Below are 228,657 nucleotides of genomic sequence, written 5' to 3'. Positions count from 1 at the left end.
TTGATCACAGTGAACAAACAGGACGCAGGACAGGAGAAAGACACTGAGGAGTAGACTACATGGAAGGTAAGTATGACTTGTCATTTTGAAGAGGAGAAAACACAGTACCTGGCACCAAAATGCAGCAGGGCAGACACACCGGACCCAGGATCAAGGAGCGTGCACATCCACAAATGAGTTATATCCAGCAGAGTTGAAGACAAAAAGAAGGGGCACCGCTTCTTAAAATTCCTTTATTCCGGTGGGGGAAATAGCAGGTACACAGCAGTGGGGGTGGAAAGAGCCTGACAGCTGTTTCGCTGGTTTAAACCAGCTTCTTCAGAGGCAGAGTGTACACTTTTTGTCTTCAACTCTGCTAAGTATGACTTGTGTATGCTTATTTTGACTTTTAATTTTCAGTTCAGGTTTTCTTTAAATTAACTCAGTGAGGTAAAATGTGGAATGTGTGAGGTAATTGCAGGCGCTAGTTCACTAGGGGTCCAACAGGGTACTGGTGTAGGGGACCCAGCAGGAAACCTTAAAATGAACCGAGCATCATTTTTAACACCCAGGGCAGCTCTATAGCAAATTAAAATGCATTCTAAAATGTGGTTTATTATTAACCCATTCAGGTTCCGTCGGTTTCACGTGAGAAATGTTCACCTCCTATTCATTAGCCTATAACTTTATCACTACTTATCACAATGAACTGATCTATATCTTGTTTTTTCCGCCACCAATTAGGCTTTCTTTGGGGGGTACATTTTGCTAAGAGCCACTTTACTGTAAATGCATTTTAACAGGAAGAATAAGAAAAAAATGGAAAAATTCATTATTTCTCAGTTTTCAGCCATTATAGTTTTAAAATAATACATGCCTCCATAATTAAAACTCACGTATTGTATTTGCCCATATGTCCCGGTTATTACACCGTTAAAATTATGTCCCTATCACAATGTATGGCGACAATATTTTATTTGGAAATAAAGGTGCATTTTTTCCGTTTTGCATCTATCACTATTTACAAGTTTAAAATAAAAAAAATATATAAATATTTCATCTTTACATTGATATTTAAAAAGTTTAGACCCTTAGGTAAATATTTACATGTTTTTTTTTTTTTATTGTAATGTTTTTTGTTTTTTTTATAGTAAACATTTTATTTGAGTAGTTTTGGGAGGGTGGGAGGTAAACAATAGGTTTGTAATGTAAATGTGTGTTGATTTTCATTTTTTTTTATTTTCAGTTGTAGTATTACTTTTTGGCCACAAGATGGCGGCCATGAGTTTGTTTACATGACGTCACTCTAAGCGTAACACACGCTTAGAGTGACGCATCGGGGAGGGAACAGCCAGAAAAGGCGCAGCTTCCGAGAGAAGCTGTCGCTTTTTCAGCGGGGGAGAGGAATCAGTGATCGGGCCCCGTAGCCCGATTTACTGATTGCCTGGCTACCGAATCCGCGGCCGGGAGCGATCGGCCGCGGGAGCGCGCGGTAGTGCGCATGGTTCCTGGACGTAGTTTCTACGTCCAGGAACCAAAATAGGTTAAAAAAAAAAAACTTTAATTTTACCTCATTTTTTACAACTAAGGGTTAAAATAGCCACTTTGTCCATCACTAAAGGACCTGAGGTCCCTGAGCAGGAGATGGTGGAACACAGATAAGAAATCACCTCATTAGACTTAATTGACCACAAACAAACCCCCATTGTACTTCAAACAGAAAACATCAGTTACAGTTGAAGAATTTCACACCTAGCCTGGACAATGCTAGTTGTAAAACAGCAGGGGCTGAGCTTCTGAACAATGGCAGCCCTTGCAGCTATTTGAAGCCAAGAGCTGCTTGGATCCCTTTAACCACCCTGGCGTTCTATTAAGATCGCCAGGGCGGCTGCGGGAGGGTTTTTTTTCAATAAAAAAAAAACTATTTCATGCAGCCAACTGAAAGTTGGCTGCATGAAAGCCCACTAGAGGGCGCTCCGGATGCGTTCTTCTGATCGCCTCCGGCGGCCAGAAGTAACACGGAAGGCCGCAATGAGCAGCCTTCCGTGTTTCGCTTACCTCGTCGCCATGGCGACGATCGGAGTGACGTCATGGACGTCAGCCGACGTCCTGACGTCAGCCGCCTCCGATCCAGCCCTTAGCGCTGCCCGGAACTTTTTGTTCCGGCTACGCTGGGCTCAGGCGGCTGGGGGGACCCTCTTTCGCCGCTGCACACGGCGGATCGCCGCGCTGCGGCGGCGATCAGGTAGCACATGCGGCTGGCAAAGTGCCGGCTGCGTGTGCTGCTTTTTATTTGAAGAAAATCGGCCCAGCAGGGCCTTTGAGATTCAAAAGGAAGGGTGTATACAGCCTGCTTGTGTATGGATGTATTTTCTATGTGTGGACATACTGTACATCAACCTACTTCCTGTTTTGGTGGCCATTTTGTTTGTTTATAAACAAACTTTTTAAAACTGTTTTTAACCACTTTTAATGCGGCGAGGAGCGGCGAAATTGTGACAGAGGGTAATAGGAGATGTCCCCTAACGCATTGGTATGTTTACTTTTGTGCGATTTTAACAATACAGATTCTCTTTAACATCTTTGGGGGACGCCATCCGCGCCCCCCGGTCCATTCCGCCGCGTCTCTTTTATACAGCCATGGCTCCTGTGGGGTTCCGACCCGATTCCTCGGGTTGCCTTCACTTGCCCCAATCAACATGGCCACCGGGTCCTGCCATGCCTGCGCTGTTATCATAGTCGCAAGCGCGGCTGCGCAGCTCTGAGTCCGCCTCCATCTCTGACCTAGTTCCCGGCAGTCTTGCGTGCTTTACGTCTACGAGACCACCGGGAACGAGGTCAGAGATGGAGGCGGACTCAGAGCTGCACAGCCGCGCCTGCGACTATGAGAACAGCGCAGGCGTGCCAGGACCCAGCGGCCATGTTGATTGGGGCAGGTGAAGGTGACCCGAGGTATCGGGTCGGGGCCCCACAGGAGCCATGGCTGTATAAAAGGACACGGTGTGCATTAACATCTTTGGGCACGCGGATGGCGTCCCCAAAGATGTTAATGCACAATAGGTATTTAACTTTTTTTACTGATTTTCGCCTCGGTCCTTTAACTAATGCAGCCCGTTTGGCTGAAGCCTCTTTCCCTCCTGTTTTCCCTTCCCACACCTCTGTTCCTCTATGATTGGCCAAAATTTATCAGGCTGAAACAATGCACTTTCTATAGTGAAGGGCAGGCAAATCAGGCAGAGGAGACTAAGGGCGGATATTACATCACGACTGGCTTCGAAATAGCCACAGTAAATATGGAAACTGTCTAGAATAGGATTTTCTACTTTTCCTTTATAAAATTCACAGCAATCATAACGTGGACAGTGCAATGTATATGTTATGTAAGTAGAGCAAGTATTTATCTACTTATATATTTGGTTTTTTTCCCTCAGATAGTAGGGCTGACAGCTTCTCTTTAAAGGGGTTCTGTGGGGGGTTTTGAAAAGAAAAACAGACACTTACCGGGGGCTTCTACCGCCCCCTGCAGCCGTCATGTGCCCGCACCGTCCTCTACGATCCACCGTTCCCTGCCGCAGACACTAGTCAATTATTCGTCAAACTAGACGTATACAATTGCAGCTGCGCAGGTCCTTGCTCCAGAAGCGTACTGCGCGCAGGCGCAGTACAATACTGCGTCTGCACAGTTAGCTCCCGGAGCCGGGAGTGAGGACGCACACAGTCACAGTTGTATTTGTCTAGGTGTATGAATAATTGTCCAGCGACGGCAGCGTGGAACGGCTGATCGTAGAGGACGGTGCGGAAACATGACAGCTGCAGGGGCCGGTAGAAGCCCCAGGTAAGTGTCCGTTTCTGTTTTCAAAACCCCCCACAGAACCCTTTTAATGGGAACAGTTCTCCAACAACTATTAGCCATACTATGCCAGGGGAAAAAACACATATTTAAGCAGATACTTACTTGCTCTACTTGCTTTACAGATGTATTGCCCTGTACACGTATTTATTACTGTGTATTTTGTATTGTGAAATGGACAGAATTCTGACCATGGCAGGGGCCATCTTGGGTCCCACAGGCTTCGGCATCCGCCCTCACCCTGTATCTCCCCCCTCCCCCTCCTGCCCCCCCCCCCCCCCCACATCTCCTCTCCTCCCGCACTATTCCTCAGCGAAGCGGGGAGGAATAAAAGCAGTTCTCACACGCCCCCTAGTGGCCGGACCGCACAATGGATTCCAATCAGTTTCAGCATACAGACCATGCAATCTGTGGTCGCAATCGGTGCGCAGAAACTGCTGGAATTTTGGCAGCAGACAGACTAGAAGGGAGCTTGTGAGTTACAGTAATAGTAATACAAATTACACACTATTTCAGGGTATAACTGCCACCATTCCTACAGAAGGGTAGGAGACCTAACTACACTAATACCTGCAAATAACGGTTAAAACACACCCTGTTCTAACTAATAACAATTCTCAGTAGCGATCTTCAGAAGCTAGAATTCGGTTTGTGCGGCTGAATAGCAGGGGTAGCTGAACAAATAAACAACTTTTAGAAGTCTTTTATTATGAATGCAATATAAATAATTAATATATACAGAAAATCATTAAAATCAACAATTATAGAGACAATAATAGCGCAGTATGAAAATAAAAATAAGGGAAGGAATAAACAGATACTTAAGCTCAGGTGAAAGTGTCCTTTTGGAAAAGAAATGCTAAGTCCTTGGTTTCAGAATCAGGCAACTCAGCGTCAAAGTCCAAACAAGCCGGATGCCAGCATGTCCTCAAGCTGGCAAGGGTGTAATCGGGATGATGTTTCAAAGTGGAGGACTCCTCCTCTCTGCCTCAAGCTTGGTTTTATGGAAGCTAGTTTTGGGGTGGGACCAAGCCTGCCCCCCGGTTGACAAGCCAATCACAGTTCAAGTCCTTGGAGAGAGATTTAGGCTTAAAGAAAACCTGAACTGAAATTAAAAGTCAAAATAAGCATACACAAGTCATACTTACCTTCCATGTAGTCTACTCCTCAGTGTTTTTCTCCTCTCCCGCGTCCTGTTTGTTCACTGTGATCAAGGGAATTTTCCGTCCTCCATTTTGAAAATGGCCATTACCCATAACAGCTTTCTGGTCAGCACACAGTTAAACTGTAACATCGCCCATTTGAGCCATAGGGAAACATGGACATTACCTGGTACATCAGTTTTCCTCTCAGCTATAACTGACAGCAACTGCTATTTTACTGACAGCAACTGATATATTTCAGATCTGACAAAATATTGTCAGAACTGGAAGGGATTAATGTCAGAAGAAAATGGTGAGCTTCTGTGAGGAACTGATGGCAAGGTAACTATGTAATGTTCATTTTAAGTTACCTCATGTGTTTATTTTAAATATTTTTACTCAGTACAGGTTCTCTTAAACCACTTCCCAGCTGAGGGGTTTTACCCCTTGACCACCAGAGCAATTTTCACCTTTCAGCGCTCCTTCCATTCATTCGTCTATAACTTTATCATTACTTATCGCAATGAAATGAACTATATCTTGTTTTTTTCGACACCAATTAGGCTTTCTTTAGGTGGGACATTATGCCAAGAATTATTTTATTCTAAATGTGTTTTAATGGGAAAATAGGAAAAAGTGTGGGAACATTTTTTATTATTTTTCAGTTTTCGGCCTTTATAGTTTTTAAATAATCCATGCTACTGTAATTAAAACCCATTAAATGTGTTTGCCTATTTGTCCCGGTTATAAAACCGTTTAATTTATGTCCCTATCACAATGTTTGGCGCCAATATTTTAATTGCATTTTTTTTCAGGTGCATTTTTTTTCAGTTTTGCGTCCATCCCTAATTACAAGCCCATAGTTTATAAAGTAACAGTGTTATACCCTCTTGACATAAATATTACAAAGTTCAGTCCCTAAGGTTTATTTATGTATTTTTTTTTAATTGTAAAGTTTTTTGTTTTGTTTTTTTTAATTACAAAAAAAAAAAAAATAGGGAGTGTGGGAGGTAAGGAGTTAATTTTTTTGTGTAACACTAATTTATTTCTATGTAAAAAATGTTTAGGGTGTAATTTACTATTTGGCCACAAGATGGCAACAGTAACGTTTTGTTTAATACAACCTGCAAGCGTCCTTCCGGACCCTTGCAGGAAGTACTAGGAGGCTGAGAGTTTTTTTTTTTTTTTCACAATGATCGCGCTGCTCAGCGGAGCAGCAGCGGATCATTGTGGGGCTTAGATCAACGAACGGGAATGGATTTTCCCGTTCATTGATCTCCGGGCGAGCGGCGTGTTTACCGGCGGGAGTGCGCGCTAGAGCGAGCGGATGCGCGGGCAGTGGCGGGAGCGCGGAAAGTACGGATTTCTCCGTCCCTGGGGGTTAAAGGATGAAAAAAGGGACGGAGAAATTCGTACGGGCAGGGGTAAAGTGGTTAAACTTGTAAAACGCTGTAATTCAAAAACAGGAAATGCCATATTTGTGTGGATGACAGATTCATATTCTTTAGAATATGACAATTCCTATGACATCAGACGTGGCTACCATATTATGTTTAGTTCCTGAGAGGTTTAATACTTTGTCGTGGCTTATCCCTGGCCCCCCAAGACTGGTATCAAAATGTCCGTCAAGACACCCCAAATCAAATGATATAACTTTCATACCTCTCATATAAACGGTATTCCTCAAACAGGCTAAAATTCATATACTACATTTGTTTCCTCTGTCTCCAACGGAGTCGAGAAATCTGACTTCCTGCTAGGTTTATCCTGTCTCTTCAAAAGGCAGCAACACTTTGCCATTTGGGCTTACTGCTGGAAAGCTTTCACACCTAGGTGTCACTGGCCCAGGAAGGAACTCGTTTGATCAAGTTAACTACACAAAAAGGTCTTATCAGAGAGCCAACTTGTCTCATGAAAAGAAAGTGCTGCTAATGAAGAAAACAGAGACCCCCAGGCTTGGCTGCCTGCTAAGCCCTAAACATCAGATTCTGATCTGGCAGTGCAGCAAACCGATTGAGATCTCTTCTCTCACGGCTCTTCCATGACAGCAGTGCGCACAGACTCATCTCCATATGGTTCCACGCGCTGCAGTTCCTGTCTATACACTCTGCACTACCGCCGGCCGTACTGCAGAGTGTATAGACAGGAATTCTAGTGCGTGGAACCATATGGAGGTGAGTCTGTGCGCACTGCTTTCATTCCTCCCCACTTTGCTGATTAATAGTGCAGGGAGGAGAGGAGATGCGAGGGGGGATGTGGGGCAAGGGGGGATGCGGCACAGAGGGGCACACAACAGGAGGGAGGCTGAGATCAGTGACGGAGGACAGCTTCTGGCCCCCCTCTCTGCGCCCTAGCAGCTGCAAGAAGCTAAACAACAGGCGGCCAATCAGAGAAGAACAGAGTAGAGATGGCCCGAACCTCTGATTTTCGGTTCGCGAAACCTCCGCAAATGTTCGCGAATATGCGAACTTCCGCGAACCGCAACAGACTTCAATGGGGAGGCGAACTTCGAAAACTAGAAACATTTATGCTGGCCACAAAAGTGATGGAAAAGATGTTTCAAGGGGTCTAACATCTGAGTTTTTGCATGGATGAGTGGGATACACGCCAGAAGTCCCAGGGAAAAATCTGGATTTGACGCAAAGCAGCGTTTTAAAGGCAGAAATCACATTGCATTCTAAATTGGAGGCCTAAAGTGCTTTAAAACATCTTGCATGTGTATACATCAATCAGGGAGTGTAATTAGAGTACTGCTTCACACTGACAGACCATAATAGCTGTGTAACGCACCGCAAACAGCTGTTTGTGTTGTGACGGCCATGCTGGACTGGTGCGCACCATGGCCAGAGTGCAGGCCATGGCGGTTTTCAAGCCCATATGGTCGCCAGGCTGAGGTAGCTGAATGACAGAACAACAGTGACTGAGTGTCCGGCTGATCGAATTTGGTCTGTCCACAATGAAGCAACGACCTTATTATCTTCTTAGGTGAGGTATGCCCCCCCAACCCCAACACACTCATGTAGCCGTCGGTCATTGCTTCATTGTGATACGCAAGCCCCTTCACCGCGGCAAGGTAACGATCATAAAGGGGAATTTACACATGTACATGCCTTTTGTTTTGTTGTTGCAGCTGCAGTGCAGCCAGAAAAATTAGGCAGGCATGTACACGCACCAGAAAAATTATTATAGCGGCCGCTGCTAGCAGCAGCCTTAAAAATTCAGGAAGCGGCCTGCAGGCAGAGATGCTGTGTGGGGAGTGACTTAGTCATGGGGCAGGCAGTCACACGGCATGCAGGCAGAGATGCTGTGTGCGGGGACTGACTTAGTCTTCAGGTGGGCAGTAGCCCTCCGGGATCCATGCCTCATTCATTTTGATAAAGGTGAGGTACTGAACACTTTTTTGACTTAGGCGACTTCTCTTCTCAGTGACAATGCCTCCAGCTGTGCTGAAGGTCCTTTCTGATAGGACGCTTGAGGCAGGGCAAGACAGAAGTTGGATGGCAAATTGTGACAGCTCTGGCCACAGAACCCAGTAGTCCAAGGGTTCATCGCTGCTCACAGTGTCTACATCCACACTTAAAGGGAACCTTAAGTGTAAAAAATAAATTGAGTTTTACTCACCTGGGGCTTACCTCAGCCCCCTGCAGCTGATCGGTGCCCACGACGAGTCGCTCTGATGCTCCGGGTCCCGCTGGCGGACACTTCCGGTTTCGCCGTCAGGACCCGACAGGCTGGGAAGACGGCCGTTTCTACGCGTTCCCAGCCAAAATAGCAACCGTATGCGGCCATAGGGCCGCATAGGGGAGCTATTTTGGCTGGGAACGCGTAGTATCAGCTGCGTTCCCCAGCCCAATGAGATTTCTGCCGTTGTCACACACCATGTTGCCGATCTCCAGTTGGTGCAGGGTCAGCCACTGATCCACCTGTTTGTTCAGAGCAGCCAGGAGAGCTGCTCCAGTGTGACTCTCTACTGTGAGGCAAGACATGTTTAAGATGGCGTGACACCGTCGTACCTGGCATGCAGCATAGGCCCTGGGGAGCTGGGGCTGTGTAGCTGGAGAGGAGATCTCAGCACCAGTAGAGTTGCGCTGCCACTCAGCCAAGGAGGAGGAGGAGGACGACAGCAAAGAGGATGTAGCAGGAGGAGTAGGAGGAGAAGGAGAGGAGGTGGTAGCAGGCCTGCCTGCAAGCCGTGGAGGTGTCACAACTTGGTCCGCTGCACAGCCACGTACTCCCTGCTTGTCATCGGTCACCAGGTTGACCCAATGGGCTGTGTGAGTAATGTACCTGCCCAGACCGTGCTTAGCAGACCACGCATCCGTGGTCAGATGGACCCTTGACCCAACGCTGTGTGCCAGAGATGACACAACTTGCCTTTCTATTTCCCGGTACAGTTTGGGTATCGCCTTTTTTGAGAAATAATTGCGGCCTGGCATCTTCCACTGGGGTGTCCCAATGGCCACAAATTTTCAGGAGTCCACCAGCTGGTATGGTAACAGCTAGCGGGATAACAGTTTCACCAAGCCAGCTGTCAGACGCCGGGCAAGGGGATGACTGGCAGACATTGGCTTCTTCCGCTAAAAGATTTCCCTCACGGACACCTGGCTACTGCTGTGGGCAGAGGAGCAGGAGCCACTCAAGGTGAGAGGTGGAATGGAGGAGGTTGGCTGTAATTGTGAAGGTGCAAGGGAGAAAGCGGCTGAAGAAGATGATGCACCTGAAGGAGGAGGAGGAGAAGGAGGGTGGCTTTGCTTTTGTGTGCTGCTTTTGCTCAGGTGGTCTTCCCATTGCAGTTTGTGCCTTTTCTGCATGTGCCTTTGTAAGGCAGTTGTCCCTACGTGGGTTTTGACCTTTCCACGGCTCAATTTTTGGTAGCAGAGAGTACAGATGGCATTGCTCTGATCTTTGGCATACACACTAAAAATATTCCACATCGCTGAGCCACCCTGGGGTATGGTGGAGTCAGCAGCTGACGTTGAAGGGAATGTTGGCTGGCTGTCCATAGGTGACGATACATGGCGCCAGACACTGCCACCAGCTGTTTCTGACAACGAGCTCCCCCTGCTTCTTTCAGCAACTCGTCTCTTCCTACTCCTCTCTGACTCCCCCTCTGAACTGTCCCCTTGTCTCTGGGTCTGCCTCTGCCTGTTGTTTTGTCCATATCAGGGGGGATGAAGTGAAAGGTATGCACTGACTTGACTGATACAATGTGCAGTCACACAGGTGTAGTGAAAGATAGCAGTGACTGGTATTACACAATACAATGTGTAGCTGTCACACAGGTGCAGGTAGCAGGTATGCACGGACTGGTATACTAAACAGCGTGCGGTCACACAGGTGTAGTGAAAGGTAGCAGTGACTGGTATTACAATACAATGTGCAGCTGTCACACAGGTGCAGTTAACAGGTATGCGCAGACTGGTATACTAAACAACGTGCGGTCACACAGGTGCAGTGAAAGGTAGCATTGACTAGTATTACAATACAATGTGAAGCTGTCACACAGGTGCAGTTAACAGGTATGTGCGGACTGGTATACTAAACAACGTGCGGTCACACAGGTGCAGTGAAAGGTAGCAGTGACTGGTATTACAATACAATGTGAAGCTGTCACACAGGTGCAGTTAACAGGAATGCACGGACTGGTATACTAAACAGCGTTCGGTCACACAGGTGCAGTGAACAGGTATGCAGGGATTGGTATTACAAATGTGCAGCTGTCACACACAGGTACCGTGAACAGGTGCAGTGACTGGTGGTATATTACACTGCTTGCGCTCACGTAAGTGCACTGAACAGGTTACAAATATGCACTGCAGTGATTGGTATGTGTGTGTGGTATGCACTGGCAGCTGCCTACACACACACACACACACACGTACCGTGAACAGGTGCAATGCCTGGTGGTATTAACAATGCGTGCGCTCACATAGGTATAGGTAGGTAGGTGCACTGAACAGTGAACAGGTGCAGTGATTGGGATTACAAATGTGCAGCTGCCTGTCACACACATACAGGTAGTCACTGAATGTGCTGGCCCTGGCAGTGGCACAGTAGGAATTACCAAGGCTGTCTATGCAACACAAGTGTCTGTGGGACACACACACACACAAAAAAAATAGATCACAAGAACAAGATTAGCTCTCAAAAGAGCGGTTGAGGGGTGCTTTTTCAGCAATAAGAATAAGCAAGGAGCAAGCTAACAGGCCTACAAGAGCCTAACTAAGCTTTCCCTATAGCTCTCTCTGCAGCAGCAGCAGTTCTCCCTTCTCTATTTACTGCAGGCACACGAGTGAGTCCAATGCCTGACGCTTCCTGCCTTTTATAAGGGGGATGGGGCTCCAGGAGGGAGTGTAGCCTGATTGGCTACAATGTGCCTGCTGACTGTGATGTAGAGGGTCAAAGTTGACCCTAATGATGCACTATGGGGCGAATCGAACTTCCAGAAAAGTTTGTGGCTCTCCGCGATCGCGAACGCTGGAATCCTGGGCCATCTCTAGAACAGAGGTGAGGGACAGAGGCTTTAGCTTAACTAGCATGCATTACAACTTCTCTTTTGCGGCCAGCGTACGAGAAAAGAGCCTGGGGACTAATAATCTATTGGAAAAAAAAGTGAAATTGATTTTAAACTTCTGAATTGTCTTGCTAGCATCTTTTTTACTTAACAGTTTTTAATAGAGCACTGATTATGAATTTTATGCCTGATAGTTACTCTTTAACTTAGCATGAGTTGAATAGGTTTCTTTTAGCCACTCATCTGGCTAAAAGAAGTGTGTGTAAGTTCTGTGCACGGTGTGTTGAATGAAGCCGCTCATGCACACCTTTTAGTTGTGCATGAGTGCCAGAGTTCCCCAACCCTGTCCTCAGGGCCCACCAACAGTGCATGTTTTGCAGAAAACCACAAACATGCACAGGTGAAGTAATTAGTGTCTCAGCAGAGTTGATTAACTACCTCACTGTTCTACAGGGCATGGAAAAACCTTGCTCACACATGCCCAGTACAGATGCGAAACCTATTTGAATTGTGCTGAGTTCAGTATATAATGAGAATCATTACGCTGGATGGTTGCACTATCTACAGGCTTCCCACTACTAAGATAAGTATGTAACTTGGTGTATTTAAAGGGGCACTATGGTGGAAATTTGTAAAATTTAAAATATGTGCAAACATAAACAAATAAGAAGTACTTTTTTTCCAGAGTAAATGAACCATAAATTACTTTTCTCCTTTGTTGCTGTCACTTACAGTAGGTAGTAGAAATCTGACAGAAGTGACAGATTTTGGACAGGGGATCCATCTTCATAGGGGATTCTCAGCAAGGCTTTTATTCTTTATAAAGGTATTCCCTAAAAAGGATTTAACTGCTTGCCGACCGCGTTCTGCCGATGGGCGTGGCCGCGGCGGCAGCCCCAGGACCACCTAACGCCGATCGGCATAAAGTCCTGGAGCAGCAGTTTGCAGGAAATCGTGCGCAAGCTGCGCGCGCATCTCCTGCTTGGTGGGAGTCTACGAGCGGCGATCGCCGTTCGGAAGACTGTTGCACGGCGACACGTACACGTACAGTGCTACCTCCCGGGCTCCAGCGCAGGTGCAGTATCGGCCCTTCGCCTCGGAGATAGGCGGAAATAGCTGATCGCTGTAGGGCTGCTCTACTGCACAGGCGCAAGTCTTCTGCGGCTGCGCAGTAGAGCGGACCCGACGGAGATCGGCTATTTTCGACTATCTCCGTGCGGAGAGCCGCAACAGCGCCCGTGCTGGAGCCAGGAAAGGTAAATAAATCAGCACTTGTCAGCCTTGTCGGGGGAGGTTTACGGGACACTCCGGGGGAGCCGGCGCTGGACTGCCTGCAGCTACAGGGGAGGGGAAAGCCTCATTGGGACCCTGTTGCTTCCCCCTCCCGAGGCGAGTACCCCCCAGGGGACTTTTTTTTGTTACAGGGTCTCTTTAAAGTAAACCAGGGATCAGTAAATCTAAAGAATGTATACTTACTGGCGGCTCACTCCAGCCTAATAAACACGTGCGAGTCCCTCGACGTCTGCCAATCCGCCGCGATCAGCCCTGGTAATTGCTTCAGTCTGGGTCTTCTGCGTATGTGCGGGAGTTTTGTGCATGCGCAGAAGATCCAGACTGGACCCGACTGAACCAGTTATCTGGGCTAATTGCTGCTGAAAGGCAGAGCGTGGCAGGTCATAAAGGGGCTCACGCGTTTATGGGGCTGAAGGAAGCCCTGGGTAAGTATTGATTTTTTTAGTTTTAATGATCTCTGGTACACTATAAGGCTATAGGGGCGCTCAGTGAGTAATTTGGGCATCGTCAAACGACAGCACAAATTACTACAAAAACACTGTAATTTGGCCGCCAACAATTGCTGGAAGCTCTTCCCCCACTATCCATGGAGGCCTGAAGGGGAATAGTAAATAACGCTGCCATACTTGCGCAGGAGCAGGGTGAGCCATTTATCGGCTTTACCCTGCGCTCAAATCTCCTGGCAGCTGAATCATGGGTATGCTACAACTCTGAGGATGCAGAACTCCTGTTGGTTCTATATAGAAGCACACCTCATAACTTTTGGAGCCGAGAAAAGGTATCCTAAATTGCATGATTACCCGGGTGGAAGGGGGTAGGGGGACTCAGGACCATGCCTCGCAACCTGGGACAGTCTTAGGCAAATTGGGATGGCTGGGAGGCATGTAGAAGAGAGGAAAGAAAGTAAAGAGGAACTGTAGTGAAAATAACATAATGAATAACATTGCTTATTGTTTACAATATTCCTCTATAGATTATTTAGTCAGTGTTTGCCTATTGTAAAATCTTTCCTCTTTCTAATTTACATTCTGAAATGTATCACTTGTGGTTAGGAACATCTTTAGTTCTGACTTCCCTCATTGGCCTTAATTCATAAAAGACTTTGCGGTAAAAAAAAATCTGGGAGGGAAAATACCGCATTCGGTATTTTAGACCTTTGTGTGCTAATTCATAAAGATTTTCACAGCTGCCTTTGAAGTTCGGTAAATTACCGCAGCCCATTGAGAGGTACAGCAGAAGTGTGCCGATATCTCTCTTTTGTTACAAGCTGTAATTATGGTTCCCTGCACAGATGACTCACACAGACTTTGGCTCCCTGCACAGATGACTCACACAGACTTCAGCTCCCTGCACAGACTTTGGGCTCCCTGCACTTTGCATTGTTAAGACCTCACCAGAGGTGTCGGTAACTTGTTAAGACCTCACCAGAGGTGTCTGTAATTATCGTCTGGCTTACCGCTTGTTGAAGGCTTTATGAATAGGTAACTACAGCCAAGTCGGTCATTTTCCTCACTGCTGGCTAATTTTAGCTTTTCATGCGGTAACAGCCTTTATGAATTGACACTTTGCTAAGTGCTTGGGAAAGTCTGCTGTTTTCAGCATTACCGCATGCGGTAATGCTTTATGAATGGAGGCCGTTGTATATCTCCTGTTGCTGCTCGTGAACCCTCCAGCTGATCAGGGCCATGCTTCTCTTCTAGTGCGGCTAACAGTACAGCCAGGCTCAGGGGCGTAACTAGGCCCCACCGGGCCCCCCTGCAGATTTTCAGAGCGGCTCCCCACCCCCCTGGGGCCCACACGGGGCCGTTTTGTGGAGGCTGGAGGGGTAGCAGCATGAGGGGAAAGCCGTGGCCACAGTCGGCGGGGAGAAGTCCCCCCCCCCCTGTCCCTCACCTCAGGGCTCTCCCCTCTGCGCTCCCCTCCAGCTTGTGTGTCCGTGAGCAGCGGCGGGCAGGAAACAGATACATACCTTCCGTGCGCTCCAGCCAGTGTGTTCCTCTCGCTAGCCTCTGACGCGACTTCATGTTATACCGGAAGTCGTGTCAGAGGCTAGCGAGAGGAACGCAGGCTGGTGGAGCGCACGGAAGGTATGTATCTGTTTCCTGCCCGCCGCTGCCCACTGACACACATTTAAGCTGGAGGGGAGCGCAGAGGGGAGAGCCCCAAGGTGAGGGAGAGGGGGGGAACTTCCCCTCTCCTGCCGACTGTGGCCACGGCTTTCCCCTCATGCTGCCATCCCTCGAGCCCCCACAAAGCGGGAGCAGGGGCTGCAGGCCCTATTGTTACGCCAGTGGCCCGGCTCATGATTGAAGAGGAGTGTGGCCACGATCAGATTACCAACAAGCCCTTGTCAATAATATTTGGAGAGTCCGCGCTTGGTGACAGGGGACCAGAAGACAGAGAGGGAAGGCTAATTAGGAACCAGAGGCTTCCCTCCCCTTGGTATATGATTTTGTACCGTAGCTTCGGCTTGGGTACACCATAAGCATCAATAAACCAAAATGACCATTTTATATTTGATCACAAATCTTACACATTTTTTATTAGTTTCCTTTAAAGGTTTTAAAACCTTGGTGTAGGTATTTTCATTGTTTTGTAAACAGAATAAAAATTACTGACACTGTGCCTCTTATTGCCGTCAAATGGGAAACCTGCTGTCTACATGCCTGTTACAATTGTGTCACCAGAGCCGGGACAAGGTCCTCCAGCACCCAAGGCTGAGACACCAAAGTGCGCCCCTCCATCCCTGCCACACCAGCCGTCACACGCTGATTGCTATTAGACTAAGAGGCGCCACAGGGCCCACAACCTCCCCAACACTTTAATATGTAGTTATCTGGCTTGCAGTCACTGCCATGTATCCCCTTTTCTTATTTTTTTCTGCTTCAAACACAATTAGGAATGACAGCTAAATAAATTCTGCGCCCCCTCTTACACTGCGCCCTGAGGCTGGAGCCTCTCCAGCCTATGCCTCGGCTCGGCCCTGTGTGTCACTGAAGCTGCTGGATGCTAAATGTCTAGATGTGTTCAGACAACTGCCATTTTTTAGAATGAGGTTAGCAATGACAACTTTCTTGATGTTTTAGTGAACAGTATATCCCTTATGGATTTTAGTACCAATAAACGTAGCTGTTTTTTGTTGTTGAAGCTCAATATGCAGTTTTACCACAAGGTGCCACTGCTATCATGCACAATAATAGGAGCACTGCATACATTGGTAGTTTGAAGCAGAGCCTTCAGCGTCTAGTGAATGGTGCAGTTAGGTGGGTATTTTTCTTCGCACCAATTCCATGCACATTTTGTAACCATAGACAATGCAGTGGAGTGAGTCAGAGTCTGTGAGTTTGTATGCTCCTGGTGTCTGGATTGCATTTGTATCCACAGTTTAGGCAGTAAGAGGGAAGGGGCATTCTGAGTCAGTCTGAGAAGAGAGCAGCTTACTACATACAGCATGGGCAGTTTCTGGTGTACAGTGCCTGCTCCAGCTTCAAAGCTGAATTTATACACACACCTAAAACAGACAGTGCCAATCCAGTTAGAAACATCTGATCTGTATGCTTAATAACACAATGCCTTTAGAAAGTGCTTGCAGATTAAAGTGAATTTGTACAGGGAGTCGCACACCATGCGAGATTGTGAGGTGCAGGACCGGAGCAAAAGGGTCCGCACACTCCATAGGCTCAAACAAGGCTGTTTATTTAATCATCAAGTGCCAGATACATTCAGCAAACCAGCGTGACGTCTAGGGGCCACAGTGGGTTCCCTTTTATCAAGGCATATACAGAATGGTTACTATTCTGTATATGCCTTGATAAAGAGGACCTGCTGTGGCCCTGAAACGTCACGTTGGTTTGCTGAATGGATATCTGGCACTTGTTGATTTAAATGAACAGCCTTGTTTGAGCTTATGGAATGTGCGGACCTTTTGCAGATTTAAAGGAACTCTATAAACCTATGTGTTCTAAAATGACAATGTACAAATAATGTCTAAGTAGCTGTGTAAACATTTTCCTACTTTTCATGTTAAACATCAGAGGTAAAAGCTTTAATTCATTGTGTGTAGATTTTAGCTACGTTTGGAATGTCTCATTTGCAGAGGTATGAATCTGTAAGTATCTCTGCAACCTGACATGACTGAACAGTGTAATATTGAAGCAGATTACCTGACAGGCTTTTGTTTTCATATATCAGGTTTCACACACACAATTACAGATGTTTATGTTGCACATAAGATACACTTCCTCTGCTCTCTGTGAGAGAATGCTCTGCCTGTCTCTGACTGAGCTCTCTGCACACAGAGTTAAAGCGGATCTGAGATGAAAAACTAACTATAACAAGTAACTTGTCTATATATCTTATCTAAAGTTTAGATAGTTTACACAGCAAATCTAGCTGCAAACAGCTTTAATAGAATTAAGGTCCGTACACACGCCGGACTGGAGGCAACGACGGGTCCGTCGTCACCTCCCGCTGGGTGGGCGTTCCAACGACAGTCCGGCGTGTGTACGCAGTGTCGGCGGACTGATACGGCTGTTTCTGAGCGATCCGCCCGGCGGATCGCTCAGAAACAGCTGTATCAGTCCGCCGACAGTGCGTACACACGCCGGACTGTGGTTGGAACGCCCACCCAGCGGGAGGTGACGACGGACCCGTCGTTGCCTCCAGTCCGGCGTGTGTACGGACCTTAAGAGTATTTCTTACTGTGATACAATGACAGCAGACATGTTGTTTGTAAACATTACACAGAGGCAGGCTTATCTGCATCTTGAGTAAAGAAAACTAATCCCCCTCCTCCTCCCCTCTGCCTCTGAAATCTCTGGCTAGTAATACCTCCCCCTCCTCCTGCCCAGACTGAGCTCCCATGAGCCCTTGCTACTGTCTGAAAGTGCCTTGGTGTAATGATCTGCTCTGCTGTCTGCACAGGCAGGCAGCTTTTTGACCATTTTTCAGGTCTGTATGCTGCAGGTCCCTGGAAAGGAGACCTGTCTTCGCTCTGCAAGTTTCAGACTTGCTGTTCTGGTGAGGGATTTGCATTCACTTATCTGGCTATTGATAGCTCTGCCTCTCTTGAAGGCTTGCAGTATAAATACCATTTCCTCCCAGAATTCCCGGCTGGTCATAAAGGTTTGGTTCTGCTGGACTTACCTTGAGTTACAGCCCTCTGCTAATTGTTTGCTAAATATTGTCTTAGAGTAGTTATCCTTGGGAGTGCACTAGCATTCCTTCTAGCTCAGTCAGGTTGTTTATTATCTGTATTGCCTAGCAGTGGTGCTCAGCAGAGCTCGAATATTCGAGTAGCTCGAATATTCGAGCTCTTTTTCAGCTATTCGAGCTCGGTATTCGAGCTCCGAATAGCTGGAGCTATTCGAATGGGCTATCCGAGTACACTCGAATAGCCCATTCACTATTCGAGCTATTCGAGCAACCCGGCGCTATTCGAGCTCGGTACCGAGCTCGAATAGCGTCATAGCCCAGATTGATGTCCTTAGAGCCAATCAGAGGGCTCCCAGGCCCTCTGACGGCAGCCAATCACAGAGGGGGACCCTGGCCAGCCCCTACCCTATAAATAGCGGCCGCCATGTTCCGTTTCTCCGTGCTTGCCTGAGACTTGTACAGAGAGAGAGTTGCTCCTTTGTGCTTTGGCTTAGCAAGAGCTCTATTGTGGTCATTTACCTAGCGTTTTTGCTCACATACACCTCCTATACACACCTATATTGTTGTTAGTTATTTAGACATTGTATTTTAGTTAGTAGCTTGTGTGTTACATTAGAGACAGGCAGCTGCTGCAAGCTTACAGGTTTAGGCCTCAGGGGGGCCTTGCCTCTGTGGGCAGCTGTCCTCTGTTTATTTCTCTCATCTATACCAGTATTTCTGCTGTCCTTTACTAATAGTATTGTAGTTATACTGTACTAGGAGTAGGACACTCACTGACTGTCACTGTTTATAGGCTACTAGCTAGCTCCTGCGTGTGTGCACTCACTCACTGTCTGTGTGTACACACACTCTATTTCCTTCTGATTACTGATAGATTATTGTTAGTTAGTTGTACTTACTTACTACTTACTCTTACTGTACCCGTAGGGACACTCACTGTCACTGTTCATATAGGCTACTAGCTCCTGCGTGTGCGCACTGCACTCACTGTCTGAGTGTACACACACAACACACACTCTATTTCCTTCTGATCGCTGATTGATTATCGTAATTAGTTAGTTGTACTTACTGTTACTACTTACTCTTACTGTACTAGGAGTCTAGGACACTCAGTCACTGTCCATAGGCTACTAGCTCCTGCGTGCGTGCACTCACTGTCTGAGTGTACACACACCCACACTCCATTTCCTTCTGATCGCTGATTGATTATCGTAATTAGTTAGTTGTACTTACTGTTACTACTTACTCTTACTGTACTAGGAGTCTAGGACACTCAGTCACTGTCCATAGGCTACTAGCTCCTGCGTGCGTGCACTCACTGTCTGAGTGTACACACACCACCCACACTCCATTTCCTTCTGATCGCTGATTGATTATTGTAATTAGTTAGTTCTACTTACTGTTACTACTTACTCTTACTGTACTAGGAGTCTAGGACACTCAGTCACTGTGTTCATAGGCTACTAGCTCCTGCGTGCGTGCACTCACTGTCTGAGTGTACACACACCACCCACACTCCATTTCCTTCTGATCGCTGATTGATTATTGTAATTAGTTAGTTCTACTTACTGTTACTACTTACTCTTACTGTACTAGGAGTCTAGGACACTCAGTCACTGTGTTCATAGGCTACTAGCTCCTGCGTGCGTGCACTCACTGTCTGAGTGTACACACACCCACACTCCATTTCCTTCTGATCGCTGATTGATTATTGTAATTAGTTAGTTCTACTTACTGTTACTACTTACTCTTACTGTACTAGGAGTCTAGGACACTCAGTCACTGTGTTCATAGGCTACTAGCTCCTGCGTGCGTGCACTCACTGTCTGAGTGTACACACACCCACACTCCATTTCCTTCTGATCGCTGATTGATTATTGTAATTAGTTAGTTCTACTTACTGTTACTACTTACTCTTACTGTACTAGGAGTCTAGGACACTCAGTCACTGTGTTCATAGGCTACTAGCTCCTGCGTGCGTGCACTCACTGTCTGAGTGTACACACACCCACACTCCATTTCCTTCTGATCGCTGATTGATTATTGTAATTAGTTAGTTCTACTTACTGTTACTACTTACTCTTACTGTACTAGGAGTCTAGGACACTCAGTCACTGTGTTCATAGGCTACTAGCTCCTGCGTGCGTGCACTCACTGTCTGAGTGTACACACACCACCCACACTCCATTTCCTTCTGATCGCTGATTGATTATTGTAATTAGTTAGTTCTACTTACTGTTACTACTTACTCTTACTGTACTAGGAGTCTAGGACACTCAGTCACTGTGTTCATAGGCTACTAGCTCCTGCGTGCGTGCACTCACTGTCTGAGTGTACACACACCACCCACACTCCATTTCCTTCTGATCGCTGATTGATTATTGTAATTAGTTAGTTCTACTTACTGTTACTACTTACTCTTACTGTACTAGGAGTCTAGGACACTCAGTCACTGTGTTCATAGGCTACTAGCTCCTGCGTGCGTGCACTCACTGTCTGAGTGTACACACACCACCCACACTCCATTTCCTTCTGATCGCTGATTGATTATTGTAATTAGTTAGTTCTACTTACTGTTACTACTTACTCTTACTGTACTAGGAGTCTAGGACACTCAGTCACTGTGTTCATAGGCTACTAGCTCCTGCGTGCGTGCACTCACTGTCTGAGTGTACACACACCACCCACACTCCATTTCCTTCTGATCGCTGATTGATTATTGTAATTAGTTAGTTCTACTTACTGTTACTACTTACTCTTACTGTACTAGGAGTCTAGGACACTCAGTCACTGTGTTCATAGGCTACTAGCTCCTGCGTGCGTGCACTCACTGTCTGAGTGTACACACACCCACACTCCATTTCCTTCTGATCGCTGATTGATTATTGTAATTAGTTAGTTCTACTTACTGTTACTACTTACTCTTACTGTACTAGGAGTCTAGGACACTCAGTCACTGTGTTCATAGGCTACTAGCTCCTGCGTGCGTGCACTCACTGTCTGAGTGTACACACACCCACACTCCATTTCCTTCTGATCGCTGATTGATTATTGTAATTAGTTAGTTCTACTTACTGTTACTACTTACTCTTACTGTACTAGGAGTCTAGGACACTCAGTCACTGTGTTCATAGGCTACTAGCTCCTGCGTGCGTGCACTCACTGTCTGAGTGTACACACACCACCCACACTCCATTTCCTTCTGATCGCTGATTGATTATTGTAATTAGTTAGTTCTACTTACTGTTACTACTTACTCTTACTGTACTAGGAGTCTAGGACACTCAGTCACTGTGTTCATAGGCTACTAGCTCCTGCGTGCGTGCACTCACTGTCTGAGTGTACACACACCCACACTCCATTTCCTTCTGATCGCTGATTGATTATTGTAATTAGTTAGTTCTACTTACTGTTACTACTTACTCTTACTGTACTAGGAGTCTAGGACACTCAGTCACTGTGTTCATAGGCTACTAGCTCCTGCGTGCGTGCACTCACTGTCTGAGTGTACACACACTAAATTTACTTGTGATTACTACTGATTATTGTAACTGCTAGTTGTACTTCCTGACTGTTACTACTTACTTACTGTACTAGGGGACACTCACTCAGTCACCTCACCAACCAACCCACTCCATTAAAGTACCCCACTTTTCACCCGCCCTTTTAAAAAACTTTTGTCTATACGCCCAAAACATTGAAGATGTCTGGAAGTGGCAGCCAGCGCGGTTTGGGCAAGGGGAAGGGCAGCAAGGGAATCAGGAGGAGAGGGAGCAGCATTGTGGCAAGCCGCGGCCGCGGGCGCGCCACCATGCACAGTTCCGCAGCAGCAGCAGCAGCGTCAGTGGCTAACATTCCTCCCATAGCCACTGGCCGTGGACGCCTTGGGCGCCGTCCAGCAGGAGCATCTGCAACTCACGCTGCAGAGACACAGCAGCAGCAGCGTGTAGCACCTGCTCCCATTTTCCTCCAGCCGGGTCGGAAACGTCCCATTGAGGAAAAGGATGCAGACACTGTGGTGCAACTCATGACGGAGGATGAGCAGCCCGCCATCAGCTCTGCATCCGAGGCCTCCACCCTCACCACCACCACCACCACCACCACCACCCCTGTTCGCAGCAGCCGCCCAGCAGGGTCTGGGGAGGAGGCCAGTTCACCGTCACTCGCCGACCTGTCATTCAGCAGTCTTTTGACCCCAGGCATCATGAGTAAATTGTCTACTGTTGTTGGCGATCTTGAGGAGGAGATGCTGATGGGCACTTTGGGGGATGAGGGATTGGACAGCAAGACTGTGGCGACAGTCAAGCAGCCCATCCATGCATCAGGAGAGGAGTTTGGGGGGTCCTCATCCCAGCAGGACATGTTTCAGGAGGGGGAGGATGATGATGACCCGGTGACAGACAGAGACTGGGTGCCACCACCTCCAGGGGATGTCGTCCTCAGCAGCTCTGAGGAGGAGGAGGAGGATGCGCTTGTGGGCCTTGCAAGGAGGCGCATCATTGCAAGCATTGGCAGCGTCCCACAGCCTGCTGGTGTCTCAGGCTCAGCAGCAGCAGCAGCAGCATCAGCCAGTACCACCACCAGCCGCACCCAAGCCCCCCCCCCAACCACCACAGGGAGACAGGCAGCAGCGCTTCCATGCCGTAGGGGGAAGTTTCTGTCACCAATCTGGCGGTTTTTCACCATGCCCACTGTGTACAGCAAGTACGCCACTTGCAACCACTGTCAGCGGAAGTTGAGCAGAGGTGCAGACCCCTTAAAGTTCAGCACCAGCTCGCTCATCAACCACCTTGCGGCTAAACATTTCCACCAGCATGAGGAGTTCCAGAGGCTGAAGGCATCTGCTGCTGGCAGTGGCACCACACCCATCACTGCACAGCCTTCAGCAGCAGCAGCAGCAACAGCAGCCACCCGCCCTCCTGCTCCTCCAGCAGCACCAGCAGGAGTGCGGAAACGCACTGCTCCTCCCCCCTCTGCAACTCCTGCCGCCGACACTGAGGCCTGTTCTGGCAGCCAGTCCTCAGTGGCCTCCTCTGCTGTGTCTGCTGATTCCCGTGTCAGCAAAAGGCCACGCCAGAGCCTTTTGAGCGAGTCCTTCCAGGGGGTGGTTAGGGCTCTGCCTCCCAGCAGCCGTCGCGTGCGGCAGCTGAACGGCTTGCTGGCACGGGCCATGTGCTCCCAACTCCTGCCGTACACGCTCGTGCAGGAGGGGAGCGACATTCGTGCGCTGCTTGCTTGCGCAGCCCCAGACTGGCAGCTCCCCAGCAGACACTTCTTTGCCCGCAAGGCCATTCCTGCACTGCACCACTTTGTGATGGCCAATGTGGAGCGAGGGCTGGAGCACGCGGTTGGTGAAAGGGTCCACGTCACCATGGACTCCTGGAGCAGCCGCTTCGGGACAGGCCGCTACCTGTCCTTCACTGTCCACTGGGTCAGCTTGGTGGAAGGGGGTGAGGATGGGAGAGCAGCAGCGGGCACAGCAGCAGCAGCAACACAGTGGGTGGTGCCACCCCGCAGGGTCAGGGGAACTGCAGCAGGTTCCTCCGATCCTCTGCCATCCTCCGGCACACCTGGCCAAACCCCCCGCCTCAGCAGCAGCGTGAAGGCCCGCCACTGCCAAGCGCTGCTGCACTTGGTCAGCCTTGGGAAGACCAAGCTGACGGCAACCCATGTGTTGGCCAAACTCCAGGAGCAGGAGAGGATTTGGCTGACCCCCAGAGGCCTCAGAGTCGGAGAGGTGGTGGCCGACAATGGGGCCAATCTGGTTGCCGCAATAGACAGGGGAAACCTGACCCACATCCCCTGTCTTGCCCACGTGCTGAACCTGGTGGTGCAGAAGTTCCTGCGCACCTACCAGGGGATGGGCGAACTGCTGGAAATGGCAAGGAATGTTGTGCGTCACTTCCGGCGCTCGGCTGCAGCCTGTGCGAGCCTGGAAGACGTGCAAAAGGAGCTGGATCTGCCACGCCATCGGCTGATCCTTGACGTTCCGACTCGCTGGAACTCCACCCTGGCGATGTTGGAGCGTCTGGTTGAACAGAGGCACGCTGTCAAACAGTACCTTGCCCTGGCCACTGTTTCCGCAGCTCAGAGAAGGGACAAGACCAGCAACATCCCGTCCATCGTCCCCGATGATGACTGGAGGCACATGCAGCAGGTGTGCTTAGTGCTGGCTCCCTTCCTGCAGGCCACAAACATGGTGAGCAGGGACCATGCTATGGTCTGCGAGTGGGTGCCCCTGGTTTCTCTGCTGAACAGGGCCCTCGATGCTTTGCTGGAACAGGGAGCGGCAGCCTTGGACCAGCAGGAGCGGCAACCAGCTGCGCAGTCCACCTCTGAGGGGGAGGAGGAGGAGGACTTGGTGGAGGTCCCTGACCTGGCTGCTGATGAGGGGGATCAGCACAGCGCAGCTGAGTTGGTGCGGGGGTGGAGAGAGGATGAGGCGGCAGAGGAGGAGGATGAGGACAGCACTGACGTCGATGTGCCAGCAGACGTGGCCCGCCTCTTCCCAATGGCAGCGCACATGCTGACGTGCCTGCGCAGGGACCCCAGGGTGATCCAGATGAAGCAGAGGGAGGACATCTGGATCAGCATGATGTTGGACCCACGCCTCAAGGGGAAGTTGAGCCAGTTCCTGCCGCCTGCAGGAGGAGACCCAGCGCAACAAATAAGGAGCTTGCAGCAGGCCCTTGTTGAGCGCTTGGAGGAAGCCTTCCCCCAGCCTTCCACCCCCACTGTCCAGCAGCCAGCACAGAGGCAGCAGCAGGTGCCTGCATCCAGCAGCAGCAAGCGCCCCACAGACCTGCTGTCTCTCAGCCACGAGCTCTACAGGACTGTAGAGGCTCCGGCAGCAGTGACTAGAGAGGAGATGCATGCAGCAGCATCCTCCTCCGGTCACAGCCAGCGCCTGACCCGCATGGTGGCTGACTACATGGGGTCGTACAGCGGGCTTGACAGCGATGCCCCTGTTGATCCCATGGAGTATTGGGTCAAGCGCATGGAGATCTGGAGCGAGCTGGCGCAGTACGCCCTGGAAGTGCTGTCCTGCCCCCCTTCCAGCGTGCTGTCCGAGCGCTGCTTCAGTGCAGCTGGTGGCGTGGTCACCGAGAAACGCTCACGTCTGTCTCACAAGTCTGTGGACAGACTGACGTTTCTCAAGATGAACCAGGCGTGGGTGGAAGGCGAGTTCCTGGCCCCTGTTGTCGGCGAGAGGGGGACATGAACTGGCTGCCGGAACCATCGTTAATGTGCCTTACCACCCTTTACCACCTCCTGGCTCCTGCTCACTAAGCCAGCCTGGTTCACTTTGACTATTACGTCGCCTGCAGCCACACATTTTACACCTACAGTGGGCTGCTGTGTACTGCCCTTCTGCTGTCTGTCTGTGTTTCCCACTGCCAGGGTACACAGAATTACCTTCTTCTGCTGCCACTCTGCCACCAGCTATTACGTCAAACAATAGCTATATTGGTTGCAAAACCAAAACCAAACAAACCATTAAAAAAAAAAAAAGGTTTAATTTTTCTGAGGTGCCCGGGTTGAAAACTGTGTTGTTCCAGTTGTGTATTGGACACAATGTGGGCTGCACGACCGCTGTCTGGGACCTCCTGTTGTGTTTATTTACAGCCCTGGTATCACCGCTAGGTACCAGGGCTATTATGTCACGCTGCCTACCTGCTGCCACACTCACACTGCTCCTCCATACCTCCTCCTGCTGCTGCTGCTGCTGTCTGTCTGTGTTTCCCACTGCCAGGGTACACAGATGATTTACCTTCTGCTGCCACTCTGCCACCAGCTATTACGTCAAACAATAGCTGCTCGCCTACTCCTCCATTCCTCCTCCTGCTGCTGCTGTCTGTCTGTGTTTCCCACTGCCAGGGTACACAGATGATTTACCTTCTGCTGCCACTCTGCCACCAGCTATTACGTCAAACAATAGCTGCTCGCCTACTCCTCCATTCCTCCTCCTGCTGCTGCTGTCTGTCTGTGTTTCCCACTGCCAGGGTACACAGATGATTTACCTTCTGCTGCCACTCTGCCACCAGCTATTACGTCAAACAATAGCTGCTCGCCTACTCCTCCATTCCTCCTCCTGCTGCTGCTGTCTGTCTGTGTTTCCCACTGCCAGGGTACACAGATGATTTACCTTCTGCTGCCACTCTGCCACCAGCTATTACGTCAAACAATAGCTGCTCGCCTACTCCTCCATTCCTCCTCCTGCTGCTGCTGTCTGTCTGTGTTTCCCACTGCCAGGGTACACAGAATTACCTTCTTCTGCTGCCACTCTGCCACCAGCTATTACGTCAAACAATAGCTATATTGGTTGTAAAACCAAAAACCAAAAAACCATAAAAAAAAAAAAAGGTTTAATTTTTCTGAGGTGCCCGGGTTGAAAACTGTGTTGTCCCAGTTGTGTATTGGACACAATGTGGGCTGCACGACCGCTGTCTGGGACCTCCTGTTGTGTTTATTTACAGCCCTGGTATCACCGCTAGGTACCAGGGCTATTATGTCACGCTGCCTACCTGCTGCCACACTCACACTGCTCCTCCATACCTCCTCCTGCTGCTGCTGTCTGTCTGTGTTTCCCACTGCCAGGGTACACTACACAGATGATTTACCTTCTGCTGCCACTCTGCCACCAGCTATTACGTCAAACAATAGCTGCTCGCCTACTCCTCCATTCCTCCTGCTGCTGTTGCTGTCTGTCTGTGTTTCCCACTGCCAGGGTACACAGAATTACCTTCTGCTGCCACTCTGCCACCAGCTATTACGTCAAACAATAGCTATATTGGTTGCAAAACCAAAACCAAACAAACCATTAAAAAAAAAAAAAAGGTTTAATTTTTCTGAGGTGCCCGGGTTGAAAACTGTGTTGTCCCAGTTGTGTATTGGACACAATGTGGGCTGCACGACCGCTGTCTGGGACCTCCTGTTGTGTTTATTTACAGCCCTGGTATCACCGCTAGGTACCAGGGCTATTATGTCACGCTGCCTACCTGCTGCCACACTCACACTGCTCCTCCATACCTCCTCCTGCTGCTGCTGCTGCTGTCTGTCTGTGTTTCCCACTGCCAGGGTACACAGATGATTTACCTTCTGCTGCCACTCTGCCACCAGCTATTACGTCAAACAATAGCTGCTCACATTACTCCTCCATTCCTCCTGCTGCTGTTGCTGTCTGTCTGTGTTTCCCACTGCCAGGGTACACAGAATTACCTTCTGCTGCCACTCTGCCACCAGCTATTACGTCAAACAATAGCTATATTGGTTGCAAAACCAAAACCAAACAAACCATTAAAAAAAAAAAAAAAAAGGTTTAATTTTTCTGAGGTGCCCGGGTTGAAAACTGTGTTGTCCCAGTTGTGTATTGGACACAATGTGGGCTGCACGACCGCTGTCTGGGACCTCCTGTTGTGTTTATTTACAGCCCTGGTATCACCGCTAGGTACCAGGGCTATTATGTCACGGCGAGCTGCCTGCCTCATTGACTGCCTGCTGCCACACACTCATCCTCCTCCTCCTGCTGCTGAATTTACCTCCTGCTGTCTTTGTGTTTCCACTGCCAGGGAGCACATACAATGGCGCTTCCAACATGCGTGCGCCCACCAGCTATTTGTTACGCTCAAAAATAGCTGCATTTCTTTAAAAAAAAAATTGAAAAGAGAAATACGTGAAGAAGAAGAAGACGATATTGAAAAAGAAGGAGAAGGAGAAGATGAAGATGAAGAAGAAGATGAAGAAGAAGATGAAGAAGATGATGAAGAAGAAGATGAAAAAGAAGAAGAAGATGAAGAAGATGAAGAAGATGAAGATGAAGAAGAAGAAGATGAAGATGAAGAAGAAGAAGAAGATGAAGAAGAAGAAGAAGAAGAAGATGAAGAAGATGAAGAAGAAGAAGATGAAGAAGAAGAAGAAGATGAAGAAGAAGAAGAGGAAGAAGATGAAGAAGAAGAAGAAGATGAAGATGAAGAAGAAGATGAAGAAGATGAAGAAGAAGAAGAAGAAGAAGAAGAAGAAGAAGATGATGAAGAAGAAGAAGAAGAAGAAGAAGAAGAAGAAGACAATATAGAAGAAGAAGAAGAAGATATAGAAGAAGAAGATCTAGAAGAAGAAGAAGAAAGATAAAGAAGAAGAACAAGTATATACAGTAACACTACTGAACAAAATTAAGGACACAACTTCTCTTTCCACCTTTTTTTTTAAAGGAACATCCCCACATAATCACTTGCTGTTGTTACTTGGAAAAAAAGATGTTTCTTGCATCATTCACCCTCAAAACAAGTGTTGGAAGCTATTTAAGGCCAATTCGAATAGTCAGCTCGAATAGTGAGCTCGAATACCGACTCGAATAGTGAGCTCGAAGTCCGAGGTCGAATCGAATAGTAAAAATTATTCGACTCGAATATTCGACTGACCTCGAATAATTTACTATTCGAATTCGACCAAACTCGAATTTTAAAAAGGGGTATTTGAGCATCACTATTGCCTAGTTCTGTCTTATCTGTTGCGATTGCACTTTCTCCAACGGCGGCCGACAGTGAATCGCTCTGTCTGTTTGGATCGCATTCGCCCTAGCGGTAGAGGCGGTGGATCTTTCTGTATTCTGTCTTGGAGTGTAATCCAGAGCAGCGGTTGCTACTGGTTGCTCCATCTGTCTGTCTGTTGGGATCGCATTCGCCCCAGCGGTAGAGGTGGTGGATCTCTCGGTACTCTGTCTTGGAGTGTAGCCAGAGCAGCGGTTGCTACTGGTTACTCCTTCTGTCTGTCTTGTCTCATCCGTGCGATGGTATTGTCACCAGCGGTGGCTGACAGTGAATCGTTCTGTCCTGTTCCTAGATCGCATTCGCCCTAGCCTTAGAGGCGGTGGATCTCTCTTGTCTGAACCTTGGAGTTTAACCTTAGCTGCGGTTGCTACTGGTTACGCCTTCTGTCTGTTTTGTCTGGAACGAACGCTTGCTGTTGTCTGGGTGAGGCAACCGATTAGCAAGCGTTCACGTTCTTTGTTTGTTTTCTTTTTTCATTTGTTAGTCAGGGTTGGTACGCTTTGTCGCTGTTGCGCTTAACGTACGGTGACCGTGAATTGCACACGCTTTGTCGCTATTGCGCTTAACGTGTGGTGACCGCGTGTAGCTAGTCCTGTCTGTTCTTTCGTGTTTGATTATAGTTTGTTAATTGATTCTGTCTTTATTCATTCTATGATCTGTCTTTACTCAGTCTTGTGTCTCTATTAGCAATCGCTATTCTTGCGATTGCTTTCTCACTTTGGTCTTCGCTGTTGTATGTCTACAGTCGCCGGGGGGTGACTAGATTGGTGGACATACATACATTCTGTCTCTGTGCTCACTCTCTCTCTCGAGAGAGGCTATCTTGCCCTGTATTGCTTCATTTCGTACAATTTCTATCTGGCATCTGTGGCTGTGCAGAGGGTTTATTCCTCTGCACTCCACAGCTCCATCTGCCGGTTGGAATTCCTCTCTACAGGTGCATTTGCACCTAAGCTGGGTTCCCTTATCTAAACGCTTGTGGAGGGTTTCCGTAGTGTCGGCGCACAGGTTGTGCGCTGACCACGGAGATAATTCCATATTCGTTACACTTGGCTCTCTGAAAACCCGTGGGAGAGGCTTATTTAGTTTATAGGGAATTAGAGCATTAAAAAAAAACAAAAAAGTATTTGGCTTGAGGAATGCCCTATAAACAATAGGAAAGGAACCCAATTATGCAATGAGTAAAAGTTCATCTCTGATCCACTTTAATGGTGCACTGTGAAGGGAATCCCCCTCCTCTCATGGCTGAGTCTGCCCTCAGAATTTCAGCAGACTTCCTTCAGAAAAGTGTGAAAGGGATTAGATAACAGTAAACAGATATATAAGGATTCAGATGTATACGCCAACACTTATCAGCACTTCCCAAACATTTCCTATCTCAATTGAAAAAAAACATGTCAATTAATAGTGTCCCTTTAAGTGGACCTGAACTCTTGCACAGGATAGAAGGAAAACACAGATACATGCACCCTGTATCTATTTAGAGGGTTTCGTCTGTCTGATTCCCCCTCATCTGTGTCTAATCACAAGTTGTAATTAGATCCCTCACCTGTCAGCTGATTGCCACAGCAGATAAACTCATTGAAAGCACAGGATGTTGGGGTGCCCCAGGGCTCAATCCTCTCTCCCCTGCTTTTCATGATTTACATGTTACCGCTGGGAAAACTAATCCAAAAACATGGCCTGACATACCACTGCTATGCAGACGACACCCAACTATATATTTCCTTCAAGCCTGGTGTGACAGACCCAACTCTAACTATAAACGCCTGCTTACGTGAACTACAGAAATGGATGAATGACAACTGGCTGAAACTAAATGCAGACAAAACTGAAGTCCTTCTGATTGGAGGGCAGAGCATGATAACAAAACAACTTAACTTGCAGTCTTTACCACTGGGAATAGGAGGCACGGATCTACGCAGCTCTGATCATGTGCGGAGCCTGGGAGTTCTAATTGATGGGGATTTAAACTTCAGAACTCAAATCTCTGCTGTGGTGAAATAATCCTATTTTCACCTGAAGAACATTGCAAAAATCAAGCACCTCATCCCCCCAGAAGATCTGCCAACCTTAGTCCACGCCTTCATCACATCCCGAATGGACTACTGCAATGCTCTCTACACTGGCCTTCCAAAAAAGGTCTTGTACCGCCTACAGCTGATACAGAATACTGCTGCCAGACTGCTAACCAACCAACCCCGTCACTGCCACATAACGCCAGTCCTGCACTCCCTTCACTGGCTACCTATAGAATGGAGCAGCTGCGTAGCAATCCCCGCATTCTCAGATCAACAGGTTCTAATAATCTAGTCATACCCAGAGTCCACTTGGAAACTTTTGGTCCCAGAGCCTTCTGTCATGCTGCCCCTACGTTTTGGAACTCTTTACCTCAACAGATCAGGACAGCTCCATCCCTGGACGTGTTAAAATCCAGACTGAAAACCCACCTGTTCAGTTTGGAATTTGCAGAAATATAACTTTTGTTGTGTGAATACTTCATCCTACTACCAATTACTGAATCTGAGAGAGTCTAAGCGCTTTGAGTCCTATGGGAGAAAAGCGCTATAGAAATGTTATTGTATTGTATTGTATGTTATTATGTCTGCTTCCATGAAAGCAGGAAGTAAACAAAGTGCAGTTTTATTTTAGGATTTGTATCAGCTGTAACAAATGTTTTTCTTTAAAGGTTACTATGCTGTTGCGTATCTTTTAGAGCAGAGAAGCAGTTCTGAGTTCAGGTCCGCTTTAAATGAGCTAATCTCATTTACCAACCAGCATAGATTTCAAATACAACAGAATATCACCTGTGGTAGTAAGGGAATAGTGTATTCATTATGGCGCAGCTGTGGAAAGCCGTATGTGGGAAGAATCACGAGAAACTGTTAAAAACTTGAATACAGGAGCACATTAGAAATATCAAAACAGGGTTCACAGGGCATAGTGTATCCAACCATTAGGAACTGTAAGCCAGGACTGAACTTCATCCCAATCAGTAGCTGACACCCTCTTTCCCATGAGAAATCTTTTCCTAAATAGATCACGTGAAAGCGCCCATGATTTCGCGCAAACCTTCGCTTATCACGCGAAGTTATGACTTTCATGCGCAAACCTTTGTGCGCGGCAGATCGCGTGATAAATGCTGTAATAGCAGTTATCACGCTTTAGTGAATCAAGCCCTCTGTCTCCACTATATCCCCAGTGTTTGCCATACTAGATTGCAGAAACTTCTTACATATCCTGCGACAGTTGTCTTTAGATGAAAAAAATTCTTGTTCTCTTCTCTCTTTCCATTCACTCCTGAGCAGTGTCCTCGTTCTATCAACTATGCAGGAACTAAGTGATCACAACTGAGAAATGGGTAGCTGTCTGGCAGCTGCACAGCTAATAAGAAAAAAATATTCCCAAGTGACAGGTAGGAGAATGGGAAACTAGTACCTTTTACAAGGTTTTTCTAAATTAACTTGTACATCTGAACAAGATAGCGGTATGCTTCTGCTTAGTACATCAGAATAAAGGCTTGGAGGAAGGGGGTGGGTGGTTAAAGTATGGCGGTATTCAGGGCTCGTCCGGGGTATATATAGGGGCTGCTAATCAAGTATCTAATGAGCATAGCAAAATATGTAAAAGAAAAAAATCACATTGCATAATTAATTAGGCTCCATTAGGAGACATTTTATTCAAATATTTTCATTCCCAAGAGTTATGCTAGATACATACTTTACATTTTCTTTGGGATCATTTTATTCACAAATCTGAAGTATGTACAGATGCCTCCAAATAGATGACCGCTCTAGTAATCCTCCAGGGTGGATCACTGTCCCTTGATGGCTTTGGTGTTGGTACTTCAGTTCTCACAGCTTGGTACCACTCAAGTGTTTCTCCTCATTCCGCCAGAGCTGGATATGCTGCTAGATCAGGACCCAAACATACAGGGTATGGTTTCCCCCACTCCTTCCCCAAGACATTTCTCACAACCCATGAAATACGGAGTTCCACTAGTGCAGCTCTGATAAGGAGAGTTTTTCCCCACCTGGCTTCAGAAAGGTATCAAAAGCCATTAGTTTTACAATTTTAGAGATATTATCTAGGTGTGATTTTACATAGTACCTAAGCTGGGCATACATCTGGTACCGGTTGTTTGGCATTCTATGGATGCGCTGCAGTTCTTTAAATGTTCCCATCTCTGTTCGTCCAGGTCTAAAAAAGTTCCCCAGAGAGGCATGTATTTGGAAACTTTCCACTGTAGGTTAAATACCTTTATCACCTCCTTCCACGTAATAATGGTATTTCGTACGAGCAGAGTCTAAGCCTATATGGCAGAGAGGCCCAGGATGTGTGTAATAAGCCTCTCAGGCTCAAGGTTTCTGCTAGGGCACTTTCTAAAGTGTAGTTGGGGGAAAAAGGAGTTTTCCAAAACAAATCATTTTTAATAGGGCGTCTCACCAATCCCAAAGGAATACTTGCCTTACTGTGGTGATTTTAGCCGAGTATAATTGAATTGGATCTCTATATATTTTGAGTCCTAAATTGGTAATGCTTGAGGGGGCTATTTTGACTTCCAAAGATTGTACCTCCCCAACATCCACCTTTTTAGACAGCATTACCATTAACTTCTGAATTTATTTTGAATCCTGACTCTGCCCCTGTATAGTCGGAAATATTCAGAGAGGAAGCCATCAGTAGCGATTCTAGCCTCTGGTTTCTCGTATAGTAAACTAAAAAGGTTCATAAAGGCCCCCTGAAATCCCATTTTTCGAAGCATTGCCTCTAGCCATCCCTATTGGACTGCGTTGAATGACTTTTCTGTGTCTAAGGCAAGGATTGCTCTCTTTTTATGTGTTATAGGGTATGTACCTGATGCAGTACTCCCAGGAGTTTTTTGTATATTTTTTTTGTATGTTTTGCTTCTCCCAAATACACTAACTACTAGTACTCCCAGGAGTCATCCACTGCTGCCCTTCCTGGTTGAGGTGCACCAGATGCGGGATACATTGTGAGAGCCTATTCACCAGCAGCTTTGTTATTATTTTCAGGTCCTGGTTGATTAGCAATATGGGACAGTAGGACTCCGGCTGGAGTCGGTCTTTAACTTTTTGAATATTAGTTTAATGTGGACCACATTGCCAAAGGTGAGGAAACGCTCCCCTTTAGGGATTAAGTTGTATACCACCACTAGCGTAGGGGAGACTTCTGTTTTTAGGATTTTGCAAAACTCAGCAATCATAACATCAGGGCCAGGGGCTTTATGGTTATGTAGACTTGTAATTACAGAGCGTACCTCCTCCGTAGTGATAGGTACATTCAGGATATCTAGTTGACTCTCCTTAATTTTTTTTAAGGGGGATAGCGTCTAACATATAGTGTGGTGGGGGTGGGGTGCCCTTTAGTGGATTTTTTTGTATAGGTGTGTATAATATTCTGCAAATACCTTAACATCTTTCGCTAGTTGTGCCAGCAGTCTACCCAACTTTGTACCATATTTATGTATATAAAGTTCTCCATAGGGTCTCAACAGTAACTCGCACTCTTTTGCCCACTTGTCTGAATCCTTCTTTGCTTTATCCACTATTCCCTTGTTGAGTCAGCGGGGTTATCTTTATAGTTTGTGTACACCTCTCTTACCTTCCTGACTGCCTCAGCATACTCCCGATTACTTTTGACTCTTTTCACTTTTATGTAGGATATTATTCTTCCTCTAATAACTGCTTTTGCTTTGTCCCAGTATAGACTCAGGTTGTCTTGGAACTTATCTTCCTTCGCTGACATTACTTTGTTCCAGTCTCCTCCCACCGTGAGATTACCTCCTATTTTGTCAGCAATTTTGCACTGCAAGTCAGGCAGGAAAGTTTTGACACACCCACTTGCCGGCAGCGTCTTGTGAAACATTACTTATTTCTGCTTGAATAGATTTACCAACTAGTATTACCCCGGCATTTTTCCAACTGCTGGGGAGGATGTGCAGTGCTCCACTCACTTTTTATTTTCATGTATTTGATCTCATTTTTGCCTAAGTGCCTTTCCTGCCACAACAGTTTTCAATTTCTTTAGGTGGCATAGAACTTGACCTCTCTTTATCAGAGATCTAAGCCCCTTTACGTTCCAGGAAATAAACCGCAGAACCATATTTTTGTCACAAGGTTATGGGCTAGTGTCACACTCCTTTTGTCGTTCACCCAACATACAGTGGTGTGAAAAACTATTTGCCCCCTTCCTGATTTCTTATTCTATTGCATGTTTGTCACACTTAAATGTTTCTGCTCATCAAAAACCGTTAACCATTAGTTAAAGATAACATAATTGAACACAAAATGCAGTTTTAAATGATGGTTTTTATTATTTAGTGAGAAAAAAACCTCAAAACCTACATGGCCCTGTGTGAAAAAGAAATTGCCCCCTGAACCTAATAACTGGTTGGGCCACCCTTAGCAGCAATAACTGCAATCAAGCGTTTGCGATAACTTGCAACAAGTCTTTTACAGCGCTCTGGAGGAATTTTGGCCCACTCATCTTTGCAGAATTGTTGTAATTCAGCTTTATTTGAGGGTTTTCTAGCATGAACCGCCTTTTTAAGGTCATGCCACAACATCTCAATAGGATTCAAGTCAGGGCTTTGACTAGGCCACTCCAAAGTCTTCATTTTGTTTTTCTTTAGCCATTCAGAGGTGGATTTGCTGGTGTCTTTTGGGTCATTGTCCTGCTGCAGCACCCAAGATCGCTTCAGCTTGAGTTGACGAACAGATGGCCGGACATTCTCCTTCAGGATTTTTTGGTAGACAGTAGAATTCATGGTTCCATCTATCACAGCAAGCCTTCCAGGTCCTGAAGCAGCAAAACAACCCCAGACCATCACACTACCACCACATTTTACTGTTGGTATGATGTTCTTTTGCTGAAATGCTGTGTTACTTCTACAACAGATTTAACAGGACACGCACCTTCCAAAAAGTTCAACTTTTGTCTCGGCGGTCCACAAGGTATTTTCCCACAAGTCTTGGCAATCATAGAGATTTTTTTTTAGCAAAATTGAGACGAGCCTTAAAGGATACCACAACTGAAATGTGACATAATAAGATAGACATGTGTATGTACAGTGCCTAGCACACAGATAACTATGCTGTGTTCCTTTTTTTTCTTTCTCTGCCTGAAAGAGTTAAATATCAGGTATGTAAGTGGCTGACTCAGTCCTGACTCAGACAGGAAGTGACTACAGTGTGACCCTCACTGATAAGAAATTCCAACTATAAAACACTTTCCTAGCAGAAAATGGCTTCTGAGAGCAAGAAAGAGGTAAAAAAGGGGAATTTCTTATCAGTGAGGGTCACACTGTAGTCACTTCCTGTCTGAGTCAGGACTGAGTCAGCCACTTACATACCTGATATTTGACACTTTCAGGCAGAGAAAGAAAAAAAGGAACACAGCATAGTTATCTGTGTGCTAGGCACTGTACATACACATGTCTATCTCATTATGTCACATTTCAGTTGGGGTATCCTTTAATGTTCTTTTTGCTTAAAAGTGGTTTGCGCCTTGGATATCTGCCATGCAGACCGTTTTTGCCCAGTCTCTTTCTTATGGTGGAGTTGTGAACACTGACCTTAATTGAGGCAAGTGAGGCCTGCAGTTCTTTAGATGTTGTCCTGGGGTCTTTTGTGGCCTCTCAGATGAGTTTTCTCTGCGCTCTTGGGGTAATTTTGGTCGGCCAGCCACTCCTGGGAAGGTTCATCACTGTTCCATGTTTTTGCCATTTGTGGATAATGGCTCTCACTGTGGTTCGCTGGACTCCCAAAGCTTTAGAAATGGCTTTATAACCTTTACCAGACTGATAGATCTCAATTACAGTACTTTTGTTCTCATTTGTTCCTGAATTTCTTTGGATCTTGGCATGATGTATAGCTTTTGATGTGCTTTTGGTCTACTTCTCTGTGTCAGATAGCTCCTATTTAAGTTATTTCTTGATTGAAATAGGTGTGGCAGTGATCAGGCCTGGGGGTGACTACAGAAATTGAACTCAGGTGTGATAAACCACAGTTAAGTTATTTTTTAAGAAGGGGGGGGGGCAATCACTTTTTCACACAGGGCCATGTAGGTTTTGAGTTTTTTTTCCTCACTAAATAATAAAAAACATCATTTAAAACTGCATTTTAAGTTCAATTATGTTATCTTTGACTAATAGTTAACGGTTTTTGATGAGCAGAAACATTTAAGTGTGACAAACATGCAAAAGAATAAGTAATCAGGAAGGGGGCAAATAGTTTTTCACACCACTGTATATAAGACATAACAGGATAATCAACATAGAAAGAGAGCAATCTTCCCCTTTCCTTTCCCCCTTTTCCTCCAAAAGATACAAAACAAATCTTACCGGTCCTGCAGAGCTTAAGCATAGAACTGTCCCAACAAATTCAGGAAATTGTGACATAGTGCAACATAATGGTAACCATAACTCTAGTTGGAACTCCATTTTTACTCATAAGGCATATTCCTCTCTCCCTCCACAGTCTGCGAACAAAGACTACATCCGGATCCAGGCAATTCACTTTGTGGGAATGCGTTTAACCACTTCACCCCAAAGGTGTTTTTACCCTAACGGACAGGAACGATTTTCACCTTTCAGTGCTCATCCCTTTCATTTGCGAATAGCTTAATCACTACTAATCACAATGAAATTATCTAGATCTTGTTTTTTCACCACCAATTGGGCTTTTTGGGGTTGATATTTGTTTTCAAAAATTACTTTATTTTCTATGCATTTTAAAGGGAAAAACAAGGAAAATAATGAAAAAATACACTATTTCTCCAATTTCATTCCCTATAGTTTTAATATAAACACTGCTACTGTGTATAAAACCCACACATTTTATCTGCCTATTTGTCTTAACTATTACAACATTTTAATTATGTCCCTAGTACAAAGTATGGTGGCAATATAGTATTTGGAAATAAAGGTGTATTTTTTCTTTGGTGTTTTTTTTCCCACTTTTTTCACGTGCACAGGAATGCTCGCGTGGGAGCGTGCATGCGCACAGCAGCAGAAGTACTGTCTGACTTATAAAAACATCCTGGAGCCATTAAGAGGCTCTAGCAGGACATTTTTATAAGTCAGCTTGTCATTAAGTGGTTAAAGTGCCAACAGATATAATAGGCCCCAAGGCAAAAAAAAATATTTAGTACCTCTCCTATGGTCTCATCGTGGTTCCTGTGGGGATCGCTGGCAGGGTATATTCAGGAACTTTTTGGCCTCTAAGGGTTCTTTAAAATATAAAAATTTGCCATCCTCTGTGGTGACTCTCATTATGCCCAGGTATAATAGAGCAAACTTCATAATTCTGTTATATGAACAATGTACATTTCCTTGTCATTAAAGATCTTCATTTCTGCTCTTTGGATCAGAAGAATCTCTCTCCAGGCCTTGCAGGCACTAATGATCCTAAATATGTCATTGTAGTCCAGGTACTTTACCATGACTAGTCACGGTGAGTCTTCACTAGATCTAGGGGGCCCCACTCTATCTTTGGGCAACCTCAGCTCTGAAAACACCTCCAGGCCTAGGTGCTGAGGTAATGTCTTTTCACAGAATTTCTATAGATGGCCTGGACTGTATGATTTTGGGAGGCCTACCACTATCTATTATGTCTCTTTCTGTTCTCAATTTCATCTAACCTTTCAAGGCCTCTGTTCTCTTGCAGAACTTTACAGACAGCTTACTTGCAGTGTGCTATAGCTCAGTCTCACAGTCATTTATTTGCTGTTCTTACTCTTTCCAAATGTGCTTGCACTCCTGGGTAATGGCGGACAGGGTGCGTTTAACTGCCGCTTCTACTATGTCTTGCAAGTCTGGCGCAATATGTGAGGCTATCTCCTTTGCTGAGCTTCCCAAGGGTTTTTTTTTTTCTTCAATCTCATCTGGGTTTGTTTCCCAGGTTCAGTTTCCTGCCTCATGCATTGTGGACGTAGATTGCCGCTTGTTGTCTCTAGACGCTATCATACTTTTGCTCTCTCCCCGTGCGCTTTTGTGAGCTTGCCTGGTCACAACTTTGTCCATCTAAGCTGTCTGAAGGATCGCAGTGCTGTGGGCCACCGTCCCTGGTAACGGGAAGCGTTGTGATGTGACTGAAGTTAAACATTTAAGGTCGGCTGAGCGAGGCTCTCCTTACTCCCATTTCATAATGTGGGCATCGGAACCAAAAGCACTAAATTCCTTAAAGGGGCACTATGGCAAAAAATTGTAAAATGTAAAATATGTGAAAACGTAGACAAATAAGAAGTACATTTTTTTTCCAGAGTAAAATGAGCCATAAATTACCTTTCTCCTATGTTGCTGTCACTTACAGTAAGTAATAGGAATCTGACAAAAGTGACAGGTTTGGGACTAGTCCATCTCTTCATGGGGGAATTCTCAGCAAGGCTTTTATTCTTTATAAAGATATTCCCTAAAATGGATTTAAGCAATGATGCTGGCCAGCTTCCCTGCTCGCTACAGTTTTTTGGCAAGTGAACAGAGCAACTGCCATTCACTAAGTGTTTTTGAAAATAAATAAATCCCTGAGAATCCCCCCATGAAGAGATGGACTAGTCCCAAACCTGTCGCTTCTGTCAGATTTCTACTACCTACTGTAAGCGACAACAACATAGGAGAAAAGTAATTTATGGCTCATTTTACTCTGGAAAAAATGTACTTCTTATTTGTATATGTTTGCACATATTTTAAATTTTACAATTTATCGCCATAGTGACCCTTTAACTACTTCAGGATTCTGCGTACGCTTAACTACGCCCCTGAATCCTGAAGTGGTTTCCATGGAAACGGCCGCTCGTATGAGCGGACGTTCCATGTCAGTTCACGGAGGGTGTCTCCGTGAACACCCTGCGAGCCGCCGATTGCGGCTCGCAGGGTAAATGTAAACACGCGGGGAAGATCTTCCCCGGTGTTTACATATATACGGCGCTGCTGCGCAGCAGCGCCGTAGAGGAGATCGGCGATCCCCGGCCTCTGATTGGCCGGGGATCGCCGGCATCTGATAGGCTAAAGCCTATCCTATCCGGCGCAGGACTAGTGTTGTCCGGATCATGAACGATTCGGATCTTTGATCCGAATCTATTTTGTGAGTCGAATCATCCGAATCATCAAAATGAGTGATTCGGATCGAAAAAGGGGCGGGGCCAGGAGCGACACGCCCCCTCTCAGCGGGCAGCGGGGTCCTGGAAGCAGAGCAGGGATGGATCGCTGAGTTGGAGGGGAGCCAGTCTTGCAGCCACAGGTAGATGAGAGAGAGGGGACATGGGTGCCACTGCCAGATATGTGTAGAGCACACATACTGGCTGCAATGTGCTGCCCATTATAGGCTGGCTGTTCCGTAGTGCTGCACAGTGATCACATTGGAAGCTTTTGGCTCAGCTCAGCACAGCTCAGTAACTTTGCAGGCACTGTGATTGAAAGGCAATATGATCCTCCTGCACTCGGCACTAAACAGCTGCACTTATCTTCTGGGAATACTTTGAGGAATGCTTTCTTTCACTGCAACGTTTGCATTCAGAGTACACAGGTGAACATATAGGTGAAATACATGTAAAGCATATGATTGCAGCATGTGGGTATTGTGTGCAAACAAACATTTCTGCTCTCTGCTCGTCCCTCCTCCCTCCTCTGTCCACTCCCTGCCCTCTGTCCATCTTCTCCCCTTCTCTGTGTGTCCACCCCCCTCCCCTTCTCCTGTCCACAGCAGGGAAAGGACCTGTCCTGCTATTCATTTCACCCCCGAATGTGCCGGTAGTAAAATGATCCGAGATTCGGATCAAAGATCCGGATCTCTTCAATGATCCGATTCGAATCATCCGGATCATTGAAAAGATCCGAACTTCCCATCTCTACGCAGGACGGCTTTCCGTCCTGCGCCACACACAGGGGACGGGAGAGGGAGGGAAGGAGGCAGAGGGAGGACTAGTGCTGCGGAGGGGGGCTTTGAGGAGCGCCCCCCCCCCCCCCGCTAGGCACAGCAGCGCGGCGGCGATCAGACCCCCCCAGCAGGACATCCCCCTAGTGGGGAAAAAAGGGGGGAGGTCTGATCGCCCTGCCTGATTTCTGATCTGTGCTGCGGGCTGAAGAGCCCCCGCAGCACAGATCAGCCAAACCACCCGGAATCCGGAAGTGGTTAAATATTATTTCAGGCAACAATAATTGCAAGTGTGTAAGTAGCTTTACAGTCATTCTGTCCCTGTGCTTTCTGTGTATTTGTTTGCAGAATGACTCACAGATTCCAGCTATAGTGCATAGATTTCCTGACACTGATCATGCTCATTGGGTCATCCCCAATCAGGAATGGGGAACAGTACTGCAAGGGATGAAATGCTGTAATGTACCTTTGAAGGATGTGCCAGAAAAAACAAAAGCCAAGCTTCCAAATACAGATACGCTGCTGGGCCTACTTTATACACCATGTAATGGCTTTATATGCCAATTTACATGTCATTAAAAAAAAAAAGCTCTGCTCAACATGACAACCAAACCGGAACAGCATTTTACATTATTGCTGCATTTTCCAACCAGCTGGACAGGAAATTTTTTTAGGGGGAAAAAAATCCTATTTTGACTTTTTTTCATAAAACAGCTATAGTATGTATTTAATACTGTATATCAGCATGGCAACACTTAAATCCATTTTCAATGTGATGCTTGATGTTCTGCTTTTTTTTTTTTTTTAAAGGCTCCTTATAAGGATTCTGAGAGTATTGGTGCATAATCAGAGCTGCAAAGCTTTCATGTTTATTCCAGCATTCATGTAAATTTAGACTCACACTGGTATACATTTCCTGGGAGAGAACATCTGCTGTTGCTGACAGTTTGGAACCCAACCAGTTTTTGATTTGTGCATATGGACTGATACGTGGATTCACTGACCTAACTTGCAAATTCTGCTGAAAACATCTCCACTGTGCTTCAAATACTCTGGAGTGAAGCAGACATTTTGCTGATTGCTGTCTTGTTCTACACTCATTATACAAACTGGGTAACTTGTATTTTTTTCTGCTGTATAGAGACCTCTCCCTGCACTCAGTATACAATAATAAATTGTATAAATGAATCCAAACCAACATTCTACCAGCATTGGTTATATTCACTCCTCTGCTGCCATGTTATTCAACAGAATGTGCAGAAATGGTTGGGAGAGATAAGCATTCATTAGCACTGGGATTAATGGCACTGCTAGCCACTCATCTTTTTTTTTTTAACCGTATTTGGCCCTGGCATGAGTGAAAACACACGGCTTATATACATGCTTGATTAATGTTGTCTAGCGAGGATCGGGCCAATCCCTCAGGTGACATGGGGGGGGGGGGGGTAGCGACAGACCATTGGGGTTGTGACATCACGTGGTGGGCAGGAACATAGACCAGCTCTACTGATCAGTTACCAGGACTCCATGTGAACACCACTAACATTGCCCTTGTGTACTCTGCTTAATGGTTACATAGAATTGATTATATGGGCATAAAGTCCATTTTATAAAATCAAGTGACCTATATAACATGTACAGCTACAGTGTATCCCCCACACATAAGTTTAGCTATCACATATTCAATATACATGTGCAGCCATAATGTGCCCCCATATACCATACACCAATGTAGCAATACTGTCTTCATATTCAAATAAAAGACATAGTCTACCACAAAAAGCAAGTGCAGATTTCCCCAAGCAGAGGTTGGCATAATTGCCTTTTTTCCTCACTAGGTCACCTGCATGGTTTGCCCATCACATCCATTATCCTCCCAGCATGCATTAAGTGACTCAGTCATGTGACTAACTGCAGTGTTTCTAGTTCTGAGACACGTGGCTTTTCTAAGTGCTAAGTGCTTATCCTGAAGGAAATTAGCCTATTATCCCAAATAAAGAATTTAGTAGGGTAATACTCCTGAAGAAGTGAACCTCACTTGGCATATGCAAAAGTAGTACAGAGGCGCCAACAGGGTAAAACAAATATTTCTTTAAAATGGATAAAATGAAGTAGGTAGCTGTGGACTTACCCCTCCAAAACAGACACAAAAATTGCTGTTTTAAGCAAAAATCAGTTTATCTACATACTCCAAACAAGGTGCAACGCGTTTCGCGGGTATATCCCACTTCCTCAGGCAATAAATAGGAGCATATCACCAATGCGGTCCGGTACATAGAGGCGCCAGGCTATGTACCAGACCGCATTGGTGATATGCTCCTATTTATTGCCTGAGGAAGTGGGATATACCCGCGAAACGCGTTGCACCTTGTTTGGAGTATGTAAATAAACTGATTTTTGCTTAAAACAGCAATTTTTGTGTCTGTTTTGGAGGGGTAAGTCCACCGCTACCTACTTCATTTTATCCATTTTAAAGAAATATTGTTTTTACCCTGCTGGCGCCTCTGTACTACTTTTGCAGTTGTTTCCACCCCTGGTGGAGGGGAATTCTTCTTTTTTCCCGATCTACAGAGAGCGACTTCTTAATCCTGAGTGGGGACAGGTCTAATCTCCTCACCTGCCTTCATAGTGGTTACCTGGACGGTAACCCTTGTTTGTGAGTATAACCTACATATACTTACCTTCCATACCCAATTTACAGTACATAATACACTATACTGGGCTCTCGGTGTCTTCCCTTATATTCTCACTTGGCATATGTTCACGAAATGCGTTGAGAAGTAAACTCGATTGATTCACAACCAAATTGTTATATGTAAAGCAATCTCTTGGGTGCTATGCTCTATAAGGGCCAGATATTACATTTTTTAGGGTCTGATCATGATTAAAATAGCACATCCTGCACATGTAGCTTTTTTCAATGTAAATGACCACTGATATTGAGCTAAAAAATGTGCGCAATGTCTGGCATATTAACCTATGTGTTGTCTAAAAATATCCTTTGCATGTGCATGTATACATAATTTTAAAATGTCTGTGTTAAATTTGTTAAATACAAATTGATTTTAATGAATAGATGACCTGACTGACAAACCCATAATTCTTCCATTTATTTATTTATATTACTCTCCCTGTTCAGAAACCCAATAACCCAGGTACAAAGTTTGGAATTTTTCACAGGATGTGGGGAATGTACTGTACTTACTTATTCTTATCAAACTATTATTGACTTTTGGTCACTTTTTCAATATTAATCGGGCTTTCTTTTTGAGTATTTCTGATATAATGTATGGGATTTAAAAATACAATAAAAACCCTTTAAATATTGACCATAAATTATTTCCCAAAGGTAACTCACGCAGTTTTTACGTTTCTTTGCCCAGTGTGATGCTAGCAGGTACATGGCTACACTAGGCTTAAAGGGAACCTGAACTGAGAAGGATATGGATGTTTCCTTTTAGGCTGCTTACACACCAAGACGTTACAGGCGCACGTTAGTGCGCCTGTAACGCTCCCCCAACGCACAGCAATGTAACACAAGTGGGCTGTTCACACAGCCCACGTTGCGTTACATGTAATGCTGCACGTTCTCCGCAAAGTGCAGCATGCTACGGCGTTGGAGCGGCTATAGCCGCGTTAGGCTGTTTGCACATGCGCAGTAGGGGGCGGAGAGGAGGCGGGGAGAGCCAGCTACAGTAGCCGCGCACATGGCTACTTAATATTCACTGCACTGGTGGCAGCTGATTGGCCGGCGGGACCACGTGATGCGGAGTGTCTCGCTCCGCATCACGTGGTCCCGCTGGCCAATCAGCGCCACTCTGGGAGACATTATAGGAATCGAGCCGCCTAACGCGGCTCACCCTACCGTCGGCTCTTGCAGCACCATACGTTGTGTTAGGTGCACGTTATGCGACCTTAACGTGGCACCTAACACAACGTCTTGGTGTGCAAGAAGCCTTAAAGTAACACCAGTTGCCTGACTCTCCTGCTGATCCTGTGACTAATACTTTTAGGCACAGCTCCTAAACAAGCATACAGATCAGGTGCTCTGACTGAAGTCAGACTGGATTAGCTGCATGCTTGTTTCAGGTGTCTGATTCAGCCACTACTGCAGCCAAAGACATCAGCAGGAATGCCAGGCAACTGGTATTTTTTAAAAGGAAACATCCATACCCCTCTCAATTTAGGTTCCCTTTAAGTATACATTTCCTTCCAATACGTTAGGAATCAGACATCTGTGAGAGGTCAAATACATCTTTGTAACTGGCTATTTTATCTGCTGTATCTTGACATAAGAAAATGGTTTGCATTTTTCCTATTTTTTGAGTAGAGCTTTATCTTGTCTTTTTCTCTATTTGTAAGATTACAGGGTTCCAAATAATAGCAATATTCTGAATTAATAATACCCATCACCAACAAGCTAATTGCAACTTTTGACTGTCCTCTGTGATTCACTAAGCTCTTGATGTACTTCAGTGTTTTTCTGAAGTCTCCCCTTGTCTGACGCTGTTACACTTTATTACTATTGATGGCAAGGATAACGGACCAGGAGCCAAGCAGTAGATATGTCAAACTGTGTAACTAAGTGATATTATACACATTAAAGGAACTCTTTTTCCTGGCTTTAATGATTATCTGAGGCAATCATCTGCGAGTGCTTCTATAGCTAGGCTACATATCTCTCGGTGACACAGACTACAGAAAGCAAATAAGTCTAACAAAGATTCTAGAGAGGCTGCACAGCAGTATAAACCAATGATATTAACACACAATGTATTAAGCTCAACCATCACAATGCATTTTAAAATGATGAAATTATTAAATTCTCCACCACATCAAAATGCATTAGGAGCTAGACTAGCTATGTAAAATGACAGAAGAGTCAAAACAGTGCAGTGCATGACAGAGTGGGTAGGGCGAGTAGAAACACTACTGTTCGGCCTGCGCTCAGCCAAGATGGTCGCTAACCGGCACAGCGAGGAAGGGGGGGGGGGCTTGTGGTCCTCCGTACACATGCTAGATTCTTGGCGAGAAGCATCTAGCTTGTATACAAAGCTTTGCTGTTTGACTGGCTCACTTGCATAACTATATAGCTCTGGTTTATTAACACTTGTAGTTCCGGGGAAAAGAAAGGGACTTCAAACAATTTCTTAGCAGGACTAGTACTTTAGGTACCTGTGCTTATCTCACCATGTCACATTGATCTTATCAATTTAGCCAGGATGCCTGGGAAAGCCTCTCAGTAACAGTTGAGGCATCTAATTACATTTATATTTGCTAAAGAATGTTTCTCCTCTGTATGTCAGTGTATATAAGCTGTGTTTTTCAGTTCTGGTCAGGAACCAGTCCGACAACGGCTTTTTATAAGCCGAAAGCTCACTGTTTATCCATCTCTAAGTTAGCCAATAAATGGTATCATCCTGATTCAAAACTGTTTACCATTTCACTTCAGGTAGGCTTTCAGCAGTTCTTGGTACAAGTCATGAAGAACCTTCAGTCTCACAAACTTACAGTAACTCTTTTTCAGTGAGCTTTAAGGAAACCAACAAATTTATTCCCTGTGCTTTTGGGTCACCCCGAGCTGCTTGGTTACTCTGTTGTCCTTGGCTGAATACAGTGAAACATAACAGTAGTTCAAAACCCTTAGCTGATATGTCTCTGTCCAAAATCACTTTCAAATATAGATTGGACTTTTATCATCTTCCAGTGGAGCGGACTCCCTCTGACTGTTCAAAACCCCAATTCAGGCCATTTTTATGAATGCATTTTCTAGTTAATCACTTATAAACATATGCAGACCCCATCTCCTTACTACAATCGTGTAATGCCTCCTTGCTTTGCTGGCACACAGGGATAGGGCCTGATACATTTTACCTCAGTGAATTTCAAACTAAGGCCTCAATTCACTAAGCTAAAAGAGAACCTGTACTGAGTAAAATTATTTAAAATAAACACATGAGGTAACTTCAAATGAACATTACATAGTTACCTTGCCATCAGTTCCTCTCAGAAGCTCACCATTTTCTTCTTACAGTGATCCCTTCCAGTTCTGTCAGTTATAGATCAGTTGCTGTCAGTTATAGCTGAGAGGAGAACTGATGTGTCCATGTTTCCCAATGGCTCAAGTGGGCGATGTTACAGTTTAACTGTGTGCTGACCAGAAAGCTGTTATGGTGTAATGGCCATTTTCAAAATGGAGGACGTCGAATTTTATTGATCACAGTGGACAAATAGGATGAAGGAGAGGAGAAAGAGGTTGAGGAGTAGTCTACATAGGAGATGAGTATGATTTGTGTATGCTTATTTTGACTTTTAATTTTCAGTTCAGGTTTTCTTTAACTCCTGTCTTTAATAACTCTTCTGAGCTGTTTTACAGTTATCACCATGGTGATATAATTGTGATAACTGTAAAACAGCTCTGAAGAGTTATTAAAGACAGGAGTTAAGCTTAGTGAATTGAGGCCTAAGACAGTTATTTATTTTACTATACATCACATTTATGTTAATCTGAGTTCAGTTATTAAACATGAATTCTTGAAAAAAAGAAATGTTATAATTGCCGTAGTACACACTGAAGCTAACCTAATTGAGCAGAAATTGTGTTATATAAAAAGGTGAAGTTCTGGGAAGTAGAGGTTAATGTCGGTGTGTTCTGTTCATTATGATACTGTGTCCCTTGTGATGCCTGTGCTCCTCTTATTCTGTGTCAAGGGTTGAAGGCATGGGGTGCACACATCCATCCTTTCTACGTGTATTGTACAGAATTGCCTTGAAGGCTTTCAGCACAAGCTCTCCACATAAACCAAGGCTGTTGATATAGCAACAGCTGCCGGTCTTTGCTTTTTATTATCATGCTGATTGCATTGCTGGGTCTTAATGTACATATAAAGCCTAATCAAAATCAGCCAGAGTAGAAGCCAGCTGCTTCCTTTACCTCTGGAGTGCTATTAATGATGTAGAGTTCTCAGTAAACAAGTACATGGAAAAGGCCCAGAACTACAAGAAATGCAGCTGCTAAACATCAGACTTTTGGATAATAAGAACTGGAAATGTATGAACAAGGCATTCGTAGTTTGTTGGTGTGTAGTCCTTGTTTCTACTACAGCCATATACCAGTGTTTCACTGCATTATTATGGCATGTACTCCTCTGTTAACCTTTATGTACAGGCAGGCTCTGGCTCCTTAAAGAGAAACTCCGACCAAGAATTGAACTTTATCCCAATCAGTAGCTGATACCCACTTTTACATGAAAAATATAATGATTTTCACAAACAGACCATCAGGGGGCGCTGTATGACTGATTTTGTGCTGAAACCCCTCCCACAAGAGGCTCTGGTACCGTACGGTACTCTGGGCAAACTGCCACAATGTAACAATGACACACACAGGAAATGGCTGTTTATAGCTGTCTGTTAAAGCCAGAACAGCTACATAATCTGCCCACAGTAACAATGTCACCATGTAATACATGTCAGAATGTGAATCTGGGAGAGGAAAGATTTTACAATGAGCAAACTCTGACTAAATCATGTATACATAATTATTGTAAAAATTAAGCACCTTTTTATATTAAATTATTTTCACTGGAGTTCCTCTTTAAATGAATACCCAGGTGAGCCTTATGTGACAAAATGAGGCCATATATAGCTCCTGGCATGTTTGTATACACTTACTGCATTGTCTGCTCCCTTCTGACATGCTCCCGCTGCTCGTACATCATCCTATTAATGCCCATGACCTGAGAGTGTTGGCATCCTCTGACCCAGAGGTAATTTAGATGAGCATGCGCAGTATCACAGTATCAGCACCCATGTGTTAAATTATGGAGCTCATGAGGCTGGTAAGAAGTCTCGTCAGGGCTCAGAGGCACACCAAGTTATCTGTGGTTATGTGGAACCAACAACCTTTTTTTTTTATGGTGTTGTGTGTATGTGATGCGTTCATGTGAGTTTGTGACTAGACCCCTTTAAATTGAGGCTGCTTATTCAATAACAGAGATCCTACACATCTTAGTTAGTGTTTCAGATGTTAATTTGTGTCTACTGACTTTGTGAGCAAATCACCTGTTATATAATAATATGTGGGCTATTTACGGCCTCCTCATGTTGTCGGACTCAAAGCTGGCCGTACACACACACATAAAAGCTGTCCATATACTATTCAGTTATCGCTATTTTGTTTTCGAATAGTATTACGATAGATATGAAAAGCCAAATGGATCAAAAGATAAATCCGCAATGTTGGCTTTTAGCCGTTCATAAAATAATTGATCATAATACTGATTATAATATCGACTATGATTAGATCGTAATATCGATTAAAAGAATAAAAAAAAACAAGAGATAATTGACTTGTGTATGGACAGCTGAAGCTTCATTTAATTTTGAGATCAGCTTTGCTTAATAGTTTTGAACCATCTTTACTATAAGTGCATTCTTTGCAGACTACACTGAGGACCAAGACATTTATAAGCAAACCTGAAGCGAATTGTATTGTCTAGTACAGCTAAGGAATAGAATATTAGTAGCAAGGAAAAGAGTCTCATATTGTTTTCCAGTACAGGAAGAGTTAAAAAAAAAACTTCACCTGTTATCTCTGAGATATTGATTCAATTTGGGTTGAATACAGTCCTGTTTTATGAAGCACTTAAAACAGCCATGAACCAATGAGAGACATCAGCTCTGCTCTGTTTTATACCTTGTAAACTGCAAATATTAATGTTGCAAGGTTATAAAAAAAAAGCTATATAATGGAAAATATCCACGGAATATGTTGGTGCTTTATAAGTCGTCCCTTTCTGCTCCAGCATGGCTGGACTAAAAGAAGAAAAGCCAAGTTAAGTAATGCAGAGAAAATGATGATGCTGAGACACTTCATGTTTAAAAGCTTTTTATTTTGAAAAATAAAATACAAAAAAATCAATAAAATTGTAAATGTACATGTCTTTTCAAACCCCAAACCCAGCCCAACTTCTTTGGAAGTTTTCTTTAAATAATTAAAAGGAAATACACTATGTATTTCTACTCAAGGGCCCCAGAGGTAGAGGCTGGCAATTTTGTGGGGTTAAAACTGTCCACTACAGGCATCCTTACTTAGTATGCCTCAAGTTCCTGACTTTAGGTAAAACTAATGGGTGGATAACAGTGGGGAGGTCATTATGCAGAACACTGCACAGCAGTGCCAGGAATGTTCAGGGTCCTTCCTCCTATCTGAATACTGACCAGGCGCCTCTGTCCACATGAAGAACCACAGTGCTTTCATTAAAACTAAACAGTGTAAAGTAACTCATTTGTCAGTCAAGGACACATATGGTATGGAATGTGTCATGTGACTTTCCGAATACACTGCAGGCTGCATGGTGTCATCCTGCGCTTTCATATAATAACCTCAGATATCAATAAGGGTGCTGCTGTGCTGAAAAAAATAGACATCTTTTTTCAGTTCATTGTTGACACTAGTGTATACCGTCTGTATACACCGTATTTCATGGTTACCAGTACCCTGAGGCTTGTACCCATGATCTGAACGCCAATTCAAAAATATACATACGCCATCATATACGTACTTGTATATATGGTGACCGTAAGCCTTCTTAGCTGGAATAAATTAACATTTTCCAAAACATCATCTATGCAATGCTGGTGAAAAACAACTGTGTCTAAACATAAAGTTACATATAGCCAGTACATACAAGGTGAAATGTAATGCAATCTATTTTCCTAAAGAAAATAATAAAAAAAAAAATTTACATGTCACAGCATTGAAACATTTGGGAGACCACAAAGTAACAAAAAAAGGTAGAGTAGTTTTTAAAGGTACAGTGTTCTCTCATTGCATTTAAAAGAGATACGCTGGTAAATATACAGTACTACACCGCTGCTAGATGGGAGGTGCCTCCTGCCATGAAAACTGTCTTTATGCCTAGACGTGAGCTCATGCCCATGTGAGGAAAGATGCCAAGCAGCACAAACATGGACACTGGTCAGGGTGCAGCCAACAGATACACATCATAGTCTGTTCATAGCATGGAAATAATCATCATGGATCCACTCCACAGACAAAAAAATACGACACCTAGGAGAAGAAAAACTTCACAGCTGAGTAAAACAGGTGCAAAGCAAGAAATGATGACAGAACAGTCATGGCATACACTATTCATCTTTTCTGCAATGGTAAAGAAGTCTGCGCTCTGCTAAACAGATTTACATTTAGATCAAATTATAAAAAAATGTTATGCAATACAATTTTAAATGCAGGAAAATGTGTCAGAAAAGCAGCAAATACTGAACAAGACTATGGCCTCAATTCACTAAACTTATCTCCTGTCTTTAATAACTCTTCTAGAGTTGTTACCATGGTGATAAGGCATGTAGTATTCAGGAAACATTTTACCTCAGGCAAGCCTAAAGTTAACTCTTCTGTCTTTAAATTAACTCTCAAATCCTTAAAATAACTCCAGAGTTAAAGACAGGCTGTTAATTAGCTGCATGTGAAAATAACTACAGAGGAGGTAAATTAACTACAGAGGAGGTAAATTAACTACAGAGGAGGTAAATTAACTACAGGAGAGGTAACTTAAGGAATGAAGAGGTAAGATAACTCTCTCACGTGTGAAGGTAAGTTTTCTCTTGCTTTATTATCTCTAGCATGATCTTAGTGAATTGAGGCCTATGGCCTCAATTCACTAAGATCATGCTGGAGATAATAAGGCAAGAGATAACTTACCTCCACACAGTGAGAGAGTTATCTTACCTCTTCATTCCTTAAGTTACCTCTTCTGTTGTTAATTTACCTCCTCTGTAGTTAATTTACCTCCTCTGTAGTTATTTTCACACGCAGTTAATAAACAGCCTGTCTTTAACTCTGGAGTTATTTTAAGGATTGAAGAGTTATCTTAAAGACAGAAGAGTTAACTTTAGGTTTGCCTGAGGTAAAATGTTTCCAGAATACTACATGCCTTATCACCATGGTGATAACTCTAGAAGAGTTATTAAAGACAGGAGATAAGCTTAGTGAATTGAGGCCAATGTCTTCACACAGGTGGGCTCTATGTACAAACAATAGTGTTGTAGTGAACATCAAATTTTGCGCTCGTGAATGCAAACTTACCGCATATGTTTGCGAACCGGGTGCCAAAGACTTAAATGGCACGGGAACAGCCGCCGACTTTAGCAGTTAATAGCAAAGCCCCCGTACGTGAAACCAAATTTGCACGGTATTAAGGAGAACAGTGGGAACAAGAGGAACATTTTTTTTTCAAAAAGACCTTACAGTTTTTGAGAAAATCTATTTTTAAGTTTTTGTTCTGAGTGTGGGAAATGTTTTAATGGCTGTCGACTTCAGCAATTAATAGCATAATATCAGGGTACTATGGGTGCTCCCGTGGATAAGCGATATAGGTGCGGTGGGCGGGGAGGAGAGCGGGAGCCGCACAGGAGGATGGACGAGCGGGGCTCCAGCTATACTAAGTATAGTTAGAGCCAAAGGCATCTTAAAATTTTGGCTCCAAGGAATCCCATTGGTCTGTAGGGAAGAGTTGCATGTCCATGGATTGGACAAGGGGAGAGGGGGAGGCTTGGCTGCCCCTCTCCTCCTTAGCCCCTCCATACCATGGACCATGCAGGATGGTATAGCTCAGGGTTCGAAGCCCCACGCGGCCGGGGCTTCGCATTCTGGCTATCCCAGCTTGCATGGGGACAAGGAGGTTAAAGAGGCTTGGGAGGTGGGAAGGAACATTTTTTTATACATTTCCCACACTCTGAACATATATAAAAATAAATACATTTATATAAATGTTAATACATTATCTTACATTTTACCGCAGTAGCTTTTTATGTTTCTAGCACGTTTGAGGGGCATTGCTGTTAACTGCTAAGTCAGGGACCGTTAAAACATTTCCCACACTCAGAACAAGAACTTTAAAATCTATTTTCTTAAAAACTTTAAAGTTCATTTTGAAAAACAAGTTTTTTCCGTCTTGTTCCCACTGTCCTTAACATACCGTACACATTTGGTGTTTTTAGCACATACAGGGGCTTTGCTATTAACCGCTAAAGTCGGCGGGCAGTGACTTTAAATGTAAAAAATACGATCGCAAATGTATTACAAAAAAAAATTTGTGTTTAATGAGAACCGCGAACAGCCCATGTATGCCAGGAACTGTCCACCATTGAACTGTTCGGGCCATCTCTAACAAACAGTCGAGTTACAAACCTCTCCTATAAAGTTGTCATGTACAAAATGTACTGTACGGTCTTTAACATATAATAGCAAAAATGTGTTATAATAAAGTATTGTTTAAGCAAAGTTGTTTAAAGCTGATTCAAGCACATTGGAAACAAAATGCAGTCCAAAAAATCAGATGTGCACCCATTTAAATCTTGGAGAAGAGCATTCTGAAAGTGGAATTATTCTGCTACCCTCTGGGGTCCAGTTTTGCACAGCACTAGTGACTGACAGTTGTTAGGCTCAGTTCCCACGTGCACCAGTCCAGTACCTATACTGCAGAGTTCCCACTTGTACCAGTTCAGTATGTTTACTGTAGAGCAGCGACTGGCATGCAAATGGATCTGATCACTCTAGATCTGCTAAACCTAGATCTTTCTCATTACATCACCCCTTGACTACTGCAATGTCCTCTACTCAGGCCTTCCAAGAAGGACCTGCCACACTTGCAGTTTGTACAGAAAACTACTGCCAGCCTGATGATAGACTAGCCGCACCATTGCCACATAACACATACTCTTTGTTCACTCAATTGAACTGGATACCCATAAAGAATCCTTTTCAAGTCCAGACTAGTAACATTGAAATCATTCAAATTTTATCCAGTTTCGGCCCTGGCTACCTGATGGTCTTCTTGCAGCTGTGCCGCATGTCCCATAACCTCAGATCAACAGGACCTTGTCCAACTAAAAACCAATGGAACCAGAGCTTTCTACCCAGATCCTATCCTATGGAACTCCTTAACACATTCAATCAGGTCAGCCCATTCTTGCTGGTGTTAAAAACCAGACAGAAAGGCCAATTGCTTTGTCTAAAATGTACAGAGGTGTAGCTTTCTTTGCGGCATAAATCCATGAATAAGTAAACTGAGGTATGCAATGTGGTTTGAGTTCTATGGGAAGAGTGCTTTGCAATGTTCACTGAACGATCAGGCAAATTCACCCAGTGTAAGTGGGTATAGCCGCTACCTACAAACCTTACAAAATTGCCATCATTGAACACATAAGCAGATTCACCCAGAGTTAGCTGGTTGCAAAAACTACAACATTTTTATGAATATTTAATGAATGTTTATTAAAGTGAATGGTTACTGAGTATAAAAAAAAAAAAGTCAGATACTCACCTAAGGAGAAGGAAGGCTCAGTCCTAATGAGACTTCCCTCTCCTCTCCCAGTGCCCGGTGGAACCTCCGTTCAAATCCTCTGCCGCGGGGGACTTCGGAAGTCTTTGGGAGCAGTCGGGCTCCCGAAGACGGGCCGCTCCATACTGCGCACGTGTCATAGAGGGGCACTCGCGCATGCGCAGTATGGAGCGGCCCGTCTTCGGGAGCGAACTGGTCGAATACTGCAACGGGGGATCGTGAGCGGGACGGGGCACCGGGAGAGGAAAGGGAAGTCTCATTAGGACCGAGCCTTCCCTGTCCTTAGGGGAGTATCTGACCTTTTTTTTTTTTTTTAATCGGTACACATTGGCTTTAAAACCTATGCAATGGAGAAGCATGAAAGTGGGGTCTAAATGCTTCTATTTTTCTCCATCAGGGACAGTGAAATTATTAATTCTTATAAAAAAAAGCTTACAAGATGCAGAGCCAAAACTATTCCAGTCTCAATAGAAAGTGCTCACCACTACAACAGACACTGCTGTCTACGACAGACAGTGCTAAGCGTTACTAAACACAGGAGCATTCAGACGCTGCAGACAAAGTCTCAGATTGGACCAGAGCCCAACTCTATAGTATGCATTTTAGTTGTGGATAGTGTGGAAAGGTATTCTTCTGAAGTTTAAAAACTGCTGCTCAAGTTCCCACATACAGTAGGAGAATAATCCCCATTTTCTGCTCTGAAAGGAAGTTAGTAAATCTCTCTAAAAAAATTTTTTTTCGTAAAGTGGGGTTACATTAGAACTCCCATATTTGTTAAAGAGACTCTGTAACAAAATTTTGAGCCTCATTTCTTTGTCCTGTAAGTTTCTATTACTGTTCTAATGTGGTCTGTCTCTGTAATAAATCTTATATCCTTTCCTCTGTCATGTCTGTCGGGCTGAAATGTGTGGAATGTGCAGCACTGCTTGTCATTGGCAGAAGCTTTACACACCCCCTCCAAGCTCTGCATGAGTCACACAGTAAGCTAGTTCTCAGCCTATGATACTCCGGTTAGAAGCCAGTCTTTTGTTTGTAAACACTGCCTAAAACTGTTGATTACAAGCCAGGATTGCAGCAGGGAGTGGCAGAAACAGCACAGAGGGGCACAGGAGAACATAAGGAACAGAATGGTATGCTTTTTATTGTAAAAATTTTAGAGTACAGATTCTCTTTAAGAATGTATTAATATTAATTGAAACCATGGTGGTCAAGGAGACACGATAAGAGGGGAAGAAAGATAAAATTGCAACTCAGACCTTTTACTACATGGTAAAAGTAAAAATACAAATAAGTAATCCTATAGCTAAATGGAGGCCTGTTCTTGTGTGTGGAAAGACTCTCAGTAACCTTCACACATGGCTGAGATATTTCATAAACATTCTCATGCAAGTGAATAGCATAAAGAGATCTCAGATATATCATACAAGTCATTACCTGTAACACTATCTGCGACTGGCTTGTTTTCCACTGTAAATCATGATATAAAGCATTTTTGCGTGCTTTGTGCCATGATTTTTGTGCAATTGTTTGTTTTTATGGTGTAAGTGCAATTACATTTTTCTACCGATTCAATCTCATTGACTTTGAAGTCCTGTACACCCGTACGAGAAATATCATCCGGCGGGAATCAGAACCCGATCTCTCAGGTGACACTGCAGGGGCGAGGCTAACAAACACATCACCAGTCTGCAGGCTAGCGATGTGTTTTGTTGCTATTTTGTAGTGGTGGGAGGGGCTCCGGCTCTAGGTGATGTCTCTCCCACAAAGTTCTGACGGAGCGGCGGGGGGAGTGACACCACATGAAGCCGGGTAAGCAGAACTATGCTCAGGGCTGTAGCTTGGGAAAAGAGATCTGCCAGGTCGGATCGCTGGCAGCAAGGTTAATAGGAATCAGGGGCTGGCATACACACGCAAGATTCTTGGCAGAGGCAGTCATCATCAGCTACGGTCATTATCACATGAGTTTGGAAGAAATCAATTTGCATCAGTGAAAACTGACCACCACGATTTCCAAGATAAATCATGTGGAAAAACGCGTAAAGTACAGCAGAAAATAAGGCGAGTTAGCACTGAGCTGTGGCCCAGATCTGTACAATAAAACTGACTGTTCTGTTGTTTTATTTATAAATGACTGAGGGTATTTGAGATTCTTACCTCTACAGAGAAAAGGGTTCTGCTATTCAACAGCTTCAGTCTGCAAGAGAAATAATGATCATGTGAGTCCGAGTTGAATAGAACATATTAATAAATAATGCTTGCAAGCACCACAGAAAAAACACAGCAAAACTGGTTCACACAGCAGAATCTCTATCCTAGTAAAATGACCAAGTGAACACAGGTTTATTGCAAATGAGAATATAACATAAGTACAGACATTACATTTTCCTTAATAGCGTACCTGTAACTTTAAAAAGAGAAGACGTTAGATGCACCATAGCGGAGGGAAGCCTGTGGATAGCGCAGAGGCTTCCCCTGTCCCCCCACTCACCGTTCCAGCGCTGGGACCCCCCCAAACACTAGATAACACTAAAAATATTACCTGATTAATATGATCTGATGTAGAGATTTATTTCTTCTTCTGGCAACACCACTAACTCCCATAATCCATTCCAGTCTCACCCATCAAGATCTTCCAAAGTAACTAGTTCGTTGGGCTGTTATTGTTACCCAAATGCAATTGCAGTCCTTGCTGTAGTTTTTCTGCAATTGTAAATATATATGTCTTCAGTAACAATAATGTGCCAGTACAGATGCCACTCTGAGTCATAGCAGAGCCCAAACATGAATTGTGGAAAACCTCTAAGGGCTTGTTCACACTAAGAGCGTTTTCAGCCTTTTTTCAAGCACAGACGATTTTGAAAATCACCCTCAAAACGCTTGTGCAATGATTCCCTATGAGAGAGTTCACATCTGAGCGGTTCGTTTCCGATCTGCTCAGCAAAGCGCTGCCTGTACCATTTTTGAGGCGTTTTGCCTCAATGGAAGGTATAGGGTATTTTACCAGGAGCTTTTCCGGTTCAGAGTTCACTTGTGAAAAAACACAATTGCTCTGCAAAGGCGCTTATAAAAGCACTTTACAAAAACCACAGAGCCCACCTGAGCACCGGGAGGAGAGAAAAAAAAAATCGCCCACAAAATCGTAAATCGCTGGCGTCAGCGATTTTTCAGATGTGAAGAAAGCCTAAAAGAACTAGATATAGCCAAAACTTCAGGGGGTAAACAATATTCAGTAAACGTGCTTTGCCAGTACACTTTTGCTTATATCCAGGACTTCTTTTGGAGGTTTTTATGATTCATGTTTGTGCTCTGTTTGAGTGCTGTTGTATCAGCACATTATTATTTAAGACCTACTTTTTTGATTTGTTTTATGTTGAGGGGCGTGGTGATCACCTTCTGGATTCATATACACTTCCCCCATTTTCTTCATAATATTTCTGCATGGACTTATTTCCTAACTTATCCATGTATTGCTATATATTGCTATGCCACTACTGTTACATCTCTCTTAGGCCTGGTTCACATTGGCACTTAACAAAAACGTTCCCTTTGTGCATCCGTTTTGCATCCGTTTCTGTTCCATTTTAAAGTGGAAGTTGCTAAAAATAGCCCTTTTAGGAGGATACCTATGAAATAGCCACTGGAAAATTTGGGCGAAGGATAAAGCCGATGTACGGCTTACTCTGCTCCTGCACAAGTCCTGGAGGGGCTAATTACTATTCCCCCTCCAGGCTGCCGTGGATGGTGGGGAATGATGTAATTTGGCTTCCAGCTAATGCTGGCGGCCGAATCATAGTGTTTTAAAAGTAATTTGAGCTCCGTATTTTGACGGCGCCCAAATTACTCAATGAGCGCAGCTGTAGCCGTAATTCCTATTACCGCCTACGATACTGCCAGCTGTGCCTAAATCTCCTGTGCTATTTTAACAGCAATCGTTTTAGGAAACCTACATATATGTGCCCTTCAAAATGTGAAAACGTACTCTGAACATTGTGATTGTGGACACTACTGAATGGAGGTGGAGACGAATCTTCCTTGCAGAGATCTTTTAGCACATTAATCTGAATACAGAAAGGACAGCATGGCCCTTCCCACGTCACTCTGCAGCTACCAACACTCGCATTGGTCTGGCTCTCTCACTGGCACTCTTTAGGCTAACAGGTGGGGGTGAAAGGGACAACATGACAGATATTAGCTGTTTCTGCTTATTGAGTTGACAGGAAGTGGCTATAGAGGTCCGTTTTTATAGCCAGTGTAATATATACATCTGTTTTGTTATTGGCTATCATGCATTGCTTCAGCCTCCATTTCAGTTCCATTTGCCTCTGTTGTCTAAGGAGGGGGGATGGTCTGCTTTCGTTAGGATCTATTGTGGTAAGATTTGCAGACCGTTTTTTATGCCAATGTAAACCAGGCCTAAATGAGCATGTTGTAAGACTTCAATATCTGTATTAACCATTCTGTGACCACCTAACACAGGATCACGTTTGCAGAGTGTCTCTCTCGTTCCTCAGTCGTGCCAGGTGGCTTGACTTCGCGAGAGCCAAGATTTGCAGGGGATGAGCGCGTGTTCCCTGCAGTAAACAGAGCAGGCCGCTGCGATCAGCCTGCCAGCCGCAATTGGAGCTGGCATGCTGCTATTTCAATAATAAATAACATGTAAAGCACTGCGATCTAGAGCAGCGCTGTACAAAGGACATGCCTGTCACTTTAAAATGATATCCATCTTTCCATAGTTACATTGTATTACACAGGACGACACTTTCCCCAGTGTCAGCAGCTCCATTCAGCAGAATGGAGCTGCTGACTTTAGGAAAAAGTCGTCCTGTGTAATACAATGTAACTATGGAAAGATGGATATCATTTGAAAGCTCTCTTTCTCCTCTTTCTGGCGACACCTAAATCGTCATCCTACGCCTTTTAGTTTTCTCTATTTTCATGATTGAAATTGCGTCCGTGGCAATTTCAATCGCGAAAATAGCGAAAACTAAAAAGCCATGATGATTTTTTTCTATTCAGTGAGTTTGTCCACAATGCGCCATCCAGTAAGCCATATTTCTTTGTGCTGAAGGAACTCAGTTACCACGTCCAGAAAATCTATTTGTTGCTAAGTGCCATTCAGCTACGCAATGGACAAAGAAGCATTACAAAAGAGCAAAAGAAATAGCAGGTTTATAATAGTGAAAGCACAAGCCAGTGTTAGTGCCTTGTAACACTTTGCAGACATCTTAAATAGAAAATATAGGGGTGGTTGTTCTTGACGATCCCTTTTTATGCTGGGTACACACTGAGATTTTCTGGTCGATTTACTGTCAGATCGATTATTTCCAACATGTTCGATTTGCTTTCCGATCGTTTTCCGAGCATTTTCCAATCGTTTACCTATTAAAGTGCATGGGAATAAATCGGAAAATGCTCGGAAATCGATCAAAAAGCAAATCGGACATGTTGGAAATAATCAATCTGTCAGTAAATTGACCAGAAAATCTCATAGTGTGTACCCAGCATTAGTCAAGCATTTCCAGAGAAACCAGCATGCACACACCCAAAAATCCACCTGTTAGAATACATGTGACCACCACCACATAACATTTCTTCCACAATTACTGCAGCCTAACAAACTGCAATAATCCATGCAGATATAACCTTGCCTCAGGATTTTGCTCCCCGTGTCTTCTTCAGCTAGAACACAAAACCAAACTGCTTCTTAAAACTGTACTTTCAACAGACTCAAAACATAAGCATAACAAATGATTCTACAGCAGCCACTACGGAGTTTCACAGCTCAGTGCAACCAATGTACAGTTATGTGAAATAGTACATTCAATGTAACACGAGGAAGTCAAAGACTATTGTACAAAGGAGAAAAAGGCTTGCACCATCTCGGGACACAAAAATGGACAGTCTATTGAGCCCTAACAATTAAAAACACAGTAGAACAGAAAATCAATTCTTAAAAGACAACTGAAGTCAGAAGAATATGGAGGATGCCATATTTATTTCCTTTTACCAATACCAGTTGCCTAGCAGCCCTGCTGATCTATTTGGCTGCAGTAGTGTCTGACACACACCAGAAACAAACATAGAATCAGCAGGACAGCCAGGCAAAGGAAATACATATGGCAGCCTCCATGTTCCTCTCACTTCAGTTACCCTTTAAAAATAAAACTACTTTGTATGGAAACAAAAATCTAAATAGCAATACATTTTACTGGTGCTGTAATTCATGTTTAAAAGCAATACATGGAGAATACACACCCATAGTACTTTGAAGTGCTTTGATTTTCATGCCAAATGCTTAACATTTGTGGTTTATGTTATGTTTTCGAGTCACAGAGATGCTGAATCATATGTATTGCACTGCTTTTTAGCAGACAAGACACAGAAGATTTATATTGCACTTTTCTCCTGGTGAACTCAAAGCGCCAGAGCTGCAGCCACTAGGGCACGCTCTATAGGCAGTAGCAGTGTTAGGGAGTCTTACCCAAGGTCTCCTTACTGAATAGGTGCTGGCTTACTGAACAGTAAGAGCCGAGAATGGAACCCTGGTCTCCTGTGTCAGAGGCAGAGCCCTTAACCAGTACACTTTTCAGCCACATAGTAGGAGGGCTTTTCTGTCTCTTCTGTTTCTATTGGCTCTGGATCACTACAAGCTGTCTGGGTATTCTGTAGTCACACAGTTTACATTTAAATTAGTGCTATCCTACTTTGCTGGGGCGTGGAGGGTCATATTTTACCAACCTAGATGCTGGAGGGTCAGACACTATAGGATGCCCCCTCCCCTTCGGAAAGAGGGTGCGGTCACACACATTTTCATAAAGTTACAAAGATCCCCTTAGTGTATTCAAGCTTCCCATTGCTCTCTGTAATACAGCACTGCCCCTGTAATTCACACCCCACCCTTAAAGAAATAAATTTAGTGTCAGTCCCCAATGATAGTTCTCCAGTTACAGATCAGTCCCTAATAATACAGCCAAACCCCAGCTACAGATCAACACCCCATGACACAGAAGATCCACCTGCAGTAACAAAAAAGGCTCAGCTTGCCTTTTTCTAACCTCCTGGCCAAGCACCAGTGATCTCACTGGCTTTTGCTAGCTAAACACCGCTCTCTTGTGCAGTTCTACCCTGCACTTCAGTATCTCTCTACCATGACAGTGTGCTGGCCGCAAAATGAACAGAGGTCAACCGGCACACAGTTTTCTAAGGAAATGGTTGCTGATTGGGCCACCAGATTAGCTCAACACAACCACGGAAGAGGTAGGGGGAGCAGAGGAAGCTTTGCTGGTTGCCAAGCAGCATGCTACAATGCATTTTATCTGGAACAAGCGACCAGTGTGGTGGTGTAAATAAAAACAACAACAAATGTACGAGGAGAAGGTTGACTGGTACTCGGACAATTAGAAATATATGAATCGAACTTTACGGTATATCTAAGTAAGTGGGCGGAGAATCTTGACATATCTTTGAGTGACATTAAAAAAAAGAAAATATGTATCTTGGCCCATGCTACTTTAGTAAGTTCTAAAATTAAGGAAGTGAATTTTAAGCTGTTGACTAGATGGTATAGAACGCAGGACAGATTGGTTTCCATATATCCTGGTGTAAGTGATAGATGTTGGAGAGGTTGTGGGGCAAAGGGAACATTAATACATCTGGTGTGGGAATGTCCTGGTATTTCTAGGTTTTGGGAGAATGTCCTAGATTGTATTGATAGATTAAGTGAGGAATGTACTGATTGGGATCCTTCCAAGGTGTTGTTGCATGATACGATGAAATCCATTGGTAGTTATAAGAGATCGATTGTTCCCCAATTGTTGATGGCTGCTAAGGGTTTGATTCCAAGTAAGTGGAAATGTCAAGATCTTCCTACCGTTAAAGAGTGGATAAGTAAAGTTAATTTGGTGAAGGATATTGAGAATCAGATTGCTCTTTAGCAGGATAAGTTGGGGTTTTTTAATGATAAGTGGGAAAAGTGGTTGGAATTTCAAGTTTCAACAGAATATAGGCGTATGGTGGAGATGTAGGGGAAGAGCTTCTTGAGGTGGTATTCTGATATATATTGTAGCTTGTTGGATGGGAATTTTGCTTGCGATTTTTATTTCCGGTTAGCCAGATGAGGATTTAGATGTGTGGGTTTGGAGTGGGAGAAGGGGAGGGATTTTTTTTGTGTTTGTTTTGTATTATAAATATGGAAGGGAGAGTGGAAGGAGTAATGAGAATTGAGGAGGATTATAGATTTGTTTGCATGTGAACACTTCTTCTTTTTCTTCAATAAAATTAAATTATATGAAAAAAGAAATGTATGAATCGGACTGGACAAACTTTGGTGCAAGATGGCTCCCCTTGTGCTTTATGATGTGCTCAGGATGGTCAGATGAAGTCTTCAAATAATGGGGGGGGGGGGGGGGGGTTTGCACACACAACTGAAACGACCGTTTCACACGGGGTCACCTAGTTTCTTCAGAGGTCACTCAGGTGCACACTAGTTGTGCTGTGAGCAGCAGCTATGTATATCTCCCTATGGAGACGTACTTTCGGCCTGACTGCTGCTTAACCCAAACAGAAACTCTATGGTTGCCAGTAATGCCCCTCCTTCAAGCCTAGCATTGAGAAAGGAGTGTGCGCCCGCCCACCAGAAGTGACAATGATCAGTAGGCATTCCACATGAAAGCGAGTATGTCCATGCATAGGGCGTGTTAGCCTATGCATGATGACGCAACTATTGTTGCTAGGCAACGCACGCCGCATCCTCCAGGAAGGGCGGGTTCAGTGTATTGAGGGATTTCTGATGGTGTGTGGCCTGTGTGCCTAGTCAACTCGGGCCAAGCGCACTGCCACATGACACACAGACCACATATGCAGCACCAACACAGGTGTCTCTGTAGCGGTGGTAAATAAAAAAAAACAGCATACAGATAAATGGTGGTGCACAGATGTGGGGGGAAAAAGGAAAGTCTGGGTAAGAGAAAAGGAGGGAAAAGAGGATTCAAAGAGTAAAAATGAGGTGAGAATGGAAAAAGAATGAAATAAAAGGGGGAAAGGAAAAGAAAGAGAGAAGGGGAAACACCTGTGTCCGGTAACCCTCAGGCCAGTGAGAGAGTAGGTGCGTAATGAAAATGTAACACAGACTAGTTGGGAAACGCCCACTGCTTGGTAGAAGGGGGGATGAAGAACAGCACCCGGAGTGCAGCAACAAAGAGCTTGTAGTGTAGGTAATTTAAAACTTAGGGCTGGTACACCTATTGAACCTGGACCTCACTATCAAAGCTCTGTCAACTGTACACTCACGAGTCTGAAATAGATGTTTCAGGAACTTAACCTGTATGGAGTGTCACGCCTAATAAGAGCACTAGGAGGGCTGCCCATTCTACAGCCTGAGGTTTAGCATGCGGTTGGGGCCCCCCAGCAGTGGCAGAGCTCAGGATAATGCAAATTTTGTATGCAGGTTTAAGCAGTCTGAAAATGAACCAGTCAAATCCTCCCAAGGTGAATTCCGTTAAAGTGAACCTCCGGACTAAAAATCTACTCAGCAGAACTGAAAAGGCTTGGTGTTTCTGTAACAGTTTCACAGCATCAGAACTTTGTTTTTCTTACCAAAGCATCATTTTTAGATGCATTTTTAGCTAAGCTCCACCCATCAAAGAAAACTGCCCAGGCTTTTTTTCCCCTGATGCTGTGCAAAGCATGATGGGATTTCCTATGTTGTTATTCATGTTGCCTAGCAACTTGGAGGGGTGATCAGCACACAGGACAGTTGGAACTGTGTCTCATGCTTCCTGTCACCTCCTTTCAACCAAAAATATGGCTGCCCTCATGAAATCATAAACATTTGCCTGTTCTTTTAAAACAGGGTGGGTAAGAGATTAGATTACCTATTTATTTTAATTAACATAACTAATGTAACTTAATGACAGTATGTTTGTTTAGGCTGAAGTTCCTCTTTAAGTCCATTTTCCAGCTGCATACATTTGCATACAAAATTTGCATCAATTATTTGCATCTCATTGAACATCCATACTACTAACAGAAGAGTGACATCCTTGTCATTGCCCTGAAAGTAGAACTGAACTCAGAACTTCCTTTCTGCTATAAAAGATAAGCAACAGCATAATACCTTTTGAAGAAAAACATTTCTGTTGCAGCTGTCACAAATCCTGCAATAAATCTGTAATGTATCTAATTCCTGCTTTCAGGGAATTAGATATATTGTTAATATCTTGTGCTTTCAAATCAGCCTCTCTGCCATGGCAGTCAGCTGACATAGAGCTGAGGAATCAGATTACAACTTGTGACAAATGAGGGGGGAATTAAACAGGCTAAACTCTCTAAATACATACAGGGTGCATTGGTCTCTGTTTTCCTTCTGTCCTGTGCAAGAGTTCAGCTCCACTTTAAAGCAGGATAGTCAGGATCTGTAGACTCACCACAGGGGCCTTGGCAGGGTTTTCAGTGATTGTAGCCCAATACACTCATCCATCAATATTTACTCAAATCTAAACTGTCAACTTAATTTGTATTGTATATGGTGTAGATGCACGTGAGACTTTCTCAGCACACATATGTTGTGGAATACACAGTGAATATCTGCTTCCATGACCTTATTAAAACATCTGTATCCGTGTGTATTCTTCAAAAATAAGAGACTTGTAATAGGAAAATATGTCAAAGCAGTCTGTCAAGCACAATCTTCACTAGTTATACAATTGGCTTACACATGTTCCTTAGAGATTTCTTTTTCTCTACAATTTTCAAAGAATGCTTCTACAGGCTAAGGGGTTTAGCAGAATAACTGCAGGCATCAGGCACTTTAGAAACATATCTCAGCCCAATTAAATCCACATGCCACTGCTGGACAAGAACAGGAAAACAAGAAGAGCTTTCTTTGGGTTATATTGCTGGAATAGGGAGAGATGGTTTCTGCCAGAATTAAGTGTGGTTTATTTGGATGGTTTACTTGAAGCATGAGGTCCAGAATTTGATTTAGCCAGCACTTCACTTTATGAGGTCATGTCATCCTTCCAGGGATACTGTTATATAAATATAAAAAGGCCCAATTAAGGAGCACGTTTTTCTATACCTGTGAAGGCAAAGATTTGTAATGTTTGTGTACGTCTATGTAAAAGTTCTTTGTTTAATGCCAAACAATCACTTGTAAAACACCTGGTTAACCACTTGCCGACCGCACGCTTATACCGTGCGTCGGCAAAGTGGCAGCTGCAGGACCAGCGACGCAGTACTGCGTCGCCAGCTGCAGGCTGATTAATCAGGAAGCAGCCGCTCGCACGAGCGGCTGCTTCCTGTCAAATCACAGCGGGGGGCTCCGTGAATAGCCTGCGGGCCGTCGATGGCGGCTCGCAGGCTAAATGTAAACACAAGCGGAAATAATCCGCTTTGTTTACATTGTACGGCGCTGCTGCGCAGCAGCGCCGTAAGGCAGATCGGCGATCCCCGGCCAATCAGCGGCCGGGGATCGCCGCCATGTGACAGGGGACGTCCTGTCACAGGCTGCACAGGACGGATAGCGTCCTGTGCAGCCCCGATCACCGGGGGGACAGGTAGGAGAGGGAGGGGGGTGAATGTCGCCGCGGAGGGGGGCTTTGAGGTGCCCCCCCCCCCCCCGCCAGCCACACGCAGGCAGGAGAGATCGGACCCCCCCAGCACATCATCCCCCTAGTGGGGAAAAAAGGGGGGTGACCTGATCTCTCTGCCTGCACCCTGATCTGTGCTGGGGGCTGTAGAGCCCACCCAGCACAGATCACAAAATTCAATGCTGGTCCTTAAGGGGGGGTAAAGGGTGGGTCCTCAAGTGGTTAAGAGCCCAGATGCTGGTTTCTTGCTGCATCACAGTCTGCCTTTGCCAGATGCAATCTTCTAAGGGTGCGTATGCACATCTAAATTTTGATTGGCCAATGCTTGATCACTTTTGATGGCCAACAGATGTTGAATACTATGAAAAGATTGTGTACGTAAGCGCTCAGTACATGGAAGTGGTAAAATTGGCCAGTCATTGTCCAATCAAAATTGGATGTGTGTACATACCTTGGATTATGCCAAACAGTGAAAAAGTATGCTACACAGACATACTGTTTTTCAAACACAGCAGCTTCTGATCATGTGATCAAAAGGTCAAAAAAGGTTTTTTTTCTTAACTGCAGAAAGGTCTAATCACAAAAACTGTAAAATAAAATTGTTAAATTAACATTGTAAATCTAGCCACACACAGGTAGATGGTGGCCCGATATGCCAAGCTGATCGATCCATCTCCAAATGAAAACCAGATGAACAATTCCTATTCCACACGGCACACTTAGCCTAAATTTCAGAAAACATCTATTGATCAGTGACTGAACTGCAAGGACTTTACCACTCAATGCAGTGGAATGCTATGCGGCAATCAATCCCTCACTGCTCCTGCCCCCCACACAAATACTTCCCAGCATGTTCAATCAAGTTCCAATATATAAACTGCCCAAAACTAATGGAAAGTAAAGTGATCAGATATGATGGGGCAACAGATGACTGGAAAATTCTATCAAAATGGTCAAATAGAGTTAAAAAAACCCTGATACATATATGGCCAGCCTTACTGGTACCAGTAAAAAGATTTTTAAGAAAGTGTATTATTGATTTATAAAGCGCCAACATATTCCATGGTGCTGTACAAAGTAAGAAACAAATATGGGGTACAAAATAATACAGACAATGATATATACCAGTCTATGAAATACATGCGTAACTGAACCTTTAATAGTGTTACTACATGTAAACTTAAAGGACAACTGTAGCAAGAGGGCTATGGAGGCTGCTATATTTATTTCCTTTTAAACAATACCAGTTGCCTGGCCGCCCCTGCTGGTCTATTTGGCTACAGTAGTGTCTGAATAACAACAGAAACAAGCATTCTGCTAATCTTTTCAGATCGGACAATAATGTCTAAAACACATGATTTGCTGCATGCTTGTTCAGGGTCTATGGTTACAAGTATTAGAGGCAAAGGATCAGCAGGATAGCCAGGCAACTGGTATTGCTTAAAAGAAAAGCTTCCATAGTCCTCTTGCTAGAGTTTTGCTTTAAGAGTGTTTAACCACTTGAGGACCCACCCTTTACCCCCCCTTAAGGACCAGCGCTGTGCTGAGTGATCTGTGCTGGGTGGGCTCTGCAGCCCCCAGCACAGATCATGTAGCAGGCAGAGAGATCAGATCACCCCCCTTTTTTCCCCACTAGGGGGATGATGTGCTGGGGGGGTCCGATCTCTCATGCCTGCATGTGGCTGGCGGGGGGGGCAGCTCAAAGCCCCCCTCCGCGGCGAAATTCCCCCCTCCCTCTCCTACCTGCTCCCCCCCGGAGATCAGGGCTGCACAGGACGCTATCCGTCCTGTGCAGCCAGTGACGGGACGTCCCCTGTCACATGGCGGCGATCCCCGGCCGCTGATTGGCCGGGGATCGCCGATCTGCCTTACGGCGCTGCTGCGCAGCAGCGCCGTACAAATGTAAACAAAGCGGATTATTTCCGCTTGTGTTTACATTTAGCCTGCGAGCCGCCATCGGCGGCCCGCAGGCTATTCACGGAGCCCCCCCGCCGTGAATTGACAGAAAGCAGCCGCTCGCCCGAGCGGCTGCTTCCTGATTAATCAGCCTGCAGCTGGCGACGCAATACTGCGTCACTGGTCCTGCAGCTGCCACTTTGCCGACGCGCGGTATGAGTGCGCGGTCGGCAAGTGGTTAAAATGTCTTAAAATTGGGCATTGATATATAAAGCAGGATACTTGCATTATTAATTTCAAGATACCAGCAAGTCAAGCTAAATTACGGTAAGTATTGCAAGCACACTGCATTTTTGATCAAAGCCTTAATTAAAGTGTACCAGTAGGGAAAAATTAAATGAAAGCCAAAATGTTTGTTAGACAAAAGTATTTGTTGTGTTTTACCTGAGGCACATCTTTCAGGAAATCTGGGAGTTGAAATTCACCTTTAAAAACCTAAAATACAAAAACAAGCAGTAAATGCATGAATACTTACTCAAAGCAACAACAACAACAGAGGTTTATACAAAGTTATACGAGTATAACGTGGCTCTTTGCACCTTTGATGTTTCTTCATAGGTTCCTTAGGATACAGAATACCGCAGGGCCCAAAACACAGGTTTACTATAATAGAAGTTCTATTATATCAGGGTTTCCTATACCAGGCGTTACGCCCATATACTTACAATGGTACTTGGCCAGGATCTGGACATTCAGTTTACTATACCTGAAGTTTTACGAAATCAGAGTTTACTATAACAAGAGAATACTGGTTATGAAAATACCAGTAGCACAACATTTCAGTTTTATCAGCAATGCTGCTTGGTGTCCAGTATGAATCACTTCTCTGAACTTTTGCTCACCATATAAACCAATTTTTTTGCTCCTATAATGCCCCCTTCCTCCCCAAAAAATCTTGGTTTATAATTCGGTCTGCATAGGAGACTCCTTCCTTCTCCTAGAGTCTGCCTCCTTTCTCGCATCCCTGAATAGCGGATTAGTGGCAGCTGAGGTGGTTAAGAACAGTCTCACCTGATCCAGGACTGGACAACAGTGTCTCCCATATGATTTGTCCTCAAGTTGCTCTCTACTTCCCAATTCTCATGTACATGTGACATGTGGGAGATGGAGACATGCAGACAACAAACTGCAACCACTGGAGTAGGCATAGGATTGGAGACCAGTCTTTTATCCCTGGATCAGGTGAGACTGTTATGAAGCACCTCCACTGCCAATACTCTGCTATTAGGTGACATGAGGAGGGAGGCAGGGGCGACACAATAGACCATGCAAGGGATGCAACCGCAAGGGGGCCCAGAAGCCACAGGGGGCCCAGTCCTAAGAGACTGACAACTAAAGTGAAGAGAAAAATCTTTCTGCTCTCTGCACAAGTGTTCTAATGACTGCATCTGCTCAGCCACTGATAAGGAATCATACAAAGTTTTGCAGACAAAGATTTGTAGACATTCCCTATTCTGTACAGCACCCCACCCCCAACTTCTCTACCCATCCCCAAGTGCTTTGTACTGTACTGATGCTGGAGAATGCTGCAGAGCCAGTTATGCTCCATCAGAGATGGACAGAGTGAGCATAACAAGCTGAGGCTGGGTGCAGTTTGGCGGGAACGGGCCCCATCCAAAGTTTCGCAGGAGGGCCCAGTGATTTCTAGTTATGCCCATGGAGAGAGGGGGCCACTAGACCATCAGGAAAAATATATGGGGGAGGGAGGGGACCATTAGACCACCAGGTAAAGCTATATGGTGGAAAGAGGGACCTCTAGACCACTAGGGAAGCTAAATGGGGAAGGAAGAGAGCCACAAGATCACCAGGAAAGAGGGATGGGGATGTTGAAAGTAGCGGCCTGGGTTTCTACCCTAGGTTTATACTCAATTCAGAAACATTTCTGGTCTCTCATGGAAAAAATAAGTACTTTGGTTTATATTCCAATTAGTTTGTATTTGCGTATATACGGTACATCTGAAAGTTGTTATCTGCCGTTCCAGTATTCTTTGTCTACTTGCTTTCAGCTCTGGTAGCCTACATTCCTCTCACCTCATTACACGAAGCTGTTCTCTACTGTGCTGTAGACACATCGTATGTCAACCACGATGTATGGTTAAAATGCTGCCATTCAGATGCATAATGCTGGGATTACACGGGTCGATTCTGGCGCTCGGTTCTGTGCCGATCGTTTTGCCCGCTCGATTCTCTTATCTTCAGCTCGTTTTTCTAATCTTTTTTTCAATTCACTTCAGTGATGAATCGAGCGGCAAACCGATCAAAACGGTGATCGGACATGTCACAGAAATGATCTATCGAGCCATCTTAATGGCTCAAAATCGAGCCGTGTATTCCCAGCATAACACAGCAGCCAAATGGCACTTGTTCCTCCACAGACTCGGAGCAGGAATGCAGACAAGCATGCTATTCATGTCATCCTTTTTAATTAGCCCTCAAACTTGGTTTTAAACAAGCAGTCAGCCCCTTGTTACATCAAATGGCCAGGGTTTATAAAAAAAAAAAAAAAATAATAAAGAAATACCACTGCAGCACATTAAAGCCATTTCTATGTAAAAAAAATTAGAACTTTAAAGTAAATCTGTAAAAAAAAAAAAAAAAAAAAAAAAAGCGCTCCTGGGGACTTCTTGCCTTGGGAAGGGGGAACCCTCTGGATCCTAATGAGGCTCCAGCCCATCCTCAGGGATGCAGTCCAAAGAAACAGAAGATGTTGGGCATCTACTGCATAAAAACCCTTTATTGTTGTGGGTAGACACAGTGGTTACAGCAGTGGGGAGAAAAAAGAGATGTCTGACAGCTGTTTCACAGAGATGAACTCGGCTTCTTCAGAAACCAGGGATCCAGCGCTGTGCAGGAAGGTAAGTACTTACATGCTCACTGTTCGGAGGGACACAGCAAGACCACCGTGAGATGGAGGAGCAACAAAAAGACAGTGAAAGGCTCGGCACTGCTAATGATGGTTTATTTTTGTTGCTGCAATTTACTGCTTTGGCTCAGAGCACGCCAGCAGACTGCACATCGCAATCTGAGTCCTCCTCTCCACGTGTGTTGTTTCCGTGTGCTCGCCCACTACTCTTGTTGTTGTTGTTGTTGTACTGTGAGAGGGAGGAAGACTGGGGAAGCCTCGACAGGATCCAGAAACTTCCCCCTCCCGAGGTAAGTACCCCCAGGGGCACCTTTTTTTTTATTACAAGTTTTCTTTAATAAATGAAATAGCAGAACAAGTAAACATTTGTACACTGTACTTAGTTAAACAGTAGTAATTATCATGAGGTGGGCCTATGATATCTTGTGGGTAGAGAAATGAATAGCTTTTAAAGTTGTTCTGCAAAGTGCATGTTAAAGAAAAAAAAACTAAAAACTATTACCATCCTTATCATCTTCTTCCCCATTTTTGCACTAAAAATGTCTGCCAAGGAGGAAAATGATGCAGTGCAGATTGTGTTTGGTATCTACAGTAGCTCTGTTTATTAAAAACCATAAATGGCTGAAAACTGGGGGGAAAAAAGTGTATTTCTACCTTTTTTTTTCTTACTTTTCACTTTACAATGCGTAGAAAATAAAATAACTGTTGGAAAGAAATAGTACTCAAAAAAGTGTAACGGTAGGTTGAACTTATGAAATCACTTAGGAGTCATAAGTAGTAACCATGTTATTGATGAATTAATACACACAAAGGTAAAACAATTAAAACGTCTCTGGTCTACAGTGTGAAAATAAGCTCAGGATGTAAGCTTACCTCAGTGTGCTTATGATTTGCTGACTACATGGGGCCTTTTGGTCATGTATTCCCCGCACAGTGAAGGTATGGTGATAAGCCATGACATAGCAAATGCATACGATTTCTAATCAACGTACGGAGGTACGGAGAAGAAGAAGAAACAATAAAAAAGGGAAAAAAATGCACAGGTGCGTCACAGTTATAGATTTTAGAATGAGAGAGGAGCAGAAACTTGCAATAAAACATTGTGGCCACCTGGAAGTGATAAATGACAGTGCTACTCCAAGCTCTATAATCTCAGCAGCACCTGCCCTGCTGACAAGGAAAGATAAATCTGATTACCTTGAGAGTGATGAATACATATATTACATGGACAACCTTGTCACTGTGGCCTATTGTAAGCAATAAATCCTGAATAACTTGGCATGAGGCCATTCACCCAAGAACATTAGAAAAGGCAAAGGAAAAAATAGAAGAAGATAAAGAAATAGGGAATCTAAGAGCTACATTGTGAGTCTTTTCAAACCGCTCAGAAAATAAACTTTATAGTTACACTGAATGGCAAGTCCACTTTCATTGAGGTCTACCTGTCATATCTACTATAATGTCATTGACATCAGTGAGCAGAAAATTCTCCTAACATGCAACAATTTCACTGATCCAGGTATCTAGAGGCTTTGATTAGCTAACTGTTTTTATTGCTACTTACATAAAAATATTTATGGAGATTTCACAATCTGTACCAGGCAACAAGGTGCAATCAGATCTGTTCTGGCAGGGATGACAGAGATAAACACCTGGGTTAACTGAAGAAGAATTTTATTAAACAAGGATACGATCCTCTAATGGCTGACACCCAAATCAAGAAAGCCAACAACATCCCTAGGACTTAACTCCTGGAGTATAAGCAGAACCATGAAGAGAACCGTGTCCCACTGGTGGTCACCTACAACCCACACTTGGAAATCTTAAGAAATATTGCAAAAGAACGTCATTCAGTTTTACACAAGTATCAGACTGAGAATGAGATTCCCTGAACCTCCCCTCCTGGAATATCGTCAGCCACCCAATCTTAAAAAGATGATTGTCAGGAGTGCTTTGAATAGGCCAGAAGAGAATGGAACATTTCACTGCCAGGAGAAAAGGTGTGAGACCTGTAAACACATCCATTCCACTGACAGGTTACGAATACCAGGTACACAATAGGAATACAGAGTACAAGGCACCTTTTCCTGCGATTCATCCAATCTGATATACCTGATCATGTGTGCAAAATGCCCCAAAGGATTTTATGTGGGAGAAACGGGCCCTCGATACTTCACTAGTGTGGCTGCTACTACGTTAATTAATTTAGTAGCAGCCGCACTACTGAAGTATCGTGGTCGCTTGTATTAACTCATGTTGCTTGAGCGCGTTTTTTTTTAATCAACCCCACTGTTACTTGTTTTTATGAATGATGACTGTTCCTGTCTATAACAGTCATCATTCAAAGATAAGCGAAGTAGCCACGTGAAGGTAGATCTGGAGTCAGTGGTGACCAGTGATTGTCCCCTGATCCATCTTCATTACCGTGGTAACGGAGGCGCGAACGATCATTTAAACATATGCGGTAAAATTATCACAGCAGGCAATGGGATCAGAGCGACTGGTTGCTCAGGAATCCATCATGACGGTCGTGATCCACGCATTTAATTTTTGTTGAAAATTACACTGCATCACAAAAACAATTGGGGGGGGGGGGGGGGGGGGAATTGCCCACAGCAAAAATTGCAAACATCACATTGTGGGTACAGACCTTCAGGCACACTGTTTGGTTTAGGGACCACTGATCTCTTGCACCAATCATTGCCTTGGGGGGACATGAACACTTTTTTATAACTTCAAAATAGGGTGTTGCGCCCAATTTAGACAGCAGCGATGACTGAGGAGATCCCACTTCCTTATTATATAATACAGCGTACACAAACAGACTGCGCTAATTACTTCCATTTTGACAAGCGCAGTCTGTTTGTTTACACTTTTTTATAACTATTTTTTATTTTAAACAGTTTTTTTCACAGTTTGTTCTTTTATCAATGAACACTGTTACCAGCAGGGATTGGGAGGACACTGATTGGCCAAGGGATCACATGATCCCTTTGACCAATCTGCGGTGCAGTATGGGGGTCAATACAGGAAGTAATGTACTTCCTGTGCACAGTTTACAATGATCACGGTTACTCATAACAGCAGTCATTGCGGCTTAACGGGGCACCACATGGTCCCTTGCACCAAATATGTGTTGCGGCGTACACTTGTGTGAAATCGGCAGGGTGGCTTACTTCTGGGACGTGGCCACTTTTCAGGACGTAGGACTTAAATCCTTGCGGCATAAGTAGTTAAAGACTGAAGTTTAAACATAATCACAGGATAGGTTTATAAATAAAAAAAAAGGCTCTAAGGCCTCACTATACAAATATAAATAAAAACTGTTGCATTTTAACTTTCCATAATAGTGCACTGTGAATAAGCTTTCAGTACTGGTTAGTGTACTGGTTAAGTGAACTCGTTAAAGAGGAACTTCAGTGAAAATATCATAATGAAAAAAGTGCTTTATTTTTACAATAATTATATATAAATGATTTACCGGTAGTCAGTGTTTGCCCATTGTAAAATCTTTCCTCTCCCTGATTTACATTCTGAAATGTATCATATGGCGACATTTTTACTGCTGGCAGGTGATGTCACTGGAAGGAGATGGTGCTTGCTTTTTTGGCAGTTGGAAACAGCTGTTATTTCCCATAATGTAACAAGGCTTGCACAGTGTGATGTCAGTACCTCAATGCTGTGAGGCACCGACATCATACTGTGGGAGGGGTTTTACCACAAAATCAGCCATACAGAACCCCCTGATGATCCGTTTGAGAAAAGGTAATGATTTCACGAAGGAAAGGGGGTATCAGCTACTTATTGGAATGAAGTTCAATTCTTGGTTATGGTTATTCTTGGTTATGGTTTCTCTTTAAGGGCTCTGCCTCTGACAGGAGACCACAGTTTGAGTCTTGGCTATTTCTGTTCAGTAAGCCAGCATCTATTCTGTGAGGAGACCTTGGGCACGACTCCCTAACTCTGCTACTGCCTATAGAACGTGCCATAGTGGCTGAAGCTCTGGCTCTGAGTCAGCCAGGAGAAAAGCACAATATACCGTAACTGTTCTGTGCCTTGTCTTGTCTTAAATCGTGTATAATGTGAACTGAGCCATCGCTCTGAGAGCCTGCATATCTAATATAGGCTCCCTTCCCACAGCTGTGTAGATAATAAGGCAAATCTCAGCCTAGGCCACTCCCCTTCACAGGAGAATATTGCAAAAAGGTTCATTGTCTGACTCCAGAGAACATCCAGGCGTACGATCACATGACTACAGGATCTCAAATATAAAACTATGGCAAGCTTTGGTGATGACTCATCCTTAAGAGCCATAATGTGATGTAGTTTTAAAGAATAAGAAAAGGAATAAAATCCAGCCAATCTAACTTGTGGGAGGTGGTTCAGAGACTAGAATGCCAAATGTCTGCAAATCTGTCATTGCTGTAAATGAAAGTTTGAAGGGGCACTATGGCAAATATTGCTTATTTTAGTTCATAAAATACATAATGTCCTCAAGAGGTCCAAGTTATATAAAAAAAGGAAATGTCTGGTGAAGAGTGAAGTGGGGTGTGACAGCACACATTGCTGCAGCTGGGGGGGATGGGAATACCCAATTACTAGTAAGCAATGGAGTTCAGAAGAGCTCATTAACCATGTGGGGGGAGAGCAATGTTTTGACTGTATTTTCAATGTTAAAGAGACACTGAAGCGAAAAAAAAATTATGATATTATGATTTGTATGTGTAGCACAGCTAAGAAATAAAACATTAAGATCAGATACATCAGTGTAATTGTTTCCAGTACAGGAAGAGTTAAGAAACTCCAGTTGTTATCTCTATGCAAAAAAGCCATTAATCTCTACGACTTTCAAAGTCGTGGAGAAGGCGGTCTTCTGACTTTTATTATCTCAACTGTTTTCTTTTTATCTGCCAGAGGAGAGGTCATTAGTTCACAGACTGCTCTGAAAGAATTATTTTGAATGCTGAGTGTTGTGTAATCTGCACATATTATAGAATGATGCAATGTTAGAAAACACACTATATACCTGAAAATAAAAATATGAGAATATTATTTATTCATAGTACACAACCAATTCATTATATCATTTTTTTTTCGCTTCAGTGTCTCTTTAAAGCGGAATATAACCCTGCATTTCAACTTTGCTCTAAAACATTATTTACAGTATATTATATGCAACCAGCATTTTTTTTTTTACTAGACCAGCATCGGAAGGGTTACACAGGGCTTTAAAGTCCCTAGAGATTTCTGCAACCGAATCCGAACTTGAGTTAGATACTTTTTGTTTACAAATATGTGTTTATTATGACTCATCTCTCTCACTGAGAAGGAGCTTGGAGGACAGCCAAAGAGATGTATCTATTGATAAACAGTTACACACTAACTAAATAGAATGTAACCATCTGAATGTCTGCACGGAACTTAAAACCTCTGTGTTTAACCCTTCCAATGCTGGTCTAGTAAAAAAAAAATGCTTTTTGCATATAATATGCTGTAAATAATGTTTTAGAGCAAAGTTGAAATGCAGGGTTATATTCCGCTTTAAGTAGCAGCAGTTCTGGTTCACGATAACACCCTGGTCTCTACCATTCCCAACTGGACTGCACCAGTACTTTCAGTGATCCTTCTAATCTTGGGAAGATGCTTTTACAGATCACACAAAAAAAGGAATCCGTGATGGTGGTAAATAGCCTTGGTGGACCAGTGCTTTAGGCCATCTATTCAGCCCCGTTTCTATGGGCGTGCGATACGTGCAATCGCCCGGGGTGCATGATTGTGCAGTCAGGTGAGCGAGCGCAGCAGCCGGGGGAGCGGACATAATAGTTACAACTCACCTTCTTCAGCCGTTCCTTTTCAGGGTAGGGAGGGGCCCCCCCGATGTGTCAAATTGCAGCCCCCGAGCCCTGCTGGTTCCTGAGATTGATTACAGCAAACCTATCTCGGGAATCAGCGGGGTTCGGGGGCTGCAATTTGACGCAGAGGTAGATCAGGGGTCCCCTCCCTACCCTGAAAATTTGGGGAGTGTACGTGGTGCGGAAGCGGAGATATTTGTGACTTTAGCGCTGCACAAAAATTCAAAAGGACGCAGGCTCCTACTGTGCATGCGGGGCTGCACAATCTGCGGGGCTGCCCTATCTGTCACTACACCTGGAAAGGAAGGACATTGAAGCTGCGCAGGTTCGGCGGAAGCAGGTGATTTATAACTATTATGTCCACTCCCCCCGCCTGCAACACAACTACGGTAAGCTACCTATCTAACCTATTCTGCGGGAACCTACCTAACTAACCTATACTGCGGAAACCTACTTATCTAAACTAAACTGCGGGAACCTACCTATCTAACCTATACTGGGGGGGGGACCGACCTATCTAACCTATACTGCAGGCACCTACCTATCTAACCTATAGTGGGGAAACCTACCTATCTAACCTATACTGCAGGCACCTACCTATGTAACCTAAACTGTGGGAACCTACCCTATTTAACCTATACTGCACTCCCCTACATATCTAACCTATACTGCAGGCACCTACCTATCTAACCTATACTGGGGGCACCTACCTATCTAACCCATACTGGTGGTAACTATACAGGCTACCCTATACTGGAGGCACCTACATAGGTAACCTATACTGCAGGCACCTACCTATGTAACCTAAACTGTGGGAACCTACCCTATCTAACCTATACTGCACTCCCCTACATATCTAACCTATACTGCAGGCACCTACCTATCTAACCTATACTGGGGGCACTTACCTATCTAACCCATACTGGTGGTAACTATACAGGCTACCCTATACTGGAGGCACCTACATAGCTAACCTATACTGCAGGCACCTAACTATCTAACCTATACTGGTGGCAACTATACAGGCTACCCTATACTGGAGGCACCTACTTTGCTAACCTATACTGCAGGCACCTATGCCTGGCTCCATGGGGGGGGGGGCAATTTTTACACCCTCGCCCTGGGTGAAATTTAGCCTAGAAACTGCCCCGATTCTTCTAAACATAGTATTTCCTTAGCAATGTGAAACTAAAATATGGCATACACTAGACTAGACTGTGTTTTCAGCTGAATCCATATAACATAACAGCTGTAGTCAGACATGCAAAGCACCATTAACTTGCAAAGCAGTTGTTTTTCTTAAACAGGCTTGGCATATTCTTTTCTTTAGAGAAAGCAGCAGGCAACTCATGGCAACTTAACCCAACCATAAGCACCTACATCATGTTAGGATCATCTACCAGTAATATCAATACTGTATACTTTCAGGACACTACCGGTATACAGCATTGCATGACACATTGGCACGTTATAAATTAAGGAGAATATATTAAGTTGTACTGACATCTGCGAGAATGATGGTAGCCTTTTTGTTAAAGGGACTCTGTAACAAAATGTTTAGCCTTATTTCTTCTATCCTATAAGTTCCCATACCTGTTCTTATGTGGTCTGGATTACTGCAGCCTTTTCTAGCTCCACTGTCTCTGTAAAATATCTAATCTTTTCTTTGTCAACCTTTGTCGACCCAGGAAGGAATGTGCTGGGTGAGAAATCCAGACTGAAGTGAAGATAATTCACTATGTAATAAAAACTTGTAGTATACTTTAACATGAGATATATATATATATATATATATATATATATATATATATACACACATACACATACACACACACACACACACACACACACACACAAACATCCCTTCCTGGTTAGCGGCCATGTTTTTTTGTTTGTAAACACTGCCTAAAACTGGTGATTTAAAGCCAGGATTGCAGCAGAAACAACACAGAGGGGCCCAGGAGAATATAATGAATAGAATGGTATGTTTTTTATTGCAAGAATTATAGAGTACAGATTCTCTTTAAGTATGGTTTCAGCCTTATTCACATCATTTAGCGCAGATGGCTGTGCGATCAAACACAATGCATCTGTGCCGCTATGCGCTGCTGATCCTGTTCACTATAGTGAATGGGTCAGCGATGAGATTCCTGAAAAATGTATCCAGTAGTGCGATAGCGCATCGCACTGCTGCGGATCGCATATGATGGGAACAGCAGAAGTGCTGTCTTTGCACTTCTGTCGTTCTGGCATGTCGCACACTATACACTCTGCCGAAATATGAATGGCAGTGCGTATAGTGGGAATGAGGCCGAAGTGATAATGCACAAAGTTGGCAAAATACCAGTGCCTTTTATTCAGTATGAATTCATGCCATACTTTAATGGTGGCAATACATTACTCGATTTTCCTGTACAATCAACCGATTTGTTCATTTTATCAGCTCGAGGGAGAATTGATTGTTTCATTCTGCTTGATCGATGGAAATTGGGCGATATCTAGTAGAATTGACCTATTTACTCGATCCGACAGGCTGGATCATAAATCGGTTGATCATAAAGAAATCAGCTACTATTCACATGATTTCAGTTGACACATAATCAATTTTTGGTTTCAGAGCATGAAGGCACAACATCGTTTAGATCGATAGCAAAGGACAATCGCATAGGATCTTGCTTGTAGTGTATGGGCCACTAGTCAATCGACTTTCTATCAACCACACTTCAGTTGATCACCAATTAATTTGTTTACTTAATCGCTTTATGGAAAATCGTGTAATGCATAGCTACCTTAAGGGTCCAATTCAAATATAATTTAAGAGTAATGTTTTACATTCCCCTGTTGGATCTTCAGGTAATATTAATTTATCTGAATGATCTATTTTAGTAGGTTAGAGCACCCTGGCTAGCTATGCTTCACCATCTGCTCTAACTCTTCTCTTAAGAAATGTTCATAATTTATTCACATGAGAAACAGCATGTCTTTGAATCATGCACAATAAATGAGCTTTCAAACAATGCTGTAAATGTGCAGCACTTAAATGGTGGAATGCAGCATCTTGACTCTTACATTTCCAGAAGCTAACAATAAGAATACAATAGTAAGCAAAAGAAATAGCCAACACTCAAAGAGTGAATGCCTCTCACAACAGCCACTGTCGCTCTGACACTGACAATCTTAACCTATAATTCCACCCTTGTGAAGAAAAAAAATGATTACTACCAGGACAATTATGTGGAAGGATTCTAGAAAATGTTAAAGCAGTCTCTTACTTCCTGTTACTGTACAAATTTTAAGTGAGCTTCTGAGAGGAAATGTTCTTGAGGGGCAGAAGTCACAAAAAGATGAAAGATTAAAAGGATGGAGCTGTCGATAAAATTATAGTTAACCTTTCAGATATGACTCTCCGTGGTCACCACAAATCTCTTGAGTGGCTTCTGTCTTTGACCCATAATCAGAGGGGACACATTCAGTGATTTGCAGCTGTTCATGAGAATGATCTATGGGTGAGGTACTATGCATGAGGAATTATAATTTACATGTGAAGGTAGAAGGAGAGAATCTACCACACATAAGGTTTTGAATTTACAGGAGAGGTAGTCTTATGGCTCTAAAGTCCCTTTGAGGTGAAGCTGGCATGACTAGTATAAAACGGAAGAGAATGTAACTACAAACATGGGGAGGAGAGAAAAGTCCATCTAATAACATCTTTACAAAATAAAAAACAAATCAAAAATGTATTCCTACCCTATCAGTAAATATATCCTAGGCCTCATTTCCATTTAAAGTTGCGTTTTCTGCATGCAAAAATACATTTTTCAGACTCCATGTGCACTGGCATGTGAGAACATACATTTTACACAGCAGTTCCAATGCATTTGATAGGAAAATAAGGTGGGTTTTTTTCTACGTGTGAAAGGAATGCATTTGATGGAAACCAGCCCATAGCCAGTCAGATCTAATACATTCTTGCGTACAGTAAAAAACACTGACAGACATGAATAGGAAAAATGGCCTTCCTTTTTCTTTCAAATTGGTGAAATCTAGGGAGAGAGGATTAGGGATGATCAGATCATCCGATCTGAATCAGGATTATGCAAATTCAGTATGTAAATATATGCAAGTTGAAAATGGACCAATCCAATTCCACCTTTGCAGGATTCCATTGCTCCATATTTAAGATGCATACATTAGCACACCAAATTTGTATGATCCATTATAAACTCAGAATTTTGGTTATGCCCAAAGGCCAAAGAATTTTGGGGCAAAGTTGTAATACCAATTAAACAGGTTCTAAGACAACTGCCTCAATATCCAGCAAGCCCTATTATGAATCACCTCCTTGCATTCACATATACAAGATTTCTCACATGCTCCACCCCTGGATTCCACTTTCACAACACATCTGTCACTCTTTAACCTTTGAAATCTTAAAATGCTCCTTCAAAACTCAGTGGCTGGATAGTGTATTGGTTAAGGGCTCTCTCTGCCCTTGACATTGGAGACGAGGGTTCAAATACTGGCTAGGGTCAGTACCTAGTCAGTAAGGAGTCAAAGTCTAGACTCTCTAACATTGGATGATGGCCTCTTGAGCGCGCTCTTAGTGGCTGCAGCTCTTGAGCCCTTTGAGTCGGACAGATAAAAACCACTATACAGATGTTTGGATTATTATTATTATAAAACTCACTTTTTTCAACCAGCATACACTCTAGCTTAGGCCATTCCCCCTTTGACATCTGGCCAAGTTGTACTCCTTACTAGGTATACTAAAAACACACTGCCTCTAGGTATGCATACTTTATACTACCCCATCTCCTTTAGATTGTAAGCTTGTATGGGTAGGGCTTTCTCACCCTTTTGTGTCTTGGAATTTGCTATTCATTTTGTCTTGCAATTTGTTATACATTTTATTCACCATGTTACATTTGTCACTGTAATTACCAATTCTGTATTTTGTACCAGTGTCTATATCTGTACTCCATTGCCTGCATTATTATGTACCCCATGTTTGTTATTTGATAATAACAATAATAATGGTTCTCTAACCCAGATGCTCCAAGGTGCCTGCATCCACTGTATCAATACATACTATTTTCTGGAAGCTAATTACAGTATAGCTTTTAACTGGGAAAGTGCAGACATTAATTTCTTCGAAAGCAGGTTAGTCCACACTGGAAGAGGACCATGAGAAGTTTCTCAAAATCTGGGAAGACTGTACTGCTTATAAGGACATGCCAAGTAGACATTGACAGCTACTCTAGTTTAAGTCTAACATTCATCTCTCTTTGGTATTATACAGATCCTGCTTAATCTGGTTTGCATTTATTGTATTGCTTTAATTTGCAGTTATGCCATGTGGTTTGGCCACTATTGGATAGACAAATATTGTTTACTGTACCTACAACTGGACACTTTTTTATTTATATGCTCAATACGTATGTATACAGTATTTACTTGTGCCTTTTTGTAAGGCTTTTAGACAGAAAATAAAAAGTATTTTTTCGAAAAGAGAGATGCGTACCAAAGAAGAGGGAAGCCTCTGGATCCTACTAGTTCTAACACAATAAAGCACACATTTTTTACGCAATGCTCACTGGAGTGAACAAAATCAGCAGTGCAGACGTCGTCCGTTGCGTTCCGATCACACAATCTGATGCATTTGAAAGTGTGAATAAAACCTTACACTTAGTGTGTGAAAAAAAAAAATAAAACAAGGTTTAAAGCCCAAAAGTATATTTAAAAAAAATGCTAACCATCCTCATCATGTCTCTGTGCTGTAATACAACATTATTCAATCTATTCCAGCAGCCTGGTCTACCGCAAACACTCTGGCAAGGGAAGCGCATAGCTGGAGAGGAGCCAATACGCTTATCTTTCACTTCCATAATTACACTCAGGCTGACTCGTGCTGCACAAGAAGAGTCAGACAGGCAACACTGACAAGAAAACATTCCTTATGAGCAGGTTTACGTTTAGGCGAGATGAGAACCACTCAGAAATAAGGTAACAAGATTCTATGGACAGTTTTCATTTCAGTAAGTTATGTCCACGATCCAAATACATACATCAATGTCAGTAGCTTCTGGGAGAATATGGACAATGATTTAAGCTAAAATTAGCTCATCGCCTCTTCTATATGACTAATCATTCTTCAGCTTTCACCTGCCAGCCATATGCATTATTAGTGACCATGATGCACTAACTAGCGGTAATACTGCCGTGCAGAGACAACACACAGCAATATTAAAGGTACTTCTGCAGCAGTGTACCACAATTTACACTATCAGCATGACCTGCAGTACTCAAGTACCACGAGTGTTGCTATGGTAATGCACGTTAGTAACGTGTTACTGTAGCAAACTTTTGTTACTCAAGTACCGCGGGTCGTTGGTGAATTTTCAAATCCCTTACTAGTAACATCCACAGGACAAATGGTTACTAAAATTCTGAGAACAGACACAGCACTAAGAAAACAATTGTAGCCCCCACCCCACCGAAAGTTTCTTCATCCTTGCATGTCCTTTAACTCCAGGTGAGGAACATGAAATAAAGTGAAATTCTTAGCAACATGGAGCCAGACATTATGAAAAACTCAGCAAGGGTTGAATCTCTACCGTACTTTATCTGAAAAAGAAGAAAAAGTTATTCTCTTGAAATCCTCTTAAAAAATGTTAATATTTTGGCTGTATTGTGGTTTCCTGTTGTGCTTTTTATGAAGCCTTGGTGTGACTGCCAACTAGGTAATAACTACTTCCTAAATACAGTACAGTCTACTATAGTTTTGGATCAAGGAAGCCACACTAGCTAAGAGGTCATTGAAAACAGCTGCTTCTTCAGCATTTGATGTGTACAGCTGTCATGGCCCGTACTCACGGGCTGCAAATGTTGCCTGTCGCCAGCACACGTGAGCGTGTGGGCGACAGGCCGGCGACAGCTCCTCGCCAGGTCCCTCCGCGTACACACGCGGAAGAGGGACCAGCGGCGAGGCGGAAGCTGTCGCAGACGTTCCTCCTCCCTCCGCCGGAAGCTCCATATACTTTAATGGAGGTTGCTGTCGCTAGTCCGCGTACTCACGCGGACTAGCGACAGTTGCGGCGGAGGTGCGGCGGCGACTGTCGCCATGCGATTGAAACTTTCAATCGCATGGCGACATGAGCGACAGTTCGGGGTGCGCGCGCGTGCAACGGCCCATACTCACGGGCGACCTGTCGCCGCAACACGCGCGTGCCGCGAGTTGAGGCGACAAAAGTCCCTCGTGAGTATGGGCCATAACATTACACAGTTGCAGTGAAGCACAGACACTGAGCTGGACTCCCTGCAGCCTCTGACATCACTCCCATTATGTCTCTCTGAGGTACAGAGCAATCCCTGCATGCCTATGCACGACATAATCAAGTGATCTACACAACTGTTTCTCAACACTATTTGGCAATGCATCCTCTTATGAAAGTCTGCGGTTACTAAGTATTCCTATATAAATCAACTATTAACTTAAATGCTTACTCCATTTTGTTTATATATATTATTTTCTTATACATCATGTGCTATACTTTATTAGATTTGTCAAGCCAACTTGCTATGGTGCGATTCATTTTGTTCCGGTTTTGCTTAATCTGCTGCTATGGGACTTTTAGGCCTAGTGCACACCAAAACCTCTAGCAGATCTGCAAAACGATAGAGGTTTTTGAAACAGATTTTCAGAGCGACTCTTGGCATGTTTAGGGCTCTTTCACATCAGAGCTTGCGTTAGAGAACGCTCAAAGCATAAGTTTTGTTGTATGCGTTTTAATGCGTTTTGATATGCGTTGCACTGCAGTGAGTGTGCGTTTTTAATCAGTTTTCAATGCGTTACAGCACATAGAAAAACGCAGGTAATTTTTTTTTCTTTTAGTTTTCAACTTTCTACATTGTTCCTCTGTTGCATTCTGGGACTGATTGCCTGCGTTAACGGATTAAAAACGCGCATAGTGTGCGTTTTACATTGACTAACATTGTAACGCATAAAGCTAGCGTCGGCCGAAAAACTGCGCCTGGGTGCAGTGTAACGCAACGCACAAAAAGGCTGCGTTATATGTGAAAGCTAAAATGAAAGTCTATGGACTTTCATTTCACCTTGGGTAACGCAAACTTTACCCCTTGCGTTGAAACACAGAAAATCTGCCCTAATGTGAAAGAGAGGTTTTCTAAACATGCCTAGTGTTTTTTGGAGCGTTTTTGTGTAGCAGATTACAAATATTGTTACAGTGAAGCTGTTACTGAACAGCTAATGTAACAAAAACGCCTGGAAAACAGCTCTGATCTAGTGTTTTTCAGAGCAGTTTGAGCTTTTCCTATACTTTACATTAAGGCAGAAACGCATCTGCAAACTGCAAAAGTGCTGCAGGACCCACGTTTGCTAAAAACCTCAAACCGCTGGTGTGCACCATCCCATTGAAATACATTAGCCAAGCGTTTTCACAGGCCGATGCTGTTTGCGGAACACTCCAAAAATCGTTTGGTGTGCACCAGGCCTTAGAAATGTTGGGTGTGAAAACATTAACCCCCAAAAAATGAAATAAGAATGGTGCTCCCTATGCATGAAAGAACATCTGTAAGAGATTCATGCACCTATATATCCTCACCTTAGATTGTAGTGGACATTGTCAATAGACATAGCTTGTAGCAGACATTGTCAATAGACAGTGTACAGTATTATTATGCCGTAGTAGCAGCTTTTTTGGAGACTCAGCAGTGTTCAGCTTAGTTGCATGGTGGCCTCTCCCTCCCAAGCGCCAGTTTTATGCCGAGTTCGGGTAACAGCTCACTGGCACTCATATGGAGCAACTAGCGGAGACCTTGGTCTTAAAGGACAAATGTAATCTAGTAAATAATAATTAAAAAAAAGTAGATACCTAAGAGGGAAGGCTGTGGATCCCTTAAAGACTTCTCATTGATTTCTGCGTCCCCTCGTCTCAAAGTCCCCCCCCCCCCCCCGTTCCCACCTCTTCCGACTAATGTCGAAAAGGCCTTCAGGTCTCCTCGGAAGGCCATGTAAGGTACTTGGGTCTCTGAGTACTTCCGAAGATGAGCAGCTCTGTACTGCCCAGAGCGAGCTCAGACTCATGCATGCGCAGTACAGAGACATTCACCTTCGAAAGTACTTGGAGATCCAAGTACTTGCAATGAGACCCAAAGATGAAACTGGCATAGATATGAAAAGGGGCCATGTGGTGGAATGAGGAGACGCAGAGGGGCATGAGAAGGCTCCACTGGGCCCCTGTCCATGTAAAGCAAAAAAGAGTGAGCATCTAACTTATTTGCTTTTCTAGGTTACAAGTGCCTTTTAAGCCAAAGTGAATCTAGTTGGACCACGATGGATCCACAAAGTAAGCAAGATTTTTTTTTATTATAAGTATAACGCTAAGGGCTCATTTACACTGCATGCGTTTTTTCATATTTTTTCTCCCGCATGCACTTTTTAAAATGCCCCCCCCCCCCCCAAACGCTACTGCAATGAATGTCTATGAGAAGGTTCATATCAGCACATGTCGTGTGTTGGGCAGACAGCAAAGCGGGGTCTGGACCATTTTCGGGGTGATTCCGCCTCAATGGAAGGTATAGAAAAAACACAAAATGCTCACAAAATTGCATGCCCACCACAGCGCTGGGAGGAGGAAAAAAACTCCTTCAAAAACGGCCAACTCGAACGGCCATGCGAGCGGAATGCAATGTGAACAAGGCCTTACACCTTTTTTTTTATTACATCACCACTCTGAAGAAACAAGGCTGTACCCTTGGCTTATCCAGCACTGCAATTCCACATTATGATTGTTTCCTGCCATGTACTTGAGCAAAGTAAGTTAGTAGTGGACATTGGCCTCAATTCACTAAGCTTTATCAAACACTTTATCAAACGTTTGATAATTTACCTCATGGGTAAAATCTAATTTTGAATTCACTAAGGTGTTATATATTTATCAAATGTTTTATCGATAAAATTCGATTTTAAATTATTAAACGTTCGATAAAGTGTTTGATAAAGCTTAGTGAATTGAGGCCATTGTGTGTTGGCACAAATCTGACTACCCAAAATTTGGCCAAAAATATGTTGCAGCTGGGAAATTCAAGTCGAATTCATGTCTGATTAGAAACTTTTGTCTGCACTGTTCTGAAGAAGGGGACCCCTGATGGCCCCTGAAACAATTGTTAACTTGAATGTTTACATATGATTGGAGAATAAACTTTGCTCATATGATTGGAGAATAAACTTTGCTCACTGAGAAGCTGGAGTGCTAATCAATTTCTTCTACTATTGATTAGAAACCAGACCTCATCACAAACTGATAAGTAAAACTCAGGTCACCTGATAAAATTGATCATATACTAATTGATGCCAATAATCTGCTTAATAAAGAATTTCTGAAGAATGAACTGGCCCCGTTCACATCTAAAATTGCAAAAAGCTAGCGCTTTTGTGCAAGTGATCTTACCGCGATTAGCGCAGTAAAAATCACTTGACACTTCCATGGCTCAGAGTGATCGCGAACAGTGCTTTACTAAGCACTGTACCGCGATCGCTCCAAAATCACGGCAAAAATGCTGCAGGTAATGCATTTTGCGATTGCCGATAATGGCAAAATGCCCGCGATCGGTGCCAATCGTGGCAGTGAGAACAATGCCATAGGGTAAAATAGCACTAGCGCTTTAAAAAGGGAATCGCCTGCTAATCGCTAAAGTGTGAATGAGCCCTAAATGTGTTTTCTTTTGTTTTGTTTTTCCTAATCTCAAGCAACATCTCTACGCTAATCCAATTTTATAGCAGTAACTCAAACGGAATATTTACAAGTTTTCTACAGCTTGGGAAAAAAAAATTAAATGTTGATTCATCGCTGAAGCTATGGACACGTAGCAAGTGGCCTGTTATCCAAAACAATTCCTGATCATTTCAAGTGACAGACTAGGAACAAACAATGTACACAGATGCTGCTTGGCTCCCTGCTGAGCAGCATATTCTGATCAGTGAAGATGAGAGGAATAAGGAAGAGCATAAGGCATCCCGCTACAGTGTTCTCCCCAGAATTTTTTTCCAGCCGGGTGGCATGAAATAGTAGCCGGGTGGCATGAAAAAGTAGCCGGGTGGGGAGAGATGAAAATGCAGGGCAACTGTGCTTACAGCATAGGAGGTGGCGAGGAGGTGAGCCGATGACAGCCGGGTGGTCACCAAATCTAGCCGGGTGGAGCGCCCGGCTAAAAGAGCCTGGGGAGAACACTGCCGCTATGTGCAGTTGAGAATACGTCAACAGCAATTGGCTACAGATTTCACACCTCAACATCAATTGACACTGGTACTGAAAACCTGTAAATGAACTGTCAACCAAAACAATCACAATTGTCTTGGGTGAAGAAATCCTCCTGGGCGGATGTAACTTATTTGTGTTACATTGTGCTTCTATTCTGTTTGAATTTATGTAAAGTTCATTCAATGGAAATCAAACATTGTTCAGTGCAGATGCAGGTGCACAGCATTCCTTAACAGGCGTAATTACCTGTCCTCATACATTAAAGATGTGCTTCATTATGTCTGCTTCACATTGTTTTCTAGATCAGCACTGACATTTCTCCCCCACTAATATTAATTATTGTAGCATTTATGAATGCATAACCAATGATGTGCATGTGACTGAAGAAGAACATCATACAACAAGCAAGGTTGAAGGGGGGGGGGGGGGGAGATTAAATCCTTTTATAAAATGATTAAGCGTAGAAGTCCTGCCAGAGGCAATTACCAGCAATGAGGTGCAAATGAGAACGGAAAGAATATAGGGCGCACTTTACATAACACAAGCCAAAGACCGTCATAAAATTACAACATCTTCATGTAACAAATAGAATACCACTGAACACTGTGTACTACACAGATGAAAGCAAATTATAAAATAAACCTGGCTAATGCCTAACTTCATCTAACCTTAATGTAGAGATTCAGAGGCCAGCAGCACTCGAGTGTAATGCAGGTGGGAGCCGGCAAACGGTGGAGGTCCCCTCCTCCACAATTCTAGCAACAAAAAAGCAGTAGGTTTGTAGCACAGCAGCTCTTTAGTCAAGCAAGCTTAAGATAGATACATGTAAGCTTTCGGACAATCCCTGTCCTTTGAATAAAGAGCTGGTGTGCTGCAAACCTACTGCTTTTTTGTTTCATCTAATCTTAAAGGAAGAGAGACTGAAGCCTTTTAAAAACGGGGTTTTACCTTTAATCATACAAAAAAAAAAAATGACTTTTACTCACCTGGGGCTTCGCTCAGCCCCCTGCAGCCGATCGGTGCCCTCGCCATGTCTCCTAGATCCTCCCATCCTCGCCGGCGACCACTTCCGGTTTCGCCGTCAGGACCCGACAGGCTGGGAACGCGAGTGATTCTTCGCGTTCCCAGCCAAAATATCGCCCCCTATGCTGCTATTGCGGTCACCTGCCTGCATAGGGGCGGTATTTTGGCTGGGAACACGAAGAATTACTTGCGTTCCCAGCCTGTCGGGTCCTGACGGCGAAACCGGAAGTGGTCGCCGGCGAGGACGGGAGGATCTCTGAGATACGGCGAGGGCACCAATCGGCTGCAGGGGGCTAAGCGAAGCCCCAGGTGAGTAAAAGTCATTTTTTTTGTCTGACTTAAAGAGACTCTGTAACAAATTTTTCAGCCTTAGTTCTTCTATCCTATAAGTTCCTATGCCTGTTCTAATCTGCTCTGGCTTACTGCAGTCTTTCCTAACTGCACTGTCTCTGTAATAAATCAATGTATCTTTCCTCTGTCCTGTTTGTCGGGCTAAGGCTTGATTGTTTGGAATGTGCAGGGCTGCTTGTAATTGGTAGAAGCGATACACACCCTCTGCAGGCCCCCTGCACACTCTGAATGACTCACACACTATGCTTAGCTGAGCCTATTAGAAGCTGGTTAGTTTGTTTGTAAACACTGCCTAAAACTGTTAATTACAAGCCAGGATTGCAGCAGAGAGTGTCAGAAACAGCACAGAGGGGCCCAGGAGAAAATAAGGAATAAAATGGTATGCTTTTTATTGTAAGAATATTAGAGTACAGATTCTCTTTAAGGTTACCTTTAAGCATGTTGGTCCCTGCTAAAATGCTGCATCAGCACTGCAAAATGAGGGGTTTATACCCCCAAAATCCCCTAGTCTAATTGCGAGGAGCCCTTCCTGATTGAGGCAGAACTTAGGGCTGTAGCTGTGCCTCTTGTCGCATTAATCCCCGCTGATCGCCGCCTCTTCCCACCCCTCTCAGGCTTCCTTCACTGAAAGGGGCGGGGGAGAGGCGGAGATCTGCGGTGGATTGATGCGAATGGAGGTAGAGCTGCAGCTCAAAGATTTGCCTCCCTGGGCAGAAAAATCCACGCCCAAGAAAGTAGTGGATTTTTCCCTGTGATTTGGGGGTATAAACCCCTCGTTCTGCCATGGGATAGCAGCGTTTTAGCAGGGACCAACATGTTTAAGCTAAATAAAAGGTAAAAACATGTTTTTTAATTGGCTTCAGAGTCTCTTTAAAGGATAACTGCACCTTTCAGATAAAAGGTAAGGGTTCTACTGCCCCAAGACATGCAGGCGAACTGTAATGCAGGGCGCACAATTGTTCCTGCGATATTACAAGCGTTTTTTTTTCCGGCACTCTGCAATTGTGTCTTGCGTTTTCCACACACAATTTTTTAATTTTAGCTGTGTCCTTTTCATTTTGTAGCAAAATACAATAACATTACAAATCTGAGCAATATGTGGGGGAAAACTGAAAAGTGTTGGGAAATTACAAAAACGGGACAAATGCAAAAAAACCTCATATTCTGAAGCGGCTCATTGACTTTAACTATTTGTGCAGCAATTAGCCTTCCCCCGTGTGCGTCAAAACTCATGTGATTCTAATAAGTGTGAGCCCTGCCTAAGTGGCCCTACCTACGTGACAATTGCGATAACACACAATAAGGATTGTGGCCCCAGGATCCTCATCTCAAATTTTACATGTAAACATCAGTGCGCACACTGCCGTGCATGCCTGCTGAGTTTGTGGACTCTGTGGATCTTCAAATGAGTGGAAAGGAACTATAAACTCAGCACATGCATTCTCAGAGTAACTAGATGTACACTGATATGTACATGTCTAGGAATCGAGCTCTGGACCCTGGGGGCCATGCAATTTGCCCCATTAACCTCAACTTTCAAATTTCTCGCACCACAAGACATGGTTTAGTGGACAAAAACTGGAAAAAATATTCTAAGCCTGGTGCAACTTCATGGTGCAGAGGCATTTTGTGGAGCATCCCACTAAGCAGTCTACCCCTCCTAAACCAAAAGTGCACCCTGAGGTGCAAACACGGTAGCAGCAGCAGGAGTCAGGTCTACCCCCCCCCCACACACACACACACACACACACACACATCTCTGCACCACCCCCAAGCTAATGGCAATCACCATGGCCCCTGAAAAGTATGATGGCAGAGAAAAGATTGCCTTTACCTCCCCAGCATCCAGTCCTGCATGCCTTGTGTCCTTAAAGGGAAGCTGAAGTGAGAGGTATATGGAGGCTGCCATATTTCATTTCTTTTAGACAATACCAGTTGCTTGGCTTCCCTGCTGATCCTCTGCCTCCAATACTTTTAGCTGTAAAACCTGAACAAGCCTGCAGTTCAGATAATAATCTGACAATATTAGTTGCATGCTTGTTTAAGGTGTGTGGTTCAGACACTAGTATAGCCAAAGAGATCAGCAGGGCTGGCAGGCAACTGGTATTGTTTAACAGGAAATACATATGTCAGCCTTTTATTAAGAGGTCACCCATCTTAATAAAAAGACAACAAAAAAATAAGACAACCCCCCTAATAAGGTAAATAGGTGGAAAGGGTCATTCAGCAGCAACCAAATTTTTCTGTAAAATTGGAATGAATAAACCACATAGGGTGTATTGTATCTTCTTCCTAATATTACATTTAACAGCATCCCCCATCTTGATCTGCCACCTGAGGTCCCCTACTAAGCTGTCAGAAGTCTTTTTCTCTGTTCCGTGGAGACACTTGCCTAGCCAATTGCAGACAGTGCTCCTCTGGATCGTTTGAAGTCTGTCATGGTTGAAGAGATGCTTTCATCAACCTCCATCTTCTTTGTGCTCCGGTCCTCAATTGATGTAACTATTCTGGCCCCATCCATACACTTGTGGAATGAGGTAGAAGGAGATTGGGCAGGGGTAGGTCAGTGGCATTAGGAATTAAAATCCAAGTCCTATTTGGAACTGATTTGAATTTTCCACTGCCACTGACATAGCCCAGTCTCACCACCTTTCCACAATATCCCACTAAGTTTATAAATATAGGCTCGGTGGGGGTAATTGTATCAGTTGGGCACAGAGTTAAAAGACAATAGACGCCGCTAGAAGCATCTCTTCAATCCATGGAGAATGTCACGGACGGTTGCGGGGCCGCAGACGCGTCCTGGACCCGCCGTGAAGAAAAAGCGATTGCACTCGATTCTCTGCATCGATTGCGCTTCAGATCAATACAATCTGGATTGATTGTGTAGGAGCATCTGCAGTCTTTTCTCAGCAGAGAGATAGCATCAGCTTAACTGCAGGATGGCTCTTTTGATATGCTAATGAGCAGGAACAAACCCTTGCCGTCAGGAAGCTAATCCCAACAGGGGGCTATTCAAAACCTGCTTTCCCCCCAGACTGGCCGGAGCCACATAGGCAGAATAAGAAAGCATGGAGTTTAAGATTTTGAGCATGTTTAAGCAATACCGTTCAGGTGAGAAATGTGAAAGTTATATCGTTCTGCTGGTCCGGATCTTGTGAGTATTTTGATATTAAATTGGGGCTACTGGCATAACCAGAACTCGGGGGATTCCACCGTTTTTTAACCGGGGATGCAAACATGCCCAAGTTTGGTATCGTATGAACTGGCCTAGTCTGAGAAATATGAATATGTGATGGTCATGTGTGTGTGGAAAGCGTAAGCCGAGATATGGCAAATGTCATATTTGGTGGGCATAGAGCACCCCTCCAGGGAGCTCACCGCCCCTGTCCAACCCCTGGGCTGTACTTGAGGCTCCACCCAAAGGTGGGCATTGTTCAAAAGTGTTTGCAAGGGACCACTCCTGCAGTCCTCCACATTCCATCTATATGAGAGCTGTCTGGTGCTAGCCAGAGGACACATGGCTAGCGGCCATCTTGATCGGCCATCTTGTCTGAACTGAAACAAAGACACAGGGCTAGCGGCCATCTTGATCGGCCATTTTGTCTGAACTGAAACAAAGGACATTTTCCATTTTGGCTTGGATTTTAAACTTTGCTGAAACTGAACAAAAAGGAAAGTATTTTCTCCCTTTTTTATTTCATACTGGCTATTAATGTTTCCATAATTGTTGATTTTAATAATTGTCTGTATATATTAATTATTTATATTGCCGTGAATAAAAGACTTTATCAAAGTCATTCACTGTTCTGCTACCCTGCTTTTCAGCCATACACAGAAACTGATCCCAGGTCTCTGGAGAGACGCTACTACTATTGTTGTTATCTAGACAGAATAGAGTGTGTTTAACCGTTTTTTATTCGCAGGACTAGTCAGTCAGTCAGTCGGGTCCACTGGCCCATACCAGTGGTGGTGGCAGTTATACCCTGAAATCGTGTGTAAGTTGTAATTACCGTACCTCACAGGCTCCCTTCTGGTCGGGCTGCTGCCCAAATTTCTGTCGGTTTCTGCACAAAGATCGCGACCAAAGCTTGCATGGTCTGTGTGCTGAAACCGATTGGAAGGCAATTTGCGGTCTGACCACTAGGGCTCCTGTGACAGAGAAGTCTTCATATTAGCTGCCAGGGGCTGGAGGAAGCCCCGGATAACTAGAACTTTTTTTTTTTTTTTTTGTGTTGCTAGGATCTTCCCTTTAAAGGGGAACTTCAGCCTAAACAAACATACTGTTATTAACCACTTGCCGACCGCGCACTCATACCGCGCGTCGGCAAAGTGGCAGCTGCAGGACCAGCGACGCAGTATTGCGTCGCCAGCTGCAGGCTGATTAATCAGGAAGCAGCCGCTCGGGCGAGCGGCTGCTTCCTGTCAATTCACGGCGGGGGGCTCCGTGAATAGCCTGCGGGCCGCCGATGGCGGCTCGCAGGCTAAATGTAAACACAAGCGGAAATAATCTGCTTTGTTTACATTTGTACGGCGCTGCTGCGCAGCAGCGCCGTAAGGCAGATCGGCGATCCCCGGCCAATCAGCGGCCGGGGATCGCCGCCATGTGACAGGGGACGTCCCGTCCCTGGCTGCACAGGACGGATAGCGTCCTGTGCAGCCCTGATCTCCGGGGGGGGGGGAGCAGGTAGGAGAGGGAGGGGGGAATTTCGCCGCGGAGGGGGGCTTTGAGCTGCCCCCCCCACCAGCCACATGCAGGCATGAGAGATCGGACCCCCCAGCACATCATCCCCCTAGTGGGGAAAAAAGGGGGGTGATCTGATCTCTCTGCCTGCTACATGATCTGTGCTGGGGGCTGCAGAGCCCACCCAGCACAGATCACTCAGCACAGCGCTGGTCCTTAAGGGGGGGTAAAGGGTGGGTCCTCAAGTGGTTAAGTTACATTAGTTATGTTAATTAGAATAGATAGGTAATATAATCTTTTACCCACCCTGTTTTAAAAAAACAGGCAAATGTTTGTGATTCATGGGGGCTGCCATCTTTTTGGTTGAAAGGATGTGACAAGGAGCAGGAGACACAGTTCTAACTGCCCTGTGTCCTGATAACCCCTCCCAGCTGCACACACTAGGCTTCAAATGTCAAATTCAAAATGTAGAAAAAAAAAAAAAATTGCACCAAAACAGCAGAACGAGAACATCAACATCAGAAATCCCATCATGCTTTGCACAGCATAAGGGGAAAACTGCCTGGGCAGTTTTCTTCTGTGCAGCTAAAAATGAGGCTTGTATAAGAGAAACAAAGTTCTGATGCTGTGAAACTGTTAAAGAAACACCAGGCCTTTTCAGTGCTGCTGAGTCGATTTTTAGTCTGGAGGTTCACTTTAAGGTGGACATACATTTTTTCCCCCAATTTGAGACTTATAAATGTGATGGAGTATAACTTTTGAAAAATCTGACTAATGTATCACAAAAGTTTATTCAATTCTTCCCCAATTATGAAAATAAATAATGAAAACAAAAAAAATTGCTTGGGTCTATGGAATCAAGAAATGTACAATCTATCCTACAACATTCAATTTTCTGAAAAATATATCAGAATTTTCCAATGCACAAAAAATAATGGGAATAAATAAAAGCAGGAAATGCAATTGCATTTCTCCATCGAAAAATAAAATAAACATTCCATTCTTCTATACAACCATTTTTTTTTTAATCGAAAAACCAGGAAAATTAATATTTTATTGTATCCTGCGTGGACACCTTTAATCTCTTGAGGACCACAGTGTTAAACCCCCGTAAAGACCAGGCCATTTTATTAAAATAGGCCACTGCAGCTTTAAGGCCAAGCTGCAGGGCCGCACAACACAGCACACAAGTGATTTCCCCCCCCCCTTTTCTCCCCACCAACAGAGCTCTGTTGGTGGGGTCTGATCGCCCTGCTAGTGTTTTTTGTTCTTTATTTTCTTATTATTTTTTACTATTTATTATTTTTTTGTCTTAAACCCCTCCTTCCCCCCAGCCAGCCAATCCTGGCCATCAGCTGTCATAGGCTTCTGCCTATGAGAGCCGATAGCTCTCTAGTGTCCCAGGGGGACAGCCTTGTCACACGGCTGTCCCCAGTACATCGCTGCTGCAGATCGCAGCACTGTACAAGGTAATTAGATGGCGGTTTCGCCGTCTAACAGTCTCCGGAGCGGCGACTGCCGCTTGGAGACTGAAGGCGGAGCTCGGCTCTGCCTACTAACAGGAGATGCACTGCGAGCCCCAAGGACCTTATGCCGATCAGCATTAGGCGGTCCTGGGGCTGCCACCACCGCCACACCCATCGGCGTGACGCGGTCAGCAAGCAGTTAAAATAGTACTGTAGAGGGGTCAGAGGAAAATGTGCTGAACTTACCTGGGGCTTCTAATGGTCCCCCACAGACGTCCCGCGCCCACGCAGCCACTCACCGATGCTCCAGTCCCAGCCTCCGGTTCACTTCTGGAACCACTGCACCTGTGCGGCCGCGCCCTCGCTCCCACTGACGTCACCAGGAGTGTATTGCGCAGGCCCAGTACAGTCTACGCCTGTGCAGTACACTCCTGGTGACGTCAGCGTGAGCGAGGAAACATCTGCGCAGGCGCAGTGGTTTTCCGACTTTAAAGTCGGAAATTCCAGAAGTGAACCGGAGGGGACCGAAGCATCGGTGAGTGGCTGTGCGTGCACAGGATGTCTGCGGGGGACCATTAGAAGCCCCAGGTAAGCTCAGCTCATTTTCCCCTGACCCCCTTACAGTAGGCCTTTAACCACTTGCCGACCGCACGCTTATACCGTGCGTCGGCAAAGTGGCAGCTGCAGGACCAGCGACGCAGTACTGCGTCGCCAGCTGCAGGCTGATTAATCAGGAAGCAGCCGCTGATTGGCCGGGGATCGCCGCCATGTGACAGGGGACGTCCTGTCACTGGCTGCACAGGACGAATAGCGTCCTGTGCAGCCTCGATCACCGGGGGGGGGACAGGTAGGAGAGGGAGGGGGGAATTTCGCCGCGGAGGGGGGCTTTGAGGTGCCCCCCCCGCCAGCCACACGCAGGCAGAAGAGATCAGACCCCCCCCTGCACTTCATCCCCATAGGGGGGGAAAAAGGGGGGCAATCTGATCTCTCTGCCTGCACCCTGATCTGTGCTGGGGGCTGTAGAGCCCACCCAGCACAGATCACTAAAAACCACGCTGGTCCTTAAGGGGGGGTAAAGGGTGGGTCATCAAGTGGTTAAAGAGAATCTGTACTCTAATATTCTTATAATAAAAAGCATACCATTCTATTCCTTATGTTCCCCTGAGCCCCTCTGTGCTGTTTCTGTCACTCCCTGCTGCAATCCTGGCTTGTAATTAACAGTTTTAGGCAGTGTTTACAAACAAATGACTGGCTTCTAACCAGAGTATCATAGGCTGAGAACAGCTTACTGTGTGATTCATGCAGAGCTTGGAGGGGGTGTGTTAAGCTTCTACCAATGACAAGCAGTGCTGCACATTCCACACATTCCAGCCTCTTGCCGACAGACACGACAGAGGAAAGAAGATAAGATTTATTACAGAGACAGTGCAACTAGAAAAGGTTGCAGTAAGACAGACCACATCAGAACAGGTATAGGAACTTATAGAATAAAAAAAATAAGGCTCAAAATTTTGTTACAGAGTCTCTTTAAGATGATGGTCCCAGGGAAGATCCCTGAACACTTCTATTGCCTAAAATTCCTCCAAGTCGATGAGCAGGACTGATCAACAGGTGCCACAAACGTTTAATTGCAGTTATTACGTACAGTGAGTCACACCAAACACTGAGGGCATGATTATACCACACAGATTTCATTGGATGATTTCCTGCAATACACAATCAAATGTAACAATGTGTCTTATTTTTCAAGTAAACTAGGATCACAAGTAAATTAGGTTCTTTGAATCTACTTTTAAGACTTGTTTGAAAATCAAATGGAGTTTTAAGCCACATTCATATGAAAATATTGAAAACGTGAAAGGGTTCCCAAACATTCAAGCACCCTGCATATATAACAATGTGTACTGTACAGCTGCATAATCTCTGTATCACCCTTGTTGTTTCACAGCAAGGTTGTTCAGAAATCTAGTGGCAGCACAGGTGGTGCCACTGATGCCATAGTTCGTCATCCATCATGTTGGATCACAAAGCAATGCACTGAACTGTATGTAACGTAAAAGCTAAAAGATCATTTTTATTCATGATATAGTGTTTATTGTTGCATAATACATTAAATTGTCTTTTTTGTTTACTGGATTTTGGATGGGAATAATTCCCCTAACTTCTTAGTAAATCTGTCCAATATAAATTACAAGCAGCAACAAAAAAACTGAATAAAATTATAACTTCTTCCCCTACAAGAAGTAAAATAAATATCTCTAAAAAGGCAGAGACCACTGGCAAAAGTTCTCACCCTTCCCTACTGTATCCAAGACTCAAAACTGTTTTGGCCATAGCTCAATAGTAAATATAGGTTGTCGTTTGACTGGGTTTATGAACACAGCTTCTTCTCACCACAGCTTAAGATCTGCCCAGTTGTACTTCCTACAGATGACTGAGCAGATCTAATGGTTTCTAAGTAATGCCCACATCCTGCTGCAGGTCCATTAATTTCATCCAAAAGAGTGGCTCTGAAGAAAAGGTAAAGGCAATGCAGGCTATTACGTAAATGATCATGCATCAGTTGCATGATCTAATTTTGATGGAAGAAGAGCAAAGTACCCGGCACTGCTGACTGTGGTGTTTATTCAACAAACATGCATGACATGACTTGCGGCAGGAGGGTATAAAACATGGTGGGACTTCAGCATGTTTTTGTACCCTCCTGTCACAAGTCATGTCATGCATGCTTGTTGAATAAACACACCACAGTCAGCAGTGCTGGATGTTTTGCTCTTCTTCCTTCATAGTTTATTGAACTCTGAAATGTCTGAGCATGCTGGCAAGCTGTAGAGGGAACTACAAGCTGCATACCAATTGTTTTACCCACACTTCGCTGTCTCCATTCCTGCAATGGTCTGATAGTGTCCACACAAACCTATCCTCCCTTAACCCCTTATTATGATCTAATTTGGACATATTAAAAAGGCGTTCACACTCTCTCTTTTTCCAGTATATAATCTTGCGTGTTTAATTTACTCTAAACATAAATGCTTGTGTGCCTTTAGCAAGCTTTTAAAGAATACTTGAGGTGTAAATGATAGAGCCTGTCATACAGTAACAGCCTCTGTCTAAATGATGGAGGATAGGTGGGGCCACAGGGTTAAATACTTACCTGTCTGGGTGTCATCCCTCCAGGCAGGTGAATGCCCCACCTTCCCTGAGTTGGGCCCAGGGGATTTTTAAACTGCCCAAGGCTCTGGCCACGCCCATCTCGGCAGCTGTGGCCGGATTAGTGGCTGCCAAGCTGGGGACAGGTTGCGGCCAAGCAGAGGAGGTTTCCACAAACCTTTGGAAGTCTTCTGAAACATGGCCACCAGCACTGCTGAGGAGGAGAGAGCATCTCCTATGCCTCAAATACAACAGGACAGGTATGTATTTATCCACACAACACTTCCCATCCATCCTTATTGAGACGGAGATGGTCATTGACAAGCTCTGTAATTTTCAGTCCAAACACTCTTTAAACAGACAGGACTTTTAAATGCAAAAGAGAAACCAACTGAATATGTGTATTATTAAATGCAAGATGTCTGAGTGAATGGTAGAGTCAGCCCACAGCCATGCGTTCTCCTCATGTAAGGATTCCCCTAGCTCTGAGTAGCTGGATCCAAGGTAATAAAGTAAGGTATTCATTTTAAAGCATATAACACATTCTAAATTCAACTTGGTGCCTCATATGCATCAATCTAAAACAAGTGTTGCTATTAAAACAGAACATCTCCTTTTACAATATTTTCTAATATAAAACATTCTGCACAAGGATGTTTCTTGACATGGGATCTTTTTACAATGTGGTAGTTTATCCACAAACAGAATGTAAAATGCTGAGAAACAGCTGTGGTAAATTCTGTTGTAACAGATTACAAAGAAAAAAAATAAACAAATCTTGAGGCAGTACTTCACTATTAGTGTCGAAATAGCATGAATACTTTCCTTTAAACTAAACCCTTAAGTTCTGTTGGAGTGCCAAGCCTCTTCTATGACCTACAATTCAATGCCTTGTTGTCTCTGAATAGGTTTAAGGAAAATTCCATGTTCCAATCCAGAGAGTTTCATTGGATTGGACACTAAATAGGAAAAAACATTTGTACTGAATGCAGAACCCTTTTCAGTTGTTCATCAAAAAGAAGGCTGCAGTCTTGTCTTCAAGTTGCCAAGAAATGTATACAAGGCGTAAGAGATGCTGGGTCTTCAACGGATCTCCCTACCTGACTGACCGCTCCCACAAAGGGAACACTGGAGACAGGTGGGAAAAGGGAGAAGGAAATCTGTCCCCCATCTGAAAGAAATGAGGGCAATAGATGGACTTGATTTTTTTAAAAGTGTTATAAGCTAAATCCTCCTAATTTTGCATCTTAAAAACAGATGAAAAGGTCTTAAGGAAATCAGTCCTTAATCAATCGTTTACTCACAGCACACAGCAACTTAAAGGCATAGCAAAGAATCTATGATGAATCTACATTCACATCTGCAGAGATGGACTTACCCTATAGTGATATCCACTTATATTGCCGGTATGGAGGAATATCCCATAAGGCAACTAAGACAAACTAGCTATGCTCTGAGTGGGCCATTATGATGGAAATAGCTTCCTTTATTATTGCCTAAACTGATGAACTCATTTGTGTTCCTTGTTTAAAGAGTAACTGTCAGGCTGCAGAAGCTAATTTAAACCTCTAGTCTCCTGTGTTAAACAGTTTAGAAGGAAGCCAAAAAGACATTACTGAAGATAAAGATCTATCTTACCTTTGATGTATGCTTATCAGCAATGCTTAGAGCTAAGCAGGACGCAAGCCGCATAACATACTGCAAAGCATTCTGGGGCCCTCCCCTCGGCTGCTAAGGAGAAGACGGGATCAAGTTTCAGCAGCTTCTAAAACTCAGTCCAGCCACAGCACAGATAAATCTCCTGGCAGAGTACACTGCAGGAGTCCGCTATTGTCCCTAGCCACATGGCTCATTAATATGCACTGCACACTGTGTTATTCAGTATGAGCTGTTCTGTGATCAGAAGCAGGCAGGACATGACGACACATTTGGCTTCACAAACATGGAACCTGCCATGAGCTGTCAGGAGCATCATTCTCTGCATATACTATATACAAATTCTGTGAAATCCAAACGTGGACAGTGAAATGCATATGTAATGTAAGTACAGCCAATCTTTAGCTACTGATATATGTGTTTATTTTCTCTGAGACCCTATACCTAACAGCTCCTCTTTAAAGATAGTGTGTATAGCTGACCCTACTTCCACATATTAATCTTCAGAAGGCCAGAAAAGTCGTGAGGATGTGAATACACTATGCTGATATTTTATTGGATGAGGACTCATGTTGCTTGCAGAATGGAATTCTGTATTCCTTACAGAATACTTCCTGTGAGCAGGCTTGCTTTAGGGAAACTATCAAGCTGTAAGCATGCTCCTTCCTCAATCATACTTCAACATGCTCCCCATTTGTACCTTCACAATTTAAGGCAGGGTTCACGTTACAGGGTTCAGTGCTGTGGATGGTGACAGCGCATATGACTTCTGTCCAGTGTCCGTAATTATTGTGCATGCTGCAATCTTACGCTTCATTGCTTTAATGGGTGGAATGGACATTAGAATGAACAAGTTGGCACTTGTCTGAGCGGATCAAAGATCACTCTACGTGTCCGAAAAGGAGTGAACAGGGTGGTCAAACAAATCATAGGACCCTCAGTGACAGGCGTACATTTTGTAAAGAAAGTTAAGTTTGGCGCAAGATAATTCCAATAGTAATACTAATGGTAATCAGGGATGGGCTTTCGAGTAAGGAACTACTCAAATTCAAAATTAAAATGAGGCTTGATTGCCTCAGGTGTGACCACAGGAGATGGGGGGTTACTTACCCAGAAGTCCGTCAGCTTCTATGCGTACTTCCTTACTCGAAAGCCCATCCCTGTAGAGTTAGTCAAGTTTTGTAATTTATTTAAAAAAAAAAAATACTTTTCATGTGAACTCCCTAAGCTCACAGCCAATCTCCTCATATGACAGGACTACTTTTACTACATCAACTGGTTTTGGGAGGAGTGGTTTGTTTCTGTTCCAGTTAAAGTGCTAATATTAGAAAAATACTGCCACAATATTAGGAGCTAGAAAAATGTAAAACGTAAAATATAAAAATTGCAAAGAATACCCTCAAAAACCATGCCACATATATGCTGAGGAAATCCAGTGTTACACAAGTGCCCACAGAGGTGAATACACACACACACAAAAAATTACATAATCTCAAAGTGTAAAAATAAAGCTATTATTTCCCTATCCATCCCATCCCAAAGCACCCCATAAGTTCTATGATTATTATAAAAGATATTTTACCATTTATCACACAGTTGGGCTACCCTATACAGTGCTCCACCTTGCATCATGGAAGGGCACCCTAGCTTTCCAAAGATTATGTGAGGGCAGTGTTCTCCCCAGAAATTCTTTCCAGCCGGGTGGCATAAAAGAGTAGCCGGGTGGGGTGCGACAGGATAATGTAGGGCCGGCATGACTCTGATTACAGCATAAGAGGAGGATGAGGAGGGGGGACGATGACCGTTGGGTGCTCACCAAAATTAGCCGTGTGCAGCACCCGGCTAAAAGAGCCTGGGGAGAACACTGGAGGGCACCATGTCAGAATGCTACTAACCCTCTGCAATGCATTATTGGAGAAAGACATGCCCAGGACAGCTAGCCTTCCAAGATGCATATACTAAAAAAAGGCTCTGGGGAAATTTGAGCACAGGGTGAAGCTGCGAGTATTGGCAATACTGCCAACATTCTACTATTGGGGCTGGATAATTCCAATATCAGAATATCAATAATTTTACAGATATTCTATAATTGCTTTACCTAACCTTCCTCTGAAACTAACCCTACCTCTATCCCCCACCTACAGCTAACATTTGCACCTGGTTACTTGCCCCCACTGCTCCTATTTATGCCGCAATTTCTGCTGCCCCAGCACTTCAGCTAGGTTAGTCATGTGCAGCACCTATATTGTCCACTGGGTGCCACTACAGCTGCAATTAGTACTGTGATCTACTGTATGTGGCCCTTAAGTTTCCCAATGTGTGCCCAAATTTCCAGCTTCCTACGAAGAGGACTTAGTTTTCTACATCAACAGAGGATGTGCAAGCAGGCCACTGGGAGAAAATACAGATATGTGTACAGATGTTTATTAAAGGCTTATACCATTTCTTATAGGTTTGTCTGCTAAAGGATGGGCAGGGGAAACGCAAATGATTCCTGAAATTACACTTTAGGCATTACAAATGGCAACTATTACATAGTAGATAGGACTCTCATTTTTCAGCATTTGGTCCCAGGTTCTATTTCCAGCAAGAGATATTATCTACATAGAGTTTGTCTGTTCTTCCTGTGTTTCCTCCCACACCTTAAATCAAACTTCCCTCTACAATTGGCCCATGGTAGGAGGACTGCGTTTCCCCTATAAGTTCGCTTTTGACTGTGGTTGCAATATTAGACTACAACCATGACAGTCAAGTATGTGTGTACATCCCAGAATGCTTCGAGCACAAGAGAAAAGCACTATCTAAAGATTTATTAGTGACTATATAGCTGGTAAACTCACCCGTCTTGTGTTGTCCACAACCTTCTGATCTGGCTTTCCATAATTAGGAGGATTGGCATATGGATCATAACCCAGCTTCGCCAACATTGGAGCAATGACTGGCATGTCTCTTAACACATCTGGAGGGATCTTCCCAACCCATTTTGACAAGGCCTCCACATTGACTGGTTTGATTACTTGATCGGTGGACCTCTCAACCCTGGGTGGAAAAACACAAATGTTTCCAAAACATTAGCTCATTTTAACATTTTTACTGTACTTATCGTAAGGATTCGTTCAGTTACAAAAAAAAATTGTTCAGCTGATATTCTGCCAACCTGCTAAGGAAAAACATAATGCAATTGTAAGCTCCAAGCTAATGTGTCTGTAATTATTATTATTATTATTGATTTATATAGCACCAGCATCTTCTGTGGCACTGTACAATAGCATACAAGGTTTAACAATACAAAGTATACAATACAACACTTGATACAAGACAAGAGGGTATAACAGCTAACAGCTAATACAGTGAACAAATTAACTACATGATTTTACAAAAGGTGGGGGGTATGTACACCCATTACACAGCATTGTGAGACAAAAGGGGAAGAGTAATCACAAGTTGCTCATCCCAAGGCCAATGCTGTATCTTCCCAAAAGTTTGGAGCAAAAGAAGAGATGGGAATGTGTTGAGGGTGAAAATGGGTAGAATGGGTGTCTCTGCAGCAATATCTAAAAAAATAACATCAGCTACTGCTCCACAGAGCTTTCCCCAACAGTAAGCATCAAGATTTTAGACGCCTACCATCAAAGACCAGCAATGAAATGAAGCTATTCCAACTCTTTGTTTATCAATGCCTGCCAGGAAAGAAATACAATCTACATAAAAGTGGACGTCTTCCCAAAACGTTTTATTACTGGACACAGGGGGGAGTGTTACAGCCCTTGTCTGGTTTCCATACTGTGTCGTGTATCACAACATCATTCATATTTCCCTTCCAACTCAATTTTTAAGGGTGTGTGTGATTGGGAGATGTAGAAAAAAAAACGTTGCCATTTTCTACGTGTTAAACATCCCATTAATAAGATTACCAATAAATTGTGGACATAATAAAATGACAGTAAATTGCGCCCAGGACCATCATACCTTGGGAAACCGTGTTGTGGAATTTCTAGCACTGGAACTGTTCCTGTGCCGGTATAGAATACTGCAATTTCATAAGAATGGAATGCTATGATCCTAGATTGGCGCCTTGTAAATTCTGTATGATTATTAAAACACACCAAAAGTTTTTTTATATTCTGGCAGTAATAATGTTACCAAGGTTTAGTCAGACTTTAACCTAGTTTTAGTAAATAATTGCTCTGACCAGCAGCTTTTAATGGAAACATGGAGAGGGGAAGGTAGAGGCTGAGTAGGATGTGCCATTCTGAGGGAACTTAAAAGAGGAACTCAAGTGAAAATAATGTAATTAAAAAAGTGCTTAATTTTTACAATAATTATGTATAAATGTTTTAGTCAGTGTTTGTCCATTGTAAAATCTTTCCTCTCCCTGATTTACATTCTGACATTTATTACATGGCGACATTTTTACTGCTGGCAGGTGATGTAGCTGCTGCATGCTTTTTTTGGCAGTTGGAAACAGCTGAAAACAGCTATTTCTCACAATGCAGCAAGGTTCACAGACAGGAAACTGCCAAGAGTACGTATTCAGAATTTCTTGTGGGAGGAGTTTCACCACAATATCAGCCATACAGCGCCCCCTGATGGTCTGTTTGTGAAAAGGAATAGATTTCTCATGTAAAAGGGGGTATCAGCTACTGATTGGGATAAAGTTAAATTCTTGGTCGGAGTTTCTCTTTAAGTACAAACGACCAAGAATTAAATGACAGGGGAGACTGAAATGCTGGAATGCACACCAGATCGCTCTAGAAAGCAGGAACCATGGAAAGCAGAAATATATACGGTGCACTGCAGACTGCCTGAAACTGAATTTCATTAATACAGAAGATGAAGTATCACACCCATTATACTAAAGGGTACCCGCATGCCTTTGCCCGGAGGGCCAGAAATTGCCCTGGATCTGTATATTAAATAAAGTTTCAGGATGTAGATTCTACACCTTAATTAGTGCTTCTGTAGGCTTTAGAACGTAGAATCTACGTCCTCCATTAAAACCACCGATCGCCACCGTGCGTAAACGCTGCCGCATCTGCATGGTCCTGTGAATGATAGTAGCTAGCAAATAGCAACAATCATTCAATAAAGTTAGACACAAAAAAAAAAAAAAAAAAAAAATAAAGATTTAAAAGATAAAAATATATAAATTAACATGGTTCAAATAAAATACAAAGTTTTAATCCACAGTTAAGTTTTAACCCCAGCCTAGCATATTAACCCTGCGATACCTATACCTGCTTATAAACCTTTAATGACTGCTGCCTGTAGCGATTGGATGCAATCACTAGGCCAATAGTTTGAGGCCCTAGTGCTCTACAGATGTATTGCTGCCATTGCCCCGCGATGCATCTGTACAGCACTATGGCCTCCAAACTGTCGCCCTAGTGAACGCATCTGATCACTGCAGACGCGCAGGCTGGGGATAACAGTCCGCCACATGTTCAGCTAGTAATAAAATATGGCATATAGGGTATTATTTTAAATGCGAAGGGGCAAACAATTCATGTTTATGTATTTTATAACTGTGGGACATGTCATGTGAAAATAAGGAAGGATGAACAAGGAAAAAAATTGGTATTTTCTGCATTTAGGACAAATTATTCCCCATAAAATTACTATAAAAAAAAAACGTTTTGGGGAAAAATATTGCCCAACGAAAGCCTAGATTGTACTGAGGAAAAAAAAAAAAAAGATATATATCACTAAGATGGTATAAGTAATTAAAAAGTCACTGCTGTTTCAAAGCAACACAGCTAAAGTTTAAAAAATGAGAGGATCTTTAAGGGGTAAAAACCATGGAACGCGAACTGGTTAAAGAGGTAGAATTCAGTAAAAGGAGACAGGATTTGATCCCAAAATAATTTACACTGAGGAGCTATGTCACATATACAGTATGCAAGTTCAATGTACTTCACTAAATAAAAGGCGGAATAATGTACATGACAATCTTTATTTGGACCAACAGTAATTTCTTGCATTCAAGTGGACTATCTCAGCTACAATCTATTTAGCCATTTTCCTACATTTCCCTTTACAATTACAGTTTATGGAAATAGAGGAAGAAAAATATATTAAAGAACAGAAAGATGCCCTGAAGAAATAGCAGAAAAAGTAGCATGGGCAGAGCAGCACTGCTGCAAATTCCTATAGCTTTGTACTATACCAGTCAATACAAAGCTCGCAGCAGCCTGCTTGACATTTTCTATTAGATTTGATGCAATATCTTTTGGTGGACAGCAGTAACCTGGTTAAAGATCACTATCAGATATCAATCAATCAATCAATCAATCACTTATATAGTCTATAGTCCATCGGATAATGTATGGTGGACTTTCATACCATGTTCATGAAGCCTATACAAAATCTTCACTGCTTATGGAACAATCTTCAAAGTCAAATAAAAAGGACCATACATTTTACTTCCTGCTGAACTCAGCATTGCATTTATTGAAATGCAGATGCTTAGTAGTTGGCACTAGAAGCATTTGGAAAACAGCACTCTGTTAGGTTACTGTAGCAGCCAGCACAAGTGGGGTTAATGGCTGTAAGAACAATATACTGCATGATTCACTGACAGGATGCAATTCTCTGGAACTTTCCGATTTTGATTATGTGAGTGGAATCATTCTAATTAACAACAAAACATCTGCTGGTGTCTGGCTTTGCAGCTTTTTTTTTTATTACAATATTTGAAGAAATAATGGGAATTCATCAGACAACGGAAGAAAGCTATATTTATCATGAAATTCCTTCAGGAGCTGTAACAAAAAGCAAAAAAAATGCATTTTACAGCACAGGCCTTCCAGTGCCACTGGAGGAAAGATGCTTTTATCTCAGAAGTATAATGCTTGTAGTGTAAGCATTGTACAAACACAAATCTCAAAGATTTCAAAACCAATACAATTGTCACCAACAAAACAAAACATCTGTAAGGCTCACACAGCCAAAAAATATTCATTAAAACTATTCTGAGAAATGTGTTTATCCTTTTAATTGTGTGTGATGCAAATAGTTTTACATAGTGCTACATTTGCAGCCTTGCATGTGGTTCCTCAGTAGTGATGGTCATGTCTCGGAGAACTTACGGAGAAGCATGTGATCAGTTTGGTCAGGTGATAGATAGTGAGTCTCTGATTTGCTAAAACAGGGTGCGATCAGAACAAATAAAAGCTTTGTAAATCTATCTGCTTATCAAACAAATCACGTTTTTCCATGAGTTCTCCTATGCCTGGTATACTGTACACTATGCAATATCCTGTCAGATAGATGGGTCAGTTTGATTATTTTAGACAGGTCCGATTTGATTCCCAGTTGTTTTTCAAATCGATTTTGTATACAAGTGATCCGAAAATCCCTCAGAAAAACAAATCACAAATCAGATTGGACTCGTCGGAACCTGTCTATCTGATGGAAAATTGCATGGTGTGTACCAGGTACTAGACATGACCATCACTATTCCTCAGCTCTCACAGATAAGAGTAAAAACATCTGCTTGAAAATCTACAAGCACCAAGAGATTTAGGCCTAGTACACACTGCAATGTTTGCAATTTTCACTTCAGATCCTACCTAAAGAATCCATTCAAAGTATATTCACTCAATTTACCATTCTACTGCATAGATTTGGTATGATTGTACAATCTAGATTGTATCATTAGTGGGCACCTTAACCATTTCAGTCGTTTAACCTTTTTTTCAATTTTACCTCCCATTCATTCGCCAATAACATTATCACTAATTATCACAATGAATTGATCTATATCTTGTTTTTTCTGCCACTAATTAGGCTTTCCTTGGGTGGTACATCTTGCTAAGAATTATTTTTTCTAAATGCATTTTAACAGGAATATTTAGAAAAAAATGGAAAAAAAATGAAAATCATTTCTCAGTTTTCGGTCATTATAGCTTTACAATATTACATGCTACCATAAATGAAACCTATGTATTTTATTTGCCCACTTGTCCCGGTTATTATGCCTGGGTGCCGCTCTGCAGCGCTGATCACGCGCGGGACCCAGGAACACTGCGCACGCAGCTGGATTTGCCAGCCTGACATGAGCACGGGCTTACCACTCCTAGCACACAAAGCGGAACATGTGCTTAGGTTAGGAGGTTAAAGAGAGTCTGAAGCTTTAAAAAATGTCTATTTTTACTAACAATTCCTATTGAGTAATATGGCGCTAGCTGAAACGCCGCTATCCCGTGGCTGAATGATGCTTCTTTGCCTCCCAAATCCCCGGGGCAAAATCTGGGGATCGCTTCCTGTTAGAGGCAGAGCTTGCTGCTTTAGCTCTGCCTCTGCTGTGTCAATCTGCGCTGATCGACGCCTCTTCTCGGCCCTCTCAGTCTTCCTTCAGAGAGGAATGGTGGAGAGGCGGAGATCCGTGCGCAGATTGACACAGCAGAGGCAGAGTACAGCGAAAAGCTCTGCCTCCCCAGGCAGCAAAATCCACTACCAAGAAAGTCATGGATTTCTGCCCCGAGGCTTTGGGAGGAAAGAAGCATCATTCAGCCGCGGAATATCGGTGTTTCAGCTAGTGCCATACTACTCTATAGGAATTGTAGATAGATATATTTTTAAGGCTTCAGAGTCTCTTTAAAATTATGTCCCTATCACAATGTAAGGCGCCAATATTATATTTGGAAATAAAGATGCATTTTGTCAGTATTGCGTCCATCACTATTTACAAGCTTATAACATGCATATGAAAAAAGTTCAGACCCTTAGGTATTCATGCTTTTTTTTAATTGTAATTATTTTTTTTTCCCCATTAACAATTTTATTTGGGTAATTTTTGTCGTGGGAGGTAAACTGTTAATTTTAAATTTAATAATGTGTTTATTTAACCACTTCTGTACCAGAGGGTGGTTTTGCTGATCGGTGCTGCGTGGGCTCTCCAGCCCGCAGCACCGATCAGATAGCAGCCAGGGCGATCAGACTTCCCCCCCTTTTTTCCCCACTAAGGGGATGTCCTGCTGGGGGGGGGGGTCTGTTCGCCGCCGGCTGCTTGCGCTTGCGGGGGGAGGCTCTTCAAAGCCCCCCTCCGCAGCGCTTCCTGGCCTCCTTCCCCTTCCCTCCCTCTCCCTTCCCCTGTGAGCGGCGCAGGATGGAATTCCGTCCTGCGCCTGATAGGATAGGCTTCTGCCTATCAGATGCCGGCGATCCCCGGCCAATCAGAGGCCGGGGATCGCCGATCTCCGTCACGGCGCTGCTGCGCAGCAGCGCCATATATATGTAAACACCGGGGAAGATCTTCCCCGTGTGTTTACATTTACCCTGCGAGACACCCTCCGTGAACTGACATGGAACGGCCGCTCGTATCCATGGAATCCACTTCAGGATTCAGGGGCGTACTTATGCGTACGCAGAATCCTGAAGTGGTTAATTAAAAAAAATGTATGTGGATGTAGTTCCTATTTGGCCACAATCAAATTTTTTTTTTTTTTTTTAGTCCTTAGGACAAGAAACTTTTTTTTTTTTTTCTTCAGAAAGATTGCAACTTCTCAAAGAGGCTGTCGGCCTTTCTGCTGTGGACTTAGATCAATGAATGGGGACTATGTTCCCATTCATTGATCTCCAGGCTAACGGGAACACACACAGCCCACACACTGCGCAGCTCCCGTGAAACACATACAGAACTAAAGCGGCAGGTGGAGGGAGCGGAGGCGAAGGATGCACAGAGGGGAGGAAGAACTGTCACTTCCTCCCCGATCATAATTGTTGTCAGAACGGGGGCCACAGGGGGTGCTGGAGGAGGGAGGATGGTGCTGTGAAAAAGTCACAGCACCAGTAACAAAACAAAACAATTTTAAAGTATTTTAAGACCAGGTCAGGGGTACTTTAACACAACTGAGGTCTACCGTTGCCTCCTATGTGTCTGCATGTTAAGCAGCAGTTAGAACTGCTAGGCTGTCCAATACAGATGGAGATTGCAAATGGGGGGAGGAAGTGTTATGTCAGCAGGATTGACAGCTAATAGCAACTACTCTGGTACACAATGTCAAAAACAATTCAAACTCAAATTTCATTAAGCAGCGGTCGCAGAAACTCTACTAATGCTAGTTTTTTTTCTGTCGATTTTCCATCCGATCAATGCTCCGCTCAATTTTCGTTTGATTCCATTTTATTTTCTTATTTTCCATTCACTTCTATTAGAAATCGACCACAAAAACAATCGGAAATAATATCGGACATGACAGATTTTATCTAACGAACCATCTATCTGTCGAAAAAACGTATGGTGTGTACCTAGCATTTGTCCAATCATCCAAGGATTCTTGAAAGCAGATAAAGAGTCGTTAAAATATGGGACATATAATGCTGTCCAACGTACCGCTATATTAATAACAGTGAGGAGATGGTAGATATCTGCGGTGTACCCGATACCGGCAATTTTTCACTTGGCAGCAATCAAGAGCACAGCATAAAGTTATCTACTCCTCCCAAGACCCATTAGGTCCAAACAGGAAGCCCAAAGTCATGCTTATAATATAATCTGCTTCTAGACCTGTCTGCAACCTCCCCTTCTTAGGTAAAGTTATTGAAAAGGCTGTCTATCTGCTACTTGAAACCAGGCTGTCAGTAAACAACATCCTGGACCCTCTACAATCTGGCTTTAAGAAACACCACAGCTGTGAAACAGCCCTCATGCAAGTCTGCAACGATCTGCTCATGGCAAGGGACAGAGGGGAATGTTCCATCCTAATCCTGTTGGATCTCTCAGCGGCTTTTGATACAGTTGACCATGAAATCCTGCTTAACAGACTGCAGGAGTACTGTGGCATCAGTGGATCAGTCCTCCAGTGGTTCAGATCATTCCTGACTGACAGAACACAGAGAGTATCCCAAGGACCTATAATGTCCAAACCTGCACCTCTACAATTCGGAGTGCCACAAGGATCAATCCTATCCCCTCTGCTGTTTGCAATCTACATGTTGCCACTCGGTACACTTGTCCAACGACATGGCCTGACGTAGCACTGCTACGTAGCCTACGCCGATGACACACAGTTATACCTGTCCTTCAAACCTGGTGGAACAGACCCTACTCCAAAAATAAACTCTTGCTTAGCTAAGCTACAGGCATGGATGAATGATAACTGGTTGAAACTGAATGCTGACAAAACTGAGGTCCTCTTTGTCCAAAGCCAGTGCTCGCCATCAAAACAGCTCTATCCTAAAGCAACACCAATCAGGATTGGGTATTCAGATAAACAGCTCCAACCTTGTGCGCAGCCTTGGCGTACTTATCGATGGCGATTTGAGTTTCAGAAACCAAATTTCACCTGTAGTTAAATCTTCCTACTTTCATCTGAAGAACATTGCAAAGATTAAACATCTGATTCCCCCATAGGATCTTCCAACCCTAGTTCACGCCTTCATCACATCACGGGTGGACTACTGCAATGCCCTTTATGCTGGCCTCCCCAAAAAGGACCTGCGTCGCCTGCAATTAGTGCAGAATGCTGCTGCCAGATTGCTAACAAACCAGCCTCGCCACTGTCACATTACACCGATCCTTCGCTCACTGCACTGGCTACCAGTAGAATGGAGAATACTCTTCAAGATTGGACTGCTGACATTCAAATCCCTGCACAATCTGGGCCCTGGATACATAAAGGACTTGCTGAAGCTGCACCACACCTCTCACAACCTCAGATCAGCAAGTTCTATAAACTTGGTCACTCCCAGAGTGCACCTCAAAAAATCTGGAGATAGAGCCTTCTGTCATGCTGCCCCTACTCTTTGGAACTCCCTGCCACACCCAGTAAAGACAGCACCATCCCTGGAGCTATTCAAATCCAGACTGAAAAGCCACCTGTTTAGCCTGGCATTTCCGGACGTATAAAATTCTTCCTCTGTACCACGATGGTCTGAGCCATGCTTATGCGCTTTGAGTCCTATGGGAGAAAAGCGCTCTACAAATGTTATTATTTGTTGTTGTTGTTCCATTATAAGATTTTATTTTGTACGCAACAAAAAGATATACAGGATCTTCTCAAAAAATTAGCATATTGTGATAAAGTTCATTATTTTCTGTAATGTACTGATAAACAGACTTTCATATATTTTAGATTCATTACACACAACTGAAGTAGTTCAAGCCTTTTATTGTTTTAATATTTATGATTTTGGCATACAGCTCATGAAAACCCAAAATTCCTATCTCAAAAAATTAGCATATTTCTTCTGACCAATAAAAGAAAAGTGTTTTTAAAACAAAAAAAAGTCAACCTTCAAATAATTATGTTCAGTTATGCACTCAATACTTGGTCGGAATCCTTTTGCAGAAATGACTGCTTCAATGCGGCGTGGCATGGAGGCAATCAGCCTGTGGCACTGCTCAGGTGTTATGGAGGCCCAGGATGCTTCGATAGTGGCCTTAAGCTCATCCAGAGTGTTGTGTCTTGCGTCTCTCAACTTTCTCTTTACAATATCCCACAGATTCTCTATGGGGTTCAGGTCAGGAGAGTTGGCAGGCCAATTGAGCACAGTAATACCATGGTCAGTAAACAATTTGCTAGTGGTTTTGGCACTGTGAGCAGGTTCCAGGTCGTGCTGAAAAATGAAATCTCCATCTTCATAAAGCTTTTCATCAGATGGAAGCATGAAGTGCTCCAAAATCTCCTGATCTCTCCTGGCTTTAGATATTGGCCCTTTACGTGACGTTGTTTGATACCCCTGCCCAAATATGTAACGGGAATGTCATTACTAATACAGTGTATAGTTTGTTTGTTCTTTGTTTTGTTTGGTTGAGTTTTGGAGGGGGGGGGGTCTTACCAAAAAATATGCAATTTATACACAGTTTCTCTAACCGCAATTGCTCTGGAGACTTTTGCACATTGGACCAAAAGATTCCAGTTCACGTGGCAAGTGACCTCAGGTATATCTGGTGTGTCACTAGGGGGTGCAGACGTCGCTAGCAATAAGAAATTGTTATATTTGACAGAACTTAACAGGATTTAAAAACAAATCAAATAATTTCTTAGAGAGGAGGATAAACAGCCTTAAAACCTTTATAGCGAAGGATACTAAATTTGAAACACCACTTTTATTCAGAGTTGCAATGAGCGTATGTTAGTGCTCTGCTAGACATTTTGTAATTTACTGACATTAAAAAGCAAGCCTCCATTTCAGTCTGCAGCCAGCTACGAATTTACAAAACTGAACCGCAAGTTGTATAATTATACTTCTATATAGCCCATCCCTCTGATGTCCATTTACACTCCCATACAAACCCAAAAAACACTCCACATATACTCTCAGGCTGGATTCACAGTGGTCAGTTGCATAACTCACAAGTTAAAATAAGTGTGAACTGCAATGGAGACTGGACATAGACTTTAATGCAAAGCCTGCATGCAGCAAGTTAGAATTATGTGATCCATTACTGTGAACAAGCCCATAGAATAGTATGGGCAGTAAGTTGACATGCAGAATTTTTCTGCAACACAACTAAGCACTGTGAACCTAGCCTCAAAGCTTCAGTGAATTAGACACCTTCATCCATGGCCATAATTTTTTTAAGAGAGAATTGTAGGATGCTGTGAGGAAGTTTGTGAGGTGCAACGAGGACAGGCACTCCTTCCAGTGTCACTTATGGGAGGGAGTGGTGGCCTAGTTAGGCAATTGGACATAGGAAGCCAGCGTGGAGAAGAGCAGTGTGTTCCTCTAGTCACAGCTTCAGACCCATAGCCCCTTAAACTGTAATATTTTGATTTAATCCTGTTTGGCCACTTTACAATAGAACAAAAAAGTGCCAAATACAGCTATTTCACAGTAGAGATAAAACTACATATTCATCCATTAACCTCCTGAGCGGTCTGGACGAGCTCAGCTCGTCCATCACCGCCGGAGGCTGCCGCTCAGGCCCTGCTGGGCCGATTTTTATCAAATAAAGTGCAGCACACGCAGCCGGCACTTTGCCAGCCGCGTGTGCTGCCTGATCGCCGAAAGAGGGCCCCCCTAGCCGCCTGAGCCCTGCGCAGCCGGAACAAAAAGTTCCAGCCAGCGCTAAGGGCTGGATCGGAGGCGGCTGACGTCAGGACGTCGGCTGACGTCGATGACGTCACTCCGCTCGTCGCTTTGGCGACGATATAAGCAAAACAAGGAAGGCCGCTCATTGCGGCCTTCCTTGTTTATTCTGGGCGCCGGAGGCGATCGGAAGATCGCCTCCGGAGCGCCCTCTAGTGGGCTTTCATGCAGCCAACTTTCAGTTGGCTGCATGAAATAGTTTTTTTTTTATTTAAAAAAAACCCTCCCGCAGCCACCCTGGCGATTTAATCAGAACGCCAGGGTGGTTAAGAGGCCAGCACCCATTTTCTTTATTAAAACTGTAGCAAAGCAGATGAGATTCTACAGTCTGCATGAGAACAGAAAAGGTTGTGAAACAGGGACTAGGAGAAGGTTGGAAAGAAAGGAAAACCATTAAATGAATAGTCTTAATTAAATGTACTGTAGAAATTCTAATCAAGGATCTTCTTTAACGGGATTCTTAAAGAGGTTCACTCTGCTAAAAAAAAAAAAAAAAAAAACTGCACTCACCTGGGGCTTCTTCCAGCTTCTGGCAGTCGATCGGTGCCCTCGGCGTAGCTCCTCTCCCTTCGGGCGTCCAGCGGTGAAGAAGCCGACCTCACCAGGTCGGCTTCCAGGTCGGCTTCTGTGCGCTCCACGACGGGGGGTCACGTGGTGTAGAGAAGTCATCGGGTCTCTACTGCGCAGACGCAGAACTACTGCGCCTGCGCAGTAGAGACCCGATGACGTCACGTACACCACGTGACCCGCACCGTGGAACGCACATGACGCCGACCCGGAAGCTGACCGGGTGAGGTCGGCTTCTTCACCGCTGGACGCCTGGAGGGAGAGGAGCTGCGCCAAGGGCACCGATCGACTGCCAGGAGCTGGAAGAAGCCCCAGGTGAGTGCAGTTTGTTTTTTTTAGCAGCGCGGATCTTCCCTTTAAGTTACATTAGTTATGTTAATTAAAATAGATAGGTAATATAATCTCTTACCCACCCGGTTTTAAAAGAACAGGCAAATGTTTGATTTCATGAGGGCAGCCATCTTTTTGGTTGAAAGGAGGTGACAGGAAGCGTGAGACACAGTTCCAACTGTCCTGTGTGCTGATCACCCCTCCCAGTTGCTAGGCAACATGAACAACAACATAGGAAATCCCATCATGCTTTGCACAGCATCAGGGAAAAACCGCCCCGGGCAGGTCTCTTTGATGGGTGGAGCTTAGCTAAAAATGCAGCTAAAAATAATGCTTTTGTAAGAAAAACAAAGTTCTGATGCTGTGAAACAAAGAAACACCAAGCCTTTTCAGTTCTGCTGAGTAGATTTTTAGTCCGGAGGTTCACTTTAAGATAAGTGGTTGAAATGTGTCCCTAAAAAGATAAAAGGAATTAGCTACAACCTTGTGCATAATGCATGAGGCAGGAATACCAGCAAAGCTAAATAGACACAGTGACAAAACCTCTTTGTTACTCTTTAGAAAAAAAAACAACTAAGAAGCTAGAAAAGGAAATCCATGCAATGAAAAAGAGTGAAAAGAATGTCCATTAAGGAAATCTGTGCTTCTTTTGCGACAATATTCAGACAAACCACACTATGGGTTAGATTTTCCAATAAACACAGACACGGTATCTGTAGGCTACAAAAGGCTGGAGAGGGGAAAAAAAAACAAAGTCTGGTCCATTTAGCTTAACCAATAAAGTTATTGTAAATGTAATTTCCATGTTTCAGAAACACAATGAATTACAGATTATTGTTATAGTTTATATCAATTGGTAGGTAGTCCGTATCAATACTAGACCTATTTTACTTCAGCATTCTAAATTCATTAAAGCCCGACTCTAAATCCAAATTTCAGGCTCTGTATTTTCAAATGTATTCAACTGTTATAAAGCTGTGTGTGCCTGCAGCTGTACAACTACCCATACATATGACAGATCCCTGTACTCACTGGCTTCCTGTTCAGAAAGTAGGGTCTTGCAATTCTGCTTCCTGGGAGCTAAAAGTCTACAGCAGGCTGTGCCAACAGAGTGACTGACACAAGCTCCCGTCCAAATCTTGTGCATAAAACTGGATTAGATGAGTGGTGAAATGTGTAAGTGAAGAAGCGAGTGTGCAAACTAAAGAAACACTGCAACCTCATATATATTATATCATGCAAGTGGTGTTCACACATCAGACACTAAAGTTCTTACCAGACAAGTGTGATCATGGACAATACAAGCTGAAAAAAAACTGTTGGCTAACTGACCCTTATTCAATTTACCTATTCTTTTAAAAAGGACCTCTCCAGCGAAAAAAAGTAAGCAGTTAAAATCCGACAGGACTGACAGGTTTGGACTAGTCCATCTCCTCGTGGGGGATTCTCAGGATTTTCTTTGTTTTCAGTTAAACTGCCAAAATAGTAAAATATCAGTCCGCCTCCCTACTCACTTGCACACTATTTTGTCAGACTTAGCAACTGCCATCCAGGAAATGCTTTTAAGAAGCAAAGAAAACCTTGAGAATCCCCCATGAGGAGACAGACTAGTCCAAAATCTGTTGGTTCTGTCAGATTTTAACTGCTTACTTTTTTTTTTTTGCTGGATTAGTCCTTATAAGTTTTCTCCTAGGTGATAGTTTCACACCTTATCAATAAAATGCCCTTTAAGCCAACATCAAGCAAGATAATACTAGAATAATTTTTCTAATTTAATTGCAAAGTGCTGAAAATTTATTTTAAACAGTAGATGGAAAAAACGTTGGAGAAAAAGTAAATTGAATAAATGCCATTGTGTAGACAGAAAAAAAGTTGACCATCCACAGTTTTGGATACAGAAAGGCTTTTAAAGGGAGTCTGAAGTGTATTTTAAAATAAAAAAACAGATACTCACCTGAGGACAGGGAAGGCTCTGAGTCTTACAGAACCTTCCCGTTCTCCTCACGGTCCCCTCGTTCCTCCGCAGGCTTCTTGTTTTTAAATCTCCCGCCGCGGTAGTCTTCAGAAGTGCTCAGGCTTCCGAAGACCAGTGGACCTGTACTGCACACGCACAAGTATGCAAGAGAGCGCGCTCGCACATGCGCAACGCGGAGCGGCAACATGCCAACCCGGAAGAGAGCAACCCACAACCAATTGGTCGAGGACTGCTAAGGGGGGAGCCTGTGGGGGAACGAGGAGATCGGCAGGAGAACAGAAGGCTCTATAGGACCCAGAGCCTTACCTCTCCTTAGGTGAGTATCTGTTTTCTGTTTTAAAAATGGCTTCAGTGTCACTTTAAACAAATTGGTTTTTCACTGACAGCCTTACTGGAAAGCTTTTACTATTGTCGGCGATACCTTACAAAATCTATGTAGTACAAGGGCCAATAGATTTACAACACTTTGGAAAGTTGGATTTGCTAATCTTATACTATACAAAATTGTTAAGATTGAAAACAAAAATTGGACGGCATGTGGCTAGCCCTAAGGAGGCCATTATCGATAGAATCCCACAGTTGTGCCCACTAACAGATGAACACCGCTAACCAATCTGATCAGATTGATGGGATTGATCCAGAAAACCAATCCATTCCATTAATCTAATCAAATTGGTTTGAAAGTTTTTGGCTGTTAGTGGGCACAACCAATAGTTTTCAATCAATCATACCGAAGATTGGAAATGATCGATCGTAAGTAAGATTGTATCGTTAATGGCCACCTTCACAGCCATAGTAAACACACTAAAGACATTCTTAATTGTTCCCTACTATCTTAAGGGTTCTTTCCCACTAAGACGTTGCGTTAAAGATGCGATGTTAAGGTTGCATAACGTGCCCCTAATGGAACACATGTGAGCTTTAAAGTTGGATGTTGAATAGAGCCGCGTGATGCGTCTCTTGATGCGTCCGTGATGCATACTTTGACGTATACTATGTGGATGTAGGCCACGTGATCGGAACACTCTGCATCACGTGGTCCCGCCAGCCAATAAGCGGCCGCTCCAGGAAGTAAACACTGCAGTGCAGTGCATATTAATTAGCCATGTGGCTGGCCACAATAGTGGACTCTCCCCTCCTCCTCTCCTGCACAAAAAACAAAACAAAAAAAAAACACATTACTGAGCATGTGCAAACAGTCTAACGCGGCCAAAAGCCCAGTATAACGCACAGCATGCTGCACTCTCTTTAAACGTCCAGCGTTACACTGTAACGCAACGTGGGCACTGTGAACAGCCCATTGATTTTTCATTACTGTGAGTTGGGCTGCGTTACAGGCTGCACTAATGTGCGCCTGTAACGTCCCACTGTGAAAGCAGCCTAAAAGAAAAGGAGGTGGGATTTCCCTTTAGTGACCTTGTCCATGGGTCATAAGTAGAGATAGTAATTGAGATGCTAATATTTGTGGCTTGCATGCACATTAACTGCAAATTGCATGCAACTTGGAATTGGGCAAATCAAAATAAAACTGGAAGGAAGTTCATTTTAGGCTGCATAGGTTCTACATTAAATTTGCATGAAAGCCACAAATATTAGCATCTCTTTGAACATCTTTAATAATAATAGACATCACTCTGACTAAACAATTCTAGAAACTAGAAATACAATGAAGAACTAATGAGTACAGGAAATATAAAAGACCTATTCAAAATGTCAGCTGCTTAGCAAGTTACATGAGCGTTGCTTCGAAAAAGGTCAACGCATTTCTGCTAATGAAGCAGTGTTAGGCTAATCTGAAATCAGATGGTTTAAATAGATTAAAGATTAATTTAATAACATTTACAAACAGGCAGAGAGCGGAGTGAACTCCTAATTGTGTGTTATGACTCTATACGAATGACACAGTCTATCAGTATTCTGTGCAGGGCTAACAAGTGTGCAACGTTAAACTGAATTTCCACTTTCGTTTTCAGAATAAAAAACTATTAACTCAGGGTGAACTCTGCACATTGCAAGGATTTTAGCAACCAAGATTTTAGATTTTTTATTTGTTTTAAGTTTGCATTTGCAACCAAATGCTCTTAAAGTACACTTGAAATCAGGGGGGAAATAAAAGTTACCACATATACTCGAGTATAAACGGAGATTTTTTTTGTCTAAAATGCCCCAGACGAAAGTCTAAAACTAGTGTCTAATGGTACCTTCTCCCATAGCGTGTTCCCTGGGATCTAGTGGCCACCCGCCCTACCGTAGTGTGATCCCTGGTGTCTAGTGGCCATCCCCCTTAACCTGTCCCAACCACCCTCTTTCCCTGGGACCCCTTGCAAAGTACAGGCAGCAAAAGTGGTGGAATGGCTTCTTACTTCCGGGGCCAGACACATTGTGCCAGGTCTCCATGTCTTCTGCTACCTTAGATTCGACCTTTGGTGTTTATAAGACTCTACTTCTTGCTTGAGATACAATCACTATAGGGTGAATCCATTGCAAATAAGAGAGGAGAGAAAAAAAAAACTAATGTAGATGAAAAGAAACTACAAACCGAATGTGGTCTGCCACCTTCAATAACTTCTTGTTACAAAATTTAAGCAAGCAAAGGGTCCAAACATAATGTGTTCACTTGGGACAACTGAAGGTAACCCCCTACCCCAAAGGGTATCAGTGGGAGTGGTCACACAATAACACGTGCACTATAGTGGGTGGGAACACCATTAGAGCACAATTACTGCAGAGCCCCATAACAGATCACCAAAATGAGGAAAATACTATAACAAGGGCACAATAAATAGGACAACAAATAAAAAAATAAATGAGGGGGTACACATATGAGGCTATTATAATTAAGGACACATTTACTAGGGGGAGCATCATAACAAAGGTACGTGTGTGTGTGTGTGTGTGTGTGTGTGTGTGTGTGTGTGTGTGTAGCACAGTAATGGAGAGAGAACAGGGGCACAAGTACTGGGGCAGCACCATAACTGGGCACTAGTACAACAGTGTACCGAAGCAGCTTGGGGCGACCAAGAAGCATTAGGAAAGTACAGGGGACTAAAAAAGACCAAAAAGCCCTCCTACTAAAATGTTACGCTCAGTATAATTTGCCTTCTTAAAACAGAAGTTATTTGCAATATTTCAGCTTTAGGCTGCTTACACACTAAGACGTTACAGGCGCACGTTAGTGCGCCTGTAACGCTTCCCCAACGCACAGCAATGTAACACAAGTGGGCTGTTCACACAGCCCACATTGCGTTACATGTAACGCTGCACGTTCTGCCGAAAGTGCAGCATGCTACGGCGTTAGAGCGGCTATAGCCGCGTTGGACTGTTTGCACATGCTCAGTGGGGGGGCAGAGAGGAGGCGGTGAGATGCAGCTACAGTAGCCGCGCACATGGCTACTTAATATTCACTGCACTGGCGGCCGCTGATTGGCCGGCGGGACCATGTGATGCGGAGTGTCTCGCTCCGCATCACGTGGTCCCGACGGCCAATCAGCGCCACTCTGGGAGACCTTATACGGATAGAGCCGCCTAACGCGGCTCACTCTACCGTCCTCTCCCGCACCACCATACGTTGCATTAGGTGCACGTTATGCGACCTTAACGTAGCACCTAACGCAACGTTTTGGTGTGCAAGTAGCCTTAAGTGAGGAACTGGTTTAACCCTATCCCATAGAGCCACATCGATCCTATTAACAGTGATGCCGATTCCCAATCTGCTTTTTTCCAGACATACTGTGAGTTTGTTGTGGGACCACGATATTGTGCAGTCAGCATACAGATCTCTCAGCTCAACTTTCCCCCGCCCCCCTTGGAGATTAAAGGCGAACCTCCTCACTGACAACGTAACTTGTCTGGATGTTGAGGAACAGCTATTAGAGCATTTTCGACTTAATGACATGACCTCTGTCAAGTCGGATACTCTTTGGCTTGCTCATAAGCCCACCATAACAGGGCAACTAAAGAAAATAGCCTTGCAACATAAAAGAGCTAAGACAGAGCAGCAATTGAATCTAGAGCGCAAACTTATTAGGCTTAAACAGGCCCATGCAGCTGATCCCTCCTTATACCTCTATAAGCAAATTACTGATACAGCCACACAGATGTACTCCTATCAGCCAGGACCGAAAAGGCCATTAGATGGACTAAGTCCAAGATGTCCAATACAATAATCCAAATACCTGGCTTTCCAGGAAACTCCGGGCCACCCATAACTTAAAATATAATTCTACAAATCAGAACTAACAAAGGCCAGGTCACTTTCGATCCCTCTATAATATACAATTAATGTCTTACCTATTATCAAACCCTCTAATCTAACTCCACAATTAACCCCGACATGTCATCTATAGATACTTTCCTCCAGCCGACAACCACTCCTTATTTGTGTCAGGGTAAATGGGCTGCACTCAGCCTTCCAGTCATGGAGTTAGAGTTGACTACCGCCATTAAGAAACTCAAAAATGCCAAAGCTCCGGGACCGAACATTTTCACTGCCATGTATTACAAAAAGTTCCGAACAACATTGTCACCTTATCTTATTTGTTTATTGCATTCTATTTTGCATGGGAAGTGCCCAGCGCCTGTGTTTTTGCAATCCACCATAGCAGTCATCCCCAAGCCTAAAGGTGCGTACACACGCACCTTATCAGTCAGCCGACAGTGCGTACACAGGCACCACAGTCTGCTGAAAACCCGCCCAGTGGGAGGTGCCAACGGACCAGTCATTGGCTGCTGTAGTGAGTGTGTACGCACCTTAAGAGAGACTATCTGGATGTGAGGAATTTGCGACCAATCTCGTAGCTAAACATTGATTTTAAAATCTTCACATCCATTTTGGATGCTAGACTGAATAGTGTGCTAGGCCCTCTCATTCATAGGGATCAATTGGGATTTATTCCCCACAGGCAGGCCCCTGATAACATTTTGAAAGTGGTCCATTTGCTCTATATAGCCAACAAGCAGAATACTCCAATTGCTTTAGTGACACTTAACATGGAAAAAGGTTTCAACACTATCAGTTGGCCTTATATGCTGACTGCATTGAGAAAGTCGGGTATTGGGTAGTGTTCGGGCGATGTTCGAGTTTGGCCGAACACCTAATGGTGTTCGGCCAAACCGTTCGGCCACATGGCCGAACTAAGAGCGCATGGCCGAACGTTCCCCGAACGTTCTGCTAGCGCTGTGATTGGCCGAACGGGTCACGTGGTTCGGACCCGAACGCGCTCTGATTGGCCGAACTGTCACGTGGTTCGGGTAAATAAATACCCGAACCACGTCATATCTCCGCCATTTGTCTGTGGGTGTAGCTTTGGGTAGGCAGGCAGGGTAGTTCGCGCTCCAGCCACGCTAGCCAGGGTCCCCTCAGTCATTGTGTGTCGCTGCTGGGAACAGTAGTACACCGCTCGCTCAGCCACACTATATAGCATTGTGTTTACTGCCACTCTGTGTACCTCGCTCAGCCACACTATATAACATTGTGTTTACTGCCACTCTGTGTCTGCTGGGAACAGTAGTACACCACTCGCTCAGCCACACTATATAGCATTGTGTTTACTGCCACTCTGTGTACCTCGCTCAGCCACACTATATAACATTGTGTTTACTGCCACTCTGTGTCTGCTGGGAACAGTAGTACACCGCTCGCTCAGCCACACTATATAGCATTGTGTTTACTGCCACTCTGTGTACCTCGCTCAGCCACACTATATAGCATTGTGTTTACTGCCACTCAGTGTCTGCTGGGAACAGTAGTACACCGCTCGCTCAGCCACACTATATAGCATTGTGTTTACTGCCACTGTGTACACCGCTCACCCAGCACTATATAGCATTATTATATTTACTGCCACTCTGTGTCTGCTGGGAACAGTAGTACACCGCTCGCTCAGCCACACTATATAGCATTGTGTTTACTGCTACTCTGTGTACCTCGCTCAGCCACACTATATAGCATTGTGTTTACTGCCACTCTGTGTCTGCTGGGAACAGTAGTACACCGCTCGCTCAGCCACACTATATAGCATTGTGTTTACTGCCACTCTGTGTACCTTTCTCAGCCACACTATATAACATTGTGTTTACTGCCACTCTGTGTCTGCTGGGAACAGTAGTACACCGCTCACCCGCCACTGTATAGCATTGTGCTCTGTGTCGCTGCTGGGAATAGTGGTACACCGCTCACCCACCACTGTATAGCATTGTGCTCTGTGTCGCTGCTGGGAATAGTGGTACACCGCTCACCCACCACTGTATAGCATTTCTGTACTGCCACTGTACTGCTGCCAGTCAGCGTGTACTTTAAGGATAAGTGAAATGAGGAAGAAATCCGGTGAAAGAGGGAGGGGCAAGGGAAGAGGTGTTTCCCCTGACGGTTCACGTACAGGCCACAGGGGAGCACCCAAGAAAACCCACTCAATACCGCCCATGTTGTCCAGGACAACAACCCTCACAAATCCAAAAGAACAGGACCAGATAATTACTTGGATGACCTCTCAAGCGTCCAGCAGTGGGTTAAGCAGCACCAGCACATCACGCACGAGGTCCGAGTCCTCAGCCAGTTACAAGGAGCCAGTGGGCACAAAGCTGACACAACTGGCAGCGACACCACGCACACAACTGCCAGATAATCAGTCCGATGAATTACCTCAGGACACAATGGGGTATTCGCAGGAGCTATTCCCAGCCCAACAAACTTCCACCTTTGAAAGGTCAATGGAGGAACAGCCAGAAATGTTGTGCCCGGATTCACAACCATTAACTGTGGGAAATGCACCGCGCACTGAAATACAAGGCGAGTCCGAGGACTTTGAAACCCAAATCCCAGAGCAAGTTGGGCAAGAGGGGTTGCAATTGCAGGAGGTCGGCCGACAAGATCTGGAAGACGACGTTGGAGTGAGCTGCGCAGAGGTTGTTCTGGGGAGCTCTACTCCACGGCGGCGGCCCCCCACAATGACATATGACGAGTTTGAGGAGATGGAAGAGGAGGGTATGGACAATGTGGACATAGACCCAGATTTTGTTTGTGAACGAGAACATCGGCGTCGTAGCAGCAGCACAGATGAGTCTGTTGAAGAACCCACTGCTGCACGAGTTCGCCTTGTGCCACAAGGTAGGCGGCGCGCAATTTCAGGCACCACAAGCGTGGAATTTCAAGTGAGAGGCAAAAGAGGCGCAAACAGAAATCGCCAGCAAGGCAGGTGCTCCAAAGTCTGGGCTTTCTTTGAAGACTGCACTGAGGATGGTACTATGGCGATTTGCAAGGTGTTCGCGGCAGGACAGGGTACCAGCAACACTGCCTCCCTTGGGGTCACCAGACTCACCACCAGACCCGCCTCAGCAGCAGCAGTAGCCCAGCCATTGCGTGGTTCACAACATTCACAAACATCAGACGACGCTGACACTGTCACTTTCCGGAGTAGTGCTCTTGAGGTCTCCCAGTGTTCATCAAACACAACAACCAACAGCCCTTCAGTGTGCAGCCCTACGGTTCAGTTGTCTGTCTCGGAGATGTTTGAGCGCAAGAGGAAATTGCCAGCAAATGACCCCCGGGCCGTGGTAGTAACAGCCAGCATAGCCAAGCTTCTGGTCTGCGAAATGCTGCCATATCGAGTGGTGGAGACAAACAGCTTCAAGGGCATGATGTCAGTGGCCATCCCACGTTACGTGGTTCCCAGCCGCTACCACTTTGCGCGCTCTGCAGTGCCTGAGTTGCATGAGCACGTGGTCAGCAAAATAACCCGAAGCTTGAAGAATGCCGTTGCCTGCAAGGTTCACCTCACCACTGACACCTGGACGAGTGCGTTCGGCCAGGGTCGATACATCTCCCTTACCGCGCACTGGGTGAACCTTGTGGAGCCTGGCAGCGATTCCTCACCTGCTACGGCGCGGGTGTTGCCCACGCCGCAAACAGCTGCACCGCCGTCCCTCCCACTGGATAACAACAGCAGCACCTACCTCTCTGACTCCTTCTCCTCCAGCGCATCTCAAAGCTGTACCTCATCCGGAAACGCTAACCCAGCAGCAGTAGGATCGTGGAAGCAGTGCAGCACAGCTGTTGGCATGCGTCAGCAAGCGTTGCTGAAGCTGATCTGCCTTGGGGATAAGCAGCACACAGGGGAGGAAATTTGGAGGGGAATAAAGGAACAGACGGATTTGTGGCTGGCACCGCTGGACCTGAAACCGGGCATGGTTGTGTGTGATAATGGGAGTAATCTCATTCGCGCTTTAAGGTTGGCTAAGCTGACACACATCCCTTGCCTGGCGCACGTGATGAACCTAGTAGTTCAGCGGTTCCTGAGGACATACCCAGGCGTGGCCGATCTTCTGTTGAAGGTGCGACGAGTGGCCGAACATTGTAGAAATTCCAGTACTGCTTCGGGGGCACTCGCCAAGATGCAGGAGCGCTTCAATCTCCCCCACCATCGCTTGCTGTGTGATGTCCCTACGCGCTGGAATTCTACGCTGCACATGCTAGCCCGCTTTTGCGAGCAGAAGAGTGCAGTGGTCCAGTACATGACGGCGCAGTACCGAGGCGCATCCAGACAGCTGCCAAGCTTCTGTGGATCCGATTGGGCCAACATGTTGGACCTCTGCCAAGTCCTCCAAAATTTTGAGCAATCCACGTTGCTTGTGAGCAGTGACAACTCTTCAGTCAGCATTACCATACCACTGCTGTGTTTACTGAAGAGGTCAATGTTGAAAATCAAGGAAACAGCTGTCATGATGCAACTGGGGGAATCTGAAGGAGAAAACGATCAGCGTGATGGTACCAACATCAGACCATCCGCCTCAGGAAACGCTGGCCCAAGCAGCTATGACGAAGAAGAGGAGGAGGAACAGTTGGAGCAGGAATTTCCTGCCACCACTGACGAGGGCCAGAGAGGTGCACGTTGGACTTCCACAATTCAGCGCGAATGGTCAGCAGAAGCAGACCAGGAAGAAGGTGACGACTATGATGCATCACAACAACTACCACAACGCTCACAAGAGGATGATGAGGATTCTGGCAGGACTCTGGCACACATGGCTCAATTCATGCTAGACTGCATTGAACGCGACCCATGCATTGTGCGCATTCTGGACAACACCAATTACTGGGTTTATACCCTTCTGTATCCACGGTACAAACACAATGTTCCAAAACTGCTTGAAGAAAGAGTCAAAAAGGTCGAAATGGAAGAATACCAGCAGGCCCTTGTGGAGACTTTAGAGAGGAGATTGACATCCTCCCCCTCCTCTAGCCAGTTGTACGCCGACAGACTGACTTCCGCAAACCAAGGACGACCAGGAGGGCAGCAAACAACACAAGCCGCAGCTAGTGCCCAAAAGGGAATGGTATCGGCAGTGTCCTTGGAGTGGGAACATTTTCTGACACCCATGCAGCAGCAGCCCACAGAACAGCAAGCGTGCAGATCCACCTCCAACACCGATCGCCTGGAGAAGATGGTCAAGGACTGCATGTCAGATGGCGTAGCTGTGTTGAACAATCCATCTGCACCCTTCAACTATTGGGTATCGAAGCTAGACACCTGGCACAAACTGGCAATGTACGCAATAGAGGTGCTGGCTTGCCCGGCAGCCAGCGTTCTGTCGGAACGCTGTTTCAGTGCTGCCGGAGGCATCGTCACAGATCGGCGTATCCGCCTCTCCACAGAAAATGCAGACCGTCTGACTCAAATTAAAATGAATCAATCCTGGATTGGAAACGACTATGCAACACTCCTGGATCCCAACCAAGTAACATGAACAATGACCATCTGTGATGGGTTAGTGTTGCCGGTCCCTGTTTATTGAACCTCTCATCTTTATTACATTTATGACTGCATGGCGGCAAAAAGCATTGCTATATCCGCACGCTATTTGTCCTCATGCAAGGCCTGGGATGTTGTGTCTCAAAAAGCGTGGCCTTCTCCTCCTGCGCCTCCTCCTGTTCCATCACGTGTGCTGCTGCTGCTGCTGCTGGGTTAGCGTTGCCGGTCCGTTTATTAAACCTCTCATCTGTATTACATTTATGACTGCATGGCGGCAAAAAGCATTGCTATATCCGCACGCTTTTTGTCCTCATGCAAGGCCTGGGTTGCGTCTCAAAAAGCGTGGCCTTCTCCTCCTGCGCCTCCTCCTGTTCCATCACGTGTGCTGCTGCTGGGTTAGCGTTTCCAGTCCCTGTTTATTGAACCTCTCATCTGTATTACATTTATGACTGCATGGCGGCAAAAAGCATTGCTATATCCGCACGCTATTTGTCCTCATGCAAGGCCTGGGATGTTGTGTCTCAAAAAGCGTGGCCTTCTCCTCCTGCGCCTCCTCCTGTTCCATCACGTGTGCTGCTGCTGGCCTGGGTTAGCGTTTCCGGTCCCTGTTTATTGAACCTCTCATCTGTATTACATTTATGACTGCATGGCGGCAAAAAGCATTGCTATATCCGCACGCTTTTTGTCCTCATGCAAGGCCTGGGTTGCGTCTCAAAAAGCGTGGCCTTCTCCTCCTGCGCCTCCTCCTGTTCCATCACGTGTGCTGCTGCTGCTGGGTTAGCGTTGCCGGTCCCTGTTTATTGAACCTCTCATCTGTATTACATTTATGACTGCATGGCGGCAAAAAGCATTGCTATATCCGCACGCTATTTGTCCTCATGCAAGGCCTGGGTTGCGTCTCAAAAAGCGTGGCCTTCTCCTCCTGCGCCTCCTCCTGTTCCATCACGTGTGCTGCTGCTGGTGCTGGGTAAGCGTTACCGGTCCCTTTTCCTGGAACCTCTTCTCTGTATTACATTTATGACTGCATGGCGACAAAAAGCATGTTACATGTGCAAAGAAACATGACATTTTCCACATTTAAAAGACAGTTTTTCCTTTGAAACTTTACAATCGATTTTCTCAAAAACTATAAGCTCTTTTTCAAATATTTTTTTTCCTCTTGTACCCACTCCCATGGTGCACATACCCTGCAAATTTGGGGTATGTAGCATGTAAGGAAGCTTTACAAAGCACGAAAGTTCGGGTCCCCATTGACTTCCATTATGTTCGGAGTTCGGCGCGAACACCTGAACATCGCGGCAATGTTCGGCGAACGTTCGCGAACCTGAACATCTAGGTGTTCGCCCAACACTAGTATTGGGGGAGGGTTCCTGAATGCTGTACAATGTCTCTGTTCTACTCCAACAGCCACACTAAAATTGCTTAGAATAAATAGATTTATTACATATTTGGATTTGAAGATTCCTGCTGATCTGTCTGAGCTCTACAATATAAACTATAAACCGATGATGAACAAACTAAAGCAGGATCTTTCTGCCTGGGGCTCTCCCTCTATATCCTAGACAGGCAGGATACAGTTACATCTGTTCACATGACTTTACTCCTGCGCATCGTTTATCTTTTCCGGGCCATGCCCATCCCAGTGTCACAGGTTTCTCTCAGAAATGTACAGCTTTGTATCTTTACATTTATCTGGGCTAAAAAGAGAAGTAGGATCCAGCGAAAAAGTGATGTTTTTGAATCGGGAGAGGGGAGGTTTGGGGGTACCGGATCTATGACTATTATTGAGCGGCTCGTATCGTCGTATCGCACAGTTAACACCCATTTAATCCTAGCACAATGCCCCTCTGTGGGAGTATGAAAATAGAGAATGACCTTTTGACACCTTTGATCTTGCAGGCTGTGATGTGGAATTGGGACATGCCTATGGCACCTCTTCGGGTGGTTTCCCCAGCCTCATATCATGCTTTGTCGCTCTGATATAATGCTGGGAATACACAATGAGCTTTTTCAGCAAATTTACTGGCCGATCAATTTTCTGATCGTTTTTCTGATTGATTTCCATTTATTTCTATGAGAAAATTGATCAGAAAAAACAATCAAAATCAGATCAGACCTGTCAGAAATTATCTATCGAGCAATCTATCTGCCAAAAAAAACTCATGGGCTCATATGCAATTGACTTTCTCTTAGAAGATAATTGTCATCTTCTCTTTAACCACTTGAGAACCGCAGTGTTTAACCCCCCCCCCCCCCCCAAAGACCAGGCCATTTTTCTGTTAATAGGCTACTGCAGCTTTAAGGCCTCACTGCAGGGCCGCACAACTCAGCACACAGGTGTTCCCTCCTTTTCTCCCCACCAACAGAGCTCTCTGTTAGTGGGGTCTGATCGCTCCCCCAATGTTTTTTTTTTATATAAATATTTATATGTTTCTTTTTATAATAAATTTAACTATCTCGTTTTTTGTTTTTTTTAACCTCCCTCCCCCAGCCAGCTAATCGGCGCGCACAATCTCCTGCTAGCCCCATAGAAGGCCGTTTTTCAGCAATAGGCGTGGAGCGGTCCTGGGGCTGCCGCCGCATTCACGCCAATTAGCGTGGAGTGGTCGGCTAGAGGTTAAACTAACTTTTCAGCATTTTACAATTGAAAAAGTACCCAAAAGTAGGTGAAAAGGTACAATCAAACGTATTTTGAGTGTTTTCTTGCTTGCTGGTGGCTTAAAAGGCCTTTTATAACCAGTTGTGAAAATATCACCTAGGAGAAAACTCAACAGAAAAACTGAATTGCATATGGGCCAGGTGTATTCTTTGCATAAGCTTCGATTTCCCAAGCAGCTGCGGTCTGCACTTCCTCCACTGGCTCAGATCTTTGGTAATCCTGCTTTATCTCCCGGCATAGAACGAGGCTCCTTTACTTGGTGGACAGCTAGAGACTTCTAGTTCTTACCTCTTGAGCGTTCTCCTGGACTTGAGGTGCGTACACACATGCGACTATAGTCGTTTGTAACGATCGTTCCCCGATCTTTACCAACGACGATCGTTACAAAAAACGAACCACCGACTATTAAGGCAAACGACGAACGAGCCAAATCGCTACAAAAGAAAGTTCTGTCTCGGCGGATTTTAACCAACGACGATCGTTTGCAAAAGTAGTACATCGTTGGAAACGATCGTTCATACTAGGCTTGACATGCGCATTTCACTATTTCTCCATGGAACTTCTCATTTTTATGCGCAGGCGCAATAGTTGCTTTCTGTGATGTAACGTTCATTCTAACGATCAGATCGTTACACACATTTTAAAACTACCTTTACTTAGGTCGTTCTTTCATCAATTAAAAGTTCGTTCGTCGTTCTTAACGAACGATCGTTGTCGCATGTGTGTACGTAGCACAAGTCTATGAGTCTTGCCATGTGTTTCTTATAATTATTCCCTTTGGTTTGCGGTCCAACCCTATTTAATGTCTGCTCCCACACACGCTCTGCCCACAGGTGACCATCGCCATTATGTACATGCAGTTTTTGTGTTTTCTGTATTGTTTTGTTTTTTTCCTTTTCAATACAGATGTATCCCCTAATGGGGAAAATTTCTATTTGCAATTTTTGTAAATCTTGACTTTATGTTAATAAAACCTTTTGAAACAAAAGCTGAATTAGCGTTGCATTTTAGTAGGAGGGCTTTTCAGTCTATTTTAGTCCCCATACTTACCTAGTTGTTCTGTGTCATCCTGAGCTGCTTGGACACGCTGTTGTACTGGTCCAAGCCCTATTCCATAGAGCCATATCAATCCCTGCCATGCACTTAGGAGGACCAAAGTCTGAAACAGGATGTCTGCAGGGGTATAGAGATATAATTTGCATATTCAGTAGTGATGCATTGTGGGAAACCACAGTTGCTCACTTAAAGTTGAATTATCGAAAATAACTTCTGTTTTAAGAAGGCAAATTACACTGAGGGGGAGAACAACAACAGAAGAACTATTAACGGGAAAGTAAATACTGGGGAAACACACAGAAAAACTATGGTGGGGAATTGCCATAACAGGAGAATAATAAATGGGGAGTGTACAATACTGACAGAAGGAGGACACTTTTACATTGGATTATATTTTGATAGGTTTATACAGGAAAATCATGACGATTAACAACGTTGCCCAAACTTTCGCATCCCACTGTATGACTATGGTAGGGATTAGATTGTGAGCCCCTCTAAGGGACAGTTATGTGACAAGACAAGTTTACTCTGTACAGCCCTGTGGAAGATGTCAGCGCTATATAAATACTAAATAATAATAATATGGAGAATCCATATGAAGAATTATTGTAGTGAAAACTAACACATAATGGAAGCCTTGGTGATCACTATTAGCAGGACAGGAGAAGAAGAGGAGGGGTTTGGAGCTCCCCCTAACTGAAATGCAGCGAAAATGAAACTATGACATATATTCAAACCATCCCTGTGTGATACCAAACTGAAAAACAACACGAGTTCCGCTTTAATTATTAAAAGGTGAAAACAAAAAGTAACCACAGTGAAAAATATGTTTTTATGAAATGAATGCTGTAACATCAGGCCAATCCAGGGGCGTAACTAGGGCGTAACTAGGGCCCCCCTGCAAAATTTCACTTCCGGAAGTGACGTCAGACGCCTGAGCGAAGATTATGCGGTGGAACGCAAGGAAGGTATGTATCTGCCCGCCGCTGCCCACACTATAACTTTAGCTGGAGGGGAGAGCCCCGAGGTGAGGGAGAGGGGGGGGAACTTCCCCTCTCCCCGCCGACTGTGACCAAGGCTTAACCCTCATGCTGCCACCCCTCCAGCTCCCACAAAACGGCCCAAGCGGGCCCCAGGGGCTGCAGGGCCTATTGGTACGCCAGTGGGCCAATCCCATACGAACTGAACCCAAGCAAAATGCTGGGCTTCATATGGATTCCAAACATCTTTTGAGAAGCAGCTCTACCTGTTTTTGCAACGCATTCATGTGCAAATTTTAAATACACACATTGTTGAGATCGCTTTTTACAGAATATAAAACTAAAAGCCAGTTGTTTAGTATCAACAATGAAAGAAAAAAATATCGAAGTTAGGTGGTAATATATAATGCAGGATGGCAAGTCTATTGCTCTTGAGATAGACCATTATTTACAGCTGACATAACATCAGCTTTCAAATAACAACTGATAGCTAGAAGGTTAATGAGATCTCTGCAGGACTGAGATGCATTTGGCGGATTAATAAACAAATACGCAACAGATAAAAAAGCATCCAAAAGAGAAAAACAGAGAGCATTGCACTGCTTGACAACAGATGGCATGACCAATTAATAACTCACTTTATCATCTTTTATGATTTTGCCACTAGGATTTGTCCATGGTGACGCACAAGAGCTGCACAGCGTGATGCGCACATGGACCTTTCTCTGACCCTTCCTGCTGACCAAATGTTCCACATTACATGATGAGACACTCCGCTCAAACCAATGTAAACAAACTGCCATACAATTCTCATACGCCTACATCTATGTATGTTATGTGATGCCTTTGTAATTAGTGCCCAAATCTAACCTTTTCCAGGGAATTTAAGTTTCTATGGGAAAAAATCCCTTTTAAAAAATGTATTGCCATGACCAATTTAACAGAAGGCGTTAATAGCTGGTTCTGGGAGTGAGTTAAGCTACTGCTCAGCTTTAACCACTTAAGGACTGCAGTCATAAAACCCCTTAAGGACCAGAGCCTTTTTTTCCATTCGGACCACTGCAGCTTTCACGGTTTATTGCTCAGTCATACAACCTACCACCTAAATGAATTCTACCTCCTTTTCTTGTCACTAATACAGCTTTCTTTCGGTGCTATTTGATTGCTGCTGCGAGTTTTAGTTTTTATTATATTCATCAAAAAAGACATGAATTTTGTCAAAAAAATGACTTTTTAACTTTCTGTGCTGACATTTTTCAAATAAAGTAAAATTTCCTATACATTTGAGCGCGAAAGTTATTCTGCTACATGTCTTTGATAAAAAAACAACCATTCAGTGTATATTTATTGGATTGGGTAAAAGTTATAGCGTTTACAAACTATGGTGCCAAAAGTGAATTTTCCCATTTTCAAGCATCTCTGACTTTTCTGCGCACCTGTCAGGTTTCATGAGGGGCTAAAATTCCAGGATAGTACAAATCCCCCCCAAATGACCCCATTTTGGAAAGAAGACATCCCAAAGTATTCAGTGAGAGGCATGGTGAGTTCATAGAAGATTTTATTTTTTGTCACAAGTTAGCGGAAAATGACACTTTGTAACAAAAAAAAAAAAAAAAGTTTCCATTTCTTCTAACTTGCGACAAAAAAAAATGAAATCTGCCACGGACTCACTATGCTACTCTCTGAATATCTTGAAGTGTCTACTTTCCAAAATGGGGTCATTTGTGGGGTGTGTTCACTGTCCTGGCATTTTGGGGGGTGCCTAATTGTAAGCACCCCTGTAAAGCCTAAAGATGCTCATTGGACTTTGGGCCCCTTAGCGCAGTTAGGCTGCAAAAAAGTGCCACACATGTGGTATTGCCGTACTCAGGAGAAGTAGTATAATGTGTTTTGGGGTGTATTTTTACACATACCCATGCTGGGTGGGAGAAATATCTCCGTAAATGACAATTGTTTTCTTTTTTTAACACACAATTGTCAATTTATAGAGATATTTCTCCCACTCAGCATGGGTATGTGGAAAAATACACCCCAAAACACATTATACTACTTCTCCTGAGTACGGCGATACCACATGTGTGGCACTTTTTTGCACCCTAACTGCGCTAAGGGGCCCAAAGTCCAATGAGTACCTTTAGGATTTCACAGGTCATTTTGAGAAATTTCGTTTCAAGACTGCTCCTCACGGTTTAGGGCCCCTAAAATGCCAGGACAGTATAGGAATCCCACAAATTACCCCATTTTAGAAAGAAGACACCCCAAGGTATTCCATTAGGAGGATGGTGAGTTCATAGAAGATTTTTTTTTTTTGTCACAAGTTAGCGGAAATTGATTTTAATTGTTTTTTTTCACAAAGTGTCATTTTCTGCTAACTTGTGACAAAAATAAAATCTTCTATGAACTCACCATACTCCTAACGGAATACCTTGGGGTGTCTTCTTTCTAAAATGGGGTCATTTGTGGGGTTCCTATACTGCCCTGGCATTTTAGGGGCCCTAAACCGTGAGGAGTAGTCTTGAAACCAAATGTCGCAAAATGACCTGTGAAATCCTAAAGGTACTCATTGGACTTTGGGCCCCTTAGCGCACTTAGGGTGCAAGAAAGTGCCACACATGTGGTACCGCCGTACTCAGGAGAAGTAGTATAATGTGTTTTGGGGTGTATTTTTACACATACAGATGCTAGGTGGGAGAAATATCTCTGTAAATGACAATTATTTGATTTTTTTTTTACACACAATTGTCCATTTACAGAGAGATTTCTCCCACCCAGCATGGGTATGTATAAAAATACACCTCAAAACACATTATACTACTTCTTCTGAGTACGGCGATACCACATGTGTGACACTTTTTTGCAACCTAGGTGCGCTAAGGGGCCTAACGTCCTATTCACAGGTCATTTTGAGGCATTTGGATTCTAGACTACTCCTCACGGTTTAGGGCCCCTAAAATGCCAGGGCAGTATAGGAACCCCACAAGTGACCCCATTTTAGAATGAAGACACCCCAAGGTATTCCGTTAGGGGTATGGTGAGTTCATAGAAGATTTTTTTTTTTGTCACAAGTTAGCGGAAAATGACACTTTGTGAAAAAAAAAACAATACATATCAATTTCCGCTAACTTGTGACAAAAAATAAAATCTTCTATGAACTCACCATACTCCTAACGGAATACCTTGGGGTGTCTTCTTTCTAGAATGGGGTCATTTGTGGGGTTCCAATACTGCCCTGGCATTTTAGGGGCCCTAAACCGTGAGTAGTCGTCTTGAACCCAAATGTCTCAAAATGACCTGTGAAATCCTAAAGGTACTCATTGGACTTTGGGCCCCTTAGCACAGTTAGGCTGCAAAAAAGTGTCACACATGTGGTATCGCCGTACTCAGAAGAAGTAGTATAATGTGTTTTGTGGTGTATTTTTACATATAACCATGCTGGGTGGGAGAAATATCTCTGTAAATGACACATTTTTGATTTTTTTTACACACAATTGTCCATTTACAGAGAGATTTCTCCCACCTAGCATGGGTATGTGTAAAAATACACCACAAAACACATTATACTACTTCTCCTGAGTATGGCGATACTACATGTGTGACACTTTTTTGCAGCCTAGGTGCGCTAAGGGGCCCAACGTCCTATTCACAGGTCATTTTGAGGCATTTGTTTTCTAGACTACTCCCCACGGTTTAGGGCCCCTAAAATGCCAGGGCAGTATAGGAACCCCACAAGTGACCCCATTTTAGAAAGACGACACCCCAAGGTATTCCGTTAGGGGTATGGTGAGTTCATAGAAGATTTTATTTTTTGTCACAAGTTAGTGAAAAATGACACTTTGTGAAAAAAACAATAAAAATCCAATTTCCGCTAACTTTTGACAAAAAATAAAATCTTCTATGAACTCATCATACACCTAACAGAATACCTTGGGGTGTCTTCTTTCTAAAATGGGGTCACTTGTGGGGTTCCTATACTGCCCTGGCATTTTACGGGCCCAAAACTGTGAGTAGTCTGGAAACCAAATTTCTCAAAATGACTGTTCAGGGGTATAAGCATCTGCAAATTTTCATGACAGGTGGTCTATGAGAGGGCAAATTTTGTGGAAACGGTCATAAGCAGGGTGGCCTCTTAGATGACAGGATGTATTGGGCCTGATCTGATGGATAGGAGTGCTAGGGGGGTGACAGGAGGTGATTGATGGGTGTCTCAGGGGGCGGTTAGAGGGGAAAATAGATGCAATCAATGCACTGGGGAGGTGATCGGAAGAGGGTCTGAGGGTTTGGCCGAGTGATCAGGAGCCCACACGGGGCAAATTAGGGCCTGATCTGATGGGTAGGTGTGCTAGGGGGTGACAGGAGGTGATTTATGGGTGTCTCAAGGTGTGATTAGAGGGGGGAAATAGATGCAAGCAATGCACTAGCGAGGTGATCAGGGCTGGGGTCTGAGGGCGTTCTGAGGTGTGGGCGGGTGATTGGGTGCCCGCAAGGGGCAGATTAGGGTCTAATCTGATGGGTAACAGTGACAGGTGGTGATAGGGGGTGATTGATGGGTAATTAGTGGGTGTTTAGAGGAGAGAAGAGATGTAAACACTGCACTTGGGAGGTGATCTGATGTCGGATCTGCGGGCGATCTATTGGAGTGGGTGGGTGATCAGATTGCCCGCAAGGGGCAGGTTAGGGGCTGATTGATGGGTGGCAGTGACAGGGGGTGATTGATGGGTGGCAGTGACAGGGGGTGATTGATGGGTGATTGACAGGTGATCAGTGGGTTATTACAGGGAATAACAGATGTAAATATTGCACTGGCGAATTGATAAGGGGGGGGTCTGAGGGCAATCTGAGCGTGTGGGCGGGTGATTGGGTGCCCGCAAGGGGCAGATTAGGGTCTAATCTGATGGGTAACAGTGACAGGTGGTGATAGGGGGTGATTGATGGGTGATTGATGGGTAATTAGTGGGTGTTTAGAGGAGAGAATAGATGTAAACGATGGATTTGGGAGGTGATCTGATGTCGGATCTGCGGGCGATCTATTGGTGTGGGTGGGTGATCAGATTGCCCGCAAAAGGCAGGTTAGGGGCTGATTGATGGGTGGCAGTGACAGGGGGTGATTGACGGGTGATTGACAGGTGATTGACAGTTGATCAGGGGGGATAGATGCATACAGTACGCAGGGGGGGGGGGTCTGGGGGGGTCTGGGGAGAATCTGAGGGGTGGGGGGGTGATCAGGAGGGAGCAGGGGGCAGTTTAGGGACTAAAAAAAAAAATAGCGTTGACAGATAGTGACAGGGAGTGATTGATGGGTGATTAGGGGGGTGATTGTGTGCAAATGGTGGTCTGGGGGGTGGGCAGGGGGGGGGTCTGAGGGGTACTGTGGGCGATCAGGGGGCAGGGGGGGGCAGATCAGTGTGTTTGGGTGCAGACTAGGGTGGCTGCAGCCTGCCCTGGTGGTCCCTCGGACACTGGGACCACCAGGGCAGGAGGCAGCCTGTATAATACACTTTGTATACATTACAAAGTGTATTATACACTTTGTAGCGGCGATCGCGGGGTTAACAACCCGCCGGCGCTTCCGATTGGCCGGCGGGTTGACGTCGCGGGTGGGCGGAGCCTATTGCCGGTGGATGCGCGCGCATCCCAGCGCGCGATCCCCGGCCAGAGAGTGCCCCAGGACCTGACGCCAATCTGCGTTACGTGGTCCTGGGGCTGCCACTTTGCCGCCGCCAATATGAAGTAGGCGGTCGGCAAGTGGTTAAAGAGACTGCATAATAAAAAAAAAAAACCTCCCCTCTGGGGATACTTACCTCGGGAGGGGGAAGCCTCAGGGTCCCAATGAGGTTTCCCCGACCTCTGAAGTTTAGATGAATCCAGCGCTGGCTCCCATGAAAGGCCCTCGACAAGGCTTGACAAAATGGTGCATATTTACCTACTGCGATCCTGCGCAGGCGTACTAGCAGCTCTTAGTTCGGGCTAGGTGGAAATCCACTCTAGATCCACTCTACAGCGCAGGCGGCAAAAGGACTCTTGTTTGTGCAGTAGAGTGGATCGATTGGGTTCGGCTATTTCCGCCTAAGACCCGAATGATGAGCCGCTAGTGCGCCTGTGCAGTATCGCGGTAGGTAAATATTTACCTCGCCGCTATTCGGGGGTTCCGACGCTGCAACAGAAAAGTAGTTCTGCGCCTGGGCAGTACAATCCTGATGACGTCGGCCAGACCACGTGACCCGCGCAGTGGAATGCTTAAGAAGCTGACCTGGCAAGGTCGGCTTCTGCAGCGCAGGACACCAGGAGCCACCGGAGCTGCAGCGAGGGTACAGGGCGGCTGCCAGGGGCTGGAGGAAGCCCCAGGTAAGTGGATTATGTTTTTTTATTGTGCCTGGATGTATTTCTTTAATGCAAGCACTTACAGCTTTCAGTGTGCTGCCATGCAGTCAAATTCTTTAGACCAGAAACACCCACAGCCCATGAATGAGCATGGATGTACTGGGTATACGCAAATTCACAAAACTGGGTATGGTTAGTAAATATGAACAAGCGCATTTTCTCTGCTCATGCCCAGTAGGAATTGTTCATGCACAAAGGGAAAAAAAACATGTATGAGTGGTTTCTTTTATTTGGTATATGCAGTTTATGAATTTGCACATGCAGAATGAAAATGCACACTTTGTTGCAGTGTCAGGTTGAAAACAATGGGAACAGGGAACACTGAAGTTAAAGAGACTCTGAAGCGAGAATAAATCTCGCTTCAGAGCTCATAAATAGCAGGGGCACGTGTGCCCCTGCTAAAACGCCGCTATCCCGCGGCTAAACGGGGGTCCCTTCACCCCCAACCCACCCCCCGCAAAAGTGTGTCGTAAAAAAGTCGCTGGCTGTCTCTTCCTGGAGGCAGGGCTAACGGCTGCAGCCCTGCCTCCAGTCGCGTCTGTCAGCGGCCCATCGCCGCCTCTCCCCCGCCCCTCTCAGTGAAGGAAGACTGAGAGGGGCGGGGGAGAGGCGGAGATACGCGCTGACAGACGCGCGTGGGGCAGGGCTGCGGCGGTTAGCCCTGCCCCAACCAGGAAGCGCTCCCCCGGTGTATCGAGGGGGATTTGGGGGTGAAGGGACCCCGTTAAGCCGCGCTATAGCGGCGTTTTAGCAGGGGCACACATGCCCCTGCTATTTATGAGGTCTGAAGCGAGATTTATTCTCGCTTCAGACTCTCTTTAAGTGCTTGCAATACCTTATAGCAGGAGTCTCAAACTCGTGGCCCGTGGGCCATTTGCGGCCCTCGATACAATATTTTGTGGCCCTCGCCGGCAAAAGCTTCCTTATAGTTTGGTTCAGTGCTCCCAAATAATCCACCGCATCCCCGCCGCTAAACGAGGGCTGCAGAACCCACAAATCTCCCGGGGGGCAATCCGCCGGCATTTCCTGGAAGGGGCAGAGCTTTCAGCTTCAGCTCTGCCCTTCCTGACGTCAATTGCCGCACGCATCGCCGCCTCTCCCCGCCCCTCTCTGTGAAGGAAGAGTGAAAGGGGTGGGCAGAGGCGGCGATGCGCCGCAATTGTGAAATTCCTTATGCGGCCCAGCCTCATCCTGACTTTGCCTCCTGCGGCCCCGCAGGTAAATTGAGTTTGAGACCCCTGCCTTATAGGAACACAGCAGCTCATTATTTAATTTTGATTTAACCTCTTGAATCACATTTGCTTTAAGTATATCTCTCTCTAGAACCAAACTTTTAAAATGAGACAGTAGACTGAATGCACATAAGTCTACATTTACATTACTAAAGCTCCTGTGCAGAAGTGAAGGTCGTCAGATTACACTATTATTACTTATTTATAAAATGCCAACATATTCCATGGCGCTGTACAAAGTAGGAAAACAAACAAGGGGTTCATAATGATAGACAATGATGTACATCAAATATGAACACTGGTACAACATACATAACTAGTGATTACAATGACAGATGTAACATGATGAATAAAATGTATAACAGAGTGCAAGCTATGAAATGATAATAAAATTCCAAGACACAAACGGGTGAAAGAGCCCTGCCCTTGCAAGCTTACAATCAAAAGAAATGGGGAAGGAAACAAGAGGTGGGGAAGTATGCAGTATACATACTGGCAGTGCATGTGAAGGGTGAATGGCCTAAGTTAGAGCATATGCTTGTCGGAAAAGGTGAGTTTTGAGGGAGCATTAAAAGATTTCAAAGGTGGGAGAGTGACGGATGTACTGTGGAAGGGCATTCCAGAGGAGGGGTGAGGCACGTGAGAAGTCTTGTATATACGTGAATGTGAGGAGGTATGTCTTTAAGGGGATAAAAGAAGCTCATGTGCAGATCTGAGATTGCGGTTGAGTTGGTATCTGGAAACTAGTGAGGAGATATACAGGTGAGAGATAGTGTGGAGAGCTTTGTAGGTTAGGATTATGCTAGGTACACACCATACAATTTTCTGGCAGAGTTACCTGCTAGATCGATTATGTCGAACATCAAACATGTCTGAACTCAATTCCGATCGATTTTTCGACTTTCCAATTTTTTTTATCGTTTCTTTGATCGATTTTCATAGAAGTGATTGAAAATCCATAAAAAAAAAAAAAAAATGAAGATAAAAAAAAAAAACCGAAAATCGATCAGAAAAAAATAAATAAATAAATAAAATCAGAAATGTTGGAAATCATTGATCTTGCAGGTAATTCTGCCAGAAAATTGTATGGTGTGTACCTAGCATAAGGACTTTGAACTGGACCCTCTGGTTAATTGGTAGCCAATGAAGAATATAAAGCCACTTCCTGTTTACAACAATCCCAAACTTCTCTTTCTTCTACACATCTAGAACTGATTAAAAAGGACCTCTCTAGGCCTAGAATTTGTGAACAGTACATCTTCACATTTCCAAAAGACAGGACTTTGTCCAAGATGGTGTGCATAGTTTCGACAACACCAGCAAAAGAACCCTTTTTAATAAGGCAAAAACACAAACATCAGAAATGACCTATAGGCAAAGATGAAGCTAGAGTCCCTTTTGTTTGATTCAGCATTATGTACAGGCTCTTTAAGAATTCTTATTGCATTGGTCAGATGTAATCTGCTTAGCTGCTCTGGACCATTGCACCATGTAATTTCCCTTCTAATTTCCTTTGCACCTGTCTTTCTAGGGGTGTGCAAGATGTTTTTGTTATTTGCAGACATTAAAACTCAGTGCACCAGTTTAAGGTGACGGAGGTCTCACAAACTCTCCTTGTAACGCTAATTGCTGAAGAATGTTGTAAAAGTAACATTAGAGAAATAAAAACAAAGTGTAAAATACCTCCAATGGACTTGTCAAATAAACAGAAAGTTACTGCTGCAGGAAGCTCATCTTCAAGTAGTTACAGTAAGTGTTGGCAAAATGCTGTTAGCAGCATAAGAAGCAGTTCATTGATGTGTTCCCTGGAAACACCAGATGTTTCCCTAGCATAATAAACTGCTCATTTATGACTCCATTCTCCTCCAAAATCCTTACAGCTCAGACATTACCCATCCTTCTCCTAAACAGGCTACAGTGGAAGATTCTGATATACAGTATCTCACATAAAGTGATTAAACCTCTCACATTTTTGTAAATATTTTATTATATCTTTTCATGGGACAACGCTTAAGATATGCAACTTTGGTACAATGTAAAGTAGTCAGCGTACAGATTGTATAACCTTGTAAATTTGCTGTGCAATCAAAATAACACACAGCCATTAATATCTAAAGCAGCTGGCAACAAAAATGAGTACACCCAAAGTAGGAATGTCAAAATTCTGCCCAGGATCATGTTACTGTCCAAAATTCTCAGGTGTGAATGGGGAACAGGTGTGCTAAATTTGGCATTATAGCTCTCACACTCTTTCATACTGGAAGTTGAACATGGGACCTCATGGTAGAGAATTCTCTCTGAGAATTGTTGCTCTACATAAATATGGCCTAGCCCTAGGCTGTAAGAAGATTGCCAACATTCTAAAACTGAGCTTTGGCATGGTGGTCAAGATCATACTGCAGTTCAACAAGGCAGGTTCCACTCAGTACAGGCCTCACCATGGTCGACCAAAGACGTTAAGTGAATGTGCTCAGCATCTAGCCGGAGGTTGTCTTTTGCAAACAGACCTATGAGTGTTGGCAGTATTGCTGCAGAGGTTGAAGTGGTGAGGGGTCAGCCTGTCAGTGCTCATACCATATGACACACACTGCATCAAACTGGTCTGCATGGCTGTCATCCCAGGAGTAGGCCTCTACTAAAGATGATGCACAAGAAAGCCCGCAAACAGTTTGCTAAAGACAGACTAAGGACATGGAATACTGGAACCAGGTCTTGTGGATTGATGAGACCAAGACAAACTTATTTGGTTCAGAGGGTGTCAAACGTGAAGCTGGCCCCCCATACAATCAGCACAAATAAAGATTCCATCATGCTTTGGTTAGTGCTATGTTTGTGCTGCAAAAAATTAAGATTCGTGCTACTTTTGTTTTGGAGGATAATAGCACTTCTTTTTTCCAAAACAAAATCACCAGTCCCTGGTACAACAACCCTACAGACAACTGGTACTTGTGACTAGTGCTGTGTGTATGCTCATTTGTGCTGCAATCACAAAATCATATTTCTATCCAGGGGCGTACCTAGAAAGCCCCGGGCCCCCCTGCAAAAAAAAAATTCCGATCACTAAGAGCTTCATAGAAGAACTCCCTGTTTACACAGGAAGTTCCATAAAGCACTTAGTGATCGGAGACCCCCGGCCAGAAGGAGGTATGTGCTCAGCTTGCCTGCCGCCGCCGCAGCTGCCACGAGCACCACCAATGATTGCAGGAGGGGGAGCGCTAAGAGGAGAACCCGAGGTGAGGGAGGAGGGGGGGGAATTTCCCCCCTCCCCACCGATCTGCGGCCACAGCTCTCCTTTTATGCTGCGACCCCTCCTGCCCCCAAAAGTCCCCGAGCGAGCCCTAGGGGGGCCCCGCGATGGCAGGGGTCGCATCCCCTATTGTTACACCAGTGTTTCTATCTTTTATAATTTTTGAGATATTCACGTTTTTCAAAAGGTCGAAAGTTCACTCAGCCTCACAAAGCCTTTGTGATGTTGTAGGGGGGGCTGAGTGAACTTTTGACCTTTATAAAAACATGTATATCTCAGAAACTGTAAAAGATAGAAAGATGATTCTTGCAGCACAATTGAGCACACGCACAGCACTACCTACCCATACCAGTTTCATGTCCGTAGGATGCTGTATGGGGGCTGGGTGATGTTATTGTTTTGGAAAAAAAATAAGTGTTATCTTCAAAACGAAAGTAGCACAAATAGGCACAAACATAGCACTAACCACGCATGATGGAATTTTTATTTGTGCTGACTGTACAGGGGCCAGCTTCATGGAGCCGTCAACTCTATGTGGCAAAACCAGGTGAGGAGTACAAAGACACCCTTCTTGCCTCTTTCTTCCAGAAAAGTTATTTTAAATAAAGTATGAAAAATTATCTCCACGGAGCAAACAGAAATTTTACATCTACTAGCACTGGCCGTTAACCCATTAACGCCACACACGTTATCCTAGCAACGCGCAATGCACTTGGAGGTAATGGGTTAACAGCCGGTGCTCTCCATGGGCTAGTAATAGTAAAATTGCCATGCACTCCCTGCCCACGTCAACTTTGCAAGAGTTTAGTGCATCAGGCCCCCCTTGTCCCTCAAATCAATATAAATAATCAGCGCTCCAGTCCCAAAAAGAAAACAGCAGCTAAAAGTCCAGCAATTCCAGTTATGCTGATCCAAATCATCAATCAATACTTCAGCGCTGCCTTCTTAGTGTAAACTTCCACCATCACCAGTGAAGTAAATGAACACACTAAATTATAATAATAAATAGCATCCTTTTTTCAGCTGCATGATGACAAATCTAAAATATTTTACATTTATTGGAGAAACCCCTCCCTTCCTTTCAAATTGCCGGACAGAATCCGGCAAAATGCTGGAGTAGGTAGTGTCCGGCAATGGAGGAATTGCTAATGGCTGCCACCTGTACAACCCTAGTAATGAAAAGAGGAGGGTGAAAAACATGCACTGAAATGCTCATGGGCTTGAAGGAGTGTTTATTTATCTTTGTATGTGTCAGAGTGGTGCAACTAAATATTTTGAATTAAAAAAATGTTTGGTTTGGGTCCGCTTTAACTACAGGGTCTATTTGGAGCTCAGAACGCGCCTGCAGCTGGTCTCTCTCCTGCTTGGCCTCCCTTGCTTCAGTATGTAACACTCTCGTCTCCCTACAACAAATTTCAGCAGTGGAAGCGGATGAAATATAATAAACAGATCTAAGCGTTTCTTTTTGCAGCTAAGCAGTGATTTAATGGCATAAAATCAATGTAAAAACAAATACTCACATAAGGGTCCTTTTTACAGGAACCCAAATGAACAACAGCATAATATAGTAAAGTCCCGTCCAACCCAGCAATAAGCAATAATGTTTTTCTTGAGTTGAGCTTTAAGCCAGAAAATTTGTCATACAGAAGCACTTCTGAAATGAATGCTTTCTGGCCCATTGTATTTTCCTCTACTGTACAAAGTATGCATGACCTCCAGCCAATACCAGCGCAGATCCTTTAGCCCACATGTCTCTAAATATCAATCGAAGAAGAGAGATTAATTTAATACAACCATTCTGCAGCTTAACAGTAAATGCTAGTCTTGCACTAAAACTCATATTTCACCTTTGACAGTAGAGGAGAAGAAAAGTCGAAACTTAAAGGTTACACTGGCATTCTTGGCTGCACATAGCTATACTGAAATTATGATGTAAGATTCCGTGTCTTGCAGTGTTAATAAGCACTATGAATGCCAATGCCTCCGAATAAATGCCAACCACTCAGAAATAGGCATCCTCCAATACTAATCTGAGTGATTATCTTCAAGCTTCTTCCAGCACAAATCTCAATTTGCATGTAAAATGCTTGCCATCAATGGCCTTACTTATAATTGCGTACCAGGGTATTAAAACTGCAAACTGAAAAGACCGTCTTTTGGATTATTTAGAATATTTTAAAAGAAAAAGTGAAAAACAGAGGTCTAAAGCAGCCAGTCAGCGCCTTTTCACTCTTGTGTACGCTAAACTGAGAAAGAGGATTTCTGGTTACTGTACTTTAATTATTACTGCTCCATGCATCTCAGAAAATAGGGCTACAGTGTTGGGACTCTCTGAAAATAAAGTTCTTCTCATCCAAGAGAACAGTGGGTAGGGCCTGGGATTTGGACATAAAAATTGGGCCAATTTCCACTGGGGTGCAGCATCTGTTTCCGAATCAGATGTGGTACCTGTGCTATGTAATACATAGTAACTATGTTGATTAACACAGCAGCTGCCAGCAATAAAAGGAATATGGGTTCCTATGTAAGCAGCGCACGTAACTAAGGAAGGCACGCTACGCTGCACAACCGCACACAGCGTACAACCCTGGATTTAGGTTGCGGTGCGGTCATGGAGCTCGCCCTGCTATAGCAGTGCAGCTTCATGAATCAGCACCATTGTAACCCATTATTCCCTTTGAGGCAATCCCTCTTAAATCAGTTTTTGCCTATTGCTGATTTGGCCATCTTGGAAAACCACAGAATTATGTTCACTATACATATCGCCCCTGCGACATCCCTTTTGACGTTTGCCTCCTTGAAACAACAACGACAGCTGAGACTGTCAAGTAAGATACAATCAATACTTGCAGATCCATCACAGCACGCTATGCAATCCCAATTTCCCTCCACAGACTGATATAAACATTAAAGACCTAAAAAGCCTGATAATTTCCAAAGCACTAACAAGACCACTGTCTACCATATACTGTTGTCTATCCTTGGATAGGGCTAAAAAAGCAGATTGAAGCAGTCAGTGATGGCAGGGTAGACTTGGGTGAGCTAGGAGCTGAAGATTGGCATTGGGGCTATGAAGACATGACAACAAAAGTTGTTTAGGTGATACCTGTAATGACTAACTGTACAAGATTTCTTTGCAAGCTTTCAAAACTTTAAGTTTCTTCTTCAGGCATGTTTCAGAAATGGTTCTGATGCAGTTCTGAAACATGCCTGAATAAAAAAACTTAAAGTTTTAAAAGCTTGTAAAGAAATATTGTACAGTTAGTCATTATAGTTATCACCTAAACAACTTTTGTTGTTATGTCTTTGGATTCTCTCCATGACTAATACCAGACCACACGCAATTGGGGCTATGCACATAGCGTTGATTTCCTGCACAAGCCACGTTATGGCTTCAGGGTCGGTTCTCAGTGCACATAATAGCTCCAAGGGTTCCTGCACTAGATCTCATCTTACCAACAATTCAATGCATGGTTTGTGCTCAGGCATGCTCAGTACAAGGGAGCTCAGGAAGGGAACAAAAGAAGAATGGCAGGGGACAGGAAGGCTTTTCCATGAAAAATGTATTCGACTGCCAGACAGTCATATATTAAAGGAAGTGAGATCAATCAGGGAATGAGAAAAGGAATCAGCCATAAGAAGTATATGAAAGCAATATATCAAAATCAGGAGCAGCATGCAGTAGATTTAACTACAGTTTGTTTCATAAAATGTCCTTCCAGCTACACCTTGCTCCAAAATACAGAGCTCGGGACCACTGTATGCAACAACACGCATTTAAATCTGTCCTCTTTAGTCGATATCAGGAAGCCATAAGGAAAACATGGGAATTCTTCACTAGGTAAGGAGCCGCTTTATTTTCCCTAGAAATATATAATCTCTCACATCAGAGTATGTACTAAACAATATTCAGCTCTTGATAAAGCCACCTTTTACCACCTTTTGATATATTCCTCATGTTTCAAGTTTTTCTCATTATAGTTAAAAACTAAATGTATGTCTGAATAGACAGATATTTAGCTGAAAGTCACATCAAAGTACTGAAAAGTTCACAAGAAAATTAAGCCTCTTGTTTACAGTAGTTCCGTCAAACAGAACCAATGAGCTCTGAAGAAGGTAGCATTGGTGTTCGAATTTGGCATAACAAATTCAGAACACCTGAAGACTCCCTGATTACCGTTGTTCAGCACCATATCATTACTGAACAGACGGGGTATGGGGGAGTGCACTCACTTGCGTTTCACAGGACTCCGATGCTTCCTCCTCTGGGTTTGCAAGGAAGAAGCATTGTAGTCCTGTGAACTCCCCCTGATTCGGTCTGTTTGTTTGGTAATGAAATGGTACTTAACAGTGGCAACCAGGAGTACTCTGATTCTGAATCTAATATACTGAATTGGAACACCGACACTAGAAAAAGTCTGTGAACATAGACACAGTATGCACATAATTTTACAAGGAAATACAAACATCACAATATAGTTGGCAACTCCCACAGAGACAAAAACAAGCAGTAAAAATGTCAATTACTTTGAAAAGAAGATAGCATCACATTTATTAGAAGCATATTCCAAGCACAATGTTGCTTTAGATCAGGCATGGGCAAACTTGGCCCTCCAGCTGCTGAGGAACTACAAGTCCCACAATGCATTGCAGGATTCTGACAGCCACAGTCATGACTCAAAGTCAAAAAAATTGTGGGACTTGTAGTTCCGTAACAGCTGGAGGGCCGAGTTTGCCCATGCCTGCTTTAGATGGACCTGAACTAGCAAACATTTCTACCACCTATTACTGTCTCCCTGGCATCTTCTGCTCAAACCAAAAGTGTATGCTGCCCCCAGTGGTTGATAAAAGTTCCAAAACTTCTGGGTAGTGGAAGGAGAAGGACAGACACCCTTTGCAACAATGCAGATCTCCAAACCAAGGATAATGGGCAAGAGCATGGTTTCCCACCCATGTCCCCAAAGCCACCAACACTACATGTTTTGTAGGAAACTGCACACATTCACAGGTGGGGTAATTAGTCACTCAACAGTGCTGATCAACTACTTGTGGTTTTCCACAAAGCATCCAGTGTTGGTGGGCCTTAAGGACTGGATTGGGAAATACTAAGCTGGAGCATTCGTTTCAGAGCCCCTTCAGCTACCTTTGATAGTAGAGGAACTGCCAGAACTCAAGAACACTATAAGATCCATGAATAAAAAGTATTACAAATACAAAAATGTTCATAACACAAAAACTTGTAGCTGAGCTATACATGAAGTATAGTGAGGTGAGGAGCACTCCAGCAACAAGAGGTGTGCCACGACCCCGTCCCAGTGTCTCTTGGGACCAGTGCAGTCAAAGGATGAATGGGTCGGCACCACCAATAGTAAATAAAGCTCTTTAATGAATCAAAGCATAACAGTGACAGACACTGTTTCGGGCTGACAAGCCCTTCCTCAAACTGCTGACAAAGTGAACATACACTAACACCATCTTTATACACCCACTGTGTCGGCGGGACTACCAGCGGACCTGATGGGGACCTGAAAAAGAGCCACATAGTGAGCATTACTCACCCCAAGCCAAAAAAGCGCCAGACACCAAGCAGGAACCTCCCTCAGTGTTGCCCTCTACGTGTCAGCGCACTAGACTGCCGCCGACCAATCAGAATCAAGGCCGCCCAGCGTGACGTCTCGGCTCACTGCCACGCGTACACGCTGTCAAAAGTCATCGGAGCCCGCAAGGCGTCATGGGGGAGTAAATAGTGTCATGGAAACGCCAGACGCTACGCATCAACCTCATGCGGCGCCGCCTCAAAAGACCAGGCCAATCAGAGCAAAGAAAAGCCGCTGGCCAATAGTCTATGAGACCATACGCTGCTCAGAATGACAACACCACGCAATGCAGTGTGTACATTCTGACAATGGCTCAAGAAAACTGCTCACTGTGATTAGTCTGATACATTTTTATTCTTATTTTTCTAGATGCTCTTTTCCTGTTTTTATTTGGAGTATGCAGCTGACCTGATGTGGGATCTGTAAGTGTGTATTACAATATTTAATTGTTTTTGTATTTATAGTTTCTTGAGCCAAGTCATGGAGTATATGTTTTTAACAATATATTTTTTAACACTACATGTCAGTTCCAGATTGCCCAGCATTTACCTATGATATATTGTCAGAATGTACACACTGCATTGCGTGGTGTTGTCATTCTGAGCAGCGTATGGCTTCATAGACAGTTGCCCGAGATTTCAAAAACGCTTTGCCAATGAAAGTGGCTGGTGGTGAACCCATTACAGCAATTGCGATTAAAGCTAATTACATTCGCAGGACATGAAGCATTTTGTGAGCTTTTGCGCTTTAAAATGGGATTGTCACCATAAAAATCAAATTTCAACAGCAACTGGTCTGAGTGTATTAAGTGATAAAGATGCTAATCCTGCATTCAAAACTTTCAAAACTTTTTCTTCTGTTATGGAGTCATCACATCCCTTAGGAGCACTGGCCCTTTAATTGCCATTGCCAAACAGTTGCATGCTGAGGGGGCTTTTTATCTATAATATATTCCTCCTCTTCCCTTTATTTTCCCCTCCTTCTAATGACCTAAGACAGTGCACTTCCTAGTATAGACCTCAGTGGGAGTGTCTGAAGATTCTGGGAGGAGGGTGGGTAACGAACACAACTAGCAAGAGGAGAAAAGAAAGAAAAAAAAAAAAAAAAAGAGTGCGGGAAGAAAATAAGTAAATTATGTCAGGATTAGCTTCATTTATTGGTAACCAAAAAAGGATTCTCTGCTTTTCCTTTATAAAATTCACAGGAATCATAAGGTGGGCAGTACAATACATCTGTTATGTAAGTAGAACTAGTATTTCTCTACTTATATATGTGTTTTTTATTTCTAGATTAGCATGGGTGTCACTTGTTCTTTAAAAGACCATCTCCAGCCAAAAAAGGTCTGAATGGCAATACATATATGTAGTCTAGGCACTGTGTACAGTTAGATGAACGTATAAGGTTTACATCTGGTACATCATATTGGATAGAACAGACTCAAATTTATATCTGTAAGTAGCCTGGATCAAATTACCGTACATACTCAAGTATAAGCCGATTTTTAAGACCAAAAAAAATGGTCAAAAGTGGGGGTCTCGGCTAATACTCGACCCTATAGTTTCTGACACCACCTCCCCATGCTGGCAATGGCCGTTAGCAGAGAGCACTCTGCTTGTGCCGGGGGACCCACAGCCATCACGGCTGTGGGTCCCCCGGCACAAGCAGAGTGCTCTCTGCTAACTGCACCCTTGGCTTGATTAACGGCCATTAGATAGCCACATGCTGCCCCTGTCTCCCCGGCAGACCGGAGGAGTATGCAGTAGTTCCCTCTGTGTTCCGCCCCCCATCCGAGTGTCCGGTCTGCCGGGGAGGGGGGGTGAGCAGCAGCACATGGCTATCTAACTGCCGTTAATCAGGTAAGCCAAGAGCACAGTTAGCACTGCAGAGAGCACTCTGCTTATAGCAGGGGACAATAGTAAGTAAATCTACCACACAGCTATCTACATTTGCCAGGGGGCACCATATACCTGAAGGAATTACTAGGCTTCAGTGCTGACCAAGTTGCTGCATACTATCTGTGCCTTTGCTGGCTGAAATCTATGAGCAGAGTACACTCTGTACATGTGAATAGGGGGAGGGGGGCAGAGGGCCTTACTAACTACATTCTGCTCTGGTGCTCAGGTTGGGATATTCGGTGGGTGGCATATGGCCATCAAATTTTGCCCAATATCTGCACGCAACCATCAAAATCCGTTAAACTCCACACAAAATCTGCATGAGGCGGGGGCCGACAGTACTGTGCACATGGGGGGGGGGGGGATTACACCCCTGGCTTATACTCAAGTCAATAATTTTTTCCATACTTGTTAGGTAAAAGTTAGGTGGTCGGCTTATACTCGAGTATATACGGTACTTCTCTTTTCACAAACTGTAGTACAGAGAAAAGACCGGAAAAGTGCAGCAGCCTGTCATATGTCTGTTTGCTATAATTCTTATTTCAGATGTCTGTCTGTCTGCCTAGATTAGATCACATGGACATGAGGGGTGGAGTTATGACATCAATCCCCCAGCATCCTTTGCACCTATGGTTTGGAAAGAAATAAATGCCCTGGGCCCTGGGGGTGGGATTTTGGCAACTTATTAGGTTTAAAGCAAACTGTAATTTTTAATTTATCTACTCCTTAATGTATTGTATTGGAGCATGGAAATTGCTTCTAAAATTGCTTACAAAGCACTACCACAAAACGCTAGCGATTTTGAAAACGCTTTGTGATTTGTAGTAGAATCTCCTTCATTACAGACACCGAGTACAACCATTTGTTTAAAGGAGAAAGTAGATATTCTCCCACTTTTCAATGCTCATATGATACTTGAAATAAGTAAGTGACTCCTAAATAAGCCAGTCACCGGCCAGAAGGAAAGGAAGAATATGGATGCACATTACAAAATGCTTTCTAATACAAATCAACTGCAGCTTTTTATCAGTAGGTCAGAGTTTATACCAGACACCATCATGATACGTAGTGTTGTGGGACAACATAAAGCAGATGTATTCCAGTGAATCATAAATATGCCCCTTTGTTTTGTGCATACGATGCCAGGAAACAACATTGGTAGGAAAAGACCTATTCAGTTGGATGGAAGGTCTGTATATGTCAAACAACAGGGGTACAAGAGTGCAGAAAATCTAAATCTTTTAAGTTTACAAAAAATTAGAATGGTTTCATCACTGCATAATTATTTAGGTTAAGAAAGTAAAAAATGTATCTATTTAGATTGAAAAGTAGGCTCTTATTGTTATGAAAGAAATTACTTTATAGAGTCTGTTCTACTAGAACCATAAAATGCCATAAAGTAAGCTCAATGTTTTATTACTTCATCACAAACCTGAAAACCGCAGAGATTCAAGCCAAAGGATACTTACTTTGACAGGGAAACGCCTCCAGCTTTGCCAATCATCTCTTCGTGATGTAGTACAGCATCATTCCACGGAATCATGAGGAACTTCAACAGTGTTTTCATCCAGCGTTCTGGATGTAACACCAGCTGTTCATAATGTACCAACATACACTTGTCATAGCCCACTTCCATACACTGATTATACATAGTTTCTATAGCACGGTTCCACTTGGTTAAGCAATCTCTGTAACTATTCAGATCAAATCCAGCAATAGTAACTTTCCTAGATATCATGGAGTGGACCGAAGCACGCCCATCTCTTACCATCAGAAGAAATTTGGCATTGGGAAATATTTTGGCCAAGTAGGACAAAGATTTTAAAGCAAATGGATCTTTATTACACAGGTAAGGTGCAGGTTCTCCGTGCTTTACTATTATTTCCAGTAAAAAAGCTTGCATGGCTGAGTCTAATACTTCATCTGTTACACCAGCTTCGTCAAGCCGAATTTTTTCCTTACTTGATCTTGCCCACATCTGCTTGACAGCCAGAATCCGTGGGATAACCCTGGTTTCTTCCCCACATCTAATTTCAGGGTGGGCATCAAGCATAGCACGCATTAACGTAGTTCCACTGCGAGGCACTCCCCCTATAAATATTAATGGCATGTCCTTATTATATGTAAAACTAGTGTTAACCCTTTGCTCAGTTCTTAACGTTGCTTTGGGAATTTCCATTTTAATTGGCTGACTCCGCTCTTCTATTCGATGGTGGCATTCCATTGCATGTTGTCCTAAGTAGAATACAGTCACTGAGCTTATTACAAGGCATGCCAGTAGCAAGTTTTGCTTTAATTTTCCAATCATTTTGACAATGTCTCACTGAGTGAGACAGGGTGGCAAATCAGATGTGTTCTTCACAACTTCATGACCAGCAGGTTCTACTCAAAAGTGGTGACCGCCATCTACAGAATTAAGAAAGAAAGAAATAAAGAAGATAAGCAAAAGAAAAAAAATGCATATTTTGGCAAAAAAAAAAATTGCTTTTTACATTACTTTTTTCAGAAATAGACCAATTAAATACCAAACTCACTCACCACTAATACCAACTCAACAAGAACACCAAAGATCCCAAATAATTAAAGTCTGTCAGTGCTTCAGCCAGGCTACGGTTTGGTTGGCAGAAAAATATAGAAGCACCGTCATGAATTAATGCCTGTAAAATTATTATTATTTTTTTTTTTTAATTGCTGCAATACTGACAATCAGCAAAGTGCTCTGCAGTGTGTCTCAGGCTTTATATCCTTCACAATGAGGCACCTTCCACTTGACCACTAGCCTCATCTCCCCATAGAACAGAAAGACTGCTCAGAGCCCAGCCAAGCCACGTATCTGTACAAAATTCCAAAATGATCACTTCAGGTAACTTTAATCTAGCATATGTATGTAGCTTCAGTTCTTAGTCAACAGAAATCTAATGGTACAAAACCTTTTGCGTCAGGATATATATTTTTCAACTGAATGGATATACATTTTTACAGAGGATGTGAATAAGCCCATAAAAGACCAAGTCTACCCGAAACGTATTTATTTGGTTTTAGACAGAGTGAGGATAGGTTAGAATCTGTGAAAGCTTCACCACACACAGCACAAAAACTGGCTTATTTCATGAGGTAAATCAAAATAAACACGCAAATATTGGGAACAGTTCTTGACCTACCTTATTAAATATCAATGATAATCTCTAAACTCTAAATTAAAATTATTATTCTGCTATAACGGCATTAATAAGTGATGTTAAAAAATAGTGCAGAAGCGAATGAAGCTATGTGTTCTCCTGAAATCCATGCATTTTTCTCATGTCAGTCACGTGAAGAATTTCCCTCTGGAAGATTTTTTTTTTACCGCCTCCTCCCAAAGTCATGCTGCCAAACTATATATTATTAAACATATTGATCTATTTCAACACAAACTTGAACTAATAATCTTCACCTTGCTGCCCGCTTCCCCCCACCACCACCACCACGCCCGAACAAGCCACAAGTATTTTCCCCAACCCACGAGTAGTTGCCCCCAAAAAATAGCTTGCAGACAAGCCTGAGACCTAAGAAATGGGTGTTCACAAAGCTTGACTGACCCATGTGACCAACCATGTTTCAGAAAAGAGCATACAAATACCTTTTATATTACAAAAAAAAAAAAAAAACATCAAGAGTGTAGGGAGCACTTATTGAGGTAAGAAAAGGTTTCCTTGTGTACACACTGAATGCAAAGGTAAGCAATTCAAATAATTTTCTCTTATATTAACACCATAAGCAATTTCCATCAGCCTTCATTCATAGAATGGCTAAACGCTGTAAAAGCCTACTATGACCCACTGACCTACTTAGATGAAAAGAATGGAAGCACAAAAATTAATAGGCGGAGGAAAAGAAATATGCACAGCAAAGTGGTGTCAACCACTAACAGAATATAAAGCAAAAGTAACAAAAGATCTTAAGCTAGCCACACATGCATCAATCTGACTGACCAATCTTTAACCATCCCAACCAACAGCTAAGTACCATAACAGCTTTACTGATCAATCTATTCCACTTTACTCTAAATAAATTCCGCCCATTTTACCTTATACTTCAGGGCTGCCAAGATTCCATCAATAATGCATAATCAGGCATTGAGATGTGTGGCTAGCATTAGATAATACTAATTAAAATGTAGGAAAAAAAAACTAAATATACCATGTTCTTACCAATATTTTTAACTTAAATAAAAATTCCAAGAAAAAAAGAGCGCTTCCAATAGAGAATGTTTCTTTGGTGTTCTGTAGCCCATGCATCCAAAAGTGACTGGATGTCTCAGTGGATTATGCCAGGGGAAATGAGACCTCTGACAGGGTGAGCAGTGACTCAGTGCTCTCAGTACATTGGCTCACCCAGTGAGGAGTTTGTGTATTAATGTCACACAGCAAAGGCAGCAAACATCGCTTCAGAACACAATTCTATTATCTAGTGACGCACGCTCTCGGTATTTATAGATTCTTCCACTGAGTAGAGAAGGTCAGCTTCAAATACGCCAATAACAACTAAAATGTATGTCCTTAATTGGCAAATAAGAATTGAACAATTGATCTCTATATCGGAAGGATTATCATATCTCTTCATGTAGCGCAAGATACAAATAATGACATAGGCAATGCACTATTAAATAAAGTGCCTACACTTTTAATTATAACCGCCCCCTCTGAGAGAGTTAACAGTACAAACTTGCCATAATTAATAGAAAAAATAAAAAGTTTCAAGTAAAAATAAAAAATTGTGGTCTAGTGCCCAGGTCATCAAAACCACAGTATATGGGACCAGAGTGAGGTGATTTTCATCACTATTCTAGCATACAAAGGGCCTGATCCAATTCACTTTTTCTCCTATGTTTTTTTTTTTTCTCCAAGTAGATCATTCTTAAAGTACCTCTGTCGCAAAAATCTTACAATTTAAAATATAAAAAGTATATATATCACATACAAATAAAAAGTACATTTCTTTTTGAGTAAAAGGACCATAGTTTACTTTTCTCCTATGTTGCTATCACTTACAGTAAGTAGTAGACATCTGACATTACAACAGGTTTTGGGCTAGTCCATCTCTCCATAGGGGATTCTCAGCATAGCATTTATTCTTTATAAAAACATTCTCTGAAAAAGGATTTATAAAAAAAAAAAAAGATTTATAAAAAAGATGCTGGCCAGCCTCCCTGCTAACTGTAAACTTGTTTGGCAGTTGCACAGAGCAACTGCCATTCACTAAGTGCTTTCTGAAAATAAAGAAAACCTTGACGAGGAGATGGGCTGGTCCAAAACCTGTTGGTTCTGTCATATTTCTACTACTTATTGTAAATAACAGCAACATAGGAGAAAAGTAATTTATGGCTCATTTTGCTCTGGAAGAAATTCACTTCTTATATGTATGTTTATATATATTTTCAATTTTATGATTTTTCGAGACAGTGGTCCTTTAATATTCTGTTTAAAATAACGTTACAGCACTCTGCAATTGAAAAAGTACCAAAAAGCACCGTATTTTTCGGACTATAAGACACACCTAGGTTTAGAGGGTTTAAACCAAGTGAAAAAAAAAAAATACATACTAAACCTGGTGCGTCCATGGGCCAGGGACGTCTTGCAGATGTTCTCCCCCCCCCCCCCCCCCCAATTATTGTGTCCTCCTCCTGTCCCTCTCAGTGTCCCCCTGCACTGCTCCTGTGTACATGTAATTAGCAGCGGTAGCAGTAGGTAATCTCTCATCTGATCCTGGGAGCCCACAGTGATCAGCTGCTTTTCAGAGGTGCTCTGCTTGCTATAACTGAATTACTGTTGTTTATCCCCTGCTTATTGCCTGAAGAAGTGGGCTGTGCCCGCGAAACGCGTTGCATCTTTGGGGTACTTTCAATAAATGTGTATATCTATATATTTACAGTCCTTGGTGTCGGCTTTAACGGAGGCGAGTCCACCACTTCCTCCCAGCAATTTTTTAAAAATTTTATGTACTTTTATCCTTCTGGCGCCTCTGTTCACCTACCAATATATTTGAGTCCACCCCAGGTGGAGGGGTGATCTACCCCCTTTCTTCCTATCTACAGAGAGCGACTTCTTAATCCTGAGTGAGGACAGGTCTAATCTCCTCACCTGCCTAATGAGTGGTTACCTAGGTGGTAACCCATGTTTGTGAGTATTACCATCTCACTGTTTCATTTATCCAATCAATTTTGACATACTACACCATATTGGGCTCTCAATTTCTCTTCAACTTTAGCTGCTTTTCTGGCTCACTCCTTCCCCCTAGTGCCGGCACCTCCTGGTCTCGTCATTACACACACAACCGGCGCTAGGGGGAAGGAGTGAGCAAGAAAAGCAGCTGATCACCGCAGGCTCCCATGATAAGACTAGAGATACACGTGGCTGCCACTGCTAATTACAGTAACACAGGGGTAGTGCAGGAAGACACCTGGGACAGTACAGAAGTTCGTATCAGTGGGCTATCGTAAGTCAGGTACACCCTGCATTTGGACTATAAGATGCAGGGACATTTCATCCCCACTTTTGGGGAGAAAAAGTGCATCTTAGGCCTGGAACCCACTAGCAGTATGTTACCAAGCCGTTACTAAGCAGATGTGATTTGAAAGCTGTTGCTAATTTAATGCTATGGATGTGATCCAACTTGAGCGATGCAATTTTATAAAAATCTCCCATAGCATTGCATTAGCAAGAGCTTTTTAAATCACAAGTGCTTATAAAGGCAGCTAGTGGGTTTGAGCCCTTGTAGTCCAAAAAAATACAGTGGGTGAAAAAGTCCTGTCAAAATTATTCTGAGTATTTTCATGCTTGCTGGTGGCTTAAAGGGAAGGTTCAGGGAGGGGGGGTTAAAAAATAAAAATCAATTTCCACTTACCTGGGGCTTCCTCCAGCCCGTGGCAGGCAGGAGGTGCCCTCGCCGCCGCTCCGCGGGCTCCCGGTGGTCTCCGGTGGTCGACCCGACCTGGCCAGGCCGGCTGCCAGGTCGGGCTCTTCTGCGCTCCAAGGCCCGGCACTTCTGCGTCCCACGCCGGCGCGCTGACGTCATCGGACGTCCTCCGGGCTGTACTGCGCGGGCGCAGTAGTTCTGCGCCTGCGCAGTACAGCCTGGCGGACGTCCGATGACTTCAGCGCGCCGGCGTGGGACGCAGAAGTGCCGGGCCTTGGAGCACAGAAGAGCCCGACCTGGCAGCAGGCCTGGCCAGGTCGGGTCGGCCCCCGGGAGCCCGCGGAGCGGCGGCGAGGGCACCTCCTGCCTGCCACGGGCTGGAGGAAGCCCCAGGTAAGTGGAAATTGATTTTTATTTTTTAACCACCCTCCCTGAACCTTCCCTTTAACCACTTGCCGACTGCCCACAGCCCATGGGCGGCGGCAAAGTGGACGCCTAAAGGACCGCAATACGCCTTCAGGCGGCGCGTCCTTTAGGCATGCCGGGGGAGCGATCGCGTCATTGATGACGCGCGCTTCCCCCGGCAACTGGCTCCGCCCACCCGCCGTAACATCCCGCCGGCCATACGGAAGCGCCGGCGGGATGTTAACCCCGCGATCGCCGCTACAAAGTGTATAATACACTTTGTAATGTATACAAAGTGTATTATACAGGCTGCCTCCTGCCCTGGTGATCCCAGTGTCCAAGGGACCACCAGGGCAGGCTGCAGCCACCCTAGTCTGCACCCAAACACACTGATCTGCCCCCCCCGCCCACTGATCGCCCACAGCACCCCTCAGACCCCCCCTGCCCACCCCCCAGACCCCCCCCCCTGCCCACCCCCCAGACCCCTGTTTGCACCCAATCACCCCCCTAATAACCCATCAATCACTCCCTGTCACTATCTGTCAACGCTATTTTTTTTTTATCCCCCCCCCTGCCCCCTGCCCCCTCCTGATCACCCCCCCAACCCTCAGATACTCCCCAGACCCCCCCCAGACCCCCCCCCCCCCTGTGTACTGTATGCATCTATCTTCCCTGATAACCTGTCAATCACCCGTCAATCACCCATCAATCACCCATCAATCACCCCCTGTCACTGCCACCCAACAATCAGACCCTAACCTGCCCCTTGCGGGCAATCTGATCACCCACCCCCACCAATAGATCGCCCGCAGATCCGACATCAGATCACCTCCCAAATCCATTGTTTACATCTATTCTCTCCTCTAAACACCCACTAATTACCCATCAATCACCCATCAATCACCCCCTATCACCACCTGTCACTTTTACCTATCAGATCAGACCCTAATCTGCCCCTTGCGGGCACCCAATCACCCGCCAACACGCTCAGATTGCCCTCTGACCCCCCCTTATCAATTCGCCAGTGCATTAATTACATCTGTTCTTCCCTGTAATAACCCACTGATCACCTGTCAATCACCTGCCAATCACCTATCACCCATCAATCACCCCCTGTCACTGCCACCCAACAATCAGCCCCTAACCCGCCCTTGCGGGCAAACTGATCACCCACCCACACCAATAGATCGCCCGCAGATCCGACATCAGATCACCACCCAAGCGCAGTGTTTCCATCTATTCTCTCCTCTAAACACCCACTAATTACCCATCAATCACCCCCTATCACCACCTGTCACTGTTACCCATCAGATCAGACCCTAATCTGCCCCTTGCGGGCACCCAATCACCCGCCTACACGCTCAGATTGCCCTCAGACCCCCCTTATCAATTCGCCAGGGCATTATTTACATCTGTCCTTCCCTGTAATAACCCACTGATCACCTGTCAATCACCTATCAATCACCCATCAATCACCCCCTGTCACTGCCACCCATCAATCACCCGCTGTCACTGCCACCCATCAATCAGCCCCTAACCTGCCCCTTGCGGGCAATCTGATCACCCACCCACACCAATAGATCGCCCGCAGATCCGACGTCCGATCACCTCCCAAGTGCAGTGTTCACATCTGTTCTCTACCCTAAACACCCACTAATTACCCATCAATCACCCCCTGTCACTGCTACCTATCAGATTAGACCCCTATCTGCCCCTAGGGCACTCAATCACCCGCCCACACCCTCAGAATGCCCTCAGACCCCAGCCCTGATCACCTCGCCAGTGCATTGCTTGCATCTATTCCCCCCTCTAATCACACCTTGAGACACCCATCAATCACCTCCTGTCACCCCCTAGCACACCTACCCATCAGATCAGGCCCTAATTTGCCCCGTGTGGGCTCCTGATCACTCGGCCAAACCCTCAGATCCCCCTCAGACCCCCTTCCGATCACCTCCCCAGTGCATTGATTGCATCTATTTTCCCCTCTAACCGCCCCCTGAGACACCCATCAATCACCTCCTGTCACCCCCCTAGCACTCCTATCCATCAGATCAGGCCCAATACAACCTGTCATCTAAAAGGCCACCCTGCTTATGACCGGTTCCACAAAATTCGCCCCCTCATAGACCACCTGTCATCAAAATTTGCAGATGCTTATACCCCTGAACAGTCATTTTGAGACATTTGGTTTCCAGACTACTCACGGTTTTGGGCCCGTAAAATGCCAGGGCGGTATAGGAACCCCACAAGTGACCCCATTTTAGAAAAAAAGACACCCCAAGGTATTCTGTTAGGTGTATGACGAGTTCATAGAAGATTTTATTTTTTGTCAAAAGTTAGCGGAAAATGATTTTTATTGGGTTTTTTTCACAAAGTGTCATTTTTCACTAACTTGTGACAAAAAATAAAATCTTCTATGAACTCGCCATACACCTAACGGAATACCTTGGGGTGTCTTCTTTCTAAAATGGGGTCACTTGTGGGGTTCCTATACTGCCCTGGCATTTTAGGGGCCCTAAACCGCGAGGAGTAGTCTAGAAAACAAATGCCTCAAAATGACCCGTGAATAGGACGTTGGGCCCCTTAGCGCACCTAGGCTGCAAAAAAGTGTCACACATGTGGTACCGCCGTACTCAGGAAAAGTAGTATAATGTGTTTTGGGGTGTATTTTTACACATACCCATGCTGGGTGGGAGAAATTTCTATGTAAATGGTCAATTGTGTGTAAAACAAATCAAACAATTGTCATTTACAGAGATATTTCTCCCACTTAGCATGGGTATGTGTAAAAATACACCCCAAAACACATTATACTACTTCTCCTGAGTACGGCGGTACCACATGTGTGGCACTTTTTTACACCCTAAGTACGCTAAGGGGCCCAAAGTCCAATGAGTACCTTTAGGATTTCACAGGTCATTTTGCGACATTTGGTTTCAAGACTACTCCTCACGGTTTAGGGCCCCTAAAATGCCAGGGCAGTATAGTAACCCCACAAATTACCCCATTCTAGAAAGAAGACACCCAAAGGTATTCCGTTAGGAGTATGGTGAGTTCATAGAAGATTTTATTTTTTGTCAAAAGTTAGCGGAAAATTGATTTTTATTGTTTTTTTCACAAAGTGTCATTTTCCACTAACTTTTGACAAAAAATAAAATCTTCTATGAACTCACCATACTCCTAACGGAATACCTTGGGGTGTCTTCTTTCTAAAATGGGGTCATTTGTGGGGTTCCTATACTGAACTGGCATTTTAGGGGCCCTAAACCGTGAGGAGTAGTCTGGAAATCAAATTCCGCAAAATGACTTGTGAAATCCTAAAGGTACTCATTGGACTTTGGGCCCTTTAGCGCAGTTAGGGTGCAAAAAAGTGCCACACATGTGGTATTGCCGTACTCAAGAGAAGTAGTAGAATGTGTTTTGGGGTGTATTTTTACACATACCCATGCTGGGTGGGAGAAATAACTCTGTAAATGGACAATTGTGTGTAAAAAAAAATGAAAAAATTGTCATTTACAGAGATATTTCTCCCACCCAGCATGGGTATGTGTAAAAATACACCCCAAAACACATTCTACTACTTCTCTTGAGTACGGCAATACCACATGTGTGGCACTTTTTTGCAGCCTAACTGCGCTAAGGGGCCCAAAGTCCAATGAGCACCTTTAGGCTCTACAGGGGTGCTTACAAATTAGCACCCCCCAAAATGCGAGGACAGTAAACACACCCCACAAATGACCCCATTTTGGAAAGTAGACACTTCAAGGTATTCAGAGAGGGGCATGGTGAGTCCGTGGCAGATTTCATTTTTTTTTGTCGCAAGTTAGAAGAAATGGATTCTTTTTTTTTTTCTTTTTTTTTGTCACAAAGTGTCATTTTCCCCTTACTTGTGACAAAAAATAATATCTTCTATGAACTCACTATGCCTCTCAGTGAATACTTTGGGATGTCTTCTTTCCAAAATGGGGTCATTTGGGGGGTATTTATACTATCCTGGAATTCTAGCCCCTCATGAAACATGACAGGGGGTCAGAAAAGTCATAGATGCTTGAAAATGGCAAAATTCACTTTTTGCACCATAGTTTGTAAACGCTATAACTTTTACCCAAACCAATAAATATACACTGAATGGTTTTTTTTTTATTAAAAACATGTTTGTCCACATTTTTCGCGCTGCATGTATACAGAAATTTTACTTTATTTGAAAATTGTCAGCACAGAAATTTAAAAAAATCATTTATTTGCCAAAATTCATGTCTTTTTTGATGAATATAATAAAAAGTAAAAATCGCAGGAGCAATCAAATAGCACCAAAAGAAAGCTTTATTAGTGACAAGAAAAGGAGCCAAAATTCATTTAGGTGGTAGGTTGTATGAGCGAGCAATAAACCGTGAAAGCTGCAGTGGTCTGAATGGAAAAGAAGTGGCCGGTCCTTAAGGGGTAGAAAGACTGTGGTCCTCAAGTGGTTAAGAAGATATTTTATGGATAAGATGTGAAATATCACCTAGGATAAAGCATAGGAGAAAATGTGAAGTGGATTAGGTCTAAAGAGACTGCAGGGCCTTTCAGCTCATTTGCCCGTGTAAGAATTCTCATCCTCCCCCCAGCAGCAGTCTTATTCCCCTATTGTAGGCACTCTTGGGCAAGTCAGGAGAAATGAAGGCAAGATCAGTCTTATTCACAAGAAGGTTATTTAAATGTAAAGACATTACACAAAACTTGGGCTGCTCAATCATAAGCTGTGGAAGCACTATTTCTGACTCAACAGTTGTGATCTAATGAAAAGAATTATATAGACCGATTGCATAGCTGTACTGTCCCATTACTGTGAATGGAGTTACACTTTACAAAAAACAGAAACTGAATGAAAATGATAAAAATCTGCTGAGTCCAATGGGATAACATGTAGAGTCAATTTGCAAGCACAGCTCCGGGCAAAGAAAGTAACAAAACAATGAGGTCAGCGTTTCCAAGTTACCAACCTTCAAAATAGCATTAATGCTAGCCACATGTAAGATGACAGTTACAAAACTCTGTGCAAGCTGCTACTTATGTATATTTGTTTTATAATCTTAAAAAGGACCACTACAGTGAAAAAAGTAAACAGCTAAAATCTGACAGGTTTTGGATTAGTCCATTCCTCATGGGGGTGCTCAGTAATTCTCAGACGAGTTCCGCAGGGATAATGCAGTGGTTGTACTTGCGTTACAGGGTAACGTGGGCATTTACATTGGCATACTTTCATGGTACTGTATGCCTCACTTAGATTGTAAGCCTCTGGCAGGATCCTCCCTTCCCTAGTGCAATCTACAGGATCGTGTGCTCCTTTCCTATGACAGCCTGTACTTGTATTACTGGGCCTACCTAACCAGCCCATAATCGCATGATCATGTATCTTGTACCGTTTGCCTTGTATAACTTTGTTCTATGTTGTATAACCTTGTTTTGTCTGTCATCCTCGTATCCCTGTATATATTTATTGTTCAGTGCTGCGTAATATGTTGGTGCTTTATAAATACAATAAATAATAATAATAAAAATAAGAATAATTGTCGCAACGCAATACGTATTTTTTAAAGCGTTGCTGTACAATTGAAGACCTTGCAACGTACTGCTGTTAGTGTAGAAGGAGCCATACTCTCAGGAATTGGATGGTGAAATGATTAGTGAAAATCAAAGTGATGCCAATGATCTTGAGTCCTGACCTGTGTTTATTGTATTGTATATAGGCACTAACATTACTGGCAGTGACGGACTATGGTACTACTTTGTAAACTAAAGATTTTGCATCAGTACAAATGCAGGAGAGCACAAGGAACCCGGTGCCATCTGGCAAACCTGAAAAGGAAGTCTATAAAAAAAATATTTTAGAATTAGTTGGCAAACGTTTGCAACACTCACTGGGGTCATTATCAAATCATAGTGAGAAGTGGTGAGTGAAATTGTGGTCCCGCAATTGCAGTAACATACACGCACCTGTAGCAGTAAAGAGTTTTATTTAACAAATCCAGGAGAACCTACCTGCATTAATTACAAAGCATTTCATAACCACCATTTCACTCACCTCGATAAAAAAAAAAAAAAGGTAATAGCCACAAATTTCAGCTGCCCAATAGCAGATGACTACATCTGGTTCGTATCTAGAACAGGGCTGTGGAGTCGGTACAAAAATCTTCCGACTCCAACTCCGACTCCTCTGTGTATGAAACCATGACTCCGACTCCGGGTACCCAAAATGGCTCAGACTCCGACTCCTCGACTACGACTCCTTAGTCTAATACTTAACAGGGCTATGGATTTTGTACAAAAATCATCCGACTCCGACTCCTGACTCCTCAGTTTATGAAATCCACGACTCCGACTCCAACTCCGACTCCGGGTGCCCAAAATTGTTCCGACTCCTCGACTCAGACTCCAACTCCACATCCCAGATCTAGAGGTTGTTTTTTTTCCCTTTATGAACAGAACACTGCAGCTATGATTGATTCAGCAAGAACGTTAACTACTTATGACTTGTGATGGTCAATGAGAGGTTTCAAAAATGCAAACAATTTGCTTTAAGTCTGCCTGCAAGTTGGATTTATTTGCACCTCATTGGCCAGCTCCACATACAAAACCTAAGTGATGTATCATTAGGAGGATGCCCCTTTTACATGTCCCAAGCCATGTGTCTCCATTTCAGTACTCCCCTTCCAGTGCCCTGTCTTGTAGACTGTCTTGCTATCACTATTGATTAAAAGACTCCTGCCAAGGTGCGCTGGATCACTAGGCTCCTGCTCTCTGGTGTTCTCCAACTGTCACATACCAAAGCCAAAGAGCTTTTGCAGCAAACTGAAAAGGCACCAGCGTTTCCATTCTGATGACAGAGACACCACAAAATGTAGGTTTCTTCCAAGGAAAGGATCCTACATTTTGTAAAACGATCTCTTCATATTGCATTGTCGTTTAAAATAGAAAAGCACTTTTCTGGGCTTCTTTGATTTCAGTTTTATTCTAGATTTAGAACTAAATGATACATATAATAAGCAGCAATCTGTATAGATGAAAAGGTGTGCGATTCACCACACCAGAGAGGAGGAACCGCTAGAATTTAAAGAGCTATAGCTGTAATTAGACGGTCTGCTCAAAATAGGAACTGCTAAGTAGATGACTTTACATGTTATTTTTACTTTAAGTGTGGTTATCTGGAAATGGGCACATATAAGAAGCTATATATGGAATAAAACATGTGTGCACACTGCTCTAACAGATATGGCAGTGGTAAAAGTCACATGGTAAAATGTCAACTCATGACTCTACATGCTCTGCTAATCAGACCCTACGAAACACATACTGTATATTACTATGTGCACATTGTTTTAAACAGAGAATATTGAATGAGGTTAAGGGGGAAACATGAATAATGATGTACTGAGAACCATGTCTGGTCAAAATTTGGTAATGTTTAGCTTAAAGGGCAACTGAAGTGAGAAGACTATGGAGGCTGCCATGTTTATTTCCTTTTAAACAATACCAGTTGCCTGGCATCCCTGCTAGTCTATTTGGCTGCATTAGTGTCTAAATAACACCAGAAACAAGCATGCAGCTAATCGGTCAGATCTGGCAATAATGTCAGAAACACCTCATCTGCTGTATGCTTGTTCAGGGTCTATGGCTGAAAGTATTAGAGGCAGAGGGTCAGCAGGGCTGCCAGGTATTGCTTAAAAAGAAATAAACATGGCAGCCTCCATATACCTCCTTCTTCAGTTTTCCTTTAGGCTGGTTTCACAGTGGGACGTTGCGTTTTAGGGGACGTTATGGTCGCATAACGTGCCCCTAACGCAACGCCTGGTGGTGTTGGAGCAGGACGCTACCAAGAGCCGCGTTACAAGCAGCTCTTGGTGCGCCTGCTCTGTCGGAGGCACTGCGGAGACCACGTGAACGGAGCTCTCCGCATCACATTGTCCCGCCAGCCAATCCGCGGCCGCTCCAGGATGTAAACACTGCAAGTGCAGTGAATAATAAGTAGCCATGTGCCTGACTACGTAGCGGCCTCTCCCCGCCTCCTCTCATAAATTGGAAAAAAACCCTACTGAGCATGTGCAAACCGTCTAACGCGGCTTAGCCGCGTGCAAAGTACTGCATGCAGTACGTTATGTAGACGTGCTGCGTTACAATGTAACGCAACGTGGGCACTCTGAACAGCCCATTGATTTTTCATTGCTGTGCATTGGGGTGCGTTACAGGCTGCTCTAACGTGCGCCTGTAACGTCCCACTGTGAAACCAGCCTTAAAGGACTACTATCATGAAACGGATTGTGTCTAGCAGAAACATTTTACCACTGAGGAAAAAGGTGAAATCACCAAGGAATGGCCATGAGAAAAACGAAAGGGTGCTGCTAGAAGCGGCCACCAAACGAGGCAACGAATGACCATCTCTGTATTTTCTCCAGTGCTTACTCGCTTGGCAGCGGGTAGTGTGAATTTCCAACCTTTGAAAAACCAAAGTGTCTTCATGTGCTTAAATATACTTTAAATTTTAGCCTGCAAAATAGTATACAAAAACATGGTTCACAATACACAATTGTGAACCACGTTTTTGTATACTACTTTGCAGGCTAAAATTAAAAGTATATTTAAGCACATGAAGACACTTTGGTTTTTCAAAGGTTGGAAATAGTATTTAGGTTACCAGTGTGTCTCCTCTTGTGAGTGGTGCTAAATTACAAACATGTGGCCGCTAAAGTAGGTAGGTTTATAAAGGTGGCCATACATGGTACAATTTTTTTCATCCAATCTTACCATTTCTATGTAGTATAAGGGTAAATTAAGCGAATACATTGAAAGGATAATCTAGGCAGTTCCCTTATATTATGTAGAAATGGTAAGATTGGATGAAAAAATTGTACCATGTATGGCCACCATAAGATTCCTTGAGTAGTGTGAATTTCACCCAATTCCTCACAATTCAAAGCTCATACCATAATGTAGGCCAGTTTGGGGAGGAAACCAGTTAAAGTGGACCTGAACTCTTGCACAAGACTGAGAAATGCACCCTGTATGAATTTAGAGAGACTAGTCTGTTTAATTCTTCCTCATTTGTGTCTAATTACAAGTTGTAATCTGATCTTTCCCCTGTGTAACATGACTGCCACCGCAGAGATGGCAGAAAAGCTCATTTAACCACCTTAGCGCTATAGACGAGCTCAGCTCGTCCATTACCGCTGCGGTGGATTGCTCAGCCCCTGGTGGGTCTCTTTTTACAAATTGTTTTTTAAAACACGCAGATAGCACTTTGCTAGTTGCGTGTTTAGTTCGATTGCCGCCGCTGATCCGCCACTACGCGAAGTGATGATGTCGATGAAGTCATTCCGATCGTCGTTATGGCGACGAGGGAAGCCTTAACAGGAAATCCCGTTCAGAGCAGAATTTCCTGTTGGGTATGATCGCCGGCGGCGATTGGAGGGGTGGGAGGCCAAGCGCCGCAAAAAAATAAACCGCCAGGGGGGTTAAAAGCACAAGCTGTTAAAGTGTACCAGAGATAACAAATTACAAAGGACTTACCCAGGGCTTCCTCCAGCCCCATAAGCATGGATGCGTCCCTCGCTGTCCTCCCGCAGACCTTCATTTAGCCGTAATCAGCTCATGTATTTGGCTCATTGACATCAGTCTCGGTCTTCTGCGCATGCGTAGTAAGTTTGCGCATGCGCAGAAGACCCCGGATGACTCAGACTGCTGCAGACTGAGCCTGTCACCGGGGTTGATTACCGCTGAACGGAGGGCAACGGGAGGACGGTGAGGGAATCATCTTATGAGGCTGGAGGAAGCCCCAGGTAAGTAAATAAACGTAATTCGTGATCTCTGGGTCACTTTAACAATATGTCTGCTTCCATGAATCAGGAAGTAGAAACAGTGTAGATTTATTTTAGGATTTGTATTTTCAAAGGTTATTATGCTGTTGTGTATCATTTAGAGCAGAGAGGAAGTTCTGAGTTCAGGTCCACTTTAATCTACAAGTATATATTTAGGCTGTGCAAAGAAACTCGAAAAAGGAAAAAAACAAAATAAAAAGATTACAACGCTACAAACAGCCTATTATTATTATTATTATTATTATTATTGGGAACTTTAAGTGAGGAAACTCAAATACAGATGATATACTGTACATACCTAAGCAGAGGAAGGCTCTGGATATTCCTTGTGTCCCCAGGTACTTTTGAAGATGAGCGATTCCATACTGCACACATAAAAGGGCCACATGTGCATTATGAATGTGCCCGTCTTTGGAAGTATTTAGGGATATGAGTACTTCTGCACTTAAAGTATTGAAGACCCAGCCAGTGCAGGAATGAAAGGACTGACTGGCAACTGGGAAGGCTCTATGGTATCTAGAGCCTAATCTCTACCATACTCATATGCCCATCATAGTCTAGGGTCAATTTTATGAGGAAGCCAATTAACTTATTTGTATAATTTTTAAGATGTGGGAAGAAACTGGAGTGCACGGAGGAACCCCAAGCAGACATGGAGAGAACATACTAACGCCATGCCAGTGCAGAGTGCACTGACCCAGTGCTGCAAGGTGAGAGTTCTATCCACTACACCACCATGCCACCCTCTTGTCCCTGTGTGTATCTATAAGATTATGTAACAATAATAATATATTTTAGAGGCCAATTAGAACTGTGCTTTCATAATTTGGTGTAGTTACAAAGCACCTTTATGTCAACTGAACACATCCCTAGAGTAACAGACAAGTCCCCAGGGGCCATAGTTGCCCATCTGTCTCCATCACAGCTATGTGGAGCAGACATACCACAGTACTAGGTGCAGTCTTCTCTGACTGTGCCGATACGTCCTCCGTACAGCTCTCGATGCATGTCATGTGATGTGGTATGTCTCCTCCACTGCACGCTGCTCTGCATTGACACAAGAAGGTAACAGCTGGGTTTCCTACCTACTAAGCTACTAGAGGTTAGAATTCAGATCTGTGCCTAGAGACAGGCTTTTAACCAACGCTGTTATGTGGTGTGAGGACTGGAAGGCTCAAGGGTACGATTATTCCCAGAACGCATCTTAAACTACATTACAAAGCACTGTGCTAAATTATTATGTCAATTTTTACCTTCTTGTAAAATTGTGATACAGCAACCACTGCAACATAATTTGTACTCACTATCCTTGTTTCCTTTACAAGTAGTTGTAAACCGTCTGTCAGTCAGCATTTGTGGGATATTCAATAACATGGTTTTCCTATTTGTTTATGCCTCACGATGCAGTCAAATAAGTTTATAAGGATGCAAGGATGCAAGCCAAAGCCATTAGCAAACACGCTGTAGAATAAAGAGTGCAGCACACAGCAAATGGTATGTTCTTGCTTTTGCAGGTAAAAATCAATGGGTTAAGACTTACATCTAGAGTGAAAAATAAAAAAATAAAAAAAAGTCTCGTGTGTTATTTATAGAATATCAATGAATTCCCCAGTATTGTACTCACTAACCAAATAAACATGACTTTAACATATGGAAACTATCCAAAACATTAACTGTGAACGCCAAAAGCCAATAATCCCTGCTGTTAACAATTAATCAAAGGGATCTAAGAGCCCCAAAGTTGATAGTATATTATTATGGGCTCACAGACATGGCCAAAATGCAGCTGTGCACTGAGAAACCAGCTTTCTATTAACATTCAGGACTCCGATCTGTATTATAAGAGCCCTTTCCCATTTCTATGCTTACAATTTCTGGCCCATTATAGCCAGGTGTATGGTTTCCAACCATGAATTCCTGTACAAAGCATTCTGAAATAACCCCAGTGTTCTCCACAGAATTTTTTTCAAGCCAGGTGGCATGAAAATGTAGCCGGGTGGCATGAAAAAGTAGCCGGGCGGGGGAAGATGAGAGAATGCAGGGCCGGTGCTTCCGTGTGCAACTCTGCTTACATCATAGGAGGAGGTGAGCCAATGACAGCCGGGTGCTCACCAAAACTAGCCGGGTGGAGCACCCGGCTAAAAGAACCTGGGGAGAACACTGTAACCCTATATATTACAGTATGGGTGTGGCTTTCTCAGAAACATGCAAAAGACCAGGGTTCAACCAACAGTAATTATAGTGAAATGTTCTTTATTTATTTTGAAGCAGAATGTACAGCAAAGCACTGGCACATTGTTTCGGGCTAGTTCGCCCTACTAAGCGGATTCCCATTCACTTTTTATGGGTACGTTTTCTTTGCTTGGTTTGTACTTAAATGGAATCTTTCCCTCTTCACACTGGGCACCTGAGAAGTTCTCAAGTTCCCAGTGTGAATGAGGGAAAGATTCCATTTAAGTACAAAAGCAAGCAAAGAAAACATACCCATAAGAAGTGGATAGGAACCAACCTATTGAAAATGAAAATTAATCATTGCTTCTCCAGTTCATCAATCAACCATGATGCCAGTTACAATCACATCCCTTGGGTACTTAACCCACTGTAACATACACCTAAGGATCTGACATTTGATGACCCAAACCTCAAATGGACTCACACTCGGGGTGTGCAAAAGTGTGGTCAGCATAAGCTCTGTCTTATCAATCAAGGAGTCCACTACTGAGGTCCCCCGGCATCTGAGCAAGGGCTAAGTGGGGTGTGGCAGAAGCAGGAGGTATAGCAGGGACGGGCGGGGGGCACCACCTACCCATACTGGGGCACTATACTGGCTATACTGGGGCACTATACTGGCTATACCGGGGCACTATACTGGCTATCCTGGGGCACTATACTGGCTATACCGGGGCACTATACTGGCTATACTGGGGCACTATACTGGCTATCCTGGGGCACTATACTGGGGCACTATACTGGGGCGCTATCCTGGCTATACTGGGGCACTATACTGGCTATACTGGGGCACTATACTAGCTATCCTGGGGCACTATCCTGGGGCACTATACTGGCTATACTGGGGCACTATACTGGCTATCCTGGGGCACTATACTACCTATACTGGGGCGCTATCCTGGGGCACTATACTAGCTATACTGGGGCGCTATACTGGGGCACTATACTGGCTATACTGGGGCACTATACTGGCTATACTGGCTATACTGGGGCACTATACTGGCTATACTGGGGCACTATACTGGCTATACTGGGGCACTATACTGGCTATAATGGGGCACTATACTGGCTATACTGGGGCACTATACTAGCTATACTGGGGCACTATACTGGCTATCCTGGGGCACTATACTAGCTATACTGGGGCACTATACTGGCTATCCTGGGGCACTATACTAGCTATACTGGGGCGCTATCCTGGGGCACCAAACTGGCTATACTGGGGCACTATACTGGCTATACTGGGGCACTATACTAGCTATACTGGGGCACTATTCTGGCTATACTGGGGCACTATACTGGCTATACTGGGGCACTATACTGACTATACTGGCTATACTGGGGCATACTAGCTATACTGGGCACTATACTGGCTGTACTGGGGCACTATACTGGCTATACTGGGGCACTATACTGGCTATACTGGGGCACTATACTGGCTATACTGGCTATACTGAGGCACTATACTAGCTATATTGAGGCAACTAAACTCCCTATACTGAGGCAACTAAACTCCCTATACTGGGTCAACTATGCTAGCTATGCAGCCGCACCCCAGCACCCCCCCCCCCCCCTCCCCATAGCCTGCTGCGCACGGCACTGTCCACCAGGTCGCGCAAACACCCGGGCGCCGGAAAAGGTTGTGAACCACTGCTCTAGCGGTCAGACAATTAACAGATTAGAGGACCAAAACACACTTGGGAGGAAGAAAGTATGGAGATATTACAGGGACAAAAAGTGACGGATAATTTTTCCTACTGGGAACACAGACCACAGCAGACCCAAAAGAACATATGTACATATGACTCTCCTCAAAGTCCTACACTAGTTATTTATTGCTAAAGTTGGGTTTTAAACAGAGCACTAAATATAAAACTGCATTTCAATTCCCCAGATATTTTAAAACCCCTTGCAACATCCCCACATACAGTGGAGGAAATAATTATTTGACCCCTCACTGATTTTGTAAGTTTGTCCAATGACAAAGAAATTAAAAGTCTCAGAACAGTATCATTTCAATGGTAGGTTTATTTTAACAGTGGCAGATAGCACATCAAAAGGAAAATCGAAAAAATAACCTTAAATAAAAGATAGCACCTGATTTGCATTTCATTGAGTGAAATAACTTTTTGAACCCTCTAACAATAAAAGACTTAATACTTAGTGGAAAAACCCTTGTTTACAAGCACAGAGGTCAAACGTTTCTTGTAATTAATGACCAAGTTTGCACACATTTTAGGAGGAATATTGGTCCACTCCTCTTTGCAGATCATCTCTAAATCCCTAAAGCTGGCCACTAACGGTCCAATTTCTAGCGAAAAATCGTTCGAGCGATCAGAAATTCTGATCGGATTGGTTGTAAATAATCTCCATTGGTGGACACAATCGATTATGAACGAGTGAAAAAAATGTCGCCCGAATGAATCTTCGTCGAATGAAAATTTGGATTTTCTTGGTGGTCGTGATAGATAGGAAGCAATGATTGGTTAGTTGATGGTGTAGTGAACGATTTTTCGTCTGATCAGAATTTCTGATCGCTTGAACGATTTTTCGCTAGAAATTGGACCGTTAGTGGCCAGCTTAAGGCTTCGAGGCTGTCTCTGTGCAACTCTGAGCTTGAGCTCCCTCCATAGGTTTTCTATTGGATTAAGGTCCGGAGACTGACTAGGCCACTCCATGACCTAATGTGCTTCTTCTTGAGCCACTCCTTTGTTGCCTTTGCTGTATGTTTTGGGTCATTGTCGTGCTGGAACACCCATCCACAACTCATTTTCAGTTTCCTGGCAGAGGGAAGGAGGTTTTCGTTCAGGATTTCACGATACATGGCTCCGTCCATTTATCCGTTAATGCGATTAAGCTGTCCTGTGCCCTTAGCAGAAAAACACCCCCAAAGCAAAATGTTTCCACCCCATGCTTGACGGTGGGGGCGGTGTTTTGGGGGTCATAGGCAGCATTTTTCTTCCTCCAAACACAGCGAGTTGAGTTAATGCCAAAGAGCTCTATTTTGGTCTCATCAGATCACAGCACCTTCTCCCAGTCACTCACAGAATCATTCAGGTGTTCATTGGCAAACTTCAGACGGGCCTGCACATGTGCCTTCTTGAGCAGGGGGACCTTGCGAGCCCTGCAGGATTTTAATCCATTGCGGTGTAATGTGTTTCCAATGGTTTTCTTGGTGACTGTGGTCCCTGCTAATTTGAGGTCATTCACTAACTCCTCCCGTGTAGTTCTAGGATGCTTTTTCACCTTTCTCAGAACCATTGACACCCCACGAGGTGAGATTTTGCGTGGAGCCCCAGAGCGAGGTCGATTGATGGTTATTTTGTGCTCCTTCCATTTTCGAACAATCGCACCAACAGTTGTCACCTTCTCTCCCAGCTTCTTGCTAATGGTTTTGTAGCCCATTCCAGCCTTGTGCAGGTCTACAATTTTGTCTCTGACATCCTTGGACAGCTCTTTGGTCTTTCCCATGTTGGAGAGTTTGGAGTCTGCTTGATTGATTGATTCTGTGGACAGGTGTCTTTTATACAGGTGACTAGTTAAGACAGGTGTCCTTAATGAGGGTGACTAATTGAGTAGAAGTGTCTAACCACTCTGTGGGAGCCAGAACTCTTAATGGTTGGTAGGGGTTCAAAAACTTATTTCACTAAATGAAATGCAAATCAGTTGCTATCTTTTATTTAAGGTTATTTTTTCGATTTTCCTTTTGATGTGCTATCTGCCACTGTTAAAATAAACCTACCATTGAAATGATACTGTTCTGAGACTTTTCATTTCTTTGTCATTGGACAAACTTACAAAATCAGTGAGGGGTCAAATAATTATTTCCTCCACTGTATAAGCATGAGTATAGTGACAAAGTTCTTATTTACGAGAAGCAAAATATCACAAAAATACTTTTAGTGACCGGTTTTGTCTTGCTGTAAAAAGTGTGCCTTTTTAAAGCGGATCCGAGATGAAAAACGAACTATAACAAGTAACTTGTCTATATATCTAACCTAAAGTTAGAAGTACACAGCAAATCTAGCTGCAAACAGATTTAATAGAAAATGATTATTTCTTTCTGTGATACAATGACAGCAGCCATGTTGTTTGTAAACATTACACAGGGGGAACCAGGGGGAGGAACGGACATGACGGAGTAGGGGGCGTGACCTTCCGCTTCCCCCGATCAGGCCGCCGAGCATAGCGTGGCATGGCGAGGGCGGAGAGCCGAGGGAGGTAGACGGTCTTCCCGACTAGACTAACCTGGTCCCGGTATTGGCAGCAGGGGGTCTCCCTGGAGAGAAAAAGGCCCGGTCCGGCGATTAACGCGGTGCTGCATTGCCCGGATGGAGTAATGGGACGTGACACTCCGCCTCTCTGACCTGGCTGCCGAGGGTAGCGTGCAGCGTGACGAGAGCGGAGGACCGAGGGACGGAGGAAGCAGCCTTGTCCAGATAAATCAGTCCATCCCCGGCCTCAGCAACAGAAGGGGCCTTCCAAGAGGAGCACCGCCCGGCGAGTAAATAGGCTTAGCATAGCCTGAATAGCCAGGAGACAGGCGGAACGGCCCCACGCGAACGGAGAACATCCGGAAAAGGAAACGTGGAAGCACAGGCATACCCATACGCGCAGAAAGCCAGGTACACAGATACATAGACTGGAGGCGCAGAGAGAGTGGTGGGACCCGAGAGCGGCCAGCGGTCAGCGCAAGGTGCACAAATCAGAGTGGAGAAGCAGGGAGGACACAAGGACCTGCAGGAAAGTGTCTGAACCAGAGGGGGCCCTGAACTAGGAGAACACCTGGCTAGGGTGAGAGTGAGCAGCCAGTGGACAACTCGGAACAGGAGGAAAGAGACCCAGGGATAGCTGGCAACTGTGGAGGAGAAAAGAACAGCCATAATGGTAAAAGATAAAGAAAAGGAGAAGAAGGGGAAAAACCTGACCAAGGAACAAGAGGGAGCTGGTCAGCGTGCTGTGAACAGAATGTTCAACTCGACAAACAAGACCCCCATAAAAGAACCTTGATTATCAGATAGCTCACTGGTAGCATCAAACACAAGCTCCCCAGGCCTGGAAGCTTTGGAGGAAAACGCCACCCAGAGAGGTAACTTAGAGGAAATATGGAAAGGCCTAAAAAGTCTTCCAACCAGGCAGGATCTGGAGGCCCAGACGGAACGGATTGTTACATCGCTGAAGCTGGAAATAACAGAAGTTAAAGAGGAACTGAATGTCTTAAGGGAAAAAACGGGCAATATGGATGTTGCAGTATCTAAACTACAAGCAGAGATGGAGTTGTTAAAGAAGACAGGTGAGAAGCAAAAGAACTGTAATATGGCCTTAAAGTATGAAATTGATGATATGCAGAATAGAGAAAGGAGAAATAATTTGAGAGTAAGGGGGGTCCCAGAGACAATTCAGAATGAAGAGATAGAAAACTGCCTACAATCTATATTTAATACACTACTGGGCCGTCCAGAGGAAGCTAGTATTAAATTTGATAGAGCACATAGGGCTCTTAGGGCAAAGCCTAATGGGAATGAACTTCCAAGAGACATAATCTGTAAGTTTCATAACTATCGAGACAAAGAGGCCATATCGGAGAAGGCAAGACAAAAGGGAAATATGGAGTGGCAGGGGTCTAGTATTAGTATTTTCCAGGACTTATCTTACATGACCTTGATGCTACGTAAAGCAATGAAACCTTTGCTACAGGTACTACAGCAGAGGGGGATACAATATAGGTGGGGATTCCCTTTTGCATTGATCATCCGCAAGAATCAACATACACTGGTCCTGAGGAGACCAGAGGACCTTCCCTATATATGTAAGGAACTGGACATACCACTGATTGAATTACCGGATTGGGACCTGGAGAGTCTGGGTGGGAATAAATCTAGCAATAAGTAAAGAGACGGCGGGTGTGTGGGTGGGGGCGCGGGGGGGAGATGAGAGAATGGGTCTGTGGGTGTTTTTTTTTTTTTTTTTTTTTTTTTATCTGTGAGGGGGGGAGGGGGCCTGAGGCAGAGGAGGGATATATATATGTGTGTGATATAATAGAGGTGGATATGAAGGGGAGGGAAAGAGGGAAAAAGAGAAAAAAAAAAAAAAAAAAAAAAAAAAAAAATCGCTGAGGAATGTATAAGATGTGCTTCCTGTGGGAGGATGGGGGGGATCCTGTGCGTTGGAATGTTATTAACCTCCCTAGCGGTATGGACAGAAATGTCCGTTCAAAAAAACATGCGGTGAACAGTATAAACATGCATACACATCAATACTCTCCTGCACTGTATACTAGACCCTTGCTTGACACATTTTGGCAAGTTACAGGAAAAAAAAAAGTTTTAAAAATAAATTTTATCATGGTTTGCACAGAAATCCTGGGGAAATTGAACGCTGGGAAGGTTAAGGATAGGTGAATTATATGTTGACACGTGGGGGATAGAGGGGAGTGGCGGGCAGACGTAAGCGAGTCCAGGGGGGGGAGGGTGAGGAAGGAGGGAAGAGAAAAAGAAAGAAAAAAGAGAAATTAAGATGAAATAGGGAAATAGGAGAGAAGTGAAGCATAAGGTGGGGAGAGAACTAGTAGAAGAGAAATAGGACTGAGAAAAAATTTGAAACTTAATGGACGAGCTGGAAAGGTGGGCCACTCCCGTCTAGCCATCACAATTAAATGAGTGATAAGGGGTACACTGGGAAGAGGAGAGGGGAAATAATGAAGGATAAAAAATGAACACTGTATTTGTATATATGTATGTATTTTGGTAACAGAAAGAATACACAGAAGAGGGGAAAGGGAAAGCTTATATCTTTTAAAATAAGTCACTCAGAGAGGTTATAGATATGAAATTTGAATTTTGTATATATGTATGTATTTTGGTAACAGAAAGAATACACAGAAGAGGGGAAAGGGAAAGCTTATATTTTTCAAAACAAGTCACTCAGGGAGGTTATAGATATGAAATTTGAATGGGGAGGAGAGGGAAGGATTGTCACAAATTGAAAAATAAGCACAATAAGAATATATTGTAAAGTATTGGGAAGATATATGGAGAGGAGAGGGGATGGTGTGCAATCTGGGTGAGTTTGTAAGTAATAAGAAGGGGATTATAGGTGGTGGGGAACTGGATAAGGGGTGGTTGGGGTGCGGGAGAGGGGGGGAGTAGAGGGAGTATAGGGGGGAATTAAGCTATGGGGAAACGGACGAGCCTGGGGAAGCGCACCACCCCCCCTCCCCCCAGGGGCACTGTGTGGGCATAGGAGAGGTGGGGGAAAGAGAATGGGGTGAACTATTGAAATCACCGGTCCTGGAGGGTGGGGGGGGGGGAGGGGGGGGGGAAGATGGAGGGAGGAAACCCCGTTCTGGCCCCCCTGTGTCCCCTCCTTTGTTCCTGTCTGGGTCTTCCGCTTCCCCCATTTTTCATCTTGGGGGCTTCCCCCCCCCCCCTTTTTTCCTTTTTTTTTTGTTTTTGTTTTGTGTTGTTATGCTAATTTTCTCTCGCCCCTCTCTTGGACTGCCCCCTCTCCCCCCCCCCCCTCCTCGCTTTTCTCCCTGGACTCCTCCCTTGGCTCCCTCCTCTTGCCAGACATAGACAGAGGGTGCCATATTTTGGGTCCTCGGGATGGAGAGGTAGGCCGGATACGGGGGAGGGAGGGGACAGAACCCTGCCTGGGAAATGACGTTATGGTACCCCAGAAGGTGATGCAACACACCAAGAGAACTGGGGGAAAGTTCTCAATGGATTTAGTCCTTTTTAAAAAGATGGGAGAAGGGAATGTAAGAGCTAGAGGCCGGGATGGGCCCAAATCTCCCAGGGGGGAAAGTTGCAAAGAGGGGAATGAATGGGGGTATGAAAGGGGGAATGGGGGTCAATGGGTCACTCCAACGGTAGCACAGGGAAGAACAGAAAATGTTGGAACTTAAAATATGGTCACTGAACGTCAGGGGGTTAAATATTCCGGAGAAGAGATCAGCAATTCTGAGATTGTGTCACAGAGAAAAAGCAAATATAGTCTGTTTACAAGAGACACATTTTAAGGGCCAGGTAATACCTCGGATATATGATAGATATTATAGGTCTGTGTATGTTAGTACCCCACAGGGAGCTAAAATTAAAGGTACAGCAATCTTAATAGCAAAAGAAGTTCCATTTGAACTTAAAGGGGAATATGCCGACCCACAGGGGAGGTTTAATATGATTAAGGGTCAAATAGGGATTAGGATGGTTACAATTGGGTCATATTATGCACCGAATAAGGGTCAGGTAAAAACACTAGAGGGATTCCTGAGGAAACTAGAGGAATTTTCGGAGGGGAGTATAATAATAGGGACGGACTTTAATATAGCGTTGGAGCCAAAAATGGATACGTCAAAGGGAAGAACTACAACAACAGATAGTACATTGAGGAAATGCAAGAGCCTTTTGCAAGGATCCCAATTAATAGATATATGGAGGGTGGGAAATCCCTCTAGTCGTGACTATACATACTATTCACAAATACATAGATGTTATACGAGAATAGATTACATTTTTGTATCCCACGACTTACTCTCTTCCTCAAGATCCGCCAAAATTGGCCCAATCACGATGTCAGATCATGCCCAGGTCACAGTAAAGTTGGATTGGAATGGGGAAGGCAGAAAACCTATGATTTGGCGGCTAAATGATGCATTGTTAAAAAATAAGGAGGTGGTAGGTAGAGTTAGGGAGGAGTTAAAGAATTATTTTTTATGGAATTCCGGGGGCGAGGTGGCGGAACCGACAGTCTGGGAGGCCCATAAGTGCTACATAAGAGGGATACTTATCCAAGAGGGAGCGAGGAGGAAGAGAGAAAGAGAAAAGGAGATCGAGCAGACTTTAGACAGGATAAAGAGACTAGAACAGCAACACAAAGGAAGACAAGAGGAAGAAGTCTTGAAGGAGGTAATAAAGGAGAGGGAAAGATTAAAGGAACTTCTGTTCTTTAAGGTCAAAAACATAGCTTTAAGGTGCAAGCGCACTTTTTATGAATATGGAAACAGAAGTGGATCAATGTTAGCTAGAGCACTTAAGAAAACAACAAAGAAGTAATTATATCTCTTGTATTAAGGATGAAGGTGCAAACAGATATCATAAGCTAGAAGAGATATCTCAAGTATTTTGTGAGTACTACACTAAATTATATAATATAAGGGGTGAAGTTGACAGAGAGAAAGAAGAGGAAAGGAAAAGGAAAATAGGGAAATATCTGGAACAAAGTGGCATGCCCAGACTGTCGGAAGAAGAAGCCTCGTCCCTGGAATTCCCAATTACAAGTGAGGAGGTAAAAAGAGCACTTGGGCAGTTACATAAGGGTAGGGTGCCAGGGCCGGATGGTCTAACTACAGATTACTATGGGATATTTGAAGAACAACTAATGTGGCCTTTGGTAGAGATGTTTAATAATAGTTTAGGGGTGAGATTTACGCCCCGTATGTTGGAGTCCCACATTTCGGTGCTGCACAAGGAGGGCAAAGACCCGCTACAATGCCAGAGCTATAGGCCTATTGCATCGTTAAACGTAGACATAAAAATATATGCAAAAGTGTAATATAACAGATTATCCCCATATATGAAGGGGCTGATCCACACAGACCAGGTGGGATTCATAGGAGGCCGGGAGGCTAGGGATAATACGATCAGAACGCTGGATTTGATCCAGTGGGAGAGGGCTCACTCCAATCCTGTGGTGCTGCTGTCAACAGATGCCGAAAAAGCATTTGACAGGGTGGAGTGGGCCTTCATTGAGGGGTCTTAAGGTACGTAGGGATACAGGAAGAGATGAAAAATATGATTATGGCCCTGTATGCCCAACCGAATGGAAGAGTTAAGGCTAATGGCGTTCTATCTGGCTCCTTTAATATAAGGAATGGGACTAGGCAGGGATGCCCTCTCTCGCCACTGATTTTTGCACTCTCATTGGAGCCCTTCTTGTGCAGGGTGAGGGGGGACTCCAACATACGGGGCATAGAGGTGGGGAAAGGCGTACATAAAGTGGCCGCGTATGCGGATGACATGCTGTTTTACATTAGGGAACCTCATAATACCTTGCCAAATCTGCTTAAAGAATTTCGGGTCTATGGCTCCCTGTCAAATATGAAGATAAATATGGATAAAAGTGAGGTGCTAGGTAATGGACTTTGGGAGGAACAAGTGAACCAATTAAAAAAAAAATTCACATTTAAATGGCAAGAAAGGACTCTTAAGTATCTGGGGGTAAGAATAGCCTTTACCGTAGAGGAATTGGTGGAATATAATTATATACCTATGTTAAGACAAATAAAACAAGACCTGAAGAGTTGGGACCGTCCACAGTTCTCATGGTTTGGAAGAAATGCTATTATAAAGATGAGTATACTACCCCGGCTGCTGTATATATTCCAGACTCTCCCTATACCGACTCCCTCCTCTTTTTTTGGGACACTTAGAAGTATGGTGGGGAAATTTCTGGGAAGGGGGAAGAAAATGAGAGTAAGCTATAGATTACAAACAACGGAGAGGGCTAAGGGGGGACTTTCAGTGCCAAATTTCAAGAAATACCATGAGGCTGCAACCTTGGTGAGAGTAGTGGACTGGCATAAGCATGCGGAGGATAAAGAATGGGTAAAGTTGGAAGAAGAGATGGTGGGTGGATTAATTAAAAATATCCCATGGTCTGCGGAAAGAAAGGGGGAAATAGAATTGGGTATGGGCATGCTATTGATAAGACACACACTGAGGGTTTTCTTCAGAAATAGAGGGAGGACAGGGGTCTCTCCGTGGCCTACACCCATGATCCCAGTGTTGGGAAATAAGAATTTTCCATTGGGGACACGACTATGGAAATACTAGGGAATGGGAAAAGAGATGGAATTGAGAGCCCGGGATCTGGTGAAGGAGGGGGAGTGGATAGAATTACAAGAAATAAGAGAACAGAAGGAAAATGGGAAAATAGATGAATGGAGCTATCTCCAATGTAAATTTTTCTTGGCATGCTGTGGCACGAAAAGTGCCATGAGCAGAGCACTAACGCCGTTTGAAGAACTTTGTGGGGGAAGAGATATGAGGGGGGGAATACTTTCTAGAATATATGATTTATTAAGGGAATCGGAAGATACAACAATGGTAATAAGATCAAAGTGGGAGAAAGACCTGGGGAGAAAATTTACGGAAAGACAGTGGCAGAGGGTGCTAGAACTATCTAGCAAATCATCAATCTCTACAAGTGGACAGGAGGCAGGGTATAAAATACTTGCAAGGTGGCATTATACCCCAGTAAGATTGAACAGGATGTTTCCAGGGGTATCGGAAATGTGCTGGAGATGCGGGGAAGAGAAGGGTGATTGTATGCACATTTTCTGGGGGTGTAAGTTGATAGAACCATACTGGGCCCAAGTAAGAAACTATATAGAACTTATTGAAGGGATTAGGCCACCGGGAGACCCTGCTTTCTATCTGTTACATTGTAACGATTGGCCCCGGAAAAAATACGATAAATCCTTAATGAGATTCTTGATAAACGCTGCACGGATTTTGGTAGCAAAGCACTGGAAGTCCTCTCTGCCCCCCTCTATAGAAGAATGGATGAGAGAAGTGGAAAGGGTATGCAAAATGAAGGAGCTGACTAGTTATATCCAAGAGAGAGGGGAGGTATATGAGGAGAGGTGGAACCAATGGGGGGAATTTAAACATACACAGACTTATAAATCACTAAGAATAGAAAACTGAGAAAGAAGGGTACCCTATAGACGATTGGTGACAAATTGTAAGAAGAGTGGGAGGAGGAGAGAATTGTGCGGAGTGACCCGGGGTGGGGGGGCGGGGGGGGGGGGGTTAAGAGTGAATGAGATGGTAAAAAAATGGGACATAGGGGAGAAGGAAATAGAGCGGGCTGGGGTGGGGCAAGGCAATATAAACACTAATACAGTTAAGGGGAATTTAGGAGGAGAGGCCGTCTATCATAAAAGCTGCTATAAGGAGGGGGAAGAAATAAATAGCTTATCTAGGAGATACTGTGGAAATAGCTTGAAATGGAAGTATATATATTAGATACCCTGCCCCCCCCCCCCCCCCCAACGCTTAGAATATGGCGCCTAGTGTAAGTTTTATATATGTAAGAGTTGTATATGTAAGTTTTGTATTTGGAAAAATGTATAATTTATGAAAAAGAAAAATAAAGATAATTTAAAAAAAGTAAACATTACACAGAGGCAGGCTTATCTGCACCATCAGCACTCAGACTCTGAAAAAACCTAATCCCCCCTCCTCCCTCCTGCCTCTGAAATCAATGGCTAGTAACACCTCCTCCTCCCCCTGCCCAGACTGAGCTCTCATGAGCCCTTGCTACTGCCAAGGCTCTCTGAAAACCTGTGGGCGTGGTTTATTTAGTTTATAGAGAAAGAGTATTAAAACAAAAACAAAAAAAGTATTTGGCTTGAGGAATGCCCTATAAATTATAGGAAAGGAACACAATTATGCAATGAGTAAAAGTTTACCTCGGATCCACTTTAAGTACAGTAAGATGGAAGCAACCAAGTACACAGCTTTACAAACCACCCACTTGTGAAATTAGAAAACAGACTGAAAAATAAAAAGCAGTTCGAAAGCAGCAATTTTCATATCAGACCAAAAAAAATTCCACCGATGTTTACATTAGAAAGTAAAATGAGGCCAAACACCGCTGGATGCATCAACACTTATTTTTCTTCAGTTTTCACAGTCAGATTGAAATTTACATGCCACACTAACCTTCTTTTTACTTCTTTTCTTCACAAAAAAGACAATTAAATCCCAGCTTCAGACACTGTTCTAAAGTATATCATCTGATAGCTTAGAAAGCAGAGAAGCCACATGTTACCATTTTGCATTAATCAATGTTTGTGCAGCTAAACATCCGGTTTTCAGTCTATAAACACATGTGGGCAAGCCGTCCCTAGCTAGAAACTGCAAATGACAAGCTGCCCACCCAAGCAGGTTATTTGGCAGCAGTGGAATTGGAAACGCCTGCTTTAGACAAAAAAAAAAAAAAAAGTCAAAATGGCCGTTTTGATACATTGTCCTCAATTCACTAAGCATTACCGCATTCAGTAATGCAGAAAACAGATTATTTTACCGAATACCTTCCCAAATTCCAATTCACTAAACCTATTACCGCACAGAGGATTGAAATTACCGACTTGGTATTTTTCTCCAGCTCTTAGCAGCTGATCACTCTCTCCATATGGTAACTTTGGCAGACAGCCAATAGGGATAGCTACACAGCCCTGCTTCTCACTTTGATTAGGTCTGACACCCAGGGAGGCAGACTTCACTCCCACAGACTAGGTGAAAGAGACATTTTTGAGGCTTTTCTGCATCCCTTTAGACGTGCATATCTGTATTCTGACATATAGAAGAGCTCCCTCTGGTAGCTGCAGCACATCTACAGGGCTGACAGGATGCATTGCACAGAAAATCCTGACTCGTGCACACAGCGCCCTACCTGACAGCGGACCTGCTCCACAGCTGCTAAGCGAGACTTACCGAGCAGGGCACAGTGAACTGAAGCATGTTTGTTCAGGAAATTACCGAACTTCTACCGCATGCGAGTAAATCTTAGTGAATTTTGAAAAGAAGCATAAAATACCAAATGCTGTATTTTACCGACCAAAATTATTTTATTCAACTGCCCTTAGTGATTTGAGGCCTATGTAGCTGAAATGCCAGCACTAAAGTAATTAGCTGACGGGAGTAAAGAAAAATAAAAGAGAATATTGGTTAGGACAGGCATGGGCAAACTTGGCCCTCCAGCTGTTGAGGAACTACAAGTCCCACAATGCATTGCAGGAGTCTGACAGCCACAGTCATGACTCATAAAGGTAAATGCATTGTGGGATTTGTAGTTCCTTAACAGCTGGAGGGCCAAGTTTGCCCATGCTTGGGATAGGGTGAGGCTAACTTCATAGTGGGAGCTGCCATATGTGAAGCCCAATCTACATGATACGATTCTTTGTACGATTCGATTACGATTCTATTTACGTTCCGATTAAATCCGGCATGCCCGATCAGGATTCGATTCAATTCGATTTGCCATTGTTTAGCAATGGCAAATCGAATTGAATTGAATTCTGATCGGACATGCCGGATTTAATCGGATTGTAAATAGAATCGTACAAAGAATCGTATCGTGTAGATTGGGCTTTACCTTTAAAAACAGGAATGTAGTGAAAGGGGAGTGGAATCACACATTGTGCAACCGTTGCATAGAGTGGAGTACACAGTCAATGACAAAAGTATGCTGCACTACCACTGGTAATGCATTTGTTATCCAGTAATGCACTGCACTGAGACACTATAGTCTGTTGGATTGCATCGTACCAGATACACTCTGAGCGTTAGACTACTATTGTAGTGCGACTTTCTATGTTACAATTTCCTCCATTACATAGCACAGCAACACCCCACTGGGAAATAAGCCTCAAGTTCGCCACACACTGTACAATTTTCATGCAATCTGACTGTACAATTTTTATACAATCTTACCAACATCCATGTAGTATAACAGCACTTGGTGATTGATTATTGTATGGTGTGTGGCCACTTTGACTGATTAGATATAGGTGTTAAGCATCAGGAAGGACTACACATGGGGGAGGTTGACCAAGTAAAGATGCAATAACACCAATAAAAATCAGTCTTATGGTGGCCATACATGGTACAATTTTTTCATACAATCTTACCATTTCTATGTAGTAAAAGGGTAAATGAAGTGAATATACTGAAAGGATAATTTAGGCAGTGCCCTTATATTACATAGAAATGGTAAGATTGTATTAAAAAAATTGTACCATGTATGGCCACCATTACATAGCCAAAGAACATAAGTATCTGCAATGTTTTTCTCAATAGTACGTGCCAATATCAAATGTACTACATGGACACCACATGTACCTCCACCGACTGCTTCTTTAAAGCAGAGCTCTAGGTACCCCTAAAAAATACACCTGGGGTTGAGGGAATATTTACCTCTCTAGGAAGGATCCATCCCATCTCCACTGCTCATCTTTTTCAATGGGTCCTTTTCTTCTGGAGCTGCTGTCAGAGAGTTGAAGTTACCACATCCCTATCTTACAAGATGGCTGCCTGTCCTTTTGATATATGGCAATGTGGTATGGGGATGGCTTTGATTGGCAGTTCTGCTACACAGACTCTCACTCTCACAGTAGATAATTCCTTTCAGGAGTACGAGAGGAATCGGCGCGGGAGACTTGGGCGCAGGATACAGCCAGTAAGGCTTATCCTGCTGCTGCACAAGTTCCCAGCCACGTTAAATACTATTCCCCCTCCAGGTCCACGTGGATGGTGGGGAATGAAATAATTCGGCTTCCGGCAATTGCTGGAAGCTGAATTATAGTGTTTTAAAAGTAACTTCAGCTCCATCTTCTGACAGCGCTGACGTTACTCCCTGTGTGCAGCTATAGCCGTAATTCCTATTACAGCCCATGGTGGCGCCGACTGCGCCCAAGTCTCCTGCGCTGGAATAGCAGTGTTCGCCATTCAGAGGTGTTTCGCAAGTAAATATCATCCGGTTGCTCGTAACATAATTCCCAGTACACTATGACCACATGAGTGACTCACACGCAGTTCCAACCCAGCAATAGCTCCCTCAATGTGACATTTCCCTTAAAAAATTGGTTAAGTATTTAGAAGCAGCCAAGGTGAAGTATTAAACAGCTGGTCCGTGCATGTATGTTTATACTGACGTCTATTTTTCAGTTCAGGTTTGTTTTAAGTATCACTTCATAGAACAGCTGTAAACAAGATTGCTTTAAATATGCAATTCTCTAAAAACCTGTGCAAACATTTACTTAACCTAGAATCCCACACATACTGTAAAGTACCCATCAGGGTACAATCTAAACTCATCTCTTTCATGGCAGTTTTAATTTTTGCAGCTTCCCAATTTCAGTATTCCACACTGCAGGTAACCACTAGATATCATCAGTGGTAAGGTTTGTGGTTGCAGCCTTTACTCATTGCTCTAATTAACAGTAAATCCGTGTCCAGAAATACAAATTTCATTGGCACGCTTTGCACCATGGCCACACAGTACAGCAGCTAATAGCAACATATGTCAGACACTGACGGACCCCAGATCATCAACGCTGCCAGACATGAGGTAATTGCCTACTATTTTCCTTCCTTACAGGTACCTTGGCCATGTTCAGATTAATACTGTAATTCCATACTATCTCATTTATATTTAGAATTTCTTGATCACTTTCAATCTGATGCTGTAAAAGACATATTTGTAGTTTGTCACTAGTACCATTACAGTATAGGAATACTGTACATGGAAAGTATGCCAAAACTACCATTCTCTTCTACCCTGCAATGCTGGTGTTCAGCTAAAACACTTCTCACTTACTCAGTTTTTCCAGGAATGTGACTGACATTAATAACTACACATTCTCATAGCCCACAGAAATTCTGCTGGAAGCTGTCTGGACTAAACAGAGAAGACTGCGTGGCATAAGTGTAAAAAATACAAAGAATCGTGCTCGCTGCAGAGTTTTTGTTTTGATAGTCTTCCTAATCCAAACCATATTTGATCAGGCACAACAAGCACAATGCATCAAAAAGTTATTGACTAAAACAGGCCACAGAGAGGACAGCAAAATCTAAGAACAGTCTATAATTCGGTACAAACTTAGAATATTGACTTCAGTCATTCTAATGTTAAGCCATTAGAGTGATTTATTAATCTTCCCCGTCAGATTGTTTAAAGACACCTGAAGTGAGAGGGAAATGGAGGCTACCATATTTATTTTCTGAAAAGTGTACCCGAGGAAGATTCCGGTGTTTAAAATGGGACAGAGAGGCGTGTTCCCTGCTAAGGGACATGCGTGTGTTCCCTCCGCACCACTCATCCTCACTACATTTCAAAGAGGCCATACAGAGAAACTATGTAATCATTACTGAATGAATCAGTGTTTTCCAAATCTGTCCTCAAGTATCAACAATGTGTATTAACTACCTGCAGGAACATCCCCAAAATATGTACTGCTGGAGGGACTTAAGAACAAGTTTTGGAAACAGTGTAATAAATTAAAACATAACAGAAAAAAGACAAGAACACATTTTATTCAAAATACATAGCCATTACTGTCACAGGGGACTGTTTATTAAGTAGTGGTTATCTGATAACAAATGTCACTTTTATAATGCCAAAACCATAAAAGGGCAATCAGATTCTGTTTCATGTTGATCAGTGCCACGATCACTGTACTATGTTCATTCTAAACTGGCAATACAAAGCTCCATTCACTCCTCTGCCTTCCCCCAGCCTTTCACAGGGTCAATCATTTTCTGTTTTATCAGATTCCCGTCTCACTGGGCAGAAATGGCCCAGCGCATTCTTGGATTTCCACTTTCTTGTCTGGCCACTTCCACTGTCTGCTACTCAATTCTGATTCTGATTCTGAAATACTGACTTCTCCATGCCCACTGTTTAAGTAACACAATGTTCTGTTCATGGACCACTTCTCCATAAATAACAGGGTTGTGGAGTCGGTACAAAAATCATCCGTCTCCAACTCCTACTCCTTAGTTTTTGAAACCACCGACTCCAACCCAAAATGGCTCCGGCTTCGACTCCTTAGTCTAATACTTACCAGAACTAGGGATTTGGTACAAAAATCATCCGGCTCAGACTTCTCAGTTTATGAAACCACCGACTCCAAGTACCCAAAATTGCTCCTACTCCGACTTCTCAACTCCAACTCCACAGCCCTGATAAATGCTCAGTCTGCAGCCTTTCATACACTCATTTGACTTTACCATCACTTTTAAATACGGATGACACCAGATCTATCGCTCAGATCCTAAACTCTCCACCCTTTGCCTCGACGTTCCATGTGCTCATTCTTCATTGCCGCTAAGCTTAACTCATCCTTAGAACTACTCAGGGATGCAAATAGTTTCCAAGATTGTCCCAAGGAGTTCTGAACATCTATTGATTGGAATGGCTACAATCGGGGATGGTGCAGCAATGAGAAGCCAGACTAAGGGCTTGTTCACACTAAGAGCGTTTCCGGGTTTTTTAAGCCCCGGCAATTTTGAAAATCTCCCTAAAAGCACTTGTGCAATTATGACCTATGAGAGTGTTCACATATGAGCGGTTTGATTCCGATCCGCTCACCAAAGCACTGCCTGTACCATTTTCGGGGTGATTTGCCTCAATGGAAGATATAGGGAAATCGCAAAATGCTTGAAAAAGCTCTTTGTATAGCTATTTCCCCAACGCTTTCATGAATACATTTTATTTATTCATTTCCGGGTGAAAGAGTTCACTTCCTAACTAATGTCAGGAAGTGGAAAAACAGATTCGCTCTGCAAAAGCTCTTAGAAAAGCGCTTTATAAAAAAATTGCAACACGCAGGTAAGCACCAGGAGGCGTTAAAAAAAAAAAAAAAAAAAGCTCAAAATAATTGGTGGCGTCAGGGATTTCGATTTTAGATGTGAACAAGGCCTTAGGCAAGAAAGTATCAAACATGAAGCAAGTTTACCAAATACCAATGTAAGTCTATGATAAGTGCTAACAAGCTTGTTTACTGCACACTTTTGTAAATCACCTGGATTTCATTTTGAAAACACACACTGCAACTTTCAAAAAGACAGATAAAAAACAAAAGCAGGAAATAACTTCTTCCCTTCTTGTTGCAGAGATACAACAATCCCACCTTTGACAGTTATCAATAACACATGGGCCTCATTAGATGATATATCTTCCTCAAAAATGAACTAGAAATCACTCCTATGACAGTTATCCCTGGTACAGATAATGTATTAGAAGATTTGTCACCAACTCCTGTTCTAGTGACATCTAACATTTTGGAACTCCCCTCTCTTTTGACCTGGTGCCAAATGTCATAGCGACAAGATCTGAAGGGATATCTCACCAGATGGGACACAGCAGTGAAAAAGCAGTTCCAAACCTTCAAAGTAATATAAATGGCTAGAGATTCCCTTTAATCTCTTCTACTTAGAAGAGAACTCTCTTTTCCTAGCATCATTTGGCCTGGGTGAGAGGAATTGTGGGTACAGTTGTCAAATTCCCCAAAGAGGAGGTCATTATTGAATCCGCATACTTGCTGCTGGACATGCTTCTACCATACTTCTGCTTTACAGCCTCCAGCTGAAACCATTTTATAATCAAATACAATAGAATCCCTTTATAGTAAACCCCAAAAGACTGGGTAAAGTAGTTTACTATATCAGAAGTGAATGATATTAGAAATTTTAATACTCAAGCACATAAAGTATACTATAGTACTGTATTTTAATTCCGTAAATAATTGGGAGTCATTTTTTTCTTTTCAATGCTTCAGCAAGTGAGCAAAGACATCATCTAAGCTAGATCAAAAACGCACAGTGCTCAATATGCTGGGATTTGCAGGCAATAATCATGTATCAGCTTGCATAGGAATCATAGGTCTCACTAGTTAATGCAGGTACAGTACTTATAGTGTGCTCCTCTGTCCACATTTCTGAGCAGCCTGGATGGTGGTTAAGTTGCAGAAAATTCACAAGTGAGTCACAGATGACAGGAAGTTCCCTCAGTAATCGGGCAGCAGCTTACACAGGAAGCATATGTCTCATTGGCTGGCGCTTTTGAGGCATACATGTAATTAACCACCCTGGCGTTCTGATAAGATCGCCAGGGAGGCTGCGGGAGGGTTTTTTTTAAATTAAAAAAAAACTATTTCATGCAGCCAACTGAAAGTTGGCTGCATGAAAGCCCACTAGAGGGCGCTCCGGAGGCGTTCTTCCGATCGCCTCCGGCGCCCAGAATAAACAAGGAAGGCCGCAATGAGCGGCCTTCCTTGTTTTGCTTACACCGTCGCCATAGCGACGAGCGGAGTGACGTCATGGACGTCAGCCGACGTCCTGACGTCAGACGCCTCCGATCCAGCCCTTAGCGCTGGCCGGAACTTTTTGTTCCGGCTGTGCAGGGCTCAGGCGGCTGGGGGGACCCTCTTTCGCCGCTGCTCGCGGCGAATCGCCGCAGAGCGGCGGCGATCGGGCAGCACACGCGGCTGGCAAAGTGCCGGCTGCGTGTGCTGCTCTTTATTTGGCGCAAATCGGCCCAGCAGGGCCTGAGCGGCAGCCTCCGGCGGTGATGGACGAGCTGAGCTCGTCCATACCGCCCAGGTGGTTAAAGGGAACCTTAACTGTAAAAAAAATGAGTTTTACTTACCTGGGGCATCTACCAGCCCCCTGCACCCATCCTGTCCCCTATGGGTGTAATGCATAAAATTTTACGCATTACAACCGTAACGCGTAAAAATGTACTTATTGATGTCTGCAATAGCTTCTTGCACCAGCAGGGATTCGTAAAAACATACGCATGGCGGCCGGCCGACTCCCAGTCGGCAAAAACGAAACAAGCTGGCAGCGGGGGACCAGAGGAGTCATGAGTTACTGCGAGGGCACAGGATGGCTGCAGGGGGCTGGTAGATGCCTCAGGTAAGTAAAACTCATTTTTTTATACAGTTAAGGTTCCCTTTAAGGCACTGGAAAATTTGGGTGCAGGGTAAAGCAGAAAAACAGCTCAACCTGCTCCTGCAAAAGTCCCGGAAGCATTAATTACTATTCCCCCTCTAGGCCACCGTGGACACTGGGGTAACACACAATTCGGCTTCCAGCTATTATTGATGGCCGAATTACACGTTTTTATTTTTTGTTTGTTTTGGATTTTTTACGGCCTATGGTCGTGTCCAAATATCCAGCACCGTTTGCCCAATTCACTTTTGAGGTAATTCACGTAGGCCCAGAGTAGTGTGCAGATAGTAAGCAGGCTACAAGTTGCTGCCAGCCTGCCCACTGCTCATGGGTCCTTGACTGACGAGTTGACACATGCGCTCGGCTACTTTCCACTATAGCCGGGCACCGAAAACCGCAGGAGCCAAAAAAAAAAAAAAAAATATGTTTTTACTATAACAGAAGTTCTACTATATCCGGGTGTACTGTACCAGGCATTACTCCCACATACTTATAATGGTGCTTGATAGGTACCTGTACATTTCGTTTACTATACCAAAATTTTACTATATCAAAGCTTATAGTAACAAGATTATACTGTATAAAAGATTCCCATATACCCCCCTGCCATACCTCAACCCCCCCCCCCCAGCTAGTCCAATCACCACTCTGGTACATCAAAATTATTAATGATTTTCTTTACACCATCATCCTCTGTTCAGAGTTAGAAGCAAACACAGGTATGAAACACACATTGTAGTGCCCTCGCCCAGCAATCTTGCCACCACTATAATCCCTCATACCATGCAGAGCACATGTACTCAGCATGCTGTGTTGTCTATTCAATCAATTACCACATCTCTTCACATACATCTGGCATCTAACATACCCATCAGTTGCTGCCCATCGATGTCATTTGGTGTGGTTATGTTAAGTCACCTAACCACAATAAAACTAAAACCATGGCGATACAGTGGCAAACAGAGATGGACAGTGATTGACCAAAGACAGGAGGGCCCAATGGCTAGAAAAGGAGTAGTGACTATGCCAAACACCCCAAAATGCACCATGTGCTCTGCATGTTGTCAGGGTCAGTTTGTTTTCAATTTGGTCCAAATAAAACCCCCTCAGTTTATATTTGCATATACTGTATATGCTACTTGATCAACTGCAAACTTCTACAGGAGGCCAATAGTTAATAACAAAACAATAATAAAAAACATTTGTAAAAAGTGCTTTTCTCCCATAGGACCCACAACACATAGCGCAGTCAGGGAAATAGACATACCAGCCACATATCACAATGCAGAAGCGTAGCACAGGTTCATTTGATGGCTGCAGACAACATATATGCCATTAGTTCAGCTGTTTACATCTAAGAATTGCCTCCTCTTAGGAAGTACAATGCTAAAACTCACACTCATGTCCACCTACATAACTGTATGGTACTGTGTGGTGTTCTTTAGCATGAGCAGAGTTGTGTACACTGGGAACACATTTTTCTAGTTAATTGTATTTCCACTACTTTTGTTAAAAAAAACTGACTTTCCTCCATTTTTCTTTATGTATTGCAAGGATTAAATGACAAACCTTTTTCAGCTTAATGGCTTTGTTTTGTTTTTTGTTTTTTTTTAATATATAAAACCTAATACTGTGGGCACATCTGGCTACCTATACTGGGGGAAGGGGCTAAGTAATACTGGGGGCACATCTGCTATCTATACTGAGGAGGGGGTATCTATACTTGGGGTGCACCAGCTATCTATACTGATAGACAGACACAGAATATTTATATCATGCTTTTCTCCTGGCAGACTCAAAGTGCCAGAGCTGCAGCCACTAGGACGTGGGAGTCTTGCCCAAGGTCTCCTACTGAATAGGTGCATCTGCTACAAGCACAATTTGGGGAGGGGAGGTGCATTTTGGAATCTATCTCTGGTGCTGTAGAATTTTACACCAGCCCTGACTATACTGCTAACAGAGTACAGAGAGCACTTGCTAAGGCTGCAAGGAGCCAAACGGCATATATCTGATGCATTTCCTCATCACCTAGTGATGGTCATGTCTAGGAGAAATGATGGAGAGGCACGTGATCAGTTTGGTCAGGTGATATGCAAGTCTCTGATTTGCTAGTAATGATCACGTGCCAAAGCAGGATGTGATCACATCAAATCAGAGCTTTGCAAATCCGTCAACTGATCAAACTAAGCACATGCTTCTCCATGAGTTCTTCAAGACATGACCATCACTATTCATCACAGATGATCTTTGTTTTGTTTACTGTTGTAAGTATTCACAGCCTATACCCTAACTGGGTGATCCGCACCAATTGCAGACCCTTATCTAGTATCCTAGCTTACATCTCCCATATCCTAAACTGAAATGCTGACTGTCCTCTTGTTGTTGACCATTTCCCAGTATCTTGTATACTCTTGTATTCTCCTTTCTGTGCACCTGTTTTGATTTATTTTCATTATCTACTTTACATCTTCTGCAAGCTGAAATCTGAACTCATCCCTTCAGTTACTGACCAGTCCCTGCACCTGCTTTATGTCTCCCAAACTTAATTTTCATACTATCCTGGTCTCACCTCGTGTCCAGCATCTCAGCATCTGGTTGACTGGTTCCTGTCATATGAGAATGGTACAATCTAATCATTTATAGAACACAGCCAGTGTCCTTGACTGACACAGCGAAGGAGAGAAAATAACTGGATGGAAACAATTTTCTCAGGTATTTACTATAGTTTTTCCCAAAGACATGCTGACCCAGGGACAATTTTCTCCTCCGTAGTCATGAACAGGCACGCTTGTCTAATGAAAACATAAATGTGTATGAAAAAAGTAACATTAGAAGAATCTCCCAGCAGCAAAGATATTTCTGTACCTTCAACTGCCATCCAGTGTATAGCCGAGCCCAATCAGGTTGCACATGTGTGCACGGCAAGCAGATTTTTCGCGGGGTCCCATCGTTAGATTCCCTCTGCTGCGGAGGACAGAGGCTTCCCCCTCCCCAGGTAATTAGCCCTAGGGGCATTTTATTCCCTTCAGGTACACTTTAAATACTTCGATTTTAGCATATAATTGTGCATTTAAATATATGGACTTGTTAGAAGATCACTAAGTTTTCAGCATTTTCTGCTAGGAAAGTGTTTTATAGTTGGAATTTCTTAACAGTGAGGGTCACACTGTAGTCAGGACTGACTCGGCCACTTACATACCTAATATTTAACTCCTTTAAAGGGACTCCGAGCAGTGCAGAAACTATGGAAAGATGCATATCATTTTAAAGCTCTCTTTCTCCTCTTTCCAATGATATATAAACCGCTGCCCTACGTCTTTTAGTTTTCGCTATTTTCGCGATTGAAATTGCCGCGACCGCGATTTCGATCGCGAAAATAGAGAAAACTAAAAAGGTGTAGGGCAACGATTTAGGTGTCGTCAGAAAGAGGAGAAAGAGAGCTTTAAAATGATATCCATCAAGCCATAGTTATATTGTATTACACAGGACGACACTTTCCCCAGTGTCAGCAGCTCCATTCTGCTGAATGCAGCTGCTGACTTTGACAAAAAGTCGCCCTGTGTAATACAATATAACTATGGCTACGCCTTTTAGTTTTCTCTATTTTCGCGATCGAAATCGTGGCCGCGGCAATTTCAATCGCGAAAATAGCGAAAACTAAAAGGCGTAGGGTGGCGGTTTATATATCATTGGAAAGAGGAGAAAGAGAGCTTTAAAATGATGTGCATCTTTCCATAGTTTCTGCACTGCTCGGAGTCCCTTTAAGGCAGACAAAGAAAAAAAAAGGAACACAGCATAGTTATTTGTGTGCTAGGCACTGTACATACACATGTCTATCTCATCATGTCACTTTGGGTATCCTTTAAGTTCATTGGTAACAGAGGATGACATAATGATGTCATAATAATTATAAAAACCAGAAGGGTACAAACTTCCAGGTACTATAAAGCAATCAGAAAAGACCTCACAGTACTCATGTCACCTGCTCTGACTTCACAAAGAAAGGATAACATGCTATAAAAAGCAGTGCAAACTGAGCTGTTAGAATTCCAACTGACACATATAAGAAACCAAAGCAAAGTCGACTTTTGCGCCCCCAACCAACACATTTAATTTCCTAGTTATATTTTAGTGCAAGAGAGGGCACTAATGTCAGCCTGGTTTTGAAACCTTAATTACTATTGCAATAAATGTACAACTTACATTGTAATAAAATCATTACACAGTTACAACTGTGTTAGCACATGTTATTTTCCCTGCTTACCACAAGGTGGTACAGGTTGTTCAGAAGATTTATTGTTTGTTTATTTTTACACACTGGTCTGTAGTCACTGTAGTCTGTAGTCATTCCTCTGTAATGTCTGATTGCGCTGCCCGGAAGCTCCCTTCCACACTGAGTAGCACGCATGCTCAGTGTGAAGTTAATGATGCTGCTGGAGATAAAATACGAAATATCTCCGCTCCACCACCTCTTACACTCCCTAAATTTTTTAGGGTAGGGAGGGGACCCCCTGAACGACCACTATGGCAAATTGCAGACCCCGAGACCCGCTGGTTCAGGAGATAGATTACAGAAACCTATCTCCTGAACCAGCGGGTCTCGGGGGCTGCAATTTGTCATAGAGGTCGTTCACGGGGTCCCCTGCCTACCCTGAAAATTTGGGGAGTGTAAGAGGTGTGGGAGCGGAGATATTTAGTATTTTACCTCCAGCAGCATCATTCTATAGGAAATGTGGCCGCACAGTCTCCTACTGCGCATGCGGGGCAGCGCAAATCCTCAGGCAGCATAATCAGACACAACACCTCCTCAGCTGAGGAAATAAAGAAAGGGTCCATTTTTACATGTAAACATTACTGCTTTTTATGTTAGTCATTAGTTGTGCTCTCATAGGAAATAAAGTAAATAAACTTACTTCAGGGACAGAGACTTTTATGCGAAAATGAGCTGTGATCACTGTGATTGTATCACAGTGATTTCAATGTCCTGACAGAGAGACGGAGCTCTGCTGTCAGCATGACAGAAGATCGAACGGGTTGCAGTGTTGTGGCATCCGTGCGGACGATGGAAACGACGAGTGCGCAGAATGCGGAAGTTGAAATCTATGCCCTGGCAGAAATAAGCAGACACAAAATGGGCCTAGATTTCAACTCCCACCATCCAAGAGCAGTTAAAGGGGTTCTTTCACGAATGAGGAAAAAAATAAAAAGTGGTTTATGCATAAACTATTAAACATCCTTGTAAAATAGTGTAAAAAGTTTTTTTTTTTAAATGAATGGTTTCATCAATATAACATGTATTGTAAATAGTAATGGATGACGGCTAGGAGGCTAATCCATTTGTTAGGGGTGGGTTTTTTTTACTTTCTTTTCACAACCATAACTGCTGCCTACATAGTTTTCAGTGGTATAACCCACTTGTAGCAGGAATCGCCATTATAACCCTAATAGCTGAGCTCCGCTGAGCTGCTGAATATGTGTTTACATTGTTGCTAGGCAACCAGACCCTGGGTGCAGAGACTCCTTTGTGAAGAGTCATAAGCTGCAGGGAGAATCAGTCCCATCTACACCATATGATTCTTTGTCAGATTCGATTCATTGATTTGATTCAATCTGACATGTCCGATTCATGATTCGATTCAATTTGATTCAAATTGAATCGAATCATGAATCAGACATGTCAGATTGAATCAAATTAAATCAATGAATCGAATCAAATTGAATCGAATCTGACAAAGAATCATATGGTGTAGATGGGACTGATTCTCCCTGCAGCTTATGACTCTTTTCACAAAATGAGTCTCTGCAGGGGTCTGGTTGCCTAGCAACAATGTAAACACATACTCAGCAGCTCAGCAGAGCTCAGCAGTTAGGGTTATAACTGGGATTCCTGCTAGAAGTGGGTTATACCACTGAAAACTATGTAGGCAGCAGTTATGGTTGTAAAAGAAAGTAAAAAAAAAAAAAAAAAAACACCCCTAACAAATGGATTAGCCTCCCAGTCCTTCATATGTCACTATTTACAATACATGTTATATTGTTGAAACCATTTATTTAAAAAAAAAAAAAAAAAACTTTTTACACTATTTTAGAAGGATGTTTAATAGTTTATGCAACCACCACTTTTTATTTTTTTCCTCATTCGCGGAAGAACCACTTTAAAGAGACACTGAAGCGAGAATAATTCTCGCTTCAGAGCTCATAGTTAGCAGGGGCACGTGTGCCCCTGCTAAAAACGCCGCTATCCCGCGGCTAAACGGGGGTCCCTTCACCCCCAGACCCCCTCCGCAAAATCAACGACCAAATTGGTCGTAGATTTTGCTGCTCCTAGAGGCAGGGCTAACGGCTGCAGCCCTGCCTCTAGTCGCGTCTATCAGCGGCGCATCGCCGCCTCTCCCCCGCCCCTCTCAGTGAAGGAAGACTGAGAGGGGCGGGGGAGAGGCGGAGATACGCGCTTACAGACGCACGTGGGGCAGGGCTGCGGCGGCTAGCCCTGCCTCAACCAGGAAGAGATCCCCGGCTGCACGGAGGGGATTTCGGGGGGTAAGGGACCCCCGTTTAGCCGCGGGATAGCGGCGTTTTAGCAGGGGCACATATGCCCCTGCTAACTATGAGCTCTGAAGCGAGATTTATTCTCGCTTCAGAGTCTCTTTAAGGAACTGCGCTTTGGGTCCTATGGGAGAAAAGCACTTTACAAATATTTTTGTTGTTGTTGTTGTTGATAAAGGCAATAAGGAAACCAATTCTTTAAGCGACGGTCAAGTCTCCTGCAAGCTGCTGTCACTTTTCATCTTCCCACCCTGCCAAGTGAATGGACCATGTGGCCAAGCTGAGGGGAGGATGTGACATGAGGCATAGGAGACCCTTCCCCTCTGCAAAAGCAGATGCGAAGAAGGGAGCAATGCAGGTGGAAGGCAGAAGCTGCACTACTCTCTATACTTTTGGCAGCCTGCCCAGTGACCACCAGTTCTGCCAACCCACCCTCATGACCAGAGAAACGAAAGATCTTGTGACTCACTACTTATCACTCAGTAGCTGTCAGTACTTGTCACCCACCAGCTGTAGCTGCTCATGATACACTTCCTGTAACTACTACTGTTACTTCTCATAACTCACTAACTATTACTTTTAATAAATTTGTTACCTGTCATTGCTCATCACCCACTATTATCTGTCAATACTTGCCACCTATCATTATCTGTTATTACACTCATCACAGACTACCTGTCACTACTTGCTCATCACCCACAACCTGCCACTGCCATCACAGACCACCCATAAATATTCTACGCCTGCCACCATAATCTAACGATCACTGACTGCCTGTCATTAGAATCTACCAATCACTACCTGTCACTAGAATCAATCACTAATAGACCATAATTATCACAGTTTGCCTGTATCTGGTATTATTTGCATGTGATTGAGAACATCATTATTATTTTTGATTTTTAAGTGCCAACATATCATGCAGTGTTTTTCACTAGCAATGTCTGCATGTCATTGATATCAGCTCATTATTGGTATTATCTGCTTGTCATTCCTGATCTCTGCACTTGATTGATATCTGCTTATTGTTGGTAAAACTTGCCCTAAAGGTAGCCATACACTGGTCTATTTGCCATCAGATTCGACCAACAGATAGAATCTGATCAGAGAGGGATCGTATGGCTACATTTACTGCAAACAGATTGTGAACCAATTTCAGCCTGAAACCGTTCACAATCTGTTGTGGTGGTGGTGGTGCTGCCGCCGCTCCCCCCGCCCGCATACATTACCTGCTCCGCCGGCGCGACTCCAGTCCCCAGGTCTCCGCTGTCTTCTCCGCTCTGGTCTCCAGGTCCAGCATGCTGTACTTCTTCCTGCCCGGCAGGAAGTTTAAACAGTAGAGCGCCCTCTACTGTTTAAACTTCCTGCCGGGCAGGAGGAACTGAAGCATGCCGGAGCCCAGCGCGGACACGGAGCAGCGGTGACCGGGGGAAGTCGTGCCGGCGGAGCAGGTAATGTATGCGGCTCTATTGCGTCGGTCGTCGGGTACTCGAACGCCGCTAGCGACGCGCTGACTAGCCGCGGGCGATCAACGGTAATTTTCCGCACGGAGCGATCGGATGAAATGGATCGAAATTCGGCGTGTAGCGCGAACGATTGGCAGCAGATTCGATCCCAGTGATCGAATCTGCTGTCGAAACGGCGGCAAAGCGGGCCAGTGTATGGCCAGCTTTAAGGTTCGTACACACGTCAGACTTTACAAGCTTGTAAAGGTCTGACGTGTGAATGTAGTTTTAGGAAAGGATAATCAAATACGCCTATTGTCTGTAAAGCCCAATCTACACGATACGATTCTTTGTGCGATTCGATTACGATTCTATTTACGATCCAATTAAAGAGAACCCGAGGTGGGTTTGAAGAATATTATCTGCATACAGAGGCTGGATCTGCCTATACAGCCCAGCCTCTGTTGCTATCCCAAACCCCCCCTAAGGTCCCCCTGCACTCTGCAATCCCTCATAAATCACAGCCACGCTGCTGACAAACAGCTTGTCAGAGCTGGCTGTGTTTATCTCTATAGTGTCAGTCTGCTGCTCTCCCCGCCTCCTGCAGAACTCCAGTCCCCGCCTGCATCCCTTCCCTCCCTGCTGATTGGAGGGAAGGGACGGGGGCAGGGACCGGAGCTATGCAGGAGGCGGGGGAGCAGCTGAGACTGACACTACAGATGTAAACACAGCCTCACAGCATGGCTGTGATTTATGGGGGATAGCAGAGCGCAGGGGGACCTTAGTGGGGTTTGGGATAGCAACAGAGGCCGGGCTGTATAGGCAGATCCAGCCTCTGTATGCAGATAACATTCTTTAAACACACCTCGGGTTCTCTTTAAATCCAACATGTCCAATCGGGATTCGATTCGATTTGTCATTGAAAAACAATGGCAAATCGAATTGAATCGAATCCTGATCGGGCATGTCGGATTTAATCGGATCGTAAATAAAATCGTAATCAAATCGCACAAAGAATCGTATCGTGTAGATGGGGCTTAAGGGTTGAACACAGTCTATCGGATGAGCAATGGTATTTGCACACCATTGAACATACACAGATAAGAACAGACCTTTGGCATGCAATAAAGTTAACAGTAATCTCACTTCTCTGTTCTCTCTTCAACAGAGGCAAATCCATCCAACACATGTACTGTTCCTGTCTTATGCGTGGTACACACTATTCAATTTCCCATCAGATAGATGGGTCAATAGATCATTTGCAACAGATCCGATTTCCGATCGTTTTTCTGATCACCTCTATGCAAATTAATCAGAAAACCTATTGGAAATCAGATCAGACCTGTTGGAAATTATATATTCGACCCATCTATCTGACAGGAAACTGCATGGTGTGCACCAGGCTTTAGATCAATACTATTCATTTTCTTCCTAAACCTGGGAACACATGACACAATTTCCCATCCGATTGACGGGTAATCTGACAGAAAGTTGTATCACGAGTACATGTCCGAACTGCTCCCAATCAACAAAGGAATCGATTTTCTGATAAAAACTTTCCAAAATCAATCCCTTTATTGATCGGAAACAGATTGGATAGGTCAGAAATAATCATCCGATCGAAAGTTGCTTCCTGTGTTTCCAGCAGAAGGCCTCTTTCACAGTGCGACGTTAAAGTCGCACGTTAGAAAATGTTTTAACGCAGAATAACGGTGCACACGTTGCGTTTGTGTGTAACATGAATCGTTATTAGAAAGTGCTGCATGCTGTGCGTTATACACATTATTAGCTGCGTTGGACTGTTTGCACATTCTCAGTAATAACTTGGAAGCATACTTTTCATTGTCTGTATGCTCTACTGGAGAGTGTAATGGTTAAGGGCTCTGCCTCTGACACGGGAGACCAGGGTTCGAATCTCGGCTCTGCCTGTTCAGTAAACCAGCACCTATTCAGTAGGAGACCTTGGTCAAGACTCCCTAACACTGCTACTGCCTATAGAGCACGATCCTTGTGGCTGCAGCTCTGGCGCTTTGAGTCCGCCAGGAGAAAAGCGCGATATAAATGCTCTGTGTTTGTTTGTCTGTGTGTTTGTACTGTATGCGACGATAACGGGGCATTATGTTGCGTTGTGGCTTTTTTGGGGCATTGCAATTTGCGTTGCGACTTTAACGTTGCATCAAACGCAATGTCCTACTGTGAAAGAGGCCTTAATGTATTAGATGAAATTATAACAAAACAACTTAAAGCGGACCCAAACCAAACATTTTTTTAATTAAAAATATTTAGTTGTACCACTCTGACACATACAAAGATAAATAAACACTCCTTCAAACCTGTGAGCATTTCAGTGCATGCTTTTCACCCTTCTCTTTTTATATCTAGGGTTATACTGGGGGCAGCCATTAGCAATTCCTCCATTGCCAGACACCATCTACTCCAGCAGTTTGCCGGAAAAATCCCGGCAATTTGAAATGAAGGGAGGGGTTCCTCCAATAAATGTAAAATATTTTATATTTGTCATCATGCAGCTGAAAAAAAGCTGCTATTTATTATTATAATTTAGAAAATAGATTTTATTTCTGAAATCTTGTATTTTTAGTTTGGGTCCACTTTAACTTGTAGTCTTCACCACTGGGAATAGGAGGCACGGATCTACGCAGCTCTGATCATGTGCGTAGCCTGGGAGTTCTAATTGATGGGAATTTAAACTTCAGAACTCAAATTTCTGCTGTGGTGAAATCATCCTATTTTCACCTGAAGAACATTGCAAAAATCAAGCACCTCATCCCCCCAGAAGATCTGCCAACCTTAGTCCACGCCTTCATCACATCCCGAATGGACTACTGCAATGCTCTCTACACTGGCCTTCCAAAAAAGGTCTTGTACCGCCTACCGCTGATACAGAATACTGCTGCCAGACTGCTAACCAACCAACCCCGTCACTGCCACATGACGCCAGTCCTACACTCACTTCACTGGCTACCTATAGAATGGAGGGTCCTATTCAAGATCGGCCTACTGACATTTAAATCCCTGAATAATCTGGGCCCTGGATACATGAAAGATATGTTGCAGCTGCGTAGCAATCCCCGCATTCTCAGATCCACAGGTTCTACTAATCTAGTCATACCCAGAGTCCACTTGGAAACTTTTGGTCCCAGAGCCTTCTGTCATGCTACCCCTATGTTTTGGAACTCCCTACCTCAACATATCAGGCCAGCTCCATCCCTGGCCGTGTTTAAATCCAGACTGAAAACCCACCTGTTCAGTTTGGCATCTGCAGAATTATAACTTTTGTTGTGTGAATACTTCATCCTACTACCAATTACTGAATCTGAGAGACCATAAGCGCTTTGAGTCCTATGGGAGAAAAGCGCTATAGAAATGTTATTGTATTGTATATCTGGGCACTTCAATTTACTTCCACACCCCAAAATATAAAGGTAAGTTAATTGGCTTGACCCGAAAATTGGCCTGGAAAACTGATTTTTACACAGATAATTTACTTTGAGCTAGAGGCAGATAGAAGAACTATAAAGTCAATAGAAATGGTTGATGGTATGCTTATATTTTTGACTTGAGGCAGACGTTGTTACTTTAATGCATGTTTATGCAGCTTTGATCTTGACCAATCAAAATCATCAGCTACTGCATTTGATTGTTCCAATTCCAAGCTGCATAATATTAACAGAATCGCTGCATCATCTCAAAATTACTAGCATCTCATACTGCCATCTTCAAAAGCCAATAAGGAGCTTGGAGACAGGTTCTTAATCATATGATATATTATGCTAGGTACACACATTGCATTTATGCAGTCGATAGATGCATTCGATCATTTCTAACAAGTCCAATATTACTTTTGATCATTTTACTGCTTGATTTCTCAAAGAAGTGAATGGAAATCAATAAGAAAAGATAAGAGAATTAAGTGGGAAATCGAGCTGAAAAACGAATTTAAAAAAAAAAAAAAAAAAACACGAACGGGAAACTGACTGAAAAATAAACGCATCGTGTGTACCGAGCATAAGACTGTAGCTCTGCTTTAGCCTTCATTTATACATGTCTGGCCATTATGCTCAACACTTCACCAATCCTGACTGGTCAAATTCCAAACGGCATGCAATTTGTATGAAATCTGCAAGCAAATGTGACTTTTAGCTCCTTAACCATCTGCAGTTCCCCCTTCTTGGATGGTATCACACTTCTAAAACAAGCTAGCACATTGGAAAACAAGAATCAATACCTTTTAAGTTTTGTACTTTCCACAATTGTTACAGATAACATTAAATTACTGCGCATCAGTAGAAACTTCTGGATACTTGGCAACTATTCCAAAGAGCAAACACTCTAATCAGTGCCAACACTAGGCAAGCAGCTTGGTCAAGGCATAAATCTAGTACTGGGTAAGTGATCTAAAGTCTAGATCTGAAGAACTGGGCAAGCAGTCTGGCATGACAAACCTGGCACTAAGCAAGCACAATAAATATCTAGCACAAGGCAAGCAGCCTGGCAAGGCATAGTTCTCCAAGAAATGGGAAAGCAGCCTCGCAAGACATAGTTCTCCTAGAACTGGGCAAGGAGTTTGGCAAGGCACAAACCTGGCACTCAGCTAGCAGCCTGGCAATGCATAGTTCTTTTGGAACTGGACAAGCAGCCTGGCAAGGCATAGTTCTTCTGGAACTGGACAAGCAGCCTGGCAAGGCATAGTACTTCTGGAACTGGGCAAGAAGCCTGGCAAGGCATAGTTCTTCTGGAACTGGGCAAGAAGCCTGGCAAGGCATAGTTCTTCTGGAACTGGGCAAGAAGCCTGGCAAGGCATAGTTCTTCTGGAACTGGGCAAGAAGCCTGGCAAGGCATAGTTCTTCTGGAACTGGGCAAGCAGCCTGGCAAGGCATAGTACTTCTGGAAATGGGCAAGCAGCCTGGCAAGGCATAGTACTTCTGGAACTGGGCAAGCAGCCTGGCAAGGCATAGCACTTCTGGAACTGGGCAAGCAGCCTGGCAAGGCATAGTACTTCTGGAACTGGGCAAGCAGCCTGGCAAGGCATGGTACTTCTGGAACTGGGCAAGCAGCCTGGCAAGGCATGGTACTTCTGGAACTGGGCAAGCAGCCTGGCAAGGCATAGTACTTCTGGAACTGGGCAAGAAGCCTGGCAAGGCATAGTACTTCTGGAACTGGGCAAGCAGCCTGGCAAGGCATAGTACTTCTGGAACTGGGCAAGAAGCCTGGCAAGGCATAGTACTTCTGGAACTGGGCAAGAAGCCTGGCAAGGCATAGTTCTTCTGGAACTGGGCAAGAAGCCTGGCAAGGCATAGTACTTCTGGAACTGGGCAAGCAGCCTGGCAAGGCATAGTACTTCTGGAACTGGGCAAGCAGCCTGGCAAGGCATAGTACTTCTGCAACTGGGCAAGAAGCCTGGCAAGGCATAGTACTTCTGCAACTGGGCAAGAAGGCTGGCAAGGCATTGTTCTTTTAGAACTGGGCAAGCAGCCTGGCAAGGCATAGTACTTCTGCAACTGGGCAAGAAGGCTGGCAAGGCATTGTTCTTTTAGAACTGGGCAAGCAGCCTGGCAAGGCATAGTACTTCTGCAACTGGGCAAGAAGGCTGGCAAGGCATCGTTCTTCTAGAACTGGGAAAGCAGCTTGTGAAGGAATAGTTCCAAAACTGGGCAAGCAGCAAGAAGCTTGGCCAGGCATAAATCTGGTACTGGACTTGCAGGAGATGGACAACACTGGAGAAGCAGCTGGATAAGGCATGGGGCAATTTGGCAAGCAGCCCGAGAAGGCATACATCTGGCACTGGGAATGTATTCTATATGCTAGATAGCCAGCACTGGGCAAGATACTTGTAATAATTTGACACTAGTAGAGAGCTAGCTCTAGAATAAAATATTACTTTAGATACTAGATGCAAACAGCAGGTGAAAGCAGGTTATTGTAATTATCCTCCTCAGTCCAAGGCATCCCAAAAGCGTTCCACGGGACAACCAGACCTAACAACAGTTATCCAAAACAAAGTGCGTGCCAATCAGCCTGAATGGGATCGACAGTGAAATATTGCGATTAGAAATTATCACACAATTCCGAGGTAAACAATAACCTGTCCCTAAAGATCAGCAATTAGTCTGCCGCCCCAGCGCAGAGCTGTGCTATGTCCATGGCTAGCGCACAGCGCCCGGTGACGCTCTGTAGTGTGAGTGCTTTGTGCAGTAAGAAGTCAGTGCATGTAGCGCTCACCTGTGTCCGGTGCTTTCAGCTCCGGTCCCCCCTCCCCCCGGCATCATACCGAAGATCCACCGTGCTCTTCCCCTCTCCTCCGAGCAGCACTCGCACAGACAACACACAGCGCCGCTGCTAAGCACACAGGCAATGTCAGCGGGCCGCTTATTGGGTAGCGGAAGATCAGTTTGCGGTGTGAGGTGACCTGCGATTGGCAGAGCGCAGAGTGGGCGGGGTCGCCGTGAGCAGATAGTCAGGACAGTGTGGTAGTGGCTGTGTGTGCTTGCTGGTGGTGGGATTTGTATGGACAGTGGCTGTTGTGGACTGCTGATGACGTAGTTCTTCACTCACAGCTGAGCTTACCAGTGGTGCTGAGCTTCCCTATCTTTCTGATGTAGTCACCTCTCGCTTATTCATAGTCTACTCTACACTATTCTGTCTACTGCTGTTCTTGTTAAAGAGGAACTGTAACGACAAAACGGCCCCTGGGGGGTACTCACCTCGGGTGGGGGAAGCCTCAGAATCCTAATGAGGCTTCCCACGCCGTCCTGCGTCCCTCGGGGGTCTCGCTGTAGCTCTCCGTACAGCCGTGACACAATATTTACCTTCCTGGCTCCTGCGCAGGCGCTCTGATGCCTCTCGGCGCCGAAGTAGGTGGAAATACCCGATCGCCGTCGGGTCTGCTCTACTGCGCAGGCGCAAGTTTCCGGCGCCTGCGCAGTAGAGCGGACCCGACGGAGATCGGGTATTTCCGTCTATTTCTGTGCCGAAAGTCGCCACAGCGCCCCCGCTGGAGCCAGCAAAGGTAAATATTGAACTGACAGTCGGCGCAGTCGCCGGCTGTTCGGAGGGCTGCGGCGAGACCCCCGTGGGTCAGAGGACGGCGTGGGAAGCCTCATTAGGATCCGGAGGCTTCCCCCACCCGAGGTGAGTACCCCCCAGGGGAGGTTTTTGTTGTTACAGAGTCTCTTTAAAGCAAAAGACTCTGAATGCCATTCTAGTTGATTAAAGATGCATTCTTATGAGATTTCCCAAGTCAAATTTTAGGTTGAAGAAGGACACTAGAACATGGCAGGAAGGAGGGAAAAGTGTACAAAACTTCCAGTTGTGGCTTTATTTACTCATAGGAAGGAGATCTTTTACTGCTGGGATCCACCACATTGCTGTACTGAGATGAATGGGAGCGTTCATCTCAATATGTCAACTATCAATTGCACAACCAGTGCAGATAACATCTGAGATGCTGCATGTAGCTTGTAGCATCTGTGGTTATGTATCCCCCCTAGGCGCTCGAAATTTGCTGATAAATTCAGGGGAAATTATGCCATATGCCCTTCTGTTCAGTAGCAGAAAAGCGGCTGGCCCAAAACAAGCCACCAGCAGCTGCCTGTGTGAACAAGTTGTAAATTGAACTAGCACATTTATGCTGTTGGGCATTGTAGGATCAAGATTGGATTTATACTTTCTGTGCTCCTAAGCCAAGTATGTTTGAGCTCCCCTTTTATGTGCAGTAGTGACCCTCCATTACATGTGCAGCCCCCTCATTCATGTGTACCATCCATGTACTGTATCCCCTCTCTTTTATGAACAGCTCCCTTGGGCATCAGTTTCTCCTTTTCATGTGTTGCTCTCCATTTTCAGCCTCCTCTTTCATATGTAGCAACCCCTCTTTCATGTCCAGGTGTCTGATTGGTCTGCAGCCGCCAAAGGCCAGGGCCTTTGTGGCCTTTCCAGAAACCTGGCCCTGTGCAGGATAGGTTACAGTGGTGGAAGGGGGATTTGTTGTGTTCAGTAGTCACAGATGCAGAATAGCTGAAACTAGATTTATTTACAGGCTTCACCAGCTCAATACATAAAGCAGTGGCTTTTCTCTGTCTCTCCAGCCAGGCAAAACATGATCTAATGATCCACAACGGTATAGATAATCTTATTCATTAAAGTGCACCAGAAATGATTACATCTAAAGATTCAATACTTACCCAGGGCTTCCTCCAGCCCCATAAGCACGAGTGAGTCCCACGCCATCCTCCCACTGTCTGCCGTTCAGTCACAATCAGCCCTGGTAACTGGCTCAGTCGCGTTCAGTCTGGGTCTTATGCGCATGCACGGGAGGTCAGCCCATGCGCAAAAGACCCAGACTGACGCGACTGAAGCAATTACCGGGAGAGTGATAGTGGCTGGACGGCGTGGGACTCAAGTGTTTATGGGGCTTGAGGAAGCCCCGAGTAAGTATGAAATCTTTAGATGTAATCATCTCTGGTTTACTTTAAAGGAAACCTAAAATGACTTTAAAAAAGAGTTTCACTTACCTGTGGCTTCTGCCAGTCCCCTGCAGCATCCTGTGCCTGCACCGTCATGGAACGATCCCCCAGTCACCCATAAATTTCGTTATCACGGGCTTGCAATTCGATGACCACTGTGCCTGCACAGCTTTGGACGTGCATGTCCTTGTTTGAGCTCCCATCACGAGAGAGTCCTATGCTAATTTATCTCATCACTTAAGGTTAGTTTTAAGATTTCAAGTATTAGAAAACCTCATACTGTGCCTGTGCAGGATGCTCCCGGATCGGGAGTGCACACGAAGATGCGCTGCCAAGGCCGTGCAGGTGCAGTGGCCATCGACTTGAAAGACGGCGTTAACGAAACTTAGCTGCAGCGGGAGACCGGAAGATCATTCCGTGATGGTGCCAGCACAAGGCAGCTGCAGGGGACTGGCAGAAGCCCCAGGTGATTGAAATTTTTTTTTAAGTCATTTCAGGTTTTCTTTAAAGGATACCCGAGGTGACACGCGACATGATGAGATAGAGATGTGTATGTACAGTGCCTAGCACACAAATAACTATGCTGTGTTCCTTTTTTTTCTTTCTCTGCCTGAAAGAGTTAAACATCAGGTATGTAAGTAGCAGTTCCTGTCAGAGTCAGGACTGGGTCAGACTATAGTGTGACCCTCACTGATAAGAAATTACAACTATAAAACACTTTCCTGTCAGAAAATGGCTTCTGAGAGCAGGAAAGAGATAAGAAGGGTCAATAGTTCATAGATTTTAGCTCTGGCATACTTTAATAAATGTGTCATTGAGCAGAGACAATACAACAGTAAAAACTTAAAAAGTAGATTTAAATATAAAATAAAGCTGTGGAATACCGGAAAAAGTCATTTTTAGGAGGAGGATAGATACAATTGTTTATTTAATTTGTTTATTTTCACATCTGGTGTCCTTCAAGCAAATATAACAGTGCCATCTACAGGCCAAATGCATAAATACCACATATTACCCTTGGAATTTACATAGGGAATCCTCTGCATAGTCCATAGGGTTTCTCGATATACTTACATCTCTCCGATCCTACCTTTTGCATTTATTTGTCATTAATGTCAAATATTGCTTGCGGTTGTGCTTCCCCTCCGTGTACAACTAAACAGGCATAGACCCCACTAGCACATGCACAGTGCCAGGGGCATAATGGAAATCACTGGGCCCCCCTGCGAAATTTTGGATCCCCCCCCCCCTCGCTTTCTACTCAGGTAAACCGAGAACCAGTGTTATTCAACTGGCTGGTGCACATTTTGAATGTGTTTTCCACATGCAGATAAAAACGGACAGCAGTGAAGCACTGCAGGCATTTTCTAAATCAATTATAATAATTAAAAATAATATTACACTGGCTTCTGTGATAAAGCGTGCATGCATGTTTTCACACATACACACATGGTGTGCAGAAAACGCATGCAGAAAACCGACAGGCGACTTTGTTCCCAGCCTCAGCTTATTACACTCTTTCTCTCCATCTTTGATGGAGAAGAACTGGCTCTGTAGACTCCTCCAGCATTACTGCAGTACTACACAGCATTTGGGGAGGGAGTGGAGAGGCTTGGGGCAGGGCACTGTACACAAGATCCTACTGCACACTGAATAGGCACTGTCTACAAATATTTGTCTATATTGTTGGTTCCACTGAAATATAAGTCCTGCTCAGTGGCGGACATAGGTCCGTGCAGGCTGTGCAGCCACACAGGGTCCCATTTCCTCTGAGGTCCATGCAGCTCCATCACAGTCAGGTGCTAATTATTCTCTAGATTTGTGTATATGTCAGCAGATTGTGATCTCCTCCAAGGACAGTCAGTGACGTGATTATAAACTCTGTAAAGTCCTGCAAAAAATGTAAATACTATATAAATGCATGATCATAATATGGTAGGCCATTACACTACGACTTTGGTAGGGATTATATTGTAAGCTCCTCGAGGACAGTCAGTGACATGACTATGTACTCTGTAAAGGTAGAGTGACCAGATTTTTGTGGGTCCAACCTGGGATGGGGAGGGGGGCGTGGGGAGGGGGGCGGGGGGGGGGGGGAAGGTGCGGCGCCGCGGTGAAAAGTGGGGAGGACTGAGGAGCGCGCAGCGACGAAGACTGGGGGGAGGGAGCTGCGCGCTGCGCGCGCCGGGCGAAAAATGGGCTTCCTCCAGCCCCATAAGCACGAGTGAGTCCCACGCCATCCTCCCGCTGTCTGCCGTTCAGTCACAATCAGCCCCGGTAACTGGCTCAGTCGCGTTCAGTCTGGGTCTTATGCGCATGCACGGGAGGTCAGCCTTTCAATTGCTTTAAAAATGTTTTTAGGGTATATGAGGCACGTGGCATCATTATTTTGTAAAGGGGAACACTAATTGATGAAGTGGGGACTTAAAATCCCCCCCCCCCCCAAAAAAAAATGGCTGTCAATTAACATTAGGCCTAAGTTCCAGACAGCGGTCGTGCAGCCCACATTGTGCCCAAAGTCCAACCGCACAACTGGGACATGGCAGTTTTCAGCCAAGACACCTCCAAAAAATTACGCAGCAATTATGTTTTGGGTTAAATATAGGTGGTATCAGTGGCCTGTGGCACCCTGGCCTGGTGGTGGGAGCTGCACAGGCAGCAGGAGCAGGGCAATGCAGCAGCAGCAGGTGTAATGTGTGCCAGGAGCATGCCGTAAGTGGCACGTGGCAATCGGCACGTGTCACGTGGCACTTGCTACGACATGTAGCAAGTGACACGTGCTAAGTGCGGATTGCCACACGTGGCATTTGTCACATGGCACGTGTGCCATGGCACTTGGCACGTGTCACATCTCACTTGGCATGTGTCACGTGGCACTTGGCACGTGACACATGACAAATGCCACGTGACATGTGGCAAGTGACATGTACCACGTGACATGTGGCAAATGACACGTGCCAAGTGACACGTGACAGTCAGACAGCAGAGAATAAGACACTAGTGCACACTAACTGTCACACTGGCACTGCTCACAGCACAGCAGTTCTGTAGAAAGCTAACACAGTAGTACTACTACTCTAACAACTACTAGCACTGACTGCAGTACTACGGTACTAACTACACAATAACACAGTAATCCCATCCCCTAATCCCTAACCTAACCTATACCTAAGGCTAATAGCTGGCTAGCAGGCAGCAGCTGGCTGGGTCTGTGCACAGCACACACACAGACACATAGCAGCTGCCTGCAGCACACACTCTGACTGTCACACAAATGAAATCAAGCTAATTAATGATTTAACAATAGTGTAGTGATAGTGAAGGGGTTAATCACTGAACAGCTTTTGGTTTATCACTGTGTACAGCCCTTGCTAGACCAGCAGCACTGGAGCACACACTCTGACTGTCATACAATGACATCAATCAAGCTAATTAACGATTTAACAATAGTGTAGTGATAGTAGTGAAGGGGTTAATCACTAAACAGCTTTAGATGTATAACTATGTACAGCCCTTGCTAGGCCACCAGCACTGGAGCATGTCTCTCAGTGAGCATTCAGCAAGCTAAGACGATATGTCTCATCATGGCAGCCCTCCTTATTATACAGGGGGGCTGACCAGTGTTCCTTTCTGTGATTGGGTGCCAGGGTTTAGGCTGGGAGCCCTCTGATTGGCTCAATTAGGTCAGGTGGGGCTGGCCAGGGTTCCCCTCTGTGATTGGTTGCTAGGGCTTCTGCTGGGAGCCCTCTGATTGGCTCCAGGATGTCATCTCCTTAGTTACAGTATTTCGGATCCGGATATCCGCAATATCCGAGGATATCCGCGTTATGCGCCCAAATATCCGCAGATAACTTTTAAAAAATCCGGAATCCGAATCGGATAGCTGAAAAAAGTTTGGATATCTGGGTTACACGGATATCCGGAATCTGGGTGAGCACCCCTGATGATAGATAGGGCATTAGATTATAACTATAGTTGGATTAGATTGTAATCTCCCCTGAGAACAGTCAGTGGCATTAGGGGCGCCTCTAGGTATTTTGTCACTTCATCACCCCAACCTCGCAGTTCGTCCCCAGAAGCACCCCCCCACACACACACACAAAAGGGTCAGAAGGAGGCACATGGGGGAAAGAAGGATGCACAAGGCAGATGCAGCAGAAGCGAGTAATAGAAAACCCAGGGGTGGGGCTAAACCCAGGATGGGGCTTCATTTGGGGCGGGGCTTAATCTAGCAACATGGCACCCCCAGGACCAATGGCACTCCAGGCAATGGCCTGGGCTGGCCATGTCTAAAAGCTCCCCTGAGTGAAATGACCATGAACTCTGTAAAAAGCACCTTGGAAGATATCAGTGCAACAGACATAAAACAATAATATTGGTATGGTAGTTTTTTGAATATATGCATGTTTACACATTTTTATCTGTGACACTGCTGCATGATGAGCAGTGATAATTGCTTAAATCCCAGTCATGTATGGCCCATAACAAATAGCTTCTATATATATGCTGCATTAATACAGTGCTTACAGAATGCAGAGAAGGTTCACATGCTTTTATGTTATTGAAACTTTTTGGATCCACCCATGATCTCTTGGTCACGCTCACTCATATGGGGCCCCCTACATTTATTCTGCACAGGGGCCCACTGTTGGCTTTGTCCGCCGCTGGTCCTGCTAACAGTGCTGGTTTGCAAATTCTGTTTGTAAGAGGCATAATTGCTCTCCATACAAGACTCTGGGTTACAGTTTTCTCTCTCTTACTAGAAGACCTATACTAGTCTGATTGAATACCGATGACAACAAATTCTGCCACCAAATTCACATGATAATAGTTGGTGATAGTTGGCCAGTGAGGAAAAAAAAGGTTGGGAGAAGTTTTTGACTTAACCTCTTGAGGACCGCAGTGCTAAACCCCCCTAGTGACCAGGCCATTTTTAGTAAAATAGGCCACTGCAGCTTTAAGGTCAAGCTGCAGGGCCACACAGCACACAAGTGATTCCCCCCCCCCCCTTTCCTCCCCACCAACAGAGCTCTCTGTTGGTGGGGTCTGATCACTCCCCCCATGATTATTTTTTTATACAAATATTTGTATCATTGTTTTTTTTAACAAAAACAACTGTTTCTTTAAATATTTTCCCTCCCTCCCCACAGCCGGCCAATCATGGTGATAGGCTGTCATAGGCTTCTGCCTATGAGAGACGATCGCTCTCCAGTGTCCCAGGGGGACAGCCATGTCACACGGCTGTCCCCAGTACAGCGCTGCTGCAGATCGCAGCACTGTACATGTAAATAGACGGCGATCACGCCGTCTAACAGTCTCCCGCTTGGAGACTGAAGGCGGGGCGGAGCTCCGCCCCCCAAGCAGGAGATGCGCGCGCAGCCTGTGCGCGATCTCCTGCATTAGCTGGCCCCAGGACTGTACGTCGATCGTCCTAGGGTTGCCGCCGCGGCCACTCCCATCAGCGTGACGCGGTCGGCAGGAGGTTAAAGTGGATCAGAGATAAACTTTTACTCATTGCATAATTGTGTTCCTTACATATAGTTTATAGGGCATTCCTCAAGCCAAATGTTTTTTTTGTTTGTTTTAATACTCTAATTCTCTATAAACTAAACAAGCCTCGCCCACAGCTCAAAGTGCCTTGGCACTCCATGTAGCAAGGGCTTATGGAAGCTCAGTCTGGGCAGGAGGAAGAGGAGGTTACTAGCCAGATATTTCAGAGGCAGAGGGGAGGAGGGAGCAGGAGAGGGGAGTGAGCTGAGGGCTGGAGAAGCAGTTGCAGCACGCCTGTGTGTAATGTGACAAACAAAACATGGCCGCTGTCATTGTATCACAGGAATAAATAAACATGAAACTGTTGAAGCTGTTGGCAGCTAGATTTGCTGTGTAAACTACCTAAACTTTAGATAAGATCTATAGATAAGTTACTTGTCATAGTTAGTTTTTCATCTCGGATCCACTTTAAGGTGGCCATACACTTATAAATTTGCAGCAGATTCGACCATCGGATAGATTTCTGTCAGATGCCTGTCGAGTTGAAACTGACAGGAATCTATCTGATGTGTGCCACACACTAGGAACAAATTTCCAATAGATCAGAATGAAATCTATTGGAAATCGATCTAAATGCATTATTGGACCATTAGATCCAATGAAACTCTATGGGCCATCGATCTGCTGCCAGCAGCATATAGATCTAGATTTTCCATCCTGTCAGATACATCAAATCGATCGAAATTGATCTAAATTGGCCACAAATTGATTGAATGCTGGGTTTGATAGATTGATAGAATCGATTTCAGATCGATTGATTCGATAGAATCGATCGATCGATGGCTGAAATCGACCAGTGTATGGACCCCTTTAGGCTGAAGATCCATGCCATACATATTTGGGTGCAGGATCTGTAGTTGTGGTCTCTCTCTCTGTCATTGCTCGCTGCTCCATTCAGCCACTCTGCCTCTATGAAAGCTGCATGTGCAGCACTGTGCCGCGATCCTCCTCCATCTGTGCTAGTTGCACAGTAAGTAAAATTTGCTACTGCGGATGCTCAGAACTCTTGCAGTGACAGGAGTGTGATCTAGGAGGCATGCGGCCTGTGACTGGCTGAGTCGGCTAGCTTTCGGAGGGGGACAGTGACTGAACCAAGCAGGGACCAAGGGGGACTTTAGGGGGCTGAAAGAAGCCCCAGTTGAGTTAAATGACCAGATTTATTTCAATTTAGGTACCCTTTAAGGCCACTTTCACACTATAAAAACAGGATTGCAACGTGAGCGGTGTAGGAAAGTCTCATTGCATGTTACTGCTGTGCGATATGTACAGTGAAGCATACAGAACTGTAATCATAATGCATGTTGTCCAATAAACAAAGCATAATGTGTGTCATTATAACAAAATCTACCACAGTGCACTACTAGCACGCAGATGTGAATATGCCATTCCTATATAATTGTGTTGCAGTGCCATTATATTGTCCATTTTACTGCAACGGATTGTTTAAAAGAAAAGTTAGATACTTTCCTCAGTAAAGGGAGGCCTCTAGGTCCTCCAGAAGCTTCTTCGATCGTTCTTGAGCCCACTACTGGTTGCCTGGCACCGTCCTTCTTCTTTGTGGCTGCTCTCCCGTGTGTGAACTACACCCAGACATTTCTGTAGCCATTATAAGACAGGTGCCTGCTTAGTCCAAGCACACATCTCTGTTTCTTTTATGCAGTAGTCATTCCATTCTGTCCATCTTGGTGGTGGTGGGGTGGGGTTGGGTGGATGGCTCCCCTGGGTGGTAGCAGCACCCATAAGGGTGGCTGCCTGCGCTCCCCCATCACCACCACTGTTGGTGTTGTCACCCCCAAGTCATGCAGGTAAACAGATGCAATTTGCACATGCTGTGCCTTTAAATTTTGTCAACAGATATTTCTACAGTCATGCTTGGTCGGAGCACACACCTCTGTTTCTTTTTCTGTAGTAGATACCCAGAACCACTGATCGTGCCTGCGCAGTAGCACAGAGCCGCTCATGCGTGTAAGAAAAAGCTGTGCATCTGCAGCTCCGTGCTGCTATGCATGCGCGGGCCGTATTGTGCCTACACAGTGCAGCCACGCTCGTACATAGATGGGAGCGCCGCCACAAAAACTATTCAACAAGCCCTTTCAAAGAGTCGGCAAGCACGAGGGGATGGGGGAAGGTTTTGGATTATCCAGAGCCTTCCCTCTACTGAGGTAAGTATCTAACATTTTGTCCAAATTTGTTTTCAGGTACATGTTAAAGTGCTAAGATTACTGATAATGTCATGAGAGGATGATATTCAACACTGATTTATAACACTGGTTATCAAGGGACGTAAAAAATGTGAGCTGTCAGTTTGCATTGTTAAAGTGATACCAAGGCAAGGCAAGGCAAGTAGGCCGCAATAACAGCATAGAGGGTGCTATGGTGGCTGGGAACGCGAAGAATCACTCACGTTCCCAGCCTGTCGGCGGCTGTCGCCGAAACCGGAAGCAGCCGCCGGCAGGGACAGGTAGATCGGAGCGATGCTGCGAGGGCACTGGACAGCTGCAGGGGGCTGAGGGAAGCCCCAGGTGAGTAAAACTCATTTTTTTTATTTGACTTAAGTATCCCTTTAAGGTAAAAAGCTTTGTCCCTTGTTTTTGCCAACATGTAATGGTCATTGGATATCTATATTTAAGACAAACTGCTGGAGGCGATGGCACCATCCTTATTGGCTTGTCATTAGTTTGCAAACCAGAGACACTCAAACATCTGAGATTCTAGGAATCCTGAGAGGTGCTCACAAAGATCGTGCCACCATTAACAAGTCAATGTCTTTGAAAGAGTTTTGATTTATTAGTTGTGTAATGAATCAGACAATGCTAGATTCAGGAGAAACAATAATTTATCCTGGAGTGAGAAAGAAGCTTTGAGGAATGTAAAGTTAAATTCATAACTGAAAAAATAGGAGGATAAAAATGGGACAGCAGTGACTGAGAACATAGAAAGTACAGAAGACAAATAACCAGCTGGGGGAGAGAGACACCTTGACCCCTACTTGACTAGATATCACTGCATTGAACAATAATTTAATCTGGTTATGTATACACCACTCCCAAAAATCCATGGCTACAACATTGACAAATACTGGGAAGAAATTGGCAAAGACAAACTAATTTTTTCTTTTTTTCTTTAAGAGTAATAGGTCCTGAACAGACTTCACAGTTTTAAATTTACTTCTTGTTGCTCACTTAAAGCGGTATAAAACTCTGACATAATATTCAATAAAAACATATTTTCCTACTTTTTATATGCCATACGGTTATCATATTTGCTTTTGTGCATATGTATTATTATTCCTTTAGAAATTACAAGTTCCCAAAGTACAATTTTTTTGCTCTGAGAGCTGCTTTTGCATTTTATACATAACGGGTTTATTCATCTTGTAATGTACGCAGAAATGCTTTCTGAGTGTCTGTCTGTGTTCAGGAGAGTCTGCACAGTCAGAGAATGTATCACATTCCTCACTTGATACAATTAAGTAAACACAAGATAATGTTATCTCCAGTTTGGATGCATCCAGCTTTCCCTGCAGGGAGCTTGAAAGTCCTGTGTTTAACTAGTTGAATGCTGTTCTAGTAAAAAGAATGGTGATAGTATATAATATGCTGTAAATAATATTTTAGAGCAAAGAAGAAATGCTGGGTTTAATTCCACTTTAAGTGTACTTCAGCTGTGATAACTCCTCTGGACACCATAAAGAACCTGGCAGGATTTAGGCTCTGTAGTCCACCAAAAGGAAATTGGATAATGAAGTCATTGGATGATAGTCGCTATCAAAAAGTAATCCAGCACTCAAAAGTTATTTTCTGCTGTTACACTGGAGACATACTTATAGCTTATTATCAAGCGAGATGGAAGCCCTAAGATCATCTTTACGGTCATATCAAAGTAAAATGAGGAAAAATATAAATACTGATTCGGAGACAATACAAAACTGTCTCACACTAAGAAGCTATTGTCTAGCTGCTGCTGCTGCCTTATAAAACACAACTATTTGCAATCATTTCTGAAATAAATAGGAAATGCCTGATTGATAAAAAAAACTTTCATCTTGGCAGCACATAGTGTCTTTTTTTTTAATTTTTTTTCAGTAGTTAGATACATTTTATAATGCTGCTTGAATGTCTTAAAATCACAGATGCATTTTATCTAATAGTAGGCTTATTTCATATGACAGAAGGCTTTAAGATGAGGTCACTGTAGACACTCTTATCTAGGAAAAGTGTTCCAGTTTTAACATTCCATCATACTAAACTGATGAATACTTTGCATGCACAGTTACTTAACAAGATGCTCTACATTCTTGGCCTTAACCTCTCAGGCCTGGGGATAGGGTTTATACAACATAAGTCAAGGTGTTCATACACTTGCTGACCTACTCAGTACATGTGTAAACATGTCTTCCACACTACAGAGCTAAACCGCACTGTAATTGCACTGTTGGTACTACATTTTACAGGAAAATGTTGTCAGCACTATAAACTATGATATACAGCATATCAAAATGGTTCACAAATCCTAATATATATATATATATACAGTGGTGTGAAAAACTATTTGCCCCCTTCCTGATTTCTTATTCTTTTGCATGTTTGTCACACTTAAATGTTTCTGCTCATCAAAAACCGTTAACTATTAGTCAAAGATAACATGATTGAACACAAAATGCAGTTTTAAATGATGGTTTTTATTATTTAGTGAGAAAAAAAACTCAAAACCTACATGGCCCTGTGTGAAAAAGAAATTGCCCCCTGAACCTAATAACTGGTTGGGCCACCCTTAGCAGCAATAACTGCACTCAAGCGTTTTGCGATAACTTGCAACGCGTCTTTTACAGCGCTCTGGAGGAATTTTGGCCCACTCATCTTTGCAGAATTGTTGTAATTCAGCTTTATTTGAGGGCTTTCTAGCATGAACCGCGTTTTTAAGGTCATGCTACAACATTTCAATAGGATTCAGGTCAGGACTTTGACTAGGCCACTCCAAAGTCTTCATTTTGTTTTTCTTCAGCCATTCAGAGGTGGATTTGCTGGTGTGTTTTGGGTCATTGTCCTGCTGCAGCACCCAAGATCGCTTCAGCTTGAGTTGACAAACAGATGGCTGGACATTCTCCTTCAGGATTTTTTGGTAGACAGTAGAATTCATGGTTCCATCTATCACAGCAAGCCTTCCAGGTCCTGAAGCAGCAAAACAACCCCAGACCATCACACTACCACCACCATATTTTACTGTTGGTATGATGTTCTTTTGCTAAAATGCTGTGTTACTTCTACACCAGATGTAACGGGACACGCACCTTCCAAAAAGTTCAACTTTTGTCTCGTCGGTCCACAAGGTATTTTCCCAAAAGTCTTGGCAATAATTGAGATGTTTTTTAGCAAAATTGAGACGAGCCTTAATGTTCTTTTTGCTTAAAAGTGGTTTGCGCCTTGGATATCTGCCATGCAGGCCGTTTTTGCCCAGTCTCTTTCTTATGGTGGAGTCGTGAACACTGACCTTAATTGAGGCAAGTGAGGCCTGCAGTTCTTTAGATGTTGTCCTGGGGTCTTTTATGGCCTCTCGGATGAGTTTTCTCTGCGCTCTTGGAGTAATTTTGGTCGGCCGGCCACTCCTGGGAAGGTTCATCACTGTTCCATGATTTTGCCATTTGTGGATAATGGCTCTCACTGTCTTTTGCTGGAGTCCCAAAGCTTTAGAAATGGCTTTATAAGCTTTACCAGACTGATAGATCTCAATTACAGTACTTTTGTTCTCATTTGTTCCTGAATTTCTTTGGATCTTGGCATGATGTCTAGCTTTTGAGGTGCTTTTGGTCTACTTCTCTGTGTCAGATAGCTTCTATTTAAATGATTTCTTGATTGAAACAGGTGTGGCAGTAATCAGGCCTGGGGGGTGACTTCAGAAATTGAACTCAGGTGTGATAAACCACAGTTAAGTTATTTTTTAACAAGGGGGGGCAATTACTTTTTCACACAAGGCCATGTAGATTTGGAGTTTTTTTTCTCACTAAATAATAAAAACCATCATTTAAAACTGCATTTTGTGTTCAATCATGTTATCTTTGACTAATAGTTAACGGTTTTTGATGAGCAGAAACATTTAAGTGTGACAAACATGCAAAGGAATAAGAAATCAGGAAGGGGGCAAATAGTTTTTCACACCACTGTATATACAGTATATATAATTAGGACTGCCTATGAAAGTCTGTGTGTTTGTGTGTTTATGCAAAATTATTGGACATATGAGGCCTGATGCACGAGAGGTCGGTAAAGTCACTATGTAGGGTGACGTGCGTACAGTTAATAGTGTAAGGGGCAATGCCCCCCTCTCATTAGCATTAATAGTGTAAGGGGCAATGCCCCCCCTCTCATTAGCGTTAATAGTGTAAGGGGCCATGCCCCCCTCCTCTCATTAGCGTTAATAGTGTAAGGGGCTATGCCCCCTCTCATTAGCGTTAATAGTGTAAGGGGCCATGCCCCCACTCATTAACGTTTATAGTGTAAGGAGCCATGCCCCCTCTCATTAGCGTTAATAGTGTAAGGGGCCATGCCCCCCCCTCTCATTAGCGTTAATAGTGTAATGGGCCATGCCTCCCCTCTCATTAGCGTTAATAGTGTAAGGGGCCATGCCCCCCTCTCATTAGCGTTAATAGTGTAAGGGGCCATCCCCCCTCCTCTCATTAGCGTTAATAGTGTAAGGGGCAATGCCCCCTCTCATTAGCATTGATAGTGTAAGGGGCAATGCCCCCCCTCTCATTAGCGTTAATAGTGTAAGGGGCCATGCCCCCTCCCCTCTCATTAGCAATAATAGTGTAAGGGGCAATGCCCCCTCTCATTAGCGTTAATAGTGTAAGGGGCCATGCCCCCCCTCTCATTAGCGTTAATAGTGTAAGGGGCCATGCCCCCCTCTCATTAGCGTTAATAGTGTAAGGGGCCATGAACTGCCTTTTTAAGGTCATGCCACAACATCTCAATAGGATTCAGGTCAGGGCTTTGACTAGGCCACTCCAAAGTCTTCATTTTGTTTTTCTTCAGCCATTCAGAGGTGGATTTGCTGGTGTCTTTTGGGTCATTGTCCTGCTGCAGCACCCAAGATCGCTTCAGCTTGAGTTGACGAACAGATGGCCGGACATTCTCCTTCAGGATTTTTTGGTAGACAGTAGAATTCATGGTTCCAACTATCACAGCAAGCCTTCCAGGTCCTGAAGCAGCAAAACAACCCCAGACCATCACACTACCACCACCATATTTTACTGTTGGTATGATGTTCTTTTGCTGAAATGCTGTGTTACTTCTATGACAGATTTAACAGGACACGCACCTTCCAAAAAGTTCAACTTTTGTCTCGGCGGTCCACAAGGTATTTTCCCACAAGTCTTGGCAATCATTGAGATGTTTTTTTTAGCAAAACTGAGACGAGCCTCAATGTTGTTTTTGCTTAAAAGTGGTTTGCGCCTTGGATATCTGCCATGCAGCCGTTTTTGCCCAGTCTCTTTCTTATGGTGGAGTTGTGAACACTGACCTTAATTGAGGCAAGTGAGGCCTGCAGTTCTTTAGATGTTGTCCTGGGGTCTTTTGTGGCCTCTCGGATGAGTTTTCTCTGCGCTCTTGGGGTCATTTTGGACAGCCAGCCACTCCTGGGAAGGTTCATCACTGTTCCATGTTTTGCCATTTGTGGATAATGGCTCACTGTGGTTTGCTGGAGTCCCAAAGCTTTAGAAATGGCTTTATAACCTTTACCAGACTGATAGATCTCAATTACAGTACTTTTGTTCTCATTTGTTCCTAAATTTCTTTGGATCTTGGCATGATGTCTAGCTTTTGAGGTGCTTTTGATCTACTTCTCTGTGTCAGATAGCTCCTATTTAAGTGATTTCTTGATTGAAACAGGTGTGGCAGTAATCAGGCCTGGGGGTGAATTTGAAAAAAAAAAATAACTTATCTTCCCACACCCTCCCATAAATACCTAAATAAAACATTTGCATAAAAACATAGTTACCTTAAGGACTGAAATTTTTTAATATGTATGTCAAGAGGGTATATTACTGTTATGTTTGAACATATGGGCCTGTAAGTAGTGATGGACGCAAAACTGAAAAGAAAATGCACCTGTATTTACAAATAAAATATTGGCGTCATACATTGTTATAGGGACATAATTTAAATAGTGTAAAAACGGGGTCAGATGCGAAAATAAAAAACGTGAGTTTTAATTATGGTAGCATGTATTATTTTAAAACTATGATGGCTAAAAACTGAGAAATAATGATTTTTTTCAATTTTTTTCTTATTATTCCTATTAAAATGTATTTAGAATAATATAATTCTTAGCAAAATCTACCACCCAAAGAAAGCCTAATTGGTGGCGGAAAAAACAAGATATAGATCATTTTGTTGTGACAAATAGTGATTAGGTTATTGGCGAATGAAAGGGAGGAGCGCTGGTGAAAATTGCTTTGGCCCATAAGGGGAAAAACCCCTCAGTGGTAAAGTGGTTAAAAAACAAATGCCAACATGCCAAGCAAGTTTGCCTTAAGAGAAGACCAAAAAATGCTAAAAGAAGTCTCAAAAACATCATTTAGGGACCTACAGCAGGCTCTTGCTACCGTTGATGGGAAATTGTATCCCTCTACTGGAATGAACACCAGTAAAATTGCTGTGCACTATCTGCACATGCCAATTTTACCAACATTTAGAGAATCAACCCCTATATATATGATGTGAATATTTTAGTTGCATGGTATGTGTAACGATATGTGTCAGCAAAAACAGAGTTCTGATTATTAGGTGATCTGCAGTATCACCTATAATACAGATATATACCTGATTATACGGTGATCTGCAGAATCACCTATAATACAGGTATACCAGACAGCTGATGTGACAGCAAATAGTAAGTATAGTGATTGGTGCAACAGTAGTACTGATAGGTTTAGCTATACCTCACCAGAGGAGCTGGTGGGTGCTAACAGTACAGCGCCCCTCACCAGAGTCAAGGGCCCTCTGGTGAGAGTAGAGTGGTCAGACTAATCGGGTTGGCAACAGACATACAGATGCAGTACAAAATCGGAAGGCAGAGACAGGAAGGTTATAACAGGCAGAGTCGGCAGCAAGATCAGATGGGCAGAGGTACAGAATCACTGAGCGGAAGAGTAGTCAGAATGAGCCAGAGTCATACACAGATAATAACACAGTAATGAAGTATCTTAATAGCTATCAAATAATTCCTATCTTGTGTGAAATCCCCGGTTTCTTCCCGGATCAAAGCACACCGGAACAATCTAAGGTCTGAGCGCTAACACAAAGTATTCGCAACAGCAGACAAGTTGTGAGTGATTCAGCTAGGCTTATAAAGCAGAGGAGACCCCTCTGGCACGCCCCCTCCTATCAGCCAATGAGGAGCGGCGAGCGTCTCCTCTGACGTCAGCCGACCGGCCGGTCAGCTGACGCGCCTCCTCCCTGCATAAAGGTTCTGTCTGTGCCTGTGCGCACGCGACAATGCGACCTTATGTGCTGCTGACAGACCCGTCTTCGGCGTGCTAGATGCCCGAGGCATGGATAGATTGCTAGGCAGAGAGCTGGAGGCAGCTGCGGTGGTACGCTATTTACCGCAGCTGCCTCTCCAACGTTTGTTACAGTACCCCCCCCCCTTGAGGCGTGGACTCCGGACACGTCCTGCATGGCTTCTCAGGATGCAACTCATGAAACTTTTTCCTAAGTTCCTCAGCATGCATGCGATGACCCGGCACCCAAGATCTCTCCTCAGGCCCATACCCCTTCCAATGAACAAGGTACTGTACCGAATTACGTACCCAACGAGAATCTAAAATCTGCTCAATCTCATACTCAGGTTCCCCATCAATCATCTCGGGGGGGGGGGGGGGGGGGTCAGAGAGGAATGCACATCCACAGCCGGCTTCAACAGAGACACATGGAATGACTTAACACCTCTCATACTGGGTGGCAGTGAAATGACATAAGTGACATTATTAATCTTTTTGGAAAGAGGGTATGGGCCTATAAATCTGGGGCCCAATTTTGCTGATGGCTGTTTCAGCGCCAGATGTCGGGTAGAAACCCACACCATGTCCCCGGGTACAAAGTCCCACTCCACTGACCGCTTTCTATCAGCCTGCTTCTTCTGGGTCTGAAAGGCCTTTTCCAGATTCCTTTTGACCATGGTCCAAATCTCCTTAAAAGATCCCTGCCAATCTTCCAAAGCAGGGAAAAGAGAAGATACCACTGGCAATGGAGAGAATTTGGGAGATCTCCCCGTCACCACCTGAAAGGGAGAAAAGCCTGAAGAGGTACTTTTCAGGTTGTTATGCGCAAATTCTGTGAATGGCAAGAACTTTGCCCATTCTAACTGCGCAGCAGCCACATAGCATCTAAGGAACTGCTCTAAAGACTGATTAACCCTCTCAGTTTGCCCATTGGTTTGTGGGTGGTAGCCGGAGGAAAATGACAGGTTCATTCCAAGATGATGACAAAAGGCTCTCCAGAATTTGGACACAAACTGGATTCCCCTATCTGACACCACATTTTCTGGTATGCCATGTAGGCGGAAAATGTGTTGAATGAAGAGATCCGCCAGTTCCTGGGCAGAGGGGAGTCCGTCCAGTGGAATAAAGTGAGCCATTTTGCTGAACCTGTCGACTAGCACCCGTATAACTGTTTTCCCCTCTGACCTGGGGAGTTCGCCCACAAAGTCCATAGATAAATGGGTCCATGGTTCCTCAGGCACTGGCAATGACTGAAGGGTGCCCACAGGAGCCTGTCTGGATGGCTTATTCCTGGCACAGACTGCACAGTCTCTGACAAACTCCCTACAATCTAGGACCAGTGATGGCCACCACACACATCTAGACAGTAGATCCTGCGTTCTGGCCACCCCAGGATGCCCTGCATTTTTATGTGCATGGAACAATTGTAAAATTTGCAGACGAAAATGAAGTGGCACAAATAAACTCCATCAGGTTTCCCCTCGGGAACGTCCTGTTGATAGGGCCCCAAAGTAAGCGACCAATACGTAATGATAAATCTGAACCTCGAAAATAATAATGACCAGCGAGCCTGTCGAGGACTAAGCCTCTTGGCCCCTTCGATATATTCCAAATTTTTGTGGTCAGTATAGACCGTAATCATATGTTCTGCCCCCTCGAGCCAATGATGCCATTCCTCAAACGTGAGTTTAATGGCTAACAGCTCTCAGTTACAGATATCATAATTTCTCTCAGCGGGAGAGAATTTACGTGAGAAGAAGGCACATGGATGCAATCTGCCCTGGAAACCCGAGTGTTGAGACAGCACAGCCCCGTCCCCAATCTCCGATGCATCCACCTCCACTATAAAGGGACAAGTGACATCCACATGCCGCAAAATAGGGGCGGAGCAAAATAATTTCTTCAGAGATGAGAGAGCAGAATGCGCTTCAGGTGACCAATTATAAGTGTCAGCTCCTCTTTTGGTGAGGTTAGTGAGAGGTGACACTACAGAAGAAAATCCGTTGATAAATTTTCTGTAATAATTGGCAAGGCCAAGAAATCTTTGGAGTGCCTTCAGCCCCAAGGGCTGCGGCCACTCCAAAACGGCAGCTACTTTTTTGGGGTCCATGGAGAGTCCTGAGGTTGAAATGATATACCCCAAGAAAGGAACTTCTGACACCTCAAAAAGACATTTCTCAAGTTTTGCATATAAAGAATTCTGTCTCCATTTTTTTCAGGACAAACTTCACATGCTCCCTGTGTTTTGCTAGATTGGGTGAGAAAATCAGTATGTCGTCCAGATATACCAAGACGAATCGCCCCAGGACCTCTCGGAAAATCTCGTTGACCAACTCCTGGAAGACGGCAGGAGCGTTACACAACCCGAAGGGCATAACAAGGTACTCGTAGTGCTCGTCGGGTGTGTTAAACGCCATCTTCCATTCATCACCCTCCCTTATGCGTACCAGGTTGTATGCCCCTCTTAGATCGAGTTTAGAAAAGATACACGTATCAGTAACTTGGGAGAACAAGTCGTCAATTAACGGGAGTGGGTAACGATTTTTTATGGTAATTTTATTCAATTCTCGATAATCTATGCAGGGGCGAAGCCCACCGTCCTTTTTCTGAACAAAAAAGAACCCTACTCCGGCCAGAGACTTAGAAGGACGGATAAAACCTTTGACGAGGTTTTCTTTAATGTAGTCCTGCATAGCAAGTTTTTCAGGAGCGGACAGGTTATACAAATGACCTCTAGGGGGCATAGAACCAGGCCTTAACTCAATGGGGCAGTCAAAACTTCTGTGTGGGGGAAGTTTGTCCGCCGACTTAGGACAAAATACATCACAAATTCTGCATATTGTGCGGGTAACCCTACCACCTGAATCCTGGTGGTGCAAACAGCAACTTTCTCCATACAATGATGATGGCAAAAGGAGGCCAGCTTATCAACTGGTCGGAGCTCCAATCTATCTGAGGAGAATGCTTTTGCAGCCACGGCATCTCAAGGATTACAGTGGAAGTGGCCATTTTAAGCACAAAAAACTGTATTTGTTCTCTATGCAATAACCCCACATGACATAACAAACCTGGAGTTTGAGACAGGGGCTGACTCCCTTGAAGTGGAGAGTCATCCACTGCTGTGAGAACAATCTATCTGTCTAAGGTAAGCAGGGGGATCCCCAATTCCTTAACAAAATCATAATGTATGAAATTGGCGGCTGAACCCGAGTCTATAAATGCCTGGTTAGACCGGACTTGATCTTCCCAGGAAATAGAACAAGGGAGTAGTAACCGATTATCAGTTAGAGGTAACACTGGCTCGCCTAGGGTAGTACCTCTAGCTACTCCTAGGCGGCAGAATTTTCCACCTTTTTAGGACAGTTCTGTACTATATGGCCCTTTTCTGCGCAATATAGACAGAGCCCCTCCGTCCGTCTCCGATTTTTCTCGACCTCTGACAATTTTGAATGTCCGATCTGCATCGGCTCATCCCGAGGAGGAGAAGGTGTAAGAGAGGTGACGGGAACAGACCTCACAGAGTGTCTACCACGAGTTTGCCTTTGATAACGAATACGGCGATCTATTTTTACTGCAAGTGAGATTGCATCATCAACAGTCTTGGGTTCAGGATGACTGAGCATTACATCCGTAACGGGGTTGGATAATCCTGTTAAAAAACAGTCTAATAAGGCAAACTGTCCCCATCTAGCCGATACTGCCCACCGTCTAAACTCTGTGGCATAGGTCTCTGTGTTATGTCCCTGCCTGAGACTTTTAAGTTTCCTCTCAGCAGTGACTGCGATATCTGGATCATCATATATGATAGCCATTGATTTGAAAAAATCCTGAACTGATGCCAATGCCTCATGACCACTAGGAAGACTGTAAGCCCATGTCTGTGAATCCCCTGATAAAAGTGTTTTAATGAAGGTCACCCTCTGACTCTCAGTCCCTGATGAAACCGGTCTCATCTCAAAGTAAGAAAGACAGCGGTTTCTGAAATGCTGAAAATCAGATGTGTGCTCAGAAAACTTTTCTGGCAGAGGCATTCTAGGCTCTATAACTGAAGGGGACTGCACTGGTACGGTTGCAGTCTGGAGGGTCCGGACCACCCCAGACAGCTGGGTGATCTGAGTCTGTTGAGTATTGACCAATACAGTTAAATTGTTCACCGCTGTGGTCAAGGCCTCAACCTGGCTACGCAGTGCGTCCATAGACATTATGGTCTGCAGTTCTGTAACGATATGTGTCGGCAAAAACAGAGTTCTGATTATTAGGTGATCTGCAGTATCACCTATAATACAGATATATACCTGATTATATGGTGATCTGCAGAATCACCTATAATACAGTTATACCAGACAGCTGATGTGACAGCAAATAGCAAGTATAGTGATTTGTGCAACAGTAGTACTGATAGGTTTAGCTATACCTCACCAGAGGAGCTGGTGGGTACTAACAGTACAGCGCCCCTCACCACAGTCAAGAGCCCTCTGGTGAGAGTAGAGTGGTCAGACTAATCGGGTTGGCAACAGACATACAGATGCAGTACAAAATCGGAAGGCAGAGACAGGAAGGTTATAACAGGCAGAGTCGGCAGCAAGATCAGATGGGCAGAGGTACAGAATCACTGAGCGGAAGAGTAGTCAGAACGAGCCAGAGTCATACAAAGATAATAACACAGTAATGAAGTATCTTAATAGCCATCAAACAATTCCTATCTTGTGTGAAATCCTCGGTTTCCTCCCGGATCAAAGCACACCGGAACAATCTAAGGTCTGAGCACTAACACAAAGTATTCGCAACAGCAGACAAGTTGCGAGTGATTCAGCTAGGCTTATAAAGCAGAGGAGACCCCTCCGGCACGCCCCCTCCTATCAGCCAATGAGGAGCGGCGAGCGTCTCCTCTGATGTCAGCCGACCGGCCGGTCAGCTGATGCGCCTCCTCCCCGCATAAAGATCCTGTCTGTGCGCGTGCGCACGCGACAATGCGACCTTATGTGCTGCTGACAGACCCGTCCTCGGCGTGCTAGACGCCCGAGGCACGGATAGATTGCTAGGCAGAGAGCTGGAGGCAGCTGCGGTGGTACGCTGTTCACCGCAGCTGCCTCTCCAACGTTTGTTACAGTATGTCATACATTATAGTAGTATTGTATACATTCATTCCGCCCCACCCCCCATGATGCTACATCCCCATCCTTTCCTTGGTTACATTAGCTGGAGTGATAGATAAAATGCAAAAGTACTTCTGAGGTTCAGATTGCCATTAGGAACAGTTTGAATAAATGCCACTTCTGTACAAGAGACCACAAGATACAAGCCACAACAGAGACAGAGCAGTGTAATTATGCTATGTAAATACTAAGGTGCTAGTAATTAGTGTTTCCAACTACACTGCATTTTAAAAAGCAACAGCGAGAGATTCATAGCAAGAATTCAATTTAACTTCAAAGGTATGAATCATAGATTAGTAAATGTCACTTGTGTCAGGGAATAAAGGCACAGAATGACTAATTTATGATAGGGTTTGCATATAATCTTTAATAATAATCTTCTGTAATTCCCTTGTGATTAGAGCTTGTTGAAAGATTTTATGCAGTTAGTCATGTTGAACTCTGTAAAATGAATGGTTTTCCCATAGAAGTACAGAGTTTCTGATTTGATTTAATAAGCTTATTAGTACCGAGCGTACAGTCTAAAAAAGTCTCCACTGGTGAATCTGACATAAAATTCTCTGGACTGGGGGCGTGGCCGGGACGGACATGTGAGCGGACGCACGGCTGGTGAGCTCCCGCTTCAGCAAACCTAATCCTCCTTCATCCTTGGCTCCCGGAGCACATACAACTCAATAAACCTTACTGTCTGCCCGCTGAATCTCTCCTGCGGCTGAACATGGGCCCGAAAAGAGATAAGGAGAAAGACAAGACCACAGGCCCGATAGACAAATTCCGCACGCAGACCCAAGATGGCGCCCAAGATGGCGACCAGCAAGAGGACGGAGATCCAGCAAACCCGGAAACCGCCCGCATCTTAGAAGCTCTGTCTGCCATGCAAGCCTCACTTACCGCCACCTTCACCACTAAGCTGGAGGAGGTTAAGGCTGACATTCATCTTGTCAGAGCTGACCTAAGCAACCTTCGCGAACGGGTCACATCTGCGGAGCAGAGGATCTCCCAACTTGAGGACGACACGAGGCACATACCACGCGACATGCAAGCTATGCAAACGCAGGTACGATCGGTGATTACCCGACAGGAGGACATGGAGAACCGGCTGAGACGCAACAACATTAGGCTTGTCGGCCTCCCTGAAAGAGCTGAGGGTGACAGACCTGAGCGTTTCCTGGAACAACTACTAGTAGATCACTTTGGCAGAGAGGCCTTCACTGCAAACTTCTCAGTGGAACAAGCACATCGGATGCCAGCGAAAATAGGCCCACCGGGGGCTCCGCCACGCACCTTTATTGCAAAGATTCTACACTTCCAAGACCGCGACGCGGCATTACGCCTCTCGAGAGAGAAAGGTAACATCCAAATCGACAATATCACTATATCAATCTTTCCAGATTTTGGTGTCGAAACACAAAAGCAGCGCGCAGGCTTTCAAGCGGTGAAACGCAAATTGAAGGCCTTGGACTTACAATATGCTATGCTCTTCCCCGCCCGCCTGAGGGTCATCGATGATGGTAAGACTCACTTTTTTGCCTCTCCACTGGAAGCTGATTCCTGGATAAACAAGAGGAAAGCTCCCTCTATCTCAGACACATAACTGTTATACTCCTCATTGCCGACATACGAACGATAATCTATTATGCATACCTTGTTCCTCCACCATGATCCTCCCAGCTACAATCGCTGTGCTGTGGCGTGCCCAACCTCCCAAATACATCCATGGTTACAGACTTTGCTCCGTTGCTGGCTCATCTCCTGTATTGTGACTGTCTTGTTACCCTCCCAACATGGAACAAACCTGGGACTGCATATCCCGCCATCCCCGGGTGCATATTAAGTATACCACAATACCATAATAACTCGGGCCAAGGGTCGCATGGATGCTAATAGGTCTATCTCCTAACTGCGTTTAGCGTTACATAACCGCACAGGAGACTCACCGCTAAATGGGTCAATATAACTGCTACTGTTTGGTTGCTGGAGCGGGGGGCTCCCCTCCTCTCCTCTACTTTAATGTTCGTTCTGATATTATACCTTCTCCCCCAGCTGTGGGCCATGTCACCGCCGCCGCTTTATTGCTGGGCTGCGACCTGCTGGAGTTATTTCAACAGGCCTCAACCTGTGGCGGTACTGACCAACAGGCGCACAATAGGGACAATGCTCCAGCCTAGTTCTAAAGGCCAGGAGCCGGGTTATAATGGTTATTATAGTTTTTTAAGTTTTATTTTCTTTACCCTTCATGTGAGAACAACCGTGGATATGTGCTTAGGGACCAACGTAGACACCAGTTACACTATACTTTTATCAATAACGTTGCCTTATAAAGGGAATGGCTAGTCAAACAATTTCATTCCTAACTTGGAATGTCAGAGGATTAGGGGATAAGATAAAACGTGCGGTAGTTTTAAACTACATTAAGAAGCTAAATGTGGATGTTGTCGCACTTCAAGAAACTCACCTTGATAGTGCGTCACTGCGATCTTTAAACAGGGCATGGATCGGGTGGTATTATCACGCGATCCATAACTCTCAGTCCCGTGGTGTGTCCCTACTTATTACCAGACGTGTTCATTTCGTGCCCATTAATAATGAACTGGACTCGCATGGTCGTTATGTCTTTCTGCATTGCCTGATAAACAATCAACCAATATTACTGATTGCGATTTATATCCCTCCACCCTTTGTTTATGAGGTAATACAGAGGGCATTAAACTATATTGCTAAATACCCACACCTACCTGTTATCTGGCTAGGCGATTTTAATTATGTGCTG

The 228,657-nt window shown here is 44.2% G+C and overlaps 1 protein-coding gene across 3 annotated transcripts; it reads right to left on the bottom strand.

Moving 5' to 3' along the window:
- Positions 1–49,246: 49,246 nt before the first annotated feature.
- TPST1 (tyrosylprotein sulfotransferase 1) lies at positions 49,247–203,578 on the bottom strand. 3 transcript variants are annotated; one of them, XM_068268592.1, is made up of 7 exons: positions 203,443–203,578; positions 150,777–151,713; positions 102,449–102,647; positions 67,669–67,719; positions 59,389–59,419; positions 55,895–55,934; positions 49,247–50,448 (listed from the first exon to the last, which is right to left on the bottom strand). In XM_068268592.1, the coding sequence occupies exons 2-5, from the start codon at positions 151,613–151,615 to the stop codon at positions 59,390–59,392; spliced, it is 1,119 nt and encodes a 372-aa protein (XP_068124693.1). In that variant the 5' UTR covers positions 151,616–151,713; positions 203,443–203,578; the 3' UTR covers positions 49,247–50,448; positions 55,895–55,934; position 59,389. The 3 variants fall into 3 exon arrangements, with proteins under 3 accessions (XP_068124693.1, XP_068124694.1, XP_068124695.1); XM_068268593.1 differs by lacking the exon at positions 203,443–203,578 and adding an exon at positions 153,498–153,584; XM_068268594.1 differs by lacking the exon at positions 59,389–59,419 and having other exon boundaries at positions 203,443–203,577.
- Positions 203,579–228,657: the final 25,079 nt, after the last annotated feature.

This window comes from Hyperolius riggenbachi, chromosome 2, assembly GCF_040937935.1.
Source record: "Hyperolius riggenbachi isolate aHypRig1 chromosome 2, aHypRig1.pri, whole genome shotgun sequence".
In the NCBI taxonomy this organism is placed as follows: Eukaryota; Metazoa; Chordata; class Amphibia; order Anura; family Hyperoliidae; genus Hyperolius; species Hyperolius riggenbachi.
Note: the sequence above shows the minus strand (reverse complement) of the source record. Positions and strands in the feature narration are given on the sequence as shown.

Bases quoted from the DNA above. Each gene is read 5' to 3' on its own strand.
- TPST1 (XM_068268592.1), bottom strand. From the start codon at position 151,615: ATGATTGGAAAATTAAAGCAAAACTTGCTACTGGCATGCCTTGTAATA. The intron at 102,648-150,776 runs GTAAGTATCCTT...TTTTCCACCCAG, and splicing joins GGAGGCGTTTCCCTGTCAAA to GGTTGAGAGGTCCACCGATC. The intron at 59,420-67,668 runs GTAAAACACAAC...TTTGTGTTCTAG, and splicing joins TCCTGAAAGATGTGCCTCAG to CTGAAGAAGACACGGGGAGC.